Below are 243,471 nucleotides of genomic sequence, written 5' to 3'. Positions count from 1 at the left end.
TTGATCCCTGTTCAGGAAACTAAGATCCCACACACTGTATGGCATGCCCTCTCCCAAGCAAAAGACCAGAATTTATCCCTACATTCCTTTAGACAAGAGTTTTTCAACTACTGACATTTTGGGCTGCATAGTCTTTGCTGGGGTGGGGCGGTGGCGGGGAGGGTTCGGCGGGGTGGGCAGCAGTGGCAGGCAGGATATGCAAAGTAGGATATTTATCAAAGTTCTTGGCCTCTAACAAGTAGATGCCAGTAGCACTCACCCAGCTGGGCCAGGTACAAATGTCTCCAGACATAGCTAAATGTCTTTTGGGGGCAAATTAACCCCCTGTTGAGTACCATTGCTTTAGAGTGTATCACATTTCCTACCTTTTCACTGAATTAGTTAATAAACTCTTATGTATCTAAAATTCTGAAGGAGGTACACAGACTAATAAAAATAATATTTTTAATTAAATAAGACTTAAGGTATCATACTGACATCCACTGGCTCGATACTAAATTGTACATGTGACATATACTGCATTTAAAAAAAAAAACCTCAAAATTAAAAGTAATATACATGCTATTCTGGGAAACTAAAACAGTTAACATTAACATCAAAACTATGTTTTATGTAAAGCCTAACATATATAATAACATAATTATTATTTTCTCAGTTTTCAATGTACTGTCTTTTGGATGAATTAAATTTTTAATAAATGTTTTTACAGTCTAGTTAGGATTTTAGAACAAGTAAAAAAAAAAAAGCGTGCTCCAAAAAACTTGCAAAATTGAAGCACCACGCTATTTTCTGACTTATATTGAGGTTTTAAAAGGCTAGTATCTTTCGTAAAAACTAGTAATGATAATGTTATAAATAAAATCGCAACTTTCCAGGTTTTTAATAAATGACATCTGTAATTAAATACTATTGTCAATTAAACTGATGAACTTTATTGGGGTTAAAACTATAACAAAGTTCATCCTAAAACATTTTGCAATGCAAAATTATCTCACTCAAGGAGTGTTTAATAATTTGGATGCCAGGAATTACAAGCAATTTTCAAAAACAAAGACTCACATTCATAAAACTTTATACATCATTTGAACTGACAGATATTTATACTACTAGGATCAAACGTGCATCACTTTCATTCTAGTATCATGATTTTATATATTACATTATTTATCACCATTCTTTGTCACTACATGTATTTTATCATACACTTGCACCATTCTCCTTAGATTTCTGATCTTTATCTTCATTCTTCCCATTATCCTATAAAATATACAAAGAAAAAGTATATTTTATTAGGTTCTCTTAGATGTAACTTTAAAAAAATACCATCAATAAACAGAGATACTCCAGATAGCCCATTTCACCATCTATGGAAAAATGAACCCTTGGGGAACTATTTGAAAGAAATCTCGCAGTTCTGTGCAGAATGACTTTTAGTATTTGAGAAAGCCATATAAGTCCTAAGAAATCAGAGGTTCTCAGGAATACATTACTAACAATAATACAGTCCTTGAAGTGGAGACGTTTTCCCCCCTTGTTCTCTGAGGGAGACCCAGGCTAAAGAAGGTCTCTCAATTACTAAAGTTAGTTTACAACGGCACTAAGTTACTAGATTAGTAAATCTTGTTTATAAAGAAGTCTGCAAACATAAATCATGTTGACATGTGAAGTAAGCTCTAGGAAAATACTATCTTTGGAGAAAAGGACAGAATACTACCACTAGTTTCTGTTAGAAAAGCCACTAAGAGCTTAATAATATTAAATTTTCCAGAGATAGGCTTTTCTGAAAAAGAATAAACTATGAAAATGTTGAAGGTAAACAATAGCTAACCTTCTTAAGAACAGTGTGGATTTCATCCATTACTGTGGATAAGTTTCTGATTGTCTTATTCAGTTGGTTTTCAAATTGCAAATTCATGTTTTCTGAAATCTTTAAGTTTTCTTGTAACTGACTAAGGTCCTTTTTAACTTCTCTAAGTTCACCAGAAAGGTTTTTGTTAGAAATCTCCAAATTTAATATGGTTTTTTCATCTTTATCTGTCAAAAGAAAAAAAAAAGAAATCAAGTTCAAAATTCACCATCTTACCACTTAATATTTCCAATTTAACCTTGAGGTTAAAAATATTTAAAGTCAGAAGACTTAAATAATAATAAGTGTATGATTAGACTTAATAAGCGTATATAATTCCTTAAACTGGCCATAAGTGTCAATTTCAATAGCATAGCACAATGCAATGCTTCTTTGTAAAGAATCCGGCTACAATGTAGGAGACCTGGGTTCGATCCCTGGGTTGGGAAGATCCCCTGGTGAAAGGAATGGCTACACACTCCAGTATTCTTACCTGGAGAATTCCATGGACTGTATAATCCATGGGTCACAAAGAGTGAGACATGACTGAGTGACTTTCACTTTCACTCACAATCAGTTCAGTTCAGTTGCTCATGCCAGGCTTCCCTGTCTATCACCAACTCCCGCAGTTAACCCCAACTCATGTTCATCGAGTTGGTGATGCCATCCAGCCATCTCATCCTCTGTTGTCCCCTTCTCCTCCTGCCCCCAATCCCTCCCAGCATCAGCCTTTTCCAATGAGTCAACTGTCCACATGAAGACTTAACAATACTCAGTTAAATTAAGCTTTACCTAAGTATTACTTCTAAAACCAAGTTCCATTTTTTAGATGATTGCACAGACTAGAAAAAGTAGCAGGAAGTGGTGAAAACTAAGCAGAACTATGGGAGGAATTAAAGGATACAACAGAACAATCAAACCTGAGAATACACATGAAGATCTAAGATTAATTCTCATTATGCTAAGCAATTTTACAACCTTTAACAGAAATAGTCAAATGTAAAGTTACATTATGTATCTACACTATAAAGTATGGATGGATATGCATGTGTACAGGTGTGCATATGTGTGCCCACATATATACCCCAGTAGAGTGTTAAAAGTACCAACATACCAATGCTTTTCCTTACCTGTCTTTTCTTCTAGTAACTGCAGCTTTTGTTCCACTTCAGCTCGTACTTTTTCACTCTTTTCCAATTTTTGCAAGAGGCTTCCTACATCAACCATTGCACCGTTGTACACAATAAGGCCAACATTTTCTTCTACGTCTTTTGACTCCTGTTTTACTACTGGTGTTGGAAGTAACAATCTGTTTCCTATAATATAAAAGATACTTTTATTTTACAGCATGTGGGGTCACAGTTCTCTGACAAGGGATTGAAACCGTAACCCCTGCAGTGGAAGCATGAAGTGCCAACCATTGGACCTCCAAGAAATCCCTAAAAGATACCATACTTAAAAAAAAAAAAAAGATACCATAGTTTATTATGTTATTTTCTTTTTAAATTAATAATACAGTTATAAAATGGCATGATCTTAAAGTAATATACTCAAACCTAGCATATCTTCCTGCAAAGCTTCAGATTCTTCATGGTTTTCTTCATCTTTTGAGGTGTCTGTTAATTTCCGGTAAAAGCAAGATTCACGGAGTACTACTTTATTAAGAAGCTTCTTTACCTGTTATGCAAGAAAGAAACCATATTTAAAAGATGAAAATAAGTTTTTGATTCTCCTTGAACTATGTTCTAATTTTCACATATGATGAACATTAATACCATTTCTCAGGTATCCACTAAAATTCAATTTGAGCACTTACGTTTTTAACTGTCTTCTCTAGAAACCTAAATTTCAAATTATCACTTGAAAAAAATTTTCTAAAAAAAAAAAAAAGCAACACTGAAAGAAACGCTAACACATACATTAAAGTTTATGTACAAACACACATATTACAGCATAGCCTGTGGTTCTAAAAAATGAGAGCCATTCAGCAACTGGGGCCTAGTTAAGGCAATAAAAGGCACACCTATACCATGGAATACTATGCAGTAATAAAAAGAACAAAATGGGTCTCTATTTTCATGGCAGAATGCTGATGATACATTATTAAATGAAAAAAAGTCTCAGATATCACCAGAATGATTTCATGTATTGTTTATAAAACTGGAACTATCATATATAAACACGTATGAGTTGCTTAAAAAAGATCTAGAAGTTTATATATTAGGCCAAAGGCATAGAATTAGACAGAGAGGAGACTTTTAACTGCTTACATGTTATTTCAATACTGTATTATTATGAGCCTGTATTTGCATTTATATTTCAAAAAGTCAAAGATACTAAAAAGAGTTATTTAAAAATGCTTTTCATTTCAAATATTTTAAGATAGATTACCTGAGCCCGAGAAAGATGTAGTCCAAGAGTATAAAATATTTCTTCCAAATCCTTTTCAAGAAGGTAACCACAATGGCTTTGATCAAAGTAAACAAATGCCATTAATAGATCTCTGTTAATTGTGATCATCTGAGTCTTCTCTTTTTCCTAAAGAAAATGCAGAAAATGTAGTACATAATTTTAACCCCTGAAAAGTGACAAAATTTGACTTATTAAGTCATTGTCCATAATATACAAAAATATGAAAAGACCTTTGTCTCATCTTAGCTAAACTGAGTTGATCTAGTTACGTGTATGAAGAAATAAATAAAACATATTATCTGTTGTTGCTGTTTACTCGCCAAGTTGTGACTTTTTTGCGATCCCAAGAACCATAACCCACCAGTCTCCTCTGTCCATGGGATTTTCCAGGCAAGAATACTGGAATGGGCTGCCATTTCCTTCTCCAGGGAATCTTCCCATCCCAGGGATCCAACCCACATCTCCTGCATTGGCAGGCAGATTTTTTACCACTGACCACTTAGGAAGCCCACTGATTATCTGACATATCTTTTCTCATTTAAAAAGACCCTGATGCTGGGAAAGATTGAGGGCAGGAGCAGAAGGGGACAACAGAGGATGAGATGGTTGGATGGCATCATTGACTTAATGAACATGAGTTTGGGTAAATTCCGGGAGTTGGTGACGGACAGGGAGACCTGGTGTGCTGCGGTTCAGGGGGTTGCAAAAGTCAGACACAACTCAGCAACTAAACTGAATACCAAAATACAACTGACTGAATTCTGCTGAGTGGTACTATAAAGATATACAAGCATCAATAAAGTTCATCACTGTGTTACATTTAGTAATAAGTATGTTTTATGTAAAAAATGGAAATCGTTGTGTTGTACATAAGAAACCAATAATGTATGTCAAACATACTTCAGTATTTAATACATACCTTATCTTTAGAGGGCCTCTCCTTGCAGTACCTATTAATATCTCTTTTGTCATCTCGTTTGTTTTCTTCCTCATCTCGATCTATACAGTAAATACAACAGGAGCAAAAGACTCATTTAGTAGATAAATTTCCAACTATCACACAGATTGAAAATACTTTTCTATTACTGATCAGTTTTCATAAGATACAACAGCAAAGAAATATATAAATAAAAATAGTTTGGATTTTATAAGAAACAATTATAGCCCTGAACAGGAAGAAACTTATAAGGAGACCAGAGGGAAGAAGAAAGTGGATTTTACTGATTTAAATACAAGGACTTAATTCAATAAGTATTGGGGGGATTTAGTTTCCAAAAATGAATGTATTTAATACAAAAAGATTGAAACTTAAAATTTTTTTTAAAAAAGAACAAGTATATTTTCTTAAAGGAGAAACACCAATATAGGAATTCTAACTGCAGATGCATTATTGCAGAATAAAAGTGTATGTGAGAATTGAAACGTTTTTTTCATAATTAAGACCTAACAATGTTAATATCCAGATTTGCATAATAAAAGATAGGAAATCAGGTGAAAGTTAAAGCTCAGTTGTATCCAACTCTTTGCAACCCCATGGATGTAGCCTGCCAGGCTCCTCTGTCCATGGAATTCTCCAGGCAAAAACACTGGAGAGGGTTGCAATTCCCTTCCTTCTTCAGGGGATCTTCCTTACCTAGGGATCAAATCTGGTCTCCACACTGCAGGCAGATTCTTTACCATCTGAGCTACCATGGAAGCCCAGGAAATTGGATAAATTATTCTTAATAAATAAATAAACAGAAAACTGACAAAAAAGTAAACTCCTTTCTCTTACCTATCCATAGGCTACCCAGTTTTTGAAGACCTTGGCCACCACCCTCAGGTAAATACCATTACCACCTTGAAATTCAGCTAATATTAAACAATAAATTTGCTTATGGATTCAGTCCTTACCTCCTAAAATGCCTAAGTTGAAGTCCTAAGCCCCTAATACTTCAGAATTTTTCCTTATTTGGAAAAATGGTCTATGCAGAGATAATCAAAATGAGATTATCAGAGAGGGCTCTAACTCAATGACTGGTGTTCCTAAAGAAAGGAGAAATTTGTATGCAGACACATGCAGACAGAAGACAATATATGAGAATATGGGGAAAAGATAGCCATCTAGAAGCTGATCAAAGTTGCCTAGAATAGAACCTTTCCTCACAGCCCTCAGAAGAAACTAACCCAGCCAACTCTTTCATCTTAGATTTAGCCTTCAAAATTAGAGGGGACTTTTTTGCAGATATTTAATGATCAACAATTTTAAAAGAAAATTTTAGTTCTAGAGGTTTCTGGATCTTTCAAATGGATCTCCATCAGAAAGCCCAGAGTAACAAAGGGTTTGTTGGTAAAATACAAGATACAGTAAACACAAGAAGTTGATTAGTCCTTAAGATACTACAGAGCTTATATTCATAAATAATTCACACTATATTCCCTTCTTGAACATTCACAATATAAATAAGCAGCTAAGAAATTCTATAGTAAAACCTGTTAACCTTTGCTTTTAGCCCAAGTTTCCCAAATTTATTTGACCCTAGAATATTTTAGTAACCTTAATACCAGTTAATATTTTGGAACACTCTGGGAAGGACTGTCTTAAGTGAGAAGTTGTATGCAAACAGTAACAATGTAGAAAAATCTTTGTATTAAATAGAATACACATGTGAAAACACACATGAACCTTGATAACATTATGCTAAGTGAAAAGAAGCCCGTCACCAAAAAAAACCCCCACATACTGCATGATTATATTTATACAAAATGTTGTCTAAAATTGTGTATATATCAAAAACCAGTGAGTTGCATGTTTATAAGTGGGTGAAATGATTGATATATAAATTATATCTTAAGGTGTTATTAAAAAAAAAAGAAAACAGTGGGCTTTTCTGGTGGTCTAGTGGTTAAGAATCCGCCTTGCAATACAGGGACACTGGTTCAATCCCTGGTTCAGGGAAGACCCCATGTTCTGTGGAGCAATTAGGCCTGTGAGCCACAACTACTAACCTGACACACTGCAACTACCAAAGCCTGTGTGCAGAGACCCTGTGCTCCACAAGAGAAGCCACCGCGATACAACCGCACACTGCTCACCACTAGACAAAGCCCATGCGTAGCAATAAAAACACACCACAGCCAAAAAACAAATGAAAAATAAATGAAGAAATCTTAAATAAATAAAGGGAAACAGACAAATGTTCTAAAACTACTGGATTGTGGTGATGGTTTCCAATTCTATAAAGTTACTAGAAATTATTATATTGTTAAATTATTAAACTAAATTACATACATTTAAAATGAGTGAGTTTGTGATATATATCTTAGAACAGCAATTGCTAAGTCGCTCCAGTCGTGTCCAACTCTGTGTGATCCCACAGACAGCAGCCCACCAGGCTCCCCCGTCTTTGGGATTCTCCAGGCAAGAACACTGGAGTGGGTTGCCATTTCCTTCTCTGATGCATGAAAGGGAAAAGTGAAAGTGTAGTCGCTCAGTCATGTCCAACTCTTAGTGATCGCATGGACTGCACCAGGCTCCTCTGTCCATGGGATTTTCCAGGCAAGAGTACTGGAGTGGGGTGCCATTGCCTTCTCCAAGAACAGTAATAAGCAGTATTAAAAAAGAGAAAGACTATGTGTGTGGTTTTTTTTTTTTTTTTTTTTTAAGACTATGTGTTTTAAACCTAATTATTTCATACAAAGTACAGAGTGGTTCAATTGCTTGTTTTATTACCATGGATAAATTAATTTACTGCTAAGAGCTGCAGTTTCCTCAATTATGAAATGGTTAAGTATTCACTTTCATTTGTTCACATTTTACAGACATGACCCATTTTGAGTGTTTAACTTGAAAGGTGTCACTTTCGTAACCATCTCTCCAGAAACCTAATTTTAAAACATTTTTTAAAATTCCAAGTAATCACTGCTCAAATCTTAGAACATGCTGCGTATAAAAACTATCTGGTAATCTTTTCCACATCACTATCCCCTACCTACTTTTTCAATGACTACACAGAATTTAACTGCATGTCTATGTCAAAATGCATTTAAATAACTCCCTATTGTTTTACATAAGTTATTCTAGCAACTGTACTGAAAAGAGACTTTAGAGGAAGGGTATAGGGAGGGAAACCAGATAGGGGGCTATTAAAATAATCCAGGTATGGGCTGCCTTAGGGCTACACCAGTGAAAAAAACAGAAGTGAAACTGACAATGTTAGTTACTCAGTCATGTACGACTGTGACCCCAGTGACTGTAGCCCGCTAGGCTCCTCTGTCCATGGAGTTCTCCAGGCAAGAATACTGGAGTGGGTAGGGTGGCCTTTCCTTTCTCCAGGGGATCTTCCCAATTCAGGGATCAAACCCAGGCCTCCTGCACTGCAGATGGGATTCTTTACCATCTGATTCATCAAGGAAGTCTATAAAGTTGGTGACAAATGGTCTGATTCTGGGTATATTTTGAAGACAGAGGCAATATGACCTCCTGATAGTATGGAAATGGAATATGACCAAAAAAAAAACAAGGATGACTCCTAGATTTTAGCTTAAGCAACTATAAGGATGAGACAGCCATCAAGAGTCAGAGGTCAGAGGATTTGTTTGTTTTCATATGGTGAAGAGGAAAAGCAGAAGTTCAGGATTAAGACATGTTTATTTTGAAATGTCAGGTAAGTGGAGATGACAAATAGGCAGTTGATATGGAAGAATAAGAGAAGCCTGATTTGAGATATAAATTTGAGAACTATCAATACAGGTAGATAGTATTTTAAGTCAGGAGAATGGAAAAGAACACCACTAAGGGAGTTACACAGCAGAAAAGGAATAAAGAAAACAACTAAAGAGAGCCAGGACATTCTGACACAAAAGAAAATGAGAACAATGTTCAGTGATTTAAGTAAAGCAGTGATTAAAACAATACTGGGAGAATGGGGGAGAAAAAAATGGGATTGTAAAAAGGGTTCATCTTCATTGAGCAAAGCAGGTAATGAAGATAAAAGAAACAGTGATATATGTGTATCATATCACTGCTACTGAGTTGAATGTCTTTTCTTAGGCAACTTGAAGAATTTCTACTTTCAAATGAATCAGAAACACATACAAACACAAAGACAATATAAATAAGATAAAATATTAACTAATGAATCAACTGTTGGGTATAAGCTGTTCAACTTCTTTTGTGTTCCGTTCTTTCAGCTTCTTGTATGTTTGAATATTTTCACCAATTAGAAGAAAATTAAAATGCTAGGCTAAAAAAAAAAAAAATAGAGAGGCAAACCAAAAATACCTTAAGTAGTAATAATTCTCAGAGATAGGTATTACAAAGAAAACTTAATGATTTTCTCATTTGAGAAAAAAAAATTTTTTTTTAAAACGCCGCAAATCTACACTGAAACCAATAATCAGTGGTACTCCATAAGTACTATAGAACTGGCATATATGATTAGTCAAGACATCTACTATAAAGCCTTTTGAGTTTCATTACTACCAGTGAAAGTCTATTATTTAAAACTTGGATAATAGATATGCAAGTGTTTCTTATTAGTCTTTAAACTCAATCTGAATGTGAGACATACTCTTTTGCTTAGATGATAGCCTTCATAATTTAAAAAAATACTAGAGTTAGTTTTCAGAGAAGGCAATGGCACCCCACTCAAGTACTCTTGCCTGGAAAATCCCACGGACGGAGGGCCTGGTGGGCTGTAGTCCATGGGGTCGCTAAGAGTTGGACACGACTGAGCGATTTCACTTTTCCCTTTCATGCATTGGAGAAGGAAATGGCAACCCACTCCAGTGTTCTTGCCTGGAGAATCCCAGGGACAGGGGAGCCTCATGGGCTGCCATCTATGGGGTCGCACAGAGTCAGACATGACTGAAGAGACTTAGCAGCAGCAGCAGAGTTAGTTTTCTAAGGAAGATTATAACCTTTTCATGACACACTTTAATACAGTTTTTAGGGAAAATTTTACTCAAGGTGAATAAGCATTAATTGTATGTGGAACATATGACAGTCAAAACTAAACATTTCTTAAAACAATCCTCTCACCTAAAAATTACTAAAATAGTAGTTAATATATTAACAGTACTTAATATAACATACTCTCACCAGAGAATATTTTACCTTTCCTATTCTAAAAATTACCATAATCATGCATTTCAGTGATATGAAGTCACCAAACAAAAATTGTAGTTTTCACCCTAAGGGGAAATAAGTGAATCGTACCATCTTCTTCATCCTCAGCTTCTTCTGCTTCCATTGGATCATATTCATCTTGATTATTATCCTCTTCAGTTTCATCATCATCTTTAGAATCATCTTTTCTTTTATCTTCTTTCTGTAATTTAAAATGTCTTAAAATTAAGCAGGATCTCAAAATAATTAAATTCACCAAATTTACTTGAAATAGTATATTATAAATATCTTATAATAATGTACTTTTATCATTCACAACATACATAAATAAGCCATCATGCTATATACCTCAGACTTAAAAATAGAATAAACAAAACTAGTTATAACTAGTTATATATGCTTATGTAGGCTTAATTCAAAAGACTTAAATTTCTAATAATACACTAAAACTTTTTAGTTTGACTTTTATATTTCACTATTCTGATGAAATTTATTGTTCTATGTTACACTACAGAAGACTAATTAGAAAACTAAATCAATTGCTGGTCATACAAATAATTACAGACCTTCCTTTCATCCCTATCTTCTTTTTTATCTTTATCATCGCCTGATTTTCTCCGTTTGGGTTTTGGTTCATCAGTTTCATCATCTCTTTCTTCTTTTTTATCTTTTCTCTCATCTTTTTTGCTTTTCTTTTCCTTTTCTTTTTTATCCTCTTTCTCAGGAAGAGACAATAATGATTTGTATATTCTGACACCAAAATCTCTTTGAAGCATTTCATTGAAAAGCTCTGCAAATAATGAAACCTATAAAAAGACAAAACAGTAACCCAGCCAACTTAGTGAACAAATCCAGCAAATCAGTAATTTATCATACGATGACTTATCACATCCAAGAACTAATGGGCGCTAACAATAAATAATTAATGTTGATGATGCCAAGAAGCCTCAAAATCCTCAAAAACTCTTCTGAAGATATAAATACTGTTTTTAGTGTACTTTTGACCAAATAGTATAAAAAAATAACTGCATGACTTTATCATGTGTATCAACAAGATGTACTCTACAAGTTTTTATGAAATGCCTACTATGTATCAGGACTGTTCTTTAGCAATGTGAATACAGAAGTGAAGAAAGCAGATAAAAATCCTAACTCTCATAAGATAACTAATCTAGGGGGACAAAGTATGAAATAATAAAATCAGTATCAAATTATAATAAAAACAAGCAGGGTAAGAGCATAGAGAGTAATAAGAGTACAGCCGGAGATGGCCTTTCTGATCAAGTGACATTTGAAAACTAATGTTAACTTCACATACAAAAATGACTTACATTCTAATGATAGATTAAAAGGAAATTAAGGGGATATGTTAGATGGAGAGGAAAAAAATAAAGCAACATTTTGCTAGCAGATGTCTGTTTCTCAAATCAGTGTTTTCCACTGTATGGCATTAATTTGAGATCCTCTTACAGCATCCTTTAGATATATAGTGTATACATTATAAGTAGAGATATCAAAGACTATTTTTTTCATTAATTTATTTTTTAATGACTACTGCAGGAGAGGCACTATTAAGAGTTACATTTATGGCAACTGGTAATAAAAATAAAATCATATAACATATGATGTTTAAGGACACTGATTTACTGGAATTTTCAGTGTTTCAAAAACTGTAAACACTTTAATATTTGTTACATACTTTGCATCAAGATGAATAAGAATGCACTTCATGTTTAATAAGCTCAGAAGCCCTCTTTATTTGTTTATAAACATCACTTTTATCTTACCATCTGGTGGACAACGAATGACCTTCTGGGTCAAGTAGGTATGACTGATTTTTACAGTATAATTTATCAAATGAAACAATGTGAAATTTGTTGATAAGATACAATAATTGTACACAATTATAATTTCATATAGGCTATTTACAAAAGTCATATTTTACACCGTTTTGTTTAAAGAATGAACCAATCACTAACACAGAAAGAGAAGTGCATTTCAACTATTTTGAAAAATGACAAATTATGTTGTAAAGCTGCTCTAGAGTAATGATACAAAGGAACAGATTCACCTTGAAAAGATAAACATCAATTATTTTATCTTACACCAAGATCAGTCAGATGTAAAAGTTTCAATCCCACAAAATGGTATTTTAAATTCTACAGTAAATAATAAAGTGCTGCTACATTCCCAAGAGCAGTAGTTAGACATTATTGTATTATATGACCCCTGATATCCTGATAAAAAACAAAAAACACACCACTACTTGTGAAGCAGTCGAAGAAAAACAATGATTGAACCTGAACCGGACTGAGACTTTAGATCCAAGTATCAATTTATGGGAAACAGAGAAGGCAAACATTTAAACCATACCACAGGAATGCAATCAGCAAAACTGAGTTTGTAGGAAATGTCACCTGGTTGTTTTTCCCATAAAAAAATACACTGTAAGGAAAATTTTAAAAACAGAAACAATGAAGGAGGCACTCAAAAGAGATTTGAGATATACTGACCAATCAAAATATATGAACCTTATTTGGACCCCAATTCAAATGTAAAACATTACCTCAAATGAATGTTCTTTATTATCCTCTAATCTGTAGTCCAAAAGTACACTCAAAGACATGATGCTACAATCAAACTTGCCACTTTTTGCAGCCCAGTTTGGATGTACAACGATAGCCGGCTCATCAGGCAAAATATATCTTCTTTCCCGACGCTGGCGTTCCAGTTCCTCTTGACGTTTTCTTTCTTCTTCCTACATATTTGAAATTTTAAATAATGGTTAAACTTCCACATACATTATGTATCATACCAAAAGAAAAAGGGTGAATTTCTAACAATGATAATACCAACTTTAAGGGCTAAGAAGAGAGTGAAGTTCAAATTTACTAAAGAAGATAGCCACTTTTACGGCTCCTAATTCTCTTTTTCATTTTCCAGGGTAAGCTGCTGCCTTCTAAAGAGGGAAAAGACACCACAAACCTGTATTACCATCATATAAATCAGGATATTCTGGGAAAATGGTGGCAATCCCCACATTTAAAAAAGAGACAGTATAATCTAGATACCAAAACCAAAATCCATGTATATTCATAACAAAATGAAATGACAAAGGTATTTCCACAAACCCCAATATACAAGTAGGAGGGGAAAAGTCACAAGATCTAAAACATCTATGTGTTACTGACATCTGTGTAGAGGGGAAGCAGAGGAAGCAATGAGGTTACCTGCTGAATCTAAGAATAGGAAAACCATAAAACAGGCAGTGGAAAGCACAGCAGGTAAATTTAAAAATAGTAGCTGAAACTAGGAAAAGGTGAGTGAGTACAAAGGGTCAGTGTTAAGATCTAAAATGGCCAAGGCATTCTAGGCCCACTTGCAAAGCTGATTTATCAAGGCACCCTTTCAGCACAGGCCAAACTGAGGAGAAACTTCTGGGAGCAGAATCAACAGTGAACAGTACAAGAATAAAAGAGAGAGAATAGAGACGTGGGAGGAAAAGGTCCAGATAAAATCTCAGCAAGACACCACATATTTTTTGGCAGAACAAGAAAATAACAGAACATAGAGCTCTATAAAGTCAGAAAAGCTATCTGAAGCAACCTCCTTCTAACAAACTTTAGAGAAACCACATTCACATAAAAATTAGCAACAGAAATGTACTTTGGTCAAATTCCATGCAAAGTTATTACTGGAAAAAAAAAAGGGGGGTGAGAGAATAAGGAGCAGAATCCCGTCTCTGGCAGACAATGAAAGTGGACCAGAAGACATGGCCAAAAGACAGATAAAAAACCCTTAACTGACTATTTTAAAGTGTGCTAAAAGACATAGAGAAAATGTTACAACATATGAAAGAACAACATGAGTAAATATTTTATTTTATTTTATGAGTAAATATTTTAAAAGTAGAAAATGAGGTGACAGAATTTAGGGAACAATCAGAAAAGAGAGTTCCAGAAATTTAAGAATAAAGTAAAGGAATAAAAAAGCAAATGAACTCAACAGGTAAATGCCTTATTTCCTCTAAAATCAGGAACAAGACAAGGGTGACCACTTTCACCACTACTATTCAACATAGTTTTGGAAGTCCTAGCCACAGCAATCAGAGAAGAAAGAAATAAAAGGAATCCACATTGGAAAAGAAATAAAACTCTCACTGTTAGAAGATGACATGATCCTCTACATAGAAAACCCTAAAGACTCCACCAGAAAATTGCTAGAGCTAATCAATGAATATAGTAAAGTTGCAGGATATAAAATCAATACACAGAAATCCCCTGCATTCCTATACACTAACAATGAGAAAACAAACAGAAATTAAGGAAACAATCCCATTTCAATGCAAAGAATAAAATACTTATGAATAAACTTACCTAAAGAAACAAAAGACCTATATGTAGAAAACTATAAACAAAAGACCTATATGTAGAAAACTATAAAACACTGATTAAAGAAATCAAAATGACACAAACAGATGGAGAAATATACCATGTTCTGGGATTGGAAGAATCAATATAGTGAAAATGAGTATACTACCCAAAGCAAACTACAGATTCAACGCAATCCCTATCAAGCTACCAATGGTATTTTTCACAGAACTAGAACAAATAATTTCACAATTTGTATGGAAAAACAAAGAAAAAACCTTGAATATACAATGGAGAAAAGACAATCTCTTTAAGAAGTAGTGCTGGGAAAACTGGTCAACCACCTGTAAAAGAATGAAACTAGAACACTTTCTAACACCATACACAAAAATAAACTCAAAATGTATTAAAGATCTAAATTTAAGACAAGAAACTATAAAATGCTTAGTGGAAAACATAGGCAGAACATTCTCTGACGTAAATCAGAAGATCCTCTATGACCCACCTCTCAGAGTAATGGAAATAAAAACAAAAAAAACCAAATGGGACCTAATTAAACTTAAACGCTTTTGCACAACAAAGGAAATGATAAGCAAGGTGAAAATATAGCCTTCAGAATGGGAGAAAATAATAGCAAATGAAGCAACTGACAAAGAATTGATCTCAAAAATATACAAGCAGCTCATGCAGCTCAATACCAGAAAAATAAACAACCTAATCAAAGAGTGGGCTGAAGAACTAAACAGACATTTCTCCCAAGAAGACATACAAATGGCTAACAAACACATGAAGAGACGCTCAACATCACTCATTATCAGAGAAATGCAAATCAAAACCACAATGAGGTACCATTTCATGCCAGTCAGAATGGCTGCCATCAAAAAGTCAACAAACAATAAATGCTGGAGAGGGTGTACAGAAAAGGGAACCCTCTTACACTGTTGGTGGGAATGCAAACTAGCACAGCTACTATGGAGAACAGCATGGAGATTCGGTAAAAAACAGGAAATAGAACTCCCACATGACCTAGCAATCCCACTGCTGGGCATACACACCAAGGAAACCAGAACTGAAAGAAATACATGAACTTCAATGTTCATTGCAGCACTGTTTACAACAGCTAGGACATGGAAGCAACCTAGATGTCCATCAGCAGATGAACGGATAAGAAGTTGTGGTACACATACACAAAGGATTATTACTCAGGTATAAAAAAGAACTCATTTGAGTCAGTTCTAATAATGAGGGGGATGAAACTGGAGCCTATTATACAGAGTGAAGTAAGTCAGAAAGAGAAACACCAATACAGTATATTAACACATATATATGGAATTTAGAAAGACAATAATAACGACCCTATATGCAAGACAGTAAAAGAGACACAGATATAAAGAAGAGACTTTAAGACTGTGTGAGAGAAAGCAAGGGTGGGACGACCTGAGAGAATAGCACTGAAACACACATATTACCACATGTAAAATAGATGACCAGTGTGATGCATGAAACAGGGCACTCAAAATCAGTGCTCTGGGACAACCCAGAGAGATGGGGTGGGGAGGGAGGTATGAGGGGGGTTCAAGATGGGGGGACACATGTACACCCATGGCTGATTCATGTCAATGTATGGCAAAAACCACCACAATATTATAAAGTAATTAGCCTCTAATTAAAATAAATTTATTAAAAAACCAAATAAGATAATGTCTTAAAGAGAAAGGGAGGTAATATGGAAATGTTAAAAATCAAAGAGAAATGAAAAAGTGAACAATACTGAGGAAGCAAAAAACGTAAACACAAGACATCAGAATTCCTTAAAGAAAACAAAAGTGAACAGAACAAATAAAAAATTATTACTTGACACAACTTGTTTGTTCATAGCACTATTATTCACAACAGTCAAGAGACAAAACCAAGTATTTTTGCTACCATGAGCTCTGAGGTATCTACTAGAGATGAGCTTCAGGTACAACGACAAAAGGATTAGTTGTAAGCATTAGGTATATAGTAGTAAAACCAAAATTAAGTGAGCATTAAAAGAGAGTACAGTATGTATGCTAAATGCTAGGACAATATATTTATAGGACATTTTTAAAATGGGGAGAAAGCAGGTATAGGAATAGGAAATTCAAAAATGTACTTAAAGTAAGCAAGACTTTAATACTGGTGGTGGGGCTACTAATATTTTATTTGTATTGTGTATCTGTATATATATTCACAAGCACTGGCAAAAAAAAAAAAAAGTTGACAATTTGAGCTTCAAAAGGAGAAGAATCACAAGGAATTGAAACCCATTAAAAATGTTCAAATCCATGTATTCATAATGTTTAAAAACAAACAGGTAACCATCTGAAGATGTGGGGAACCAATTCACTATTGTAAAAACTGGATAAACAACAACAGAAAAATAGTGCTTGATGGAGCAGCATATATACTACATTAGTATGGCAGAGGAATGCTGCAAATTCCTGAAACCTTTTTTTTATGCCACTGTGCCATATATGGGATCTTAGTTCCCCAACTAGGGATTGAACCCGTGCCCTGTGCAGTGGAAGCGCAGGATCTTAACCTTTGAACCACCAGAGAAATCCCAACATTCTATATTTTAAAAAGAAAGAAAACAATCAAGTACTGATCCTGCCTTTTTCTGCATGAATTTACCAAAAGGCAAATACCACTGCATAACCAAAAGAGCAGATGAGAGGAATATGTGAAAACAAAATAAGAATTATAATACCATCATTTTTAACCTCAATAAATCAATGGATTTAGGATTTGAGCACTACTGCCCACTAACATCAAAAAGTGAAAATCTGCTTTCTTCTGTTGCTGTTCTGAACAATTCAATTCTAAAGCAATTCCTACAAGCAAAGTAGGTGTCTACAACAGGATTGAGGTTGATGAGAAAAGTTTAGAGCTACAATGGCCCCGAGTAGAAGAGCTGCCCAGTTATCAGGCACTGATATCCAAATGAAGCAAGGAGGGCATCCATACAGAGAAAGTATAGGACAAGAAATAAGACTAAAGTGGAATAAGGAGGATACACAGATTGGAGAGGGAGTGTGATATATAACTAAGGAAATAAGCAAATCCATTAAGTATAATAGAAGGTATGTTTCTCATTATTGGGGAAAGGAGTTAAAATATATAGAAAGAGAAAACCAGAAAGAAGTCTGTGATGTTGGAGTAGGACTAGAGTTATTAGTGTAAGCTCTTCACTTTCAACGTACACACCACAGTAAATACGATGTACCACTCTTCACTAAAAGGTACCAAGGCTTCCGGGGGAAATGGGTGACTTCAGAAACAGTGCAGGGATAGTAATCAATGAGACTAAAACACTTTATATCATAATGCAAAATAAGCGAAGTCCTCAAAAGATGACACAAGGCTATTTGGAAGAACACAGAAGTCAACCTGAAATGCCTCCTGCTGGCCAACTCTGAGATAATTCCACTATCAAATCTACTATTACATCCATAATCAAATTTCTCCAATTATCTCAAAAATACTGTTAATGGCTTCCCCTCCTCCCACCCTGATCCAGGGTCCAGTCAAGTTTCACTCAATGCATTCAGTTGTCATTATTAACCTTCTTTAAATCATTTTTCTACTTTCATCACATGAACATTTATGAAACGTTCCGACAAGCTGCTCTGTAAAATTTCATACATTCTAAATCTGTTTCCTTACAATTAGATGAAGGTAAAACATTTCTGGTAGGAAGACTTAATAAATAATGATGTGTACTTTCACAATACATTCCATTAGTACACACATAATGTTGGTTTATCCAATTACTGTTGGTGTAACACACTTCTGACATCCCCATGTTTCAAATTCAGAAAACACCCGGAAGTTATTCTTCTGGGCATATAAGACTGAGGCACAAACAAGAGTGAATAAACGGTCTCTGAGTCTTAAGAACTGTAATGCAATCAAGCACACAGCTTTAAAGCAGCAAAATTCTCAGACAAGCACTTCATCAAAACTCAATCTCTGAACTTAATAGCTCTGTCAAGCAAATTTTCTTTGATTTTTTAATATCTAAAACATTATTATTCATTAAGAGGAAGGATTGAAAACACCTGACTTACAGAAATCATTCAAATGTCTCTCAAGTGAAGAATGAATAAACACTGATACACTGATGCTGTGGAATATTATTTAGCAACTAACAAGAACTACAGAAACACACAATAAAAATGGGTGAATCTCTAACGCATTATGTTAAATTAAAGAGGTCAGACTCAAAAGGTTATATAATTCCATTTAAATGATATACTTGAAAAGGCAAAACTATAGGAAAACAAATCAGTGGCTTCCAGAGGCTGACCAGGTAGGAGAAGAAAATGCTTACAAAGAGGTATTAATATAAGTTATTTTTAGGGGATGACAGACCTTTTTTATATATATGATGACTGTGATGGTGGTTAAACGGCCATATGTATGTGTCAAAACTTGCACAACTTTTCACTAAAAGGATCGATTTTACTATTATGTAAATTATATCTTAATAGAAGTATATACACATACATATTCAAAGAACCCTATAAACCAATATTAAGTGTAATAGTATTGAAATGATTTAGTATATACCTCTTTATCATCTTCAGATTTTCTATCATCCTCCTCTTCCTCTTCTTTCTCAGATTTCTCTAATTCCTTTTGTTCTTCTTTTTGCTCTTCTACTTTAAGCTGTTTTGTCAGTCGGGCTATTAACTGGGATTTTAAGCCTTTGGAACTAAGAGCTCGACTTTCTAATTCTTTTCGGAGATCATTTACCTAAACATACACAGCATAAAAACACAGAAAATGGAAATAGGATCATGAAACAAGGAATCATGCAATTATCTTCTGTATGAGTTTTTTAAAAGTTTTGGTGAAAGGGACCCTTGTACAGCTCATAAAATATTTGTAAAAATGCAAACTGACAGAATTATTTTTTTAAGTAATTTGCAACATATTTTAAGATGCTTTCAAAGAAGTTAATGCTCTTTGACCTAGAAATTCTAGTCTCTGGGAATTTACTCTAAGGAAATAATTTATAGACAAGAAAAAAAACTTGTTATACATTCTTTGTCATAATCCCTCCATCCAAAAATGTGAAGAAACAAAATATCCAATAAGAGTATTAATACATAAGGAAAAAACAGTACATCATTTGAATGGAAGAGTATAAAACATTTAAAAATAAATTACATGGGAAACACTATTATTAATTGAAAAGGATGAGATGGAAACTTTTTGATACATGATTAGAACCAAGCAAACACTTTATACCCAGAAAAAATAACAGAAGATAATACATCTAATTTTTAAGAAAGGTTGCTCTGTTTGAGTGACAGGCTTGAGTCATTTTTTCTTCAATATTTTATGTATACACTAATTTTTAAAATAAGCATGCATAATATTTATAGTCAAAGAAATACAAATGTTTTAAACTAAGAAACAATAGAGAAGCCATCAGTTAGACAAAAATTTCTTTGGGCTGCAGGCTTAATCTAATCTTCTGAATCTATAGGATTCTATATCAAACCTGATGTTGAGGAAAACTGATGTTGAGGAGTAGTGCAAGAGTGTCAAAATTATGATATATATTCTCTACTTACTAAAAATCAATGTTGGCTTAAAAACTATAGTTTCATAAGAAAAACTCTGATTTTGCTGAGGACAGAAGTTAACCAAAAGGTCAGCTTTTACATGTTAATAAACAGCTGCAAAAGCAATCAAGTTTCTGATCTACATAGAATTTATATATGTAACTCTCTAGATCTACATCCACAGTATAGACTCAGAGATGCAAAACGGTCAAAAGATAACAGGTCCAAAGACCTTGGGAAGCAAAGAAAAACTCGTTAAGTATCAATCAAAGATTTTCAAAACAGGGTCTTATATTACCTTCCTCCTAGTTCAGATGCATTTTGAATCCACATTTTACTTTTAAATTCATTTAAGAACTGGATAATCTTTTTCTATGTTTCATTCCTTCTCCTGGAATTTAAGTAAATTAAATGCAGAAATTCCAACTCTTGGTCAGTTTCCAAATCAGAAAACAATATTGCTCACACCATACACATATGCGTACTACATTCACCAGATACTGGCTGAACTATTTAATTTTTGCACACACAAACACAACACAGAATTTTATATTTAACGAGCGGACTTCATTTTTAATGACTTATATCTGAAAAACTATTGTCTACAATATCCTCTATTCCTGTTCATAGATTTATAATTAAATATCATTACTTTCAAAGTTACCTTCATTGTCTTTGGGTCAAGTTTAGACCAATGGGTAGGAGTGGAAATTTCTTTAGCTTCACCATCATCCTTCTCTTCTTCATCCTGATATACAAAGTTAAGAACAGAATTACTATTCTGAAACCTTAAAATAAAGGTTAATTAATTTTTAAAAGTCTGTTGCTGATCTGTGCAAGGTCACAAATGTTTCAGATTGTCTTCTCCTAAAGTTATTATTTAGGCAAGTCCACGTACATACATTCTACCACTTTTAACTGATCACAAAGACACTCATCAGCCAATCAAAGCCAGATCTGTGAAACACAAAAGGGTGATAAATTACAACACAAAGGATATCAGGGATGCACAAACACTGCCGGTTCTCCACTAACCACACAGTGTGTGATCTTGCCCCAATTTTCAAACCACCCAAAGTTAAGACTGATTTAGTCAGACCTTTCAAATGTACCAAAGATGCCGCCACATAGCCTGAAATTTCAAATCTCTCAGACTTGTGGTTGTCCAATTTCAAATATCCATGACTAGAAATGATGACCGTGAAAGAGAAAATTTTTTAAATTTTAGAAAATGGCAAAATGTTTAAAATGGCTTAATACTGAATCTTGCTCAACAACTGGTCCCAGATTCCAGCAACTAGACCTATGATAAAAACAAAATTCTGTGCAATTTAAGCACAACTTATTTTCCTTTGAGGTCTCAGCACTCTTAAAGTTAGCATAATAGACAAATTTTTTTAAGAGAAAAGAACATACAACTATACTGCTGAAAGCTGGATTACCAGTCGCTGTTACCAGTTATGTTCCTCCATGTGTGTTTGTTATGTAGTGTGTGGTGTGCATTTGTGCCTGTGTTCCTGTGCCTGTGAGAAGCGGAAATAGAAAAAGGGATTAGCGTTCAGTGCCTGTTCTCCATCAGCCTCCTTGCGTTCACCCTGAAGCTTCTCGACCAGCTGCTGCTTGTATCCTCGGGAGAGGGTTTCCCACTCTGAGCGGGTGGGAAGGCAATGCCAAACATCCGGGAAAAATAAAACCACTGTCTCCACATGAGCTGGAACTGTACGCCCCTTGTGGGTCTCCTCAGGGCGATGGTAGCGAATCTCTGCAAAACGGTACCTGTTGCAAGGGAAGAAGCATGTTGGAAAAAAAATTCTAAAATACATTTTAAAGACCCTAGTTCACTTGTAGCACATCAAGTAAAGAAATTTTGCTGCAAGAACTTGAGGTTGGTCTAAAGAAAAAAAAATTATAGAAGCCATAGTTCCTCTTTTGGTACATTTGTACAATATTTTATGGTTAAAAGAATATGTTCCCCAAGGCATTGTCAAGTTTGATTACAGAGCTACCCATATTTTAGAGAATACCTGAAGAAGCTGGATAGCTGTTCAGATTTCATGTGCTAAAAAAAGAATGTTCTCAATTAAATCACAAGAAATACACTAAAATACACAAGACAAATAAGCCTCAAGAGAAAATATGGCTGAACAAAAATAATCAGCAACTACATCATTTTATAACAAAAGAATTATAATGAAATGAAGTTCTCTCTTGACGATCTTCTCCAGCTATGCATGAAATGAAAAATATTTTCAACATACATCCAACTTCCAAAGTACAGCGTAACAAAACATTAATATTTTCAGTTTATTTTGATTAGTTCTTAATCCTTTTCCCCCAAACATTTTTGGCACCAAATAAACTTTTGCTACAAACGAGCATTTTCCTTTGAGATTATCTGCATGATCAAGATTGCTAAAATACGGGAGGGTGGGGGTGGGAGAAGGCTGATGGACAAGAACATCTACATAAACTATTAGAAAAACCTTTCTAATCAAGAAATGAATTAGTACTTACCATTGTGTGCATACACTTAGATCAATGCCTGTCAGAGCCTTACAACAACGAATAGCAGTCTTAATCAACACAAAGGGGTCTTTTTCTGGGTCTGGTCCATCCAACGAAGGAGACCAATGGCCTCCAATGGCCATGGCTTCATCCTTGCCTTTCATGCCCACTAAAAACTAATTTAAAACAAAGAATCATTTACATGTATTATGTAACCTGTCAAATTACAAATTAAATACTTGAAAAGGAAAGGAACAAACCTTTCCAATACCATTTTTACTACCTCTGGTATCTGTCAGTCAAGGAAGAGTTCAGTTCATCATGTTCCACACTGCATTTCAGCAATGGAATAGGATTTATACATCATAACTCATCCTTCTAAAGTATTTCCTCAGATAAAAAGTTCTTTTAAAGAAAACAAGCTATAATTCACACTTTAAGAGCATCCAGATACACTAAATCCACTAAGATTTTATTATGCTTCAAATATATAGTATCAAAACGACAGCTGAACTAGCGACATATAAATAAGACATTAAATACAGCCATAATCTGCAATGAGAAAAACACCTCCATCATTTACTGCTGTAACTATATTAAAATAAATTATAAAACAAATCAACAAAATTTAAAAGGTAGTATTTTTAAATTTTATATATGGACAGAACTAAGCAAAGTAAATATACACCTAAAGTTAAAATAAATCTTTCAGTTTACCTTAACGAGTCTAGCAGGATGCTGAAATCCATCTCGAAGTTCTTGTGGGTCTTCAGCAAGAGCACATGACTTATGATACAAATCTTCCATACTAGGGCTAGCCATCAGCATTACCTATTACAGTCAAATAATTCAATCCTGTCAAAAGTCTAAAGTAATGTAAAAAAATGAGAAGCACTACTAATTATCCTTCCATAACATTTAGCTGAAGTTTTTTTTTTTTGTAAAAAATGGAAAATGCTACAGCAGAAATGGTATTGGATACCTTATAATTATATAGGTAACTTTGGAAGAAAAGGCGTTTTGATCTATGTTTATCAAATAGCAGAAAACTACTGACCATAAGCAATATACTCAATGTTATCCCAAAGACTAAAATATGGTGCATTTACCCAACAAAACATTTTATCTGGATCTATCAGAAGCCATAGAACATTTCAAAAAGCTCAATAAAATGAACTTCATCTTCACATTTTATAAGGTTCAAAATGTTGACGCAGTATCACAGTTTTACAGCTCAAGAATTAAAGCAAAAAAGAGGTTAAATTACTTTAACAACCAAACAATCAGGCAGACAAGAAGAAAACACAGGCTTTCAGGTCTTAAAACATAATACTTTCTGAAGATTAACTTCACATACACTCTTAATACAAATAACTGCTCAGAAATTTTAGCCGTGTATCACAGAATACAAACCTTTGCACTGTATAAATGATCAGCATCTGGTGGATCAAGAATGGCCATATTTTTTTCTAAGGACTCTACTTCTCTGTGCATTACATAGAAATTGCAGTAATTTCCCAGCTGAAATGGTCTTGACAAAGGGAAAGCATCCACCCATGTAAACTGAGCATCAAAAAAGTCACTAGGTATATATAAATTCTGATAACGGCGCCTTAGTTCCATCATGTCACAACTAGGACTGAAAAACAGACATAAGTAGTGAATAAAGTGCCTCTAACACCAAAGATTATGCAAAGATTCACTCAATTCTAAAGCTATAAATATATAATTTGACACAGTTAAAAGCCAGTTGAAAATGAATAGTCAACTATTAACGAGCTTTACATTTATATAGAAGCATATGAAAATGTCATTTTCAAATACATTTATTTACAGTTTTGAATAAATAGCACCTACGTGTTACCTTCTTTATTATTTGTGTATAGCTTAAAATTCACTTAGAGAAGACCCTTTGAAATAACTTCAAACCAAGTTCCAGAGCAGATCTGAACAAAATCAATTCTGTTTCAGTTGAAGCTGTATTTTTGAGAAAATTATGGTTCATACAGAATGAATACAAAGAAGGGATAAGAATAGCACCAATGAGTATGACAGCTCCTCCATCAGGCTTATACAGTATAGAAAAAAATAAAATCTTTATTTCTTCGCATCTCTATACCTCTCTATTTAATGATTAAGATCCATACCTGATTTATTATGTAAAGAGAGGATAAGTTTCTTGTCTTTTAAATGTAACATACTGTATTTATTTTTAAAGGATGATTTCCTTTTTCCTAAGAAACAGAACATTTAAAGGAGAGACACTCAAAAGTAAATCAATCTAGTAAAAAGGCTGAGAGATAAGTTAAAAACATAATGAAAAGTGGAAAATACCAATAGTGTGTAAGATAAGATTAACTACACTGTCCTTTTAAAAAACAAAAAGTACAAAATGTGAGCTCTATGTATCCACAAGGATGTCTTTTCATTTGAAACCTAAAATATAGAATTATAAGCTTGTTATTACAGTTGTTGACATATTTGGATAAAATTTTGCTGTCAAAATATAAAAAATGTGGTTATCTGAGTGTTGTTATTGTTTTTTAAAAGAAGTGTTACAAACAAAAACTGTAATAGTTTTAGTTTTCCATCACTAGAATCTCTGAAGTCATGTTTTATCCCACAGGAATAAAATCTATAAATGAATGAAACATCACCACTTCTTGGCATATATCCCCTATTATAACCACATTACTACAAGAAAATCTTGATTTCCACAACTACCGATGAGAAGAAAAATGGCAACTCTAAAATAACTTTTATTTGTAATGTGTTCCTCTGATATCTGGGAATTTACTTCAAAGTGAGGAAGTGATACCATGAAGATTTAACTTGGAAGGATAAAGACAGCTGCTCAAATTACATCCTAAGTATCAATTCCTCCCAGAATAGCAATTGAGCTAGGAACAGATGAGTTTAAAAGCAGAGCTGCTCTAGTTAATCTGGACATGTGGTTTTGTTTCAAATGAATTCCTCTGAAATATGCAGACATATTTTTAAAATATACAAGTAAACAGGAGTAACAAGAAAACTAATAAAATTAAGAATCGTTAGTGATTTTACCACATGCAAAAGTAAATGAACATCATCTACCTAACAACTAAGCAAAGTCATCAAGCAAGACTTTGGGGGCATGGAGTAGCTTAAACACTACCCTGGTTTACTCAATATAAAACTGAATAAGTAGAAATTTTAATTTTTGTAGGTCAGTCTTATGAACACTTTGTCAAATGGAGCAATACCCTCTCAAGACACTGAACTACATAGTTATTTGTTCCTATGTCAAACAGTTTTAAACACTTTCACTGATTCATTTCTTATTTTATTGTAAATTTGCTTTTACCACCTGTTAATTTATCTTATACACAATTATCAGTTCCAAGGCTTTGAGAGGATTCTTCCCTTCCTTTAGAGTAGATTAGTCATTTATCAATTTGCCTCTTTATGAATTACAATTTTGCACCTATTACCTAGTTGGCCACCACATCCCAGCCATCACTATCTACAACTGCCAAACAATGGATTAAGTGCTTTACTTACATGAAATCAGCCCAGCCTCACAATTAGTTCTGGATAGTTAATATAATTTCCATTTCACAAGTGAAGGTTAAAAATTCTTGCTAACTTTCCAGTTACTTCTGATTTCAAAAGCTAAAATATGTATATATGTATACACACATATGTGTATATGTTATATGTCTGTTAAGTACATACACAGAACCATGTTTCTATTACACTGCACAGCCACAGAGAACTTGAAGTAACTGGTCAGTACGGTATCATTACTTCATCATACACAATGAACTACGCATGACCTTAATAAAGTCATCAATAAACTAGAATCTTAAATAATTTTACTTTTAAGGAACAACTTCATTACAGAGGGGCTGCCTTTTTCAATAGCTAGTACCTATAATGAGTGTATGAAAATAATGCAATCTTGCAAAGAACATAAATGCTAATTCAAATTGCCTTTCTGCTCTTATGTAACTAAGAACTAAATGTTATGAAATCAAAATTATACAGAAAAAAAATTCTCTAAATATAACACATTCCTCCAAATTACAAAAAGTACAAAATTAGTAATTTAAGAAAACAATGGGGAAAAAAAGAACTTACCAATCTAAAGAAAACTTTGAAAACTGAACTGTGTAACGTGGGACAACACGTCGGACTCTCCGAGGTGACCGTTCCCTCTCTCTCCGAGGAGATCTCTCGCGGGAACGTTTTCTCTGAGGAGATCTTTCTCTGGATCTACGTCTTTCTCTTTCTCTTTCACGACTTAAAGCAAATTTTTCTAAAATTACTTTTTCTAGCATTATCAAGGAGTTCTTTAATGAAGTAAATTTAATATGTATAAGCATACGTATAAATATAAGCAACATTTCACGGTGTACATTTTTAAATAACTTCTTGAACACTGTGGTAAAATACACACAATATAATAATCTATTTTAATCATTTTGAGGTTTACAGTTCAGTGGCATTAAGTGCATTCGTTCACACTGTACAACCATCACCACTATCAAAAGTATACTTCTAAAAACATACCTTCGGTCATCTTTTCTGTTGGGCACTTGATCCCCTCTGTCATTTCTTCCTGAAAATCTGGATGGTGGATCTAACCTTCGTGCTGGTTGTGGCTGTGAAACTATACGAACAGGAGGCTGCAATAAACCAGCTTTAAAAGATACAGAAAAATATATTTTAACTTATTTAAATGAAGTTTAAAAGCATCACTGGGTTAAATTTTACATAGAAAAATTTGGCTTTTAGGTTTTGTGACCCATAAATGGTAAATGCCAGGGATGATTTGCACATTTATATATTTTTAAACTATCATTTGAAAGTATAGAAACCATTTTCAGCTCAGGGACCATACAAAACCAGGCCACAGACCAAATCATAGGGCTACAATGTGCCAATCTCTGACCTACAGATATTAAAGCAAAGACATTAAAAAACAACAAACCCTTGTTGTTGGCTACACAAGACATTCTCGCAGCACCAGAGTATCATCCAGACATTTTCAACACAGAGAAAAACCTTTATAAAAAGAGATCTACGACCATCACTTTGACCAAGTAATCCACCACCTATAATACTGGAAGAATCTAACAACATTTCCCACCTAGTATGATGCAGTACGAATTAGAAAACATCACCTAAAATGTGCCAAAAGCCTTTAGACCTAACTTTTACTTTATAGTTTATATGGCAGAAAGAGGAACAAGGTAAAAATACCACAAGGAATCCACACAATTCAGAATAAAACATTATAAGAGAATTTACAAGTCAACTAGACCAGTATTTTAAAAAGTCAGTGCTATAAAGGAAGAAAGAAAAAATGGAAAACTATTTTGGAATAAAAAGACTAAAGAAACACTGTTGTTGCTACTGTTTAGTTACTCTTTTGCAACCCCATGGATTACAGCCTGCCAGGCTCCCTTATCCATGGGATTTTCTAGGCAAGAATACTGGAGTGGGTTGCCATTTCCTTCTCTAGAGAATCTTGCTGATTCAGGGACTGAACCGGCTGTCTCCTGCACTGCAGGAGGATTCTTTAATTACTGAGCCACCTGGAAAGCCCAAAGTAACATAACCAGATACAACACATGAAACGTGACTGCCTTTTCATTCAGGAAACAAAGAACAACTTTTTTAAAAGAAATCTGCGAGACAACTGGGGGTGTCTAAATATAAATAAAGTATTTAAATGCTTTTTTTAGAAGTGACAATAGATTGTGGTAATAATAGGAAAAGATTCTCTTTAAGGAAAGGCACACTTACGTTAATGGGTGAAATGTCAAAATGCCTACATCATGAACATTCACTGCAATGTTTTCAGAAAACAAAAACTAGAAACAGTACATTTACCAAAGAAAAACATAAATTGTACAATATTCATACAATGGAACATTATCCAATAATGAAAACAAAGAAATTAGAGCCACATAAAACAAGAAAGTATGAAAAACTTTAAAATATAATGAACAAAATTCTTATAAAAAAGATTATATAGACAATCACATATGTAAAATTCAAAAACAGGCAAGGCTGAAGTATATTACGAGCATACATACTTAGAGTAAAACTGTTAAAAGAGAAAAGGAGTTAACTAATAATGTACTTTTTTACCCAAGTAATGATTACATGGGTGTTTATTCAGTAATAATTAATTAACTGCAATCAGTTTTATAAATGTTATGTTTGTGCCAATTTACAAAACAGAAAATGCCACAATTACATTTAAAAAAATACCAATTAAGTAGACTTCTGCAAAAGTTAAGACTATCATTTTTAGTATTTTTGGGTAAGAAAACTGGATGCTACTGCTGCTGCTGCTAAGTCGCTTCAGTCGTGTCTGACTGTGTGACCCCAGAGACAGCAGCCCACTAGGCTCCCCCGTCCCTGGGATTCTCCAGGTAAGAACACTGGAGTGGGTTGCCATTTCCAAGAAACTGTATAGAGTTACAAATTATCAATTTGCTTCAGAAAATTTAAAACAGTTCATTTGTTTGATACACTACTGTTCAATGAGTGAGGTGCTGCCACCAGACTCTACATACATATACAATGTCATGTTTTTAAGAAGTCTCGATACATTTTCCTCTATAAAAACACTTCCTGATTGCTATACAAGTAGAAATTCTCTACAAAAGATATTTAACTTTATTTTTAGGTATTCTACTAGTCCCTGCTTTTTTTTGTAATTAGTAGCATACTCTCATTATTTTAATAACTGAACAGCTAGGTTTTAGTCTGTAATACCTTTCTGCTGTGGTTGCTGTAATAAAGGCTGCGGCTGAGTCTGCAACAGTGGTGTAATAGAAGCCGCTGAAATCTGTGCCTGCAGCAGTGACTGGGGCTGGGGCTGAGCCTGAACACCAAATGTTGTCTGTGGTGCAATTGGCTGAAGTACGGCAGGAGGAGTCTTCAGTAAAGGTTGAGTTTGGGACTGATTCTTAACAAAAAGAAATAACATTTTAAAAAACAAAGAAAAATCTTTGTAAATTGGAAGACTCAATAACCAAGTTTTTAGAATACTATTTTATATACCTGGTTTGGTAGTGTTTGAATTCTTTGTGCATTCCATTTAAAAGGCATATTGGGATTATACGTAGCTTCAACCAATACTCTGTCACCCACTTGGGGGGTTTTCCCTTTGACAGCACTGAAAAAAAAATTAAGTTAAATACAAACACTATTAGAATAAATTCTTCCAAAAGATTTATATGTTAATACTAAACACTGTAAAGTACACCAGAAATAGGAAGCCTGAAAATCTCTTTTGAAAAGTAGATACACCTCTGAGACTTAAGCAGAAAAATATAGAAAACAGGAGACCCACTTAAACAGAAAAATCTTACACAGTAATTAAACTTAATATTTCAAAGCACTTCTAAGGAAGTTCATTAGAAGTAATTTGAAATATCAAAGGAAATACATATTTCCTGCAACCGCCACTACATGAACAGAATAATAATTCAAATCCATTAGTTTATCAATCATTTAATCCTATTTTTTTTTTCAACTAAGTAAAGTGAAAGTGAAGTCGCTCAGTCATATCCGACTCTTTGCAACCCCATGGACTGTAGCCCACAAGGCTCCTCCATCCAATGGGATTTTTCAGGCAAGAATACTGGAGTAGGTTGCCATTTTCTTCTCCAGGGGATCTTCCCAACCCAGGGATTGAACCTGGGTCTCCTGCATTGCAGGCAGATGCTTTACAGTCTGAGCCACCAGGGAAGCTACAACATTTTACATATATGTTATCATTAGGTATGTCAAACAGAAGATTAAATTTTAAAAAGTATATGATTATTTTAATCTTAAACCTTACTGTAAGTCTGTTCATTAATAGCTAGAAATGTAAACTCACCCCTGTAAAACATTTATAAAGAATTCACAAGGACTACAGCATTCAATAATCAAAAGAGATCTTTCATCACGTTCTCCATCAAAAAACGCCACAGGTACAGGTTGAATTATTAAAGCAGAAAACTATAGCTAAACCACAATTCCATGCCCCACCTAAGCAGGTGTCTTATCAAAATACTTAACGCTAAATACAAGCAGCCATCTGCCAACAACTCATTAAGTTTACCTAAGCTGAAAGAATACATCTTCATCCACAAATCCAAACGTATCGTGTAGTTTTGTGACAGCCCCTGTAAAAACACGCTGTTTCTGAGGTTGTGTTTGTTGCTGACTGGACCTTGGTGTTGGATATGATACAGTTATCTGAGCTGCAGGTTGAGGAGTTGACAAGCTAAGGCTTGTAGGCAGTCCAACAGCTGGCTATAAAACAAAATCAACATCAAATTAAGGTAAGGATTACAAGTAGTCTAGAAATAAAAAATGACTACTTAAAACTAACTCAAAATTCTAAAAACAATTTAATACGTAGGTACACCTTGAAGACGCAACTCAAGTCTGAAAAAAAAATTTTTTTTTTAATCAATTTCATGATTAAGTTCCCTCAGATGAATGCTTTTACAGGGAAGTTTCAGGGGAAAAAAGCCACCATAGTGTAATGAGTTTTAAAAAACACTGCTTATTCTAGCCCCCTCTTAGAAACTCAAAATCCATAATAGCACAACAAAGACTCAGGAAAGTCCTAGATAAGTGAAATGAGGCAGAGAGAGAGATACAATTACATATGATCTCACTTTTATACATGCAATCTAGAAAAACCAAAGAACTCATAAAAACAGAAAACAGACTGGTAGCTCCCAGAGGCGAGTCTGCTGGGGCAAACGACTGGTAGTGATCAATAAGTACAACCTTCCAGTTAAACGTAAGTTCTGGAGATGTACGGAATGGTAACTATGGTTAACAATACTGTATCATACATTTGAAACTTGTTAAGAGAGTAGATTTTGAAAGTTCTCATCACAAGAAAAAGAAAAATTCACTTATGTGAGGTGATACATGTTAACTGATTGTGAAGATCATCTCACTAAACATATATATGATATTAAATCATGCTGTACACCTTACACTAATACAATGTCATACGTCAATTATAACTCAATAAAACTTGAGGGAAAAGGTAACAGTTTCACTGGTCTTTTCTGGCATGATCAAGCATGAATAACAACGTATTATTAAAATTTCTATATATAAACAGAAATAAAATCATTAAAAATAAAGGAATAATCATGATTTGACTCAAATTCCATAATTCATTTTACACTTTCCCAATAAAGCAAGTCTCGACGTTCTACAATTGAAAAAATAAAAGGTGAGTCCAGTTCTATAATTAGTAAAGGAACTCGGCATCTCTTAAAACTACAGCCATGAAATTCTCATGACATTTCTTTAACATCCTAAGACATATTTTTTTTCTTTCAAAACTGTGCCATTCAGTTTGTGTGACTGCAGTTCCTTGAACAAGGATCAAAACCTGAACTCTCAACAGTGAGAGCACAGAGTCCTAACCACTGGACAAAGGGAATTCCTGGTTTTTGCACCTTTAAAGAATTATATACAAGGAAAAAAAAAATACGGGTACACTTTGGAAAATGCTATTCTAAGAAAAGGCTTCCCTGGTGGCTCAAACGGTAAGAAGTCTGCCTGCAGTGCTGGAGACCTGGGTTCGAGCCCTAGGTTGGGAAGATTCCCTGGAGAAGGGTATGGCAACCTACTCCAGTACCCTTTGCCTAGAGAATCCCCACGGACAGAGGAGACTGGTGGGCTACTGTCCCTGGGGTCACAAAGAGTCACACAACTGAGCAAGTAAGCACAGCATTCTAAGAGGCTAACTTTTATACCTTTTCTATTTAGTCTGGAAATCCTACTATTGAAGACTGAAAATAGGATATACGTGTTAATCAATTTTAGCTGTGTTTTTCCTTTTTCTAACTGCACTGCAGGGCATGTGGGATCTTAGTTCCCAGACCAGGGATCAAACTCGTAACCTCTGAAGTAGAAGCTCAACTTAACTACTGGACCACCAGGGAAGTCCCAATTTTAGCTTCTTTATAAAAACAAAATGAGGCTGATTTCTCAACCGAAGTGTACTTTCTTAAAAGTAACAGATTCAACATTGTGAAAGGTACAAAAGGTTACAGAGTAAAAAGTTTCTCTGCTCCTTTGCCATCTAGTTCCCTATCCATGGGGCAATCACTGTCCTCAGGTATTATTACAGGTTCTGCTTTCTTAACAGCTGCGTACATCAGGGGCCACTGAACCGAAATTCAAGGACCAAATCCAGCCCACAGCTTATGATGTTTATACAACTTACTAGCCAAAAATGGGTTTTACATTTTTTATTTCTTTCAAAACTGTGCCATGCAGTTTGTAGGATTGTAGTTCTTCGAACACGGATCAAAACCTGAGCTCTCAACAGTGAAAGCATGGAGTCCTAACCACTGGACAAAGGGAATTCCTGGTTTTTGCACTTTTAAAGAATTATATAAAAGGAAAAAAAATATGCAACATAGACCGTAAGTGGTCCACAAAGCCTAAAGTAGCATTATGTATCAAAAGTTAACAAAATTTTTAATGCTGCTGAAAAATTAAGTTGATAATGCATTACAATAACTTTCCTATAATAAAGTCAAATGAAGATATAACATATACAAAAAAATCCCTAAAAATAATTTAAGCTACAAAGAAAATGTAAAAGCCAAAAAATCAGTATTAAATTTAAAATAAGGCCTCATATTTATTCAAACTAGATCATAGTAGGATCAGCAATCAAATAGCATAAAAGAAAAAGCAAAACAATGCTTTATTCAACATTATTTTGCTATAAACTATTATGTGACTCCAACAAATATTCATTTTTAAATACTGAAAGAAAACCCAGAATAGGAATAAAACTTTAGTCTACTCTGCATTCAGATATTCAAAAGAAATAAAGTAATGCCAAACTAACCTGTGTTAAAAGGGTCTGCTGAGGTTGCTGTAACTAAAAATAAAACAAAAACCAAACAAAAACAGGAGAGAAAAAAGATAAGGATCAATTGGAATTGCTGTTTCACAGATGCTTTACAAAAGGAAAAATTTCTATTAAATGATCACTTTATTTCTAACTAAGAAACAGATAAAAAGTAACAGAAGTCATCAGAGTGAGGTTTCCTACAAGTATTTGTAACAACTGCAGAAGACCTTAAATATAACTCATTCAATAAGGATCAAGGTATTATTTTTGCTATTTCACAGGAATAACATCCAGAAAAAAACCCACAAGTCCCTAGTGGGGGAAACCTCCGGTTCTGTCCCACATTAATTACCATGCTACAGAAATGATTCAATATCATCAGTATGCTATCTATATCAAAAATATTACTTGCTAGATGTCTAATTAATATATATATAAAACTCCATAAAATGAGAAGCACTTCCTCACAGTCAGATTTGCCAAAGATAAAGCACCACACATTCTGACATAGAGTTTTGACAGCAATAACAAAACAGAACATTACCAGAAAGCAAAAGCAATTGGTAGGAAGGGAGAAATTTTCAATTTTTCTTCTGTGGAAGAAAAGTAACTTTATGAAGTTTCAGCACTGTGTTTTTTATTCACCATCAGGAGGGTCTCCAAAGAAACACTTATCCTTGATGCTCCTTCTCCCTGTCACGTTTCAACATTCTTAAGCTGCCCAGCCTGGAGTTTTCTTATCATGCTCTAGTGCCCCAACAGTACTAAAGAGTATATAGCTAGGAGAGCAGGCATCTCCTGATGATGCTTAATCACTTGAGGAAAAGGTCTTTTTTCCTACTGGTTAGGTAAGCAGTCTGAGGAAGACATGGGCATCATTTCTGAGCTGTGGACATCCTGAGCAGGGTAAGATTTGGGCTTAAGTAAGATTTCTCTTGGGACATCATTAATGTTTATTAGCTTCTAACTAGTGTTTTAAGCCCAATGGTAGAATCTGAAGATCTCAGTTCTATTCATGACTTTTTATTCACTGTGACTAATAATCTTCCAAATAAATCCTTACTAGACTTAAAAAGCTAGGATAAAACAATCTATATGACATTTTAACTCAAAACAGTATAAACGTTAAATCTATCAAATTTCTTTTTCTGAAAGTTAAGAATGGATAAGTAATGGCAGTTTTTAGGGCAAAACATTTGAGTATTGCCATTTTGATGTGGTTCAAAACAACACATAGGCTTTGATAATGTATTTCCTAACTACTAAAGTAAGTCTAAAGGCAGACTTTCTACTTTGCTTGATATGTTTTTCCTTGGGTTCTGTTTTTCTTACCATCATAGATATAATAACCCTCGAAGATGATGATTAGAGTATGAGCTTGGGGAAAAGGAGCCAAAGAAACTTATTTTAGTCCAAGTAAGGTGCTTTCAAATTGTTCAACTGTGCCCTGGGAATAGGGGAACTACAACGGGAGGCTTCCTCCCATTTCCAACACTATTTTTATATTTTACATACTGGATTTCAATATACAATTTGATTGGGGGTGGGGGAAGTAGGGCTCCATTGCTTTAAATAAATAAAGGCTGAAAGTCAATGGTCTGTCTAGGGTTTAGGCTTCAAATGGGAAAAAGGAGCTTTTCATTTTGACATGTAGTCTAGTACAGGACACAGGCCTGAAGGCTTCAAACAGGAGTACTGGGCCAAAGATTCATTCAGAGTGATTCATTCAGAGTGATTCTTTCCAGATTATCTTCTACATGCTTTCATAAAAACATGTGACAAAGACTGGCTGCTGGTTTAGGATTTGAGTTTTCAGGACCTCTCTCCTAGCTTCCTCTCCCTTGGAGACATTTCTTTATACCTACCACATTTCTTCCACTCCATTAGAATTCAAATCACACATTAAGGTTACTGAGGGGAACTAAAATCTGTGTAAGTTTAGTTGGAACAAATGACTTTTTAAAAATCAGTTTTTAACATGGAAAATATAAACTAACCTGTTGTTGCACACTATACAAGGCCTGCTGAGGTTGTGAGTATTGCTGGAAAAAAGATTAAAAAAAAAAAAAGGATATTAGTTTTAGTCATTCTCAAAAAGCAATATACACACATATACATTCAAATATATAACCAGCATTACACTAAAAAGGAATTTTCTAAACAGCTACACTTCATCTAAAATAAACAAAATAGTGATTATTTATACTTTCAGATTCATCAAGAATGAAATTTTATTCAAATAACTAAGCTATACGGACTTTAGAATTTTGACTCTGCAGCTACACTTCTGTTATGTCCTGAGCATAAATAATTCTTATCATGAGAAAAAAATAAGCATAATGTAACTCCACAATTACTCATTCCTTAAAATGTACAAGTACCTACCCTTGGCTATTCAGATTTGAAAGTTTTCTATGTCACATTTTAAAACCTAAACATTCACCTGTTGCAACGCAGCTGCTGCAGCTGCGGCTTGTTGCTGCAATGCTGCAGTTTGAGTTAACTGATAGTTTGCTGGGGTTTGTGTAGTAAGGCCTGCTGCTGCCAAGGCAGTTTGCTGTGTATAAATGGTAGGAGATGCTCCAAGGAGAGATGGCTGCTGAACACCCAATGCAGCTAAAATGAGATTAAAAAAGGGGGGAAGGAAAAAAAAAAAAAGTCAAGATTATTTGAATCCTTTCCAGGAATTTTCAATGAGTGCTTAGTTATGCATTACAGTCTGCCACTGCTTAGTGAAGGAAAAAAAAAAAAAACTAAAGAAAAATTTCAGTAATGCCTCACCTCAGATTCCAATGGCTTTAAATATTTGTTCAAGTCATGATAAATACAAGAAAAACTTAATCTATAAAATTAAACTACAGAATGAACCCAACCAACCTCAGCTAGACCAAGAGGCTAAAGTACCCTCAAGAAATATTTTCAGGAAGAGCAAAAAATATATTATCTTATTTTACTCATCTAGAATGTACAGTTTTACCCTCAAGCAGATTAGAATCATACATTAAGGACAGTGTTGCTGGAAGTGATCCACCCTTAAAACATCCTACTATCAAGGATGTTTTCATGTATTTCTTGTACTTCAACTCTGTATTAAAAAACTGTAAAACTAGCCAACAGACGATAGGAACAGTTTAAACACAAAGCTAAACTGCAGTCTAGCACTGCCCTTCCCAAAACTTTATCTCCTAGAATGATGACTTGCTCCCCAGGACATTAAGTTTGGAAAAAAGGGGTCCAAGGTTTTAAAAGTTAACGCAACAGCAAATTAAGTACATGTTTTTACTGCAAGAATCCTCAGAACATTTAATATGCCACTAAGCACTGTGAATCTCAAAAGAGGTCACCATAAAACAGTATTTGCTCATGGAACACTCCCTTTTCCAAAGCATCTTGCTTGTATCTTAGAGTAACCTGAAAAAAGTGCTGCTCAACAGCTATTAGTTAGTAACTGTACAGAAAGAACAATACTGTGTCTTACAGGAACAGAACAGAGACCATTTATGAATTAACCAAAGCACCTAGTCTAGAATCTACCAGAGAATCTTTAGACCTGTGACGCTCATCATCAATCTTGTTTAAAGTGTCCAGATTAATTCTATTTAAAAATAAAGCAAGCGAACAACAAAGTGAGGCAAAAACAAGCAAATCCCAGAAATCATGTTTGGAATTCATATAAATTACACATTACTCCTTGATAAAACATGCTTTTTAAAAATTAAAAAAGAATGAAGCAGGTGGGGGAAAAAACCTACTGCATGTCCTGAATACACAATCCTAAACCCTTACAACATTAATATTTTATTCTCTTTGTTTTTAAGATAAGTCAGATGCCATAGATGGGTAAAAAGGAGAAACCAAGACTAACAAAATAAAGAGAAGTGGGGAATGTCTTAACACCAATGCAAATTCAAAATGAGGTTAACTGCACTGAGAATGGAAAGAAACATACAAAACTACAGCACAGGTTCTAACCAGTAGATCCTGTTAACTTCTGGAACTGTACATAAAAGTGCAGATAAGAAAGTGTAAAGTTTTAATCAGATTTTCAAAAGGGTAAGAAACCCCAACAAGCTTAAGAACCACTTTTCTAGGATAACAGAAGCAAAATTCTCATGTAAACACAAGAAAGGTAGAGAACAAAGGAAAAATTAAAAATTCAATTTGATGTTCTGTATTTGACAAAAGTAACCTCTTGTGATTCAAATCATACCTGCATCTCCTTCCCCTACGTGAGCTCTGACCTCTGATTTACTGTTTCACTCTGCTAGTACCAATGTCCAGAACACTGGAAAGTATCAATAACTGTCACAGTAAAAGGGCTCACAGCCAGTATCTCACAAACAGCTCTTTTTCCTACAGCTTTTCTAGGTGTTCTAGACTCTGACAACATATAGCAGCCCAGCATTAAGTAGGTGGGATGATAGCTGATATCCGTAATCTCTTTCCACTGTTGACAGTCAATGTGATGAATTAGAAACTACAATGCAGACTGACAGGTACCGAAAGGCTCAAATGCTGAGAGAAATTTATGGGAAGAAAATTTACATTCTAGTAGCTGCTGCACACTACTACCTAGTTAATTCAAACTTTGTGAAATCATTGTGCATAGGTTGTGGCTTTTATATGTCTATATAATATTGCTCTTTTTAAAATCGTTTGAGATTTTAAGCTCAATAAAGTACATTTCATTAAAATGTATTAATCCTCCTCTCTTTTGTAGCTAGATCTAAGAAGCTATCCTTGAATATTTTTTGTATATAGCATTCGCTACTCTTCTGAATTGAATAAAATCAATATTCTGCATGATAATTCTACAGCTTGCAAAGAACAAAGGTATGAATCTCTGACTTAATCTTTCTCTCTCCATAAGTGGCCTAACACTTATCAGTTGGAGATTTTTTCCAATTATCCACATTGGAACAGTCTGTTCATTTATCTGTACCTGATTCAAAATGATTGTTGAAGGTCTCATGATACATCTGAAACAGATACACTTATAACCATGTATCAATACTTCCACAGACCTATGAAATAAGCCCTAAATGACCGAAGGTTACCAGAAGTTAATAACAAGGACAAATGTAAAATATATTATTTTTTTAAATGTAAAATCAGTTTCATATGATGGAAGTATTCATTTTATGACATACCAGTAGTTATCATATATTGAATACCTGGGAACACACCATTAAAACACATAAGAGAAACCTGTCCTGTTTGCTGTCCCTTTATCTTATCAAACTCACAAATTTAAAAAATTCTTATTATCTTTATACCTATCTTTACTAAGATGAGTCACCCTTCCGAAATAGTAAAATTCAAAACTTCATATGTGAATATACACATATACACATAATGGAATCACTTTGCAATACATCTGAAACAAACACAACACTGTATATTAACTGTACATCAATTAAAAAAATAATTTGGAGTAACCTTATGCAAAAAAAAAAAAAAACCTTAATAAATTGCATTAAAGAAACAAACAAAAAAACTTCAAACTGATCCAAGAAACTTCACTTTCTATCACCTTCTGCAAAATTATTTAAGGCACTGGTCAAGCAATGCTTTATCCTTTGAAATTACCATATATCAATATATGTTCAAAAGCGATCTTACACCTTATGGAGAGAAAAAGCAATGTGGGAGAAGACATGGAAGATTCTCCTTATAACTTGTAGATTTACTAAAACAATATAAACCCAAATTTTAAATCATGTGAACAAGTCTGCTAAATGTCATCTTCAACTCAACATCCTTCCTAAGACATGATCCTCACAGAAATCACAAACCTTTTTGATGCCTCCATGCACAGATACTCACTGGTCGATGTATTGCTGTTGCTTCTGAGACTCTATTCTAAGCCCATAACGTACGCAAGTAACTGGAAATATTCATTACCTTTTTTCCCCCTTCATTATCTTTTAAGAATTAGAAGGCATTAAGAATAAGAAATTAAGACAGTGAAAGGTACAAACTTCCAGTTATAAATAAGCCATGAGCATATTTTAAAAACTGAGGCATAAAATAGTATTTTAAATGTAATATATTCTAAATGTTGTAATCTTCTATACTAATCACATTTTCAATAAGCAGCCACCAGCCATACATGTCTATTTCAATTTAAATTAGGGAAAATTAAACAAAATGAGAAATTCAGTCTCTCAGTCACATTAACCACATTTCAAGGAGCAAGGGCTCAACAGCTACATGTGGTTAGTGGCCACCATATTAGATAACGAAGACATATAATGTATCCATCATCACAGAACAACCCTCTCAGGAAGTTAAAGACACTATATGCAATGTCACATGTCCATCCTTGAACAACTCTGAAATTTAGTTTTCAACTCCATTCCTTTCAAAGAGTTTTCTATTACCCAAAGTTAGTACTCAAACTTTCAAAGTCACTTCTGAAACATTTTCAGCTGTAAGAGACCAAAATTATTTCCCAGATCATAAAACAAATAGTTCAAGCAAAGTCACTAATGCATAAACATGAGTTGCCCACTCAATTTAGGATAGAAGGATGGAGTACTCACTGGTGTGTAGCTTATAGTATGTTAATAAAAATACTCACTGGATGAGAGTACAAGTCATGCTCAGAGATGAAGGAAAAAAAACATACTAATGAGCCTAAGAGTTTATGTACCTTTTTTTTTACTCTTAGAACAATGTTTTAGAGACAATTTCCTATTACATAGCATTAGCAGTGTTTAAAAAGGGCTAGCCCACACCAACGGCAATCTTCCCTTTTTTTCAGGGGGTAGGGGGAAGGCATGCTGGCTTGTAGAATCTTAGTTCCCCAGTCAGGAATCAAACTGGGGAGTGAAATCACTGAGTTCTAACCACTGGACAGCCAGGGAATTCCTTCAATCTTCAATTTGTACCAAATGAGTTGGATATATCCAACTCTATCAAGAGATAACTAATGTAAGTATACATAGCACATCAGCCATTATTTGTTTGAAAAAGACCACGAATCTTGCAATTTAACAATGTGAGCTCCTGACTCAAGAGATGGGGATTTTAAGACAACCAATGGGTCAGATTAAAAAGGAAGAAAAAATGAGGTCATATTTATAACAACATCGTAAGTGTTTATTAACAGATGAACGGATAAAGATGTGTGGTACATATACATACACAATAGAATATTACTTAGCCATAAAAAAACCCAAAATCTTGCCATTTCAGCAATATGGAAAGACTCGAAAGGTATTATGCTAAGTGAAAAAAAGGCAGAAGAAAAAATACTGTATATCACATATATGTGGAATCTAAAAAATAAAACTAGTGAATGTAATAAAAAAGCAGAGTCACAGATACAGAGACTAGTATCTAGTTCTGAGGAGAGGGAGGGAGGGGCAAGACAGGGCAGGGGAGGGGGAGATGCAACCACTGGGTGTAAGGTAACACACTGCAGCACAAGAAACAAAGTCAGTATTTTGAAGTAACTTTAAATGGAGTGTGATCTTAATAAAATTTGTAGAGGGGGGACTTCCTGGGGGTCCAATGGTCAATACTCATGATTCCAATGCATGGGTTCAATCCCAGGTTGGGGAACTAAGACCCACAAGCTATGTGGCACAGCATAAATAAATAGTTTGTACAAAAAAATGTGTTTAAATGCAGTCACCTTCAAAACAACTGTATTACTTCACTTGTTAGAGCATCACATAATCACCATGACTTCATCACCATACACATGGTCAAAGAAATGGGTGAGAAAATATGTCCTGGAATTGGCTAAATCCACCCAAACGTCTTAATACTGTTGCAATCATATACATATACACATGCAAATACTTTGAGTCAAATATACTGAAGATACTCCTATATCACTATAATTTATCTAAGGGATATTTAAAGATTCAATCAGTGACTTACCAGCTATCCCTCTCAATGTCCCTTGACACAACAGAAATTGTTTAACTTTCAAACCTAAAAGCTCTGGCCCCAGTTATAACTGTCACTGAATATGTAACACAGCACTTCAACTACAAAATGGAAAAATAGGGTAAATTTTAAAGACAAGGGTAAATATTAAAAAACAAGTATTTCAGAATAGGAAATTTAGAAACGAGGCTGGAAATGAGCTGACTCATTTGAAAAGACCCTGATGCTGGGAAAGACTGAGGGCAAGAGGAGAAAGGGACAACAGACGATGAGATGGTTGGATGTCATCACCGACTCAATGGACATGGGTTTGGGTGAACTCCGGGAGTTGGTGATGGATAGGGAGGCCTGGCATGCTGTGGTTCATGGGGTCGCAAAGAGTCGGATGCGACTGAACTGAACTGAACTGAAAAGAACAGAATAATGGAAGAAGCAATGAACCACATTCTGAGGTCCTAACAACAGACTCTTCTGTGACTTTCTCCTGATAAACTTCATCACTTTTCTAGGCCTCAAATTCTTTATCTGTTAGAGAAAGATGCTGAGACAGAATCTAGTTCAGGGCCCATTCTGTAATTTAGATAGAAATCATGCTTTAGGAATAATGATCACATCTGACAGATACACTGGAGGTAGGGGGGAAAATAGTTAAGTATCATATCTAGTAAAAGAGGAAAGCAAATTAAAGCAATTAGAACTTAATGAAGAATAATAAATATAGAGTATGACCAAATGACAGATGGGGAAAAGAGCATCCTGACTTAAGTGAATGTTATGGTAAATCATGTGCTTAGTCACTCAGTCGTCTGACTCTTTGAGACCCTATGAACAGGGGCCCTCCAGAGTCTTCCGTCCATGAGATTCTCCAGGCAAGAATACTGGAGTGGACAGCCATTTCCTTCTTCAGGGGATATTCCCAACCCAGGGATCGAACCTGCATCTCTTACGTCTGCTCTATTGGCAGGCAGGTTCTTTACCACTAGTGCCACCCGGGAAGCCCACATCACAGATCAGGGTATAAAGTTTTGGGAAGGGTATGGAAGAGCCTGAAAGTCAGGTGAGAGACCTTGGCATAGCTTATGTAAGCAAGAGAAAGCAGTTATGGATCAGTCATCCAAATGTGAAGTACAGAGAGCCTAAAAGTAAAAGAGAGGAATACATGTGAGGCATTTCAAAGGAGAAGTCAAAGTTTGATATATGTTTGAATATGGGGAGTAAAGGAAAAGAAAATTAAAGATGACAAACTTGAAATTATTAACTCCTTAACTGAACAGCTTCCTAGGTGGCTCAGATGGTAAAGAATCTGCCTGCAATGCAGGAGACTGGGGTTCAATTCTAAAGTTAGGAAGATCCACAGGAGAAGGGAATGGCAATCCACTCCAGTATTCTTGCCTAGGAAATCTCATGGACAGAGGAGTGGGCTACAGTACATGGGGTTGCAAACAGTCATACACGACTGAGCGAATAGTACAGACACAATTGAAAAACAGCATCAAAATTAATCAGAAATAATTCAAATACTGAGCTTCAACTTTATGACAGATTTTAGCAATTAAGTGCTAGTGTACATACTTTTACTGAAGTTTTTAATCTTAGATATGTCATCTGTCGGAGAAGGCAATGGCACCCTACTCCAGTACTCTTGCCTAGAAAATCCCATGGATGGAGGAGCCTGGAAGGCGGCAGTCCATGGGGTCGCTGAGGGTCGAACATGACTGAGAGACTTCACTTTCACGCGTTGGAGAAGGAAATGGCAACCCACTCCTGTGTTCTTGCCTGGAGAATCCCAGGGATGGGGAAGCCTGGTGGGCTGCTGTCCATGGGGTCACACAGTCGGACATGACTGAAGTGACTTAGCAATGTCATCTGTGTGAATGCACTGAAATGTTCAAATCACTGTTAGCTGATTCCAGAGTTAAGTACAAATGCAAGACAATCTTGCTAGAAAACGGAATAGCAAAGCCATTAACTGAACATAACCTTAAGTCATATACTAAAAAAAAATAGCAGTAATTTTTTTATATTGCTTTCAGGAGAAAATGAGTCAGATACACAGGCACAAAGATCAAAATATTTTCATTTGAATTGAATTTTCAGTTAACCTTTTTCTGTTGTGTGACCACGATTTGATTGACATTGACCTCTGATACTAATATATCTGGCATATTTCAATGCATGCATTTTTTTTTAACTAGAATAAAATAGGTACCTACACTACTATCCTGATTAAGTTCTTCTGATGCCCTCTCTGCTGAAATTGTTTTTTATCAAATTGCATTTGAAGCTTACAGGAGAAAATGTAAAGCCTTATATATATATACTGGGCTGAAATTCTCCATTGAAATGAGGTGTAAATAAAACCATAATTGCCTTATAGTTGAAAAAAGTTCAACTTAGAAATTAGCTTGACTCTGAGAATCAATTCTAATAAGATAATGATTAGTCACAAAGGCTTGAAAATGAAGGCTAGAAAATATCAAGCTTTCAGGAAACAGCTCAAAATATGAAAGTGAAAGTCACTCAGTCGTGTCCAATTCTTTGCGACCTCATGGACTCTCCATGGAATTCTCCAGGCCAGAATGCTGGAGTGGGTAGCTTTTCCCTTCTCCAGGGGATCTTCCCAACCCAGATCAAACCCAGGTCTCCCACATTGCAGGTGGATTCTTTACAATTGAGCCACAAGGGAAGGCCAAGAATGCTGGAGTAGGTAGCCTATCCCTTCTCCAGGGGATCTTCCCAACCCAGGAATTGAACTGGGGTCTCCTGCATTGCAGACAGATTCTTTACCAACTACAGAACATAAAAATTTCAATAGTTTAATAAAAACATTTAATAAAAACACTCACTAGAGAACCTACTCCAGGATTTTTGCAGGAAAACTAAACATAGATGCTAACAAAATACCTGCCTAGTTAGTTACTAAAGTAATGATGCATCAATAAAATATCAGACTTTGAAAAACTATGATTAATGACAGGTCCCAGAAAAATCCATAATTTCTTAGAGCACAAACTGTTTACACAAATCCCATTATTTACATTTGAAATCTCTACTGTCAAATATGGAAAAGGTCTATAATTACTACTGACTTTGACAAGTTTTAAAACCTTTATAGTCTCTCCTTTGCTCAGTTTCAAAATAAAAACAAAAGCACAGCGCATATTTAAGTAATTACAATATAGACGTTAAGAACTATAGACAATAGAAATTCACCATTACAGCTATTCTATAGGAACAATACAGACAAGAAATTAAAGCAAATTGTACACAGGAAATCAGGTAAACATGTTCTTTACCAAAATACCAGTACACATCACTTGTTTCTGGACACACAGTATTTGGTAATAATTTCTGTTTTATCAAACTTAAGTCATTATCAGGTTCCCCACTGTTTAACACAGAGAAGAAACACTTGGATACCAATTATAACTATTATTTCATATTATATTCAGTTGCTCATTTAATCTCTCAAATCAACTGTTGCTCCTTTAATATTTCAAATCAAAAGTAACTAAAATAAAAACCCTAATATATTCATTTCCTTAAAGAGAAAGGTCACCTACACAGCAAGATAATCATGTCGATCCAATTTAGAACATCAGAGTTAGAAGATCACAGTGTCTCTGCAACTGACCTCAAATAACAAAAATTTAAGTAAAATGCAGCAAAAACTAGTATCAAGTATATCATAAGTAAAATATATTCAAATTAACAGAATAAGCTGCAACTTTTCTGGGTACTCAGAGAAACTCAAAATTTCATTTTGTAAACTGAAGACTCAACCGTAAGTCAAGAAATTGCAAAAAAAAAAAAGTAAGTCCTCCCAAAAACAATAGAAAGAAATGCTGAAATAAACACTTTTAATGACGTATTTTGTTACTTATTTTGAAAATGACATTTCGTAGGCTTTATTTTGAATACGTAAATACTTGCTCTTTTCCTTTACATCTATTTATTCTTTTCCTTTGCTTCATAAATTCTTTAGAGTTGGTTTTTTCACTTAAAATTCAAATACCTGAAAAACAGTCTTATAATTTTTCATAAAGTATGAATATTTAATTTTAAATATAACTTATGAATACTGACACCTTAACATGCCAAATGAGGTAAACTAGAATGAATGAGTGGCTGCTAACCTCTAACATAACTAAACCAATTTAACGTTTAAAAGACTACAAATAACTGTCCAAACTGCTGTGCAAAGCAGGTATTTCGCTAGCTGGTCTATCAATTTTTAAAAGAAGCTTCACAGATAATCTTAAAAGATACATCATTTGCAAAGTTATATTAACAGTATTATGCACAGATTAATGCACACAGTTAAAACATATCCCAAATCCGGCATCTATAGCACATGTGTTCAGAGGAAGCCTGACCTGGCTGAGATACCGCAGTGGCTGTAAACTGAGTAGCCCATGGCGGATTCTTCTGTCCTCCAAACTGAGCCATGACAAAAGGGGAGGGGGGGACCTTCGCTTGTTAGTCTTCTACAGCAGCGATCTATTAAGAAAGGATCCACAGTTTAAAGTTCAACCAAACTACAACCATCACAAAAGTCTTATTTTAAAGAAATGTTTAATTTGTCAAGGACATCTTCGTAGACCAACTATAAATAACAAGGGGCACCTGAATGTCCGATATGCAGCAAAAACATTTTACATCAAATTAGTTCTCGAAAGTAGCCAATTTCAATACATGACATTAGAGGTCGACTTACAAGAAACGCACTTCCCTCATCGACTACAAACTGTCACATTTAAACAGAAGACCATCTGCCGTTTTCTTACCCAATTCTTAACAATAAAAAATACACAGCTTTACATTCAACAGAAAAATAGCCTGCTTGTTTCTTTTGGCAAAGGGCTGGGGGCTAAAAGTGGAAAAACCAATAACGGAAATTGGGACGAGACATCGAAGAAAGGTATTCAAGAGCATCATTTAAATAACGAACATTTCCTTACTTTGCAGACTAGGGAAAAAACTGGGGGCTCCTCTTCTCCCCTTCCTCGAGGAGAAAGACAGTTGAAACAACGGATGCCCCTTAAAGAACCATACCGAAGACCCCTCCCCCCCCCCAAATCCAGCCAGAAGAAGCGAAGATCTCAGCCCGCGCACTCCCTTCCCCCCACACCTCGGAGGGGCCAGAGCTGTGCCATCCATCTTCCTCCAGCCCCAGCTCCTCGCGGGCTGCAGACCAAGGGAGAGGGAATCCTCCGTCCCGGAGACTAGGCGAAATGCAAAGAAGGGAATACCGAGAGCTCCGGTACACATAAGCCCCCAGCGGTGCGGAGAAGCCTCCACTCCCCAAAACCCGTGCCGCCGGGCAAGGCTCCGACCCGAAGCCAGGAGGCTAAAGCCTCACCGGCTGGAGAGCGAGGAACGGCGGCCCGCAGCCCCTTCGAGCCTGCCAGGCAGAGGCCGAGGCCGAGGGTTGACGGGGGCACCGGAGGGGCCGCCGGAAAAAAAAAAAAAAAAAACCCGAGGCGGTGGGGGAGGGGCCGGCCGCGCCGGGCCTGCTCCGACCCGCACAAAAGGGACTGTGTTTCTCCCGTCCCAGTCCCACGAGAGCCCCACCGTCGCCGGCCTACGGACGCCGTGCTACCAAAACGGCCGCTCCCGGCGCTTCGGAGGATCCGACAGGACGTTAGGAACCCCGGCTCGGCCGCCTGCCGCTCCAACCGCGAGGACCAAACCTTCACCTGAATCCGATCCCAGTTAACACCGAAGCCATTTCAAACCCATCAGGCTTAAGCGCATGCGCCAACCTCCCCGTCTTCCTCCGCGCCTCTGCCCCCTCCCCAATCTCTCTGAGGAACGGCGCACACGGGCTTACGTTCTACGTGCGCGCTCCCGAGGTAGCCGTCAATGCGCTCACCCCTTTCACTACGCAACTGGAATCGGAGCTTGCCTAAGACGGGTTACCTTGCCACTTGTATGACAATGAGCCAACTGTCTGTATCTCTGCGCAAGCTCAAAGGAAGAAGCTTCGCCGAGTGTGGGAAGGAAAGAATCGGGAGTCATGTGATCCATGAGCTCGCCGCCATTTTCGGGGGGGGGGGTTCCTTTTTTTTTTTTTGTAGTTCAGGTACGTGGGAGAATGACTATATCCAGTGACATCTTCCTAACTTTGAAAAAATTGAGATGAAATTCACTTAACATATAATCCCATCGGTTAAGTATTTTATTGTACAATTCAGAGGCTTTTAGCATTTACATAAAGCTGTGCAACCACCATGCGTCCAACACTTGAAAAGAACTCCTACCCATTTCGCAGTTCCTCCTTAATCCCAGCGCTCTCCAGCTCCAGGCAACTACTAATCAGCTTTCTATGGATTAGCATGTCCTAGACATTTCCTGTTAATAGAATCATACTGGGACTTGCCTGGTGCTTCAGTGGCTAACATTCCAAGCTACCCATGCTGGGGTCCCGGCGTTCGATCCCAGGTGAGAGAAATAGAGCTTACACGCCAGAAGACCCATTACAAAAAAAAAAAAATTATACAGGCTTTTTGTGTGATTACTGTATGGTGTCCAAGGTTCCTCTTGTAGCGTGCCTTAGTACTTCATTTTATAGCTAAAACGATTACTTTATATGAACAGTACCATATTTTGTTTATCCATTTGTCGGTTGATCTTTGGGGTTGCCTCCACTTTGGGGCTACTATGAATAATGACGCTGTGAACATTCATATAGAGTGTTTGTTTAAACTCCTGTTTTCAATTCTCTTAGATTATACCTAGTAGTGCGATTCTGGGTTATCTGGTAAATTCTATGCCTAACTTGTTGAGGAGTTGCAAACTTGTTTTCACAGTGACTACACACATTCACATTCCCACGATTAACAACGTTAAGTATCCATTCTTTCCAATTATTTAGGTCTTCTTTTAGCATGTATTACAGATATCACAGTTCAATTTCTCACACTTTTCCCCGCTTTTTTAACTGCACTCTGCAGCTTGATGTAGCTTAGTCCCCCATCCAGAGATCAACCAGCGGTGGAGGCATAAGAGTCCTAACCACTGGACCACCAGGAAATTCCCTTGCATTTCCTTGAGTAAATGAAAGTTATTCACCAACTATTTCATTGTTCTTCACACTTGGTAAATGACCAAGTAAGGAGTGTGCTTTCATACTAAGTACAGGGGAAGTCACTGGGATGTTTTAAGCTGGGGAATGTCATGACCCAAGATTTTTGTTTTGTTGTTTGTTTTCTGTTCTCCGGCCGCACTGTGCAACTTATGGGATCTGTTCCCCTACCGGGGAATCAAACCCATGAACCCTGATGTGGAAGTATGGAACCCTAAAACTGGACTGTCAAGGAATTACCCACAAGATCTGTTATTAAAAGATAACTGTTTTAAAGGATTATTCAGGTTGTTGTCTAAAAGAGCATCAATTAAGATAAAGGAGGGCATTCTCTGGCAGTCGTGGTTAGGAATTAGTGCTTTCACTGCCCAGGTTTCAATCCCTGGTCACTGGTCAGGGAACTAAGATTAAGGATCTAGAACCCGTTTCACTAAAGAAATAGTGACGAAGTGTCTATTTGGCCTAGAGAAGACTCAAAAAACCTGATAGTTGTCTTGTAGGGTACCTGTCGAGTTAGGATATTAGCTGAGCTATTTATTCTTCCATCCCCTAGAGTGTTGTTCAGGTCTGTCTGTACGTTCAGCATCTCTAATGTCTCCCTTTTAACCAGTCAGGAAGGAGGTAATAAATGTAGTCTCTAGCTGCCTGGAGAGGAAGTGGAGAAGGGGAGGTGGGCCAGTGGAGTAGTTTCTATCACTAGAAGGAAGACTACTGGGATGCTACAGAGAAATAGGTTTCTAACAAGATGAATTTAAAGTAGCTTATTTTTCTATAATATTTGCTGGAATATCACTAAAAACGTATTTGTTTTTTTGTGTGTGTGTTTTGTTTTTTGTTTTTTTTTTTTCATTTCGGATGGTAGAGAATCTGCCTGCAATGAGGGAGACCCGGTTTCCTTCCCTGGGTCAGGAAGATCGCCTGGAGAAGAGAATGGCTAGCTACTCCACTATTCTTGCTTGGAGAATTCCATGGATAGAGGAGTGGCAGGCTTCAGTCCCTTGGTTGCAGAGTCAGACATGACTGAGCTACTAACTTTTTAGGATGTCAAATTTAAAATAATGTTAGCATTCTGTGTTCAGAATTAAGTTTTATTAAAATAATGATAAATCCAAGGGAGGGCATGAGTCAATATAGAACAAGGTTGATTAACAGCTTTGCTAATTACTAGGGGTGTCAGCTTAACCACTTTAAGTTCCTGAATTCATATGTAAAGTGGGGTTAGTAAGAGCCCTTACTTAATAGCATCACTGTGGGGATTAAATGGTTTAAAACGCAAGAGTTCTGCTACAGCCATCCTGATTTGGTTTTGAACCCAATGCAATATTTGGTTATCTCCAAATAAATCGTATAGTCCTGTGTAGTTAAAAATATGTGACTTTTATTGGATAGTAAATGTAAAAAATATGATTTTGAAGAGGAAAGAAAAATTAGACCACCAGGTGCAAAATAGAAGTATAAAATTTATTTAAAACCACCCACAAAGTTCTGTGTAATCAGGAATGATACAATTTGCAATAGTTTTTTTTTTTTAAAAACTCATGACAAAGATTTAAAATATAATTTCAATTACAGTATTCATTTAGCCTTATTCAGTTAGAACAACTAAAAAAGAAACTTTATGCTCTAAATAAATGAGACACACAGGAAAATATAATAGACAATTTTCACAACTATCTTTACATGTATTTTTCAAAACTAGTACATTTCAAAGCATTTTGCTACATAAACATGAAATCATGTACAACTGCTGTGCACCAAAATTTAGCTTAATTAGGTCTTTCAAGTAACATGCAATCCCAACTCACAAGTCTTCAAGTACTGCTGGTAAGTGTTCCCTTGTTTGCAGAGTCACTACCTATTGATCCTGAATTGAAATCATCATAATGAAGATTATCTTTCCCTTCTACATGTTGAAGTGCTTTTATAAAAACTGTTCCCCCCATGTGTTAAGAGCCAAAAATGGATATTTGTGGGGTTTTAAAATCTTTACTAACCTATTTCATTGTATGGGATATTTAATACAGTAGGACGGCAATAGGTAAAATCTTCCAAAGAAAAAGATCAAAGATACAAAATAAATAGTAAATACACCCCAAAGAGAGGAAAACGTCAGCTGGAGACATAAATATTATTTTGTAAAATTGATAATTCTCTATTGGGAATTTAGTACTACTCTACTTCACCATGGTGAAGAATCTGAATATTTTGTTCCCACTAATGATAAGCATAATCGGTATCCTCCAAACAGATATTGATACACCTGTGAATCTATTTGGTAGGTCACCACATAGCATAAGAGAAAATGAAGAAACCGATAATCAATACTTTTCTTTCTGCTGAGCAGATTTTTGAGCTTCTCTTTAGGGAACACTACATGATTTCTTAGTAACCGAAAGATGACTATCCACCCAGACATGACAATACAAAAGCTGCCCTTTACTTTTACTACAAAATCATTCTGGAAAAATATTTCTCTTAAAGCACCTATCACAATGTTAGCTCATAAAAGTTAAAAAAAAAAAAAAAGACCGTATATCTGTTTGTTTTTTTTTTTAAAGAGCTCTTTTTGTAAAGTCTTAACGTCATCAGGGATTTATTTAGCAATATCACAGAGAAGCATTAGGGTAGGCAATTATGGAACTGAATCACAAAAAATGTTATTTGACTATTTTTAGAACAGTCTGGACTATGTTTTTTGTTAGTAGCCCATAATATACTGATGAAGTAGCCCAACTTTCCTCTTTATAAAGAGCTTACTAAAAACTAGTACATCTTATTATTTTTCTTAACTCTCTGAACAAAGGTATATTTAACCTTTGACACAGATTTTACATGGCTGGAAAAGTAGAAAAAAAAAGCAAATTCAAATAACTGGGAGACAGAGCTATTTCTGAGAGATGTCAACAATTTTACATGTTTACCATGAACGCCTGGGAACTAAAATAATCAGTTTACCCAGCACATTCCCTTCAACCATTTCAAATTACAAAACCATTGAATTTTGATTATGAGTTGTTGACCTTGTTTCCCTTTGTTTCAGTAGTATGGGGACATTCTTTAAACAAAACAACAACAAAAAAACTTTTACAGGGGTAAAAATAAAGCTTCATTAATCTAAGCCCTAATACACAAGTCCTATGAATCTGACCGGACCTTCCAATATATGCATAAGAAAATAGCTGGCTAAAATAAATAGTGGAAACAAAATACTTCGGAAGCGTATTTTCTGTACAATAAGTAGACTTTGTATTATTCTTAGATTAGATCTGACAAAATATTCACTCAGTAACACTAAGTCATAGTTTATGGCAAAGAAATCTGTTCAGCAGTCTGCAATTATTACCTTAGTCTCAAATGAGTTGACTTGCTTTGTGATTAGGAGAAAGTCATTTGTTTTTCTTGCCAATCTGCAGCTTTATCACCAATAAGAAGGGAACATTGTTCTCTGTCCAACCATCAGCATTATGGAGAAAAAAGTGGCAGATAGGAAAGAGTTTGATAGCCTAAAATATTATAAAGTACAAGTATTATAATTCTTATTTCCATATTTTCTTTCAAAAGGGTTCCTCATTTTGAGTTGCTATTTTTTGGAAAGAAACTGGTATGGAGTGAGGAGTAGAATCATTATAACGTGGTTTTGAGCTGGTAGGTGAACCCACAGGCTGCTTATAGGAACACAGTTCTTCCTTTCTGCCCCTTAACTTCCTCCACCTGTGCTCAGAAGAAAGCACTTCTGATGACTGAATTAAGAACTCTTCAGATTACTTTCAGTCCATTTAAAAAAAAACTTTTCGCATCCAGGTTATAAAACAGTTCCTATTATTGCCAACAACCAAATTCCAAAGGAATAAATCTACCTTAGAAAACAGAAACCATCCACAAAATTGAGCTGTGAGATAAGGAAGAAAACAGGCCAAAAAAAGAGAGAAAATACTATCTAGTCTATAGATCACACCCACTAATTCAAAGTCACTGGTCAGAAAATTGATAATTAGTATGATGTGTTACAGAGAAATAGCAAAGCTGGAGTGCTAGAGTATCTAACTTCTCAAGCAACTTTTTGTAAAACATTCAAACACTAACAAATGAATTGAGGGTCAAACATCACTGGGATAGGTAAAGAGCACTTGATGCTAATCTGGGGGTTCCTAAAAACTGAATTTGCCTCTTAACCAAAAGGGCTGACTAAAAGCTTTTAATTCTTTTTGATATTATCCCAAAAAGAATTGATTGATGAAGTGATTTTAAAAGACAGGAAAAGACAACTGACCAAGTTCACTGCTATTCTTAAAATGAACCATGTGTATCTGTGTAAGGGACATACATGGGGGAATGAAGATAGAACAGAGAGAGTGGAAGCAACAGTCTTAAAGAAAATCAGAGGAAAGGACTAAAAACTGTAAAAAGAATGAAAGTACACTTGCTGACAATGTAGCTTCAGCAGTAAAATGAGAAAAGAAAAATAATACCAGAGTTTCTGCTCAAAGATGCAAGTTTATACCTAGCCAGATGGAGAAGAAACCAAATTACTTTCCAATATTATTTCTCCAAAAATGAAAATGTTTCTGAGAGTTGAGGTTTTTTGTTTTCTTTTTTGGTGTTTTTTTTTTTTTTTTTTTTTTGTGGTGATTGAGAGAATGCTTTTCGTAATAGCTACTAGGACTTTTTTTTTTTTAGGAAAACTAGGTTTAAACTCTTAACCAAGGGTTTCCAAAGTTGCACTCAGACATAAAGGGGTTAAATCCATTTATATATAACATTTACCTTAGACTAAGATTTATTTTAATTTAAGGGACATCTATGGCTGAGCAAACTAGAAGAAAATTTATGATCCAAGGAAGATCATGAACATCACAGTAGGGATGGGAAAGGAGTACAAACAAAAGAGAAATGATTAATGTTAGACTTTTACAGCTAGAGATATTAAACAGTGCAAAAGACAAACACAAGGTGAGACCCTCACAGAAGGGAAAATAAGCAGTGACAAATACACCTGGATTACCTGAAGGAACAAAACACATGCCCTTTGAAGTCAACAATGGTATTTAATTCAATACTGAGAAGAAACAGGCATTGAAGGGAAGTTGTCCAGATGCCGGAATGCAGACAATTAGTTTGTCAAGTTCATTATGGACAAGAAGAGTTATGTACTGCATTAAAACCAGCTCCACCATCTCCAAAATTAACATAAGAACTCACACTCTTATTTTATACACTAGAGAAAAGCAAAGATTCCAATGATTCTCAATATATTCCAAGAAAATACACAAATTCCACTTCTGATAAAGAACATACTGATTCTTTCCAAACTGTATTTCAGAGCCATAGATGGCATCTTTTTTTTTTCACTTGCCAAGTTAAGAATTATGTTTTATTCAGCGAAACTTCTAAGGACTTCAAGCCCAGGAGGCGGTCTCTCAGATAGTTCTGAGGGACGGCTCCTGGCATCATTTTGTAAACCATTAGAAGAAAGCTCAACACGGAGCCTAATTTGGTTTAAATAAATCCAGACTTCTTCAGAAATCAGGGCACTGAATTCTATTTTGGTTAAGTGTGCCATATCACTGACATCAAAGTTACACAAGTTCAGTACATTTACGGGCAAGTTTAGGAGCTGTGCACAAAACAGTATTCTAACACACATAGACAGTCCCATCAAAATAACTAGTCTAGGACTCTGTTGTGAGGCCAACTATGCAAGAATGTGGATAGACTGTACAACTATGGCTAGGGAATATATACAATGGAAATATACTTTCCCCAATTATTCCAACCATTCAGTCTTTTATAACTCCCTTTATATGCCAAACACTTGTTCCAGGGGAAATAAAAACCTGTACTCTATCAGTACTTGATTTTCATTTATTGAAATAGCAAATAGGACAATTGCCACATTTTGTGAGATGAATTAACAGGACAGCTTCATAGGTAAAAGTCAGCTAGATTTCCCACAAAAGGCCCACGAAACTCTACAGGCAGGGAAATCTTGATTCAATTTCACTTCTTACCCTGAATTGCTCAGAAAAAGAACCCAAAAGCCATTTTATTTTGACTTGTACCAAAGATAAGATTACTTTATAGTGATAAAGTCCCCTGTGGGTGAGCAGATCAAATTTTCCTATAGTCCTCCTAACCAAAAAGTGGCCTTCATTTGACTGTTTAAATTTTATTTCCAAACATAATTGAACACCAACACTGACATCTGTCTGGGCCCCAGTGACTGGACTGTATGACTTCTAAGGTATCTTCCAGGGCTGTGAGGCCACTATTTTACCTTATTTCACAACTCTCATCATAAATTTCTACAAGAGATCAAAATTCCCAGTTGTACTAAATCTAGACAAAAAGGATTTCCATGCATCAGGAAGTTGTGAAATAGAAGGTAGCTATATATTAAAGGTCACATACAGCTACTGATTTACTGGGCACATTCAAAGGAAATGCTGTGCCCATTATTGGTGGAAGTTGTCATGCAATGTCATAAGTTCGTCCGAGATAAAAGATATAATTTAAGAATACTAAACTTAAATAGATTGGGGTTATTTTCATACATGCTGTTGTGAAATAAATGATAATCAGTAGGAATCCACTGAAGTAGTAACATTAGAAAGTAGGTTAATTCATATGAATTCGGTACCTCATTTACACAGCGGTATGCATTCAATTAACTATGTATTGGGGTTATGTCTTCAGTAAATTGCTTATGAATCTCATCTAGTTGAAATTCTATATTTAACAAATGAAATTATTTCATCCACATGCAGACTGCATAATAAGGAATGTGGAAGGGTATTTAAGACGCAAACATTTTGCAAAACTTTACCTATAGCTATACATTTTCAGCTAGCCTCAATTTTCAATAAGAATATGTTTCAATCAGGTTTATGATATGATCTATTTGATACTTTGTGGATGAATTGAAAATATGAAGATGAGGCTGACAGGAACAAGAGAAAACTGTTTTCATCAATGGCCCGAGAGCCATTAAAGAGACATTGAAGGGCAACATGACATTTTGTAGGGTTCTACATCAAGTAGGAGTTATTCTCTCATTATAATTGGTAACTTTGAGACTATGATGAACAGGTTGGGCTAACTTAAGGGCCAAGTATAAATGAATTCAATTATCACACCATGAACAAAGGCAGAAGATGAAACATAAGGCTATAAAAGAGGTAAAGCAAAAGGTTTTACAGTAAAACGTAAGTGTAGAAATAATGTTAGATGACCAGTTTTCTGAGTGAAAATGTCATTTCAAACAAATTTATTTCCTTGCTTCATGATAAAGAGAATTCTAAAAACAGTAAAGCCAGCATACAATCACAATCCTGCAGGACATATAATAAGCATGAGCTTTGAAAAAAAATCACAGAGCACACAATGGGATGGTACACTGTGAAACCTGGGAAATAAAGAGTTCAACAAGGCAGGAATCATATGTGGTTCCCACCAAGGGGTTATCAGTAGAGGCAAGCCGTTCATGGTGCTACTTACAATAAGAGACTGGAAATATTTTAGTTGAGATAGGGTATTTTCATGTATTCGTTTTGGTAAATTGCAACTAACTTCACAGATCTGAATGTTCCCCTACGTCAACAATGGTGTTTCAAGTTTAGATTGTTAAGGAATTTATTCAAACTTAGTGACAAACTGATTTGAATAACTGCAGATGTATTACAGTGGATTGTTTTGAAGGAAATTTGCTGTTTTTGAAAAAAAAAAAAAAAACAGTACCTTTTGGGATTTTAATTCTTTAAGTTTACTACGTCAGGGTGGTGACTTAAAGAAAAACAAAGCTAATACTTAAATTTGGCAGACATTCAATGAGAACTGAATAGAGAATGGATAGACGGATGGATGGATAAAGGTTCTTACAACTTTATCCATTAAATCTGTTGAGGAAATAATTTCTGGTGGGAGCTAAGGCCTAAAGTCTAAAACAAAATATCACAAGGGTGTATTCCTGATAGTCTAATACTAGTAACATCTTATTGAAGCAGCGGAAACAATAAACAATCACTTATTTATATACTTATATGTATAAGAAACCTTAGGCTCACAAAAATATACATGTTTTAAAACAGAAATCTAAGGCACACAAAATACTAAAACAAGTCAATGATTTACTCTATTTTACATATTCAAGAAGCAGAAATCTACTTGACAAGATGATGGTCAATCAATGGACATTTTGTTATTTACAATCCCTTCATATTCCTTTAGTCAAAATCAGTCAAAAGCTTGAAACTGATACTTTGCACCATATATTATTTTAATATAAGTTACAATGAGTTTTCCTTTAGATAGCTTGTTGGAACTGTTTGCTTTTGCACCAGAAATGTGAGTGTTAGCGGTTGTGAGCTTCCTATGGCATTTCCAAGGGAGAAGCACCAGTAGGTTTTCCATACTCCCAAGGAATCTGACACTTTGAATGTTGTAGCACCTCTGCATTTTAACAGAATCAAGTATTTCATTGAAATTTCTTCTTGTTCTAAACATTTTAATTGGGAAATCACTTTTGCTTTGCTATAAGTTGAGTCAATAAAGCAATGGGAAAAATAATGGGAGAGCTAAAATAACTGGAATGCCTATTTTCCTGTTACCTAGAAAAAGATAAGTTAACATTTCCCCAAAACAATATACTTAGATAAACTACTTTGGATTAGCTGTTAACGGACAAACCATGTTTAGGATACCATCCCTACTGTTTATTTAGAGAGTGTGTGTGTGTGTGTGTGTGTGTGAGGGGGGCAATGTGTGATGATGATGATGATAGGAAATTTACTATCAAAAAAATTTCTACAGGAATTTTATTTGTCTTCTGAACCAGAATGACTTTCAGAATGAATAAGGGGTAGATAAGGTTCTTGCCACATAATTTTTTAATTTTATCACCTTGAAACTTTAGAAGCATTTGACTCTTCAGAATCATCTTATGTCTCATCTCCTTTTGGAAACATCTTTTACGGATTATATTACAAAAGCTGGGGTAAAAGTAAATCAGGGCCATTGTTGCTCAATCAGAAGAGATCACTCTTATTTAGTTCCAAAGAAAAGTTAATCAATATTGGTGATATGCTTCCTAATTCCAATTTTACAGAGAATTAACAATTTTTGCATGATCTAACTATTTTATATAAGTAGCTAACCTTTGAATGAGAAAGGACACATTTAAAAAAACACAAACCATATACATGATTAGGATACACATTGCAGTTAACAAGATGGAACTCTACACAGCAAGAATAAATGATTTCTCTTGTATGCAAGTATGCACAAACAATAGACAATAGGATTCTTATACTATACTATTTCAAGTTACTTTTAAAAATAGAAAGTGCTTTTAAAATATATATTTACAATTTATGAACAGCCTCCAACCATTACTAACAATAATGAATTATTTTATACAGGAGAAATATTTTAAGAGAGAAAACACTTCATTGGTTTATTTCAAAGGAATATGCCGATTTCCTAGCAATGATTGGAAGATGTTGGAACAATGGCACCATGAAATAATAAATCAGCTTATTTTTGTGTCGATGTGGTTAAGCACCAGGAGCTGTGTAGAGTTAACACTGTGTGTCTTAATTTTACATCATAGCACATGAACCTGTTAAAATCCTCTAAAAATGACTCGTTTCATAGTAAACAATTTAAAGCACCAAACTGAGTGATTCTATCAAGGTTAACACCTAACCAAAACATTTCTTTATGTATTTAAAACTATAAAACTTTAATTTTTGCTTAAAATGTGCACCTTCTACCAATTGTCAAAATATAGTCACAGTTAAGAAATACCCACCCCCAATTTTTTTTTAACCTCAGCCTTCAAATGGGTGAGATGAAGCTATAGTAAACGACAACATGACTTTCTTTTAAGAGCACCTTGAAAAAATACACTGCACTCGCAAAGGCATTAAGAAGGGGAGAAAAGCCTTCAGACCCAATGGTTATAGGGCCCCGCAACGTGTGTGAGAGCATAAGGGGACACAGTGACAACATTGTCATGGGTTAATGTTAACGCTTTGTGAGAAGGAATCTGGCTAAATTCATTAACTTCTGTGGACAGTTCAATACCCTCGTTAGCTGCCTGGTCTTTCTGTTCGGAGGCTTTAGTTTTCTTATTCTTAGCTTCTTTTGCCTCAAATTTAATCTTGTTTAGTTCGAAACCGTGTTGGGGCTTATTCAGGTTTTTGTGCTGGTAGAAGACAAGAGAGAGGCGCGTAGGGTGATTTCGGTTGGGGTGTTCAACAGGAGTCGTGGCGTGAAGCTCCCGCCGGGCGCACTCGATCAGAACCGAGCCGTGGGAAGGCGCTATAGCCACGCCGCCAACATTGGCATCCAGGAAGATGTGCTCACTGTCTGACCAATACTCAACAATGTGGGGCAGTTTATCCTCAGCAGGTGACAAGGGGTCGTCTGACAGGGGGTCGTCTGATGGAGGCTCATCTGCTTCAGAAGGCTGCTCGTCTTCTTCCACCAGAGAGGAAGCAAGCTCATGAGGAGAAGTAATGAATGGAGGCTGCTGGTTTGGCTGATTGGAAGTTAGCTGCTCAGATGGGCCAATGGGAGGCTCAGAATAACCCAGGGAATTTGTCATAGGAGTAGACAAGGTGGGAAGAGGAACCACTTCACTAGGCTGTGCAATTTCAGCGCATTCCCCAGCAGCTACATTAGCACCACTGTGTCTCGCAGAAGGCATTACGCAGTGGGGATTGCTTCCTCTTTCTGAAAACCCGTACGAAAGTGATCCATCATTCTTAAAAGGAGCTGTTGTGACCAAAGCAGTCTTAGAGGACCAGGAGAAGGCTGGAGCGAAGTTTGCCTCTTTCCCTGGGTGAGGAATGGACGGGGTTGGTGAGTAGCTTTTAGTGTTGTCCGAACCTTTGAAGATAAGATGGGGTTCAGTTTCACTTTTTATTTCAGGTTGCGCAGGCTCTGTTTTATTTCCTAAACAGAGAAAAGGATACCAAATGTAAAGATAAACATAAACTAATTTGGTAGTTGTTGTCTTTTAAAGATAAATACAAAGATGAATAGAATAAAACCAGATGATGGCAATGATGGTCAGTTTTGTTCTATTTAAAGTCTGACATATGCACACATTAAAAATTATAGGTGGTTTGGGTATGCTTTTTCATTCAATACATTTTTACTTAGAATTGATTACTTTGGAAATAATCATTTAAAAAGTCCACAAATTTAGCAGGATATCCATTGTCTAAAATGGTACGATACTAGAAATGACCCTAATTGGCTATGAAGTAAATATTAAAACTATACATCAGAATGCAGTGCAGATGATAATATGGGGACAGCAGGTTTTCACTACCCAAAGAACTGTTTAGATACATTTTAGATATTGCATGATCAAATTTCTGAAAAAATTAAAGTAAGTAACAATTGATAAAGATTTCTAGATAGCAAAAGCATCATAACTGGCAAAGTTTATTGTTAAGCAAAAGGAAGTAACATAAATAAGCTATATGTAACCTCAAAACAAGTGTATTTAAGCTGCATTTCTTTCTCACAAAGTAGGTAGCAATTTATTATGATGATGATATTGGCCAAAATGTGGGCCATCCACTCTGACATATCCATGCAAATCTCATATCAAATGGAAACATTTTTCTTGAGGACGTTCTCCTTTTCAGAAGTTCTAGCAAAATGCTTGAAAGGTGGAGCTCCCTGGTGGCTCAGTGGTAGAGAACCTGCCTGTTCCTATCCATGGGTCGGGAAGATCCCTTGGACAAAGAAATGGAAACCCACTTCAGTATTCTGACCTGGGAAATCCCATGGACAGAGGGGCCTGGTGGGCTAGAGTTCATGGGGTTACAAAAGGAAAAAAAAAAAGTTTGAAAGGCAAAAGCAGTAGATCTTAAGAATCAAAAAACAGCAAAAGTAAAGTGGTGCTGTTTTAAAACAATAAAAAAAGAAGAAGAAAAAGCTCTCATGGGTTATATTACAAAAGAACAAGAAGTTATAGGGCAAATATTGTACATTTGGCTACTAATAGAGTACATATTTTAAAAGAATAACATGTAAAGATGCAATTGGGAAATGACAGAAAGGTGAAAATGTTATGACTGTCTTAAACAAGCAGCATGGAACCAGATATGTGAATCTTAAAATAAACCTAAGTATCTGTAAAGTGGAGCTACCAGCATAAAGGAATGATAATTCTTCCTCGCCTCTTCCCTAACTCTGTTGAATCTTTCCCAGTGTTATATAAAGTCTGCACTATCAGTTCTCTCATCTTAAAAAAAAACAAACAACTTTTCTTAAAAATACAAAAATCGAAGAAGTTAAAGAATACCTTGTAGCTCTGACTTTGAGTATCAGTTTAAATTCATAGTATTAGTTTTTTAGGCTCCCTAGAGGAATGGCTGATTTTAGATATGGGGCAGGATTATATAAGAGGAGCCTAGAACATCTTGTCAGCACAGAAAATTAAGGAAGTTATCAAAGACAATCAGGGTCACGACAAAAGAATCATCTTCTCTGAATAACACTCTTATTCAACTGCTTTCCTAACACCTCAACTTGAATGTCTGACAGGTATCTTGAACTTTTACCATGTCCAAAAGTGAGCTTCAGATTTCATCAGGGTAAACCTTTACACTTTTTTGGTCCACACTCCAGATTTAAATCTATCAGAAATCCCATTGATTCTACCTCAAAACATCTAGAATCAGACATTTCTCATGTCCTCCTCATTAGCCACTCTGATCCAAGCCTCATTGCCTCTTTCTTAAGTTGTTAATGGATAGCTTGTTTATCAACACCTTAATATTTCTCTGCCCCATCTGACTCTAGCTACAATCCAATAACTAGAATGTTATTTTTGAATCGGATCATAGCCCCTCTCTATGATGAAATATCCAGAAACCTTCCTCTCCCTCACAATACAGGCCAAAGTTTTACAGCAATCTACAAAGCCCAGGGTGAACTGCTCAGATGTCCCTCTTACCTCTCTGATCTCATATCCTGCTGTTCTACCCATTTCACACCTTGCTCCAACCATACATGTGCTCAGTCGTGTCTGACTCTTTGCAACCTCATGGACTGTATCCTGCCAGGCTCCTCTGCCCATGGAATTTTCCAAGAAAGAATACTGGAGCAGATTGCCATTTCCTATTTCAGAGGATCTTCCTGCCCCAGGGACTGAACCACATCTGTTGAGTCTCCTGCATTGGCAGGTGGATTTCTTACCACTGCGGTACCTGGGAAGCCCTCTGTGCGCCAATTATAATGGCTTTTTTGCTTATATCAAGTATTCAAGGTAAATTCCTCTCTCCTAAACTTTGCATTTGCCACGTCTGCTACCTGGAATGCTATTTCTCCAAATAAAAACATTGCGGATTCTCATATTCTTTAGGACTTTACACAAATTCCTCAGTCAATCCTTTTATGACAACCCTGTTCAAATGGAATTCTTTCAGAGCACTATCTCCCCTCTTATTCACTGCTACAGTACCTAGAACAGTCCAAAGTAGTGCTCAGTAATATTTATTGAATGAACTACTTAAACTGATGCTGAAGCTGACGAAGTAAGACTTCAAGGAAGTGATGTCATTTTATCTGTGTTGAGACAGCTTATTGGTTCACAATAGCTGGGGAACAAACGATAGGAACATGCTTTGGTTTTGTACTTTTTTTTAAGTATAAATAGAGGGGGAAAAAATACCAAGAAATACTGATAGGTCACTTTCTGGTTGACTTTTAATTCTGGTAAGAATATGGAAATATACTGTGTCTTCCTTTGAATTCTAAATGAACTATATAAAAATAATTAGCTAGTTGGATTGACTGGTATCTGATCTAAAGTTTTCTTTCATAATGCCTCATTCTCAAAAGAGTAGCAAAGATGAAGCTGCAAAGGCCAAGTGCAAATGCAACTGCCAATGGAAGTTGCGCACAGAAGATTATCAGAGTCCATAAACCTTACCTAAAAGGGGCAGTGATGAAGCCTTACTATTGTTTGCCATTGAATTATTCTTCCGCTTGATTCGAGGAATAAATTTCTTTTCCACAGCCCTTATCTTATGTGCCAGAACCTCTGTCATCATCGCTGCTCTCTTCTTCCCAGAACGAGGAACAGGTTGAGTAAATCGCATTCTTTTTCTCTGGCGGGGTGCAAGGACCATGATGGCCCCAGATTTGATCTTGGCTTCCATTCCTTCCCTTGATCCAAACTCATCTGTGTCTGAAAGTTTATAAAGAGGAAGCACATGCAGCTGCTCATCTTGAGGAATAACACCAAATGAGCGGTTATCTTCTCGTGTTAAAGTGCAGACCTGATAGGAAGAAAACATGAAATGGGAACCAGAGATCCTGCACATTCATCACAGTTATTCCTACCTTCTTAGTGATTCCTACCTATTTATTGTTGCCATTGTGAAAGGGAACTATTTTCAATTGGTTACTGTGATAAGTTAATTCATTTTGGAAAAATATTTTATATATCAAGTTACTCAATGCTATTCAATATGAGTAACTTATCAATTGTTTTTAAGCAGACCAGTGTAATTTTGAGTTGATTTTCTAAGTACATATTATATGTGTTTATGCATTTTATAATATTTTCAATATGAAGGCTTCTTTGTTCTATTCCATCTTGTTCCACAGTTAATAGTTACTGAATTGTTCACTATCATCATATTAAATAGCAATGAATAAAAGATATTACTTCAGGCTACAAATCACACTATTTCTTACTATTTGAATAATGTCACATTCCTTGGTTAAAGGTGGCTAAATCATGAGGAATTTTCTAATTTGCTGTGATTTTCTCTATGATTTTTTTCACTTCTGCTTCTAAGTGAAATTCATCTACACATATATTACCCTGTCCTGTTTGTCAAGGTGAGTTTTTTTTCTCTTCTTCATTAAAAAATTTGGCAGATATTAATGAAGCAAAAGAAGCCCAGATTTCATTTTCTAACAGGACTTATATACCCCAATACTTTTAAAAATAAATTCGCTGAAATATTTTATCTGGATAAATAATTGTTCTGCTCCATTTTGATTTTAGTTAGGAGTATAACAGTAAGTCTGTCTTTTTCTTGGATGTAATATAGGACTTTTTAAGAAAACTTTGTCTTGGACTTCCCCAATGGTGCAGTGGATAAGAAGCCACCTGCCAATGTAGAGGACACCTTCTTCGATCCCTGGTCCAGGAAGATTCCAGACACCAAGCAGAAACTAAGCCCGTGTGCTTAGAGCCTATGCTCCACAACAAAAGAAGCCACTGCAATGAGAAGCCCACACTCTGCAATCAAGAACAGCCAATGACCATAACTAGAGAAAGCCAGCGCAAAGCAACGAAGACCAGCACAGCCAAAAATCAGTAAATTTTAAAAATAAAAATTTTGTCTTGAATATAGCCAATCTCAGCCTTCTCTTTACTTTATAAGTTATTTTTGAGGTGGGAGGGAGGTTCAACAGGAAAAGGACATATGTTTACTTATGGCTGATTCGTGTTGCTGTATGGCAGAAACCAACACAATATTGTAAAGCAATTATACTCCAATGGAAAAAAAATTTTTTTCTAAATTATTTCTATTCATTGTAGAGAAATGAAAATACCGGGAAATGTATGAAATTCCTGATGTTGACACATAAAATTATATTTATCATAAATTAATATTTTAATGGTAATTAATTTTCAAATGTCATTAAAGAGCCATCAAAAATATACCCAATGATCTCAAAAAAAAAATTTATCCAATGATCTCATTATTTTTCATTAAAACATTTCTTCCACAACTAAGATCTCTTCCTAAGACAGCAAAGTATTTTAAGACTGGAAACTGCAAGATTTGATTTCTCCAAGTTGATAGAACTTGATGGATACAGATAATGATCTATGTTAAAGGTTTTTAAAGTCACATGCCTTTCTAAACATCTACTGCCACATTTACCATCAAGGTCTGAAACACTGAACTCTTTACGGTGTAATTTGTTAATAATTTTAAAATAATAATCTTTAGAATTGGAATATTTCATTTATAAATGTTTACTTCAATTTATTTGGTCACAGGGAGACTAAGAAGGGGACAAAGACAAGAGCATAATTACAAAGACCAGGGAAATAAGGAGGAAGAAGAGTTGGCAGAAAACTTTCAGTTCACGTTTTCAGAGGTGGGGAAATCTAGCATCACGCCAAGTTCTAGGCATGTGCCTCATTGCATAAGCAATAAGAGGAGTGCAAAGAACAAGCACTGAATAATACATAAGAAGAGAAGGGGAACCAAAACTTAGTTTGATTCTCAACCTAATCTAACCTGATCACTAATAATTATCTCTAATGAAGGAACTCATGGAAAATGTACTAGCCAAGCAAGATGTTGAATTACTCTTCAGCTAAGATTCATCTGGATGGATTTGTAAAATTTCAACATTTGAAAATAACATTAGTCTCAGAGACCAGAGTCAACATCAGTGAAAAGGCATGATACACCAAAAAAAAGTTATTTTTGCTCCTTAATCTGTTGCTGATAGACCGCACAGACCAAAGAAGGAAGGAAGACTGCATTTTAATGGATCAGACGGTACACTTTCAATCAAAGTGGAACAATCATAGCTCTGTCTTCAAAGAGGCCAAACTGGTATAGTTCAGAAATAGAGGCAATCACTCTCTGTTTTACTGGGTAAGAAGATATCTACTTAAAGCAAACTCATTTCCCTTATAAAAGGACTATTGCATGATCTCTCCTGAGATCTTCTCCTTACTTCAAATATATTTTGATTGATTTCATGCTAGAAGCATGTGATTGTTTTCCATGGCTGTAAACATAACAACCACATATATGTGCAAATATTTCTTCTAAATATTCCTACAAACTAGTATTAAGAACCAACATTAAAATTTTGGCACACAGTTCCCTCACAAAACCCCTGAAATACAGGGGAATTCCTTGGTGGTCCAGTGGTTAAGACTCCACGTTTCCAGTGCAAGGGAGATGGGGTCCTATCCCTGGTCAGTGAACTAAGATCCTGCAGCCCGTGATGTGGGGCAACAAACAAACAAAAACCCATGAAGTACAGATGGCAAAAAAAGAAGCATTAACTAGCTTAACTTCCTACCTACCAGTTTGATAGCCAAGAGTGGTAGCTTTGAATAACCATGTAGTCCTCCATCCCAACAAACCTACCACAATATATAATTTGAAACATTCAAAAAAATATTTCAGGCTGGTTCTATAACTTTTGGGGAGCACTGTTGATATCAGGATCTCAGCTTGAGACTATGTTGATGGAATCTTTAGAATTAAAAGCTACCCAGGTACATACCACTGTGCTCCCATTATTCATGTTGTGAATGTCCCTGTGGGGATGGGCACAGAAGTCTAGGCAAGCAGTGACCCCAGAGAAAGGACGACCTTCTTTCTTCCCAAGCCGACATTCTCGGGCAATATGTTCAAGCGCCACCTGAAGAGTAATGAATTACCCACAGTTTTAAGAGACAAAAAGAATCACCTTCAATAAAGATAAAAAATCACTTTATGACAAGTTTATAACTTAGTTACACTTATTATTTCAGAGATTTAGATTATCACAGTGATTGTGTAGTTTAGTAATATTCAAGGTAAAGAATTTGAGGCTATATGAATTAAAATGACAATCACTGAAGGCAACAGGAGGACACTGATACTTGGTGGCGGGTAAATAAGAAGAGTAGCCTGAAATATTTCATTAGGAGAAAAGACTAATATAGTGCTTTGATCATGCATCCAGTGTTCAAGGTCTATAACAACAGTATAGAAAGTCAATTTGTAACCGTTTAAAATGAAAGGTTAGAGAAGCACCCTGGTGGTCCAGTGGCTAAGACTCCAGGCTCCCAGTGCAGGGAGACCAGGTTTGATCCCTGGTCAGGGAATTATATCCTACATGCTGCAACTAAGACCAAAGATCCCATGTGCTGCAACCAGCACCCAGCCTAGCTAAATAAATAAATCAAATGGAATTGGAAAGAGACCTTGTTATTCATGATAATACAAATAAATATTTAATTTTTATCATATATTTTAAAAATATGCACCCCTGGTTATGTTTTTCATTTTTGTTTGTTTTTGGCATAGTTGCTCTGTTTGCAGGATCTTATTTCCCTGATCAGAGATAAACCTTTGCCCTCAGCAGTGAAAGTGAGGAATCTTAACCACTGGACCACCAAGGAATTCCCTGGTTACATTTAAAAGGTATTTTACACTTATTTCTACTTTGTCTGCTATATGATTTACCATTATTTTCTCCCAATGTATGGTTATCCTTTTCTTTTCTTTAAAAAATGTTTTCCCACCTCACTTTGATTGATTTTACTGACATACATAACATATGTAAGATTAAGGTGTACAATGTGATCACTAGATACATGTATATGTTACAAAATGATTACCATAATAAGGTTAAACATAATTACAATTTTTTGGTGTGTAGAGGTAACATTTAAGACATAATTAAAACTTTTAAGTATAATACAATATTATTAAATATAACCAACAAGCTGTGCACCAGGTCTTATTTATCTTATTGCTGGGAGTTTGTACCCTGTGGCTAATATCTCCTGATCTCCCCCACTTCCTAATTGAATTAAATCTCATTGTGGATATTTAATTCAGTTGCCATGAAAAGAAAGTGAAAGTGAAGTCGCTCAGTCCTTTCCTACTCTTTGCAACCCCAAGGACGGTAGCCTTCCAGAGTCCTCCGGCCCTGGGATTTTCCAGGCAAGAGTACTGGAGTGGGTTGCCATTTCCTTCTCCAGGGGATCTTCTCAACCCATGGATCAAACCCAGATCTCTTTTTTTGCAGGTAGACACTTTACCATCTGAGCCATCAGGGAAATCCTCAATTGCCCTAATACTGTTTTAAAAAAACACTAGATAATTTTTAAAACTGTCAATAAAAGATCTACATTGAGGTAAAATTTGCAAAACAATTTCTGTTAACAAGGACATTGTTTAGATGTAAATTTCAACCATGTTTAAAAGCTCTATATAAGGTCCCAAAACATACCTGGTTTTGATAAGCAGCTGGAGCATACTGCTTATAAATTGGAGCTAATTCTGTAGCCAAACTCTGTAAATTATCTTCAAGGTTTTTTTCCTATAGGAAAAGACAGTCCATAAAAGTTGTTTCATAATTACATATGAGTGATGAATTTATATAACATATGAAAATGAATTATACCTCACTGCTGATATGTTCGTTATTGGTGCACAGTTCATACTTACCCTGATAAGCTACCAAAGAAAATGACATGATTGCTACCATAAATCTAAATTATTAGTCACTGTTATGCTTAGATTTAGTCTTTTGAAATTAGAAGTCTATGTTATCAGCTAATGAGAAATCTAACTGGTGTTAGAGGTAAGTTACAAAGCTGCTCATGTCACAACAAGAACCACATTTTATATTTATTCAATAGTAGAGGTCACTTGAAGTAAATCAAGACAACTTTCCTGGTGGCAAGTGGAGATGTGGAAGAATTCTCACAGTGAAACAAGGTTCTATAACAGAGATGGGAGAGCAATGCATTTAAGGCACATACTGTGTATCAGATCCCCGTGCTAAGAGCTTCAAATATAATAAGTAGGCAATAGGCTGTCTAAATCCAGTGTTTTATTTTCTACACAGTAATGTCTACAAACTGAGGAAGATTTGATAGAACTGTGGAGAAGCCTTAACACTTTATCAAGATTCTGGGGTCTAATGATAGGAGAAACATGTAAGACTTTTTTCGAAGGACAACTATCATGACAAGAGTAGTAAAAATGCCACTGATGACAGTATGAGGTATGGAGGAGAGGAAGGAGCCTTTAGTAACACTAGCTGGAAAAACATTGTGATAGTTTTTCAGAGATGATTGTATCCTAAATCAAATCAGAGATTGATAAATGATCAGTCACAAAAGACAAGTGATGAAGAACTGACATCAATGAAGGGCTTCAGCGGTTTGAAGGTTTCTGTCTCATTTGTGATCTGGTAGATGAGGAAGGAAAACCTTCCTGAGGATCAGTTCACCTCTGGTATACAGCAAACTATTATAAAAACCAAAGCCACATAGCAATGTAGACATAGGAAGTTAATTCTTGAGTGCTTTATAACAAGACCCAGTCTTGGCAACTGCAAAGCACCAGTGATAATCCTTTTAGTTTCCTACTCATTTCGGTTGGTGTGTTCATTGAAAAGGAAATTTATATACATAGGGTCTATATCTAAATTGCTCTCTTCTATTCATCTGTCTACTTATATATCTGTTACTTAATGTAGCTTAATAAATACAGTCAAGGAGGTCAGACCACTGACCAAAAAAAAAAAAAAATCCTTCCTGGCTATATTGACACATAATTTGAGGAAAACTTCAGAATTACTACTTAAATGGCTAGTTAAAAGACTTTATTACATTTTATTGCACTTGGATATTGGGTAGGGTAAATTGTGTTTTACTGCTAGAAGAATGTTACGAATCATTCAGTGTCACTAGTCAGGTTGGGCAATTTTTTATCTTATGAAGTAACATTTCTTGTATACAAATGAAATAAAGCACGTAAATAGAAAAAATTAAAACATTTAAAGATGATTATTATTGAATGCAGGTTCTTTATCCATATTATAAAAATCCTTACTAACTGTTTCATTAGAGTAAGTGGGTGTATGGAGATTTCTTATTAGATCTTTACACAATGGGGCTCACGCCCTACATCCCTCTGCCCTTCTCACCCTGTACCTTATCTCTCGGGTCATCATCTCCACATCAGTGCCTACAACTACCCACCTGCATCACATATTAACCCTGAGGTTCTTATTAATGACCAGACAGCCTCATTTGGATTTCTCTTAAGAATCTCCAAGCCAGGGCATCCAAACTGAATCGATAATCTGTCTTCTATAAACCTAGTCTTGTTTCACCACACCCTTTGTCAAGGAATAGCACCTAGTTTTAACAACCTGTCCAGAACTACTACTTATCATTTCTTCTCTCACAACCATATTCTAAGTCACTACTATCGCTTCTTTGGACTATTCTAAGGCAATGGCACCCCACTCCAGTACTCTTGCCTGGAAAATCCCATGGATGGAGGAGCCTGGTGGGCTGCAGTCCGTTGGCTTGCTAAGAGTCGGACACGACTGAGCGACTTCACTTCACTTCACTTCAATAGCTAGCCTATCTTGCTAAATGAACTCTTGGCCAACTCCAGTCCACAGAGCAGCCAGAGACATTCCATTAAAAAAAAAAAAGGTATCATTTTATTACTCTCTGCTTTAACATTCTTCAATGATCTTCCCATATTCTTAAAGGCCACTCTATGCACCTCACTTTCCCTAGCCTGCTGAGCCTCACACTGGTCTTTTCTCAGTTCCGGAAAAGAGGAATGCTTCTTCCTGTATTATAAACACTACATAAACATTACTCATTGTTAATAATAACCATAAGCAAAAACTGATCGTCCATTTATTATATGAGTGTTATAGAATATGGCAGCTTCATCAGATAATTATTTAGAAAAAAATTAACTTTAATTTTAAGGTTTATTTTAAGGAAGAATTCACATCTCATTATCCAATATTCTGATCTTTGAACATGTTACCTTCTCATTATCAGGTATTTTATATGTCCTTTTAGTATAGTTTTCTCCCTAAAGGTCTGATAAACTTCTTGTTAGACTTCTTCTAAGGTATTTTATCTGCAAAAGACAGTGCTCTCTAGAGTGATTTCCCTCTTTTATTATAGTAGATGGGAACAAATAATTTTGATTAATCTTTAAAGGGATTATTTACTTATTCTGAGCTTTCCTGAAAGATGTTACATTCCTTGTATTATAGATACAATTAGAGTAATTCCTGTTGCTTTATTTTGTGTTTCCTATTTATCTTATATCCCAATTAGATATTATCTTATATCTCAGTTACATTTTTTAAACTAACCTTGCTGACTGAAGAATGGGTTTTTTCCCACAACTAGTTCAAAGCTTATAAATTATATTTGTATTCATCTAAAAATTTTTAAATATACACTTCTCAAATACGTATTTCTGACAACATTTAGAGCAGTATTTTCCAAGCTGTGGGTCATGACTCTTTAGTGGGCTAAGAATTCAGTTTGGTAGGTCAAAACTAGAATTTAAAGAAATGAAATTTTATTTAAAAAATGTTTTGCTGCATCAGTGATCCTCAGCAATAACTATCAGATATTAACTTTTTAATATTTAAATATTATCTTTGTTATATGTAGTAAGGCTAAATGTTATTTTGTGATAGTTTTATCTATTCATTTCAAGATATATTTTTCCAAATAGTTACTTGTAGTATAAAATGTTTTTACACTCTTGGTCACAGCACAAAGCTTGAAAAACACTGATCTTGGAGTTAATCATTATCTAAATTCTCCCCACTCCAAACAAATCATAAAACATTGCCACACTTAATTTATATAGGTGCCCCACCCCCTCCCATTGCCTACCCACCCCTGATTTGAGAAGAGTATTGAATTATACTTATAGGTTGTTATTTCAATTAAAAAATGTAAGTACTCAACTTATTTAATTTAAACTTAACAATAAGGTTGACTAATTTCTTTGCTCACCATGGCCTCGTGTTCCGGACAGATTGGTTCCGGTTTCATATATCTTCTTTCTGGATTACGTCCTTTAGTAATTCTTTCATAGTAGTGCTGTGGGTAGTAAACTTACTGAGTCTTTGAAATGTTGGCAAATAGCTTTATTCATTGTTCCTACTTTGGCTGGGTATAAAATTCTAGGTTTTTTTTTAACAGTGAATTCTCTTTAGGGTGAGGGAAGGAGGGAGTCAGGGACAATTGGAATTTGGGTTGATAATTAAAGATTTTACCTACATTATTTAGAATTTTAAACTATTTTCTTATATATACATATACACACACATATAGTTACTATTTTGTCACTACGTTCTAATATTAATTTCTTACAATTTAAAAAAAAACTTAAAGAAATGTACTTATATATTAATAAGTATAATTCATAAGTAAAAAGGACACTTACATGTAAGGGAGAACTTGGATCAATTCTAAATCTTCTAGGACTTGGGCTTCTACCAAATTTGCAGCCATTGAAATACATACTCCATGAACAGCCAAAAGAGAAGGAAGCTCCACAAGTCTCTGGATCAATTCCTTGACATGTACAGGTACGACTGTAAGATGATAATTGCAAGGGAATGAACTGATAATGTAGGATAATACCTCAAACAGAACATTTCAGGTTCATATATATATAGAAGCAAGGATGGATAATGAAATTATTTTAACATATCTATTTCATTACTTATTTTATCTAAGGTAGTGTTAACAACACTAAGCTAATAATACTTGAATGTAACTAAAGCTTCAATTAAAATGTTTGTTCAAGATTATAAATCCAATAAAAGGCAAGAAACCATACAGATCTGGAATACATATAACCTTGTTTGATTTGGAGATATCCAAGGTAAGAAATAAAAAGCCTGGATTTTAATCATAGATCAGTTTCCTATCAGAATTTGAAAATTATAGCACCTCATTGGACTTAAAAATACATTTTTGAAAAATGATAAATAAAAGAATATAGAAATTTGATTTTGATCAAAACTATATTTGATTGTGAAAGTCAGGAAAATGCTGAATATGAAGAAGGAATAGTTCAATTATTCTAATTTTCACAAAGATAAAACATATACTTTAAAGGGAGCAAAAGATTACAATTACTTGAAAAGAAAAAAAATAAGATACAAAGAGTATCAAAGAAGAGAAACTTTAAATTGCAGAATTTCAAAGAAGTCAAAAAAAGTAGAAAAATGTACTGTGTTTAGTCGCTCTCTCACGCCCAACTCTTTGTGACCCCATGGACTGTAGGCCACCAAGCTCCTCTGTCCATTGGGATTCTCCAGGTAAGAATACTGGAGTGGGTTGCCATGCCTTCTTCCAGAGGATATTCCCAACCCAGGGATCAAACCCAGGTCTCCTGCACTGCAAGCGGATTCTTTACGTCTGAACTACCAGGAAAACAGGAATACTGGCTTCCCTGAGGATCTCCCAGGGATCTTCCCGAACTGAGAATGTAGTTTAGCTATTAACTATGAGACCTAAAATTGTCTCCTAAACAGTCAACATTACCAATGATGAGACAAAAAGACTTTAATATAGCTCTTAATATTATGAACCGAGTGTAGTATTCTTGCCAATAATTCCTGAATTGAATTGAAACAGGAAGACAATCAAAAATTGAGCAACAGTTTGCAAAATTACCTTGTCCCTTTCAAAAACACAGTGCTATGAAACACTGAAAAAATATAGCTAAAAGTACCAAGGAACCCAAAATACAAAATAACTTATTCCATCAAAGCCTGGATGGGAGAAAATTAGTATGCAGTACCTCATAGGAAAGTAGATGATATTTGAATTAGAGAATAGCATTTTATCCAAGTGAAATAGCCTGGTTTTGATAATTGTACTGGTACCTGGTACCTGATTTTGATAATTGTACTGATAATTGTACTGTACCTCATTCTCTGAAGTATTATTTAGAACTAAAAGTTTGCAACTACTTCACAAATTATGCAGAAGAAAGTATAGAAAAGAGCAGTAATGATAATGACATGTAAGCTTATGTGTATTGTGTGATTATTTGTGGAATTAGAAATAATGATGCCACAAATAGGTAAGGTAAGGGGTATATAAGAATTCACTGAAGTATTCTTGCCTCATTTCTGTAACTATAAATTAAAAAAAAATAGGCTGGATCTACATTGAGTAAAATAGCATAAAACTTATTTATGAATTATTGGGAAAAATAAGCTTATATGTACACAATTTACAACAGTTTCTTTATATTAGAGGTATTACTATTATTATGAAGCCACATAATAAATTAGATATATTAAAATTATATGTACATATTTATTGGTATTAGAAAAATAATAAAAAGCATAATGAAATGATTTTAAGCATTAAAGAAGTACTCTGGAAGATATACAAACAATCCTATGAGGAGGTTAGAGAGGGGATATTTTATAATTTGTATAACAACATTTCTTTTTTAAAAAAAGAGAACTTTTTGAGGAAAATCATACAAAACACTGTTGAAGAACACAAACACTTGAACAAATGAAAAGAAAAATCTTTTAATGGGATTGTAAGATTCAATATCAGAATAATGTCAGTTTATTCTAATTTAATCTAATCCCATTAAAAATACCATTAGATTTATCTTAAAACTAGACAAATTGATTATGAAGTTCATTTGAAAGCAGAAACATTTTTTAAAAAGCCTTGAAAAAACAAGAATGGTGAGCTAGTATAATGCCTCTATAATATACAGAATTCATAAGAAAAAGGATTTGATTTTTGTATAAACTTGGTATTTTGAGTCAAGGGGGAAAGAGGAACTCTTTAGCAAGTAGAGTTGTGATAAATGGAAAAAAGAATAGAAATGGATCCCTTCTTCTCACTTCTGTCCAGCATAAATCTTAAATGATTTCTGTTTTAAAAATTTCTGATTTCAACAAGAAATAAAAGAAAATATGGGTGAATTATTCTAGAGCTCATGTGAAAGAAAAATGGTCTTAAATATCACAAAAAATTCAGATACAGTAAGGGAAAAGAGATATAATAAGTTACATTAAAAAAAAGTCCCTGAGACTGCAAGGAGATCCAACCTATCAGTCCTAAAGGAAATCAATCCTGAATATTCATTAGAAGGACTGATGCTGAAGGTGAAACTCCAATACTTTGGCCACCTGATGCAAAGAACTGACTCATTTGAAAAGACCCTGATGCTGGGAAAGATTGAAGGTGGGAGGAGAAGGGAACAGCAGAAGATGAGATGGTTGGATGGCGTCACCAACTGAATGGACATGAATTTTGAGTCAACTCCGTGAGTTGGTGAAAGACAGGGGGGCCTGGCGTGCTGCAGTCCATAGTGTTACAAAGAGTCAGACACAACTGAGCGACTGAACTGAACTGAACATACAAAACAAAGTCAATTTGCTGTACAGTTGAAATGAACAAATATTGTGAATCAACCATACTTCAATGAAATTAAAAAACTAAAACACAAATGGCAGATGCTCTTACCATATGAAAAAATATTCAGTCATAATATGAAATATGCAAATCAAAAGAAATTGAAGACATTTATCGGAGAAGGCAATGGCAACCCACTCCAGTACTTTTGCCTGGAGAATCCCATGGACGGAGGAACCTGATAGGCTATATAGTCCATGGGGTCTCGAAGAGCCGGTCGGACACGACTGAGTGACTTCACTTTCACTTTTCACTTTCATGCATTGGAGAAGGAAATGGCAACCCATTCCAGTGTTCTTGCCTGGAGAATCCCAGGGACAGAGGAGCCTGGTGGGCTGCCGTCTATGGGGTCGCACAGAGTCGGAACGACTGACGCGACTTAGCAGCAGCAGCATCCCCTATTAAATGGGCAAAATTCAAGTTTGACTACAATGAAAGCTATAGAAAAATGGATATTCTTTTACACTGCTAGAGAAAAATGGAAAATGGTACAATTCCTATGGAGAAGCTGATCCTTTATAGAAAAATCTCTCTCTTTCAGACTCCAGGGCTAAGAAGGATCAGGTGTCAAAACAGAAACAAGGGAAGAATTAAAGAGAATATCCTAAAATGGCCTTAACTCACTATGAAATAAAGTCTCCCTTCTAAGCAATGTTCATTCTTTTCAGTTGCATAATACCTAAAATTCTGTTCTCACCTATAATATATATATGTCTATTACTTGGTAGTCAATTTAACAAGATATAAAACTGATGTTAAAACAGTACAAAACAGATTTGATTACTTTTCATTGAGCGTGCATCTTCGGTCTGTGGGATGACCATTGTATGACTTGAGACTCTCGGTAAGCTGTGAGTACAATTTGTCAGCCATCGGGAGAGGAATGCCGTCCCATACCATGATGAGCACCACCATCACAGCTGTTGGGCAGTGGTGGCCTGTACGCTGTCGAACCAGACAAAGAACTTTCTCTTCGTCACTGCTTCTTCTTAAAACCTGCCAAAACAGAATGTATACATTTATGGAAAACAAGAAACCTAATGTCAAACGCAGTGGATATTGCTTTTAAAGCTCTTCATCACTACATTCTAGTTTTTTAAACTTACTATTTCTTAAAGAATTGACGCCTATAAGGCCTTTAGCTGTTAGACTAGCTGCCTCCATACAACTCATCACAGGGTATCCAAGGTTACTTGACTAACAAACAACAGGCTGAACAGAAATCTGTGGAAACAGTTTGTGTTTTATTTCACTGTTAACACAGTATTGCAAAACAGACAACAGAGAATCCCATGGAAAAGAGCCTAATTAACTCATCTGCTCTTCCATAATTGTCACAATAGGACAAATCTAGCTAAATGGAAATAACCTAGTACTCCCAACATTAAAAATAAACTCTGAGCACTGATATTTAGCATCTGAGGAAAATTGTGGATATTTGCCTTGGGCAAATGGTTTTGCCATATAAAAAACAATTCATATGTACATAAAGCAATATTCCTGCAATTTTTTTCCATGCTGCCACAGATAGTTATCATACCCATCTTAAGATTAAGATGTTCCAGCTGACAGACAATACAAATTATAAGTAATTTTGAATTTATCTTACACTGCATCATACACATGGGTAGCTAAAAAAAGATTCATAAGTATTTAAAATACTGTCCAGTGGTCCTAGTGTTTACTTTTGTTAAATACATTTAATTACTATGCTTAAAACTCCTTCCATATATCACATATTACAGACAGACTAATTAGATCAATCAGTATGTACTCAGTAAATGATGAAACTGCCCACCCCTGTGACGACAATGGAGCACCCAATAGCATAATTAATATTCCATTTTTGTTGCTATAATATTACAAAAACTTGAGATGAAACTTCTTAAGATGTTAGTTACCCAATATCACTTTCTTCTGTCACTCCAGATGGTTAACAATCATTGCTACCAAGGCATCCCTTGAGTAGAGTTGGCTTTAGGACCTTCCCCCTAAACACAATTATTTACATTAAAAAAATTTTCTATGTTTTTATGTCCTTTTACAGCCAAAAAATACATTTGCTTCCAAATAAGCTCAAATGCAAAATGATATTGTATCAAACAAAGTCACACCAGATAAACTTCATGCTGTCAAACCAAAAAGTTATAGTGATAGAGTCTTTGTGTAGGAAATGCTAAAATGCTATTTATTCATTGTATTCATGCCTTTTCTAGATCTGTCATAGCTCTTTCAGTGAATAAAAGAAAATTAAGCAAAATGAGTCTGTAAAAGTTTCAATAAGCTGCTTAAGTATCACTATCTTATGGATATTTATGTTCACTCAAAATTCATATAATGAATGCCAAATCTAAACAATGGTATCAATAGAGCCTCTGGGAGATGCAGATGATTAGGTCATGAGGAGGAAGCCCTCACTAATGGCATCAGTGTTCTTATAAAAGAGACCCCTTTGTTTCTTTAGCTTCTTCTACCATTTGAAGACACAGGGAGAAAAAGGACCCACCAATCATGCTGGCACCCTGATCCTCAATTTAAAAACCACAGAACTGTGAGAACTGAATTTGCTGTTTATAAGCCATCCATTCTGGTATTTTCTCTAGTACTCTAATCAGAGTAGGACAAATATTAAACTTCTATGAAATGTTTGAAAATTATAGAAATATTATTGAAAGAAATTAAAGAAGACCTAAATAAATGGATATACTATTTTCATGGAATAGTAATTATTATAATGATGTTAATTTCCCCAAAGTTTGTTGCTAGATTTGATACAATTCCAATCAAAGCCCTACTAGAATTAGTTTTGTTTGGGCATGGAAATGGACAAAGGTTTTACAAAGTTTATATGGAAATGCAAAGGACCAAGAAGTGGAAAAAAAGGAACAAAGACAAAAAATGATTAATCAAGTATCAAGACTGATTGCAAAGATATGATAATTAAAACAGTTTAGTATTGGTGCAATAACAGATAAGGAGATCAATGGAATAAAACAGAATGCAGGAGAGCCGTATATATGTGGTCACTTGACTATGACAAATGATACTGCAGTCCAATGCAAAAAGTAATCTTTTCCACAAACTGTAGTGGACAGACATCCATATGGGGGGAAAAAATGAATCTTGATGCCTAATTCACACCAGTAACAAATTATACTGTAGATCTAATAAGTTTTTAGAAGAAAATACCTTCATGACCTTGGAGTGGCTATAATATTTTAAAACAGATCACCAAATTTAATAATTCTAAAGGAAAATGTTAAGAAATTGGAATATACTAAGAACTCCTGTTTATCATAAATATTAACTAATAAAGGATTAAGAAAGCATAAAAGCAATCAGTACAATGGGAGACATATCTGCAATATATATAAACAACAAACTATTTTTACCCAAAATATATAAAGAACTTCCTCAAATGAGTAATAAAAGCAAAACAGAAAATTGGCCAAGAAAGTTAAACAAACAAACACAACATCCAAACAGATGATGAGCATATGAAAATATGCTCAACATTATTAGTCATCTAAGCACTACATATGTGAATGGGGTTTTAAAATGGTTTAACTGCCAAGCAAAACAGTATGAAGTTCCTCAAAAAATTAAAAATAGAACCAGCAGTCATATGATCCAGCAATCCCACTTCTGAATATATACCAGAAAGAAATGAAAATAAAGTCTGAAACAAATCTTTGCATTCCCATGTCCATTTCATCACTATTCACAAGAGCCCTGAGGTAAAAGTGATACCCAAATGGTCATCAATAGATGAAAGGATAAACAAAATATTGTATATGCACACAAAGAATAGACACAAAAAGGAAGGAAATCCTGTCACACACTGCAAATGAATGAACCTTGAGGACATAATTCAAAATGAAATAAAACAGTCATGAAAAAGCAAACATTTTAGGAGTTATCTAAAGTAGTCAAATTCATAGAAACATAAACTAGAATGGTGTTAGGGGCAAGAGTGATAGACAGATAGATAATTGTTTAATGGGGACAGAATTTCTTATACGCAAGAAAATGTTTGGGAGATCTGTTTCAGAACAATGTGAATATATAATACTACTGAACTGTACACTCAAAAATGGTTAAGATGGTACATTTTTTATTATCGCTATTTTACCACAATTTTTTTTAAAAAAAAAAGGAAAGGAAAGGAATGAAAAAGAAAATGTCATTTGAGAAAGATGTACATTATTGCAACTTGTACATTATTCATGAGAATGCAAAAACAGATAACCATTTTGGAAAACTGTATTGACCCAAGCTGCACATAGGCAACACCCCCACTATCTCCTAGCAATTCCACTTCTAGGTATAAAACAAACAGAAATATATTTTTGTATTTCCCAAAGACAGCACCACTATTCATGACTACCTCAAACTGATAACAACACAAACATTAATCACCAGAGAACAGCTCAATAAGATGAGAATTCTCTAACAATGCTTAGTCTCACAATTATACTGCTATGAGATAGTTGATATATGCAGAAGACCACATACTGCAAGACTGCATTTACATAAGGTTCAAATTAGACAGGATTAATCAATAACAGTAGGGGGCAGGAGAGTGATTCAGAGGGGCAAGTAATATTGACTGCTGGTTACACAAGTTTGTGCACTTTAGAAAACTTGTGATCGAAGAATTTCTGAAGTCTTCTGCATGTATGTTATACTAAAATAATGTACTTAAATCTAAATTTAAAACAAAAACCCAAAACTGCTTAGTCACTTACTGGCTCATGACACTGTAGCAAGTTTCTTAACTTTGCTATAGTAGCACAGACATAGGATCTAATAAATATTAGCCACTAACTTTTTTTGCTTTTTTAATGCATACTTGGCTCCTGAGAACAGAACTCAGCTCATGGAAGACTCTCATTAAATATTTGTTGAACGAATGGTTAAAAACCACAAAAACCCAATGTGGTTGGATTTTATAAAACTTTCAAAAACAAGTTATGCTATTAATAAGACAGAATCTCTCATTTCAGAAACAGTCCAACAAACAGTCCAAATTTTAAAACATTTGGCAAAAATCACATTTTTTGGTAACTGGAACAAAATATTAATTGGTGAGTGGTTGAAGCCAGGGTCTCACAACAGATTCACTTTACTTTTTATTTATTTACCGTGGCCAAGCACCATGTGGGATCTTAGTTCTCTGTCTAGGGATGGAATCCTGTGCCACCTGCATTGGAAGCATGGAATCTTAATGACTGGACCTCCAAGGGAGTCCCCAGAATCACTTTAGATGGTAAAAGATGTGTCCAAAATCTGAGTAATGTAATGTTCATGACTACTGTCCTGTCACTTTTAATAGTCTTATTGTATGACATGCAAGTGTTATATCTTATGAAACACCATACATTCTTTTAATACTTGTGCTAAAAACATACCCCATACTGAATACTGCCACTTCCCTTTCACTTCTCACTTCCATGCATTGGAGAAGGAAACGGCAACCCACTCCAGTGTTCTTGCCTGGAGAATCCCAGGGACGCGGGAGCCTGGTGGGCTGCCGTCTATGGGGTCACACAGAGTCGGACACGACTGAAGTGACTTAGCAGCAGCAGCAGCAGCAGCAGCAGCAGCAGCAGCCATTTCCTACTCCAGGGGATCTTCCTGACCCAGGGATTGAACCAGCGTCTCTTGTGTCTCCTGTATTGGCAGGCAGATTCTTTACCACTGCACCACCTTGAAAGCCCTCATGGATATTACCCTTCGTAAAAAACTGAAAAAATAGTTTGCCACCAGAAATAAGCTAGTATTGGATTGGCAAAAAAAAAAAAAAATCATTCAGGTTTATCTGTAAGATCACATGGAAAAACCTGAAAGAACTTTTTTGGCCAAGCCAATACAATGGCAATTCTAAGATTTTTGAAAAAATGGTCTACAAAGTAAAGGTGTTATTTAAGGAAGAGTTCTGCCACTTGCAGTCATATCAAGTGGACCCTGTGATTATAAACCTCCCTTCATTAAATTAATATACATAATTGGTTCAATTTCTGAGATAACTTCTTGCTCAGTTTTTAAGATGTAGCTCAAAGGTCAACAGCTCATTAAAGTCCTTCCTGTACCCACCAAAAGTTGCTCTCAGCTACCTCCCTCTCTGCTCCCTCTAGAAGCCATTCTCAAGCAGGCGAGTGATAGGGGATTAACTAGCACGCATGTAGTCATGAACAAGATCACCTAAGAGGGTATATTATAGACAGCCTGACTTGAGCAGGTGAAGAGTGATGGGGGAGACCTGTTTTTCCCCTAGAAACCAGGCGAAACTTCCCAGAAGAGGGAGTAGAACCAATAGTTTGAACTGCTTCAGAAAGGTTCTGAGGATTTAGACTTTCTTTGGCAGATAAAGTATCAGTAGTAATCATTGGGATAGTGCTGAATAGCTCCAGAAGTGGCGATAAAAGATCAGTCTGATGATCATTAGGAAAAGATTTCCTAGCTATTTCTATGATGGAGTCCCTTATTCTGGATTATCAATTATTCTGCTTCAGTAGCCTATCTATGTACAGCTCTGAAATGCACAATCTAAACTATTTCTGTTAACTTGGTCTGGATGAGATAACCTATTTAAATTCTAAACTGGGAGCTTTTGAGGCATGATAGACCATGATCAAGAATAATAATCTCAGATAGTCTAAATAACCTCTGACCATCTAGTAGGTTTAAGGCCACTCTGGAGAGAGAAGACTGCTCTGAGAAACAAAGTTACTGTTGTAATTTATGAGAAAGCAGCTGTAGGTAACAATTTTTTTATATTCTTAAGACATAGAAGAAAACAAAAAATATGGAAAGAAAAATCTCAAAAATGGAGGGCAGTTTCTACATAGCAGTCAAGCTTGACTTCTAGCCATAGTACATTTACATGGGTAATAGAATTACTTAAGTAGTTTTTTATTCCCCTGACTCCAAAATCCAGAGAATTATATACACACTCTTGCTTTGCACAAACAATAAAATAATAATAATGTTGATGAATAGTATGCTTGCATTTAATTATCTTCCATTATAATCATTGGAGAAGGAAATGGCAACCCACTCCAGTGTTCTTGCCTGGAGAATCCCAGGGACGGGGGAGCCTGGTGGGCTGCCGTCTGTGGGGTCGCACAGAGTCGGACACGACTGAAGTGACTTAGCAGCAGCAGCATAATCATTAATTTACCTTATAGTATAGCCTAATAATTATATAACTGTTCTTTTGGAAACACAGCATCGTGTTTGTTGGGTCAGAATTACAACATTTACTGGTACCTGCAGATATCTGAACAAAGGCTAATCAAACTATTGTTTCTGAAAACTAGAATTAAAGGTGATTTTTAAAACATACTTTTAAAACAAGTATTATTATAATTGGGAGACAATTATTTTTTATACATTTGAGTCCTCCTAGGAAACTCAACAGAGGGCTTCCCTGTGGCTCAGACGGTAAGTAAACTCCAGAGAAGCAAAACTTTACTGGATTTTTAAAGAGAATAACACAGGTGGCTACTTATAAATTTTGAAGACTCAAAGGTTTAATATATACCAGCAAGAATCAAATAGAAATTTGGTTTACAGCTTCAATTAAACATTAAATTAAATATAGCTGTGAGGATTATCTTAAGGGAAATGCATGTAAGTAAATCTTAATTAAGTTGTTCCTAGATGGAAGGTCAGACATTAAAAGATTTTTTAGTCACCCATCTATTCCCTATTGTACATATACTTAGTTTCTGAAAGTTCATAGGAAAGAATAAATGAACATTAAGTCATGAAAAAGACTTTTTACATATGAAAGATAAATGTCCTTTTAAATTTAAAAGTTTTCTGCAGAGCTATAACAAAAAACATAGTACCAGCTTAGGAATGGTCTTCCCTAATGGGTCAATGACCAACAGCAGAAAACAGGGGCAAATTTCCTGGTGGTCCAGTGGTTAGGACGCCAAGTTTCCACTGCAGAGGACACAAGATCAATCCCTAGTCTGGGAAGTAAGACTCTGCATGCAGTGAGGTGCAACCAAATTAAAAAAAAAAACTTTTTTAACCAAATACTAAATCAATACATAAAATTATAAGAATACGGGAGACACTATTTTTATAGTATTAGGGTGGAAAAAGTTTTCACAGCAAGATGAAAAATCTTTAAGGCACGTATTAAGTGACCTAAGTTTGACCTGCTAAACATTTCAAGCTCCTATAAAATAGGTCTTCCCTGGTGGCTCAGACAGTGAAGAATCTGCCTGAAATGAAGGAGACTTGGGTTCGATCCCTGGGTTGAAAAGATTCCCCTGAAGAAGGGAATGGCTATACTCCAGCATTCTTGCCTGAGAACTCCATGGACAGAGTAGCCAGGAAGGCTACAGTCCAAAAGAATAGGACATAACCCAGCAGCTAACACTTTCACTTTCATACTAAGATAACTGTCAGATCACTAAAACTAAAAGAAAATCTAGTATGAGATAATGGCAAATATATGATAAAGTGTTATTTATAAAAATACAAAAAATAACATCAACAAAAAAAGGCTATGAAGAGTGAATTCATAGAAGAAATAAAAATGGATAATAAATATATAAAGAAACCTAATTTTACTACTTAAAATGCAAATTTAATCAAGGTAGTTATTTTTAATTGCTAGTTAACAATGACAAAATAGATTTTTCACCAGTAGATTAATATATTTTTTCTATTTAAATGTTTCAACAATAAGAAAGAGATTTATTCTTTATCATGAATTAAGAATTTGGTGATGGTGAAAACCAAGACAACCTCGTATAACAATTATCCTCCAATTAAAATTTTTTTTTAAAAACTGGGAAAAATTTATCCATTTCCAGCAATTTTTTTCTTACAGTAAACTAGTTCTTTGATGTCTATTTTAAAAAAAATTTCTAATAGTGAATTCAAACCACTCCTGAAGAATTGAGCTATATATTCCATTTCAGTATGCAGAGAAGCAAAATCTCACGACTAGTTTCTGCTAAAAAAAACAAAACAAAACAAAAACCTATGTTCACTTAATCAAACATTCTTGAAATTTAGGAAGTTGGAGAATTATTAATATATTGACTTCACTCTTCTGCTTAACATACTTCAGCAGGTACCCAATTTTTAACATCCTAAGTCTTCATTTGGGTATACTCAAAATTGCTAAAAATCATTATCTCTAAAGGAGAAAACTAAGATGTGTTTCAAAATTTTAAATTGTTTTGAAATTTAATATGGAGTTTTAATTTTCTACGTGGATACAAATTAACACTGAATTTAATTTTACTGTTATTTTATTGTTCTTTTTAAATTTTTAAAAAATTTTAATTGGAGGATAATTGCCTTACAATATTATATTGGCTTCCAGCATACAACAATGTGAATCAGCGATAAGAATACATATGTCCCCCTATTTTTATTACACAATTTAAAGAAAGGAAATTAAATAGTCCTTGTAATATTAACCTTAGCAGTAAAGATGCGAAGGTAACTGCGGACTTCAGTCGTGTCCGACTTTATGCGACCCCATAGACGGCAGCCCACCAGGCTTCCCCATCCCTGGGATTCTCCAGGAAAGAACACTGGAGTGGGTTGCCATTTCCTTCTCCAATGCATGCAAGTGAAAAGGGAAAGTGAACTCGCTCAGTCATGTCCGACTCTTAGCGACCCCATGGACTAAAGCCTACCAGGCCCCTCCATCCATGGGATTTTCCAGACAAGAGTACTGGAGTGGGGTGCCATTGCCTTCTCTTCGAAGGCAACTAGGTTCCTGCATAAGCTCAAACAAAAATCCATGGTCCGCAGAATAGACTATAGTTAAAGCTAGGAGCCATTTATGTCAAGTGTGGCTTACATTAATTACCCAAGAGAGATCACTTTTTGAGTTTATCCATAACCGTGAGAGAAAATTAGAGTTAAATTTTCAATACAAAATGATGGAGGCCGTCCCCACCTCTCAAAACCCAAAATCATCCACTGATTAAGACCTTTAAATCTTTCTTCTCTTCCTTCCCTTCCCTGTTCACCTGAAACTACCACAGCCTTGTAAACTGACTATGTGCTATGCTTAGTTGCTCAGTTGTGTTCTACTCTTTGCGATCCCATGGACTGCAGCCCACCAGGCTCCTCTGTCCATGGGATTCTCCAGACAAGAATACTGGAGTGGGTTGCCATTCCCTTCTCCCAGGGATCTTCCCGACCCAGGGATTGAAACTGGGTCTCTTGCATTGCAGGCAGATTCTTTAAAGTCTGAGCTACTAGGGAAGCCCCAGTAAAAAAAATAAGTAAAAAAAAAAATAATAATTTAAATATGTCCTATATATTATAGCTAATGAACTTCAACCCCATTTTTGGAGGGATGGTGGTGATTGGATGCATGAGAGGTTTTCTGGAGTTGGTGTGATGATTTATTTCTTAACCTAGATGATTTGATTTTGTAAAACTTCAGTGGCCTGCACACTTATGATTTGTGTAGTTTTGTGTATTTTACAGTTCAATAAAAACTTTCCTTAAAAAATGAATTCTATAAGCAAGTCAATTAGTTCAATTTAGTGACTCAGTTGTGTCTCACTCTTTGTGACCCCATGGAGTGTAGCCAGCCAGCCTTCCCTGTCCATCATCAATGCCCAGAGCTTGCTCAAACTCATGTCCATGGAGTCAGTCGTGCCATCCAACAATCTCATCCTCTGTCGTCCCCTTCTCTTCCCACCTTTAATCTTTCCCAGCATCAGGGTCTTTTCAAATGAGTCAATTCTTCACATCAGGTGGCCAAAGTATTGGAGTTTCAGATTCACCATCAGTTCTCCCAAAGAATATTCAGGACTGATTTCCTTTAGGATTGACTGGTTTGGTCTCGTAGTCCAAGAGACTCTCAAGAGTCTTCTCCAACACCACAGTTCAAAAGCATCAATTCTTTGGCGCTCAGCTTTCTTTACAGTCCAACTTTCACATCCATACATGACTACTGGAAAAACCATAGCTTTGACTAGATGGACTTTGTTGCCAAAGTAATGTCTCTGCTTTTTAATATACTGTCTAGGTTGGTCATAGCTTTTCTTCCAAGGAACAACAATCTTTTAATTTCATGGCTGCCGTCACCATCTGCAGTAATTTTGGAGCCCCCAGAAACAAACTCAGTCACTGTTTCCATTGTTTCCCCATCTATTTTTCCATGAAGTGAAAGGACCAGATGACATGATCTTAGTTTTCTCAATGTTGAGTTTTAAGCCAACTTTTTCACTCTCCTCTTTCACTTTCATCAAGAGGCGCTTTACTTCTTTGCTTTCTGCCATAAGGAAGGTGTCATCTGCATCTGAGGTTATTGATATTTCTCTCTGCTTCATTCAGCCAGGCATTTCGAATGATGTATTCTGCATATAAATTAAATAAGCAGGGTGACAATATACAGCCTTGACATACTCCTTTCCCGATTTTGAACCAGTCCGTTGTTTCAGGTCTGGTTCTAACTGTTGCTTCTTGACCTGCATACAGATTTCTCAGGAGGCAGGTCAGGTGGTCTGGTATCCCCATCTCTTTAAGAATTTCCCACAATATGTTCTGATCCACATAGTCAAAGGCTTTGGTTTAGTAAATAAAGCAGAAGTAGATGTTTTTCTGGAACTCTCTTTCTTTTTCTTTGATCCAACAGACGTTGGCAATTTGATCTTACTATAAACAAGTAAGCAAACATAAAAGTAGTTCTAACGGTACATTGGTAAACAGTAGTGAAGAAAAATGTTTTATAACAAAAAAAGAAAGAACAGTGAAAAGTAAGTCAGTACCAACCCCTCTGGTGTTTGCCCAATTTTAATCACTGAAGTATTAAATGGTTTTTTTCACATTAGCAAGATTTTGCAGATAGTAGCCAGCCCATGACTGCCTGTTTATTATTCTGACATGGTAATACACATAGAGTGCCTGATCTGGGCACAGACATAAGCAGCACTGTGGTGTAGCCTGAAGACAATCAAGGCAGGTTAAGAGTCAAAATCTTGGAAGAAAGGAATTCATAAAAAGGGAAGTCTTTGAAGATATGTGTTTAAATCAAGGCAAGATGGTTTTAAAACCTTTAGATACATCAGCTTCATTTACAAAACACCCTAAAAACTCTGATCACTTCACACCCAAGTAGGCAATAAAACATTCAGTAGTACACATTGTCACACCTGCTCTACTGACTAATAACAATCCTAGGTAGGGAAACCCATGAACTTGGTTGGGCCTGGTGTGAATTTCTCAGCATTTGAGTCATTTATAGTAAAGGGCATTAACAGAGCTTAGTATATTAAAGAAACTATATTGCCCTTTCCATCAAAATTTACTGAATAAGAAGATATAACTACTTCCTGCCAAGACACAAAATGACAGAAGGAAGAGTTAGAAACGTCTGTCAAAAATTAACAATTATGGGAAAGTGTTAAAGACCACCTAGCAAAGAAGAAAGATTTTGAAGAAAAGATTAAAACTGTTTTTAAGAACAAACGCAAAATATAGTGAGATTGGCTTAGAAAGTTCTGCTCCCAGTTAGAATATGTTGTTAGGCTTCCTGTGTGTGACCTAACCCTAACAACTCCCTTCAAGAAAAGAAGGCAAGTGCAGAATGATAAAAGTAGGATAGAATTCAACCACTAGGGACTTCCCTGGTGGTTCAGTGGCTAAAACTGCATGCTGCCAGTGCAGGGGGCCTGGGTTGGATCCCCGGTTGAGGAACTAGATCCAACATGCTGCAACTGAGACCAGTGAAGCCAAATAAAAAATTAACAAATAAATATCTTAAAAAGAATTCAACCACTATTACCACACGTAAGTCTGCACACACACGAGAAAATATACATCAAATCACAAAATGCTTGATTTAGGTTAATGTTTAATATCAAATACAGGATAAATGTAAAGTATGCAAGATGAAAAGTAAGTTTAAGGCAATACTATATATATATATATATATATATATATATAAATTCTGCAATGCAACCTAAAAATTCTATCAGTGGTGTTGGAAAAGACTCCTGAGAGTCCCTTGGACTGCAAGAAGAGCCAACCAGTCCATCCTAAAGGAGATCAGTCCTGGGTGTTCGTTGGAAGGACTGATGTTGAAGCTGAAACTCCAATAATTTGGCCACCTGATGCTGACTCATTTGAAAAGACCCTGATGCTGGGAAAGATTGAGGGCAGGAGGAGAAGGGGACGACAGAGGATAAGATGGTTGGAGATGGCATTACCAACTCAATGGACATGGGTTTGGGTGGACTCTGGAAGTTGGTGATGGACAGGGAGGCCTGGCGTGCTGCAGTTCATGGGGTCGCAAAGAGTCAGACACAACTGAGTGACTGAACTGAACTGAACTGCATTACTGTTTTGTTTTTTTTTTTTTTGCATTACTGTTATTCTAGAGAAGGGATGAAAAAAAGGAAGAATCATCCAAAATCCTACCACTTAACTCAGCCACCTTGCTCTTTTGGATCACTTAGTCAAGGGGAAGCCAGCTGCCATGAGTATACCTTCATGCCTTGCTGGTTTAGTTGCTATGTCTTGTCTGACTCTTGAGATCCCATAGACTGTAGTCTCCGAGGTTCCTCTGTCCATGGGATTTCCCAGGCAAAAATACTGGAGTTGGAGTGGGTTGCCATTTCCTTCTCCTCATGCTTTGTTACTTAAAAGCAAGTAAGTAAAAAAATATCAAACAGATACAGATTAACAAACCTATGTAAATTATCAGTGTCAAATATTGGGAACCAATCCTTACTCCTTATTTCTACAAATGTGCAAGGTATGATGTAGGGGCAAAATACAAAAGCACAGTAACCGTACCATAAGGAAATATAAAAGGTGGGGAGATGGTTCTTAGGGTCTCTGAGAACCTAGCAATGTTGTATTTTTCACCAGGTAGTAGCTTGTGTGCTCAGTTGCGTCCGACTCTTTGTGACCCTGTGAACTGTAGCCCACCAGGCTCCTCTGTCCATGGGATTTTTCAGACAAGAATATTGGAAAATGGGTTGCCATTTCCTTCTCCAGGTAGTAGCTTGATGTGTATTCAATTTATAATTATAGGTAAACTCTAACTTTATTACCTTTTTTCTTGAAATATTCCATAATGAAGAATGTTGGTGTTTAACAGCATTATTTTGTGAATTAAGATCTACAGATTAACGTTTTTTTGCCTTTTTGAGAAGCTAGAGCTAAGGAAGATAGTTACATTTTATAATGTCAATGTAGTATCTTAAACATATTGATGCGGGTTTACCTGATAGCTCAGAAGCTAAACAATCTGCCTGCAGTGAGGGAGATGGGTTCTATTCCTGGGTTGGGAAGATATCCGGGAGAAGAGAATGGTTACTCACTCCAGTATTCTTGCCTGGAGAATTCCATGAACAGAGGAGCCTGGCGGGCTGCAGTCCATGGGGTTGCAAAGAGTCAGACCCAAGTGAATGACTTGACACTTTCACTTAGCATATTGATATTTTTAGTGAAGAAGTGATACTGAATTTTATGAATAGCCTCTCTCCAAGATGCCCCCAATCATCACCACCACCTAATATTTTGTCTCCTCATAGTCCTCTCCTACACTAAATAAGGGACAGCTATGCAGCAACTTCTGAGGTTAATGTCATAAATGACATTGTGGCTTCCTTGTTATATTTTGATTGACTCACCCTGGGGAAAAATAAACTGCTATGACTGAGAAAACACTTAAGAAGTCCTATGATAAGAAAGTGAGTCTTGGGACTTCCCTGGCAATCCAGGGGTTAAGAATCCTTCTAGCGACCTATTGCATGACACATGGAACTCTGCTCAAAGTCATGCACCAGGCTGGAGGGAGAGGGATTTGGAGGAGAATGAATACACACATAGGTATGGCTGAGTCCCTTTGCTGTTCACCTGGAACTAGCACAGCATTGTTAATCAGCTATATGCCAACACAAAATAAAAAGTTCAAAGTTTGGGGGGAAAAAAAGAATCCGCCTTGCAGTACAGGAGACCTGGGTTCCATCAAAGGTCAGGGAACTATGGGACAACTAAGTCCTCATGCCACAACTAGAGAGTCCGAGCACTGCAATGAAATATTCCACATGAACAAGTATCCCAAGTGCCGCATCTAAGACCTGACATATCCAAATAAACAATATAACTAAAGCCTCCTGCAAATGACATGGGAAGTAGACTCTAGCAACTTCCTCTCCAGTCAAGTTCTGAACTGATGAAGCCCTCTTCTGGAAGCACCCTCCTAAGTTCCCACAGACAGATTTCTGACTCACAAAATTGATGAGATAATAAATGTTTGTCGCTCAGAGCTACTAAATCTGAGTAATCTGTAAAGCACCAACAATAAAGCTCATCAATAATAATACTTAAATAAGCTTAAAAGTGAAAGTGAAATTGTGTCTGACTCTTTTCGACCTTGTGGACTGTAGCCTACCAGGCTCCTCTGTCCATGAGATTTTCCAGGCAAGAATACTGGAGTGGGTTGCCATTTCCTTCTCAGAATGCTCTTTATAAAACATAAACCAGATAGATAACATGTGTGTGTGTGTGTGTGCATGCGTGCATGTTCAGTCCATTAAGTTGTGTCCCACTCTTTGAGACCCCATGGACTGTAGCCCACCAGACTCCTCTGGCCATGGGATTCTGTGGACAAGAATACTGGAGTGGAGACTTCCCTGGTGGATCAGTGGCTAAGACTCCATGCTCCCAAATCAGGGGGCCCGAGTTCAATATCCAAGTGCCCCAATTAAGATTTGGTACGGCCAAATAAATTAATTAACAGTTAAAAGAATACTGGATTGGGTTGCCATGCTCTCCACCAGGGGATCTTCCCGACTCATGGATCAAACCCGGGTCTCCTGCAACTCCTGCATTGCAGGTAGATTCTTTACCACTGGAACACGAGGGAAGTCATAGGGATTTTAAGATATCCCAAGTTAAAATACTTGAAAGATTTCATATTCATGGACTAAAACTCACGATGGCCTAATAAAACCATTTAGGCTATTGCTTCTGCCAACAGTTCACATTCACTTGTTTCCATTCTCTACCTCCTTTACTTCACTAGATTTCTGATTATTAAAGAATGTACTGTCTCCCTCAACCTTTGTACCTGCTTTTTTCTCTGACTAGGAATGTTCTTCCTTATGCTCTTAGGGGTATTCTTTGCATACAAGCCTCCTTCTTGTCACTCAGTTCTCAGCTTAAAAGTTCTCTCCCAAAGAGGCCTTCCCTGATGACCCTTAAGGAGAAAACTCTGGAAGGTCTCTACTAAAAAGAGGAAAAAGATAAGTAAATTTAAATTTGGAATTACTTTATTAGAATAAGCATATTAAATGAAAAAAAGAATTTACTAGTTTAAATTTTAAAGGGGAATATAAATTTGTCATTATATATTATATGATTGTACACCTGAGATACACAAGAGAAATAAATTGAAAAACAGGAATCATGTAAACTATGGGGAAAAAAACACTACAGAAGGACAAAGAAAGACATCAACAAACAGAAAAGGATAGCATGTAGGGTCAGAAGACTAAATGTCAAAAATGTAAATTCTCCAAATTCTCTCGCCAATGATTTCAATCAAAATATCAAAAGAAATTTATTATTACAAAGACACTGGTGATTATAAACTCATATGGAAAAATAAACAAGGCAAGAAGAGTCAGGAAATTGCTGAAGGATTAGCTCTATCAGATATGAAATACATTTTTAAACCCAAATAATCAGAATAAGTTGATTATGATGCAGGAGAAACATAACAATGTGGTAGAATACAAAATCTAAATATGAACAAATATATCAATAGGAAGTAGATGAACAATTATTTAGGTAAGTAGTGTTGTTTAACTGGGTAGTCAGTTGAAAAAACATAAGTTGTGACTAACATTTTACATACAAGAGGAATAAAATAAGTAGGTGTATGAAAATGAAATAAAAAAAGAAAAATGAAACCATTCAAATATTATAAAAAGAAAATGTGAAAAATATTTATAAGCTAGAGGTTGTAAAAGTTTTTCTAATTAAGATACACTAAAGTCATAAGCAATGGCAACCCACTCCAGTACTCTTGTCTGGAGACGCATGGACGGAGGAGCCTGGTGGGCTGCAGTCCATGGGGTCGCAAAGAGTCGGACACGAATGAGCGACTTCACTTTCACTTTCCAGTTTCATGCATTGGAGACGGAAATGGCAACCCACTCCAGTGTTCTTGCCTGGAGAATCCCAGAGACGGGGAAGCCTGGTGGGCTGCCGTCTATGGGGTCGCAGAGTCAGACACGACTGAAGCAACTTAGCAGCAGCAGCAGCAGCAGCAGAGCCATAACAGCAAAGTTTTTCATTAAAAATTTAACTTAAATTTTCATCTCATTTAAAATTCAGAATGTTAAAAAAATATGACAAAGAAGGACTTCCTTGGCTGTTCAGTGGTTAAGACTATGCTTCCATTGAAAGGGGCTTGAGTTTCATCGCTTGTCAGGGAACTAAGATCCCCCAAATTTAAAAACAAAAAACAAAAAACAAAAAAAGCAAACAGAAAACATATTTGCAACTTATCACAAATGGTTAATTTTCTAAAGAACCTTCTATAAAAATCAATAGAAGCCAAATAACGCAACAGAAAAAAATGGACAATGTGTATTATTTATTACTTTAAAATGTTTTGAAACAACAACTTTTTCAAGAGTGAATAAAATATAAAAATCACTAAATCACCGACTCGATGGACATGAGTTTGAGTGAACTCTGGGAGTTGGTGATGGACAGGGAGGCCTGGCGTGCTGCAATTCATGAGGTCACAAAGAGTTGGACACGACTGAGCGACTGAACTGAAGTGAAACAGTGTTTAGGTTTATCTTCATCAAAACTCTTACATGCGGTGATTGACCTGTTTGGGTTTATGTTGTGGAAAACCATGTAACTTTCACAGCTGAGTTGACAGGAGTGTACACAGCAAGACAAGAAGCTGATCCTTGGGAAACAGGACTTCACAAACACTGACATCATCCCGCTCCAAGTCACCTCAAACACTAACATGAAGGAAGCATCAGGGAAAATTCTACACTTCTAGGGAGCATTTCAGAAAATTTTAGTTCTTGAGAAGCAAGATGACTCCAGGAAATACTCGTGTTACTACAGAGTAAGCGAACTTTAGTCCAAAATGTGTTTGTGATAGCTGATATGTCTCAGGGCCAGTTTCTTCCCATCTACACAATGAAATGACTGATAAACTTTAATTCACACTTGTATCCCGAGTATCTAGCCTGGAGCCTGCCAATGAAAAGTTCTCAATAAATACAAGTTCCTTCACTTACCTTTCTCATCCTAAAATTCTATTTATCTTCCAAATTCACCCACACTGAACAAATTAAAGGCAGGTATCTTATTTGGGACTCAATTCTACTGCACAAAACAGAAAACTTCCTAATAGGTTTTAAAGACGTGAAAACCAAAAAATTCTGTTATGTTAGAGAAATCCAGGTTTAAGAAGCCTGAGGATGGGACTTCCCTGATGGCCCAGAGGTTGATTCCGAGCTCCCAAAACAGGGGGCCCAGGTTCAATCCCTGATCAGGAAACTAGATCGTACAGCAGTTCTACTGGTATCAGAGATGCAGGCTCCTGTCGTCTCCCCATCCTAAAATATATTTTCTATTATCAAGTCAATTCGTAGTATCACATGATTTCTGTATCTCCAACTATTGAACCCATGTTCTATAGATGATGAGGGAAAGGAGACAGATACAAAAGAGTACATTCTGTATGGCTCTAATTCTATAGAAACTATCTAAAAGATCTTTATAGACATGGAGGTTAAAATAGTGGTTATTATACATGGAGTTACCAATGGGGAGCAGGCAAAGGGAGCCTTCAGGGGTGCTACAAAGATTTACATCGCTGTCTGGAGTAGTGTTATATGTGCAGAGAATCACTTGATATTTTGACAAGACTATGCACTCCAAATAGACTGAGGAAACTGGAAGTATTCTAACACACTTAGTGTTCACGCCCAGTTCTCGTGCTATCACTGCTGTCACCTTCCAGAGGTTGGTTGAAAAATAACCAAGATAGGGATTTCCCTGGCAGTGCAGCGGTTAGGATTCCCTGTGCTCCCCCTGTAGGGAGCATAGGTTTGATCCTTGGTCAGGGAACTAAGATCCCACATGCCAGATCAAAAACAAAAACAAAACAAAGACATACAGTTTTCTAGAAGAGATGCAGGTGCACCAATCGTCTTGCTTCAGGAATAGCCAGGTCCAAACCCTCTTTTTTTTTTTTTTTTTAATGTTTTTTTGTTCTTCTGAAATGGGCATAAAAATAATGAGTTTTATTTTTCCAAAATCTTAAGAGTCCCTCTGTGGGGATTAATGAGGCAATGTATGTCAAGTACTTAACATGGTGCCTGATATTTAATGAAAGGTAGTGGTTACTGTTATTATTTATTATCATCATGATAGTCGTCATTACAAACAAATGATAGGACAGGATCTCAAATGATCCTTTAGTGCAAATTTCCAAAGAAACTGATCAACATACTTGTAAATGTGAATATCTTCCTGAAAATATACATTTGGCTAGGCAGGTAATGACATTGTTTCTCTGTCGAGAACTTTCAAAAGAAGCTAAATCCAGTTCTTACCTCTGATAGCACCACAGTTTTAGAAAACTCAAAGTAGTTATAGAAATAATTTTGGAAATATATTGTAAAATTTTTGATTTTGCCTTCAATACTGCATGACCTTCATTAAGGTGGCCCCATGAAACAAATGGGCTTTCCTGGTAGCTCAGCTGGTAAAGAATCCGGCTGCAATGCAGGAGACCCTGGTTCGATTCCTGGGTTGGGAAGATCCCCTGGAGAAGGGATAGGCTACCCACTCCAGTGTTCTTGGGCTTCCCTGGTGGCTCAGATAGTAAAGAATCCACCTGCAATGCAGGAGACCTGGGTTCAGTCCCTGGTTTGGGAAGATCCCCTGGAAAAGGGAATGGCAACCCATTCCAGAATTCTTGTCTGGAGATTTCCATGGACAGAGAAGCCTGGCAGGCTATAGTCCATGGGGTTGCAATGAGTCAGACATGACTGAGCAAGTAAAACACATACATATATATTTACTTACTATTTATTTATGCTGTCTAATTATAAGAGCACTCTACACTCTCTAAAAAGTAACAACAATAACAAACAAACAAAAAAAACCTGGTAAGAATGATGACTCTAGATCACTACATACAGATTAGGAATGCCATACCCTTTTGTTCATTAATATAAAAAGCCCAGGCTAAGACAGATAGCTTCCTTATTTCCTTGGGAATAAGGGAAGTGGGTATTTTCCTAGTCCATGTTTTCATGGAAAAAATTACTGACTTAGTTTTTATGTAGAGTAAATCCATTTTGGAAAATGTATAAGTACAAAATACTTACCCACTTAGCAACTGGACACCCATTAGAGCTTTTTCCTTCTTTCCCCGTGTACACTACTATTTCTATCCTTACTGCATTTCCTTTTTGACCATACCTAAGTATGAAACACAGTGAATGGAAAATCATTGAAATAAACTTTTAACATCGTTATGGGAATAAGATTTACAGAAGCACAAAAATCAAACACTCCTCATAATAATAACTTTGTTAAAAATGTACTTGTGTGTGGCAGATATTTTTGTTGTCCAGTTCTATTTACTTGTCCTTAAGGATCACTTTTTTAAAAAATGGCCTGGCTCCAAGACAAGCAAAACCAATGTGAATGTAGTGTTGACAAAGGTAATTTTAACTATTTCTATGATTATACAGTAACAGGAAAATAAGTATGTCTGCATTTAACAAAGACAGCCTTGCTTCGTGAGGGTCTTTATTGAGTTCCCAATGGCTCATGTGAATGACTTGGCAGGAACACCAGGACACTGGGCTTTTCCTGGGTGCTAAGAAACATCCAACTCATATTCCTGAAGGTTTTCCATTCACCTCCTGTTTGTTCCCAGAAAGTATATCTCTGCATTGAGTTAGGTCCCCAATAATCAATGATTTTAACAGGGAAGCATATTTCCTCACCTATTCTCCATGATTTCCCTGACAGCAGCAACACTTGGTCCTGCCCCAAGGTGTGTATAATATGGGCCTTTGTCTTTTTGTATAACTCGATCTGTGGAAGGAACAAGATTATTAGACCCAAAGCTTTACAGAATTGCATAGGGGCGCGGAAGAGCTAGTTTTACTTTTTTTTTTTTTTAAATTCAGAACAATGAATCTTGACAAGATTTTGGTAAGCTTTAGTAATTAAAAACTGGGACAACAGGCCCTGGAGTGTAACTTATCCCTTTTTTCTGCTCCTAATTAATCCATTCTTTCCTGAGAATCAGAGGAGGAAAAACATATTTTAAGTTGTGGTTAACATTTATTCTCAGATCTTCTGCTTTTAAAAAGACCTATAAAAATTGAGGTACGAAATTAAGTTATCCTAGAGCAATACATCTTAAAAGCTTTGCCTCAGAATCCTATTAAAATTGAGCCCCCCCAAGAAATTGAGCCCAACAATTGCACTGCTAATTTATTTTACTACACACATGCATAATTATTTATAATGCACGTGTACACAAGAATCTTCATTGTTACAATAATATGTAATATCAAAAGAGAGAAAAATGGAATCTTCCAATTAAATAATAGTTAAAATTTAGGGTTATTTATACAGTGGAATATGATACAGCTATTAAAACAATAGCATTTACAGACATTGAAAAATCCAAGTTAAAAAGCAAGCTGTAAAAGTAGTATGTTTTAAAAGCCTTAAATTTTGTAAAACTTATAAAATTTTTTTTTACAAAAAAATTTTGTGAATATTAAAATCACTAACAATATTAATTCAATAGAAAAACTGTAACAGCTAGTTTCCTCTAAAAAAAGATATTCGCACCACATTTCTGTACCATTTGAGTTTTTGTGAGTATGAATTAAGTACTTCTTAGAAAATGTCATTTTTAATTTGGCCTCTGAGAATCATGTCTAACTAGAATCATTGGGGAATGCATGTCTACCTACATCAGAAGGCTATTACTTACCATTTTAATTGGATATCCAATAAAACATAGGATTATTTTTGTGGCTACTTAAGCAAGATAGCAGTGAATAATTTTTTATTTATTGGTGATCTAGGGCAGGACTTCCCAGGTGTCTCAGTGGTAAAGAATCTGCCTGCCAATACGGGAGACATGGATTCGATGCCTAGGTCGGGAAGATCCCCTGGATAAAGAAGCAGCAACCCACTCCAGGATTCTTTCCTAGGAAATCCCATGGACAGAAGAGCCTGACAGGCTACAGTCCATGGGGTTGCAAAAGAGTTGGACATGACTTAGTGACTAAACAATACAACAATCTAAGGCAATGGTTCTTAATCATGGATGGTTTTGCCAAAGGGGATATTTAGCACTATTTTGAGTTATGACAACTGTATGCATGTATGTGTGTGCGTTTTTGCTAGCTAGTGAGAAGAGGCCAGGGAGGCCACTAAACAGCCTACAACAGATAAAGCAACAGGTAACAAATACACAGATAGCAAAGAATTACCCCACCTAAAATGTCAGTAAATTTGAGGAACACTAACTACCCTAGTTTTGCTAGGACATAACACTTTCTTAGAAATCCTTTACCCTTGGATATGATTGGGATACTTTACCCTCACTTGGGATGATTTCTGAGTCTGGTCTTTTGTTTTTCTTTTTAAATTCCCATCTCTACACAATGAACACAATAATCTCAAATGGAACAATTATAGGAAAACATGTAACTGACAGTGTATTATTACATAGTTCCAGGTCCACTGCAGATACTGAATAAACTTTGAAAGCCTGGCTGTCTCAATTCCTACAATGTTACAAGATAGTATGTATAAGGAAAGAGTTTTCAAACTAGCTAATCATCTTATCGAAACTATGTATAAGGTTAAATTAGACTAGCTCAGGTCTATACATATTTATGGCATTTTAAAGACTACTTTTCCATGTTTAATGACTTATTAAAAAAAAAAAAAAAGGTCTCTTTTTCAGATTTTTGATGCAAGAGGATGGAAGTTACAAATACAGCCTCTGGAGTTGGGACTGCCTGTCTTTGAATTCCGGTTGAATCATTTACTAGCCATGAACTTCTCTGATTCAATCTCTTCACTTATAAAATGGGGATAATGAGCATTCCCTTTGGTGGGTTTTTGTTAATATAACAAGTCAAGGATGCAGCAGTTATGAGACTTGCAGGGAAAGATCTGGAATCTGAGCCATTATCATTACCACACTCTCCTGTCCTTGGTCTGAGAATCTCTCTTTCCCAATTCAACCCACTCAGACAGCGCTGTCACCCCTCCAGACTGTCCGACCCTTCTAAAAGGCTCTTCATTCTGAGAGGAGCCTATCTTTGGTGCCTGGCATGAGGTAGGCTGTCAAAACAGTGCTGAATGATGGGCAGAAAAATGGAAGGATTCATTTCAGAATATTAAATGCACTTTGAATAATCAAGAACTGAAAGTAATTGTTATACTTCACTATTTTTTCTATTGTGGTTAAAAAAGTATATCAGAATGATATACTTACTCCATCCTTCCAATCAGTCCTTTAAGTACCCATTCTTGAATCTACCAATGAATCATTTTCTTCTTGACTGGATTAGCAGTTACACAGATACTTTTCTTATGGTTATTTAAGTTATATATATATTTTATGTTCTCTGCATACATGTTTAAAATGTACAACTTAAAAATACTTGATTTTAAACAAAAGGCCTAAGGGTTGAAATTTTTCTGAATATAGGAAGAATAAACTGTGATAAAGTATTAAGGGATTCATTCTTATGATGTGCACAATAAACAACTTGAGAGACATCTAGCTTGAGCGAACTCCAATTTTCCACTTAAGAAAGTTTCTGGAGTACCAGTTGCATTTCCCATTTATCTGAGCTGCATGAAAGAAAAGGTCCCACAGAAAAATGGATATAGAATTATTTAGTCCATCCTAGCTAGAATATGAATGGGGCCAAAATGTCACATACAAAAACACAAATCAAACTTTATTTGATAATGATTTGAGGCAATTAAGGCAAAAAAAAAAGAAAAAAATGAAACACACATGCATACACTTACCAAGACAGTTGCAAGTAGGCAATTCAGAATCTTTCGTTGTGGACACAAGGGTTTTTGTAGGATTGGTAAAGAAGTTCATCGCATAATCATTAAAAGTTTTCTGTGCACTGTTTATTGGGGAAAATTCTGATGTTCCAACACTAGATGAACAGACATCCTCTTCATTTTTGGTAGAAACCACTGTAATTCCACCTGAACATACTACATTTAGGTTCCTGAGAATTTGTGCTGGGTCTGGTAACGGGGTCTCATGAGAGATACCAGGAAATGTTGGCAGTCTCTGATGCATGAGTTGGTCTTTAACATCCTCTTGGAACTGTCTTTGGTCACTGCCATCCAGGACATTAGCACACTGGTTGGTTGGAGAGGCTGGCTGGAGTAAAGGATGAGCTTTCTGATTGACATTCACTGTTGGCTGTACCTGAGTATATGCATTTTCTGAAAATGCCTGCCCAGTGGATTCTGTTTTTAACGGGATTATGGGGATAGAATCCAAGGGTTCAACCTTCATCTTTTCCTGTGCTAATTCAGGATAATATCTCTCAAATTTTATCTGAGCAAGTGGAGGAAATAATTTTTTGTGTTCTAATGCTGAACTTGTTTGAGTCAGTGGTTTCCATACTTTAGTTAGGGGAGGAATTTTTCCCAACAGAATGGGAAAATCATGTGGACCAAATTGACCAAATCTTTGAAATTTAGATGCTATCCAAATGTCATGTAATTTACTATACTCATATGACAACTGTTCCTGCTTTTTCTGGTCATTTTCTTGACAACTTATGACCATGTGCTTTTTTTTCCGTCTATCTCTTGATGGAGTAGATTTTGTCTTTTTCTGGATTGTGTTCTTTTGCTTTATTACTGATGAACCTTGATTATTTTGAACACTGGAAGGTGGTTTCTGTGGTGGTGTGCCCATCTCCTGGTTATACTTTTGCTGTACATTATATGCAACAAGGCTTGTTGGTGTACTTTCAACTTTTTTGTCCTCTGGTTTCACATAATTGAATTTAATCATTGATGCAAGTTGTGTTAATTGTGCGGCAACATCTTCTTCTATTTTACTGTGAACTGAATCTTGACATGATGAATCATCCTTTGAATCCACCTTGATGCTGTTGTCCAGTGACTGGTTACAATACTCTGATTTGCTAGTTATTGTGGTCAACTGCTGCAAATTCCTAGAACTGTCAAGAGTAATCCTACCTTGCGCAGTATTTTTATTGGTATCAGTTTTAGATGAATTTGAATTTGGTATAAAAAGTGAATTTGTGACGGTTGAATTTTCCTGTGCCTTTGTGGATGCTTGGTCACTAGGTGAGCTGTTGTGTGACTTAGAAATGCTATTTTGGCCATTGAACACTACAGCATTGCACGAGCTTTGCTTTTCCAAAGACGGACAGTGATGAAGGCTCTGTGACTCCCCTTTTAAGTTTGGGTCTTGGAAGTCTTTTCTCACAGAATACAGAATAGCTTTACAGCTGCTAAGCAAACTAGCTGTTCTCTGTTCTGTTTCTTCATCCTTCTCTGACTTTGATGGAGAGGAATTTTCTGATGGGGCTTCTGAAAGTTGTGTGAGAGCTTCTATGGCCACTACTTGTTCTAGTGTTAATCTCCTATCTTTCATTAGGGATAGGAGACTTGGTTGAAGTGTTGATCCTTCTTTTAGTTCTCTATTTGCTATAATTTCTAGGGATTTTGGTTGATCACTTTCATTGTGTATAGTAGTATGACTATTTGAGTTGCAGTTCACAGGATCTGGGAAAGACTTACAATTAAAGCCAGGCTTCTGAATAACCAAAACATTACTCTTCCCCTTGAGATGATCACAGCTCGCACTAGAAGCAATGGTGCTCATGACATTGTTATGGTTTGCGGTGTCTTTCAGGAATTTATAAGGATTGTTTTCAAATGCCTTGCCAAGTTCTTCAATGTTGATTTTTTTAAAAGACAAATTTGTTTCAGTTGGTAAATAGTGTACATTTTTAATGCCATTTCTTACAGTTTGTGCAAACAATTTTTGAGGTTCAAGGAGGTCAGTAAGTAGAATTTTTTTCCTGTCATCTTCAGAGTTTTTCAAATTTTCAACTTCTGTTTTAATTGTATTAAATTCTCCTTTGACATGATCAGTTAAGTGTGATTTCTTGTTTTGTGTCCAATTCTCCACTTCAATACCTGTCATACTTTCTTCATTTTTAGTTACATTTTCTAAGGTACATGAATTCAATTCCAATCTCTGTTCTTCCTCATGAGCACAACTACTGTATTCCATGGATTCTGACTTGGGGCCATTTACCAGTTTGTTGTCAAAATCTGCCTATAAAATAAACACAGAAATTACTCATATAATCTACTCCGATACCTGAGGAAGAGTCATAAGAACTTTACAATTTAAAAGCAACTAAATGTGAAGTCCCTGAAAACATTTTATTTTCACTTTTTATATTTTCTAATAATTTATAAAAAATCAATAAGGGGAAAAGAAAAAAGAGAGGTAGAAACCATTATAATCCCATGCCTGTTAATGTTTTGGTATACTCATTTTTTCAAAAATAAAATTTTTTTACAATTAAAAAAAAAATTGTAAAATATTTTCACAATTGGTGTCATGGCAACCCTCTCCAGTGTTCTTGCCTGGAGAATCCCAGGGACAGGGGAGCCTGGTGGGCTGCTGTCTCTGGGGTCGCAGAGAGTCGGACACGACTTAGGCGACTTAGCAGCAGCAGCAGCAGCAATGAGCAATACCTACTATTTCAATGCAAACTGTAATGAGACACACACATACAAAAAAATCATACATCATCATAGGTAAACCTATGGCTGGTTCATGTTGATGTAAAGCAATTATCCTTCAATTAAAATAAATAAATTAAAAAATATATAAATCATAAATACTTATATAGCTTGCTGAGTTTTCACAAAACTGCTATGTACCCAAATCCCACCAAGAAATTTACATCTAATAAACAAGGTCCTACATTATCGCACATAGTATATTTAATATCTTATGATAAACCATAATGGAAAAGAATATAAAAAAGAATTTATATACATATAACAAACACTTCCTGTACAGCAATTACACTGCAAATCAACTATATTTTGATTAAAAAAATTTTTAATTAATTTTTAAAAACTTATCATCATCACTCCAAAACCAAAGCGTAACCACTGATTTGGCATCTTAGATTTCTTTTGCTTATTTCCATACTTTATACAACTGACTTTCTTTTACTCAAAATTTTGTTTGTGGTAGTCTTCCATGTTGTAAAGTATAATTGTAATCCATTGATTCCTCCTGCTATACAGTAATTCATTAATTGAATATACAATGTATTTTTGTGTTCTACTGTAGATGGACATTCATTTTTACGTTTTTGGCTACAACAAAGTACACTATAACATATTACTGTTATCTTTTGGTGAACTTATATATACATGGGGTGGAGGGAAGTGCTGGATCATTCAGTGTGTGTATTAATATATGTGCATGCACCTTCAGCTTTAGGAGACAGGCCAAATAATTTTCTACAGTGGCTATCGATATATACTCCCACAAGAATTATTAATATGTTTCTATTTTTATTAACAATTAGTTCACATTCTTATCAAAACTTAGCATTTTCTGTCTTAACACATTAACCATTAGGGTGAGTGGGTAGTGACATCCCTTTTTAAAATTTTTTTGAGATGAACTTCCCATAAGATAAAATTCGTCATTTTACTATTTCAAGTTGTATAATTCTGTGATTGTATACACAATATTGTGCAACAATCACCTTTAATTCCCGAACACTGTCATTGCTTCTGAGAGAAACACTGAACTCACCAAGGAATCAGTATTCCCCTCTCTAATCCGTATTTTTTGTAAACCTTGAAACAAGGATTTCCCTGGCAGTCCAGTGGTTAAGACTCTGCACTCTCAACGCAAGGGGGCACAGGTTTGATCCCTGGTCAGAAAACTAAGATCCCGACTGCCGCACAGTGTTCATCCAAAGTTATACCACAGGATGACACAAGAGGGGACATTTCTGTCAGGAGTAAATAGAAAATAATCTTTATATTTAACATGGTGCTAGATGTTTTAGTCAATGCCTGAAAGACAGTAAAATCTAAATATAAAAATATTGAATAAATGATTATATAATTGACTCTAATAGAAAAACCAAGAGTATTGACTAAAAAGAAAAAAAGATTCAGAGTTCAGAGTTCATATCTAATTTCCTGTCAGGGTACAGGTTACATAGGCTATGTTTAACATGTCAAAATTCATTTCAAAAATGCAATATCATATATACATTATCCTATATGTATATTACATACACATAACAACTTTTTAAAAATAAATAAGATAGCCAATTTTTTTAAAGCAATATATAAAATTTTAACATTAAAAGGACTAATAAGTTAAGCATTCCGGGTAAATAAACAAATTAAGAGAATAAGTTCAATAATATTTAATATTATTGTTAAAATGCTGGCATTTGTAAGCAGCAGAGAAAATTATCAATTTCTTAATAATGACAAGAAAGATGTTTGATCCTTATAACATGCAACAAAAATTCCAGATATATTAGTAATTTAAACAGAAGAAAATCTAGAAAATAGGAAAAATCTTCCAAAGCAAGAGCAAAAAGTGGCAAGCCATAATAAAAGACAGAATCCTTTGACTACATATAATATTAAGACTCTGAAAGGCAAAGACACCATAATATGCTTTTTAAATTGCTGATCACAACCTGAGTTCCAATACCAATTTCATGCTTTGTAACAAATGCTTTTTTAATAGAATATTAAAGAAAAATAAGTATACTATATTTAGTAAAGATAAGTATTATCATAAAAATCTTTTATGTATGGTTTTGTGTCCATGTACTGAATAATGATGTAAACTGTATTTACTTCCTGATATGCATAGCTACTTACAAAGGTAGGAGAAATATTGTCAAAATTAAAGTGAAAATTTCATTGAAAAATTTTTATATTGAAATTTTTAAAAAATCAAGTGACAGACTGGATAAATACAAGATATATAGTTACTGTTCTTAAAGAAAAAAAAAATTTCTGAGAAATTAAAAAGGAAAATGACTCAATAGAATACTGAGGAAAGAACAGGCATAAGTACTTCACTTCGGTGGAAATCAAAAGGATCAAACTCTATCCAACTTCTTACTAGAAGAAAATGAAAATAAATGCAATCCAAATTGCAACAATAAAATGTAAGCAAATCATAATGCAATATAACATTTAGAGAAAATACGAAATAAACCCTCATATATTCACATTGTGAATTAATGTGCAGTCATTACTCAATGTATCAATCTAGTGATTGCATGGCAAGTTATTAATAATACATCATTAACCCAAAATAATGTGTGATAACATGTGATAAATTAAAATATCTTTTAATTTAAAATATACAAACAGTACGAATTCCCTGGCAGTTCAGTGCTTAGGACTCAGCACTTTCACTGCCTTGGCCCGGGATCAATCCCTGGTCAGGGAACTAACGTCTCACAAGCTTTGCTGGCATGGTAAAACAGAAAGTACGTCCAAATAATGTATTCATCACAAAGTGGATATAGAACGAACATACCTCAACATAATACAGGCCATTATAATAAGCCATAAGCCCAGAGCTAACATCATATTCAACAGTGAAAAGCTGAAAGCATATCCTGTAAGATCAGGAACAAGACAAGGATACTCGCTCTTACTACTTTTATTCACAATAGTATTGGTAGTCCTAGACATGGCAATCAGACAGAAAGAAGAAATAAAAGATGGCTAAAGATATCACATCAAAAGATGTTCAGCATCACTAATCAGAGAAATGCAAATCAAAACCACAACTAGAATTCACTTCACATCAGAATGGCTATCATCAAGAAGACCACAAATAGCAAATGTTGGTGAAGACGTGGAGAAAACAGAACCATTACACATTGTTGGTAGGAATATAAATTGGTGCAGCCACTATGGAGAACAGTATTGAGGTTCCTCAACAAAGTAAAAATAGAATTACCACATGATCCAGCAATTCCACTCCTAGGTATTTATCTAAAGAAAATGAAGACAGTAATTCAAAAAGATACATACACCCTCAATGTTTATAGTCGATTTTTTTTTCAAATCAATTTATTATTATCCTGACAGCTGGCATCATTAATACTTTGATAGAAACCACTTAAAATTAGCCAAACATATAAGATAATCACATGCAGAAGATATACAAAGTATAACCATTTAAACGGAGAAGGCAATGGCAACCCACTCCAGTACTCTTGCCTGGAAAATCCCACGGATGGAGGAGCCTGGTAGGCGGCAATCCATGGTGTAATAGATATAATTTGTACTTGACCATAACTTCTGTACCCAGAAATGATTGTAAAATTAAAATCTAAGATAAAATCTGTATACCATATACTTTGAGTGCTTTACATCTTAGAAAACAAAGGTAGTCTTTCACTGTTACATATTTAGTGTCTCCGGTGAGTTGAGAGAAACACCATAAAACTTCGAATTTTTGTGCTTTTCTCTTATTAACCATTGTGCATGCTGTGGTGCTCTGAGGTAGGTCTGGTGAAGGTCCATGAGACAAGGCTTTAGAATTTCCAGCGGATATCCAGTCTTTTATACTAATGAGTCAGGCCAGCTTTGTCTCATGGCTGTGTAGACTGCTAAATGAAAGACCACAGCGGTGATAACCGATGGCATATATTTTAGATATGAGTCAGCGTCTATTCAGAGAAGGCAATGGCACCCCACTCCAGTACTCTTGCCTGGAAAATCCCATGGACGGGGGAGCCTAGTAGGCTGCAGTCCATGGGGTCACTAAGAGTAGGACATGACTGAGTGACTTCACTTTCACTTTTCACTTTCATGCACTGGAGAAGGAAATGGCAACCCACTCCAGTGTTCTTGCCTGGAGAATCCCAGAGACAGGAGAGCCTGGTGGGCTGCCATCTATGGGGTCACACAGAGTTGGACACAACTGAAGCGACTTTGCAGCAGCAGCAGCACCAGTGTCTATCAAACTTCGCTCTCACAAAAGCACTGCTAAACTTTCAACTTTGCCTTTTGCAGGCTGCTGATGCAAAAAGTACTGGGTAAGAAGCTGATTATTGTTTGTACAGCTAAGTCAAAAGCAAGGACTTTCAAGACTAGGTGCTCCATTCTCAGAACCTGTTTCTTGATACAAGTGTCATCTGTAATGTATACAAATTCTGCTACTTCTGGGGGTCTGTATCTTCAAACTTTGAGGCTAACAGCATAGCAGCAGTGCCCGTAAGTTGAAGCTTTCCTCTCAACACAGACATGGATGAAAGAAACCTATAAAGGTAGTTCACAGTCAAATGCAGGGTCTCATTTTGTAGTATATTCTTCTCCTACGTCAGCTAACCAGCCTGCGAGGATAGCCTTCATACTGTTAGTAATGTCTGGCTGTTTCTTCATGTAACCCATGTTAGGCTTACATTTAACCCCCATTTCCTAAGGTATGTGTGAACATCCTCATGGTAGTCTGGTACTTCATTAACATTCCCTGGCTTTTCATCTTCCAATACAATTGATGTGAACATAGTATGTGGTGACTGCAAACTACAATCCACGGGGTAATCAAGAGGTACCAGTGGTTTTCTTGGTCCTGGTAAAGTAACAGCCAAGACATCTTCACTTTCTGCTTTTTTAGATTCAGTTGGCCTCTTTTGCATCCTTCTGCTTCATCTATATGAATGGTAAAGGCAGGCTGTTTACTGTTTAATTTCCCGGGAGGAACAGTGATATGCTCATCATTTATAGGAAGATCCTTAAGAGGTGCAACCCATCAAGTGTTAGGCCTCTGGGGTGCTGGACCCCTCGAGTTTCCGGCCTTCAGTACCACCAGCCCACCTGGTCGGGGACTGCCTCCTTCTCAGGGTTGATGTTCTCCTAGTCCTCCAGGAACGCTATCCGCTGCAGTGTTAGCGCCGAATCCGCCTAGCGGGCCAGTGGCCGGGGCGGGGAGCTGCCCACCATCACTGGGGCGCGGTGGTTCAGCCCTGCGCCAAGCAGCTTGCACTGCATCCCGCAGACCTCCTGAGGACCTCTCCAAACGTACCCCCGTGGCAGCCTGAGCCAGCCTGCTCGCCCACCCAGGGGGACCGTGTAGGAGCAACAACGTTGCTAAAGGCGGAGGCAAGCACTGCCAGGCCTGGAGGGGCAAGGACGCCTCGGAAATGAAGCGATCCTGCTAAAGTAGCCCGTTCTTGCAGTTCAAATGTATAGCAGAAATTATTTAAATAGCCAAGATATGGACACAACCTGCATGTCAATCAACAGATAAATGGATAAAGATGTTGTTTTATTATAGAAACTGGAATGTACTCAGCCATAAAAAGGGATGAAATTTTGCCATTTGCAACAACATGGATGAACTTGGAGAATATTATGCTTAGTGAAATAAGTCAGACAGACAAATACTGTATGATATCACTTATATCTGGAATCTAAAAGATAAAATGAATGAATTTAACCAAACAGAAACGGAATCATAGGTATAGAGAACTAGTGGTTACTAGTGGGGAGAAGAATGGGGGGGAGGGTCAAGTTGGGGTAGGGAATTAAGAGATACCAACTACTATGTATAAAATGAATAAGTTAAAAGGACCTAGTATACAGCAGAGGCAATGTAACCAATATTTTTTGTATTTTTTCTTCTTTTGTAACCAATATTTTATAGTAACTTTAAATAAAGTAAATAATCTTTATAAAAATTTTGCATCCTTTGTCGTATACCTGAAACTATTATTTTAAATAAACTATTCCTCAATTTAAAAAATACATAAAATCAACTTATTTAAATAGATAAAAATCTAAATAAAGTATATATAGGTTTGTTTTTAAAAAGAAGTGTTGAAAAGAAACCAATTTATTTGCCATTACTATTTAATCTTGAATACTAACACGGGGAAGGAAAGAGCAATTCTTAGGAATTGTACAACCCAGGATGTGCTACTTAACCTTAACTAAACCTTAACTTAAAGTTTTCTCTTTTTAAGAGATCATATATGATTGTGATGGTAATTAAGTGAGATAACTGTCAGATAATAACCGACTCAAGAGCACGGTGACAATGAGCTATCACTAAAAGAGAGTACAATTTCATCACAACAGTTATAATTCCAAAGCCATTAGCTCTATTCTCATATAGTCATTACCTGCAACAACTCATTTAATCTTCATACAACCCTGACATAGGCACTGTGGAAAGATGCTCAACATTAAAAGAAATGCAAATTAAAATGACATTTTTCATTTATCAGAATAGCAGTCAAAAAGTTTGACCACCTAGACCCTTGGACAAGCTGTAGGGAAATAAACTCACATATTGCTGGTGAAAGTACAAAAGGGTGCAATCTCTATGGAAGACAATTTGGCAATAATTATCAAAATTAAGTGCAACTTTAATACAGCAGTTTGAAATTTATCCCAGTTATACTTGCATATAACTACATGTTTTGACAGCTTTGTATATTTAAACAAATAGCTGAAAAGATTCCAATGTCCATCTGTAGCAGGCTAATTCAATTGTGATATAGCTATATAATGCCTTGAAACCATAAAAAAGGATCAAAAATTCCATAGCTAACAGGAAAAGATTATATGTGAGACACATTTTGTATAAAAAGAAATAATATACACATTCATATTTGCATAAAGTTACTCTGGAAGAAACTAATGGTAAATAGAAAGAGTTTAGGAGCAATTCTTTATAGTGAGGAAACAGCAAAGGTTTATTTAGGCCAGATATGATTAAAAGCTATTTTGACTTTTTAATATATTTCCCTTAAAAGTAAACCAAAATTGACAAAGCACTCTATGCAAAGACTTCTATGAATAGTAAGTGAAAGAAATCTAAATGCAGAATAGTTTATGTAGTATCAAACTACAAACAAATTAGAGCATGAGGAAGAGTGCAGAGTACATATTTTTTTATAATATTTGTTTAAGATATTTTAGGAAAGCTACATACAACAGTCAACATTTGTCTTTTAGAAACTCTACTCAGTGGTATTCTGATAAAGGTTTAACAATCAACTTGGGAAGTGGTGGGGAGGAAGCCCTATTTTGTAGGGTTGGCCAATTTTTGTGGTGCCAATCCACTATCAAAGTGACCAACTAAGCAAGAGTTGGGAAGAAATGCACACACGTAATAAGCTGGAAGGAGCTGTTTCCATGACATCACCAAGAGCGTGAATCCAACTACTTGAAACAGGCCCCAGTGACCACAGTTTTTAATGATGATTTTATTGGCATTTAATCTGCCTAGGTATAGTGTATTTCCTGAACATCCATCTTGAAGTGCAAATTATTGGGTTGGCCAAAAATTTCTTTTGGGTTTTTCTGGAAGCTGTCTGTTACGGCAAAACCCAAATAACTACCTACCTGTGTTTGTGTCTCTTCTCCTACCCCAGCCCCTCCCCCACAGTTCCATTCCTGTCCTCTACTACTCCAAAAAGACCCAAGGGTACAGTTTAAAAGACAGTAAATGATTTCAAAGTCCCCTAGTTGTCTGTCTTCCATTCAATACCCATCCCACGATTACAGGTTGCGTGTACTCTGAACTAACAGGAATGTTGAACTCCTGAGATGAGATCTGGATCCAGTAGTTCCCAAGCTATTGCCATGTTCTCATTTTTCCACATTCCTATCCTCAGGACACTTATACCTACTTTTGCAGGAGCCAAATGGTACTGAGGAAGTCAAGTGAAGCCGTTCACTCGTGTCCGACTCTTTGCGACCCTAGGGACTGTAGCCCACCAGGCTCCTCTGTCCATGTGATTTTCCAGGCAAGGATAATGGAGTAGGTTGCCGTTTCCTTCTCTAGGGGATCTTCCCGATGCAGGGATCGAACCTGGGTCTCCCGCACTGGGGGCAGACGCTTTACCATCTGAGCCACCAGGGAAGTAGGAAAGAGGGCTTCTCTTCTGAAAATTCTGACTCTGCCCTTTGAACAGGATCTGATTGTAGCCCTCCCAACACACGCTCACATTCCATACGTGCTGTATTTCCTACATCCAGAAACAGGTACCCAGACTAGATGAAAAAATAAAAACTCTGAAAATACTTTGAGAGCTTTGGTCCAACAAGACTATGACCTTTACTATACAGGTAAATCAGTTTGTTTCTTAACCTACTTTTCATTTTTTTCCCACCCCTTATTACAGAAGTCTTTTAAAACATTTTTTCCCTAATATTCCTCCCCAGAAGATCTTAATACCTCCCCAAAAGATCGTCATATCATAGATATAGTGTGTATGTGTTTACATACAGTGACCTCATTGTGATATCTTAAGTTTTTTCAACCCCTCCCCCACCAAGAACCAATCTTTTTCACCTCCTTGGAGGAAAAAGCAATTTTAAAAACTAACAAGTAGAGCAGCAAGAGCAGCCCACAGTGTATTTATCCCTAATCAGAAGAAATACCTTCCAAGTCTGCTTTCTCAACCTGAAAACTGAGCATATGAAGAAAAACCCAAGGAAAAACCACTGAGGCCTCTGTTAAGTTTGACTTTAAGAAAACACAATCATTCCTGATACTGTATTTTCCTCTCTCACATTCCCTTTAAAATACACCAAGAAAAAGATGCAGAGGTCAGCCCTGCTCTCCAACCTACTACCAAACAATGCTCACCACAACTGCTTGCTAACAAAATCAAATTTAAGTCAAAAGTAAAGACGAACCAGTGACTCACCAAAGATCCACCTAAGGAAATTCTAAAATAAGCATTTAACACACACATACATCAAAAATATCCTCCTTCAAAGGGGATCTACTTTATTTTATTAGAGCAGTGACATTATCTACTCCAGAATCCCAGCCATTAATTTCCCCTTTTCCTTTTTTAGGCATAAAAAAGGAATATCTGCCCTACCAAGATTTGTAACCCTAACATTCTTTTTTAGTTTTGCCTCTTATCTGTTTCTCCAGTTTGCCTACAGCTACCCAGTGAGGGGTTTCAAAGGCCACAGATAGGCAGGGCTGGGTGGGTCAGCCGGATGAGAGGGAGCATAGAGACTGGATGACTATACACCCCAACCTGTCCTACCTTGGTGCCACAGGGCCTCATGGTTTTTCCAAGCTTGTGCCGAATGGGAGCCATGGAAGAAACTACAGATGTTTCTCAATTTTCTCCTTCAGATCCAGAAGCCAGAACCAAAAGCTTTCCTAAAGTTTTCATTCTTAACCCCCAAAACTCCACCCTCATTTGGCCACAGGGTTTTAGAATCCACAATAAATCCTTTACTTGGGGGTGGGGCAAAGGAGGAGACTTAACTAAAGGGAGGGACAACTTCTATTTAGTCAAAAACCAAGTTAATTGCAAATGAGTTCCAAAAGTATAAACCTAAGAGCTAAACTTCTCTAGCCGTAGATGACCTTGTCTTAGACCACCTCCTCAGAAGCTAAGAGCCAGTATAATTTATTCCTAGTCAAAAAGATAAAAATCCAGAACTTTCCTGGCGGTCCACAGAGCTCAAGTTCAATTCCCTAGTCAGGAAACAAAGTTCCCACATGCCTCGAGGCATAGCAAAAAAAAAAAAGTATGTAAGACATTAAAAAAAAAAAGAAAGAAAGAACGATAAGAACCCCCTCTCTGGTGGCAAGGCTAAAAGCACCAAGGCCAGGACTGTCTGTCAATAAGAGCCCATTATGGTACCTCCCTCAGAAAAATGATGAAGAAAATTGAAATCAGCCAGCCCACCAAGTACACTTGCTTCTCTGGTGGCAAAAACAAAATGAAGAGACAAGCTTTGGGGATCTGGTTCTGTGGTTCCTGAAAAGGTGGCAGGTAATTCCCAAACCTACAGCACCACTTCTATCATGCTATAGTTTGACTGAAGTAACTCAAGGTCCACCGTTCATAACGTTGCTAGCCTATAATAAATGTGTTAATTCACGTAAAAACAACAAAAGACAAAAAAAAACCCCCAAAAACTCAGACTCCAAATCTGCCTCAAGCTATCAACCCACTAAATCCCCTCCTCATTCAATTATCTTCAGGGGTTACCCCTCAAGGTTATGAATGACTTCTGAACTGCCAAATCCAAACATTCCTTAAATATCACACACCTACTCTGCTCTTCTGCAGATCCCCAAGGGCATTCTCTAATGACACTAAAATCTAGATCTCCCCTGGAGTCCCTCTGTCCCTTGAATGTCTGTCCCTTGGCTGTAGGTGTGTCTCCCAAGCCTGTTCCTTAGAAGATTCTAAATCCACTGCCTTTTTGTTCTTCACACTTTTTGTGAACAACCCTATCCAAGCTTAAAATTAATAACCAACTCTATGTTCAGTGTATTATTCTTAACACTTTTTTACATACCCTAACTGTTCCATATATTTTTAATAATGTGAGCTTTCCCGGAATGAAAATGGTAACTCCCCTTTCTATTGCTTACCAACCACATGGCATAAAGCTCTATAGATCCCTTTTGCACCTCAATTTCCTTATGATAACTCAACTTACACACACGACTATATATAAAATAGATAACCAACAAGGACCTACTGTATTGCACACGGAACTATACTCAATAATTTATAACAACCTATAAGGGAAAAGAATCTAAAAAAGAATTGCACCTGAAATTAACATGACATTGTAAATCAACTAGTATTGTTGCTGTCCAACTCTTTGCGACCCCATGGACTGCAGCACACCAGGCTTCCCTGTCCTTCATCATATTCAGCAGCATGCTTAAACTCATGTTCATTGAGTCAATGATGCCATCCAACCATCTCATCCTCTGTTGTCCCCTTCTCCTCTTGCCTTCACTCTTTCCCAGAATCAGGGTCTTTTGTAATGAGTCAGCTCTTCGCATCAGGTGGCCAAAGTATTGAAGCTTCAGTTTCAGCATCAGAACTTCCAATGAATATTCACTATTGATTTCCTTTATGATTGACTGGTTTGATCTCCTAGGAGCTCAAAGGACTCTCAAAAGTATTCTCCAACTTTACAGTTCAAAACACTAATACTTAAATTAAAAAACAATAATTTCTCAGGACTTAAAAAATAATTTTAAAAAGATAAATAACTACTGTATAGCACAGCACATACTACATCTATTTATCCGTCTGTGAGTTATAGCAGAACAGCATTACTCTTTAAATAAAATATCATAACTTAATCTCCAAATTCAGTATATGCACATAGGTTTCATACAGGGCTTCCCTGGTGTCTCAGATAGTAAAGAATCTGCCTGCTTTGCAGGAAACCCGGATTCAGTGCCTGGGCCAGGAAGATCCCTTGGAGAAGGGAATAGCAATCCACTCCAGTATTCTTGCCTGGAGAATTCCATGGACAGAGGAGCTGGAGGGCTACAGTCCATGGAGTCAAAGAGTCAAACATGACTGAGAGACTAACACTTTCACTTTTCACACAGGGTTCTCACAAATTATTAAGGAAAGGAGTGAAACTGGGACCCAATTTAGAGGCTAGTTCTTAAGGAAGCAGTCAGAGGTCACCGTCTATTTCTCCCACAAATATTCCTTGACCTATAAATCCTCTTCAGAATAACCCTGGTATGTTTTACTTTCTAGTATAACTTTTTCTTCAAATTTGTTAGTTTCATATAATTAGGAGAAAAAGATACAGTGAAAACTTCCTGGTATTAAGTAATACCGTAATATGAATTGCCATATTAATTTTAAAAACAAAAGAAGAACGTACAAATTGCAGATTATTTAATCTGACCACAGTTTTTGCAAATGCAGTTTACATGCACTTTTTTGGGTTTGTTTGTTAATGGCACTTAAACTCTACTCAAGATTTCTGGAGATTAGTAATCCTGTTTTCCACTAGGGTTTAACCCCTGTCAAATCATTCCACCTGGAATGTTCCCTCATGATCAAAGATAATATTCAAAGACCTTGCCTCACCTAACTCCCTCCAGAAGGCCATCAGATAACTAGCTAATTCATGATCCTATGAGGAACCAAGAAAGGTTTTAGTTTTTGATGCATTCCACATCGCCCATATGCATGCGTGCACACTGGTGGCACAGTGGTAAAGAACCCTTCTGCCAATGCAGGAGACACGGGTTCAATCCCTGGGTCAGGAAGATCCCCTGAAGAAGGACTGGCAAACCACTCCGGTCAGTATTCTTGCCTGGAAAATGCCATGGACAGAGGAGCCTGGTGGGCCACTCTTCGGGGTCCCAGAGTCAGATACGACTGGCCATGGACACACATCCAGGCTTATGGCCCACATGCCTTGGGTCTCTGCTCCCTTCCTCCAACATTTCCCTTTGAAGAAAATATGTCTATTTCAGTTTAGACTTTCTAAGAATAATAACATAATCTCCAAGAATACTGACTATTTATTCAGCACTTAGCTGGTGATGGTATGCACAGAGGTATTTATACATTCCTAACAGAAAAGTCAGAGAGCATTCTGGAGTCAAAGATCAGTAAATCTCTTCCAGCTACCTTCTTCCCCACGGCCTAGGACACACTGAAATCTTTTGTCTTGAGAAAACAAAAGCCTCCAGAAATATTTAGCTCCCACCCTACCTCACTGCACTGTTCACAAAGAATGTCATCCAAACTGCAATCACCTACCATGTACCTTCAACCCACTATAATTAGGCTTCTGCTCCCACTACCCGACTGAAACTATCCAAGATTCACCACTGTAGTCCAGTTGCTCACTTAAGATCCTCCTTTCAGTTCTGAGTCCATCATTTCAGTCTCCCTGGTTGGCTTCTTTCCCCACATATAAAGGATAGTATTTCCCTTTGTCTCCTCTCCATTCACCCCATTTACTGGCACACTTGCCCTTCAGTCTATGATTGCCTGCTGTTGATTCTCACATCAAGAAAAGATATTCCTCCTGAATGTGAAATTTATCCACTAACTGGACATCTTTACCTGGCAGTTACAACTGAACCATGTCTAAAAGGGCTTCCCTGATGGCTCAGATGGTAAGGAATTTGCCTGCAATCCAGGAGACCCAAATTCTAACCCTTGGTCAGGAACGTCCCCTGGAGAAGGGTATGGCTGGCAACTCCAATATTATTGTTTGGAGAATTCCATGGACATAGGAACTTTGGTGGTCTACAGTCAATGGGGTCGTAGAGTGTCAGACAGGACTGAGTGGTTAAAACTTTCATGTCTAAAAGTTAATGAATTACTTCATTCTTTGGGCTTGCTTTAACCCCCAAATCCATCTAATGACCCATGAGTCTTCTGAGAAGCCATTAAGTTAAGCAGTTCAGTTCAGTTCAGTAGACCCTTCCATTTATCCCTGTGTTCCCCATTCCTACTTCTTTGCCTCCGTACATTCATTCAAAATGCTTATAGAGACCAATAACAAGGCATGTATCCATCAAAAGTAGAGAAAAGGGACCAGTTCTTATGGAGCTCACATTTTAATGAGTGTTAGATAGCAAACATTGTCAGGACCTAAGCTACCCTGAGTGGATTAATCTCAGAATTCAGATTGGCTTGCAGAATACAGCACTCCGAAACCTTCATGCTGTTCTAAGGAAGCACTGTCCAATGTAAATACAATGTGAGCTACAGAAATCATTTCAAAGCTTTTAGGAGGTATTTTCTTTAGGTAAAAAGAAGCAGGTAAAATAAAATTTAATATATTTCTGTTTAAGTCACCATAGCAAGCATATTATTTCAGCATGGAATTATTGTAAAAATTATCAGATAGTTTACATTTTTACATAAAACCTATGAAATTTAGTGTATATTTTATACTTAATGAACCGCAATTCAATGCTAAATATTCAATGATTGAAAGAAAATGTAGTGGTACCAAAATAAAGTTGTATTTTAAATTTTAAAATTAAAATAAAATAAAAATTGGTTTATCAGTTGTCCTACCCAAATTTCTAATTATTAGACAATGCAGTTATTTATGGAATTCATTTGAAATGCAAATCTAATTGCTTTAGGCTATATTCCACACTGCACCTGGCTAAACAACAACATCACCCAAGGGGGTTCTAGAAACCACACATTCTAAACTAACCCCTGCCTGGTTCCCTTAGATCTGAAGCTAAAAAGCCCATAAAGACTCAAAGAACAGCCTGGTAAAGGAAAGAGGGAATCAAGATTCCCCAGAGCAAAATTCACATTTTTCAGTCTAGCAAGCAAGGCCTCCAAGTTCCTGGCTTTGGGCCATATTTTACAGAATGTCTCTTAAACCAACCATTCTCCCCTACCCAGCCCTACCCCCAGCCTTGCTTCCTCTAGGCTATTTTAAGCAGCCCTATGATCAAGTAGAACTTAACATAGAAAGCTTTTTGGTCTTCAAATTTGCCTCTAATAAAGAACTAGAGGAAATGTGACACTGTGGAATCAAGTATTTCTTAATTCCCCAGCTTTTTATATATTTTCTTCTTGCTGTTGGTGGTGGTGTTTTTATTTTTTGGTCCACATCACAAGTCACGAGGGATCTGATCTCTCAAACAGGGATGAAACACTTTCCCAGATGAAACACTTTCCCACATCAGTGGTAGCCCAGATTAAACACTGGACTGCCAAGGAAACCCCAGATCAAATATTTCTTTTTGTTTCAAATCGATTATTTCTTATCCTGCTGCCTCACTCAGATAAAAGGGGCTTCCCTGGTGGCTCAGATGGTAAAGAATCTGTCTACAATGCAGGAGATCCAGGTTCAACCCCTGGGTTGGGAAGATCTCCTGGAGAAGGAAATGGCAATTCACGCCAGTATTCTTGCCTGGAGAATCCCATGGACAGAGGAGCCTGGCAGGGTACAGTCCATGGGATTGCAAAGAGTTGGACATGACTGAGGGACTAATGCACTCAGATAAAACTGAACACTCCCTTCTTTACTATCTCTGCACACATATTTAACACATCAATTGATTGCACTTACTTGTTTTGTTGTTCAGTCACTCCATCATGTCTGACTCTTTTGAGACCCCATGGACCGTAGCAAGCAGGCTTCCCTGTCCTTCATTATCTCCTGGAGTTTGCTCAACCATGTCCACTGAGTCAGTGATGCCATCCAACCATCTCGTCCTCTGTTGTCCCCTTCTCCTGCCTTCAATCTTTCCCAGAATCAGGGTCTTTTCCAATGACTCATCTCTTTGAATGGTGGTGGCCAAAGTATTGGAGCCTCAGCTTCAGCAACAGTCCTTCCAGAGAATATTCAGGGTTGATTTCCTTTAGCATTGGCTCGTTTGATCTCCTTGCAACCCAAGGGACTCTCAAAAATCTTCTCCAACATCACAGTTTGAAAGCATCCATTTTTGGTCCTCAGCCTTCTTTACTGTCCAACTCTCACATCTATACATGACTACTGGAAAAACAATAACTTTGACCATACAGAACTTTGTCAGCAAAGTAATGTCTCTGCTTTTTAATATGCTGTCTAGGCCGGTCATAACTTTTCTTCCAAGTAGCAATCATCTTTTAATTTCATGGCTGTAGTCACCATCTGCAGTGACTTTGGAGCCCCCAAAAATAAATCCGCCACTGTTTCCATTTTTTCCCCTTTTATTTGCCATGAAGTGATGGGATCATATGTCACGATCTTAGTTTTTTGAATGTTGAGTTTTAAGCCAGCTTTTTCACTCTCCTCTTTCAGTTTCATCAAGAAGCTCTTTAGTTCTTTGCTTTCTGCCATAAGAGTGGTGTCATCAGTTTATCTGAGGTTATTAATATTTCTCCCAGTAATCTTGATTCCAGCTTTTGCTTCATCCAGCCCAGCATTTCACATGATGTACTCTGCATATAAGTTAAATAAGCAGGGTGACAATATACAGCCTTGAGGTACTCCTTTCCCGATTTGGAACCAGTCCATTGTTCCAGGTCTGGTTCTAACTGTTGCTTCTTGACCTGCATACAGGTTTCTCAGGAGGCAGTAAGGTGGTCTGGTATTCCCAACTGTTTAAGAATTTTCCACAGTTTGTTGTGATCCACACAGTCAGAGGTGTTTGCATAGTCAAGGAAGCAAAAGTAGATGTTTTTCTAGGATTCTCTCGCTTTTACTATGATCCAACAGATGTTGGCAATTTGATCTCTGGTTCCTCTGCCTTTTCTAAATTGAGCTTATACATCTGGAATTTCTTGGTTCACATACTGTTGAAGCCTAGCTTGGAGGATTTTGAGCCTTACCTCGCTGGCATGTGAAATGAGCACAGTCGTGCAGCAGTTTGAATAGTGGTTCTTTACTAATATGAGAATATTTATGTGAGACTTTCCTAGTGGTCCAATAGTTAAGATCCTGCATTCCACTGCTTGGTGCATGGTCTCGAATTTAGGTGGGGAATTAAGATCCCACTGTGGTGTGGCCAAAAAAAGATTAAAAAAAAAAAGTTTGGAGAATTTTTATGTAAAGCTTGTTTGAGCTGCATCATAACAACAAATGTTTCAAAAGGATACAGGACTGGGTGAATAAAGTACCGTAGAATATGTCTGTACAATGGAATTCTAGGTATTCACTAAAGTAGCCTGTATTGCAATGACAAAATTTCAAAACATAGTATTAAAAAGGGCAGCTGAAAAATTACATATGATACAGTCCTCTGTGTGTGTATGTGGAAAGTGTTAGGGAGAAGTATCTATGTAAGTGTAGATTCCAATCATCAGCTACCTTTATAATAAAGGTTGTAAAAATTCTAATTACATTAAAAATAGAAATAAAAATTCAGAAAACCACATCCAGGAAACTTCAGTATCAATAAACTTTCTATGAAAAACTGTCTCAGTGCTCGCTTCAGCAGCACATATACTAAAATTGGAATGATACAGAGAAGATTAGCATGGCCCCTGTGCAAGGATGACACGCAAATTCATGAAGGGTTCCATATTTTTATGGAATTTAGAAAGATGGTAACGATAATCCTGTATGCAAGACAGCAAAAGAGACACAGATGTATAGAACAGTCTTTTGGACTCTGGGGGAGAGGGAGAGGGTGTGTTGATTTGGGAGACTGGCATTGCTGAGGGCCTATATATAACAGCATATATGAAACAAATCGCCAGTCCAGGTTTGATGCATGATACAGGATGCTTGGGGCTGGTGCACTGGGATGACCCAGAGGGATGGTATGGGGAGGGAGTTGGGAGGGGGGTTCAGGATGGGGAACACATGTATACCCATAGGGATTCATGCTGATGTATGGCAAAACCAATACAATATTGTAAAGTAATTAACCTCCAATTAAAATAAATAAATTAAAAAAAAAAGAAAAGACAAGAGTATATGTATATGGAAAAATAAAACAAATAATTTTTGAAGATAAAAAAAAAGAAAGAAAAACTGTTTCATTCCAAAAATAATAAGTAAATAAAAATTAAGGACTTAATGGATATTTTTCGCAAGAAGACAAACAGGTGGCCAGCAGGTACATAAAAAGAAGCTAATCATTATTCATTATTAAAAAAACACAAATCAAAACCACAATAAGATACTACCTCAAATAAAGTAGTGGCACTATTCAAAATAGTCAAGGTACGGAAACAACTTCAGTGTCTGTCAATTGATTAATGAGTAATGGGTACAAAAAATGTGGTATATATACAGAATGGGATTTTATTGTCTTTCAGTTCAGTTCAGTCGCTCAGTCATGTCTGACTCTTTGCAACCCCATGAACCACACCTTGCCAGGCCACCCTGTCCATCACCAACTCCCAGAGTTTACCCAAACCCATGTCCATCGAGTCGGTGATGCCATCTAACCATCTCATCCTCTGTCGTCCCCTTCTCCTCCTGCCCTCAATCTTTCCCAGCATCAGGGTCTTTTCAAATGAGTCAGCTCTTCACATTAGGGGGCCAAAGTATTGGAGTTTCAGCTTCAACATCAGTTGAATCAGTTCAAAATCAGTTCAGGACTGATTTCCTTTAGGATGGACTGGTTGGATCTCCTTACAGTCCAACAGACTCTCAAGAGTCTTCTCCAACACCAGAGTTCACTGATTCCTAGAATGTTGACGTTCACTCTTGCCATGTCCTGTTTGACCACTTCCAATTTGCCTTGATTCATGGACCTAACAGTCCAGGTTCCTATGCAATATTGCTCTTTACAGCATCAAACCTTGCTTCTATCACCAGTCCCATCCACAAATGGGTGTTGTTTTTGCTTTGGCTTCATCACTTCATTCTTTCTGGAGTTATTTCTCCACTGATCTCCAGTAGTGTATTGGGCACCTACCGACCTGGGGAATTCATCTTTCAATGTCCTATCTTTTTGCCTTGTCATACTGCTCACGGGGTTCTCAAGGCAAGAATACTGAAGTGGTTTGCCATTCCCTTCTCCAGTGGACAACATTCTGTCAGACCTGTTCACCATGACCCGTCCGTCTTGGGTGGCCCCACGTATAGTCTTTAAAAGGAAGGAAATCCTACCATTTGCAACAACATGGATGAACCTAATGGGCATTATTCCAAGAGAAATATGTTACACAGAGAAAGATAAATATTGCATGGTATCATATATATTTATGGAATCTAAAAAAAAAAATCAAACACAGAAACAGAGTAAAAATTGATTCGTAGGAGCTGAGGCATGAGAGAAACAGAGAGAGGTTGGTAAAAGGGTACAGGCTTTCAGTTATACAATGAATAAGGTCTGAGGTCCTAATGTATAATTTAGTAACAATAGTTGACAACAATGTACTGTATAACTGAAATTTGCTAAGAGAATGGAAGGCTTTCCAGGTGGCTCAGTGGTAAAGAATTTCCCTGCCAACGCAGGACACTTGGGTTCAATCTCTGGGTTGGGAAGATTCTGAGAAGGAAATGGCAACCCACTCCAATATTCTTGCCTAGGAAATCCCATGGACAGATGAGCCTGGTGGGCTATGATCCCTGGAATCTCAAAAGAATCAGAACGATTTAGTAATTAAAAGAACAACAACAAGAGAGCAAGATTTACATGTTTTCAGAAAGAAAAATGAAAAAGGTAAGTCTATGAGAAAGGGAAAGATAAATCCATGCTAATTAACTCAATGGAGGGAATACTCTTCACATTGTACACTTTAAGTAGCTTGCAAATCTATTTGTCAATTTTTTTGTGGTGGTGGAGGGAGAAAGCTACACTAGGTAATCTGTGGGATCCAACTAGTTTCCTGACCAGGGATTGAATCTATGCCCTCAGCAGTGAAAGCTCAGAGTCCTAACCACTGGACTGCCAGGAAATTCCCTTTATTTGTCAGTTATACCTCAATAAGACTGGAAAAAAATCTCAGTAATAATTTTTAAAATGAAAATAATGTAATCACTTAAAAATGTCAGACTATAAAGAATAAGGATTGATAATATCTAGAGGTAATAAATTTGTTGCTCTTGGTTTAAGTTTAAATTTAGAGGAAAATAACTATCAAAAAATTTTAATTTACACCTCAAGTACATTATTTTTGTTTACACTTTTCTGGAAAATCTTTTGCCCATCCTTTGCATTTCAACTCACATTGCTTTTAGGATTGTGTCTTGTGAACAATAGATCATTTATATTTTGTTTTATTTATTCAGTCTGTGGGATTTCTTTTAGGTTGGGTCTATATTTGTTAAATGGGTCATTTTTCTTTTATTTTACTCTATTAATTTAAAAGACAGACTATTTTGATTTTATGACTGATTCCCTTTATGTCTTTAAACTCTTAAATTTAAGAGTAGTATTTAAAGGATTTAAGAGTAGTGTCTTTAAATAGTACTCTTAAATCCATATTTCTCAATTTATTAAAATCATGATAGAAATCTACTTACTCTGACCCAACAAGAAGTACATAAATTTAATATTACAAGAATGAAGCCTCAAAAAAGTAATATAATACAATCTAATTTTTATAAAACCATAATTAATGTTAGTGTAGTTATAGGAACATAAACCAAATGTTTATTATTTGCTATGGAATTAGTGACTGGGGAAACATTCTTGTAATGAGAAAAAAATATTTTATTCAAGAGAAAAAATTTTCTTTCAACTACATGCTCATCTCCCTCCTATGTATTTATACTATAGAAATTTACCCTTAAGAACTATAGTATTGAAGATGCATGCAGGAATGACAAAACTTTATATAGACGAGTAAAGAAATGATTATGCTAAGGGCAGGAAAGAAATTTCCTCTTGGGGGTTGGGAAGATGATGAGATGTTAGAATGATATGCACAGATGGTTGCACTATTGGCAATATCCTATTTCTTAACCACTTGACTGGTGATTGACTGTTCTTGTACTAATTCTGAACTACACAAATGTCTTACATGAACTCTGCATGTATTATTTCAGAAGTGAAATTTAAAAAGCATATGGCAAAATGATAGCGTATGATACCACTCTCTGTATATATGCTTTTATATGTAACAAAAGTGATTTGAAAGAATATGAGACAAAAAAAAAAAAAGAATATGAGACAAATGTTAATAATGTCCATCTGGGTGAGTTGGAGGAGGCTCTTAGTCCATACAAACTCTATGTATACATACTCTATGCATACATACATATGTATGCTCTTATATGTAACAAAAGTGATTTGAAAGAGTATGAGACAAATGTTAATTCTGTCCATCTGGGTAAGTTGGAGGAGGCTTATAGTCCACAACAAATAAATTTACAATTAAAGGAAAAGATACTTAAGTGTCTGCTTGGACACATGTTATTTGAAATAAAACATTAGCACTGGCATTGCCATCATTGTTTCAAATACTTCATAGGGCAAACAAAATGTCATAGATGAAAATGAAGGCATTACAAGGAAATGTAGACATTACAAAAAATAATAATAATAATTTAGAAGTCATTTAATGATATAGAGGAAGGCACTGCATTTTCCCCTTTCCTTTTAAGTATTTCTTTAACAATTAGAAACAGGCAAATTCAAATCTACAGCTCCATTACTTTTCAAAGCCTCATAAACATCTTAAACATAGAATATAAATCAAATAAAGGAAAAGGAACACAAGAATAAAACCATAAATCAGAAAAAAGATTCTGAATTTTACAGTTTCCAAAAGACTGGTGTTACATGATGAAACGGGAAATCCTTAAGGTTTAATATCATCCACTAAGTATGGTTGTAAAGACTGACAACCAAATATAAGGCTTTTAATAAAAGAAAATGAAAAGAGCACCAGAAAATGATTTCCTAGTCTGTGAACACCGATGGTTTTTTGTTACTGCTGAATTTTTCTCACCTCTCTTTTAAGGATTACAAAGTCACAACTTGACCCTAAATTTACCTCTCTGGCAAGCTGCCAGCTAGCCCTTAGTGGTCTGTTCCTAAACCAGTTTGATGCTTGCTAACAAATGAGATGACATCCATGGAAACTAATGGGAGTTTTGAGAACACAAGGCTCCAGGCAGGAAGAAACCTCAGCAGATGTTATACATTTGGACATTGATAATGAAGCAATTCCAACAAGGTCTCTGGGTATTCTACTTGCAAAAGTGATTCAGACAAATCAGCTTGGGGATGAGCAATCAGAGGGACTAAAGACTGGATTAAATATGGTTAACAAAGGACTTTTACCAGGGACAAGCAATACTTGTCTCATAGAGATTCAAATGATATCTAAGACCTTTTAACTAATAATTAATTTAAAAACAGCAAAGAGAAAAATTTTAGCCAGTAATAAATGAGACTAATGCTACAAACTACTAAAAGGGAAGAAAATTTCACTGATTCCAAAACAACATAAAAATGTGATAATCATTTCAAAACATACACATATACCAAATTATCACATTACACACCTGTATGGATCACAATAAACTGGAAAATTCTGAAAGAGATGGGAATACCAGACCACCTGACCTGCTTCTTGAGAAATCTGTATGCAGGTCAGGAAGCAACAGTTAGAACTGGACATGGAACAACAGACTGGTTCCAAATAGGAAAAGGAGTATGTCAAGGCTGTATATCGTCACCACGCTTATTTAACTTATATGCAGAGTACATCATGAGAAACGCTGGGCTGGAGGAAGCACAAGCTGGAATCAAGATTGCTGGGAGAAATATCAATAACCTCAGATATGCAGAGACACCACCCTTATGGCAGAAAGTAAAGAGGAACTAAAAAGCCTCTTGATGAAAGTGAAAGAGGAGAGTGAAAAAGTTGGCTTAAAAGCTCAGCACTCCGAAAACGAAGATCATGGCATCCGGTCCCATCACTTCATGGGAAATAGATGGGGAAACAGTGGAAACAGTGTCGGACTTTATTTTCTGGGCTCCAAAATCACTGCAGATGGTGACTGCAGCCATGAAATTAAAAGACGCTTACTCCTTGGAAGGAAAGTTATGACCAACCTTGATAGCATATTCAAAAGCAGAGACATTACTTTGCCAACAAAGGTCTGTCTAGTCAAGGCTATGGTTTTTCCTCTGGTCATGTATGGATGTGAGAGTTGGACTGTGAAGAAAGCTGAGCTCTGAAGAATTGATGCTTTTGAACTGTGGTGTTGGAGAAGACTCTTGAGAGTCCCCCTTGGACTGCAAGGAGATCCAACCAGTCCATTCTGAAGGAGATCAGCCCTGGGATTTCTTTGGAAGGAATGATGCTAAAGCTGAAACTCCAGTACTTTGGCCACCTCATGCGAAGAGTTGACTCATTGGAAAAGACTCTGATGCTGGGAGGGATTGGGGGCAGGAGGAGAAGGGGAAGACAGAGGATGAGATGGCTGGATGGCATCACTGACTCGATGGACGTGAGTCTGAGTGAACTCCAGGAGTTGTTGATGGACAGGGAGGCCTGGCATGCTGCGATTCATGTGGTCGCAGAGTCGGACTCGACTGAACTGAACTGAACACCTTAACCTTGTACAGTGTTATATGTCAATTATATCTCAATGCAGGGTGGAAAAAATTAATTTAAAAAAAAGTAAAGTTTGATGTTTTTGTACAGTAAAATAAATAAACACAAAACAAGAAAAATAAGTTTGTTAAAAATAATATATTGCTTCATGGAATTATCATGGAAATAAAGACAAGTGTAGAATTCATCTGAAAAATATGAAAATGTCTGGCGGGAATAAACGCAAAGCTGAAATTCTAAAGAAGTGATAAAAAAGGATTTGCAGTGGCAGTAGACAACAAATCATAAAACAATGTACTTGGTACTAGGAAACACAATGATACCAGCAAATACAATCATCTCCTTTACACATCCCAAGAAAAATTCACCTTGAGCTAAACTTACACATCATTATATGTAGTTCTAAGAAGTGAGAACCCAGCTACATAAAAATAGTGGAATCTTTCATGTCTGGCATTTTAAGATTATTTACATTGAAGTTTTATACATCTTACCCTTTGCCTGCAGTGCCAGCTGGGTTTTACTAATTATGGGACAGATACACCAGAGGCTAACCATGCTCTGATATAAAACCCTTACTACACAAGCTTAGTGGCTAAGTAAGTTATGAAGTGGCCATCTGTGTTTTCTGCTTAAGCTGCTGAGAGGATCTCAAGGTTAGAAGAGACTTTCAAGGGCACGGAGTCCATCTAGTAAGGCCAAGCACCAACTATCTGCAATTCCTCTATCAAGCAATCCACCAACCTCTGCTTAAGTGCAAACAGTAACAAGAAACTGTCCAGTGTGCCGTTTCGTCCCACCCTTCATCCATCAGTCCTACTTCATCCTGGGAACCTGATATGGCAAGTCTCCCTTAAGCCTTCAGTTATATATCAGTGATGGATTATACTCCACAGAATAGAACAAAGGGCTATGAGTCCTTTCTTTAGACTGAAGTAGCCATACACTTTCAAGACTATCCAAATTGCTCTCCAGAAAGATAGTGGTAGTGCTCAGTGGCTCAGTGTCTGACTCTTTGAGAACCCATGACTGTAGCCTGCCAGGCTCCTCTATCCATGGAATTTTCCAAGCAAGGAGGCTGAAGTGGCTTGCCATTTCCTACTCTAGGGGATCTTGCTGACCGAAGGATCAGACCCACGTCTCCGGCATTGGCCGGCGGATTCTTTACCATTTCAGCACTTCAGGGAAGAAGGAAGATAGTACCAATGTATTTTCTCACAGAGTGCATAGACTGTCCCATTTTAAGTCAAATTTTCCATATTTTGTGATCATGTTCTTTTAGCTTTCCAAATTCAAATGGAAAGGAAAAAAGATAGAATAATGTATGCTTTTCAACTTATTATAGAGGCTGATCATTTAAAACTTATTTCTTGGACATTTATATTTCTTCTTTTGTGAAGCTGACAACTTACTATGTTTTTTTCTCCTTTATTTTAAATTTCCAGGCACCTCTATCGTTCCCCATAACATCATAAATCTTACTGATGTTATTTGTAAGTGCTCTTATTTACAACTACTGTCAGTATTATCTGATGTAATCTACTTTAATTAGAAATTTGAACTCTTTTTAGACCAAGCATGAGGTTTTTATGCTATCAGGAAACATCTTGAACTTCAATTCCTCTTTTCTATGTTCTATTTATGTTTTAATCTAAAGATTAAAGGCCAATAAACAGCAAAGCTACAGGATAAATTGTCTCCTCTCTACAGTTAACAAAACTAAACACAAACTCTTACAAAAAAAAAACTTACGTCACCTTTAACTTTATTTTTTTTCATAGTTATTATAGGCTTAATGTTATCTGACATTATATAACATCTTTATAACCTATGCTGCTGCTGCTGCTAAGTAGCTTCAGTCGTGTTCGACTCTGTGAGACCCCAGAGACAGCAGCCCATCAGGCTCCCAGTCCCTGGGATTCTCCAGGCAAGAACACTGGAGTGGGTTGCCATTTCCTTCTCCAAAGCATGAAAGTGAAAAAATAAAGTGAAGTCACTCAGTCATGTCCGACTCCTAGCGACCCCATGGACTGCAGCCCACCAGGCCCCTCTGTCCATGGGATTTGCCAGGCAAGAGTATTGGAGTAGGTTGCCATTGCCTTCTCCGTTATATAACATCTTTAAAAAGATAATTATATAACATCTTAAAATATCTGTGTTCAATCAAATATGTTTACTTTAGCAATAATTATAATGATGAAAAAGCAGAAGCCAATTATTTCTCCTGAACAATAATATTTTCCTGACAATGCTATTGTAATTTGATAATGCTACTATTTTAGGTAATATATAGACTATTATTCAAAAATAAATTACAGTAAGACTTTCCTGGTGGTCCAGAGGCTGGGAATCTGCCTGCCAGTGCAGAGGACACAGGATCAATCCCTGATCCAGGAAGATTCCACATGCCTGGGGGGACAACTAAGCCTGCTCGCTGCAACTACTGAACTCCTGCACCTAGAGCCCATTCTCCCCAGCAAAAGAAGACACCAAAGGAGAAGCCCTTGAACCATGACTAGAAACTAGCCCAAATGCAGCAACAAAGACCCAGTGCACCAAAAATAAATAAATAATAAAATGTTTAAAATGAATACATTGTTATAATTAAAGCAGCTATTATAGAGCCATTTAATGGGTAACAATTGACAAGAACACAGCTATAACTAGAATGACTAAATAAAACAACTGACAAGCCAAATGTTGGAGAAGATGCAGAGCAATTAATAGTCTCATAATTTCAGTGGAAGAGTCTTAAAATATTAAACATACATCTACCCTACAAGCAATTCAAATTCTACTTACGCAAGACAAATGAAAATATATGTTCACACCCAGAAAAAGCCCTGCATAAGAATGCATTGGCCTGAATGTAGAGAAATTGGATCTTTCATACACTGGCTGTTCCTCTAAGAGTTAAACATAGAATTAACATGACTGAGCAATTCCATTCCTAGGTATGTACCCATGAGAAATGAAAACATGTCTACACAAAAACTTGTAGTGAATCCACATATCGGCATTGTTCAGAAGAGCCAAAAAGTGGAAATAACTCAAATGGACCTCAGCTGGTGACTGAGTAAGTAAAATACGCTGCATGCATACAATGGAATATTATGCAGGAAGAGAGGAAGGTACGTGCTACAACATGGATGAATCCTGAAAGCATTATGTTAAATGAAAGAAACCACTTATAAAGTATGATCCTTTTTCTGTGAAATACATTATTTGGGGGGATAAGGAAAAGGTTCTAAAATTGATTGTGGTGATCCATGCACAACTGTGAGTACACTAAATAGTCCCAGAAAAATATATTCTATAAAATTCAATATGTGAAAAAATTATAGAAAAGGCAAAATCAACCTACGGTGATAGAAATAAACCCAGTAGTTGCTTGGAGGGAGAGCAGATTAACTAGGAAGAGGTGCTGCTGCTGCTGCTGCTAAGTCACTTCAGTCGTGTCCGACTCTGTGCGACCCCATAGACGGCAGCCTACCAGGCTCCCCCATCCCTGGGATTCTCCAGGCAAGAATACTGGAGTGGGTTGCCATTTCCTTCTCTAATGCATGAAAGTGAAAAATGAAAGTGAAGTCGCTCAGTTGTGTCCGACTCTAGCGACCCCATGGACTGCAGCCTACCGGGCTCCTCCGTCCATGGGATTTTCCAGGCAAAAGTACTGGAGTAGGGTGCCATTGCCTTCTCCAGGAAGAGGTGCTAGGATGACAGAAAAGATGGATGTCTTACTGTGCATTCATCAAAACTGGTTAAGTAATATTTTTAAGACCTGGGTATTTCACTGTATATAAAATACATTTCAAAAATAAGGCTAGGGACTTTCCCAGTGAGAGTCAAAGTTTTATTCCCTCACTCATGCAATCCCATGGATTGTAGCCTGCCAGGCTTCTCAATCCATGGAATTCTCCAGGGAAGAATACTGAAGTGGGTCGCCATTCCCTTCCTCAGGGGATCTTCCCAAAGCAGGAGGTATCAAACCTGGGTCTCCTGAATTGCAGGCAGATTCTCTACCATCTGAGCCACCAGGGAAGCTGGTGGTCCAGTGATTAAGACTTCATGATCCCAGTGCAGGAGGCCTGGGTTCGATCCCTGGTCAGGGAACTAGATCCCACATGCCACAACTAAAGAGTCTACATGCTGCAACTAAGACCTGGCACAGCCAAATAAATAAGGCTGTTATTTAATGCCCACAAAACTATTAAGAGGATCTACCCTTCAGATGTGAGAGTAAGGAGGATTAAAGAAGGGAGGGACAATGAATATAAAGAACATTTTTCATTTTCTTCATATATTTCTTCTTTTTTTTTTCTCTGTTCCTCCAAATTTATTCTTGTGTGAAGACATGCTGGGGCTTTTTTTCTTAAGAGCTTATGTTGTATGTTCTCTTCCCCAGGTCACCCCTCTAGTGGCTGCAGCCTCTCTCTCCCAGTCACCTGACTCATAATCGGCAGGATGTTTTGCGGGGTCCCAGCCACTTCTGGCATGGGAGGTGAGTATGGACCATGCTGGGCCTAGGGACCCAGAGGGCTAAGGCTTTGAACCTGCAGAGGCTGGGGGTTGCCGGCAGGCTATAAGTCCCAGGGGGTGGCCAGGGGCCAAGAGACCTCCTCCAAGTGGGGTCAGCTGGATGCAGAGATGACAGCTGTAGTGTGGCTGGACTTCTCTAGTATCTCAGAGTCCCGAAGCCAGGTAGATAGTTGAAAAGCATGTGACAGACCTTGTATGCCCACAACCATGTCATAAGCAAGGTGTGGTCACTCAGCTATAGGAGCAGTAGCTGAGCAGGAGGGGTGGAATGGAGCACCAGGCCTCACATGCAGCCCCAGGACCCAGAGGCCTGTGCTCTGCTTGGGTCCCCTGCAGATTGAGGGGGCCCTGACCTCTGATAGAGTCCCCTGTAGACGGAGGGGGTCCTGTCCTCTGCTTGAGTTCCCCACAGATTGAAGTGTGCTGTCCTGCTTGCATCCCCCGCAGATTGAGGGGGGCCTGTCCTCTGCTTCTTCATACATTTCCTTCAAGATTATTCTTTTTTTGTAATTTAAAATTAGTTTAAATGAGTTCATTGGATTTCCTTTGAAATCATACTGATGTTTGTATTTTCTTGCTCAACAAAATTTTGACTACACTTTAATATTTGTTTCAGATCATTAATTGTACCTTGGGTGCTAGTATACTTTTCCTGCTATTCTGATAATCTATAAATATCACCTGGACTTAAAGTTTTATAATTTATACACACCCTGAAAGATGATTAATGTAATTTATTTCCTATCTAGCTCACAATCAACAACAAAAAAATTTTAATGCTACTTTGTCCTAGATTGAGGGAATAAGCTGTTACTGATTGACTGGTTATCTTCTATTTTACTTTGTCTCCACTGAGTTCCTCTGAGTTAGACTTCTCTCTTTTGCACTGAGTTTTTTGTAAGATAGGGTTGTGTGGAAGATAAGAGTGGAAAGGGCAAGATAAAGAAGGAATGAAGTCTGAGTCACATTCTCTTCCAATCCTAAACCTACTTAGCCTCATCATCTTCTCACTTCCATTTTTCAACATCCCAGATACTTACTATGCCCATATTTGATCATATAGTGACCAGAATCCAACTTTCTCAACCAAAATGAACCATTTGGTCACACTGTGCAATAGGACGTTAAATAGTCAGAGGCATTTTTCATTATTATTGAAAAGCTTCCTTCATTTAACCTCCAAAACTTAAAATATGTGCCATTATTATGTCCAAAGGAAAGTTAAGATGACTTAAAGATAACCAAATAAAATGTTCAGCTTAAAATGAAGTCCATCATAATTATATCAGTCAAGAAATATGAATGGATACTAAAAACTAAGAAGTAACAGAATGCTTACACAGTCTTAAAGCATCTCTACAGGAGAAATTTATTACAGAAGGAAAAAGGGTAATTTAGGAGAAACTTGGCAGATGCCACCTTAACCAAGAGATCAATGTTAAGAACATAGTTATGGAACAAACTGACATCATGTGCTTTCAGATATAAATTCACTGAAAAAAAACAAAAAAACAAAGAACTTCGCTGGTGTTTCACTGGTTAAGAATCTGCCTTCCATGTTGATGTATGGCAAAAAACAACACAACACTGTAAAGCAATTATCCTCTAATTAAAAATAAATAAATTATTAAAAAAAGAATCTGCCTTCCAATGCAGGGAACGCAGCTTTGAGCCTGAGCCCGTATGTGTACTAGAATGCAGACCTAGCACAGGCAAAATCAAAAACAAAACAACCAACAACAACAATAAAAACCAAAGCACTGCTAACTCACTTCTGTGGCATTCTTGTTAAAAATGCATAATCTGAATCTAATCATGAGCAAACATCAGTTCAGTTCAGTCGCTCAGTCGTGTCTGACTCTTTGCGACCCCATGGACTGTAGCACGCCAGCCTTCCCTATCCATCACCAACTCCCGGAGCTTGGTCAAACTCATGTCCATTGAGTCAGTGATGGCATCAAGCCATCTCATCCTCTGTTGTCCGCTTCTCCTCCCGCCTTCACTCTTTCCCAGCTTCAGGATCTTTTCCAATGAGTTAGTTTATCGCATCAGGTGGCCAAAGTAATGGAGTTTCAGCTTCAGCATCAGTCCTTCCAATGAATATTCAGGACTGATTTCCTTTAGAATGGACTGGTTGGATCTCCTTGCAGTCCAAGGGACTCTTAAGAGTCTTCTCCAATACCACAGTTCAAAGGCATCAATTCTTTGGCGCTCAGCTTTCTTTATAGTCCAACTCTCACATCCATTCATGACTACTGGAAAAAATTGAAACTTTAACTAGATGGACTTTTGTTGGGAAAGTAATGTCTCTGCTTTGTGATATACTGTCTAGCTTTGTCATAGCTTTTCTTCCAAGAAGTAAGCGTCTTTTAATCTCATGGCTACAGTCACCATCTGCAATGATTTTGGAGCCCCCCAAAATATAGTCTCTCACTGTTTCCACTGTTTCCCCATCTATTTGCCATGAAGTGATGGGACCAGATGCCATGATCTTAGTTCTCTGAATGTTGAGCTTTAAGCCAACTTTTTCACTCTCCTCTTTCACTTTCATCAAAGGCTCTTTAGTTCATCTTTGCTTTCTACCCTAAGTGTGGTGTCATCCAAAAATCTGAGATTATTGATATTTCTCATAGCAATCTTGATTCCAGCTTGTGCTTCATTCAGCCTGGCATTTTACATGATATACTGTGCATATAAGTTAAATAAGCAGGGTGACAATAAACAGCCATGACATACTCCTTTCCCAATTTGGAACCAGTCTGTTGTTCCACTGTTGCTTCTTGACCTGCATACAGATTTCTCAGGAGACAGGTCAGATGGTCTGGTATGCCCATGTTGTTAAGAATTTTCCACAGTTTGCTGTGATCCACACAGTCAAGGCCTTTGGCATAGTCAATAAAGCAGAAGTTTTTCTGGAACTCTCTTGCTTTTTTGATGATCCAGCGGATGTTGGCAATTTGATCTCTGGTTCCTCTGCCTTTCTAAATCCAGATTGAACTTCTGGAAGTTCATGGTTCACTTACTGTTGAAGCCTGGCTTGGAGAATTTTGAGCATTACTTTGCTAGCGTGTGAGATGAATGCAATTGTGCAGTAGTTTGAGCATTCTTTGGCATTGCCTTTCTTTGGGATTGGAATGAAAACCGACCTTTTCCAGTCCTGTGGCCACTGCTGAGTTTTCCAAATTTGCTGACATATTGACTGCAGCACATTCAAAGCACATTCACAGCATCATCTTTTAGGATTTGAAATAGCTCAACTGGAATTCCATCACCTCCACTAGCTTGTTCGTAGTGATGCTTCCTAAGGCCCATTTGACTTCTCATTCCAGGATGTCTGGCTCTAGGTCAGTGATCACACCATTGTGATTATCTGGGTCATGAAGGTCTTTTTTGGATAGTTCTTCTGTATATTCTTGCCACTTCTTCTTAATATCTTCTGCTTCTGTTAGGTCCACAACATTTCTCTCCTTTATTGTGCCCATCTTTGCATGCAATGTTCCCTTGGTATCAAATAAACCCATATAAGAGACATTCTAACTGAGGTATACTCTTTGAAAATGTCAGGCTGACAAGACTAATGAGATAGAACGACTGAATGCAATTTATAATCTGAGATTATTTTTGATATGCACTGCATTAAGGACAGATGGTGAATTTTGATCAGTAGATGGTAATAGTATTGTATCAATGTTAACTCCCAATTTTGATTATTGTATTATAGCTATGCAAGATGAGGTCTTTGTTTATAGGAAATACAAACTTTAGTATTTAGGGGTAAAGAAACTTCATCTTTACAACCTCAATTTCACATCTGAAATTACTCTCAAATAATTTAAGGGGGAAAATCTACATGAGAAGACATAAAACAAATAAGATAAAATGTTAACATGAGTAACCTAGGTGAATGGTATATGAGAATACTTTGTAGTATTCTTACAGCTTTTCTGTTGTTTGAAATTATGTCAAGGTATTTTTTTAATTTTAATGAAGCTAACAAGAATGAAGTAGGAAGATGAGATGCTTCCTCATTTTGGAGTTGAGCATATTACATGGTTTGACCAACAAATACTACTGAATTTTCTTAGTTGAAAATCAAAATAGAAAACACATTGTTTAGATTGTCTTTCATTCTGGCCATGGGCAGCACATAAGTTAGTCTTGACAGACACTTTTTCACTAGAAATTATACTGAGAAGTTAGACTGTCCCTTATATAACTATGGCATGTCATGATGCACAGTATCTTAGAAAACATGGCCCAGGTAACTCAGCTTTCGGATGGTTCCAACTTGTTTTAATGAAGTGATCAAATATCAGAGGCTTTAAATAAACCCTGGATAGCTGGATTAAATTTCTGATGAAATGTTCTAACCTGCAGTGCAGCTATTTTATACTGTCCGTTAAGTGAGACATAAACAAGATTTCAAGTGTGCTGAGTGACAAAAATCATTGTTTTGAAATAGCTTCCTTTTGTTTTAATCTGCAAATAACATTCAGAATTTTATAAGTTTCATCAATAACCTGACTTCAAGCCAATAATAGTAGCTTTACAAGTGCTTCCCCATGGCTCTATAAATACCTCTGCTTCTTTTTTTATTTTTCATTTCTTTATTTCAGTTAGCCAATAATTAAGGCATCCCTTTCTCTTCCACTCCCTGCTACCACTTGGTATAGATGTGGCAGGTCAATTTAATCTCTGAGTTTAGCCAACCACATTTAGTTTTCCAATCTGCTAATCTCTTCTAATTAAGAATTTAGGATCCAATCCAGGAAGCATTGGACAATCTCCAACAAAGGCCCCAATAGTTAATGTAGATTGGATAACCTATCTGAAACCTGAAATTTATTGTAATTTACCCAGATGACTTGATCCTCAAATCATTTTACAAAAATGTGAAGAAAGAGAAGTAGTGTTCAAAATCACCAATGAAAAAACACTTACACACACAATGGTAGGAAGAGGAGATAAAGGAGTGCAAAGAGGCAAGACAACCAAATCCAAGACGTGATCTAAGATTACAGGCTGGATCAGGAGGAAACACCTAAAAAGGATTTGTGGGGAGGGGAAGAACAATTGAGAAGATTTTTAAAGGGACAGTATCCTCTGAATCATTAAAGGTCTGCAGTATGATCATTGTATTGTAGTTAAGGAGAGGCATGCTGCAGTATTTATAGGTAAACTGTCACATGGCTCAGCAAAAAAAGAAAGAGTACTGATGCACAATGTGTTATTCTTTCATCTTTTTTGTAGGTTTGATTTTTTCAAATAAAATTTGAAGAATTAATCAAATTAAAAAAAATAAATATATATATATCCTGATTTCCATAGCAATTCATTATCAATACTACCCAAGACTGGCTTGATGATTTCAGAAAGTGGTTTTCCTTACATACTTAGATGTCACTATAATAATTTCAGCAGTTCAGACCTAACTGACTAAAGTTAGGCCATAAAATGCATTAATTCAATCATTCATTAAACCAACAAGTATTGAGTTGTAGGTAGAAGGTATTACACTAAGACCGCAGAACATAAAGTTAAATGCTGCTCTAAACTTAAGAGGTTGACAATCTAGCTTAAAGAATAATAAAAGCAACTAAAAATCTAAACACATCAATATTCTATAAAGGATTTTATTTTATATTAACAGTCATAACAAAAACAGTCATGATGTTGACAGCTATCATTTAATGAACATCCACTCTGTGTGGGATAAATTTAGTAAAAATTAAAATTAGGTAATCTGCTAAACAACCCTGTGGATTAGTTATTGCTCCCCCTTTAAAGATAATGAAAACAGTTCTCAGAGAGTTCAATTAACTTTCCCTCAGTCAAGCACCTGCCTTTGGGTACTGTTGATACCACAAAAAAACACACAGTTTAAATTTTAAAATTTAAAAAAAAAATTTTTTTTTAATGAAAAGTAATCAAAAGCACTAAATATCTTACCATATCAAAATTTAAATACTCAGGGACTTCCCTGGAAGTCCAGTGGTTGCGTCTCCATGCTCTCAGTGCAGGGAGCACAGGTTCCAACCTTAGTGGTGGACTACTATAGTGGAACAACTGCATCTTAGTAGTGGAACTAAGATCCCAGAAGCCAAGTGGCAAAAAGTCAAAAAATAAACACTCAAGAAAATTTCAGATTTGTGTTTTCCATGATCAGAGAAGTTACATCTAAAATAACATTAGTTAAACTTATTTCAAGAAATGGAATAAACAGTTATTAGATTTTCCCCCTTTCTAAAGTAGAATGAATACACAAGATGATAAGTATGAATAAAAATATTTTTCCAAGAAAAAAGTATATTCAGATATTTAAGATATTTAAACTTTGTGACAATTGAGTGCGAACGTTCTCATGTGATTCTTATCTAGAAGAAATCATGCTTAAGGCACATAACTTGCAAACAACACTATAACTTATATCCTGTTTCAAGTGCTCATCCTAGTCCACATTTTTCTTTGCAGCTGAGGCTTTTTTAATCTGTTTATTTTTAATTGATGGATAATTGCTTTACAGTATTGTGGTGGCTTCTGCCAAACATCAACATAAATCAGTCATAAGTATATGTATGTGCCCTCCCTTTTGAGCCTCCCACCACCTCCCTCCCCATCCCACCCCTCTAAGTTGTTACAGAACTGTCCCTGAATCATAGGGCAAATTCACATTGGCTATATTACATATGATAATGTATGTTTCCATGTCACTCTCTCCATACATCCCACCTTCTCCTCCCCACCACACCGTGTCTATAAGTCTATTCTCTATGTTTATCTCCATTGTGTAGCTGAATTCTATAATAGAAACTAATTATCAACTGTGAGATTATATTTCATACAGATGATATTCTAGTCTTTATTATAGAATTATTGATTCTATAAAATATATACATATAAAAAAAGGGGGAAAGAGAAATTTAATATTTTCAAGGTTTAAAGTCTTCTTTCTGATACTTCTCATTTACAAAAAGCAGAAATGACATTTTTAAAAAGAAAGGAAAGGCTTGGGGGATATAAAGAAAGTGAATACATTGGTAAAAAAAAAAAAAATACACATTTTCCTAAAGGCTCACTTAATATTTTTAGTAGGATAAATTATATTTTTAGATTTAATAATAATACCACTGATTGAGAAATTTCTATGTGTCCAGCTATCCTAAGCAATGTAACATGCATTAAATAATTTGCTTATGTGTATAACTATCTTATGATCCTATGTGTATTTTTGTGTACTAAATTTAAAATTAAACAACACACAATATAATGTTTAAAATAAATAGTTTTGTTATTTAAACATAACTAACTTCCTAAACTAAGTTTATTATTTAACATCTGGTTCTCTAAAACCATGAAAAGAACCTATGCTTTAATCAAATTCATATATCACTAAATTATAGACATAATAAAACTGTACCATCTCTTAAATTTTTTCAAGTGCAGAAAGTCCTGTTTTTAGTTCAAAAAGGAATAAAAGTTAGTATTTAAAACTATGAAGCACAAGAAAAGGTTAAAGAATGACACTGTAATCTTCTTTCTCTGGAATAAGCCAACTACAGTGGGCAAATCTTGCCATCACATCTTTAAAAACATATTTTTATGACACACTTTGAATACTGAAAGGCATTCCATTATCAAATTAACTACAACTTGAAGATTATTTCAGACACTAGCAAGGTTTTAACAAAAATTTAACTAACAGTTCCTATCTTGGCTCTTTTTCCCTATCTGTTGAGATGATATTCTAGCCAATACATGGAGAGCTATACAGTAAAGAAGGCAGACATCTGAAAACAGTACGAATCTAGCACTATCAAAACACAAACACATTATCAGATGAGCATAAGGATTCAAGACACAAAGCATATGTTCTTTTCTGAGCTCAGAAGAATTCAACAGACTTTTTTTGTAGCCTGAATGAAATTTTCTTCAAGCCTATTTACCCTACTTGGCTTCTATTCACTCTCATTCTGTTTGGGATCATTCCTAGAAATTACAAAATGGACATGAGTCTTGAATCACTGGAAATGTTCGTGTTCCAGTGATAAATGAATGACTTGACTGTGTGTGAGTTGGCTTAGTGAGAACTCAGCCCTGAAATCAGTCTCATCATCCCTGGGCAAAATGCTATGTTACAATTTCTGGATATGCAAACCAGAAGCCCCATGTGTGCCTTTGAGCGTGTGAATAAACATTGATGAATGAGCACACATCTTTGATAGTTTTTGCCAGCACATGACATAAGGAGGAAAATAAGGACCATGTGTTGTTGAATCATAAAGCTACATTCTTAAGTTTTATATGATCACCTTATATGCTAAGATTATCTTCTTCCAATATATATGTTTGTGGGGTTTTCTTTTGTTGTTTTTTTTTTTTTTAAAGCTGGTATCCCTTTGCGGATACTCTTACCACTCACTCTGAATTTTTCCCTCCTGATGGTCTGTTATATTCAGATGTCTGGGATTCCTTGCCTGGGACTATGTAAGTCATAGGACTTCCCAGTGGTCTAGTAGTTAGAATTCTGAGCTTCAACTGCACAGGGTAAAGGTTCAGTTCCCTGGTCAGAGAACTAAGATTTCACATGCCATGTGGTGTGGCCAAAATTTTTAAAACAAAAACGAAACACAAAGAAACTATCACTATGCCTCCCTATGCCCCCAATAACCATCAAGATCACTATAGGATGTCACTAAAATTTGCAGCGTGTTGCTGCTATAAGTCATAGAAAGTTACTTTATAACTAGACTTAAATCACTTTACCAATGATTTAACCAACTGAAACAAAGTTGTAGATAAGTGTGCAGAGACAAAGCTTTAGTAACCTTGTTATCTTTCATTTCTAGTAACTTAATGAGTTTTTAAGATAAACAAGGTAACTCAATTGTATCTAATTTGGTACTTTTGAACCCTCACTAGTATATTTAACAATTTACAAATGAAGGAAATAGTTTTCAAAGGTACCAAGTAAATTTCCCTAGGGGGTGTTTTGCTCTATCTTGGAAATTTTTTTGGTTTGTTTTTTTCCCTCAAAGTATATACCACAATTTGTAATTTATTAATTTGTTTTTTTTTTTTTTTGCCCTCAATCTCTTTGAGGGCAGGGATCACTTTGGACTTATACACCATTGTAGCCCAGCATTTAGTATGGGCTAAAAAAGTATCGACTGAATGTTAATACTACTGTTTTTCAAGAAAGAAGACTCATTGAGCATTAACTGTGTGCCAGGCAATGATGGTACTAAATATTTTGAATATCACTGTCATGTAAATCAAGATCGCATATGAAAGGTGATTCATTTATGATTTGATTCTCCTTTTAAAAGATGTTTCAAAAAGACTAATCAGTATAGCTACATGCCATTATCTTGTCCTTCTCTTAGTGAGACGTGTCTTATTTCCCCTCATTCCATACCTCCCTGCCCCCTCAACCACTTTTTTTTATCAGCATCATCAAGGAAGGAAGGAAGCAGTGAAGAGCAGGGCTGCCAGCACAGAAGCTAGCAGGAAGATCACTTGGTTTTCTTTTCTTTTTTTTCTTTTCTAAATCATTTGTAGACAATTTCCTGGTTTAATGTCCCCTGATATTTCTTTGTATTTGTTCAAAATATAATACTGTGATGATATTTTATAACCAAATAGCTAGAAAATGTTTCTTACCAGTCAAGAAATTACAGAATGAATAAATGCAGTTCACTCTCAGGGATACCCACACTTTTCATGCTGACATGATTTTAGGTTTTCAGATAAGTTGCAAAAATAGTATAGAGTTCTTATATAAACTTTACCCAACCCTGTCAGTGTTACTTTCTTACATAATCATGGTTCTGTTTTGACCCTACCATACTGTCCCTGTGGTCATTTAGTGATGCTGAATATATTTTATTTGTCCTTTCAGGTCCCCACTCCATCTTCTACATCCTCTTATAAGACACAGGAGGCTGACCAAGATATATCTCATTAGTAGGCTCCCTTGCTCCTTTTGGGTTCTGGTTGGGATAAACCAATGAAAGCAGCAAAAAACTGGAGGGCAGAGTATTTATTTCCATACCCACCTCCCCATGACTTTCTTGCTGAAGAAAGATCCCATTACCATAGGCCACTCAATAGAACAGTCCTGTTCTATTTAGCAACAGCTATTCTACCTGACTTTCTGCTCCCAAGCCCTTATCCCTTCAGGCCTGCTGCTGCGTCACTTTAGTCGTGTCCGACTCTGTGCGACCCCATAGACGGCAGCCCACCAGGCTTCCCGTCCCTGGGATTCTCCAGGCAAGAACACTGGAGTGGGTTGCCATTTCCTTCTCCAATGCACGAAAGTGAAAAGTGAAAGTGAAGTCACTCAGTCGTGTCCGACTCTTAGCGACCCCATGGACTGCAGCCTACCGGGCTCCTCCGTCCCTGGGATTTTCTAGGCAAAAGTACCTGAGTGGGGTGCCATCCCTTCAGGCCTAGGAGGGGCAGTATGTCTGCTGTCCTCAGCCCTAGGATGCTTTGTCATCCCTAGATTTTTCCGAATCCTGCCCTCACCCTTTTTTAAAAAAATCCCTTTCTTAAATTCTCCCCAATATTTCCAACTAATTGTGCAATCTGATTTTCTCCAGACACAATGACTGACAACCTAACCAAAGTGATGTTGCCTTGAATTGACTTTTTCTAAGGGTATATATCCTTCTACCTCAAAACATAAAGCAATGGTTATTTACATACAGGTTTCTGCCAAGAAAAGTTCCAAACCATGCCTCTCATAAGTACACATTCATGAAACACGGCCTGGAATCATCTCATGCGCTTACCTTTCTCAAGAATCAAGCGAACAATTAAAGCACAGCTAATAAGCTATCATCTATAAAAGTAACTCCAGTGAGTTAAGGCAGAAACGTGGCCCTCTAACACCAGTAGGGAATGAGTTTGTGCTGAGCACCCTAACCTCATCCCCCAGTCATTTGATACCCATTCTGGCCATGAGAGTACTTTGAAAAGAAACTGTGCTTTCAGCTAGAGGAAAATGCTCTCTTTAGTCAGGAATGTGAGATCACAATTTATAATTCTAAATATTGAATTATAACAGCATGAATACAGATTACCAATTCAAATAGATTGTTTAAAGATGAGAGGTGTGAGACTCAACAGGCAATTTTAACCCATAACTGGATTCAGGATTTAGTTAGTAGGTTCACAGTAGGATGAGACAAGCTTCCCAGTTTCCTTAGTCAGACTCTTCATTTATCCTGCTACTGCTGCTGCTAAGTCACTTCAGTCGTGTCCGACTCTGTGCGACCCCACAGATGGCAGCCCAACAGGCTCCGCCGTCCCTGGGATTCTCCAGGCAAGAATACTGGAGTGGGTTGCCATTTCCTTCTCCAATGCATGAAAGTGAAAAGTGAAAGTGAAGTCACTCAGTCGTGTCCAACTCTCAGCGACCTCATGGACTGCAGCCCACCAGGCTCCTCCATCCATGGGATTTTCCAGGCAAGAGTACTGGAGTGGGGTGCCATTGCCTTCTCTGTTCATTTATCCAACTACTTCCTAATAGATTATGAAGATGAAAATCAGTCAGGATACTTATAGGTAGCAACTACCCTGACCAAGAGCCAGGACTGAAGAGATTTGAAGACTTCAGAGGCCAGAGTCCAAGGAAGAAGAGCAGCACTCAGGCATAAGGCCAAAAGCAAAACTGTAACCTGAAGAGTCCCATCACTGATCCCTGAGTAGCAGCTGACTGTAATGTTAAGTCCTCACCCATAAAATCCTAAATGAAAAGTTTTCCTTTTTCTCCAGCCTCCCTCCCGAAATGCAGATTTAGTTTTCTTAACATCTCCTTTAGGGTTATATCTATGCTTGAACTGGTCCAGTCCAGGTGCTGCTTCCAGCTGCGCTAAGAGATCAAGGCAGGCTGGAGGCCTCAGTTGGACAGGAGGGAGCGGCAGCATCCAGGGAACAACATGCCAACTGCCAAGCAACTACCTGACATGGGCTGCAAGACCTTCTTCACCTCCATGAATCTCCTCAGTGTGTACGGGGGCTACTTCTGCAGTGTCCGAGCCTACCACTATTTCTAGCGGCACAGCTCCCAGCACCAGGCTGCAGAAGAACGGAAGACCTCGGGAGCCCTGTAGAATGGGCGGGCTTTTTCCCTTGAGCAGAGAAGCCCAAGGCCTGCTGTGGAAAGACTGCACCTGCAATCATTTCTGAGTCCAGCGGATCAGGGCCTTAACAGCTTTCGAAGTCTGCTGGGGAAAAGTGCCCATGTTTTCTCTGATACATCCACTTTGGAGAGGCTATCGAATCAAAACAGGAATGGGAGGGTGAGGCACACTTACTGACATTAAATAACTTGCCATTACAAAAAAAAAAAAAAATTCTACACTTGCTCAACTGTATTTTACACATATCAAGCTGAAATCTGAAAGTATCTTAGCATTTCTTCTGTGGTGCAGAGAAACAAAGCTTTCTTTGGAGAAGAACAAAAAGGTATGCCCAACAGAAAATTAAAGAAAACATTTTAAAATGTCAACATCAGAAAATCATTAATTTTTTTCTTTTTAGAGCATTTCCTTACTCTTGTACAACAACTGATAACTACAGAGGAAGTGAGCAACAATTTGGTTCTGCTTGTTGTGGCACATGAATATCAGCCACACACAGGCACTTATTTCTTTTTAAAAGTCAGAGTTCATTGCCACGATTCAAAAAAGCAATACACAGTATATTTACTTCTGGAATTTATTTCAGGTAACAGGACACCCACAGACTAACCAAATAAACAGAATTCAAGAGTATTCCCAAGGCCCAATTCTACCTCATAGCAAAGGGAGGTAATGACTTAGCTACCAGGGTTAGACCATATTAGTTTGTCCATGTGGTTTCCTTCCTTTCTTCTATGCCCCATTCCCACCCACCCTCAACCTGCCCCCCAACCTGCCTCCCCACCTCACCCCCACCCACCCACACACACACAAATCTGAAAGCCATTTATAACAGCAAGACTCAAACTATTTCTCCCTTGAAGATTTTAAGACAAAATACCTGAGATGGATATACCCAATACAGCGAGCGTGAAAAGAAAATAAGATATACATTTAGGGGTTGTAATGATATTCTTCTATAATTTGGGGAGGAGAAAAAATTAAAAGGAGGCAGGTGGATCAATATGCAGAAGAAAAACAGAGAAGGGTTTAATTTACCTTGAAAATAACCAGTATTCTATTTGTCTAAGCCCAGTGAGAATTTGTGCCAAGCAATTTCATTCATTTCACAGTGCCTAGCACACAACTGACTGTGCGGTAAATATTAAATAAATACTTGTTGGTTGATGAAAAATGTACATGGCAATGCTGTGTACACACAGGAAGCAGAAACTTGAAGTGGTCAGACAAATTAGAAAGCAATGTAAGGTCTGGTTCTGCATGTCAATAGCATTTTCAAGGTATACAACTGAGGAAACAGATGAGAAAAAAAAATGTGCCCCATCCATAGTTCAAACATGTTCTTCCTCTTTGAGTGCCAACACTTTATTTGCAAAAGAAAAACTAAGATTAGGATAAGATATTTTTAATTATATATACACAATATACTTTTAAAGACCAGTCATTTTATTGCTTAATATGTCTTTTTGAATTAAAAAGGTTGCCTGCTCAAGATACTTACATTCAGAATAACAACATACTACCTGAAACCTTTAACACATAAGCACCTATTTACTAGACTAAAGCTAGCCTTGAACTTTTAGTAGAGTATATGATTTTAAATTAACCCTGCTAAATACCAGACAAAGCTCATAACACAGACTGCTAGCTTATAACTGAATTAGGTAACTACTAAATACTCATTAGGCAAATTACAGAAAATAAAGGAAACATACTCATTCCTACAGCTTCATGAATGCCAAAATTAAAGATAATATAATGAGAATTTGGGATTAAGCAATTGTAATTTGGCTGTAAAATCTCAATGGCTTACACATTTTAAATTGAAATAAAACCTCTAAGCATCTTTTCCTTTAGAAAAATCACACATTTTAAAATAGTGTCTAATGGAAGGACTATTAAAACTACAATGGATCATAGCTGTCAACTTTAAATAGTGTCTTTCTCCTTAAGAGCTTAAGTTTACACACTGGTGCAACACCACAAATGCAGATGCTACAAAGAGAGCTACAAAAAAAGCCACAAATTTTATTCACAACACTTTGCATATAAAGTTTTCCTTCTGCAGACTTGTGTGGAGTTGAAAATAAAGGATGCTAATATGCACAATATGTAGCATATAAAAAGAGAGAAAGAAAGAGAAAGAGATAAAACACTTTAGTTGAGTGAAAATTCATATATCTACTGAAAATCTGGGAGAACTCATATCCACTGTACTTCAAATTTACCCCTCAGTGACAGAAAAATACTATATGAAATGGAAAAAAATTAAATATGATTTAATCAATAGCTGATTACCTTTAAAACTTTGGGCTTCTTTTCCCTCTGGGGCCTCTTGTTTTCCTTTACAACCTAAAAAAAATCAAATTGCAAAATGAGCCTCTGTTTAAGAGAAAAAAAAAATTAGCTCCCACACCCCCCCCAAATTTTTTTTGGCTATTTCTCTATAAAACTACTTATCCCATCTAAAATCATCAACATGTTTGCTAGGCAGAACCTAAAGAGCTTATGTAAAATGTATACTTTAAAAGTCACTGAAAAAAAAGCCTTGCATAAAGATGAAGTAGGGAAATACCCTTTTTTCCCCTTAAAGTCTGTCTTAATTAGCCTCTGCATTCTTCACAGCGAAGCCCACGAGGTAGCCATCTTGCTTGCTTCTGCAGAGGAAGCCTCTACAGTGGAACAGTTCTGCAAACTGCTTTTTGGTATTATTATCATGGTGTTTAAAGGCAGCCCTGGCCTGCCAGCACTGTAGACGTGCTGGGCATGCCTTTTGCAAAAACAGCCCCACAAAGAGTGCAGCCAATGGCAATGCAGAGCTTAGCAACTCCAAAGTGATCTTCTCTGCCTAGCCTTCCTAGACAAAGGATCTCCTGTGCGGCTCCGCTCTCACCACAGGACACAGGCAGCCACAAGCTGCGACATGGAGTTCGCTGCAGAGGATCTGGTCCCGCCGAAATCACAGGAGGCTTCAGCAAAAACAATGCACACAAATCCCCAGGTCTCCACCATCGGATCGATGGCGGAGTCTCCCTGATTAGTAACCTCTTGGCGGCTCCGAGGGCAGGTCTGCGCGGGGGGGTTGGGGTGGTGGGGGTGCATGGCCCTGCCTCCAACATACAGGAGATATAACTGAGCTGAGGGGGGCATTTGGGCTTGCTGAAACTCTGGAAGGTATTGTGCATTTTTACTTTATAAGGCAAGGCTAAATATTGGCGATATTTAAGGCAGGGAGGTTATGTGAGGACACTGTAGGCTCAGCTGTTGGGCTGCGTGTCTCATTCCTCGGGAACCACACCTCTCTGCAGCCGGCGCTTTGCCCAGAAACACAGCAATTTGATTTCTGTCAATAAATGTCCAATGACAAAGGCAGATTAAAAAATAATAATAAAGCCGCTTAAAAGGAAAAGGACAGGATGAGGACAAGGGAAAGGGGAGGAGTTTTCAGAATACACTTGCCACTCTGAGTGGCTGGCGATTTCAAAAAGCTTTCTCTTTCTTGCTCTGGATGTTTCTGATGACCTTCATTTCCCCCAAGAAATTTGTCGCTTCCAGAAAGTGGACTCATACTTCTGGGACATAAGAAGCACCTTTGGCTCCTCTACCTTCCAAGATCTTCAACTGTCACCGAGCATCTCTCCGCAAAGCTGCCAAGCAGGTCCCCACGTGGAGCCTGTCTGTGCACGGGCTGATGATCAGACACGGCCACTTGGTTCTCAGGGACTGGGAGCTGAGCCAGAGGTAGAACTAGCAGCCACCCACACTCAGCACACCTGGACTACCCCCCGCCCCCGCCCCCATGCCGAGTGGGTGGCAGGCACTGGGAGAGCAAGGCACCACAGTTGGAACTTGCCAGACTCTGGGAAGGACAGAGCCAGAGGAGTCTAGCCCCTCCCTTCAGCCCCTTGGACAAATAATAATGGCAATAGACAAAGAACCAGGACAGCTGTTTGAGCTGGCAGGTCTCAAGGTCACTGCCAAAATTCGGTGCAGAGGCCAGTCACAGTGCCATCACAGCCACCTTGACAGCTGCACAGATCTTGGGAAGACAGCTTCAGCTCCATCCTCACAGGGCCAAAGTCTCAGCAGCACATTTGGGGGATTGGCAGGAGGGCCTCTCTGGCTGCTCTGCCAAAGATGGGTTTTCCACTTGCAGTTGGATTCAGAACAGATTCCCACAACCAGAAATCAGGAACAGAGTGAGGGCCGGAAAGCCTGTATTTCATCACCCTTGATTCCTAGCCTTTCGGTTTGCCACAAAAGCACGCTTTTCTAGTTGGAATGGGAAATCCAACATGCATTGTTTTCCCGCTTTAAACTACCTCACCCCCACCCATCCACCCTCAAAAATTTTAACAAATGTAAGAAGCAAGCAAAACCAGTGGATTGTAACCTAACCACGTTCACCACGGCAACTTCAAGCACACTGAGCCCACACTAAAAAGCTCTCTGTGGGGAATGAAGCAAACATGAAATGGGTCAAAAACAGGACCAAATATAACAGGATTTGAAAATGGGTGCAAAACCTTTTAGCCCTATGTTTCTTTCTCTTTGGAGGCTTGTGTGTGTGTGGTAAATTATAGAAAACAAAAAATGTTACATTTTTACCATTTTAAAGTGTATAATTTAGTAGCATTAAGTATATTCATAATATTATGCAAGTATCACCACTTTGCATTTCTAGAACTTTTTCATCATCCCAAGCACAAAGTGTATACACGAAGTTACTCCCTACTCCGTACCTTCTGTTAACTTTCTGTTCTACTTTGTCTCTATACATTTGCCTGCTCTAGGTACCTCATATAAGTAGTATCAAGCAATATTTGTTCTGTTGTGAATAACACTGGGTATGCAAGTATCTGTTTGAGTCCCTGCTCTCAATTTATACCTAGGAGTAGAAATAATGGATCTTATGAAAATTTTGATTAATTTTTGGGTGAGGAAACACCAAACTATTTTCTGCAGCCAAGCCACTTTTTTCTTTTTCTGCCATGTTACATTCCCATCACAGAGAAGGCAATGACACCCCACTCCAGTACTCTTGCCTGGCGGACGGAGGAGCCTGGTAGGCTGCAGTCCATGGGGTCACTAAGAGTTGGACACGACTGAGTGACTTCACTTTCACTTTTCACTTTCATGCATTGGAGAAGGAAATGGCAACCCACTCCAGTAGTCTTGCCTGGAGAATCCCAGGGACGGGGGAGCCTGGTGGGTTGCTGTCTATGGGATTGCACAGAGTCGGACATGACTGAAGTGACTTAGCAGCAGCAGCAGCAGCATTCCCATCAACAAGACATGCAAGGATAATCCTACATTTATTTCTTAAAGTGTTTTCCATTTCAATTAAAGATTATGTCTCTCCCCTTGAATACCTGAATAAAAATTTTTAAAAGCGTGAATATTTTCTCAGGTTGATTGCTCATTGTTTAGTAAAGTGGTCATTATATATTAAGATATATATATATTTTTTCCCCTCATCATATGGCTTATGGGATCTTAGTTCCCTGACCAGGGATTGAACCTGGGCAGTGAAAACACAGAGTCCTATCCACTGTATTACCAGAGAATTCCCATAATTATATATTTTAAATAATTTAATTACCTGTGTGACCCATAATGTATGCCTCAATAAAATAAAATAAATAAAAATAAAATCAGGATCAGGGTGTTAGGTCTACTAAATATCCACACTGGTGAGAAGTTCATTTTTTTTTAAAGTCCCATGGGCAGGCATTTTCACTGCATGGGATACTCATGAAACTGCATAATACTCCACTTGATAACCTAAGCAAAACAAACATCAAAGGTCTGTGTGCAGTGTTCTGTAAAATGAATTAATAAATAAAGCCAAAGTTCATCCCAGCTAATGAGAGTTAATGGAAGTGATCATAGCTAACATTAACTCCAAATATCCAACCGATACTACACCATGAAAATCTGTACTTGTTTGAATACAGAATACATTGGTAGCCTCTACTGGTTGTGACCATCTGTTCTAAATCCTACACTTAGCGATTTATCCATCTCAGCTCAAGGCTTAGGTGATAGTGAGCTTTGATGGAGAAAATAATCAGAAATTACTTGCAGAGAAAGTGGAGGTCAAGAGAGCCATTTCCACTCTCTTATTATTCAGAGCAAAATGCATACAACTAGATCTTATTGAATGATAAATTCAGAAACTAAGAAACATGATGTTGTAGTCCTACTTATTCAGAACTGATTTTTGTTACTTAAGTCTATTTGTTTATTCCAACCTAACCCTAATCACAAGGAACTCATTGCATGAGTTGATATTTAATTTTGTAATTAACTCATGTGTACTAGGTTCTTTCAAATGTTACAAAATACTTCTATCTCTTTACTCTTAAAAAATCACATAATTGGAACTTCCCATGTAGTCCAGTGGATAAAACTCTGTGCTCTCAATGCCGGGTGCCTGGATTCAATCTCTGGTCTGGGAACTAGATCCTGTACCCTGCAACTAAGACCCGGAGCAGCCAAATAATAAATATTTAAACCCCTCTCCCCCACCTCCCCAAAATCACATGATTACAGAGATTAGAAAAGAGTGTCAGGGACTTTCATGGTGGTCCAGTGGTTAAGAATCTGCCTTGCAATGCAGGGGACACAGGTTCCCACATGCCAGGGGGGAACTAAGCCTGCGCACCACCACTAAAGAGGCCACATACGCGTCAATGAAGAAAGACCACACGTACAGCAACTAAGACTCAACACAGCCAAATAAATAAATAAACAAAATCGGAGAAAATTTAGGTCATAGATAAATCTAAAAGGTGAGACCCAGAGAAGTGAAATTACTTAACTCAGGTTACATAGCCAGTTAGAACTTGAGCCTGAATCTAACCATCTTACACAGCTCTCTCTATAACTTCTCATTTTCAGTACTCAACAATAGACATTTATAAATATCTAAAAAAATAACCTTAAAGGAACTGTCTTCGAAACCATACCCTTCAGTATAAGAATATTGAATCATTATGTTGTACACCTGAAACTAATACTGTAAATAAATGATTTTTTAAAATCAATTATATTAAAAAAAAGAACACTCACATGCATCATTTCTAGCCTAGAACAGCAGCTCAAGAAGGTTAGTATTTTAGGGGCTTCCCTGGTGGGCTCAGTGGTAAAGAATCCTCCTGCCAATGCAGGAGACATGGGTTTAATCCCTAGTCCGGGAGGATCCCACATGCCATGGAGCAACTAAGCCCATGTGCCACAGCTACTGACCTTGTGTTCCAGAGCCTGGGAGCTGTAAGTACTGAAGCCCCTGTGCCCCAAAGTTCCTGCTCCACAACAGGAGCAGCCACTTCAATGGAAGCCTGTGCACGCAAGTAGAAAAAAGCCCACACAGCAATGAAGACCCAGCGCAGCCAAACAAATAAATAATTTAAAAAAATTTTAACTAGTATTTTAAATTAACGTTACATCAGGTGTACTTTTTAAAAATGTATTTTTTGCCCTCAGAGGTAAATCTATGAATAATTTCAAAATCCTACTTCTATTTCTAAACATAAGCAATTCTGCACCCACAAGAAACTAGATATACAAATACTGACTAGGAGGAGTCTTCTAAATTAATCTCAAGAGTTATTCACTATGCCCCAATATTGACACCTCTGCAGCACAAAATCCTTCTAATATAAGCTATTGTCTCATCTCCCATGAAATCATTTTATATTTCTTTTCTTACATACTGTTGGGAGACTCATGGCTTTTGCACTGAAACCTTGGTAAGATATTCCAAGTACCATCTTTTGTAGATTTTCAATCAACAAGAATAAAAAAAGAGCAGCTCATACTTTAACAATTCTAATGGAGATCTTAAAATCAGTTTGATTTTATTTCATGTGCGAAACAAGAACCTGAACTGCTAACACTGGAGGTCTTCCTGGATTATAGGCACAGTCTTTCCCTGTGCTTTCCTCCCCCAGTTCCTTCTCTGAGGCTTATCTACAGTAGCCCTTTTCTTCTCTAAGGGGCCAGGTCTCCCTAGTACCCAACCGCATTCTCTCTAGCAGTCCTGCTTAGTGCTGGTAAAAATAACTGCTCTTCAATAGCTAGAACTAAGGAACAAGTGAACAAAAAGTGATCTTCTGCAGTTGCCAAGCAAGGGCAGTTGACAATGAGGTGAACCATAATGCCCAAGACTAAATGGGGCTGAAATATCACCTCGCCCCAATTTCTTCTCAACGGTTCTTCATGCTAACTTAAAACTGACAATCATACTCCCTCTATTACAGTCTAGATCCATAATTTGAACAGAGAAATCCAATAACATCATCTATGTGCTTTTTTTGTCAAAATCAAATCACAAAGGATGCTGTGATTTAGAAAAAAAATGTCCCCCTTTGTGAATGATAAGATGAAGTTTCCTTCTTATTATTGCTAGTCTGTCCTATATTTTATAATTAATATTACTTATTTATTTGCTTTTATGCAGTGTATCTGTAGACTAGGCAGTATACGAATAGAGTAATGCTTTCCATCCACTCTTCCCTCCTAGCCTGTGTTTCAATGTCCCAGAGTTTAATTAACAGAACAGGGAAGCTGCCCTGAACTGAACTCAACACTCTGGAAATCTTTCTTTGTTTCTTTGTTTTTAAAGGAAGTTCTGTACCTTTGGGCTCCTTCTCTACATCATGCAAGAAAGCTGAAAGTTGACTCTAGAGAACCTTGTATCCTCAGTTTTTGATCTAACAGCAAAATCTTAAAAATATTTTGTTTCACTGAGAAGCTCAAAGCATTTACGCACATACAACTTGTTTTTTAAAAAGTCAGACCTAGGTGTCTCCTAAATTTAGGAAAATCAACCTCATTTGTTAATTCATGTTTTTACAATGAAATTCCCCAATTTAATAACCAAAAATCCTTAAAAGAATAGTGTTGTTTTATAAACAACTGTTGGGCACTCTCAATATGTACACATGTTCTGGGCTTGCCCTCCAGTCCCTCAGAATGTACCATCTCAGAAGACACATAAATAGATAGTTATAAAGTAGTATAGAATGGAGATGAGCCCAGAAAGCTATATAAGACTAGAGAAGTCTCCCTAGAGGAAGTGACATTTATTTCCACTCAGACCAAAGGATAGGTAAGAAGTTGGTTAAACACAGGAGAGAAGAAAGCTGTGTGCCCCAGATGAAGGTAACAACATGTTCAAGGACACTGGGAGCACTGTGGCTATTGACAGTCACACTATGGGGAGAAATGTATGTAAATAGATGCACTACTACTTGGGCATTGTTGTTATTGTTCAGTCACTCGATCGTGTCCAAGTCTCCTGTACAATGTTACGAACCTCCGTCCACAGTTCTTTAGGGACTCTGTTTATCAGATCTAAATCCCTTGAATCTATCTGTCACTTCTACTGTATAATCATAAGGGATTTGATTTAGGTCATATCTGAATGGCCTAGTGGTTTTCCCAATGTTCTTCAATTAAGTCTAAATTTTGCAGTAAGGAGTTTCTGGTCTGAGCCCCCTAGTCTTGATTTTGCTGACTGTCTAGAGCTTCTTCATCTTCGGCTGGTCATTAAGCATGCATATGAAGAGATGTAATCAACCTTTAATTCTATACCATTCAGGTTTCAAATGTTTCTATTTCAACCTTCAACTTTCCATTATTGGTCCCTTCAAAACCTAACAATGATACTCCTGTTAAGTTGTTCATCACAAATGTCAGCTACCTTTTCAAGAGAACTAAGGGCTCCCCAGGTGGCTCAGTGATAAAGAATACCCCTGTCAATTCAGGAGACATGGGTTCAAAGCCCTAGGTGGGGAAGATCCCTGGAGGAGGAAACAACAGCCCACTCTCGTATTTGCCTGGAAAATTCTGTGGACAGAGGACCCTGATGGGCTACAGTTCAAGGCATTACAAAGAGGTGGACACAGTTGAGTGACTGAGCACGCACAAGGAGAAATGACTGGTATATCCCAGATCTGAAACCCTTGTATTTTACCTGTTTAAAATTCCCACATATAACTAAGTCTCCTAATCAAAGAAAAGCAATATTTTGAAAATCAGTGTATGTAGGTTTTTGTTGAGATGAGGCCAGTTACTCCAGAAGGGTTAATGTCTTTAGTTTTTTAGCTAATTGACTAGAGTCCCACACAATATTTGGAGAAGAAAGATTTGTCTGCCTAAAAATGTCAGTCTTTCATCTGGGTTGGTTGGAGAAAGGAAAGTCCTTCCTTTGTTCATTCCAGAAATAGAATAGAGAACACCAACTATATTAGAGGCACTGCTTAACACCTGTGGAATCTCTGACTCAATGAATAACTTCTGCATTGAACTTAACTCAGGTAGAGAGAAAACACAGAAAACTTGCCATGGAACCCATAATATCTACAATTATAGAATGCCTAAAATTAGTCTTTTTCTGAAGTTTGTTTGACTTTCTTGATAGCCAAATACTGGGCACATCAGTTCTTGTTTAAAATAAATGATTCTCGATATTCTTAACAGAGACATTTCTTCTAACTTGCGAGTACCATTTCACTGTCTGAAAGGATCCTTTTGGGCTTTTGCAATGTAAAGCCCTTTAGGAATACCTTGTGGGATCAGAAGGAGACATATTTGTCATAACAGGAAAACTAAAAGGTTATTTTTCACTACAGTGCACCTTAGATAACAGGTATGGAGCACAAACTTCTACCTGTGTTAACTGTGCAAGTTTAAATGAAAAACTTGTCTATGATTATCAGGACTGTTTTAACCTAACTGATTATAATGGCATTTCCATAGATACTCTTAACGACCAGTTGAGAAAATGCAATTTCCTCCCAAATCTGTTTGATTTACCTGATTTCAAAATACTTATTCAAAAGGCACAGTAGCTCTTGTTGTTTAAAATAAATGGCCCTTGATGTTTTTACTAGATATTTATAAGCTATGAATTGATATTTTCCTTGCTCATAACAACAATTCTTTCATGCACATCACTTGAGAGTAAGTCAAACTGCATTCATCGATGCTGTGATTGTTTCTAACTTGATGAAATATATACCCATATTTTTATAGGGCTACTTTTGCTAATAATCATAATGAAGACTTAGTGACTTGGTGGGGGGGATGACCAGTATACCTAAAAATTCCCTAATCGTAGCTATGCATGTGATAAAAGAAATTACTTTAGATTTTTTTGAAACAAAAATATTCTTTCCTCCAGGCCCCCTGTTCACCTTAAGATGTTATATTACACATAAAATATAATTTATTTTATATACTATAATAAAATATAATAATAAAATATTTATAAAATATAATATATTTTACACATATTGTTAAAATATGATATTGTACAAGATCAGTATGTTCCTGTTGTTGCTGTTTGGTTGCTCAGTTGTGGCCAAATCTTGGTGACCCCATGGACTGCAGCACACCAGACTCCCCTGTCCTTCACCATCTCCCAGAGTTTGCTCAAATGCATGTTCATTGAATTGGTGATGCTATCTAACCATCTCATCCTCTGGTGGGATCCAGATCCCAGTGATGCTTATTAACTGTGTGACCTTGAGCAAGTTAGCCTCCCGTAGACTTTGTCCCCATGAGGGACAAAGCTGACATTAGGGTTAAATGCTATAATGGCTATGAAAAAGCTTATGGTATGGCAGCTGACTTCCAGGTGTTCCACTGCAGCAACAGAGAACAATGTCTGTCATTAATTAAGAAAACAAGTACAAATAAACAAGGTATTGAGCAGTAAAAACTCATTTAATATAAAAATGGAGGTATTCAAGCAAACAGTATTTCAGGACATTGGAACCTCTCCCAGATAAGTCTAATACTAACAAGATTTCTGATAGAGTTAGGGCATGCTAATTTCACCATGGAATATAACCTAATCTTACATTTATTAGTTTAAAAGAAAATGAGGGAGTCCCCTACAGCAAGTGGTTGGGATTTGGCGCATTATCACTGCCGTGGCCTGGGATCAATCCCTGCTCAGGACACTAAAATTCTGTGCTGGGGTGTTGGGGGATGGGGAAGAGAATGTGAAACTGTCACTTCCAGTTGTAACAGAATTGGTAATTTGGAACAACTGCTTAAGACAAAGAAAAAATACACAAAATATAAAAACATTTGCATAGAGGCACAGAAGAGTGAAAAATTACCATGATAGTGTAGAATTAATTACCAGACCAGAATTTAGAAAGGAATGAGGTCCAGGGAGGGTAAAAGTTTCTTAAGGAGAAACTAAAAATGGAAAGAAAAAAAAAAGAGCTAGAAAGATGGTTTAAAAGACTGTAACCTTGAAATTAAAATACAGAAGCAGTGGATTGGCAAACTCAAAGAGTTTAAATATTTGATTCCTGTCAAAAAATTATATTTTTGTAAAATGAGCTTATAAAATTCTTTTCTTAAAATTTTTATTGAAGTATAGTCAACTTACAATGTTGTGCTAGTTTCTGGTACATATCAATGTGATTCAGTTTTTTATATGTATTTTTTCTTTTCCATTATAGGCTATTACAAGATATTGAATATAATTCCCTGTGCTATACAGTAGCTCCTTATTAAAATGATCCTATAAGATTCTTATACAACATCTCTTTCAAAGTTTCACAGGCCTAAGATAGCAGCAATAAACTTAGCATGGCTATCTTCAACCAGTCCACATTTTGGTCCTGCTTCTCTGAACCCTCCAGGTTCTTCGCATTTTGATTGATGCCCTTGCTCAAGGACATGGTGGTTAAAATGAGCCCTTAGCATATAGACCAAAGGCTCTAATCCAAGATCAACTGTGTAGTTTTAGACAAGTTACTTGGCCTATCTAAGCCTCATTGTCTTATTTTGTACATTGGTGGATGAATGTACATTTCATAGGACTATTGTAAAGATGAAGTGAGACAATGAGCATTTCAGTTTTTAATACAGTTCCAGGCACTTAGTATGTATTCAATACATAATAGTTGTTATTAACTTCTTTGGATGTCAATGTTTACCACACACCAGTTTCACAGCCATGACTAGTATCATTCAATTAGACCAACATTTGCTTGATGCATATCAAATGACAAGCACCACACAATTTTTGTGCCCCCCCAAATTAACTTGTTTTAATCCTAATGCCTAATATAAAGAATTCGAAAGTTGGGCCTTTGGAAGATTCTTAAGTTATACCAGTTGAATTGAATGAGATTGTGGGGTCTCTGGGAGTCGGACATGACTGAGAGACTTCCCTTTCACTTTTCACTTTCATTCATTGGAGAAGGAAATGGCAACCCACTCCAGTGTTCTTGCCTGGAGAATCCCAAGGACGGGAAGCCTGGTGGGCTTCCGTCTCTGGGTTCGCACAGAGTCGGACACGACTGAAGGGATTTGGCAGCAGCAGCAGCAGCGCATTCTAATGGAGAAGGCAATGGCAACCCACTCCAGTACTCTTGCCTGAAAAATCCCATGGACAGAGGAGCCTGGTGGGCTGCAGTCCATGGGGTCACTAAGAGTTGGACATGACTGAGCGACTTCACTTTCACTTTTCACTTCCATGCATTGGAGAAGGAAATGGCAACCCACTCCAGTGTTCTTGCCTGGAGAATCCCAGGGACAGAGGAGCCTGTTGGGCTGCCATCTATGGGGGGTTGCACAGTGTCGGACACGACTGCTGCGACTTAGCAGCAGCAGCAGCACATTCTAAAAGAAGCTCCAGAGAGTTCCCTAGCCTCTTCCACCATGTGAGGACACAGTGAGAAGGCACCAGTTATAAACCAGGAAATGGGCCTTCACCAGAGCTATGAGCAGTGAATGTCTGTTGTTTATAAGCCACCCAGGCTGCAGTAGTTTGTTGTAGGAGTCCAAATGGACAGACTTGAAACAGACACTTCTCCAAAGATACACAAGTGGTCAATAAACACATGAAAGGATGCTTGACATCATTAACGAGAGAAATGCAAACCGAAACCATCCTGGAGTATCACTTCACACCCACTAGGAAGGCAATCACAAAAAAAGTCAGATAATAAGCTTTGATGAGGATGTGGCGAAACTAGAACCCTCATACATTGCTGGTTGAATCTAAAATGATATGGCTGCTTTGAGAAACAGTTTGGCAACAAAAAGTTGCCATAGGACCCAGCAGTTACACTCCTCAGAATATACACAGCTCCAAAGAAATCCCTAGCCTCTTCAACTCAGAAATTTCCCTAGCCTTTCCACACATATTTTTGTGTGAAAAAATATTTTCACACAAAAACCTGTACACATTTGTTCGTAAATGCATTATTCATAATAGCTAAAAAGTAGAAACAACTCAGAAGTCCATCAACTGATGAATGTTTATACAAAATGTGGCTTATTCATGCAATGAAAAAATATTCAGTCATGAAAGTACTGATAAATGCAATGACAAGGATAAAACTTGAAAACATTAGGCTAAAGTGAAAGAAGTCAGATACAAAAGACCAAATATTGTATGATTCCAGTTATATGAAATACCCAGAATAGACAAATTCATAAAGACAAAAAGCAGATTAGCGGTTACCAGGAGATGACAGAGGGAAAAATGAGGAGTCACTGCTTAATTATACTGGGTTTCTTTTTTGGGGCGATGAACACATTCAAGAAATAGATTGTGGTAATGGTTGCGCAACCTTGTAAATATACGAAAGACCGGGAATTCCTTGGTGGCCCAGTGGTTAGGATACCAAAGTTCCAGGCCGGGGGCATGGGTTCAATCTCTGGTCAGGAAATTAAGATCTTGAAAGTCATGTGGCCAAAAATAGATAAAAAATACAAAATATTATATAAATATAATATGTATTTAAATATATATATAAAACACCAGAAATGTCCCTAGAAAATGAAATTAGGTGAATAAAGAATGTAATTTAATTTTATGTTGCCTAGTAGACAAACCTCCCTGCAATTCTGTATCAACTCCTAAACAAGTTACTTACTCTGTCAAGAATGGAGGAAACTAACACACACACACACAAACACACACACTTCTCTCTAAACCTAAACTGGATGCTGCTGATGCTAAGTCGCTTCAGTCGTGTCCGACTCTCTGCGACCCCTTAGATGGAAACCCACCAGGCTTCCCCGTCCCTGGGATTCTCCAGGCAAGAACACTGGAGTGGGTTGCCATTTCCTTCTCTAATATGTGAAAGTGAAAAGGGAAAGTGAAGTCACTCAGTCATGTCCAACTCTTCGGGACCCCATGGACTACAGCCTACCAGGCTCCTCTGCCCGTGGGATTTTCCAGGCAAGAGTACTGGAGTGGGTAAAAGTCCATGGCTTGCATGGAAGCAACCTAACTGTCCATCAATAGAGGAAGGGGTAAAGAAGATGTGGTACATATGTATAAGGGAATATTACTCAGCTATAAAAAGGAACAAAATGGTGTCATGTAGGTGGACCTAGAGAGTGTCACACAGAATGTAGTAAGTCAGAAAGAGAAAAACAAATACATATTCACATATATATGTGGAAACTAGAAAAATGGTATAGAAGACCTTATTTGCAGAACAGAAATAAAGACACAGACATAAAGAAAAACATGTAGACACCAAGTGGGCGAAAGGAGTCGGGGCGGGGACGGTGAATTGAGAGATTCAGACTGATATATATGCACTACTATGTTTAAAACAGATAAGTAATGAGACCCTACTGTGTGTCACAGGAACTCTATTCAAGTGACATAGCACTGTAAAGCAACTATAGTCCCAAAAAAAATACCTCCATGACTTGAATCAACTGTGGGCTTCCACTGTCTTAACCTCCTACTTCCTCCTGCCTTGAACCTACTTTTGTACTTTAACAGAAAACTCACCACAAAATGGTATTCTATATGAAATATGATATGAAAATTAGCTGTGTAGTGTGAATGTCTAGAATACAGCAGAAACACCAAAACCCTTTCATTATACAAGGACAAGAAAATAACTGTGGCATCATTGTCTGGCCGGAAACCACAACTATAATTCCGTATCACATGGGAATGGTGAAATCAATTCATTCATAATGCGTCTTAAACCTCTAGCAGGAAAAATGCATTTGCAGATACTGTGAAATGGCACGAGCTGGCTACTTCTGCAGACTTTAGCTGCTGCTGCTGCAGCTAAGTTGCGTCAGTCGTGTCCGACTCTGTGCGACCCCATAGATGGCAGCCCACCAGGCTCCCCCGTCCCTGGGATTCTCCAGGCAAGAACACTGGAGCGGGTTGCCATTTCCTTCTCCAAAGCATGAAAGAGAAAAGTGAAAATGAAGTTGCTCAGTCGTGTCCAACTCCTAGTGACCCCAGGGACTACAGCGCACCAGGCTCCTCCATCCTTGGGATTTTCCAAGCAAGAGTACTGGAGTGGGGCGCCGTTGCCTTCTCTGCAGACTTTAGCTACTTTCCTCTAAAAAACCAGAGTCAAATAGCAAGAGGGAAATGGGTGAAAGTAATGAAATGGATAGGCAAATCTCCACAAGGATAAAACAATAACCACCACATTTAAGCATCCATATGTAGCGGGGACTCTTCCAGGCTCTTTGTAGACCTCAGCGCTGCTCCTCAGGACATCCTTGCTTCACAGGTCTGACTATCACAATGTTAAATCCATTCTCACAATGGAGGAATATCAGAACTCTTCATATAATTTAATCATAGTAACAGTTGTCAATTTCATTCCTTCCAAGCCTTAAAAGATTAGTGTGATTCTCTTACTTGTTTTTATTTTGGAGGGTAGAAAACATTTCGGTGAAATCTAATGAAAGTTAAAGATCATCTTTCCAGAAAAACGCATAGAAAGCATATAATTTTGAGGGGATGGCATTACAGAGCACTGAAGTCCATCCAGATTAAAAACCTCTGCTGTAGTTCTAACTTTATCATTTTTGAAACATTATATGAAAGACAAGTGTTGGGATCATTGAAATTAGGATCAAATTAATCTTAGGAATTCTTGTCTAGCAACCAAAAACATGTGGAAAGTGTAGCAGGACTAAAGCACTAATATAATAATAAGTTTAAAAATTCTGTTTTTTCCATAGTAGCTAAAAATACACCAAGTACCTAATCTGATCTGGCTAGTATCCAGTCATTAGTTAGGAGGTATGCTGAAATGCTGGCTCAAGCTCCATCTATGAGAGGGCGTGAAGATGTGTTTAGCAAAAAGAATGTAACAGAAACTTTAGTTTCTCATTTTTTGAGAAGGAAATGCACTTGATTTTCTAAAAACAAACAAACAAACAAAAACCTGTACTACAAATTTTAGGTTTCCAAAGGTGATAAAGGTTTAAGAAACTGTTGTGTGTGTGTTAGTCACTCAGCTGTGTCAGACTCTTTGCCACTCCATGTACTTTAGCTTGCAAGGCTCCTCTGTCCTTGGGATTCATCAGGCAAGAATATTGGAGTGGGTTGCCATTTCCTTCTCCAGGGGAATCTTCCCAACTTGGGGACTGAACCCGGGTCTCCCACATTGCAAGCAGAATCTTTACCACCTGAGCCTCCAGGGATGCCCCAATAGGCTTCCCTATTTAGGCAATAATAAATCATAAATTATTAGCAAAATACCCAAATTTCAGTTACGCTAATACTTCCAGCTTGACGTAAAGGACTAGTAGATTCCAGTGTCAAGAACACAATTTTAAATGGGAACCAAGATTTATACAGATAAAAAAAGTTCACTAAATATAAAATAATTCATCCAGTTATGAAAAATTATTTAGTGGGTTATGTTCATTATCCCAGAGGAATATTATACACATATTTTTAAAACCTTTACAGATTTTTACTTACAAGGGAAATGCTGATGATATACCAAGTAAAAATAAAAAGGAGAAAAAATTTTGCCCCAATCAACTTTAACGATGTGTGTGTGCACACATTTAGCTTTATTGTAACAAAGCAGTTTGTATACCTTTAACATTTTAAACTGAGATCATCTTTCCTTTCCAGTGAAACAAAAAAGAAAAATAATTTAAAACAATGGTATTTTTCAAATGTAGGAAAAATACTATATACTCATAGCGGAGAAGGCAATGGCACCCCACTCCAGTACTCTTGCCTGGAAAATCCCATGGATGGAGGAGCCTGGTGCGCTGCAGTCCATGGGGTCGCTGAGGGTTGGACACGACTGAGCGACTTCATTTTCACTTTTCACGTTCATGCATTGGAGAAGGAAATGGCAACCCACTCCAGTGTTCTTGCCTGGAGAATCCCAGGGACAGGGGAGCCTGGTGGGCTGCCGTCTATGGGGTCACACAGAGTCGGACACGACTGACGCAACTTAGTAGCAGCAGCAGCAGCATAGCGATTGCCTCTAGATAATAGAATTAAAGTTTATCTTTTCATATTTGTTTCTTTTTTCTTTCTTTTTTGCTGCATGGCCTGCAGGATCTTAGTTCCTGGAACCAGGGATTGAAACTGTGCCCTTCGCAGTGAAAGCATTAGTTCTAACCACTGCACTGCGTCTTCTAAACTTTCTAAATGCAAATTACATCACTTTGATTTAGTATGTTTTATTACTTTTTAAATAAAATGTAAGTTCTTTATGTAGAAACTCAAACCATTTTAGAAAAATTTAGTCAAAAATTTAAAGTCATATATTTTTTAATATATCCCTCCTACATCCAAAAAATCCAGTCCTCAGAGGTAAACGGTTCCAATGTTTGGTTTGGTAGGCATGTATCCTTCTAGAATTGTTTTCCGAAATTCCATTTACAAGTAGAAAAATGTAATTTTGAGTTTTCATGGTCTTTTTTCTTTTGAATTTTGAGTTGTCTAAACTTCGCATCTTGGTATAACTCAAACTGCAAATGGACATGGCTGTAATTTTAAACAACACCAACAACTGCTTCTTTTTAACATATTTTTAAAGCACTGCTTACCTTCCTAAAAACATTTTTCTCAAGTCTTCTTCTTAAATTTCTATTATAGGTATGTCATGATTCTAATATCTTTGGTACTTGAAAATGACATATATAGGATAAACCCCAAAATTTTTGGAGTCCTAGTTGCTAAGATGATATAGTACGGATATATGGAATATGATGGTTTACAGTGCACTTTTTTTTAAAGATACACTAGTATGTGACATAGGCTGAATCTTACATTTTTTTAATGATATTTCATTCATTCATTGAGTCATTTGTTCAACAAACATTTGTTGAGCACCTATTATGTGCTGGCACCTTCCCTAGCCTGGGCTTTGGCTTTAGAAGTAAACATCTCACCTCTAATCATTGCTTTCTCATGATCCCCTTCTTTTTAAAGCTTCTCTGGTAGCTAAGCTGGTAAAGAATCCTCCTGCAATGCAGGAGATCCCAGTTCGATTTCTGAATCAGAAAGATCCCCTTGAGAAGGGATGGGCTACCCACTCCAGTATTCTTGGGCTTCCCTGATGGCTCAGATGGTAATGAAACAATCAGCAATGTGGGAGATTTGGGTTCAATCAGTGTTCAGTTCAGTCACTCAGTCGTGTTCAACTCTTTGCAACTCTATGAATCGCAGCACACCAGGCCTCCCTGTCCATCACCAACTCCTGGAGTTTACTCAAACTCATGTCCAGCAAGTCGGTGATGCCATCCAACCATCTCATCCTCTGTCGTCCCCTTCTCCTCCTGCCCCCAATCCCTCCCAGCACCAGGGTCTTTTCCAATGAGTCAACTCTTCGCATGAGGTGGCCAAAGTTTTGGAGTTTCAGCTTCAGCATCAGTCCTTCCAATGAACACCCAGGACTGATCTCCTTTAGGATGGACTGGTTGGATCTCCTTGCAGTCCAAGGGACTCTCAAGAGTCTTCTCCAACACCACAGTTCAAAAGCATCAATTCTTTAGTGCTCAGCTTTCTTCACAGTCCAACTCTCACAGTCAGTATTAATGGGACATAAATAAATCAGAAAAGAACAAGATTTCTCTTGTTGCTTACTCGTTGCAGACATGAGCTGATGCTAATTACCATAGAATTTCTGGATAATCATGACTTGAGCACCTAGTCTCATTATCAAGGTAATGATTTGAATTGCTTAGATTAATCTGAATCATTTGTTAGTTGTGTTTTATTTTACTATGAAATTAATGCAAAAATATTTGATTACCAGGTGTCACTTAGTGGTAAAGAACCCATCTGCCAATACAGGAGACAGAAGAGATGATAGTTCAATCCCTGCATCAGGAAGATTCCGTGGAGGAGTGAAAAACCAATCCACTCCAGTATTCTTGCCTGGAGAATCCATGGACAAAGGAGCCTGGCAGGCTACAATTCATGGGGTCGTGAAGAGTTGGACATGACTGAAGCAACTTAGCACACACACACACAATGCAAAAATATGTGATTTCTGGTTTTACTTGTGCCACATCCATTATAGTATCACAATGACAGCCTACTTTATAAAGAGAATGACTTTTGCAGCTTTGAAACAATCAACTCTTGAAACACTAATCTGGAATAATTAAAAAAAAAAAAAGTCAAGAAGCTAACCAGAAAGAGCTGGGGACACAAGGTCTATAGCAATATAAACGTACCAAACTACAATGCTCACTAGTAAGTGACAGTATAACTTGGATAATATGGATATTAGATGAAGGTGTTAAGTCAGTTTCACATTTTTTTTCTGGATAAGATGGTCTACACAAAATGGCAAGGTAAGATTTGAACCATATTGACAAGATTCTAGAAATTAGCATACACTGATCAGAATCAGTCAAGATCAGCATGGTTTTGTTGACATACTTTATTTTTTTTTTTATTGAAGTATACTTGATATACAATGTAGTGTCAGTTTCTGGTGTACAGCAGAGTGATTCAGTTTATGTATTCTAAACATGTAAGGTTCCTAGACACCAAAGGCTCTTTTTCCTATGGTCAGTTCTGTGGTGAGGTATGCTACTGAAGACTCAGCAGTGATCCAAAGAGATTCCTTAAAGGCATATTTAAGGACATATAACATCTGCCCTCAATTGCAAAACTTGGTAGCAAAAATTTGTTCCATATGCCATATATAACACATGCCAAAATGAAATCCGGCTGTTTGAAAACAGTAAGAAAAGCAGTGGCCAGGAGAGGCCTGTCCCACTCCACTCCTACTAACATGGATAAAATAAAATCAAACAAGTATGTCAACCAATTCCGAAGAGACATCTCCAGAACCAGACTGTTAGCACACTATCCATTGGATAGTGAACAGTTACTTGTTCCATTTGTATCATATAATACTATTAACTTTTAGCCTTTCAAGTACAACCTATAAGTATTGCTATTTTTCCAGGTGCACTTTCTATTAGCTAGGAAGGTAGCATGGTAACAAATAGCACATTTATGGTGTTATCTAGTAGCTATTAATTTAACCAAGCATAGAATAACCCTTTAATATTTGGGGGGGGGAAATCAATATTAACTGGAGTACGGAATTTCCTGGCAGTCCAGTGGTTAAAACATAGAGCTTTCACCATGGTAGCCAGGGTTCAATCCCTAATCTGGGAACTAAGATCCCACAAGCTGCCTGGTATGGCAAAAAAAAAAAAAAAAAAACAACCACGCACACACACACACAAAACTAGAATAAATATTGAGACTATTTCACCTTGGCAACCAATTCACAAAGTGCTTAGTCATTCAATTATTCAATTCATGTAATTAAAAGGTCAGTTTTCATTCCGATCCCAAAGAAAGACAATGCCAAAGAATGTTCAAACTACCATACAAATGTGCTTGTTTCACATGCTAGGAAGGTAATGCTCAAAATCCTTCAAGTGAGGCTTCAGCAGTATGTGAACTGAGAACTTCCAGATGTTCAAGCTGGATATACAAAAGGCAGAGAACCAAAGGTTTAATTGCCAGCATCCATTGGATCAAAGAGAAAACAAATGAATTCCAGAAAAACATCTATCTCTGCTTCACTGACTACACTAAAGCCTTTGACTGTGAATCACAACCAACTGTGTAAAATTCTTAAAGAGATGGTAATACAAGACCATCTTACCTATCTCCTGAGAAACCTGTATGTGGGTCAAGAAGCAATGGTTAGAACCAGACATGGAACTATGGATTGGTACAAAGTTGGGAAAGGAGTACGTCAAGGCTGTATATTGTCACCCTGCTTATTTAACTTCTAAGCAGAGTACATCAGGTAAAAGGCTGGCTGAATGAAGCACAAGCAGGAATCAAGATTGCCGGGAGAAATATCAATAACCTCAGATATGCAGATAACACCATCCTTATAGCAGAAAGCAAAGAACTAAAGAGCCTCTTGATGAAAGTGAAAGAGGAGAGTGAAAAAGCTGGCTTAAAACTCAACATTCTAAAAATGAAGATCACAGCATACAGTCCCATCACTTCATGGCAAATAGACGGATTTGGCAAAATAGTGACAGATTTTCTTTTCTTGGGCTCCCAAAATCACTGTGGATGGTAACTGCAGTCATGAAATTAAAAGTTGCTTGCTCCTTGGAAGAAAAGTTATGACCAACCGAGACAGCATATTAAAAAGCAGAGACATTACTTTGCCGACAAAGGTCTGTATAGTCAAAGCTATGATTTTTCCAGTAGTCACATACGGATATGAGAGCTGGACCATAAAGAAGGCTGAGTGCAGAAGAATGAATGCTTTCAAATTGTGGTGCTGGAGAAGACTCTTGAGAGTCCCTTGGACAGCAAGATCAAACCAGTCAATCCTAAAGGACATCAACCCTGAATATTCACTGGAAGGACTGATGCTGAAGCTGAAGATCCAGTACTTTGGCAACCTGATGGGAAGAGCAGACTCATTGGAAAAGACCCTGATACTTGGAAAAACAGGATAGGAGGAGAAGAGGGCAACAAAGGTTGAGATAACATCACCAACTCAACAGACATGAATTCGAGGGAACTCTGGAAGACAGTGAAGGACAGATAAGCCTGGCATGCTGCAGTCCATGGAGTCACACAGCTTCAGACACAACTTAGCAACTGAACAATAAAGGTCTGATACTGAAAAGCACCCTCGTTACTTGTAAACTTCTTTCACTATTGAATAAATAGAATAATGCATGTGTCAATATGCTAAATCACAAATACATATAAGGAATACCTAGCCAAGGGCAAATTCCTAGATGACTATGAGTTACTAAGTTAGTGGTTTTAATTATCTGTATTTCTTAATATGGAGAACTGAACAAAATTAGGTAGAAGAATAACACTTTAACTCTTGTCCAAAGATATCACTGGGAAGACTATTATCACCTTGTTGTACAATTAAAATAAATCATTGGGAGGCAAAAACACAATTTCCAATCAAAAAAAGTAAATCAAAATTGCTTTTATTTCTCCCAGACATTATTAGTTAACGTCTTGAAAACTGGCATATACCTTTGGGGGCTAAGTATATTTTATAAGAAAAAATAATTCTGTTTTTAAAATGCATATTTATTTCATATAAGCATTAATAACAATATTAAGATTTAAAAACTATAAATGTATTTTCTCTCTCTCACTCCAACCCTCAATAATAAGTAAAATAATTCTGATGTGAGGAACAAACAAACATATGAAATATATTTGCTTAAAAATATTCTTGGTTATCAAAGTAAATGGGCTTCAATCATTGATAAGCATGTAAAGTATCAAAAGTCTGGTATCAAATGGTTAAAAATAAAACAAATAGGTCTATATTGAAAACTATAAAATATTGAAGTAAAGTAAGACATAAATATAGTATGGTCATGAACTGGAAGATTCAATATTGTAAAAAATATCAGTCTCTCCAAATTGATATATAGATTCAACAAAAACACAATAAAAATTTCAGCATGGCTTTTGGTGGAAATTTACAAGTGGATTCTAAAATTTGGGTATTCCCTGGTGGTCCAGTGATTAGAACTCTGAACTCTCACTGCCAAGGGTGGGTTGGATTTCTGGTCTGGGAATTAAGATCTGACAAGCCAAGCATGCCCGGTCCCAAAAAAAGAAAAAAAGTCATGAAAGAACAACCAAAATAACATAAATAAATATTAAAAAAAATTACTGAAGGACTTATATTACCAGTCAGCAAGAGTAGCGGTAAAGCCTAATAATGATGCGGGTTTAGATACAAAGATAGAAAAAAAGGCCACTGAAAACAGTCTATAAACAGATTCAGAACTAATCAATCACCTGATTTGTGACAAAGTTGATGCTGTAGTGGGGAAAGTACAGTCATTTCAGTAATGGTGCTGGTCAAGTAGATACCCAGATGAAGAAGCATGAATCTTGACTCATCTCTCACACAATATGCAAAAGTCAATTCCATATCTTCATACAGCTTAATGTGAATGGTTTTAAAAAGTAGCTTTTAAAGAAGAAAACAAAAGAGAACAACTTCATGACCTTGGAATTCGCAAAATATAGACAAAATATTCTTAAACAGGAAATAAAAAGTTATTAAAAAGTTACCATAAAGAAGAAGAGTGGTAAACTGGACTACATTAAAGATAAGAATTTCTATTCATTCAGTACTTCCCTGGTGGTCCAGAGGCTAAGACTCCGAGCTCTGAATGCAGGGGGGGCCCAGGTTTGATTCCTGGTCAGGAAACTAGCAAACAGATCAAACTAGTCAATCCTAACGGATATCAATCCTAAATATTCATTGGAAGGCCTGATGCTGAAATGGAAGCTCCAATACTTTGGCCCCTTGATGCAAAGAACCGATTCATTAGAAAAGACCCTGATGATGGAAAAGTTTGAAGGCAGGAGAAGGGGAAGACAGAGGATGAGAATGGCATCACTGACTTAATGGACATGAGTTTGAGCATGCACCAGGAGACGGTGAAAGACAGGGAAGCCTGGCATGCTGTAGTCCATAGGGTTGCAAAGAGTTGGACATGACTGAGCGACTGAACAACAGGGAGCTAGAACCCACATGCTGCAACTAAGACCTGGTGCAACCAAATGTATCAATAGTTTTTAGAAAAAAAGAAAAGAATTTCTGTTCATTAAAAAGCACAGGGAGTTCCCTTGTGGTCCAATGGTTAAGACTCTGGGCTTTGACTGCCAGGCCTGGGTTGTATCCCTGGTTGGGGAACTAAGATCCTGCAAGTCTTGAAGTGTGGCCAAAAAATAAGAAGCACAACTAAGTGAAACATTGTCATAAAAAAGATAAAGATATCTGCAACTACTTATTCAACAAAGAATTTGTTTCAACAGAATATAATAAACTCATGAATTAGTACTAAAAAGCCAATTTAAAAGTGAATAAAAGTAGGACTTTCCCGCTGTTCCAGTAGTTAAGACTCCACGTTTCCACTGCAGAGGGTAGGGTCAAGGAGCTAAGGTCCTGCAAACTGCACAGTGAGGGGAAAGAAAAAAACAAAAAGAGCTCGATTTCATTAGTCATCAAGGAAATGCAATGTAGTGATGTTACTAAACAGCCAATGAAATTATTGAAACTAAATAAGACAGAAAATACCAACTGTTGGATAGGGAGCAAATAAAGAGTCTTATGGAGAAGGCAATGGCACCCCACTCCAGTACTCTTGCCTGGAAAATCCCATGGATGGAGGAACCTGGTGGGCTGTAGTCCATGGGGTCGCTAAGACTCGGACACGACTGAGCGAATTCACTTTCACTTTTCACTTTCATGCATTGGAGAAGGAAATGGCAACCCACTCCAGTGTTCTTGCCTGGAGAATCCCAGGGATGGGGGAGCCTGGTGGGCTGCCATCTATGGGGTCTCGCATAGAATTGGACACGACTGAAGCAACTTAGCAGCGGCAGCGGCAGCAAAGAGTCTTAATTGGATCAACCACAGCAGTTTGGTAGTATCCATGAAAGTTAAACATATGCATATTTTATGACAAAGCAATTCCACTCCTAGGAATATAGTCAATAGAATGCATGCATATATTCACCAAAAGGTTTCCATAAAAATGTCCATAGTACCACTACGATGTTTGTCCTCCTGTTCAGTTCTATACTGTAACATTCCACTGTGCATTAACAATAGGATGGATAGGCAATATGACATATGACAAAATAGAATAAATATTGTTAATACATGATATTAACAAGAGAATTTCTGTATTGTGATATATACATACACTGGAAAATAACACTACAATGAGGATGAATAACTATAAGCAAGACTATTGATGAGTCTAATAAACATAATATTAAGAAAAGGTGACCATAAACAAGAGTGTACAACTGTTCGTTGCTCTATTAGAATGAACTTCCCTCAGAGAAGTGTTCCTGATTTTCTTCTCTGCCTCTCCATACACTGTTGGATGAGTAGGTCTATAATAGTGTGAGAGTTCAATATAAGGACAACACAACACATCTTCAGAATCAGCTTTGTCTGGAAAAAGGTGATATTTTGGCAAGAGAGAGCAAGTGATGATATGTGAAGCAAGAGATGATATGTGAATATCATCTAATATAGGGAAACTTTGAAATAAGATATGAACAGAAATTAATTAATTAAAATTGTATTTCAAATGAACAATATAACCACGCTGAAGGGTGAGGGTAGTGTGTGTGAGAGAAAGAAACACTAATTCAACAAAACTAATTCAACAAATGCATAGTCTAAATTCGAACACACCACTGACATTTCAGTAACAGCAATAATTTCTGTCACCAAGATCTTGGTTTCTAATTACCATTCTCTACTGAAAAGAACCAAGTTTTCTTGGATAACTGTCATTTCATCTAGGGCAGGATGGGAAATAGAAAACCTTGGAACATTTGTGACAGAAAATAATTATTCAAACAATGGTTGAAGGTGCTCCCTGGCCAAATTTGAGCATCAAAATAAGTAATGATAATAAAGAAGTATAATCTACTGAATATAACAAAAATCTACGAGTTCACGCTGAAATACATATATAAATAAAGTAAGAAGAAAAAGCTCTTCCTTGGAGTTTAAAGCTAGTTAATAGATTTAGAAGAAATGATGGAAACAGCATCAGCTTTTGACAACTATCAGGCAAAAATCAGCAGTGAATACTAAAACTGAAGAGTGAAAATTTGAGGGATAGCTGTGTATTTACAAGCCTCAATGTCCCTGCAAGATATTTATTAAATACAAAGTGAAAAATACTGATTATACCATGGAGACACTACTTTTAACCAAGTGATAAAAATTAAGATCATAGATAGTGGGACAAAGGACATCATGCCCCTTTTATAAGAAGGTATTCAAACAAAGATGCATAACCCAGATGAAGTCACGAGGAAGCATTAGACAAACCAAAGTGAGGGACAAAATAAGTAATCTGCACTTTGTAAAAGTAGCAATATCATAAAATATGCAAAAATATTCTAACTCCCCCCTAAATCTTTGTATTATACTATTCCATTTATATCAAACCCTGGAAAATACAAACAAGTGTACAATGACAAAAAGATGTTTGCCTGAAGAAAAGGGGTGCAGGTAGGGGTGTAGAGACTATGAAGGAATTTTTGGTGAGTGATGGATTTTGACTGTGGTAATGATCACATAGTGTATGTACATCATACTTATAAATTGCATACTTTGAATATGTGCAGTTTATTATATGTCAATTATACCTCAGTAAAGTTGTTTTATAAGTCTAAGGAATTACTACAAATTAACAGAGGCCAAAGGGATATTTTCATATAGGCCAAATAAAAGTCTGTGGGTTAGATAATAACAATGGTTCATTGTTAATTTCATAATTTTGATAATAATATGTGAGAATATACTTGTTTTCAGGAAATCTATTCTCTAGTATGTCAGGATAAAGGAATATCATGTCTATGAGAAACTTAGTCTCAATTAATTCAGAAAACCTATTTATGTATATGGAGAAGACATATCTGGAAGAGAAAGGGCTTCCCTCATAGCTCAGTTGGTAAATCATCTGTCTGCAATGCAGGAGACCTGGGTTTGATTCCTGCATCAGGAAGATCCCCTGGAGAACTAAATGGAAACCCACTCCAGTATTCTTGCCTAGAGAATCCCATGGACAGAGGAGCCTGGCGGGCTACAGTTCATGGGGTCGCAGGAGTCAGAGATGACTTAGTGACTAAACCACCACCATGGAGGAGACAAAAAGAGATAGCACAAGGAACTCTTTTCAGTACTCTCTAATGGCCTAAATGGGAAAAGAATCTTAAAAAGAATGGAAGGACTTCTCTGGTGGTCCAGTGGTTAAGACCCTGTGCTTTCACTGCAAAACACATGGGTTGGATCCCTGTTTGGGGAAATGAGAACTCACATGCTGCATGGGGCAAGCCAAAAAATTAAATTTTTAAAAAGTTAAAAAAAAAAAAAGAGTAGATAGATGTATACCTGATTCACTTTACTATACACCAGAAACTAACATATTTTAAATCAACTATACTCTGATAAAAATTATTTTTTTAATTAAAGTGATACAATAAAATACAAAAACAATAAAATGTGTAAAACAGATAGCTAGTGGGAAGCTGCTGTACAACACAGGGAGCTCAGCTCAGTGCTCTCTGTGATGTCCTAGAGGGGTGGAATAGCAGGTGGGTGGTAGACAGGCTCAACAGGGAGGAAATACACATTTATTTATAGCTGACTCAGGTTGATGCACAGCAGAAACCACACAACATTGTAAAGCAATCATCCTCCAGTTTCAGAAAATGTTATCATTTGCCTGAAAGCTAAACTAAATGCTCAGTACTGCAATATTTCCATAAATATATTTCTATAAATCTGAATTATGCAAAGTAAAAGTTTTTTATGCAGGCCAAGAAGCAACAGAACCGTACATGGAACAATGGATTGGTTCCAAATTGGGAAAGGAGTACATCAAGGCTGTAAACTGTCAACCTGCTTATTTAACTTATATGCAGAGTACATCATGTAAAATGCTGGGCTGGAAAAAAAAAAAAATGCTGGGCTGGATGAAGCACAAGCTGGAATCAAGATTGCCAGGGGAAATATCAATAACCTCAGATATGCAGATGACACCATCCTTATGGCAGAAAGTGAAGAACTAAAGAGCCTCTTGATGAAAGTGAAAGAGGAGAGTGAAAAAGCTGGCTTAAAAACTCAACATTCAAAAAAATGAAGATCATGGGTGGGCAGCCCTCAGCTGGACCGGTGGTTGTGTGGGTTGTAGTGCTGGGCGGTCTGCAGGTGCTAGCAAATCCCACCCAGGATGTAGAGTTAGTGGTGTCTAGGTAGTCGGAGAGAAGGAGGAGGCAGCGGTGAATCACTTATAAATGACTCTGAAGCCAGACATGGAGCCTAAATTCCAAGGTGAGAGAGTGCTGTGCTTTCATGGGTGGCTACTTTATGAAGCACAGGTACAAAATCTGTTTTGAGAAGTTAGCTGAAAAAACTACTGGTCGGATAATAATGAGATTTCAATGATTGGTAGCTTTAGGGAGAGCTACCTTTTTCACAGATTTTCAGGTTCATAGTTCCTCATCTTCTCTTTATTGGTGTCTTACTGCTTGCTGAGTGGGTCACATACAGCATCCTGCCATTCATGTTACTGACCTGCTAAAGGCCAGTAGTTGGAAAGAGCATTTGAGTGGAAAGATAGAGGTTTGACTGTGGAAGCAAAATAGCGTTGTTAGTGATTTGTGAGAAAATACTGCCAAAGTCAATTTTATTGGCAAATAGTTGGCTTAAAACTCAGCATTCAAAAAACTAAGATCATGGCATCCGGTCCCATCACTTCATGGCAAATAGATGGGAAAACAATGGAAATGGAAACAGTGACAGACTTTCTTTTCTTGGGCTACAAAATCACTGCCAATGGTGTCTGCAGTCATGAAATTAAAACATATTTGCTCCTTGGAAGAAAAGCTATGACAAAGCTAGACAGCATATCACAAAGCAGAGACATTACTTTGCTGACAAAGGCCCATATAGTCAAAACTGTAGTCTTTCAGGTGGTCATGTATGGATGTAAGAGTCTGACTGTAAAGAAAGCTGAGCGTCAAAAAATTGATGCTTTTGAACTGTGGTATTGGAGAAGACTCTTGAGAATCCCTTGGACTGCAAGGAAATCAAACCAGTCAATCCTAAAGGAAATCAGTCCTGAATATTCACTGGAAGGACTGATGCTGAAGCTGAAGATCCAATATTGGATCACCTGATGCAAAGAACTGACTCATTGGAAAAAACCCTGGGAAAGATTGAAGGCAGGAGAAGGGGATGACAGAGGATGAGGTGGTTGGATGGCGTCACTGACTCAATGCACATGAGTTTAAGCAAGCTCTGGGAGTTTGTGATGGACAGGGAGGCCTGGTGTGCTGCAGTCCATGGGGTCGCAAAGAGTCGGACACAACTGAGTGACTGAACTGAACTGAAAGGTTCTTTTATGTTTTTTAGAAATAAAGAATGTGGTACTTAGGAGAGTGTGAGCAATAGCCAATATATTGATTCACTCCTTAACAAATACTAGTATTTCCCACCCTGACAGACCTTGACCACAGTGGCCACACTTGCTTACCAGAGCAAGTTTACAGAAATAAACCACACACCATCTAAATTTCTAAACCTGATTATTTGAGTTACAAATATATTCTTTTCATTCAATTATCAAGTATTTACTTAGCACCTATCACTGTAACAAGGCTAGAATGCACAAGAAAGACAAAGTTCCCTGGAAGTAAACCTGAGGAACATGCACAGATACAGGTGTTGCACAGGAAGGGGTGAGTGAAGGCGGGGGGGGGGGGGGTTTGTCAGGCAGGAAAAAGGAAGAATATGTACCGTGAGCATGAACACGGAGACAGGACCATGCACAGTGAGCCTAGGGAAGCAGAAGCAGCTGGATGCGGCTGAAAGTTCGAGTATAATGTAAGAAGTGACATCAAATAAGACAAAAGAGGTCAGTCATGTCAAGACCCTAAAGATCTCATATTCCATGCTAAGGAATCCATGCTATAGGCTTCACCTATAATTGGAAGGCACTATTTTCCATTGTTTTGGGTGAGATGAACCCCATATGCAGAAAAGCACTAATTGGATTAATCTAGGAGAAACAGCATTATAGAAAGAAAACTTGAATTGCACCTAAGGAGAGCTTGTTGTTCAACATCCTGACTTCCCAGCTGGCTGGTATGCTCATCCCACAATAGAAGTGCCATAAATACTTGCCAATAATAAAGAGAAAGTTGAAATTGTCCCAGTAAGAGATAAATGCCTCAACAGCGGGAGCAAAGAAAATGGAGAGATAGGAGTGCTCTTATCTTGTAGACAAGAGATAACTAGAAGAATGAGAGAAAGGCCGTTAAAGATGACTGAGTTTTCCATTTAGGGTGACCATGTAGATGGTAAACCATTGAACCAAATGTGCAATGCCAGAAGAGGAGCAAGTTTAGAAAAGAGCAAATGTGTTTACACCTATTAAAAATAGGGTACCTTTGGCAACAATGTCACTTGGCAATGTTACAAATCAGGAGCTTACCAGTGAGATCTTTCTGTTACAAAAAAAATTGCTACTAAGTGTTTTAGAGATAAGTTTGTAAACTATTAAGTTACTGGCCACATTTTGATCTGCTCCCACATATGTGAAGTGAGGAGTCAAGATTATTCATTGCAGTAAGGTTTGTAACAAGTATTTTAAAAACACCTTAAATGTGGGATTTCCCTGGTGATCCAGTGGCTAAGACTCCTCACTCCCAGTACAGGGGGTCCGGGTTCAATCCCTGGGCAGAGAACTGGATCTCACCTGACACAACCAAGTGCTTGCATGCTGCAGCTAAAGATCCTGCTTGCCACAACTAACACCCATCACAGCCAGATAAGTAATAAATAAATATTTAAAACAAAACAACTTAAATGTCACTGATACACAAGGGCTTAAATATCTGATCTCTAGTTTATAATGGCTTAGTCAAACAGAAAGTCAGCATTTTTGAACAGATAATTTAAGTCCAGAATGAAATAGAAAAGGTTGCCTGAATTTAAGTTCATAATATTTGAATCTATTCTACTATACTCATATTCATAGTAGACTCAAAAAATTTCAAGTGAGTAATCTAAAAATCATAAAACACCACAGTTGACAGGTATTTAAATTTAAGCACGTTTGAGTATTAACCAAGCTCCATAAAATTCCTTTAAACAAAGTTAAGTCAATGAATACTTTGACTACCTTAGTTTCATAACTGTAATAGTAAGTATGAGTGTTATTATGTATATATCATTTTGGACTTTACAAACAATTTTCGATTTTTGATCACCATTGAATCCCAACAATCCTGTGAGATAGGCAGAGCAAGTGGAAATCACCTGCCAAAAGTTGAAGCGAAAATTCTATTATTGTTATACCTCCAAGGCAAAGTTTCAAGATAAAAGATAGAGACAATTTTATTCTCTCAAAAGAAAAGTTTATTTCCTCTGGTTCCTCAGGATGCAAGGCATTTAGTGACTTTGTTCCACTCCTAGTTTTTAAAAATGTAGCTTTCAAAATAAGACACACTAAAATAAGGCACAGTGGAAATCTTTCCAAAACGACATTTCACACAATTTCCCTATTCTCCATCAAAACCTATGATGGAAAAACTTAATGTTCTAGCTTTCTGAGACAAATTCTAAAAATAAGCTACTGTATCACTCAGTGTGCAAGACATGCCTCAGGTAGCTCCTCAAATTCCTCTAGATAACTTAAAGCAACATTTTACCAAAGCAAAAGCATGTAATACTGAAGCAAACTCTCCACATGGATTTCCCTGGTGGTCCAGTGGTTGAGAATCCACTTGCCAGTGGAGGTGACAAGGGTTCGATCCCTGATCCGGGAAGATCTCACGTGCCACGCAGCAATTAAGGCGAAGCACTACAGCTGCTGAGGCTGGTACACTCTAGAGTCCCTGCTCACTGCAACTAGAAAAAGCCTGCATGCAGCAACAAATACCCAGCACACCAAAACAGAATACAATTTTTAAAAATTATTTTTAAACAATAGTCTCCAGAGATCACTCTACCAAGTTTCACAGGTGTCCCCAGCCCTTTGGGTATTTGCTTACCTCCAAAGACACAATGACAGATGGCTTCTTTTTCAGTTCCTCACATTTCCTCTTCTTACAGATCTGATGGCTGTTCTTTCTATTCTTACAGTAAGTACATTCACCACAATTGGTCTTCTGCTGGCAGGGCTCACAGACCCCACATCGCTTTCGTTTCTTCTTTTCCAAGGTAGGTAGCAGAGTTGTGTAGGAAGGAGAAGAGGTACTAGCAAGTGGCACTGGCCTAGACACCACTGTGGTGTTGATGTCAACCAACCTGGTGGCGCTGATCTGGGAGCTCCCTCCTTCCAATGTGCTGGGACTCACCAGGGGGAGCTGGGCAATGCCCTGTGGAGCCGGCTGAGGTCCTCTCTCAGGGGCTAATGTGAACCCCTGAGTGTGAGCTGGCAGAAAGCTTATATGAACCTTCTTCTCATTTTCTATATTGTTCATAGGTATTACAGGAGGTACCAAAATTATCTCTGAGTTTGATGATGGTTGAGGAGTGTGACCTGAACCCAAAGGCAAAATCTGCATAGTGCCCGGGACCTCAAGCCCAGATGAAACAGTGCCCTGGGGCTCGGGCCATGCTGGTAGAGCATTACAGGTAGCAACTGGGTTAAGAGGGGCAGGAAGAAAAATAGGTGGGTCTGAGGCAGTACCACCACCCATACCAAGGACTTGTTGATTTAAGATAGCACCAAAGACCTCTCCTTGGACTGGAATAGCACCAGGAATCTCTGGTGGGTCTGGAGTCTCACCCAAAGGCTCTCCATGAACTGGGTTAGCACCAGGAACTTCCCATTGATGTGGGACAGCACTAAAGGCCTGTCCTAGGACAGGGGTGGTATCAGGAACTTCCTGTTGATCTGGGGTAGCTCTGAGTACCTCTTGATGATCTGGTTTAGCACCAAGGGTTTCTTGTTCTGAACCTGCCAAGAGGAGTTTTATTAATGAGGTAGGATATATCGACCCACCAATAGACAAACAGTTTCTAAGGTCCAACGCAGGTACAACCTTATTAAAGCTGGAGGTGGGGCAGCAATCATGTTCACTTTTGATGGGATCCAGGTAAGAATCAGACAGCTTAAGAGATTCTACTCGTGAACCCAAATCTTCTAACTGAATGCTGGGGTTTCCTTCAGAGGTAACCTTGAGGGCTGCTCTTTGGAGCAAAGGAACACAGACAGTGTCCTGAGCAAACATTCTAGGGGAATCACTGATATTATTCAATGTCTCTCTAGAGAATAGTCCTTCTCCACCACATGTCCCTTCCAGTGACCCAGAAAGAATCTCTGCTGCAGGGTCACTAGGAGTAGAGCAAATTATTTTGGAATCCTGGACACCTTGGGACCAAGACTGGGTTGTCTCTTGGCTCTCGTCTTTAATGAAAGATGCATTTTGTATGCCAATTAGCTTCTCTATGTCAGGGGGGACTGGGGGGTCTTGCATTGGGACTGAATCATTTTCTGAGTGCTTTACTCCCATGTCTGTAAGTACCTTATAATTACACTCATGTTGCTTTCCTAGATTCTTAGGTGGTGGAACTTTCTTGGGTCTGGCTATGACCATTGGGGGTTGGGAGAGTCGTCTGCTAAGAGAGGTGCTTCGCAGAGCCATTGTAAACCCATTGCAAGTTAAGGACTCTGGGTTCTGAAAAAGAACCTCGGTCCTATCCAAATTCATTCGTGCTGCTCCAGCTCTTGTCAGAAGGCTTCTGACTGGCACAGTCAGTTTGGGTTCTGTTTTTTTCTTAACATCTCTTTCTTGCACGAATTGCTTCAATTTTCCAGGGCTCACAGTCTTGACAGTCGCCACATTTTTGTTGGCTGGCTTAGATCCCTTCTTCAGTTGGTTGTTTTTCTTCTTGTTTAGATCTTCCCTCCTGACTAATTTGGAAGGTCTTGCGTGGCGAGATCGAGACATAGCTATGAAGTAGGAAAATCTGAAAGGGCATGAGGGACAGAGTCATTGGTCCTTTGGAAAGTCTCACTTCAGAAGAGAATCTGCATGCACCATGGTTGTGCTCAGTTGCACGAGGTTTTGGTCTGAAATAAAAAAAAACATTGGCAATGAGTCTTTTTTCTATGTAGTCTCTCATTTGAAATAGAATATTGGAACTTCCCTGGTGGTACAGTAGATAAGAATCTGGCTGCCAATGCAGGGGACACAGGTTTGATCCCTAGTCTGGTAAGATTCCACATGCTTTGGAGCCACTAATCCCATGTACCACAACTACTGAGCCCGAATTCTAGAATCCATATGCTGCAACTATTGAGCCCCTGTGCCTAGAGCCCATGATCCAAAGTAAAAGAAGCCACCACAGTGAGAAGCCTGTGCACTTCAAGAAGAGTAGCCCCTGCTTGTCGAAGCTAGAGAGAGCTTGTGAGTAGCAACAAAGACCCAGCACAATGAAAAAACTGTTTAGAAAAGAAATGGAATATTCACTAGCAATTATTAATTAAAATTAAGAAACAATATTTACCACAAAACCAAAGTATAATAGACACAAAACATGCTAAAGTACCCTTTAAACCTTGGATTCACAAATAAAGCTCCTTTAATTTCTGTGACAATTGATTAAGTTAATGAAATTCTCTGAATAAGCTAAGCATGGGGGTTTCTTTAAATTAGAAGCCACAACTATTCTAGTTACAAGTAGTTTAAAGCTCAAACCTAATCTTTACAAATGTGAATATTTAAAAGTTACCTCTTTATCCCTTAGTTCCCCAACCAGGTGGCGAGGGAAGGAACCAGGGCCACGGCAGTGAAAGCACAAAATTCTAATTACTGGACCACCAGGGAATTCCCCAAAAGATACCTCCTACACCCTTTTCTCAGTCCATCACTACCCAAGCAGGGTATTGCCTGTTGGACAGCAAAGCTGCTAAAGCCAGAGGAAGAAGAGCTTACATTATCCAGGAAACTCTACTCCTGGAGACACAATAGTATTAATAGCATATTTCAGTTAACAACCTAAATTTTTCAGACATGTTTCTAATAAGCAGCCATGTTTAAAAAACAAATTGACTATATGAGGATCTTATCTAGTTTGTTTCACTTTTTCTATTTCATATTCAGTGCTCCAATGGCACCCCACTCCAGTACTCTTGCCTGGAAAATCCCATGGACGGAGGAGCTTGGTAGGCTGCAGTCCATGGGTCACTAAGAGTCGGACATGACTGGGCGACTTCACTTTCACTTTTCCCTTTCATGCATTGGAGAAGGCAATGGCAGCCCACTCCAGTGTTCTTGCCTTGAGAATCCCAGGGACGGAGGAGCCTAGTGGGCTTCCGTCTATGGGGTCGCACAGAGTCAGACACGACTGAAGTGACTTAGCAGCAGCAGCAGCAGCAGCTCCCATTTCACTTGGTTTATGTTTTCCAATTTCTCCATCTCTTCTTTTTTTTTATATTCTTTTTAAAGCTTTTATAAAGCATAGTAGAAAAGCTCTTGTGTGTGTGTGTGTGTGTGTATATATATATATAAATCATACATATAATATATACCTTTTAGAAAACTTATGAATTTTTGCCTAACTAAAAAATTTATAACATTTTGAGTCCAGTTGTTTGACTTAGCATAAACAGAATGCTAGATTTCTAATTTAAAATAGACATGCAGCAAACAATAAAAGTTTACTGTATACCATAGGGAACTATAGCCAATATCATATAATAATCTGTAAAATAACTTCAAAAATAATATGTGTAACTGAATCATGAAAAAAGAATTCTACTTTTTGAAATTTAGTAATGTTTCTGTTTTTGACAGTTTTTCTAAATGTTCTATGGACATCTAATAGCAACATATGAGATACAAAATTTTAAATATATTTGTGTAGGATATAAGATTAATATAAATAGAAATCTATTATATTTAAATTATTAATGACATCATTCAAGATACTCTTCTCATTTTTTTCTACACTTGATAAAAATATTCTCAGAGAAATGTTAATATGTTGCACTATGATTATACATATATTTATTTTCCCTTGTTTTTCTTCTGATGTAGCTTTATTTATCCTTGTTTCTTTGTTGTTAGATATCTAGAGGTTTACGATGTTTATCTTCTTTGTGAATTGTACTTTTTACCATTAAAAATATTCATTTAAAAATAAATAAATTTAATTTAGAATCTACAAATTTTTAGTTTTATACACACACACAAAAACAGCATAAAATCTGGGGAGTTAGTATCACCAGATTAGGTTACACATAGATCTCATGGGTCTGTAAATATCTGAGTACCTCCTCAGCATAAGGAAGGCATTGTCATGGGGACTGTCCACACCCAGAAATGATGTCCCTCTTTCCTCCTTCACCCAACTTAATCCAAAGACTGCTGGTTCTAGGTTCTCCTTGGTGGCCCAGTAGCTAAGACTCTGTGCTGTCAATGCAGGGGGCCAACATTTGATCCCTAGTCAGAGAACTAAATCCCACATGTTGCAACTAAGGGTTCAAAAGCTATAACTAAAGATCCCACGTGCTGCAACTAAGACCCAGTGCAGCCAAATAAGTAGATAAATTAAAAATCCAAAGAAACAAAGACTGATGGTTCTAAAGCCCTTCTACCAAGGGTCCCAAAATTTTCATGCTGAATATCTAAGCAAGGAAATTGGAAATAATGAGAAAATGAGATAATACAAACAATAAAGAATAATAAATCAAGCAACTATTATTTGAAAGTTCAGAAAAGAGGAGAAAATGAAAGGGGACTGGCCAAGAACCATCATCAAATTGCACTGTTGTCTCCTCAAATGGCCTGACTCTGACCTCAAAGAGATGGGAATACCAGACCACCTGATCTGCCTCTTGAGAAACCTATATGCAGGTCAGGAAGCAACAATTAGAACTGGACATGGAACAACAGACTGGTTCCAAATCAGGAAAGGAGTGGGTCAAGGCTGTTTATTGTCACCCTACTTATTTAACTTATATGCAGAGTACATCATGAGAAATGCTGGGCTGGATGAAGCACAAGCTGGAATCAAGATTGCCGGAAGAAATATCAATAACCTCAAATATGCAGATGACACCACCCTTATGGCAGAAAGTGAAGAGGAACTAAAGACCCTCTTGATGAAAGTGAAAGAGGAGAGTAGAAAAGTAGGCTTAAAGCTCAACATACAGAAAACTAAGATCATGGCATCAGGTCCCATCACTTCATGGCAAATAGATGGGGAAACAGTGGAAACAGTGGCTGACTTTATTTTTCTGGGCTCCAAAATCACTGCAGATGGTGACTGCAGCCATGAAATTAAAAGACGCTTACTCCTTGAAAGGAAAGTTATGACCAACCTAGACAGCATATTGAAAAGCAGACACATTACTTTGCCAACAAAGGTCTGTCTAGTCAAGGCTATGGTTTTTCCGGTAGTCACGTATGGATGTGAGAGTTGGACCATATTCTCCGGATGTGAGCGCCGGAGAATTGATGCTTTTGAACTGTGGTGTTGGAGAAGACTCTTGAGAGTCCCTTGGACTGCAAGGAGATCCAACCAGTCCATCCTAAAGGAGATCAGTCCTTGGTGTTCATTGGAAGGACTGATGTTGAAGCTGAAACTCCAACACTTTGGCCACCTGATGCAAAGAGCTGACTCATTTGAAAAGACCCTGATGCTGGAAAAGATTGAGGGCAAGAGGAGAAGGGGACAACAGAAGATGAGATTGTTGGATGGCATCACTGGCTCAATGGACATGGGTTTGGGTGGACTCCAGGAATTGGTGAGGGACAGGGAGGCCTGGCTTGCTGCGGTTCATGGGGTCACAAAAAGTCGGAGACGACTGAGCGACTGAATTGAACTGAACCAAATGATCATCAGTCTGTGGTGAAATGAGAAAAAAAAAGAGGCTGAGTACACCTGAAACTAACACAACATTGTAAATCAATCAGTGAAAAAGTGAAAGTGTTGGTCTCTTTGTCATGTCCTGACTCTGCGATTCCATGGACTGTAGTCTGCCAGGCTCCTCTGTCCATGGAATTCTATAGGCAGTAATACTTGAGTGAGTTACCATTTCCTTCTCCAGGGGATCTTCCCCAACCCAAGGACTGAACCCAGGTCTCCTGCATTGCAGGCAGATTCTTTCCTATCTAAGCCACCAGGGAAACACAAATCAACTATATTTCAATTTTAAGAATAAAGAAGTAAAAAAAGGCATGTAAAGTTTTTCATAAGCCTGAATTAATTTAACTAATGTCTTCCTTTTTCTCTTATTAAAATTTCCTTTCTAAACATATAGAGTGCTTCCCTGGTATCTCAGTAGTGGAGAGCCTGCTTGCCAATGCAGGAGACAGGGGTTTGATCCCTGGTCTGGTAGTATCCCACATGCCTCGCAGCAGCTGAGCCTGTGTGCCACAACTATTGAGCCTGTGATCTAGGACCCAAGAGCCACAACTACTGAGCCCATGAGCAGCAGCTCTGAAGCCTGCTCACCCTAGAGCCTGGGCTCCCCAACAAGAGAAGCCACAACAAGGAGAATTCCCAGCACCACAGCTAGAGAGTAGCCCCGCTTCCTACAATTAGAGAAAAAGCCAAACAGCAATGAAGACCCATTCTTAAATTCTTAAATAAACAAAATTTATTTTAAAAGTAGAAAATTCCCTGGTAGTCCAGTGGTTAGGACTATGTACTTCCATTGCAAAGGGAAGAGGTTGCATCCCTAGTGTGGAAGGTAAGATTCTGCAAGTTGCATGGCCAAAATAAAAATTTTTTAAAGTAATAAAAGTCCTTTTTTTGTGAAAAGGTGGAGATGGGTTTTTTTCTTTTCTTTTAAAATTATTACCTGGTACAGTAAAAATTTGACAGTCCTCTACCATCCTCAAATTTTGGTTTTGTTTTGGTTGTACTTTTTTGATCCAGGTAATCCTGGGATACACTATTTGGTTTTGTGGCTAGAGATGGTGTTGCATTAGAAAACCCTCCGTTTCAAGCTGTGATCACCAGCTGTGTCCTTCAGCAAACTATTTAACAGGAGTCAAGTTTCCTGTGTTTGAAATGAGGTTGTTTGGGGGAACCAATGGGCTTCTCTGGGGAAAACCTAGTGGTAATGGTTTCATCCTTTTGATATCTGAGGTAAGAACAAAGACTTTGAAAATAGATGTGGGTTCAATTTCTAGATCAGAAACATTATCAGCCATGTGATTTTGACAAATTCCTTGGTCTCTCTCTTCCTCAGTTTACTTACGTATATTAGAATAAGAAGCATAATAAGAACTTTCCTAGCGGTCCAGTGGTTAAGACGGCACACTTTCAGTGCAGGGGTCATGGGTTTGATTCCTGGTCAGGGAAATAAGATTCCACATTCCTTGGGGTATAGGAGGAAACAAAAGCATAATAGTACTGACTTTACTGGGTTACTATGAGAATAAAATGAGATGATCTATGAAAAGGCTTAGCACAGAGCTGGCATATAATAAATGTTTTATAAATGAGAGCTTAAAAAAAAAAAAGTCTGCCTACAGGCCAACATACAAAAAAAAAGAGAGAGAGAGAGAGAGAGAAAATAAATTTAATAGTAGTTATCATTATTATAGAACCAATTTAATTCTGAGTCTGCCGTATCCTGCAAAATAAGATCTAATTCTTTTTTTCTGTCTTCACCTAACACATTGTAGGCCACACGCTATAATAAAAGATCTCAGAGCACAACATTTAGAGTTAAAGCATTGAGCCTTTAAGAAAGATTTTTAAAATAGACATTAGTGATAACATTAACCACAAGAAAAACAGCATTTTGATACATCTGTGCTAAATACAAATACTAGGCTAAATACAAATCCACTTGAATTCTTAGCATTTAAGCTTACTGCTTTTCCTCCTTTCTTAAAAAAAAACAAAAAACAAAAAAACTAGCTCTTTTGCTGTGAAAAGCTGTAGGATATTTTCTCCAAAGACCACTGGTTTTCACACCACCATTTTTAGAAAACAAAGACATTCCAATTCTAATCTCCAGAAAGTCAGCAATCTTTATAAGGATGTATTTTCAGATAATAAAAAGCAATCCATCCCATTCAGTAGAAATTCAGAAATTCAACAATATCGGTATAAGCATACTTTATGTCTTATATCGGGATTACATGGCTAAAAATTATTAGGGGCATATAATCTAAGTACTGCAATCAGTCATGAAAATTAAAATTTGTATGCTGAGGCAAGTAATCTGTATATGCCAGAGGGTGTCATGGGATCTGCTTTTGAAAGTAGTTTATAACTTGATCTTTGTCTCATATATTCTTTTATATTTTTTAATGGAAGTGCTTTAGAAATTCAGACTTGTAATTAAGATAATGTTTACCATTCAAACCTTATCTCCTGAAAAAGAGCCTGTCAAGGAAATGGAAAAGGTATGAGCAACAGGGATTGGAAAGATGTGGCCTCTTTAAATGATAACAGCATTTTTATGAGATCCTGAAAGAGGCCAATGACCCCTAAAAACCCAACTGCAGGAAAGAAACCACTGGGTACCACTCAGCTAAAGAAACAATCAGAAACAAAATAAGGATTCCCACAAGATCTTAATTTTATCACTTGACTCCACTGATGAAATGTAACCCCTTTTGTGATAAACTAAGTTATCCCCAGGGCTGAACTCTGAGAGGAGAGGCAATAAGCTTTTTCCGAAATTTGGGAGGTGGGGCGAAGGGAGGGAACCTATTATATTATATAGATTCATATTTAAATATGGAATTTTCTATACATCTTATTTTCCTTATTAATTTATAAACATTATTAAATGCTTTATTTCATTTTTGGGGTGCTTTATTTTTTATAGAGTACTTAAGTCATAGAAAAATATATTTACAATTGAATACTAATTCCACTTCCGTTTTTCATTTCTGATGAAAACTAACATTTCAGTATTTCTCAAAAATCAGCTTTATTCTACTCTAAAGTATATCCTAGAGTCTGAGCGCACGGAAGTAGCTACAGGATAACATGATTGGAACAGAAAATAAGAGAATTATGTCCTTGTTATCAAACATACATAGGAGGTCCCAGAGGGGGCCTACATGCAATTAATTGATACTATCTGGTGAGCTCTATGTTCCTGGAGGAGAAAACAAAGCAAAATGAAACAAGCAAAACTTCCAACAACTGTGGGATGCAAAGCATCACTTGGGTAACTAGTATTTTCAGCAGAGGGCATCAAGATCCCCAACCCATAATAATTTCCCCCCCCTAAAGTGTCCTTGTGACATAAGGGACTGGAGTTGGAGTAGTACATGAGATCGAAACATTACTGCCCAGGAGATAAGGGCCAACTTATAATTTAAAACATGCAAAGAGATTCTAGCCCAAAATAGAAAATCGAAGGTTACAGAGAAAGTGGAGAAGAGGCTAGATCGGGTCCCAGGGCCTATGTGTATATCTGCTAATTATTCACACATAATTTAAACATAGCTAACCAAATTGATCAACAGGATCAGACTTCTGCCTCAGTATTATTTGAGTTTACTAAGTAGTCTTTCCCTAAAGAAGCCTTAAAAAGGGGAGATGGGGGGAAGCAAAAACAATTTCTGATGCAATCACCTTGCCTAGAAACTGAAAAGCTGTCTTCCTAAACTGTATCAGTCGTCTGTAAAGGACAATATTGACAGTACTGTGATAGAAAAATCTTCTCCCACCTACATCCCTCCTCCTTCTGGATCTCCTAGTCCCCTGAGGCAGGAAGTGGCTGAACTGATGTAACCATCCAGCCCACATGTCAATTTAAAATTACACTGCAATCCTTCCCACCACCAGTAGTGGCCAAAAGAGTGGTGAGTATTTGCATACATAGAGCTAGTTTCGAAAGAAACTCTGATTTCATAGTCACTCCATTCAGCTTCTTAGAATTTAAAGGCTGCTGCACTTGACTGAGAAATACAAGACTTAAAGCATTTCTTTTTAAAGGGCACCACTTCGCTTAGTTTCCTCCAGTAACTAAGTTCTGAAGGAAAAGGAGGTGGGCGGGCTGCTTGTAGTTCCTAGATAGTTTTCTACCACAGGAAGTGTGAGAGCTCTCCGCACATGGAAAGACTGTGGAGGGAAACTCAGTAGAATGCCAGCAGATTTAGTCAAAGTCTCCTTCCATATGTAAAACACCCTTGCTGCCCTGCCGAGAGCGAGGGGGGAAAAAAGCCAAAAAGGGCCACAGAAAGGGAAGGGATAAGTTAAAATGGAAAGAGAATGACCCCGCCAATAACAAGAAAAGCATAAAACATGTTGAGAAGAAGAGGGAAAAGCAGAAGGAAGAAAATGTCTAAAGGAAAAAAAAAAAAGCAAAAAAGTAGAGGAAGGGGGAAGAAACATGTAGCAATAAAGCTAGAATATAAAAAGACAACTGGATCAAAACACAAGACTAAAGTTAGAAAGATGGAGGGGTGGGAAAAGAGATAAAGAGTAGACGGAAGGAAAAATACAGAGGCAAAGAAGAAGGTGGGGGAGGGGAGGGACAAACAAGATAAAGAGTGGAGGAAGAGAAACAAAGGGCAGGGACAGAGGTGATCCAAAACTCCAACCCATCAATTCTAGAAGATCCGAGCTGGGAGCCATAGTTAACCTTCGGTTAAATGGTAAGCGCTGATCCAGGAGTTCTTAATATGAGCTACTAGTCTTTGCAAAGAGATAGGGGCAGTGGATACTAATAACTCTCATACTTGATTCTGAAGTTTAATTGAAATAATAACATGGTTTTAAACACTGTCATACATTGACAACCAAGCTAATTAAGATCTCTTAACTGGGGAGTGAAGGCACTTGGGTTTCAACCTGTGTAACCAACGCAAACCAGTAAAATCAGGAAATTCACTCAAAATCAACGTTACCTGAGGCTTTTAGTTCTCAGAAACAACGCTGACTAATCCCCAAACCTCTCCTTATCTGCATAACCCGCCTTGTTTAACTGTACGCATAAATTCCTAATATGTCTTAAAAAGTTCTCGCCCTAACCGGTTCACAAGCACATTTTCCAAACTCATTTTGGCATCCTGAGTGAGGCCTAAGGAGGCCGACATTTTTAAATTTTACTTTATAACATTGAGGAGAGGGGAGGTGGAAAGGATGGGCACTTTGCAGTTCAGAGCGGACCTGAGGTTGCTGCCCTGTAGCGCCGCCCTTAACCGTCTGGGTGCAGCGCTCAGACTAGACTGTGCACCTAATCGACTCCTCGCTCAAAGTCTTGAAACACTTTTCAAACATGTATTTATAAACTGATCATTACTGTATTATGCAGCTCATTTTGTGCTCAAGAGTGGAGCCGGGGAGTAGGGGAAGAAGCAATGGGCAAGTTGGAGCTGGGGGAAAGACTCCCACTTCAAGTAATATTCTCTTGTTGATACATTAATTTTTATTGGGTCAGAAATGCCCAATTTGTGTTCCCCATTACAGTGGGAGGTATACTGTGAAGGGCCAGCAACTTCCCGACCGCTTTTTTGTAGAGACTGCGCACAGCCCTTAGTAGCTGAATCGCTTTGGGAGTGTGGGTGAGAGGGAGGGAAGGAAGAGAGGCGAGGGAGTGAGGAGAGGGAGAGAGACCTAGCCCAGTCTCTTCCCGACACGTGAAGTGGCGGCGGTCCCTGGCACCCCCAGACCCGGCCCCTCACGTGCCGTCCGAAGTGTCCCGGCACCCAGCTCGGCACATCTCCCACCCTAGGGCCCCACTCCAGGATTCCGTGCTAGTGATGCGACGGCAAGCCGGCGCTTTCGGCGACCGAGAGGCGCCCGTAAGGGTTTTTAGAAGGCCATTTTGACAGAACACTATTCTATTCCCTACTCCCTTCCTCCCGGATCCGCAGAACTCCAGGTCAACCTCTGGCAAGCCTCTCCTGCTACCTCCACTCCAAAATTTTCGTCCCTGAAGCCTCCTCCCCGAAAAGCTCAGAGAAGGCAAGTGCCAAATGTTCTCCCAACGAACTGGCCCCCTGTATTAGCATGGGGGAGGAAGAAAACTTCTTTTCGGGACACACTTGAGTGTGGGACAGCCCGGGTTCCCCATCCGAAACTTGCCCTAACTCTTCGCTCTCCTCAGCCCGAGGCGCTCAGACCTCCGTTTCTCCTCTGAGGGGCATCAATCACGGGCACAGTCGGGGAATCACCCCCTCCCAAAGCCACGCTTGCCCTCCCGGCAATCCTCCCGTTTTCAGCGGAGCCCGGGGTCCTAGCCTGAGGCGCTGGGCTCTCCCCACCCGGCGTCCCAGCCCGGCCTCAGGGCAGGCGACCGCGTCCTCTGGCCGGGGGCATTGTTTACCACCCGCAACAAAAGCGCCCCAAGCGGCCTTGGGTGGGGGGTCGCCGCAGGGAGTGGGCCCATCCCTGCGACCCCCGCGGCCCCGCGGACACGGAACCCCGGCGCACGTCCAGCCCCAGCCGTGCACTGCCCTTCGCAACCCCTTCCGGCCTCCGCGTGTGCCTCCCCAGACCCCTGCCCTCTGTCCCTCTCCCAGCTCACCACTGGCCCCCTCAGGCTCCGAGGACTGCGCGCGTTCCCCCGGCTCCAAGCCTGCAGCAGCCCTCGGGGAAACTTTCCAACTTGCGATCGTCCCCACAACTTCGGAGTCAGGGGCCCCGGCGGGCGCGAGGGGCGCGGGAGGGCCCCGGGAGGACACCTACCGGCTGCCTGGCAGGGTCAGGGCCCGAGCCCCCGGGGTGGGCGACTGCTTCCCAAAGGTCCACAGCGCAGAGGCAGGTAGAGTTGCATGACTGGGGCGGGGCAGGGGGGCGTCCGGGGGGGCAGACCCGGGAGCAGAGGGCCCAGCGGCTGCGCGCACAAAGCGGCGCGGGAGCGGGCTGCGCTGCCGCTCCCCGCCAGGTCAGCCCCCCGGAGCAGCACTGTCTCCCCAGGACAGACCTCAGGGAGTGAAGCTGGGGCTCTGCCTTCCCTGGACCCTGCTCTGCTGAGCGAGAGGCAAAACGCGAGCTGGATTTCCCTAAACTGGAGCTGGACTCTCCTGTGGACCCTTACCCCTCCCCTTGGCCCTCTTCTCTCCCAACCATTTTTTTTTTAAAGGTCAAAGGAGAGTATTGGAGAGGGAAAACGTTATCAAGATCTTCTTGTCATGATATATATATATGTTTTTTTAACTAGGTACTCTGGGGCTGAGAGAAAAGTTTTGGGGTCTCTGAATTGAATGTTTATAGATACATTAATGGGGATGCGAGGTCAGAGATGCCACCATTGAGCAATATTTGGGTCGCAAGCAATGGAAAACTGCCCTCAGCACCTTAGAGAGAAGCCAGAGAAGGGTTGTGTTCCCTTGACTCAGAGCTTGATGTCTCAAGTGTCATCATAACATTTTTGTTAGTTATTTGCCTTTGTGCGTTGGTGGTATTCATTTTCCGGATGAAGAAGACATAGGAATAAATAAGTTTTCATCATTAAGACGAATAACCAGTGCCAGTATACCAGAAGTAAGACTGACTGGGGCGTTCCAATTTCTCCCGAAGTGTCTGATGGGCTGTTGCTTCTTCCAGCAGACAGTTATTAAACAGACATGGGAATCTAGATCTTTAACGGAGTCACAGTGGTAAGGAACATAGAAATCATTCCTTCCAGGTCAAATTTCAATGGAAGGGAAAAGACTACTTGTATTGCCTTCCACACCATTCTATCCTTATCCTGAACATAATTTTTATTCTTTGTTATACCTGCTTTAATAAACATAACCAGATTGTTCTTTTGAGAAAGATTCCTAAACTTTCAAACTTTCTCACTGATTGATTCATTCAAATTTATTCTTGAGCTAGGAGCTGGGCGTACAGAGTTTAATGCAATTTGCTTCCTACCCAGGAGGAACACACATTCCAGGTTTGCAAGCAGAGCAAACGAACTGCTCCACTGCAGTATTTTCAGGGCTACAGTCAGATAAATACCTTGATTGGAGAAAGAAATGTGGTTTTTAAAATAAAACTTCTGCAAAAATGCCACTCTTCTTAATGTTTGCGAAAGCCTAATTGTCAGTATCTTGTCAGAAACAATCTCCTAGGACCGAAATGAAAAGAATGTTGGGAGAGTTTGACTCAAAACTTAATTTTCTTAAAGAACAAAGGGAGAAAGGCTATCATGAACTAGCAATATCCTGGCTTTTGTCAATTAATTGAAATGATTTACTTTAAAAGGTATTGAGGGGCTTCCCTGCTGGTCCAGTGGCTAAGACTCCCATTGCAGGGGGCTAGGGTTCGATCCCTGGTCAGGGAACTAGATTCCCTGTGCTACTACAAAGATCAAATATCCCACGTGTCCCAGCCAAATAAATTATTTAAAAAAGAAAAAGAAAAGCTATTGAGATGGAAAAATCACACAAAGATATAGAGAAATGTCCAAGACAATGCTTATTCTCTCCATTTCATAAACATTATTTGAGTCCATACTGTGTGCCAGGCACAGTTTCATACTTTGGGGAAACAGCAGGAAGCAAACTGAAACCTTATCTCTAGTGGTGACTTGGTGCTTGTATTCAATAATGGAGTATTCAATAATGGAGTGGGGGCAAGGAGAATAAAAGCTAGAAAGCAGAATACACATAATGTGTTAGATGGTGATGGTGAGAGTGGGAGGAGGGAGAAGGAGAGTAGGGGACACTGAATCCTGGGGAAAGCTGCAATTTTAAATCCAGCAATCTGCTCATGGAATAGATCTGAAAGAGATTAGGGAGAAAGCTGGGGGCGGATTTTATGCTTAGGAAGGAGCAAATGCAAAGGCCCTGAAGGTGGGTTTGTATCTGTGGTGACAAAACAATTTCACTGTATTTCACAATGGTAGAAAATTGGAAACTGAAACTTCCCTGGTGGTCCAGTGGTTAAGACTCCACTGCAGGGAATGCACGTTTGATCCCTAGTCAGGGAACTAAAATTTCACATGCCATGTCCAAAAAACAAAATTCAATTAAAAAATCAGAAACTGAGTAACAGTCCATTAAAAACAAGGGAAAAAACAAGATAGATAGGTCCCGATGACCAAGTCTGAGACAAGTTTGAGTTTGGAAAAGAGGTTTAGCTTGGAAAAGCAAATTTGAAAGTCATCAGCATGTAGATGACAATGAAAGTCACCTTGGTATCTGAGACTTAAAACATAGCCCTAGCAACATCTGTTTCATTTGAACCTGTTAGAAAAGGGGTCTGATAATTATAACAGACACTAAAAGGTTGAATAAATTGTGGGAAACTAAACAATAACATGAATCTACCCAAAGAGAAGAAAAGAAAGTGCAATTCTTTCCAGACCTCAGTATCAAAGAATAAATGTTTAAGCAATTTCCTACTATCCTTACCCATTCTTAATAACAAAGCAAGAATTCCAGTCTTATTTCCAAAAACCTCTCTAGAAGAGAGAGGTAAAAATAAGGTAGGTATAGGATCTTTGCTTATGTAACTTCCTAAATACATAACTGTAATTTCAGCTTAGTTGCCCTGTTTACTAATTAACTTCACTAATGTCCTCTATTGGCAAAAAAAAAAAAAAAGATTTTTTTTTCTATTGGCAATTTTTTTTTAATTTGGCAGAACTAACTGCTGGTGGAGAACTCTTACACATCCATAAAAGTAAAAATTGTGCAAACAACTAAGAAAGACAGACTTACTATTCTCTATAAGGAGAACAGGCGTGGATGGATGGATTGATAGATGATATAATGATATAATAGTAGCTAGGAAAGAGTTAATAGTCCCTTGGTGATGTGGGACACTAACTACAATCAGAGAGGTCCTGGAAGAGCAGGGGAGGATGGGCAAGATAAACCTGTGCTAATAGGTCAGCATCGAAAAAGATGTAACGCTATCAATTCTGCTAGAAGTCCAAGAAAGCACGGAAAACCTAGAGTTGAAAGACCCAAGGGAATTCTCAGAGAATTTTCATGGAGCAGGTCTGCAGGAATTGACATTTACTTGTCAGTTTACTGGCAGATGCAGACCCAAAATCTTTTTCTCACTCAAGTTTCTAAACTGTATCAAAGATTGTCAAGAAAACATAGGGTACATATAACATATGGTAGGTACAAACCAAAAGACACCTCAGTTGAGAAGGTGGTAGAGGAAATCAAATTGATGTTCTGAAGGAGAAAAAATTTTAGGCTTGCCAAATTGGTTTTGGAACTGGTTTTGGAAGGAAGTGGGAAAATTAGCATACCTTCACAATAACTATAGAGAATGAAGATATATTCTAGTTATGATAATGAAACAAGATCTTTTATTATATAGTCAGCTTCCAAAAGAACCATATCCTTTGGACTTTCCTGACAGTACAATAATTAAAACTCTGAGCTCCTATTACAGGGGGCGCTGGTTCTATCCTTGGTTGGGGAATAAAAGATCCTACATACCTAGAGTTGTGGCCAAAAAAAATTTTTTTTAATTAAAAACTAAACATATCCCAAATCAAATCAAATCAGTGTGGTCAAACTCAGTCTGTTTTGGTAAAAACTCCTTCCCTACTTCTATGACAAAATTCAGCCATTTTCCCCATTTATGCCTTGTCCAGCAACTTTAATGATAAACTTTCCAACCCACTAATTCATTCATCCTCTTAACCTCTCCAGAATTTAACCTATCCTGGAAGCATCCTGATTTGACTTCTACATCCACATCATCCATTTTCTCTACTGTTTGCAAACAGCAGAATTCTGTGAGGGCCTTAGACAGCTTTGACATCGTAAGACCTAAATCTGCATTAGGTCTTTATTTCTCCTCAGCAATCACTATTTTGGGAGCTTTTGAGTCTCTTCCTGCCATGAGATCTGTTTTAAGCCTTTATTTTCTTAACCTCCAAAGCTGTCCACAGCCCAGGCTGTCAAGAGAGGCTCTTGATTTCTTTTTTACTTCTTCCAGTTTTATTGAGATATAAATGACATATAGCACTGTATACCTTTAAAGTGTGCAACGTAACGATTTGATTTATATACATCATGAAATGATTACCACAATAAATTTAGTGAGTAAGTTTTATCGCATGTAGAGGTACTTCCCTGCTAGCTCAGACAGTAAAGCGTCTGCCTACAATGCAGGAGACCCAGGTTCGATCTCTGGGTCAGGAAATGGCAACCCACTCCAGTATTCATGCCTGGAAATCCCATGGACCGAGGAGCCTAGTGGGGTACAGTCCCTGGGGTCACAAAGAGTCGGACACGACTGACTTCACTTTCATTTTCACTTTCATGTAGAAACAAAATGAAAGAAAATTTTTTTCCTTGTGATGAAAACTCTTACAATTTACTCTCTTAAATTTTACATATGACATATAGCAGTGTTATATTGTGTTGTACATTATATCCCTAGTGCTTATTTATTTTATAATCAGAAGTTTTTGTACATTTTGACTATCTTCATCCAATTCCATCTCCCCCCACTCTCCACCTCTGATAACCACAAATCTGATCATTTTTTATATGAGTTTCTTTGTTTGCTTATTTATTTTTGAAGTGTAATTGACCTACAACGGTCTGTTAGTTTCTGGTCTACAACACAGTGATTCAATATTTCTACCTATTACAAAATGATAACCACAATAGATTTCTTTTTCATATATAGCATTTTAATTATTTGGCTGTGATGGGTCTTCACTGCTGCGTGGGCTTTTGTCTAATTGTGGCGAGTGGGAGCTACTCTCTAGTCGTGGCTCATGGGCTTCTCACTATGGTGGCTTCTCTTGTTGGGGAGCTCAGGCTCTAGAGCACGCAGGCTTCAGTAGTTGCTGTGCAGGAGCTCAGTAGTTGCGGCTCCTGGGCTCTAAAGCACAGGCTTGACAGTTGTGGCGTGGGGGCTTAGTTGCTCCATAGCATGTGGGATCTTCCCGGACCAGGGATCAAAGCTGTGTCTACTGCACTGGCAGGCAGATTCTTCACCATTGCTCCACCAGGGAAGCTCTACAATCGATTTCTTAATTACCTCTCCCTCCCTTCCTGAACAGTACTGTTTCCGTCCTTACCTGAAGTTTTTTCCCCTGTTACGTGGCCGTCCATTTTCTTGTGCCCTTCAGCCTAGTCTCCATGCTACTTTATTGAAGCATTACTACATTAATTAATCCTTCTTTTTAGTCTCTTCAGGCTCTTCTTCACAAGTACCTTCTTGTCTACTGTCTAGAGGTCTTCCATGTTTATCATACTTAGGACATGCTTTTGCTTTGTCTTACCTCCCCGTCTATCTTTAGCCCTATTTCTCTCCATGACAAATTCTATTTCATGCTGTTTCCTGTTCCTATAACAGCTATTTGTTTCTGAGTCCACTGACTTACTCTCCTGAAGTTACATTCACAACACAGCTTCTTCATTCCCTTTTTTCATCCCCCCCCTCCGCCCCCACTCTTGGAAAAGGCAATGGCACCCCACTCCAGTACTCTTGCCTGGAAAATCCCACGGACGGAGGAGCCTGATAGACTTCAGTCCATGGGGTCGCAAAGAGTTGGAATGACTGAGTGACTTCACTTTCACTTTTCATCCTCGTGCATTGGAGAAGGAAATGGCAAGCCACTCCAGTGTTCTTGCCTGGAGAATCCCAGGGACAGTGGAGCCTGGTGGGCTGCCGTCTATGGGGTTGCACAGAGTCGGACACAACTGAAGCGACAGCACAGCAGCAGCAGCCCCTACCCTACATTTTGAAATTTCTCATCCCTGGAATTTTGTGACACCTATAGGCCATCCTGGTTCTTCTCCTAGAAGTCCAACCAAAATGCCTTCACCATCTTCTTCCTCTGGCTACTTCCTTCTTCAGAGCCCTCTTGGCATTGCAAACACTTTGGATCTCCTGGTCCAGCCAACTTCCAAAGCTGACTCTCCAGCCCTGAATGTTTTGCTCTGTGGCTGCAGTCCATTATCTCTGGCCCCTGAAGCTGTGTGCTGTGTTCCTCATCTCTTTCTTTGCATTTTCACCCGAGACATGCTGGGACCCGCTCTGCTCTGCTCTGATACTTGTTTCTCATTACACCACACGTGGTGACTTCTACCTAGCAGGCACATTAAAGCCACCTGTCTGAATTATTTCCAAATGTTTCCTTCCTCCCTTCTGAGAATTCACTTAAGGCTGTTGATAATTTGGCGAGTCTCTTCTAAACAAATGTACTTTCTCTAGCATTGTGAATAGAGGGGATGGAAAAGTTGGGACAGATACAGGTCTGCCTGGAATGTCCTTCTCCCTCCTGTTCTCTCCTCTCTTTCCTCTATATTACTCTCAATCTTGCCAGGCTGGCACACTTATCTTCATCCCTCAAAACCCAGCTCACAAAGCTCCTTGTCTATGAAACCTCACATAATAACCGAGGCAGAATTAAGAGCTTCGTAGCTCTCTCAACAGTGCTTCTGCAATAGTCCCATATCTATCATAGTACTTCTCTCTCATGCCACCCCGTTACTAAACTGTACACCTCTCAAAGGACTTCTCTTCCTTTTCTATATTTCCAGTGCTAGTTCCTGGTCCACACATAGTGATTCAGGACATAAAACAAAGCAGACACCCAATATTTGTTAAATGACTCTCAAAGGTCCTATCTAAACTATCTAAACGCTGTGACCACAATTATGTAATTCTCTGTGCGAGTCCTAAGTCATTTCAGTTGTGTCAGACTCTTTGAAACCCTATGGACTACAGCCTCTATCCACGGATTCTCCAGGTAAAAACATGGGAGTGGGTTGCCATACCCTCCTCCACGGGATCTTCCCGACCCAGGGATCGAACCTGAGTCTTTACGTCTCCTGCATTGGCAAGCAGTTTCTTTACCACTGGTGCCACCTGGGAAGCCCATATCATTCTATATGTTTGTACAAAAGAGGCTAATTTCTTGGTAATCTTCACATTGTCACAATACCTTACACATGGCAGAAAATGTAAAGTGCTAAGCAGGGACACTGTAGGTCCCTTTCCCATCCCCTCTTCATAGATATAAGATGCATTTCAAAAATATCTATCATTGCCTTAAAGTTTGCTAAAGCCTTCACCATCTGAAGACTTCTATTATTTAAAATCCACTGATAACTCAGCTCCTCTAGAAAATTGTTCTTTTTAAAAAATTAATTTATTAATCAGTTTATTTGAATGAGCTGAATCTTAGTTGTGGCATGCAGGATCTTTGATCTTCATTGTGGCTTGTTTTTTTTTTTGTTTGGGTTGTGGCATGTGAACTCTTAGTTGTGGCATGTGGGATCTAGTTCCCTGATCAGGGATCGAACATAGGCCCCATATATTGGGAGCACAGAGTCTTAGCCACTAGGCCACCAAGAACCCTAGAAAATTGTTCTTGAACAATCCTACTAGGGAATTCCCTGGTGGTCTAGTCGTTAGAACTCTGTGCTTTCATTGCTGGGGCCTGGGTTGGATCCCTGACCAGGGAACTAAGATCCTACAATCTGTGAGTGGCCCAGCCAAAAAAATTAAATTAAATTAAAAATTAAAATTGAAAAAAATTGAACAGGAAATAACCCTACCAAACATACATAACCTCAGAATTATCTCCCCTCCTCAGCATTCATGAAGAATAGTGTTGAACTTCATTACTTTATACTCACTGATAATGTGATTTTGACACTGTTTATTAGTATTATCTATGTACACATTTTGTTTCCCCAACTATGTGAAAACTTCAGAATAAGACTCATATCTTCTATTTCTTTTGTGTCCTATCTCTTTAGAGAAACTGATACTATAATACCCTCAATAAATATTCCTGACAGGCCAAATATTGACTGACAGAGCAATTGGATAATATATCCCATGTTATCTTCTCAGTGAAAAACACTAAGCAAATCCATCAGTGTTATTATTGCTCCAGTGTGTGAATAATATAATTGCTACTGTTGATTGAATACCATCTTTACACATTATACTATACTTTCTAAACAAACATGGCTTTAAGTTGCCACGTAAATGCCCTAGGCTTCCAAGTTTATCTCTCTAGCCTGACTCCCATTTTTGAGCTCCAGACTATTTTGACTTAGATCCTTCACGGACTTTTTAAACTCAACATTTCCAATATTACATTACTCTTAAAACACTCCTTACCACTGACTTCTATACACACTTTCAACCCCTGCCCTACCCTGCCTCTACCATATATCTAGCTACTCCTCCATCTTCTTTACCAGCTCATCATTCTCCAACTGGCCATTAGGTATTACAGTTACTCAAGGCTGGGGCTTCCTTGGTGGCTCAGACAATAAAGAATCTGCCTGCAATGCAGGATATCCAGGTTTTATCCCTGGGTCGAGAAGATCCCCTGGAGGAGAGAATGGCAAACCACTCCAGTATTCTTTGGAGAATCCCATGGACAGAGGAACCTGGAGGGGTACAGTCCATAGGGTTGCAAAGAGTCAGACACGACTAAAGTGACTTAGGACGCATGGACATGCACAAGGCTGAGTTCTAGGTTCTCTCTCTCTTTAGCTTGGACTTAACTAATACTATATTTTCAGCCCAGACTGCTCCATATATTCACCTCTTCAGTATCTCCTCTTAGAGGTCTCTGAGGCCTCTGCATACTCCATATGTTGCTACCAAGCAACTCATTCTCTCCCCTGTCCTTTCACTTTGCCCTAGAGTAATAACAAACTGATCCTCTCCCAGTGATCCTTGCCTCAGTGAATCCATCCAGTCATATAACCAGGAACCTAGGAATTAGCTTTGATATCTCCCTTTCCTCAGTCCTTTCACTGAATCCATCACCAAGTTCTATCCCTTTCATCACTTCAGCATGTCTCAAATCCATCCACTTCTGTCCATTCCCATGGCCTTTACTCTAGACCAATTGCCATGTTTTGCAATAGTGTACTCACACCCACTTTTGTCCTATTTCATTATCTAAGCCACAGGCAGAATGACCATTTTGAAATATGCCTCACTATGTTAGACACAGCTTAACACTGGCTTCATGTTGCTTCAGGGATAATGTCAAGACTCCTAAAGTGGCTACAAGGCTGCCAGTGGCTATAAGACTTGACCTACTTTTCTACCTCATCTTACATCACAAATATCCTAGTTTTTCCCACTCCAGCCTCAATGGCTTTATTCTAAAATTGCAAGCCAATAATTCTGTTCTTGTAAACCAGTGAATTTCATTGGCAGATATGTTTTATTTTAGGCAAAGCAAGCATTTTACAGTTCTTCCGTTTAGCAGCTCCCTCTATTATCTTACCGGGGAAGGCAATGGCAACAGGGGGAGCCTGGTTAAACGAGCCGACTTAAACGACTGAAGCGACGTTTAAGTCGTGTCCGACTCTGTGCGACCCCATAGACGGCAGCCCACCAGGCTCCCCTGTCCCTGGGATTCTCCAGGCAAGAACACTGGAGTGGGTTGCCATTTCCTTCTCCAGTGCATGAAAGTGAAAAGTGAAAGTGGAAGTCGCTCAGTCGTGTCCGACCCTCAGCAACCCCATGGACTGCAGCCTACCAGGCTCCTCCGTCCATGGGATTTTCCAGGCAAGAGTACTGGAGTGGGGTGCCATTGCCTTCTCCGGGCTATTATCTTACACATTTGTCAATATAAGTGACCTGCCTGAACCCTGGAGGGGCATAGTATGGTAGTGCGTTTGAAGTTGTGATTAGTCCCTTGAAGACCCCAAACTCTTCTACCATTAGCTCTGATTCTTTTTTCTGGAACATCTATTTTTTGGCCATGCCATGGGGCATGCATGATCTTAGGTCCTCAATTATGGGATGGAAACTTTGGGTTCAATCATTACTTCCTTAAAGAAGGCTTCTGTAAACTTGTTTAGGTCATTCCTCTTTTTATGCTCTTATATTATCATGCACTAAGCCTTTTCTCAGAAATACTTATCCCAGTTGCAATTTTACATAAATTTCTCTGGTTATTTGATTAAGATCTCCCTTTCCCACTAGAATATAAACTCCCTGAAGTGCAGGGCCCAAGTTTTTATTTACTGTTATATCTCTGATACGTAGCACCTGTGTAAAAAATACCTGTTGACAACAATAAAAATAAATGAGGTCAGTTCTTTAATTTCTAGTTCGTAGAAATTATATCTAATTGTAATGACATTGAGATAATGCAGTTTGTCTTCTGAAATACTCAGAAAATTCTTACTCATTTTTCAAGGCTCAGTTCAAGACTCTAGCTTTTCCTAATGTTCCTCTCACCACCCCATCCCAATAGACCTGGCCTCTCTCCTCTTTGTACCTTATAATACTTCTTGCACACCCCTAATACTGGATAGATACTGACAAATTGTACTTTTTGTGTATACTTTTTTTGGAACAGCTTGCTCTCTTGCAAAAGTCTTTGTAGGAATTTTATCTGATTTTTATAGCTTGACCATCTAACATAATGGCTGGCATACAGTAGGTGGGTGGTACATATGTATTGGTTGGATGAATAATGATCTGTTCTGCAGGTCTAGGGGTACTAAGGAAATGAAAGGAATATAGCACATACCATAGCACTGTGGTAGGTCCTTTGCTGAAATGATCTTATTTGATATTCACATCATATCTCAGGGGAAGTATCACTCATCTTTTACAGATTAAAAACTGAAGATCAGACCTTTATTGCCTTTAAGATCACTTACCTCTTAAGTAGAGAAGCAGACAGTCATGTTTCTGTTTGTTTTCACTATACTGTATTAGAAATTTAAGGTACATCTTTGGTGGACTGTAGAAAAAGACAATTATGTTACTTTTCATTTTTTGGATACCTGATCACTAATGCCATAATTTAAAAAAAGACACCGTTTCCTAAAATTCCTGCTTTCAAGAATTCCCTGGTGGTCCAGTGGTTAAGATTCTGTGCTTCCACTGCATGGGGCATGGATTCAATCCCTGGTCTGTTCCTGGTTGGTGAAATAAGATCCCACATGTCACGAGGAGAGGCCAAAAGAAAACAAAAAATCAAACCATATAAAATATTGTACAATGAAATGAAAGGTGTAAGACCCGCCCCCTTCCTTCATGCATTCCACTCTACAGAGGTAATCTCTGCTGACAGTTTCTCGTGTATCCTTTCAGAAATTATTATGATATTTCTTCTAATATACTAAAATGCTATACTTTATATACATATAAAAGAAAATGTGGATGTTTAATTTCATGTGAAGTTGTATAGCATCTAAAATATTTTAAATTTTGTTTATGGATACATTCTACTAAAAACACAAAGATCATGTTGTATGAGTGCCAAGTTGCTTCAGTCATGTCTAACTCTTTGCGACCCTTTGGACTGGAGCCCACCAGTCTACTCTGTCCATGGGATTTTTCAGGCAAGAATACTGGGGTGGGTTGCCACGCCCTCCTCCAGGGTATCTTTCCGACCCAGGGATGGAACCTAGATCTCCTTCAGCTCCTGCATTGCAGGTGAATTCTTTACTGCTAAGACACCAGGGAAGCCCAGATTATATGTTATACATGGATAAATTATGTTGTCGTTATTCAGTCGCTAAGTCATTTGTGACTCCATGGACTACAGCACATCAGGCTTCCCTGTCCTTCACTATCTGCCAGAGTTTGCTCAAACTCATGTCCTTTGAGTCAGTGATGCTATCCAACTATCTTATCCATGGAAATTATATATGACTCCAAAGTTATTTAAGTTATAAGGCATCTCTGATATATGATGCTTATTCCTGGTAAAAATAACTAAATAAAAGTTAATGATCTGTGGTCTAAAAGAGACTAACGGAAGACTTAAAAAGACAACTAAGGTTCATGACAATGTTTGTTGAAATGGGGCCTCCTCTGGAAGTTTTTGCACTGCAATAAGAAGCTTGCACACAGCAGCTAGACAGTAGCCCTGCTCGCCACAACTAGAGAAAACCCTCCTGCAGCAAGGAAGAGCATGTTCCCCACAAGGAAGACCCAGCGCAGCCAAAAAAAATAGGGGCCTCTCTTGGATTTTGGGAAGCTTGGGTTGGGGTGGGCAGTGGGCAGGGATGACCCCCGTCTGCAGCTGGCTTAACCTACTCAAACTTGGTGTATGACTGGGTGAAGGTGGCCATCCTCTTCAGCGTTGTCAACACCATGGTGCACCTCGACCCCTTGGATCCCCAACAGGCTCCCCAGTGTATCACAGTGCTCTACATTTTTGAGGAGATGCACTTTGACCTTGGCATCAACGATTGGCTCTGCAAGTGTGTATATGACCACATTGTTGGGGAGCACTCTGCAGTGATCCCAGAGCTGCTGGCCACTGGGGCCACATTTGCCATCACCACTCTGTGGCTTTGTCTTATGATATTGTCTACCTGTGGTCATGCCTTAACTGCTTTGGCCTCAACTTTGAACTCTGGGTACAGAAGCTGGCAGAGTAGGGGCCTCTAATGTGAATCGAAGCCTCACGTTTGGAGCAGATCTTCTGCAGGCTCTGAGCTATCTTTGGGGCCATGCACTTCTAAGCCATTATCGCGTACAACCTTGTAAGCCTGAACAACCTTGAGTTCACAGAGCTGGTCGCCCAGTCCCTGCTACTCACAGGGTTCCCAAAGACCATGCTAGCTGTCCTATTTGTCACCTACTGTGGTGTCCAACTGGGGAAGGAGCCAGAACAAACCCTGGTGCAGGAGGAGGAGCAGACGAAGGAAAAAGAGAAGCCGGAGGAAGAGGGAGGGGAAGGAGAGGTCCTGCTCAGCTATTCCCGATTCCAGGTCGAGGCTAGGCCAATGGGCCTGACCGATAGAATAAAAGACTTTTCCACCTCTAAAAAAATAAAGAAAAAAATGGAACATTGATTTCTCCCTGTTTCATGAAAAGCTGGGGTATATGTGGGGTGGGGTGAAGCTTTCAAAGATGACTTTTTAGGTAGTTATTGCTATATTCACTCTATATGGTATTCACATATTATCCATATTTTTAAAGAACTTTTGCCAAACATTTGGCCTTTGGTATTTTGTGTATTTTCATCTTTACTGTTTCTGCTGTAATTCCTATTCCCTTTCTGTGCCTTAAACCTGTCCCTTTTTCTGTTTTCCCTCTTCTGTTAATTCTCCATCAAGTCTCTTAACCGCCCTAGCAAAACCTGAAGCAGTTTTGACTTATCCTATGCCTTGCCTTCCATATCTAATTTCTTACCAAGCACAAAAGGTTCTGTGTTTTCCATCTATTTTCTTTCTGATCATGTTTTCATGCTCTCACCAACTCTTTTGTCTGGAAGATTGCAAATGCTTCCTATCTCACTTCTTTACTGTTGTATCTGTCAGTGTCTGTCTTCCCAATTATCATGTTCATCTTTTCCAGATTGATTCTTCTAAAACATAGTTGTTATCAGTTTCTCATTAGCCACTGAATTGAACCTTTAGCCCAAGATTGAAACTGTTCGTGATATAACCTTGACTTATTTCTCTAACGTCATTGGTCAGTGGTCTGCCATACAAATGTTGGGGAGTCATGGAGAAGGGGTGAAGGATCCTAAAGCAGGCAAACTGGATAATTCTTTGTTTTTTGAACGAGTTGAGCTTCCTTATGTGTGTGTCTGTGCAACCTGTGTGTATATAGGTATGTGTGTTTGCCCTGGATGATGTTTAGCTTGTCAAAGGACAGTTCAATGACCTCCTTCCCAGGTTCAGTTCAGTTCAGTCACTCAGTCCTGTCCGACTCTTTGCGACACCATGGACTGCAGCACACCAGGCCTCTCGTCCATCACCAACTCTCGGAGTCCACTCAAACTCATGCCCATTGAGTCGGTGATGCTATCCAACCATCTCATCCTCTGTCATCCCCTTCTCCTCCTGCCTTCAATCTTTCCCAGTATCAGGGTCTTTTCAAATGAGTCAGTTCTTCACATCAGGTGGCCAAAGTATTAGAGCTTCAGCTTCAGAATCAGTCCTTCCAATGAATATTCTGGACTGATTTCCTTTAGGATGGTCTGGTTGGATCTCCTTGCAGTCCAAGGGACTCTCAAGAGTCTTCTCCAACACCACAGTTCAAAAGCATCAATTCTGCGGTGCTCAGCTTTCTTTATAGTCCAACTCTCACATCCATACATGACTACTGGAAAAACCATAGTTTTGAATAGACAGACCTTTGTTGGCAAAGTAATGTCTCTGCTTTTTAATATGCTGTCTAGGTTGGTCATAACTTTTCTTCTAAGGAGTAAGCATCTTTTTATTTCATGGCTACAGTCAACACATTTTGGAGCCCAGAAAAATAAAGTCTGTCACTGTTTCCACTGTTTCCCCATCTATGTACCCTGAAGTGATGGGACCAGATGCCATGATCTTAGTTTTCTGAATGTTAGTTCTAAGCCAACTTTTTCACTCTCCTCTTTCACTTTCATCAAGAAGCTCTTTAGTTCTTCTTTGCTTTCTGCCATTAGGGTGGTGTCATCGGCATATCCTTCCTGAGTGACCTGTGACAAATATGATCGGTCTTTCTTCTGTATCCTTACTTTTTACTTGTGTATATTTATTTTACTTTTAGGTTCACATTCATCCTCTGAAATAGTATATTAATCTAGGGAAAGGATTAGTTTTTCTCCATTTCTTTAGCCTCTGGCCACTAGATGCTAGATATTCTAGAAGTGAAAGTCATAGAAAAAGTTGGTCTTTAAGTAGAGCCATCAATATTTACTATCTATTCAGTGTCAAAAGACATAGCAACCAAACAAAACAGATAATTCCTACCTTCATGGAGCTCACATGCTAGTGGGGGGAGACTGATAATAAAAACATTTTACAGGCTTCCCTGGTGGCTCAGTGGTAAAGAATTCACTTGCCTGTGTAGCAGACATGGGTTTAATCCCTGGTCCAGGAAGATCCTACAGGTTGCAGAGTAGCTAAGCCCATGCACCACAACTACTGTGCCTCGGCTCTTATTGTTGTTCAGTTGCCAAGTCGAGTCCGGCTCTCTGTGACCCCATGAACTACAGCATGCCAGGCTTCCCTGTATTTCACTATCTCCTTGAGTTAGCTCAAACTCATGTCCACTGAGTCAGTGATACCATCCAACCATCTTATTGCCCTCTCTTCTTGCCCTCAATCTTTCCCAGCATCAGGGTCTTTTCTGGTGAATCGGCTCTTTGCATTAGGTGGCCAAAGTATTGGAGCTTCAGCTTCAGAATCAGCCCTTCCAATGAATATTCAGGGGTGATTTCCTTTAGGATTGACTGGTTTGATTTCCTTGCTGTCCAAGGGACTCTCAAGAGTCTTCTCCAGCACCACAGTTTGAAAGTATCAGCCTCAGCCATTTTTATGGGAGGCTCAGCCATTTTTATGGCCCAACTCTCACATCCATACATGACTACTGGAAAAACCAGTAGTGCTCTGGAAGAAAGTGAAAATGTTAGTCGCTCAGTCATGTCCGACTCTTTGCATCCCCATGGACTGTAGCCTGCCAGGCTCCTCTATCAAAGGGATTCTCCAGGCAAGAATACTGGAATGGGTTGCCATTCCCTTCTCCAGGGGATCTTCCTGACCCAGGAATTGAACTGGGGTCTCCTGCATTGCAGGCGATTCTTTACCAACTGAGTTAAGAGGGGAATCCAATATATATATTTAATAAGCACTGATAAGTACCATGACAAAAAACTAAAGGAGAGAAAAAAGAAGACAAAAGAGACAATGAACTTCGGTTCCCTTCTTTTCTTCTGTTCCCTCCTCCCTCCCTTTTTTCTCTCCCCTCCTCCCCTCTTTGCACAGGGCCCCTGGCCATGAGATCAGACTCCCAGGGTTCAGTGCCATCTGCAGGCCACTGACCAGGCTGAAGGACACCAAACTGGGAGGATCAGTTCTAAGCAGGAGGGCCACATTAGTGACTTAATTTAGCCAGAAGGCTGTGGGCTTCAGTGCTTGAAAATATCTAGTCACCTTGGTCCTGGGGCAGCCCTGCTGGATCACTGCCCCTCAGGGCCCAGTGTCCTCACCTGTAAAACAGGCACAAGAGTCATTGGTTCTCTCCCTGTCTCCTCCCTGCCCCTCCTGTCTCCCTCTCAGGTCCCAGGAGACTTGGCTTTTGGCTCCCGGCCTCAGGGAGAGCACCTAAGACTGAGTTCCTGGTGTTGCCTTGCTGAGGTCCACAGAGCATATCTTACTCCTGGAGCAAGGGGTATGGGCGGGGAGAACTGCCTCAAATTATGAAGAGGCTCCAAGCTCAGAGGAGGAGGGTATATTTATCAAATAAGCCACAGAGCTGGGCTTCCAGGCCAGGCACCCACCTTCCAGGAGTCACTGGGTCACCACTGTAGTGACCTCTGCACGCTCCCCTCCCCCACACCTCAGGGAAGCAGCACAGCTTTGAAGAAGGCTTTCAAGGACCCTCAAGAGCTCCTCATCCTGCAGTTTTCCATCACCCCTGCTCCAGTGGTCTGCCTGTATGCAGCGAACTCTCTTTGATCACCCCAGAGCAAGACTCCAGCCTCCATGACCTTCTCTGAATTCCTAAGGGCAGAACAGTTGAGAATCAAAGGAGAAGCAGCCAGGAAACCACCTGAGGCAAGATTAAAGGGACCATTGAGGTTCATCAAGATTAAGGAGATCCAACCACCACTGCACACACCCTAATCTTGTCAGCAACCTCACCCCTTTGAAACTTGACAGAAGAAGGAATGAAGACTGTTACTGCCTTGATCCTTATCACATACCCTTGCCTGACTATATAATCTCTACCTAGGCTTCCATGGTGGCTCAAAAAGTAAAGGATCCTCCTGCAATGTAGGAGACCCGGGTTCGATCCCTGCATTGGGAAGGTCCTCTGGAGAAGGGCATAGCAACCCACTCCAGTATTCTTGCCTGGAGAATCCCCATGAACACAGGAGCCTCGTGGGCTACAGCATAGGGTCACTAAGAGTTGGACATGACAGAGCAACTGACACATATCCTCACCAGGCATGGAGGCACAGTTCTTGAGGCACTAGCCTACTATGTTCCCCCTTTACTTGGAAAAGTAATAAAGCCACTCTTTCCTTTTCGTCTTAAAAAAGGAAAAGAAAGAGAATGAGTTTTGGTAGGGGTGAGGGTGAAGTGGGTAGTAATTTTAAATATTACAGTCAGGAAAAGCCTCCTTGAGAAGCTAGCTGTTCAGTCTCCCAGTCGTGTCCAACTCTTTGCAACCCAATGGACTGCAGCATGCCAGGCCTCTCTGTCCCTATCTCCCAAAGTTTGGGAGTCCCAGAGTTTGCCCAAGTTCATGTCCATTGCACCAGTGATGCCATCCAGCCATCTCATGCTCTGATGCCCTCTTTTCCTTCTGCCCTCAATTTTTCCCATCATTAGGGACTTTTCCAATGAGTTGGCTGTTTGCATCAGGCGACCAAAATACTGGAGCTTTAGCTTCAGCATCAGTCCTTCCAACCTCCCTGGTGGCTCAGGTGGTAAAGCGTCTGCCTATAGTGCGGGAGACCCGGGTTCGATTCCTGGGTTGGGAAGATCCCCTGGAGAAAGCAATGGCCACCCACTCCAGTACTCTTGCCTAGAAAATCCCATGGAAGGAGGAGCCTGGTAGGCTACAGTCCATGGGGCCACAAAGAGTCGAACACACAAAAAAAAGAAAAAAAAAAAAAAAAAGTTAAAAAACAAAAAAAGAGTCGGACACAACTGAGCAACTTCACTTACTTACTTAGCTTCAGCATCAGTCCTTCCAATGAGTATTCAGGGTTGGTTTCCTTTTAAATTGACTGGTTTATCTGCTTGGTGTCCAAGGGATTCTTAGGAGGCTTCTCCAGCACCACAATTCAAAGGCATCAATTCTTTGGCGCTCTGCCTTCTTTACAGTCCAGCTCTCACAACTGTATGTGACTACTGGGAAGACCATTGCCTTGACTTTATGTACTTTTGTTGGGAGAGTGATGTCTCTGCTTTTCAACACACTGTATAGGTTTGTCATAGCTTTCCTGCCAAGAAGCAATCGTCTTCTGATTTCATGGCTGCAGTTACCATCTGCAGTGACTTTAGAGTCCAAGAAGAGAAAATCTGTCACTGCTTCCACCTTTCCCCTTCTATTTGCCATGAAGTAATGGGGCCAGGTGTCATAATCTTAGTTTTACTCAGAGTTTTAAGCTGGATTTTTCACTCTCCTCCTTCACCCTCATCAAGAGGTTCTTTAGTTCCTCTTCACTTTCTGCCTTTAGGGTGGTATCATCTGCATATCTGAGGTTGCTGATGTTTCTCATGCCTATCTTGATTCCCCCCTTGTAACTCATTCAGCCTGGCATTTCCTATGATGTGCTCAGCGTATAGGTTAAATAAACAGGGTGACAACAGACAGCCCTGTCATACTTCTTTCTCAATCCTCAACCAAGCAGTTCCATACAGGGTTCTAACTGTGGCTTCTTGACTGGCACACAATTTTCTCAGGAGACAGTTAAGATGGTCTGGTATTCCTATCTCTTTAAGAAGTTTCCACAGTTTATGACCCACACAGTCAAAGGCTTCAGCGTAGTGAATGAAACAGAGGTAGCCAAAGATGGAGAAGCTGTATACAGTCAGCAAAACCAAGACCTGGAGGTTGACAAGCTTACATATGTATAAAATCTGAAGCAGGAGATTGGAGGAAGTTACATGGAATACCTAGGGGTAAAGAAGTACAGGTAGAAAGAACAGCTTGTGCAAAGCCCTGGGAGAAGCATGCCAGGTATTTATGAGGAACAAAGAAGCCAGTGTAACTGAAGGAAGTTCTAGGCATTGAGGTCAGAGACATAACAGTAAACCATTGTAGGAATTCCCCAAGTGATATGCGAAGCCATCAAAGGGTTTTGGGATAAGATGTGACAAGATATGCTTTAGGTTTTAAAAAACTGATTTGATTGCCATCTTGGGAACAGATAGTAGGAAGCAAGAGAAAGTAGGGAGAGTATTTAGGAAATTAGTCAAGATTTATGGACTGACGATGGAGTTGTGATTTAATGAAATGAGAAAAGGTTGCAGGTGTAGCATGTTTGCGAAGAAAGATGAGGAATTTAGTTTTGAATATGGCAAATAGATGTGCTTCCTTGGTGGTTCAGTTGGTAAAGAACCTGCCTGCAATGCAAGAGATCGCCTGCAATGCAGGAGACCTGGGTTGGATCCCTGGGTCAGGAAGATCCCCTGGAGAAGGAAAGGGCAACACACTTCAGTATTCTGGCCTGGGAAATCCCATGGATGAAGGAGCCTGGCAGGCTACAGTCCATGGGGTTGAAGAGTTGGACATGACTTAGTGTTAAACCACCACCAATGGCAAATAGATGCCAATTAGATGAACGAGTGGTGAAATGGGAAATATGAATCAATACAGTTGGAGAGTGAGTGGGAAGGGCTGGAGATTGGGAGTCATCAACCTATAAAAAGTGAAAGTTAGTCACACAGTTATGTCTGACTCTTTGCGATTCCATGGACTGCAGCCTGTCCCACTCCTCTGTCCATGGATTTCTCCAGGCAAGAGTACTGGAGTAGGTTGTCATTTTCTTCTCCAGGGATCTAACCAACCTGGGGATTGAACCCAGGTCTCCCACATTGCAGGTGGATTCTTTACCAGCTGAACCACAAGGGAAGCCCCATCAACCTGTAAATGCTATTTAAAACTCTTATGGTGGTGGGTTAGTAACTAAGTAGTGTCCGACTCTTTCGATCCCATGGACTGTAGCCCACCAGGCTCCTCTGTCCATGGGATTTCCAGGCAAGAATAATTTAAAACTCTAAGGTTGGGTAAGATCTCTGAGAGTTGTGTGTAGTAACATCTGTAGGTTGAGTAGTTTAATAGTAGCCAGCTGAGTAGAGAAGAAATAATTGGCTATTTAAAGTCACTAGACTTGTCAGTTATCATGTGTATAAACTTTCCATCTTGGACCTGGACTCAGTTTTGGAGTTGAGGGCCATTATGTGATAATTTAAATCTATAAGGTATGTTTCATTTGAAATGGAAATAGATGAGAAGAGATACCAGTACAGCTTACAGGACAGAAAAAAAATACATGTTAGGACTAGGAACCAGACAATTTTGCTAGTTATTTAATAAGAAAGCATAGATCTTTCTCTTTTTGGATATATAAAAAAATCTTATGGAAGTTTTTCATGTACTTTTTAATTGTAATAAAACATACTTCACAAAAAAATTACCATTTTAACCATTTTTAAGAGTACAATTCAGTAGCATTAATTACAATCACAATGTTCTGCAACTATCCACACTTTCAGGGCCTTTAAATTCTTCACATTAGACAGGCAAATTATAAATAATGATAGTATTTTCTGGTGGAAATTGAGTATTAGGAAGATGGGAAAAAACAAGTTTGAAATCTGAATTCTTCATTAGTGATAAATGTTGGCTAGAAAGACTGCAGAGGCTTATCCATAGAAAGAGAAATGGGGGACCAGTGTCAAAAATAGGAAAGGTTGGAGTAAATACTAACAAAAATCTTAATAGATACTCTCTGAGAGGATAAAAGTTCAGAACAACTTTGGTCACAGTGAATAGGAATAAATTTTGGTCAACTTGAAGTTGATGAGGGATGCTCAGAAAGAGAATAGTGCTGGGTAAGGGGTGGTTTAAAAAGACAGTCTATAATGCAGTGGGACCAGGAAGAAGAAACTTGGAAGTTCCTGGGAGTTTAGGAGTTGGTGGGGAACAGGGCGGAAATCCAGAGCTAAGCAGAAGGCACAGATTCAGAAAGTCCTGGCAAAGCAGAAGTATTTGCGTAATTCCTAGGGCCCCAAAGAGAGATCTTGCTTTAGCAATTATTTCTTTGGCAGAGTTGATGGGAATGGAATTGAAGCTTAGTAGGGGGTTGCTGCTGCTGCTGCTGCTAAGTCACTTCAGTCGTGTCCGACTGTGTGCGACCCTATAGACAGCAGCCCACCAGGCTCCCCCAACCCTGGGATTCTCCAGGCAAGAACACTGGAGTGGGTTGCCTTTCCTTCTCCAATGCATGAAAGTGAAAAATGAAAGTGAAGTCGCTCAGTCATGTCTGACCCTCAGCGACCCCATGGACTGCAGCCTTCCAGGCTCCTCCGCCCATGGGATTTTCCAGGAAAGAGTATTGGAGTGGGGTGCCATTGCCTTCTCCTAGTAGGGGGTTAGGGAGGCAGAAACTGAGGCTCATTAAGAAGTTCAGAAAAGGCAGAACTGATTTGGTGAGAAAGAGTGTGCAATGTGAGTACAATTCCATAAGTTCCTGGAAGGCGTGAAGAACCGAAATTTGGTTCTGAAAAAGGTTCATTTTAGGGAATTCAGAAGGCAGCCCGATGGACGGTTACAGCACGGGAGAGAGCTTTCTGAGGCGGCGGGTTTGGAAAGGATCTTCTCCCCTGGCCATACTTCCCTTTTTCTCTGTAACAGAAGAGGCCTGAAAAGCGAAGCCAGAAGTAGGGACGCGGGGTGAAGCTGGGTGAAGGGGAGGCGCCCTGCCGGGGCGACTCCCCCAGCGGGCCTTGACCCAGGCCCCGCCCCTGGTATACGCAATCAGCCCGCGTCGCGCGGTGCTGCCCGTGGTATTCCGCCCCGCCCGCGTGGCGGTCGGTGCCCTGTCACTGCCTGCTCCGTCCATGGCTAGGGCCCTTGGGTTGTAAATTGACGACCAAAGCTCCCGACGCGGCCCTGGTCCTGATGGCGGCGGCGGCGGCGGCCCTGGCAGCCACCGAGCCACCTCCAGCGATGCCGCAGGCGGCAGGAGCCGGAGGGCCCGCCGCCCGCCGAGACTTCTACTGGCTGCGCTCCTTCCTGGCTGGAGGTGGGTGTCCCCCTGGGGGACCTGGCAGCGCGCGGAGTGGCCAGGGCGGGATCCCGGGCAGATCGGGTGTAAGCGGCCGAGATGACATTCTTCAACTCTGGCTGCTCCAATGCCCAGCCAGGTGTTTGCCCAACCTGCTGTAATCTCTTTCTAATAATTACTGGACTACTGACAGCAGGATTCTGGGGAGAAACGGCCTCGAGGATAGGCTGGGGATGTGGAAGGGCATAACCAGGCACCCATTCTTCAAGTTTGGATAGCAGGGAAAAGAGGGGAGCCCCGTAAAGGAGCCCAGGGTTTCAGTGAAACATGCTGGGCACTCCTCTCTTTTATAGAGACTGCGCACTATCGAGTGTAGAATTGGATTTTGCTGTTTACTTAAAAGCAAGCAAGCAAGCAAACAAACAAACAAATACTGGAAGACAGCTGTTTAAGAATGACTGGGAAATTGTGCAAAACTGTCTACAACCAAAACTGGTTCCGGTGGTTCTAGCAAACTGTGCAATAGCTACTTGACATGTAGCTGGCGCAACCCTACTGTTGGTGTGACTGTGGGGCCGGAAGTTTCATGTTATCTCTCAGAAATTTCTTCTGCTTTCCCATAAAGAGATGTTTCAGTCTCTACCCTCTCTTAATTGACTGGGTTGTCATCACTTAATCATTTAAGGCTGGGACTTTTTAAAATTTCCACATTATAAGCACTTGTAGAAAGATATGTGTACGTTGCAGTAGTATTAATAATTATTTTGTTCTGCTGATAAAAACGGAGAAGGCAATGGCACCCCACTCCAGTACTCTTGCCTGGAAAATCCCATGGACGGAGGAGCCTGGTAGGCTGCAGTCCGTGGGGTCGGGAAGAGTCGGACAGGACTGTGACTTCACTTTCACTTTTCACTTTCATGCATTGGAGAAGGAAATGGCAACCCACTCCAGTGTTCTTGCCTGGAGAACCCCAGGGACAGGGGAGCCTGGTGGGCTGCCGTCTATGGGGTCGTACAGAATCAGACACGGGACTGAAGCAACTTAGCAGCAGCAGCAGCAGCTGATAAAAAGGTCATTATTTATACAAGGAAATATTTGAGTGCCTGCTCTGTTTCTGTTACAAGCTTAGTGTACATCAGGGAACAAAACAAGGATCTTAGAGTTTATATTGGTTGAGGACTTGTGGTGAGAAAGACAATGAACAACATGGAAAAATAAGTTGTACGGTGTATTAGAGTGAAATGGGAAGAAGTGAAAAGGACAATGGGCCAAAGAAATGGAGAAGCTAACTGGTACAGTATTAAATAGGATAATTTGTGGTACGTCTCACTGGAAGAATGACACAAGCAAACTTGAAAAGGGGATGGAGTTTAGCAAGTTGATTTCTAAGGTGGAGCATTCCAGGTGGAGAGAAAAGCTAAAGCAAAATCTTCAAAGTCAAGGAGGGCCTTATCACTCAAAGAACATCAGTGAGACCTGTGCAACTGGAGCCAAGTGGTATTGATGGGGGAAGGAGGTTAGAAAGTTAAAGGGGACAGGAAGTGAAGGGTCTTGCAAACCATTGTAAAGATTATGAATTTTATTGGAGTGAAGTAAGGAGCCATTACAGGTCTGTAGTAGAGAAGTGACCTGATATGACATGTTTCCAAAGGATCACTTTGGCTGCTCTGTGGAGAATAACTGTAGGGATGTAAATATGGGAGATGGGGGGCCAGTTTGGTGGTTTTTGCAATAATTCAGATGTTAGATGATGGGTACTTGAATCAGGTTAGTAGCAGGGGAGGTGGTGAAAAATTATGATAATCTGAATATGAAAAGAATACATGGTTTTCTGACAGGTTAGAGATAGGGTAAGGAAGAGAAGTCAAGGGGGACTTATTTTGGTCTGAACACCTGAAAGGATGAAGTTGAAACAGGAAGCCTGTAGTTGGAACAGCTTTCATGATAGTGGTAGGGAAAGATCAAGAATTCAGTTTTGGGCATGTTATATTTTGTGATGTTGACACTGGAGTCTTGGTACCATGTAGGCCAGGTTAACAACTAGGACTCTCATATGCTACTGATGGTAGTGCAAATTGGTACAGTTACTTTGGAGAACTGGTTGTGTGGTTATCTATGGGCATTTGTATACCCGCAGTTGATCCAGCTATGATCCAACAGTTCCACTCTGAGGTATATACCCAACATATGTATTTATGTTCTTATCTTTGATATTCATACTATCCCTAAAGCAGAAGCAACCTACATGTCCATCAGTGTTAGAATATATAACTGAAATATGGTATTATCATAGAGTGAAATACTAGTAACACTGAAAATGAGTAAATTCCTGCCTCACCAACAATGTGTATGAATCTCACAAGTGTAATAATGAACAGGAGGAAGCCAGATACACTCACTACATACTGTGTGATTGTATTTGTATAAAGCTCAGAAATAGCCAAAGCTAAATTCATATTGTTGGAACTCAGAGGACATTTGGTTGTCTCTGAGAAGCAACAAATAGTGATTTGAGTATAAGAGAGGGACTTTTGGGAGACTGGTAATGTTCCATTTTTTTGATTTGGGTGACGTTTCTCTGGATCACGAAACTAAGATCCCATGTACTGAGAAGAGTTCGCATGCTGCAATGAAGATCCCCTGTGTGGGACAGCCAAATAAACAAATCAATATTAAAAAAGGAGTACTTACCTCAGAATGTAATTGTAATGATTAAATAAAAAAGTACCTGTAAAAGCCTAGGCACAGTGCCTGCGGTTGAATCTCTTAACCTAGTAACTCTTACAAAGGAAAGCATACTTGTTTTTTTGCTGATGATTAGCAGTGGTCTTTGGCAAATATCTCAAGTTGCTTAAAATGAAGATAAAGGCTACTTGACCTAACTCAGTGGACTTTTGTAATGATTAATCGAGCTATAAAGTAATATGATGAACAAGATATTATAAAAGAAACTACTTATTCGGCAGATTCTAAATAATTTTTATATGGTTAATTCATAATGACTGGGAAAATAACAAACTATTCTGAAACCAAATATACCCCAATGCAAATTATTTTTAGTTTATCCTCAATTTTGAGTGACCATGACTGTTATTTCCATTAGTTCAGATAAGAGAAGCTTGATATAGAAGCTTACATGTGGATTTAATATTTGAGTACAAATAGGCAACTTATTTCTGGATATCTCAGAATATGGATTTTAGTACCAGTTACATGCTGAGCTATTAAGTAAATGTGTGTGGATTTTAAATGATTTTGTCTTACATTTTAAACAATTTTGTAAAGTAAGATTCATTCATTCATTGAGTAAATAGGTATTGAGTACCTGTTGAATGCCAGCCCCTGAACTAGTCTCTGGGGATGTAGTAGTGAAGCAACTCAGGAAATTCCAGTACTCTTTTATCTTTCTTAATAAATATGTGATGATGAAGATAATCATAGAAAAAGACACCAAGGACTTTTTTTGTCCATCTTTTTATAATAGTAAAAACTCATTTGGTTGAGTGCTTGCTACATATAAGGTACTTCACCAAAGTGTCTTTAGTCTGTTCAGGCTTCTAAAACAAATATACAATAATCTGGGAAACTCATAAGAATAAACTTCTTTCTCCAAGTTCTTGAAACCAGGAAGTGCAAGGTCATGGTACCAGCAGCTATCTGGGGAGACCCCGCTTCATCATAGCTGTCAACTTCTCACTGTGTTTTTACACAGTGCAATAAGCCAACGATATCTCTGAGGCCTCTTTTTGCGGGGGATGGTGCTTGTGGGATCCTAGTTCCCTGACCTGGGATGGAACTTCTGCTTCTCTCAGCGGGAGTACAGAGCCTTAACCACTGGACCACTAGGGAAGTCTCTCTGGGGCCTCTGTTATAAGAGGATTGGTTCATTCATGAGTGCCCTAATTACCTCCTCTAATACCACCTCCCACCTCTAAATACCATCACTAGGAATTAGTTTTCAACATACAAATTTTCAATTCAGTTTAGTCGCTCATTCATGTCCGACTCTTTGTGACCCCATGGACTGCAGCACACCAGGCTTCCCTGTCCATCATCAACTCCCAGAACCTACTCAAACTCACGTTCATTGTGTCGGTGATGCCATCCAACCCATCCAACCATCTCATCCTCTGTCGTCCCCTTCTCCTCCCACCCTCAATCTTTCCCAGCATCAGGATCTTTTCAAATGAGTCAGCTCTTCGCATCAGGTGGCCAAAGTATTGGAGTTTCAGCTTCAGCATCAGTCCTTCCAATGAACATTCAGGACTGGCTTCCTTTAGGATTGACTGGTTGGATTTCCTTGCAGTCCGAGGGACTCTCAAGAGTCTTCTCCAACACTACAGTTCGAAAGCATCAATTCTTTGGTGCTCAGCTTGCTTTATAGTCCAGCTCTCACAGCCATACATGACAACTGGAAAAACCATAGCCTTGACTAGACGGACTTTGTTGCCAAAGTAATGTCTCTGCTTTTTAATATGCTGTCTAGGTTGGTCATAGCTTTTCTTCCAAGGGGCAAGCGTCTTAATTTCATGGCTGCAGTCACCATCTGCAGTGGTTTTGGAGCTCCCCAAAACAAAGACTCTCACTGTTTCCATTGTTTCCCCATCTATTTGCCATGAAGTGATGGGGCTGGATGCCATGATCTTATTTTTCTGAATGTTGAGTTTTAAGTCAAATTTTTCACTCTCCTCTTTCACTTTTATCAAAGGCTCTTTAGTTCTTCTTTACTTTCTGCCATAAGGGTAGTGTCATCTGCATGTCTGAGGTTATTGATATTTCTCCTGGCAATCTTGATTCCAGCTTGTTCTTCATCCAGCCTGGCATTTTGCATGATGCACTCTGCATATAAGTGAAGTAAGCAGGGTGACAATATACAGCCTGGGTGTACTCCTTTCCCGATTTGGAATTTTGGGGAACACAAACTGTATACAGCAAAAAGTCTTTATATATTATCACCTTAGAAGCATGCCAAGCTAGTAGGACTGAACTGGATTCTGATTTATGTTAAAGCCCATGTATGTACTTTACTCTCATCAACATGTCTGCACAGTGGCATGTGGTGGGGACAAAATACATAATTGCTGGATGACTGAATGTAGTAGTGAAGGGACCCACAAAGTTCCAGTACTCTTGCATCTTTCTTAACAAATATGCAATGATGAAGAGCTGAACATAATCATAGAAAAGACACCAAGGACTTTTTTGTCTACCTTTTTATAATAGTAGTAACTCATTTGGTTGAGTGGTTATTACATGTAAGGTACTTCACAAAAATGTCTCAGTCTGTTCAGCCTTCTGTAACAAAAGTACTATAATCTGGGTAACTTGTAAGAATAAACTTCTTGTGCTGTAAATGAATAACGGAATTTTATGGGTTAAATTTGGTTATTTCTATGAGAAGTCATCCAGAAGAAGATGTTTCAAACAGAGTCTTGTAGCTGTGTAAATACCTCCAAGTGTCTGTCCCATCACCACATTTAGCAAGATTCCAGTGTTCATCAGCAATTAAGGGGCAGATTTACACTCTTTGAACTTATTTTCAAGCCTGACATGCTCAATTATTAAGTTATAGAGAATGGGAGCCAATCGTCTTCATATCTCTGCTTCTGGGCAGTTCTATTTGTGGGGATCAAATGAGAGATTAGAGTTTGCTAGCTGAATCAGTCAGTTCAGTTCACTTGCTTAGTCATGTCTGACTCTTTGCAACCCTGTGGACTGCAGCACGCCAGGCTTCCCTGTCCATCACCATCTCCCAGAGTTTACGCAAACTCATGTCCATTGAGTCGGTGATCCCATCCAACCATCTCATCCTCTGTCTTCCCCTTCTCCTCCAGCCTTCAATCTTTCCTAACATCAGACTCTTCAACGAGTCAGTTCTTCGCATCTGTTCAGTTGTGTCTGAATTTATTTATTTTTTATTTATTAGCCAAATTTGTTTATTTATTATTTGTTTATTAGCCAAATAAATTTAATCATGATTTCTGTTTGGAAAGAAATGGTATGCCATGTCTTTCTGATCTTTTCAAATTTTGTAGGTATTGCTGGATGCTGTGCCAAAACAACAGTTGCTCCCTTGGATCGAGTAAAGGTTTTGTTACAAGCTCACAACCACCATTACAGACATTTGGGTGAGTTGACAGATGCTGAAGATAAAAATGAAAATGTTATCCTTTTGCTGGCTTGGTTTCTAGTTGTGAATTATAGCGGAAAGAGGACACAAAAGGGAGTTCAAGTTTGGAGGCAAATTTGCAGGAGATGTAGCTGTTACCATTTTAATATTTTCATTTGTGATAGTGGTTATGTAGTTATCATTTTAGGGTACTAATGTACTCTGAACTAAAATCTTTGAATCATTTAAGTAATTACTACATATTTGTTTATGGAGACTAACAAATCACATCCTTAACAGACACACTTAACAGCTTAGCTTGATTAAAAAAAAATACAGTTAGTGATACAGATTAGGTTGTTCCTTTAAACGCTTAAGTGTGTGTTGTAGATACCTTAGGACAAACAGAATCCAGTGCAGTTAGTATATATTGATAAACTTGCATTGTTAAAGAAATATCAAGTCCTTAGTTGTTCCTTACAGACATAAAAATCAGCTATTTTAATTAACTTGGACACTCTAATAACATATCATTGGTGGAAATAAGAATTTTTTATAGCTCTTTTTGGAGGGCATTTTGATAATATGCATCAAAGTCTTGAAAAGACAGGTCCTCTTTGGCTTTGCAATTCTAGTTCTAGAAGTTGTTTTAAGAAAGTAATCAGAAATATGCTCAAAGAGGTATATACAAGAATCAAAGTATTATTTCTGTTGGTTTAAAAAATAAGAGCCAACCAAAATGTTTAATAATAGAGAATTGGTTAAGTTAAATAATAAGTATTATTTAAATAAATAAGTCCATATTATAGACTCTTTTGCAATTATAAAAATTATAAAAGAATATTAACTGACTAGGAAGGATGTTTATAACAGTTAAATGAAAAAATATTGCAAATGATCTAATGACATTGCATTTTGTCTAAGTAAATGTCTGTTTAGAGAAAATGCTAGAAGGAGAAATATGAACATTAAGTGCTTAATTTTCAATGGTGAGATTATAGGTAATTTTTTTCCTCTAAGCTTATTTGTAATACATATTGAACATATATTAACTTTTAGAGAGCAAAAGATTTAAAACAAAAAAATTAATGTGGACAGACACCAAGAAAAAGGTTAGGTCAAGGCAACTAACTCATAACACTCCGTTGCTTTTACAGTTTTATGCTTCAGTGATGTATACTCTGCATAATCTATCCATCATTTTATAAGAAGGATATTTAACAGAGTGAATAATTCAGTTATTTTAACAATTGGGTTTTTAAAATGTGATTTTATTTTTATTTATTGTGGCTCATTTTATTGTCAGTAAATAAATCTGCTCTTTAAATTGAAAGAAAAAAATTGCTAATATCTCCGTGTCCTACTGCTCACTCAGGTATAGAAAGAATCAGATATTTGAAATTGTTGAGAGACTATATATAAAACTGGAAAGGAAGGAAATGATTTTCTTTTGTTGTCTAAATTGAGGATGAAAGGAGTTATATTACTCAGTATCTGGTGGTGTTTAACAATGACCCAACATATGAATGTCTGAGCAGTATTGTTTCATTCCTTTAAACTTCTCCCCATGCTGATGTATGTTGTTTTGTTTCCTGATTTGTAATCATTAGGTTACATATTCACATTAGATTTCACGCTCTATAGGGCTGCATGCCATGGGTTGCAGTGTACCCTACAAGGCATTCAGAATTTGAAATAGAATTCCTGGAATGCAGCAATGAACATATTGGTGTACTTTCATGTATCTTTGAAATATACAACCCCCCCAAAAAAAAGTGTTAGTGGCTTTTTAATTTATTTGAAAAATGTTGTTGGGCATTTTATTCTAGATGCCTCCCTTTTTACATGCATAAGGTAGTTTTTAAGCTTTGCTTAAATTTAAAAGCAAACATGATTTTTCACAAAGATGAAAAAGATATGCTATTGAATAAGACTTCCACTTTAGCTTCTTTTAAAAAGTGTATAGCATTACTTCCAAGGCATCAAAAACTTTATTTTGAATCAAAATTATTCTGACCAAATGAAAAACAAGGGTTATAACTAGAATTTCTTCTTCCCCAATTTGCAATGAGTGTAAGGAATTTTTTTCTTGTAATATATTGAAAATCTTTGACCTCCATTTAACTTTTTATAACCAATGTGATATAAAAATAGGGATTTGAATCATAATAGGCTTATTTAAAAATCCTCTTAATTTTGCTGTCTTTATGTTTTATTTTTATTTTTTGAATGTACAATATTTTCACAAGTTCATAATTCATAAAGTATAAAAGCAAACACCTTTCTCCCTCTTTATCTCTTCATTAGAATTAAGCATTTTTATAATTTTCTTCCATTTCCCTTCAGAGGTTATGTGTATATACACAAGTGTATGCTTATATTTTATTAAATGTTCCTTGCAATTCTAGCTTGATAAAAATAAGAAGGATATAGAAAAGGATCTAAATAACACACAAGCTTGATATAACATAGACACAGAAGACTTTGTACCCTACAGAGAATATATATTCTTTCCAAATATGCTTATAACACATGCAAAAATTCGTTCAGTGTTATACCATAAAGAAAAATCTCAATTTCCCAAAGTATAGGTTGAAGGAGAAAAAACAGTGTAATTATCTCAAGGGATATTTAAATGCCATTTGAAAACATTCAACATCCAGTGTTTTGGTTTTTTTTTCCCTAGGTGAGATGTTTGTGAAAAGCATATAGCTGGACTTGGCCTTTTAACAGAATTTGAGAGTCTTTGGCTTTTAACAGAAGAATTTATATAATTTAGATTTCTTTTTCAATTATAGATTTGTGTTTTCTGTTCATTGTGCTTTTCTTGTGTCCTCCCCAGCCACCCTCCCTTGCTCTTTGTCTCCTGATTTCCTTTTTTGAAAGTACTCTATTTCACTTCTACTAATTATTTCTCTTTAAATATTTGTAACAAAGAGTCTTAGAGAATAATTTAATAAACATATTTGGAGCCACACAGAACTTCAGAAATAAGCATTATCAGTACAGTTGAAACCTGATCTATGCTTCCTGTTCCTGCTCCGTGGCCATTGTTCTAAATTTAATTACCCCTAAATTGTTAAAAACACATTTGAGTATCTTAAACTGAGCTTAATGTTAGTCTTCTCTTCCAGCAGGAAGGTGTTTTTGATAGATCTTAGGGGTGGTGTCTAAATATATTTAGTTTTATTATTCATATATTTTGGAAGAACTTTATGTATTATATGTATATATGTTTATATATATAAATAGAATTATTTTAAATAATTAGTTCACTTAGATATCTGTTTATTAAAAATGCTTTAGGGTTTATCTTTTCTTGGACATTAATAAGTACCTACCATTTTTAATTTCTGGGAAGAGATCAAAAGGTTTCTTGAATTCTAAACTTTGAAATTTACCTTCATATTTGATAAAATTTTTGTTTGGAAAATTTAGAAAGAAACTTGAACTTAAATAGTTTAATGATATAATTTAAATAGTTTAATAATGGAATGTAGAAGTCTGTACTACAAACAGAATTAATGATTGGTATTATTGGAATAATAAACATCAATATGTCAGACCAGAAGTTAGTCTTTTATCTGTACTAATTGAAGTATACTATTAATAAAAATATGCCCTGAATTTAGCTTTTTTTTTCACTTTTTATTATGGAAACTTTCAAGCATACAGAAATAGAGAGAATGATATAATGAGACCCAGGTTTCCATTACTGTACTTCAACAATTAGCAACATATGGTCAATTCCATTTCTTATACCATTCCCTCTCTCCACTGGCATATATTTTAAGTTAAGCTCCAGATATTATTCCATTCATAATTGCCTCAGCATACATCTCTAGACTAGAAAGACCACCCCCAAAATAATAATAATAATAATTACGGGCAGACACTTTAACCTCTGGGCCACCAGGGAAGCCCTTATTAACATATAATATTCATTAAATGTTCAGATTTCCATGGAAGTCTTGTCAACTTTCTTTTTGTTTTGACAGTTTGTGTGTTTAATCAGGATTCATATGACATCATATGTTACAGTGTTAGAATTGGTTGATATATTGCTTGTGGCCCATAACATTTTCCTATACTTCTTTACTTTTTTCCTGTTTGTTTATGGGGAAAGAAAACTGGGTTATTTATCCTATAGAATCCTCCATGGTCTGAATTTGGTTGTTATGTCCCATGTTACTTTTAAAAATTAATTAATTAACTAATGAGTGAACTAACCACTGGACCACCAGTGTCCCATATTATTTAGTGTCTTCTTGTATCACCCATATTTTCTGTAAAGTGATAGTTAAATCTAGACTTTGATTGGATATAGGTTCATTTTTTATTTATGGTAAGAATATATCATAGGTGGTGCTGTGTACTTGTGTAAATAGTTCTTAAATAGTTCTTAATTTGTAGGTTTTTTGTTTCTTTTATTAGCAGTTTCCTGCTTAAACAAACCACATATGTATCTGGGTCAGTCTAGGAAACCTTCTTCATCCTTCTAGATACCTAGTCATCTGCATTGCAATATCTGGACTTTGAATATAATTTCTATTAATTTTTTTGGTTATTTTAGATTTAATTAACAGTTTACCAAAACTTGTAGCTATTCTTGCTATGTTTTACATGTTTACATGCTGTGCTAGTCACTCAGTCATGTTCGACATGTTTACATGAGGAATGTTTGTGTTATTTGGACATATGATGTATTTTAAGTAGCTTTAAGTGTTATACAGAAATTACTATTCATGTAATTCATCAAGCAAAATTATATCATGAATGATAGCATAGTAATTTTTATCTGTGATTGTCATGAAAATTTGGATTTAGGTAGTTTTCTCTGTTGTAATAGTATTTCTCTTCTAAAAATCTTTCTGAAAATAGGAGTATTTTCTACATTGCGTGCTGTTCCCAAAAAGGAGGGATACCTTGGATTGTATAAAGGGAATGGTGCAATGATGATTCGAATTTTTCCCTATGGTGCAATCCAGTTTATGGCATTTGAGCAATATAAAACGGTACTTGAACTTTTATCTTTTTTTTTTCCTCTTTTATATCTTTGAATAGCATACTTAGTTGTCAAGGCATTTGCTTTGGCCTTTAACGTTACTTTGGATGAATGGGTAAAGTAATGCCTTTTTGAAGGAATAAGACTTCTGATAATTTAAACTTTTAAGTATAACTTGAGTTTGGAGTTATCTGTTTCAGAATTGTTAGTCATTTTTGACTAGATTGTTTGTGTTCAGACTTATGAAGAAGAGCCAAGTGGATAATAGTAAATCCGTAAAATATTAATAGCTTTTTGATGTGCTTTTTGTTTCTCAGTTGTAGGAGAGGAATAATTGAGCCTTTGGATTTTCCTAATAAATAAAATAGTGAACCCATATTGTGAAAGTCTGTTTTTAAGTGACATTATAAGTTAACACCTTTCCCCATGTACTAAGTTTCTCTTCTCTGCCTGACTGAAAGTTTATCCTCTCAAACATCTTAGTGTAGAAAGGGATTAAATGCATTACATCACAGGGTATCTTAAAATGAAAAGTAAGCAGTAGAGATTGGGAACAACATTCTAACCTAGTCAGACAGAGAGTCAGTGCTATTATGTCAAGACCTCCATAAATGCTTCATTTACATTTTATTCCTACTAATGCCATTCACACTTTAAGTATTTGTGGTCATCAGTGTGTAGTATAGTATATTTGGCAATATTGTTTCTGTAAAAGTGCATAATCAGAGCAGATGCTACAGAGGAAATTGTTGTTTAGTCGCTAAGTCGTGTCCGACTCTTTTGCGACAGAGGTTGCGACAGAGGAAATAACTGACCTCCTTTTGATGTGATATAACACTGCTCAGCTTTATATAATTGTGCTCATTTCACTCACATTCAGTACTAATTTCCTTTTTTTTTTTTTTTTTTTTAAAAACTAGTTCTAAAACCCTTTTGAAAACAGTCTTTATCATTAAACAGTGAAGTTGGCAGCATTTAAGAAATATCCCATTTAATTTGTTGTTTTTGGTTTCTAGCTAATTACTACAAAACTGGGAGTTTCTGGTCATGTGCACAGATTAATGGCTGGATCCATGGCAGGTAAGGAGTGGGTATATTTTATTTCTGCAAATTAATTTCCTGGTATGTGTGACATTGATCACATAGCACACATTTGTTATCTTCCTATGCTCAATTATGCAAGAAATCATTTATATCCCAACTCAGAGGCTTTTATAGTAGGAGATGGTAAGGAGTAGTCTGCACTTAAAACTATGTGAAACATATGTTCCCTTTGACAGATCTACTTCTGGAAATGTGTATTTTTTTCTTTCAAAAAATTTTTTAAAATTATAATGGCTATAGTAATACATATTCCTATACAGTGAAAAATAGTTCCACTCCCTGGAAGCAGTCATATTATTAATAGCAGTTTCTTATGTTATGCTTTTTTCTAATACTATTCTATAGGATAAGAACTTTTCTTTTACAGTTATCTCAAGACTCTGTCCTGTATCAGTACATAGATCTTTCTTACTTTTGTAAATAACTGTATTGTATTTTAAGGTAAGAATGTACCATTATTAAGACCACGGGAAGGTGATATATCAAAATCTTAAATTTTTGTGGATATCACAAGGTTTATAGGATTTTGATTTTTTTTGGACCTAGATTTACAGTGTGCAACCTGACCTACCTTATCCATAGTTTTGCCTTATCCAATGTTTACTTAGTTCTTTTTTACTTCTGATAGGCTGACCCCAGATCAGTAAGTAGAAAAAAATAACCAGGAATAGTGTTCAAAATGTTCAGCAAAACAACTGTAGAGATGCTAAAAAATAGGGCAGGTTTTGAAAGCCTCCAGTTAACTTTTTCATGACTGGATCAGGAAATGGTATGTGGTGGTGGTGGGAGTTCTGGTTATGGGAGAGGACTATCACAGGCATGATGGGGGCAGATCTTGGGAGCTGGAGCAACAGCTGTCTGTCAACTGGTATTTCACACTGGCATGACAGTGCTAACATGTATTGTGCACTTTCTTTGTACTGGTCACAGACCTGAGTACTTGTAATCTTTGGGCACTTGACATGTAGTTCAAAGAACAATACTATGAAGAAAGTGCTATGATTATCTCTCATTTTACAGAAGGAAAATTTTAATAAAGTTTTCAAATCTTATAATTTATCATTTCTAACATCATTTAAAAAATTTTTTGTCTCTTAAATTTTATAAGTGACTGGTCAAACTCTTTCTTTCTTTGTAGGAAAGATGAAGTAGGATTATGAGTTAAATCCTGCTTTGTATTATTTTCTTTTCATGACACTTGATTATTGATGGAATAGCATGTTCATTTGGTGCTTTCAGCTTCATTTTTCTGAAATGAAAGTCATCTTAACATCAAAATTTCACTATATACTGGAAAGTAATAATAAACCAAAGGAACTTCAGTTATAAATTATTTAAAGGCTTTGGCTGTGCTATGCCTTGTTGCCGCAGTCTTCTCTGGTTGTGGTTCGCAGGCTTCTCACTGCGGTGGCTTCTCTTGTTGTGGAGCCAGGCTGTTGGGCAGGAGGGCTCGGTAGCTGTGGTGCACGCAGGGGCTTCGTTGCTTCACAGCATGTGCAGTCTTCCTGGACCAGGGATTGAACTCGTGTCTCTTGCATTGGCAGGTGGATTCTTTACCCCTGAGCCACCAGGGAAGCCCCTCAATTATGTTTTAATTTTGATTTATTATTATTATTTTGGCTGTTCCAGGGCAGGTGGAGTCTTAGATCCCTGACCAGGGATGGATCCCTCACCCCCTTCAATGGAGGTGGATGGTCTTAACCACTGGACCACCACTGAAGTCCAGTGTGGTATTTTAAAAAAGCATTGACAGAGTCATCATGAAGTGAATCAGAACATAGTTGAATAACCTCAAACTTACTTTACAGCGCAGTATTGATTTTTGTTTGAACAATGTAAGATGTCATAATCTTTTCTCTACTTAGGGCTTCATAATTTTATACTTCGAGTGAAGGGTAAAATATGATTATCAGAAGAATAGTTCTCACCTCCCACTTATTCCAAGGATAAATAAACATATTTAAAATCTTCAGGGATTTTCAAGATTTATCAGAGTACGAAAGTACTAAAAATTTTCTTGCTAAATTCTAAAGTTTAAAATTACATTTAAATCATTGAGTTGCTTTTAGAAATACCAGACAACAACCCCTGCACACTTCCCCCCCCCAAAATTTGTAATTTTTAAACATCCTGGTTAAAAGATTTTGTTTTTCTTTAGGAAGATTTGATTAATTGCTCAAATTCAAAAGAAACACACCATATAAAAACATGCTGAAATCAACTGGCTGAAAAATTGTAAAACTAAATCATCAGTTGAGTATTATAGTAATCATAGGCATTGTTTTTACCATTCTCTGAGGTATAGTTATGTTATGGCAGCTCCTCAGCCTGACTTATAGTGTTACAGCTTTTAAGCTAATGCCTCCTTTACCTTTACAAATTTCTGGATGACCTCATTTTCTACAGAGTTTACTGTAGAAAAAAAATTTTGGTCACTTTGTTAATCCGTTTATTTCATGTTAAGCCACTTGAAGCCAGTAAGAAGACAATGAGAAGGCTTGAGGGCATGTAAGAGGAAAGAAGAAATAAATGAAGTCTGGGAGAGCAAATGGGAGAGGAAAGACAAAAGTGATCCAGATAGGAAGCAGAAAAAAAATACAGGAGTTGTAAAAGTTTACAACTAAAAAATAAAATGAATAGTGATGATTTGGATAAATAAATTCTAGCAAAATCATGTTTAACCAAGTTGTGTCACTATGATCAAGCCTTAAAAAATGGTCAGTTTTTAAATTCTTTTCTATAGTTGTTAAACTCCTTAATATGAACCATTTCAATAAACATGAAACTTGTTTATAGAAAATCTCTCTTCATTTTATTTTGTTAAAATTTCCCTTGTAAAAAAAAAAAAAAAATTTCCCTTGTAAAATATTTAGCACAAGCTGCAAAAAATTAAACCATGCTGCAAAATATGTAGTTTTTAAAATATCTGGATAATAAGATATTTGCTGTGAATTAAACATGGTATTACCTCCAAACCTTGTCTTAGGAACATCACATTTACACTGTATTGGTTTAGATTCAGACTTAAAAGAGGCCATTTAGAAAAGTCACTGCCTGGACTGCCAGACATGACTAGTTTGAATACCAATAGATAAAAAAAAAATGTTAAATAGTTGGGAAATGAATAGCTTGAAAACAAATAGCTCAGATGGAGAGCTTAAAATCAAATTGACTGAAATGAAGGATTGACATTTCCAACAACTGGACTGCTGGAATTCTTCTTCTTTTTTAAAAAATAATTTTATTTATGGCTGTGCTGGGTCTTTGTTGCTGCAGGAGTTTTTCTCTAGTTGCTGCGAATAGGGGCTACTCTTTAGTTGCGGTGGGCTTCTCATTGCGGTGGCTTCTCGTTATGGAGCGTGGGCTCTAGAGCCTGGGGTAAGTGGTTGTGGTGCACAGGCTTTGTTGCTTCGTAGCATGTGGGAATCTTCCTGGATCAGGGATCAAACCTGTGTCTCCTGCATTCTGGCGGCTTATTTACCACTAAGACACCAGGGAAGCCCTGACTGCTCGAATTTCTGAACTAAAAATTTCAATGTTAGAAAATATTAAGTAAATGTTTGAGAAAATGTAATTATAGGGAAGGCAATATATGTTGTGATATGAACCAGAAAATTTAGTCTCAAATTGTACTCTGTCATACAGAAACTCTGTGGATTTGGTCAAGTCTTTGGTGCTTTACAAAAATAGAAGACTATTTTTAATTTAAAAAGTAACTCATACATCAACTATACTACAATAAAGAAGATAAAAATAAAAACTCAGCTTGTTAGTTTATGGAATTTTTTATAAGTCATATGTTGATAAAAATCTAGGATTTAATAACTAAATTAGCTTAACAAGAGATTTTTATCCCTAAAACAAATTGTTTCTATTACTTTGGACATTATATTTTTATTATGTTTAAAGTGAAAGTCGCTCAGTCATATCTGACTACAGTCCATGGAATTCTCCAGGCCAGAATACTGGAGTGGGAGCAGCAGCAGTAGCCTTTCCCTTCTCCAGGGGATCTTCCCAACCCAGGGATTCAACCCAGGTCTCCCGCATTGCAGGTGGATTCTTTACCAGCTGAGCTATCAGGGAAGCCCCTTATTATGTTTAGTCAGTAACAAATTTATCTAAATATTATATATTTTTCAGATTTTTTTTTCTGTCATGCCACAGGGTATCCTAGTTCACTGATCAGGGATTGAATCCAGGACCTTGGCAGTGAGCGCATGGAGTCCTAACCACTAGACCACCAGGGAATTCCCCTTACTTAAATTTTAAAAAGAAGATACTGATTATGCTTTGAATTTTTTAAAAAAAGTGCCCTTATTTTATATTTAAAAGAATTCTTTGGGTAAGTTAAGCATATCTCCATTTTAGGATTAGAAAAAATAAGTAAAACATCAAATGTCCTGCCTACTGCTACGGAGATAGTCAGTTTTTCTTTTCTGATATCTTATCTGACAAGTAATAGAATTTTTAAAATACTCATGATCCACTAACACTGTAGTCTTTTGGTGCTAACATTTTAACTTCACAGTGGCAAGAATTTGAAAAGATGGTTTTTAGCTGATGATATTACTATATAATTCTGTCAGTAATATTATCTTTGATTTCATTGGGTTTTCATCATTACTATATAATTTGAGACATTACTAATGATAGGATCTGATCTGATATATATATAAAATGATTCTTACACATTTTAAGTTTCTACTTTCTTTTCAGGTATGACAGCAGTTATCTGTACTTACCCTCTTGACATGGTTAGAGTACGCCTAGCATTCCAGGTGAAAGGGGAACACACTTATACAGGAATTATTCATGCATTCAAAACGATTTATGCAAAGGTATTTCATTTTTACTTTTCTTGTCTATAACATGCCCTTTTATACTTAGGCAATTATTTTTAATGTTATCTAAGTAGTTTTTCTTTTACTTATAATTATTAACATTAATAATAATTATGAAAACATATCTGTGTTTTAGTGTGGGTCCAGGATAATATATCCATTATAATGTATGCTTTTGTTCTTTTGCATTTATCATAATGAGCTCAATGTAATTTTACTTCTAATTTTTCTTCATGCAAAAGGAAGGTGGTTTCCTTGGATTTTACAGAGGCTTGATGCCTACTATATTAGGAATGGCTCCATATGCAGGTATGTTTTACATTTGGCAACATCTTGGGTTTTTCATTTTGTTGTAGGAATGATTTTAAAGTTGAGCATTTATTATTTAAGCCCCTAATCTGTCCAGAATTGCTTTTTTTCCTTTCTAAGGATAACCATTGATTAAATAATTTCTTCTTTCCCCAGTGATCTGTAGTGTCACTTCTTAAAACAATAATAGAGTGCAGTTTTATAATAAGTCCTTACATTTGGTAGGACAAGTCCCTTGACCGTATGTTTCTTTTTTTTTGAGTAATATAAGGACTGTAGATATCTTGCTATTCCACATGCATTTTAGAATCATTTTTTGATGTTGTGCAAAAGTCTTTGTTGGAAGTCTGAATGAAATTGCATACAGAGCTTCGACATTTTTTGTTAGATATATTTATAGACACCTTATAAGCTTTGTTGTGTCTTTTACAAACATTATGTTTTAAGTTTATTGCTTGATTTAATTTTTATATGATTTTATAGCTAGCCATTCTACTTGTTGGTATTATAGCCAGTTACCATGTAAGTGCTTTGGATTTCCTGTGTGCACCATCACATCCTGTGCAAATAACATCATTTTTCTCACTTCAGTTCAAATCATTATTTGTGTGTTTATGTTTATCTTGCTGTACTAGCTAAGGATCTACAGTGCATCAGTGAATAAAAGTGGTGATAGTTGGCGTTTTGGCTCATTACTGAATTTTAAAGGAAATGTTTCTAGTATTTATTTAGCCTAATGTACTATTTATCAGGTTGAGGTAGTATGGTAAGAATTTTTATCTGAACTGGTGTTGAATCTTATCAGACACTCTTTTCTGCATTTACTGATATGATAAGTTTTTTCATTTAATCTATTAATTTGATGAATGACTTTAATAGATGTTCTAATGTCAGCCCAAATTGGTTATGATACAGTGATCTTTTTATATCCTATTGGGTTCCATTCACTAATTGTTTTTAGAAGTTTTACATCTGTATTTATGAGTGAGGTGTGAGATTAGTTTGCAATTTTCTCTTCTTGAACATCCTTGTGTGGTTTGGGTATCATGGTTACATAGGTCTCATAGAATGAGTTGAAGAGTATTTCCTCATTTCTATCCTCAGGAACAATTTGTATAAAATTATTAGAATTATCTGTTTCTTGAAAGTTTTTATTGTGAGATGATTTTTAAATACTGGTTTAATTTCTTGAATGGTTATATGACCATGTAGGTTATATGACCATTTAGGTTTTCTGTCTCTGTGAGTGATTTTTGGTAATTCATACCTTTCTTTACCATTTTGAACTTGACTGTTTTGTGTTTGTTTTCAACTTTCTTGGCAAAAGGTTTTCCTTATTTCTTCATATTTTTTTCACATCTGCTCTATCTGTAGTTCTGTTGTTTTTTTATTTCTTTTATCGGTTATCTGATTTTATAAAGAATCAGTTTTGGCTTTCTTCCTCTTTTCTAGTCTACCTTTATCTTCCATTTCATGGATTCTTGTTCATGCATTAGTTATCTCTTTTCTCTTGGGTTTATTCTTCAATTGTGTGCTTACCTCATTAATTTTTGGCCTTTGGGTTTTTTTTCCTTTAACTACCTGCTTTAGTTTCATCCTTTGACTTTGTTATTTTATTCATTTGTTTTTACTTAAAATTGGAAAATTTCAAACATATTCAAAAACTGGCAGTAGTATAATGAGCCACCGTGTACCCATCTAACTTCATAGTGGTCACCTGATGACATCTTGTTTCATCTATTCCCATTCCTTACTCTCTTCACCTTTTACCCCCCCAATTTTTTTAAAGCAAATTCACTTTATTATATTTCACCCACAATATTTCCAGTATTCAGCTCTATGCTTTTTTTTTTAATGAGTATAACCACAGACCATTATGAAACTTTTATTTTTACATTCTTTTAAAAAAATATATTCTTTTCCATTGTGGGTCATCATAGGAGTTGAATACAGTTCTCTGTACTACACAGCAGGACCTTGTTCATCTGTTCTCTATATAAAAGCTTGAAACTGCTAACCCCAGCCTCCCTTCCGCCAGCCCCCTCTCCCCTGGGAACTGCCAATCTCTGTGTCTCTGATTTTGTTTCTTGGATAGGTTCATTTTGTCATATTTCAGATTCCACATAGAAGTGCTATCATATGGTATTTGTCTTACTATTATGAAGCTTTCTTAATGTTATCTAGTGTATTGTCATTGTTCAAATTCCCTGAATTCATAATTTTTAAACCTAGACCCAAGTTAATATTTGCCTGGGTTATCTTTCTTCATCCTTTCATTTTCTACTTTTGCATGTTTTTGTTTTAGGTATTTATTTTGTAATCATCATATAGGTGAATTTTTTTTAATCCTGTCAGTAAAATCTTTAATTGCCAGTTAGTCTACTTAATGGTTGTTGTGATTATTGATATATTTGGATTTGTTTCTTTACCTTGATATTGATTTCCTCTTGTTGTTTTTCTTTTTATGTTTCTTTTTATTCCTTTCTTGTTTGCTTGTTTTCCTGAATCCTTACTCCCCCAATTTTTATAAATATAGAAGTTTATTTGCCTCCTCCTATGCCTGGTGGTCTTTGTTTATTTAGTTTGTTATTTCCTGTGGGTTTTTTTTTTTCTCAGGTGGTCTTTAACTATGAGTTTCTATTACCTTTTTTTTTTTTTTTGCCACATCACATGGCAGGTGGGATCTTAGTTCCCTAACCAGGAATTGAACGCATGGCCTCTGCACTGGAAGTGTGGAGTCTTAACCACTGGACCACCAGGGAAGTCCAACATGTTACTGGATCTTAATTTGAGTTTCTGACCCAGTGATTCCAGCTTCTCAAGGCCCAACGGCAGGATCTGTCTCAATGGCTTGACTGTTAGTATCAAAACGTAGAGTCACTCCACTTCTGTCATGGGCCACAACTCCCAAGTGGACCTCAGATTATATTTTTGGAAGGTGATGCTGCTAGGGATTCCTAGAAACTAGGGATTCCTTTCTGTAAGCCCAGCAATGGATATAGTTGTTCTATAATGATGAAGACTTGGAATACCTTCATTGCCATTATGCTGGAATAAGAAAGCTTTACTTTTTTTACTATATGTTCTTCTCTTTCTAATTTTTTGTTCTTAGTTTTATTTTTGAAACATTTTTTACATTGTTATTGTATGTACATAATTTTGTTTCTTAATTTTTCCAGTTTCCCAAGTCTTTTTCATATTTCTGAATACTATTCACATTTTTAAAAAATCTGTCATATTTCACTGAATACCATTCTACATAATTTAGGTATTTCAATTTTTTTCTTACTTGTGTTTAATTTGCTATGAATTTCCTTTTTGTGACCTATTTTTGTAGTTAAGGTTTCTGTGTTTAAGTTTGGTGAGTAGATTTCCCAAATATAAAAGTGTATGAGTATTCTAAAGTTGTATATCATCATTATTAAATACTATAAATTCATAAGAATTTTTTATAAAGAATACATGCATATATTGAGTTATTATTCTAGACTGAATTTTTGTTCGGGCTTATTTGTTCTTAAGGTTAAGTATCTTTTTAAATATGTTTTTAAAATTTAGTAGATATCAAGATTTCTTGAGTAATGTTTAGTTGATAGGAATGCTTGAATTTTGCTTATTTTTTTTAACATATGACTTTTAATGTTTCTATTATAAAATAAATCATGTACATATTCAGCCAGTACCAACTGCACATTATCAATAACTTAACTCAGTATTAATTAGATTCCATGTGTCTTCTGAGTCACTCATTGTCATAGCTATTCCTTGAAGACAAAATTAGACACTGAATGAAATAATGCTTTGTCACTTCTAAATTTGTTGCCTCTTCCTTACATTATCATCATTATTATAAATATGTTATATTTAGTTAGAATTACTAATCATTAGTTTAACTTTTACTTATGTGAAATCTTGCGAAACTGTTTAATTCTATTCATGTATAAGGTGGCATTATACTCAACAACTACCTTTATTCAGTGAACTGAACATTATACCAGTGCGTGAAAAACCAATGCTTTAATTTTTTTATAGGTGGTAATTTTGTTGTCTTTAGGTTATTTATAAACATTAATTAAATCTTTTCATCTTAGATTAAGCCAAATATCTGAAATCAGGAAATGCATAGTTAGTGCCTTGAGTTAATTGGTTATTATGTAAGAATGGTGTCTTCTCACAGCTTACATTCTGTTAAGCATCGTGGTGAATTTATATTTTGTCTTTCAGGTGTTTCATTTTTTACTTTTGGTACCTTAAAGAGTGTTGGGCTTTCCTATGCTCCCACCCTTCTTGGCAGACCTTCATCAGACAATCCTAATGTCTTAGTTTTGAAAACTCACATAAACTTACTTTGTGGAGGTGTTGCTGGAGCAATAGCACAGACAATATCGTAAGTTTCTAATCAACTTAAGTCAAATACGTTTATCCAAGCCTGATTTTTAGCATTGGTTAGTTATTTTATTTTTTTCTAATAGGTTATTAAAAACAGGATCCCTTGAAAACTATAAATATTAATTTAATACATTTTTCCAATGTACCTGCCCTTAAAGCGTATTATAAATAACTTTGTGCCAAATTGACCAAATTAGTTTGAACCTACTCAATTTCTGTGGATTTTAAAAGAAAGGAAAAGGAAAGCTAGAAGGAAACACTGAGTATAGTCTTCAGCCATGTTTTCTTATGAATTTGCCCATATGAGGTTTCTGAAATCTGAGCCATTTATCGAGTATGTGTATATATGTGTGTGTGTAGGCACAATTTTTCTTGCAGTAAATCTTAAAGACCTGCTTTGTGCCAGAAACTATGCTAAGCATTGGGATTTTCACTAATGGAAGAACAAAACTGTTGCCTCAAGAAGCTAATACTCTTATTGAGACAGTAGCAATCAAGGGAACTCTATATTAATATAAGTTGTATTAGGGACATGGGATTTCCCAGGAGGCTCAGTGGTAAAGAATCTACCTGCTAAGCTGGAGACCCAGGATCCATCCCTGGATCAGGAAGGTCCCCTGGAGAAAGAAATGGCAACCTACTCTAGTATTCTTGCCTGGGAAATCCCGTGGACAGAGAATCCTGACGGGTTACAGTCCACTGGGTCACAAAAGAGTCGGACATGGCTTAGCGACTAAACAATAACCAGTTAGGGACATAGATGAATTAGGTGGAAAGTGTAATGGAAAGGTGGCTTCTAAGAATTTCTGTAGACCAAGAGAGATTGGATAGATGAGATAAAATGAGGCTGGAATACTATGAGGCAGGAACATTTCAGGAACAGGAAGAAGGAAAGATTTCTGTGACTGAGGAGTATCCTGAAAAACAGGAAGACAACAGGAAGTACTAGAGTCACAAAGGCTCAAAAAAAATAGTATCCAATGGAAAAAAGAAAAGTCAAAGTAGGATAAGTACTGAAAGGTAAGGTGTTCATTGAAGTTTATGATTAAGGATTACTTTTGTGAAAGCAGACTCAGTATACTTTGTAGGAGCAGACTAGGTTGAAGGAAAAGAAAAAAAGTGTAGTTTACTTTTAGAAATATAGCTGTGGAACCTTGTTCATTTGGAGAGAATGCTCACCTCTAGCTATTCTGTATTCTCTTCTTGGTTTTACTGCCCTTTTCTTTATTATTTACTTCCAATTTAGAGCCTTAAAATCTGTCTTCTCTTTTCCACTTCTCTTTGTATTCTACACGCATTGACTCTTACAGATCCAGTGGCTCTTCTCAGTTCTTTTATCCTCTTTCTAATTGTTTTGTTTCCTTGGTTTTTGTAAACAGTGCCCTCTCTTGGCCATCATCCTCCCACCTTTCCCTTTTCAGGTATCTTGCTGATTCCTGTTTTCCTCCTCCTCCCTATCTGTGCTGATACTGTTAAGACCTTGCCAGACTTTAGTCCTTTGCTCTTCCTGTAAATATCTAGAGTAGCTCATCTATCTTTAAGGATTCAAAGGTCAACCTCTGTACAGATAACTAATTCTATTGAAATCTTCATACCGGTTCCCTCTGGTAACCTCTTGAATGTTTCTACCTGGACTTCTGTCGTCAGTGCAAACTCCATAATTCATATACTACGTTCTTGTTTTCTTTTTTGTGCCCGTCCTTAGCCCCCAACTTTCTTATTGTTACTGATAACCATTAATCTTATAGTCCTGATAATACCTTGAAATCATTTTTCACATTGCACATATCCAAACAGTTTTGCAATTTTTAACGTAAGAACACTGCCTGGAGTGTTGTTTTCTTTCTTTCCCATTGTTACTTCCCTCGTTCTGATCCTTGTACTTTGTCTCCTTACTTTCTCCCTATTAGTCAATTTCTTCTACCCAGACACATCTTCTGCTTAGAGACTGAATTGTTCAGGTTGAGGTTTTGGTCCCTTTATTCCCCACAAAATTTTTTTATCTCTCCACCTCCCATTAAACGATAGTTCGTGGGACTGCTCTGGCAGGTGCCCAGGTTTGATCTCTGATCAGGAAACTAGATCCCATGTGCTGCAACTGAGAGTTCGCATGTCCCAACTAAAGATCCTGCAACAAAGGTTGAAGATCCCACGCGCTGCAACTAAGATCCGGCACAGCCAAATAAATAAATGATTTTTTTTTAAAAGATAATTCATGGAGGGGAATTCCCTGGGGGTCCAGTGGTTAGAAGTCTTCACTTTCACTGCAGGGGGCATAGGTTTGTTCCTTGGTTGGGAAACCAAGATCCTGCAAGCCTTGAGGCAGGGTCAAAAAAAAAAAAAAAAAAAAAGATTGGTAATTAATGGAGATGCTATTGAGATGTATAACACACTTCATCTACTACTAATGTTATTTCTTAAGCTGTTTGGTTGGTATATGGGTGGTTTTTAAATTATGACTATTGCATAGTAAATTTAAGTGTATATAGAAGTATATACTTATTTTTCTCATATATCACTATGTGTATATTATATATGTATTTATAACATGTGTGGCTCAGCTGGTAAAGAATCCACCTGCCATACGGGAGACCTGAGCTCAATCCCTGGGTTGGGAAAATCCCCTGGAGAAGGGAAAGGCTACCCACTCCAGTATTCTGGCCTAGAGAACTCCATGGAGTGTATAGTCCATGGGATCATAAAGAGTTGGACCTGACTGAGCGACTTTCACTTTTATATATATATATATATATATATATATATATATATGAATGAGAGCTTTGAATAGGAAAGTAGAAAGCAGTTTTATGGTAGGGAAAATGTCTCTAAGACTCAATTTTCTTAACATTGAGATAAGAGTACCTGTCTCATGCAATTATGTAAAGATGGGATGAGATGATATACTTTATCTTGCTTAGCACAGGACCTAAGTAGTCAATATTAGCCCTAAAAATATGGTTTAAAAAATGACCTGAGTCTTACTCCAAAGAGATTATTTTTGTATATTTCATTTTAGACAACCTAAAAATTTGTAAGTTGAGGTATAATTGACATATTATATTACTTTCTGGTGTACAACATAATGATTTGATACTTGTATATATGGCAAAATGATCATGACAGTAAGTCTAGTTAACATTTGTCCCACCATACGGAGTTACAGAACCAGGCAATCTTTCCACATAAAATTACCTCTGTCCTCTCAATACAATCATCTGCATTGTTAATTTTCGCCCTTGAGGAGACTTTCTGTTGGCCTGCTGTATACAAGGGCACTTGCTGAATGCTCTTAGGGTAGTGATTCTTAACTGGGGGTGGTTTTGCCTCTAGTGGATGTTTAGTAATGTCTGGAGACATTTTTGGTTGTTACAGTTGGGGATGTGCTACTGGCACCTATTGGGCAGAAGCCAGAGATGTACCTACACATCCTACTGCCCAAGACAGCCCCCACAACTGAGAATGGTCCAACCCAAATGGCAGTAGTGACAAAGTTAAGAAACCCTGTCTTAGGGTCACAGCAGCGGAAAGTACTCAGTTTATTTCTTCAGGAAGTGCATTTCACTTTCCTTTGGGGAATAAAGAGAACTTGACATTGGGTGATGAAAGAGAAGAATCACCAAACCCAAGAGAACCACTTCTGCAAAGGGCAAAGAGACCTCGGTTTTGTTATTTGGTTTTATTCATGTGCCTATATCCTGACTCCCAGGTTAGACAAAACAATCAGAGAATAGGAACACATTATTTCCTAGCATACATGGGACTTTGTATTCAATAATTGCTGAGTAGAAAATTAAAAATCGTTTTTAAGTCCTTCTGTCTTTTTCTTCTTTTAGCTACCCATTTGATGTAACACGTCGGCGAATGCAGTTAGGAGCTGTTCTTCCAGAATTTGAAAAGTGCCTGTAAGTTCTGCATTTGTCATTGTTCAATTTCTTTAGGAAATGTAATGTGTAAAATAAGTAGGGAGATAGGACTGTGATCTCATAAGCAGTCTAGAGATTTAATTTTATCTCCCATAGTGTGCTTTGGTTAACTTTATAAGAATTTAATCAGGTCCTAATCCTCCTATTGGGTTTCCCTAGTGGCTCAGACGGTAAAGAATTTGCCTGCAATGCAGGAGACTCGGGTTCAGTCCCTGGGTTGGGGAAATCCTCTGGAGAAGGAAGTGGCTACCCACTCCAGCTCCAGTATTCTTGCCTGGAGAATTCCATGGCAATTCCAGGCAGAGGAGCCTGGCAGGCTACAGTCCATGGGGTCGCAAAGAGTGGGACATGACTGAGCAACTCACACTTCACTTTCAATCCTCCTATTAAAATTTTATTTTAGGGAATTCCCTGACAGTCCAGTGTTTAGGACTCGGAGTTTCACTGTGGGGGCCTAGGTTCGACCCCTGATTGGGGAACTTAAATCCAGCAAGGCATGAAGCCAAAAAAAAAAAGTCATTTTAGAGCAGCTCTGTTAAGTAGAAATATTATGTGAATCACATGTAATTTAAATTTTTTTGGTAACCACATTTAAAAAGTATTAAAAGAAACAGATGAAATTGTTTTAAAATATTTTATTTAAACCAATATATATAAAATTTACCACTTTGTCATCTTATTTTACATCATTTTTATTTATTTATTTAAATTTTTAATCCCTTAAAAAAAATACTACATATTTGAAGTCCAGGGGATATTTTACACTCAGGGCACATTTCAGTTTTGGATTTGCCACTGAGTTTCATGTACTCAGTAGCCACATATGGCTAGTGGCTAACACTATTGCATAGCATAGCATTCTAGAATTTTCTATAATTTATAACTTTTGAATCATTCTGTTTGGTGACGTGTTGTCCCTCAGGGAAAGAGCAGAATATTTATTCAGGAACTTGAGTTGCCTTTATTCACCCAAAAGATTTTTTTGAAGATTTCAGCCCACATTGCATATTGAAAGAGAAAGACAAAGCCCAAAATGTTGGTTTGAAAGGAAAGAACACTGAAACAAGAAAGTCTTCATTGCTGAAATCTGAAAGACAGTCCTTCAAGCTTTAGTACTATAACATCTACTCATTATAGCATACAACTTGAGCAGAAATGAGAGCTTAAAGGGCAACTGTTCATATATCCTTTAAAAAGACTACATTAGTATTTCAAATATTATTATGAAATTGTGTTGCTAGTAAATGTCACAGACATAATACAGACAAAATATATTGTATTAATGAACCCCAAAATTCTATGCCTAATGCTTTGATCTTGTTCGGAATGAATTGCTGTTTTATTGTGAATTTTCAGCTTGTTTTAACACTTGCTTTCCAAAGGCTACTCAAGATGGAATTTTAGCTTCTTTTAAAAAAATGCTGTTATGATTCTGAAGTTGTCTGTTCATGACTGGGCATAAAGGTGTTATCATTTTATCTTTCTCTTTCAGTACCATGCGAGAGACTATGAAGTATGTCTATGGACACCATGGAATTCGAAAAGGATTATATCGTGGTTTATCTCTTAATTACATTCGCTGCGTTCCTTCTCAGGCAGTGGCTTTTACAACATATGAACTTATGAAGCAGTTTTTTCACCTCAATTAAAAAAAATCATGATTTCTTTTCCTTTATAAACTCTCAGAGGGAAAAATAAAATGTTAATTTAATTTGGGGGAGAACATTACTTGAAGGGGGATATTTACCCTGTCACAGGAACCACTGGTATTTTAGTACTTGATTTTTCTATTCATCACAAATCAAAAGTGCTTACTATACTTTTTGATGCCAGTAGTTATATTTTAGAACATTGCAAAAAAAAAAAAATTCCTAAGCTGATGCTGGTTAATCAGTAAGGTTATTGGAAACCATTTTAAAGTGTTATTTGAAAGTAGAACTAACTTGAATTCAAGAGGTTGCCATTAGTTTTATTATGCTATTCCAAGCTTTTAATTATAATCATGATTTTCAAAGACTGTAACATTGGTTTTTGTTATTATAATAAACAGGCTTGGTTATATTACAGCAGAATGATGAGAACTGACATTTTAAGTTATATGAAACATAGGTTAGAAGCCAGCATTGAAGTATTATTCATATGTCTCTTCTCATAATTCTGCTCCACTGGATAGAAGGACAAACACTTTTTCTCTTCATTTTTGATAAATATTGTATTTAAAAAGTAGCCATGTAAGTAGCCATCAGTAAGTCACGAATTTTCAGGTCTTGCTCAAATGTCATTTCCAGTTTCTGAGTGATTTAAGTGTGTTTTTAAATTTCACTGTATTTCCCAAGGGCAGTAATAGTAAATATTGAGTATCTTTGCTCTCAAAACAAATTAGCATTATAGATTTGTTTTTGTTAGATGATTTGGTGTATGTTAGAAAATTTATTTAAGTGGACTGTGAAATATCCATTAATATAGATGTGAATGTTGAAGAATGTTTCCGAGGTATTATGTTATGACACATCAACTAGTTCTTCCACATAAAGTAATTTAGTGCAATATAAACTTAAGTAGAAATGTAAAACATGAGCTCAATTGCTATCCTTTATAGTATAATGGTTTAAAATGTAGGAATTCCATTTATTATGTTCAGAGTACTTTTTTATGTTTTATTGTAAGCATGACAAAAAATGAGAGGGGAACAGTTATAGTTCTCTCCTCCAAAATAGCAATTTGTAGAGTTAATATGATTTTTAAGGCATTAGAAAACTAAGTTGAAAGTGTTATTTCTGTTTCAATTTTTATTTTTTTTTTTGCATAAAGATTTCTTGTCATATCTTGGTGAAATTATATGAACTGGTTTCATTTTCAAAGTCTTTATTTTACAATAAATGTTTATCTTTGTATGATTTATAAGTATACCCACAGGTGTACATGTGTTCCTAAAACTATTTTGTATATTTTCATTTGTGGGCTACACTGTAGCTAAATACTGTTATCAAATCTCAAGATAATTTAAATGTATAAAATAAGTATCTCAGTTATGTTATCAATAAAGGAGGACTGCAAATATTTTTTTAAATAAAAATTTGCATTCTATATCTGTTACAGAGTACCTAGGTTATTAAAAATAAGTTTTATTCATATCTCAACAATTACTCCTCTCTTTTAACTATTTACACTATTGAAGCATAAATAAACATAAGTGGTCAGAATGGAAGAATACTTGAAATAATGACAGTATTTATATCTAATTTATTTCAGATCGATAACTCAAAGTGAATCTTGATAGATTATCTTGCATTTGAAGATCGACTATGTCTGTTTTGATTGCCATTGTAATTCTTTTCTTGCCTTTTGGTGGGTACAGCCCTCTGGTCTATGGAATGGGAGAGTGATTTTGTCTAGGGATCGATGAGTGATGTACCCTTCCTAGCTCTTAATGGTGGCCTGTGTGGAGATTGAAAGTTTAGTGGTGATATATATATATGTACACACACACACACACACACACATATAGTAATGTCTTATCCCATTTTCCCCCGGGTACTCAACATTCATTTATTCAGCACCCATTGTGTGCCAGGGATTATGTCAGCATTTTGTGGGCATACCTTGAGACGTCTCTCAGCGGTCCTTACAGTGTGGTTTGGATTCCCAATAGCATCTATCTCTGGGTACTACACTGGCGGGGTGTGTACCACACTTTTTGGTTCCTGCGTGTTTACTTATGTTCTCCTAGTTGGTTCTCTCATGGGCAGAGTCATCCCTTCATCTCCTTTTAAGGAGCACAGTGTATGGCACCATAGTAGTTGTTCAGTGATGTTTACTGATGAGCTAAAGGAAGGTTTGGTCCCTATTTTTGGAGAAAATGTTCTAGTAGGAAGAAATGACGTACTACTAGTGCAAAGAAAGAACAATTTAGAAAGTTTTTTTTTTTCCCCCCCACAGAGATGTCTTGCTGCTAATTTGATCCAGGATGAATGGCAAATAATAAAACTTATATTACATGAATAATTCATCACCTTGCAGAATGGGCCGATGATATCTGATACACTTATATAGCAACCATATATTTAAACACTTCCTCAGATCAATTCTTTGAATATCAGACACTGTTAGGCACTAGGAATCAATGACAAATGATGAGTCATGTATATTTCCTGAGGATTTACTGTGTTCTGTTGCTTGTTTTAAGCACTTCAGATGCCTTAACTCTGTTTCTGCAACAATACTGATAAGAATGGTACTATTAAATACTCCTTTTTTACAGTTGGGATGATTGAGACCCAGGGAGATCAAGTAACTTGTCCAGGTTCACACAATAAGTGGTGGATCTACGGTTCAGATTCAGCCAGTCTGAATCTGCAGCTTAGTCTATTAGACACGATGCTAGTAGACACACTAGTATCCTTCAACACACTAGTATCCTTCCTATTCAGGTAAAACTCTAATATGTCAAGAAATACAAATCAATTAATAGAATGATTACAGTTTTTGGAAAGTGCCCTTGTTGTTTTCCCCATTCTTGAGATTGGTAATTTATGTTCTTTTTAGTTACTGGTTTAGCTGGAGTCTTTTGAATTTTCTCCATTGTCTGAATTTTTTGTTAATTTCTGTTTCTAAGTACAAATAATTGCTGATAGAGTAGAGTGATCTTTGTAAAAATATAATCAGGCAGGGGCTTCCCTGGTAGCCCAGTGGTGAAGAGCCTGACTGCAAGTTCAGGGGATACAGGTTCAGTCCTGGTCCTGGAGGATACCACATGCCATGGGACAACTAAGCCACAACTAACTGAGCCTGTGCTCTGGGGCCTGTGAGCCACGACTATGAGCCCGTGAGCTGCAACTACGGAAAGTCCTTGAGCACCTTGAGCTCGTGCTCTGCAACAAGAGAAACCACTGCAGTGAGAAGCCCAGGCACCGCAGCTAGAGAGTATCCCCCACTTGCCGCAACTATAGAAAGCCTGTGTGCAGCAATGAAGATTCAGAGCCACCATAAATAAACATAAATCCCTTAAAACAACAACAACAACAAAACCCCATAATCAGGCAATTTTATCCCCCTGCTGAAAACTTTCCAGGGCTTCCCATTGCATTTAGAATAAAAGACAAAATCATTACTAGATCTTATACAGCCCTGTAAATCCATCTGCCTTGTGTCTACTCCAACCCTGTTTGCTGCTACTCACAGCATGTTGTGAGGAAGCTAGGCAGTCCCTGTAGAGGCTGGCCTCAACTTGCCAGCCATTTGAGTAACGCATCTTCAAAGTCGATCGCTCAGCTTCCTGATGATGCTTTATGGACAAAGAAAAGCTTTCCTCACAAAATCCTGCCCAAAATGAAAATTCATATGCTAAAAAAATGGTTGTTTGGTGGTTCAGTGGTTAAGACTCCATGCTGCCAATGCAGGAGGTATGAGTTCAATCCCTGGTTGGGGATCCAAGATCCCACATACTGCATGGCTTGGCCAAAAGATTAAATAAATTTTTTAAATGATTTTTTTTACATAGATTAGATAATCATAGCAGGTATTCATGGAAAGCCTACAGCTAGCATCATATTTAATGCTGAAATATTAAATGTTTTCCCCCTGAGATCAGTAGAAGGCAAAGATGCCCAGTGTCAGAACTTCTGTTTAACCAGTGAACTTAAGTAAATGATGGAGAAGGAAATGGCAACCCACTCCAGTATTCTTGCCTGGAAAGTCATGGACCAAGGAGCCTGGTAGGCTACAGTCCATGAAGTGACAAAGAGTTGGACACGACTGAGCGCTTCACTTCACTTAAGTAAATGAAGTTAAAAACAAAGATCAGAGGAAGAAGTAGAACTTCCTCTATTTGTAGATGACATGATTATTTACATAGAAAGTCTTAATGAACTACTATTATCAGCTTCTCACAATTACTAGCAAGGTCTCAGGATATAAGGTAAATTTTAAAAACTATTTTTATATACTAGCAGGAAGCAATTGAAAAACAATCCCATTTAAAGTAGCATAAAAATATAAAATATTTAAATTTAATAAAATATTAATATACAAGAGTTTTACATTGATAATTGCAAGATGTTGCTAAGAGACATTAAAGGAAATCTATATAAATGGAGAGATAAACCAGGTTTATGAGTTAGAGGTCTCTATATTTTAAAGAAATCAATTCTCAAATCGATTTTTAAGTCTAATGCAATCTCAATTATACTTCCAATAGGCTTTTTGTAGAAACTCACAATTTTTATACTGTGTACAAATTTTTATACAATTCAATTTTTATACAAACTCATTCTAAAGTTTGTATAAAAATTTAAAGGACCTAGAATGTCCAATGAAGGAGGAAATGGCAACCCACTCCAGTATTCTTGCCTAGAAAATCCCGTGGACAGAGGAGCCTGGTGGGCTGCTGTCCATAGGGTCGCATAGAGTCGGACACGACTGAAGCAACTTAGCATGCATGCATGCATGCATTGGAGAAGGAAATGGCAACCCACTCCATTATTCTTGCCTGGAGAATCCCAGGGACATAGGAGCCTGGTGGGCTGCCGTCTGTGGGGTCACACAGAGTCGGACACAACTGAAGTGACTTAGCAGCAGCAGCAGCAGCAGAATGTCCAAAGCAATCTTATAAATAACAAAGTACCTGTCTGTATGACTTACTCTACAGCTGTAGTAATCATGACAATGGGGTGCAGACACAAGGATTGACAAACATCAGAAGAACAGAATTGAGAGTCAGAAATGAACCTGCATTTAATTTGATTTTTTTCTTCAACAAGATGCCAGAACAATCCAGTGGGCGATGAGAAGTCTTTTCAGCAGGTGCTACTGGGAAAACTGGATATATACATGGTTGGGGGGAAATGGAGTGGGGGGGAAACATGACTCATTCTCTACCTCATACCACACACAAATATTAATTTGAGATGGATCATAGACCTAAACGAATAAAATGGTGAATTTCAAGAAGAAAACAAAGGAGAATATCTTTACTTCCTCAGTTCAGTTCAGTTCAGTTCAGTTCAGTCACTCAGTCATGTCCAACTCTTTGCGACCCCATGAATCGCAGCACGCCAGACCTCCCTGTCCATCACCAACTCCCAGAGTTCACTCAAACTCACGTCCATCAAGTCAGTGATGCCATCCGGCCATCTCATCCTCTGTCGTCCCCTTTTCCTCCTGCCCCCAATCCCTTCTAGCATCAGAGTCTTTTCCAATGAGTCAACTCTTTGCATGAGGTGGCCAAAGTACTGGAGTTTCAGCTTTAGCATCATTCCTTCCGATGAACACCTAGGACTGATCTCCTTCAGAATGGACCGGGTGGACCTCCTTGCAGTCCAAGGGACTCTCAAGAGTCTTCTCCAACACCACAGTTCAAAAGCATCAATTCTTTGGCACTCAGCTTTCTTCACAGTCCAACTCTCACATCCATACATGACCACTGGAAAAACCATAGCCTTGACTAGACGGACCTTTGTTGGCAAAGTAATGTCTCTGCTTATCTAGGTTGGTCATAACTTTTCTTCCAAGAAGTAAGTGTCTTTTAATTTCATGGCTGCAGTCACCATCTGCAGTGATTTTGGAGCCCAGAAAAATAAAGTCTGACACTGTTTCCACTGTTTCCCTATCTATTTGCCATGAAGTGATGGGACCAGATGCCATGATCTTAGTTTTCTGAGTGTTGAGCTTCAAGCCAACTTTTTCACTCTCCTCTTTCACTTTCATCAAGAGGGTTTTTAGTTCCTCTTCACTTTCTGCCATAAGCGTGGTATCATCTGCATAGCTGAGGTTATTGATATTTCTCCCGGCAATCTTGACTCCAGCTTGTGCTTCCTCCAGCCCAGCGTTTCGCATGATGTATTCTGCAAAGAAGTTAAATAAGCAGGGTGACAGTATACAGCCTTGATGTACTCCTTTTCCTATTTGGAACCAGTCTGTTGTTCCATGTCCAGTTCTAACTGTTGCTTCCTGACCTGCATATAGGTTTCTCAAGAGGCAGGTCAGGTGGTCTGGTATTCCCATCTCTTTCAGAATTTTCCACAGTTTATTGTGATCCACACAGTCAAAGGCTTTGGCATAGTCAATAAAGCAGAAATAGATGTTTTTCTGGAAATCTCTTGCTTTTTTGATGATCCAGCAGATGTTGGCAATTTGATCTCTGGTTCCTCTGCCTTTTCTAAAACCAGCTTGAATATCTGGAAGTTCACGGTTCACGTATTGCTGAAGCCTGGCTTGGAGAATTTTGAGCATTACTTTACTTCCTAGGAGTTGGCAAAGATTCCTTAGGTCACAGAAAGTGAAAAGCATAGATGAAAAATGGATAAATCAGTCTTGACATAGATTAAAACTTATGCATAGCTAAAGATCTTGTTACTGAACTGAACTTGGGTCTCCTCACCTGTGCAGTAGAGCCACTGACACTGTGTTGTGGTGAAGGAAAGTGCAGCATTTATTATAAGATGCTAATATAAGAAGACAGAGAAGGCGATGGCACCCACTCCAGTACTCTCACCTGGAAAACCCCATGGGCAGAGCAGCCTGGTAGGCCACAGTCCATGGCGTCGCTAAGAGTCACATACAACTGAGCGACTTCACTTTCACTTTTCACTTTCATGCATTGGAGAAGGAAATGGCAGCCCATTCCAGTGTTCTTGCCTGGAGAATCCCAGGGACGGGGGAGCCTGGTGGGCTGCCGTCTATGGGGTTGCACAGAGTCGGACACGACTGAAGTGACTTAGCAGCAGTAGCAATACAAGCAGAATGGGTGGCTCTACTCTAATATCCCAAAGTCCCTGAAAGCGTTTCAGCAAAGCATGTCTTGATAATTTTATACAAATAAACATGAATATGAAAGACACCTTTAAAAAAAAATTCATTGGAGTATAGTTGATTTACAATGTTGTGTTAGTTTCTGCTGTATAGCAAAGTAAATTAGTTTTACATATACATATACCCACTTTTTTAGATTCTATTCTGATATAGGTCATTACAGAGTATTGAGTAGAGTTCCCTGTGCCATACAATAGATTCTTAATATCTATTTTTTCAAAGTTATCTATTTTACATATAGTAAAGATTATTTTTGAGTTGGGTTATACCCATATGCAGTATTTATTTTTTACTCATTT

General features: G+C 37.5%; 3 protein-coding genes, 4 non-coding genes and 3 pseudogenes across 17 annotated transcripts; 5 read left to right on the top strand and 5 right to left on the bottom strand.

Moving 5' to 3' along the window:
- Positions 1-909: 909 nt before the first annotated feature.
- Positions 910-47,559, bottom strand: CCAR1 (cell division cycle and apoptosis regulator 1). Of its 7 annotated transcripts, XM_024986772.2 has the most exons (26): positions 47,335-47,383; positions 46,767-46,860; positions 46,012-46,135; positions 36,177-36,349; positions 35,731-35,775; positions 33,728-33,760; positions 30,950-31,143; positions 29,902-30,016; positions 29,614-29,806; positions 27,394-27,523; positions 26,962-27,123; positions 24,256-24,481; positions 23,560-23,673; positions 22,852-23,018; positions 21,903-22,113; positions 21,002-21,085; positions 19,334-19,519; positions 12,934-13,125; positions 10,934-11,173; positions 10,458-10,569; positions 5,178-5,257; positions 4,238-4,384; positions 3,403-3,523; positions 2,977-3,162; positions 1,829-2,034; positions 910-1,257 (listed from the first exon to the last, which is right to left on the bottom strand). In XM_024986772.2, the coding sequence occupies exons 3-26, from the start codon at positions 46,082-46,084 to the stop codon at positions 1,198-1,200; spliced, it is 3,450 nt and encodes a 1,149-aa protein (XP_024842540.1). In that variant the 5' UTR covers positions 46,085-46,135; positions 46,767-46,860; positions 47,335-47,383; the 3' UTR covers positions 910-1,197. The 7 variants fall into 7 exon arrangements, with proteins under 7 accessions (XP_024842540.1, XP_024842541.1, XP_059738589.1 ...); XM_024986773.2 differs by lacking the exons at positions 46,767-46,860; positions 47,335-47,383 and adding an exon at positions 47,469-47,559; XM_059882606.1 differs by having other exon boundaries at positions 46,767-47,383.
- Positions 23,150-23,214, bottom strand: LOC112444806 (small nucleolar RNA SNORD98). Its single transcript, XR_003033174.1, has one exon. It is a non-coding gene; the product is annotated as a small nucleolar RNA SNORD98 (small nucleolar RNA).
- Positions 47,560-50,164: 2,605 nt separating the features above from the next.
- TET1 (tet methylcytosine dioxygenase 1) lies at positions 50,165-186,983 on the bottom strand. 4 transcript variants are annotated; one of them, XM_024986938.2, is made up of 13 exons: positions 186,763-186,983; positions 174,189-176,215; positions 143,606-143,659; positions 98,848-101,164; positions 95,775-95,865; positions 95,148-95,241; positions 75,545-75,756; positions 71,744-71,894; positions 71,311-71,397; positions 67,740-67,829; positions 66,021-66,158; positions 62,674-63,022; positions 50,165-59,675 (listed from the first exon to the last, which is right to left on the bottom strand). In XM_024986938.2, exons 2-13 carry the CDS (start codon positions 176,091-176,093, stop codon positions 58,663-58,665), a joined length of 6,501 nt encoding a protein of 2,166 aa, XP_024842706.1. In that variant the 5' UTR covers positions 176,094-176,215; positions 186,763-186,983; the 3' UTR covers positions 50,165-58,662. The 4 variants fall into 4 exon arrangements, with proteins under 4 accessions (XP_024842706.1, XP_024842707.1, XP_059738651.1 ...); XM_024986939.2 differs by lacking the exon at positions 71,311-71,397; XM_059882668.1 differs by lacking the exons at positions 174,189-176,215; positions 186,763-186,983 and adding an exon at positions 144,201-144,499 and having other exon boundaries at positions 53,748-59,675.
- On the bottom strand, positions 105,069-107,611 carry LOC781771 (cyclin-A2-like; annotated as a pseudogene).
- LOC112444779 (U6 spliceosomal RNA) lies at positions 118,576-118,682 on the top strand. The gene has a single exon (XR_003033149.1). It is a non-coding gene; the product is annotated as a U6 spliceosomal RNA (small nuclear RNA).
- On the top strand, positions 141,082-141,680 carry LOC101903159 (cytochrome c oxidase assembly protein COX14-like; annotated as a pseudogene).
- Positions 149,775-149,908, bottom strand: LOC112444799 (small nucleolar RNA SNORA36 family). Its single transcript, XR_003033167.1, has one exon. It is a non-coding gene; the product is annotated as a small nucleolar RNA SNORA36 family (small nucleolar RNA).
- Positions 185,215-199,882, top strand: LOC132344123 (uncharacterized; annotated as a pseudogene).
- A 4,473-nt stretch (positions 199,883-204,355) lies between these two features.
- TRNAY-AUA (transfer RNA tyrosine (anticodon AUA)) lies at positions 204,356-204,427 on the top strand. The gene has a single exon. It is a non-coding gene; the product is annotated as a tRNA-Tyr (tRNA).
- Positions 204,428-208,558: 4,131 nt separating this feature from the next.
- Positions 208,559-237,451, top strand: SLC25A16 (solute carrier family 25 member 16). 2 transcript variants are annotated; one of them, NM_174672.2, is given in 9 exon segments: positions 208,559-208,702; positions 214,720-214,812; positions 219,675-219,808; positions 220,815-220,878; positions 225,619-225,740; positions 225,986-226,052; positions 230,277-230,439; positions 234,275-234,343; positions 235,857-236,232. In NM_174672.2, coding segments are annotated over 9 exon segments (993 nt in total). In that variant the 5' UTR covers positions 208,559-208,578; the 3' UTR covers positions 236,014-236,232.
- The last annotated feature ends 6,020 nt before the right edge of the window (positions 237,452-243,471 follow it).

The sequence above is a fragment of the Bos taurus genome, chromosome 28, assembly GCF_002263795.3.
Source record: "Bos taurus isolate L1 Dominette 01449 registration number 42190680 breed Hereford chromosome 28, ARS-UCD2.0, whole genome shotgun sequence".
Lineage (NCBI taxonomy): Eukaryota > Metazoa > Chordata > Mammalia > Artiodactyla > Bovidae > Bos > Bos taurus.
The sequence above is the reverse complement of the archived record's forward strand: the minus strand, read 5'-3'. Positions and strand labels throughout refer to the sequence as shown.

Coding starts and splice junctions, on each gene's coding strand:
- CCAR1 (XM_024986773.2), bottom strand. CDS start 46,084: ATGGCTCAGTTTGGAGGACAGAAGAATCCGCCATGGGCTACTCAGTTT. Junction 35,776..36,176: donor CAGCAGCTGCGTTGCAACAG/GTGAATGTTTAG, acceptor TCTTTTTTCCAG/CAATACTCACAACCTCAGCA. Junction 5,258..10,457: donor AGCTGAGGATGAAGAAGATG/GTACGATTCACT, acceptor TTTACTGTATAG/ATCGAGATGAGGAAGAAAAC.
- TET1 (XM_024986938.2), bottom strand. CDS start 176,093: ATGTCTCGATCTCGCCACGCAAGACCTTCCAAATTAGTCAGGAGGGAA. Junction 71,398..71,743: donor ATCCAAGTTCTCCCTTACAT/GTAAGTGTCCTT, acceptor TACTACCCACAG/CACTACTATGAAAGAATTAC. Junction 63,023..66,020: donor TGAATAATGGGAGCACAGTG/GTATGTACCTGG, acceptor TCTTCCTATCAG/GTCTGCACTTTAACACGAGA.
- SLC25A16 (XM_059882444.1), top strand. Junction 226,053..230,276: donor AGGAATGGCTCCATATGCAG/GTATGTTTTACA, acceptor TTTGTCTTTCAG/GTGTTTCATTTTTTACTTTT. Junction 230,440..234,274: donor GCAATAGCACAGACAATATC/GTAAGTTTCTAA, acceptor TTCTTCTTTTAG/CTACCCATTTGATGTAACAC.